A 238,292-nucleotide genomic window follows, 5' to 3' on the forward strand; every position below is an offset into this window, starting at 1 on the left:
ACCCATTCTTTGGTATGGATAAGTGACATTTTTTTCAACCAGTGACACTCCTAAGTTCCTTCTGTTATAAACGTTCTAGAGCCACCACTGCTCTTGCTCTTCCTTTACAAATCTTTCCACTCTGCCTCCTGAGATTTTCCATGATAAACAGATTTCTGCTCTACATCCTTAACCTATTCACTGAGTACTTGCTACCTGGCTCTCTCCAGAGAATTCTAATTCTTCTATGAGCGTGTTGCTTGCCACTCTGTATTAGAGGCTGCTCACTCTGCAGTAGGCAATGTAGCTGGAAGTCACAAATTAGGATCTCTATTTACATCCATTTCTGTTATTCTTCCTTTGTTTTATTTTTAGTTATTTATTTTTTTGTGGTACGCGGGCCTCTCACTGTTGTGGCCCCTCCCGTTGCGGAGCACAGGCTCCGGATGCGCAGGCTCAGCGGCCATGGCTCACGGGCCCAGCCGCTCCGCAGCATGTAGGATCTTCCCGGACCGGGGCACGAACCCGTGTGCCCTGCATCGGCAGGCGGACTCTCAACCACTGCACCACCAGGGAAGCCGTATTTTTATTTTTTGGTAAAAATCTTTTCACCCTTGAAAGTAGTCATTCGTGACCCACTCTCTAGCCCTGCTCGTGTGCTTTATTTTTCTGGCCTCCTATTTGGATAAAAAGTACATCAAAGTTGGAGACTTCCCTGGTGGTCCAGTGGTTAGGGCTCCAGGCTTCCACTGCAGGGGGCCCGGGTTTGATCCCTGGTCAGGGAACTAAGATTCCGCATGCTGCGAGGCATGGCCAAAAAAAGGTACATCCAAGTAACTTTTGTTGGTCTCCTACTATAAGAGTTGGTGAATTTTTTCTGTAAAGGATCAGATAACAAATATTTTTCTCTTTGCAGGCCATATGGTCTCTGTCACAACTCTTCAGTTCTGCCATTATAGTGCAAAAGCAGCCATAGAAAAGAGGAAACAAATGGGCATGGCTGTGTTCCAACAAAACTTAACTTATAAAAATAGGCATCAGGCTGGATTTGGCCCAAGGGCTGCAGTGTGCCAACCCCTGTCCAAGTACACGCCAGTCACTATGACAGAGGCTTTACATACATTATCTCATGAGACAGCACAATGACAATTCACCTGTATGGCTGGAGTAGTAGACAATGAAAGTTCTTAGCATAGTGACTGACCAATAGTAGATGCTTGATAAATAGTTGTGGCAAATGATAATTAATCTTAAATGACCCTGCAAGATGGATATTTTATGCATGAGGAAATACAGACATTAAATAACTTGCCCAGGGAGTAAGTAAAAATACTAGGAACTTATTTACAAAACAGAATAGACTCACGGAGGGCCCAGAGGCACGTGTGAAGCCTCGGTTCTGCCCACTGAGGGGTCCTGGTAGCTTCTAGGCAGAGAACAGTGTTCTGGCAGAGATGACAAGGGTCCCACATCAGCACAGAGAGGACCTGGGCCTGCATGGGCAGGGTTGGGGTGACCCATCTTGCCGGCAAAGCCCAGCTCATTCTCTCTGACCAGCTCCCCACATTCCTGCTTCCCACTTCAGGCAAAAAGGCTTTGGCTCTCCCTACCTCTACCCCCAACAAAAGGATGTGCCTCCCTGACTTGCCCCCAAATGGCCAAGGTGCAGAGAGAGGGGGCCAGGAGTCCTGGACAGGCTGACTGAACTGGGGGAGCGGCCATGGTCAAGGAACTTCAAATGCCAGCTCTGCCTTTGCCGCTAAGATAGCCCCGGTGGGAGGGGGATCCAGGGTGCTGTCAGTGGGGCAGTGATGACATCTCATCCTGGAGCTCTGAGCGCCCAGCGCCTTCCCTCCCCTTCCCCTCCTGGCTGCTGGCTGGCAGTCGGTCCCGTCCACCCATCTAGATCGATGTTGCTGGGGACCCACTATGTGTGCCTCGTGGTCATGTGTATCTTCCTCAAGGATGTTTTGCTGCTGTGGCTACTGTACTTGTGTCCCTCCTGTGCCATCTTCATGCAGCCGTCCATGTAACTGCCTGTCTTCCTTTTGCAGTTTCTGATGTTTGTAACCAGACCCAGCCGTGTCATTAAACAGACTCTTTCTTCCTGAGAAAAAGAAGAAAGAAAGAAAGAAATAGACTTACAGACATAGAAAACAAACTTAGGGTACCAAAGGTGGGGATGGGGGGTGAGGTGGGGGAGGGATAAATTAAGGATTTGGGATTAACAGATACACATTACTATACATAAAGTATATAAACAACAAGGACTTATTGTATAGCACAGGTAGCTATATTCAATATCTTGTAAAAAACCCATAATGTAAAAGAATCTGAAAAAGAATATATATATATATAACAGAATCACTTTGCTGTACACCTGAAACACTGTAAATCAACTATACTTCAATTTAAAAAAAATACTAGGATTCAAAAGACTGTCTGCTCTATTCTTTCCCAATGAATGCAGTTTTGACTGAGTTTGATTTGACTGTAGAAATCTATGTGGAATGATTAGTAAGTCCTAGGAAATATGGATCTGAAGTTTAGGGGAGTAGTGGGAATAGATGTAAATTTTCTGCAGAATCTTGCCTTCTCCTTTTACTTTCTTAATTAATGACCTTCATTAGGAGATATTAGCACATCAAAAGAGTATTAAAATAGCAAATAACCTTACAACTAAAGTAAACACAATATAATTTTCCTTTTGACATGCTCAAAATGCTATTATTATTTTGGCCACACCGCACAGCTTGCGGGATCTTAGTTCCCCCACCAGGGACCAAACCTGGGCCCACAGCAGTGGAAGCATAGAGCCCTAACCACTGGATCGCCAGGGAATTCCTTCTAATAATTCTTGAAGGCAGCAGTCATCAGTAAATAAACCATTTAGTTGAGAATTAACATGTCATTCAAGTCAGTTAAGACAGAATTTGGTAACTTGCTCTTCTCTTTTAGGCATTAGTCAGTTAATGGTTATTGCTATCATAGAATTGTTTACAATCATATTGAAAGCTCTGGATCCAACTCAAAGAACCTTCTTACATAGATTGCACAAAGAAGAAATATGGATAATAAGAGTCCCAGAGATTTCAGACATGCTCAGGCATATCTGCAGGATTGGAGATGCGGGACCAGTTGGGGTTTACCTGTGCTAGGGCTTCAGCAATCCTAAGGACATAAAAACGACCAGAAACATAAAGGTTGAAAATTGGTGGAGAGAACGGATTCCTAAAAGGGCTGCTTAATTATCCGAATGATTCAGCATCAAATATTTACGGAGTATTACTATTGTTCTAGGTACCAGGATAATAAAATAAAATTAAAGTTTTATGAAATAAAAGTTCCTATACTTATGGAGTTTACATACTGGTAGGGGAGATAGTAAACACATAAACAGACAATAAATGTCAGTGACAAGTATGGGGAAAACAGGGCAAGATGATATAATGTGAGTGCTGTTTTAAATAGGGTAGGCAGAGAATACTGAATTAGCAAACACTGAGCCATTGTTCCTAGTGGAAATAACGGTTAGGTTTCTGAGAGCCTCTGTTCACAACATTTGTGTCAACCAATCAACACATCACCTTGTTTTATGTGTGTTTTTGCTTAAAGACACCATATTTAATATCATCGATTCATTAACATTGAACTCATGGTCAACAGCATTGTAACTCATGCAGGAACACAGCTTATCTAACACGTTTTCTCTGTAAGGTGGTGGTTTCATCTTTGCCCAGTCCCTCCCAAGTGTTAGTGCTAAGGCTTTTCCTTCTGTACTACCACTGTTCCTGCGGGTGTCAAGTCACCCTGGCCTGTATCCTAAAAATGTAAAAAGGTGTAGTTGTTTACATGGACAATGTGGTTAGGGGTTCAAGTCTCAGGACACAGGCTTACACTCTCTTAGTCAAGAACCACAGCTATGTGCAGGCTGCTGTCAACGGAAGGACCACAACACTCAACCACCAAACACACAGCTAAGGCGACAACTTCACATGACTGCATGCTGTGCACCACTGAAAGGCAATCAATGCTCTATAGACGCTGGTCCTTGTGTGGCTCCCTGGCGCTGGCTCTGAGCATGCCGGACAGTTCTCCCAGTGCTGACCCCTGCTCCACTTCTCCTGTAGTTTGCCAAATGATGTCTTCAGTTCAGCTGATCCACCTTTGAATCTGGTGATTGAGGAGGACATCATTTGGTCAGAGAGGAGATGATGGTATCAAGTAATGAAATGAGGTAGCTTAAAAAGGAATAGTTTTTCTGTGGGGGGAGATGCAAGACAGGGAGGGAACTAAGAGTTGTGTTTTGACCTGTAAAGTGTGAGATGCCATTTAGACATTGGAGGTAGTCTGACGGTTGAATCTATAGCTTAGGGAAAACTAGAGCTAGAGCAGTAAATTTGGGAGTGAACAACACACGGATAGTATTTATGTCATTGAGTTGAATGAGATCACTTAAGGATGAAGAAGAGCTTAAGCCTGGAACAAAAAGGGGTTGAAATAATGGTTTTCTATTGATCCTTTTAAGAGACAGCTTCTAGAATTGACTTTAGTTCATTTTCTCCTTTTCTGTGTGAAAGGAACTATAAAACTAGGGGGAAATTTGAATAGGTATTAAAGGGTATCAGCATCAGATCCCAATTCTTTTTTTGTTAGGGCAGGTCAAGCATTATTTTGCCTATTGCACTCAGATTAACTGTAAATTGGAAATAGAGTATCACTTTTGAGATTTTTAGGCAGTCTCTGATTCTTATGTATTATGGAGTTTTTGAACTGACTAATGAACCATCTTTAGGGAGGGAAACATGAAAGGAAAGAATCCCTACCCTATATTCTCTGAAGCATGGAGGAAACTAGAAAAAAGTTGGGAATGGGACAGTAACATTCTAGTAACATTCTAGTTACTAGTTCACCAATCAAAGAGGTGTACAGCAAACTCAAACCCTCTGGGCAGGAGTTGTATCCAAGGGAATAGATCCATAAGGAGTGGGAAGGGGTGAGAGAGGACACAATATCAATATTTCTAGGTTATTTGTCACTAAAAAAAATTAACAATTTACTAAAATGTTGATTAAAAAAGTTTTTTAATGGCAACAGTGGCTTTGTGGGTATGGTTTTTAAAATGTCCTTATCTTTTAGAGATACATGCTGAAATAGTTACAGATGAAATGAGATGTTGAGTATTCGCTTCAAAATACTCAAAGAAAGAAGTCAGAAGGGCACACGTGAAACAAGATTAACTATGAGTTGAACCTGGATGATGGATACAGAAGAGTTCATTATACTGCTATTTTTGTTTATATTTTCTATAATAAAATGTTTTTTAAAATTATCTTTGAAATAAAGAATATAAATATTTTTTGATCAGTGCTCAGGACAACTTGCTATGATGTGAGGAATATCATAACTGAGGCCCAGAAAAAAATGGGTTTGGAGGAAACAGATAAGTGCTGAGCTCAGGATAAGTGACAGTCCTGTGGCCTTTGGGAAACTAGGAACATGTCTGGATGGATGGATATGGACCAGTGCCATTTAGGGCAGATGGCCATATTTGGACTTGGTAGGTGCTAAAGTGGTATTCAAGTTAGCACAGACACTGGTTTCCAACAGTGGGGAAAGACTGAGTGAGGGTGGAGGACTATTTCCTCCACTTGAAATACTGTCGGGAGCTCATAAAAGCCAGTCATGGGCAGCAGGTTTTGTGACTCAGATATTCATATAGACTACCTTCCTGTTCAGCCTCTCTGCCCATTATCTTTCTCTGTTTTTCTCTCCCTGCTACGAGTTTAGTTTCTCTAAACTCTTCTTTATGATCTGTTGGGACATTGTTCTCGGGGAACACTTACTCTCCTCTGACCAAGAGCCTTGTGTCAGTCCTTCCCACTCCTACTCCAGTCATGTTTGGAGAGAGCTGGATAAAGAATGTGCTGAGTAACTCTGAAAGACTCTAGATGAGCCTGTTCTGATAAAGTTGAGACAGAGTCCCCAGCCAGATAAGATACTGGAGTGCAGCACAAAGAGAAGAGTGTGCTAGGGCTCCCTGTGGAGAGCAGAACACACAGAGTCATTTAGATATCGTATGAATAAAGCAGATCTAGTGTTTGTTGATGTCATTCTTACTAAAAACTCTTTCTAAAAGAATAACTAAGAGTGCCTACAGGTATGAAGCACCAGGCCTTCAAAGGCTATGTTTTTGAAAACTGATTATGAGGGGCTGGAACCAGTACCTTGTTAGTCTACAAGGTGTGGATTATAGGAAATCTGGAGCAAGTTATTCTGTTTGGGAAAATAAAGAGCCATGAATTTAGTACAGTTGACCCCTGAACAACACATGGGTTAGGGGTGCAAATCCCCTCATGCAGTCAAAAATCTGCATATAACTTTATAGTCAGCCCTCCATATCTGCAATTCTACATCCAAAGATTCAACAAACTACAGACGGTGTAGTACTGTAGCATGCATTTATTGAAAAATACGCACGTATAAGTGGACCTGCGCAGTTCAAACCCATGTTGTTCAAGTGTCAACTGTAGTTTCTACTCAATAGTCAATTATGAAATCACCAAAGCTGAGACTGGGAGACTCTAGGTAAGCCAATAAACTTTGCTGGGCCTTAATTTTCCCGTCTGTTAAATGAATTAATTAGACTAGATAATCTCTAAAGATTCCCCTCAACTCTAAACTTACAATTTCATGGAATACTTAAAACAACTTGTTTAATATGGAAAATTTCAAAAAGACATAAAAAGTAGAGAACAACATAAGGAACCCTCAAGTACCAAACATTCTGCTTCAACACATGTCCAATTTTATTTTACCTAAACCCCTACTTACTCACCTTCTTGCTCCCACTGTATTATTCTGAAGCAAGTCCTAGACATCATATGAAATACATTTTAATGATTCTCTTGAAGCAAAGATAGTTTACAAATAACATATCAGGCAAGTTAGTCTCTCCACTTTTCCTGGATACTTTCTCTTACTGCAACCGTAAACACTGTCATTAACTTGGCATTATAGGATGCTAAGTATCACATGCTGAACCCAGATATAATCAATAAAGGAGGACCTAGCTTTTTTTATTTGGCCATGCCACATGGCTTGTGGGATCTTAGTTCCCCGAATAGGGATTGAACCCAGGTCCTCAGCAATGAAAGCATGGGTTCCTAACCACTGGACCGCCAGAGAATTCCCAGGAAGGGCTACCGTTAATGAGCACTTGCTATCTTCTAGGTATTACTGTGCTGTTTTATGTATCTATTACTGTGCAACAAATTACACCAATATTTTGGAAACAAGAAACATTTATTATCTCATAGTTTCTGTGAGTAAAGAATCCAGGAGCAGTTTAGCTAGATTTTGGTTCAGGGTCTGTCAAGAGGCTGCAATCAGTGTTGGCTGTGGCTGCAGTCATTTCAAAGCTCATCTTGCGGAGGATCCACTTCTGAAATCACTTACAAGGCTGCCTGATGACATGCTAGCTGGCTTCCCCCAGAGTGAGCAACCCAAGAAGATGAGAGAGAGAATCCAAGACTGAAGCCCCAGTCTTTTTTATAACCTTATCTTGTTAGAGACATCTCATTGCTTCTGATGTATTCTGCGTGTTAAAGCCAGTCAGTAAGACCACCCCACAGTCAGTGGAAGGGGATTACGCAAGGGCATAAACCAGGAGGCAGGGATCATTACCAGGGTAAGCTATAATGAATGAGAGGCCATCTATCACATATGCTAAGTATTGATTACTGAACTGGTCTCTTTGATAATTATAGCTTATTATAAATTAATAAATGAGCTTATTTATGAATATCATTCCACACACTTTAAAGATGAGTAAAATTAACCAACCTGCCTAAGGACAGAGTAGAAGAAAGTGAGGGAACCATGGTCTGATTTATTTCAGTCATTCATCAAGTACTTTTTGAGAGCCTATCATGTACTTGATACTCTGCTAGGTACTGGGGATTTGGAAGAGAATGTGACATGTGAATACACATAAGCTATCACAGGGCTGCTCATGAGAATGTAAATTGGTGCAGCCACTGTGGAAAACAGTATGGAGGTTCCTCAACAAACTAAAAGTGGGATTACCATATGATCCAGCAATCCCACTACTGGTTATATATCTGAAGAAAACAAAAACACTAATTCAAAAGATACATGCACCCCAATGTTCAAAGCAGCACTATGTACAATTGCCAGGATATGGAAGCAACCTAAGTGGCCGTCAACAGATGAATGGATAAAGATGTGATACACACACACACACACACACACACACACACACACACACACAGTGGAATACTACTCAGCCATAAAAAAGAATGAAATTTTGTCATTTGCAGGAACGTGGATGGACTTAGAGGGTATTATGCTTAGTGAATTAAGTCAGATAGAGAAATCTGACAATAGATAATGATAACAAATGCTATATGTTATCACTTATACGTGGAACCTAAAAAATAAAACTAGTGAGCATAACAAAAAAAGCATAGCAGTATAAAAGTCTTTGAATATTTCTATGAAAAGCAATGTTTAGGAGTTTTTGAAGACAACAACTAGGAAGATGAAAATAACGTGGCTGCTGCAGCACTGAAGATGTCTGCCTAAAACATCTTGCTTATTTTAAGAAAAATTTCAACGTTTCCATTCCACTCCTTCACACTGCTGATCTGCAGAAGTCTGCAGAAATTGACCATGCCCAATCTGATGTCTGTATGCCCCTCTTCAGTGGGCTGACTCTTTTATGCATTCTTGTATCTATACAGACTCAATGGAAACTGTGATACTATCACGAAAACAATTATGCTATATGTTATGCTATGTTGGGCTCTCCAGCTCCCTTCCCACTTTTTAGACAGTAAATATGTGTTAAAAATTAAGAGGAACTTATTTTAGCCCTGGGTCCATAAGAGTGCAGTTGAAAAGGCTGCTGCTGACTCAAGGACTTTCAGACTTAGACAAAAAATTAGACCCCAAACATACAAATTCATTCTATGAAATTTTGGGTAGACTATGGCAATGGAAATGTATGGTAAATCTATAGGACAATTAAAATAGTGAAAAAAAATTAAAGACATCCTTAAATCCTACATTGCAAATTGAGAAAAATTTCTCAATCAAATGGAAGAGATATACTGGTTTCTTCCATTTTTCATTTCTGTGGGTGCAAAAACCTGTGAAAAGAGGGAAAAACCCCTCAATCTATGACTGTTAATAAAATGTACCCATTACAAAATCTTGTAAATGATTTTAAACTATTAATTAATTTGCCCTTGAGAAAGGAAGGACAAGAAGTCAACAAGCTGAATTCTGAAGTATTAGTTCCTTTATAAACTTCGGTCCAGATGGTCACTGTTAAAGACTGGTTTCCACTAGGCTCAGAATGACTCCAAACTATTATTAAATAAGACATTTTTTATTGCTGTTTCTTTCTACTGAATCAATTCTTACTGCTAACGTGGTCAGGGAAATAGTTTCTGCTATTGGCTACAAAATTTAAACTATCCATATATGCAATAAACTTTGGAAGTAAATTGACAACAGGACCCTCATGACCGAGGTTTAATCTCATACTTTTCAGCAAAAATACAGATTTAATAAGGAGAGAGTAATTCTCAGGAAAATGATCATTATGTATGTGAATACTCATCGTTAGTGCACAAATCTTGCCAATTCTAATTCTGACCTGCCATGGAATCTGTGAAGTCACTCGCCAGGTTTTTTTTGCCAGGAGGTAAAAGAGTTCTCCTAATTTGTTTCAAACCATTTGCTTCTTCCTGAATAACTAGTTGTTATTTTTCCATGTATATATAATTACATATATATAATTATTTCAAAACGTAGTTAACAATATCTCATAAAGTTTGCATTAAGGGAACGGACCATTCATGCAGCCGTGTGGATAAGGAGGCTACAGTTATTTAGGAGGCCTGAGAGGACTGATTATTTAAACGAGCGATTTCCAAGTACCGAGTTCCCATCCCCAAATCTCTGCCGAGGTAGCGACACCGAGCGCGGTCAAGGACTCTCAAGGGCCGCTGCAGCCAGGAAGGACTTAGGGAAGCCCCAGTCGGCGGGTCTCTCTACTGCTTGGGAGGCCCCCTGTCATACGTGGGAATTCCAACTCCCATCCTGGGAAGGAAACTTCTCATCCAGAGACCTGCATCTCTCTCAGCACTGTCCTCAGTGACTTTGAGGGACTCGGAGTCCCTTTCCTCGCCTTTGAAAAACCGGAAAGGATCAGCCGCCACCTGCTTGAGGCCAAGGCAATAAAGCCGCACCACAGGCGAGTCTGAGAGCCGCAGGAAGGGGTGCAAAGCAGTACCTTGAGCCCTTTCTCCCTGGCTCTGTTTCTGCTCGGGACCCGCCGCGCGCACGCGGAGGCGGGGCTCACGGGCTGTCGGCACTGGCACCCCCGCGCCCTGAGGGTGTCGCGGCGGGGTGCGTGGGGGAGGGGAGCAGTGGCTGTGCGGCCTCGGCCCTCCCCGGGGGCGGGGCTCGAGCGCTGCCCCGCCCCCGCGTCCTCCCTTCACCACCCCTCCCCCACGCCTTTTTCCACCGCCCCCGCAGTAGGAAAGGGAGCGGGAGGGGGGAAGGAAAGTGCTGTTCTGTGGAAAGGGGCGGAAGGAGAGGGAGGAAAAAAAGAAAAAGGGAACAGAAACATGGCCGTCAGCTGTCGGGGCAGCAGTGCAGCACGCAGCTCCTAGGCAACCCGCCGCCCGCACTACCGGCCTCGGTGAGCCGAGGCGCCGGCGCGAGCTCGCGCTCCCGGCTGTTACCCCTCGTTGCAAGCGGCGCCCCTCGAGACCCAGCCCGGGAGGCGGCGCAGGCGCAGAGCGGCGGTGGTGGCGGCAGTGGCGGCGGCGGCCGCCAGAGCAAATCCCCGGCCCTTCCCTGTCGAGGGCGCCCAGGCCCGAAGCCGGCGCTTTCATGCCCCAGGAAGGGGCTGTGCCCGGGTGGCGCTGAAGGAGGAGCGGGCGGCAGGTGAGTCTGCGGTGGAGGGCCTTTCGCGGAGGAACCCTGCGCCGCCCGTCATCTAGCCCCGCGCTCCCGGGCCGGGTGGGCGCTGGGCAGGTAGCAGCTCGGAGGGCTGAGTTCCGAGGGCCGGCGTGCAGGGGTCGCCGAGAAGGCGTAGAGTGGCTTGGGCTGGCATTCTCGGCCTAGTTTCTCTGCGGTTTCCGGGGGCGGGGAGTCCCCGGAGCCTGCGGGGTGTGATGGGGGAGAGGCCGCTCGGGAAGGGCCTCCCCGTGCCGCCGCCCCGGCTGCGGAGAGCCACTGCGGTGGAAGGAAGCGCGAGGGGTCTGGGCCTTCGCGACCGCCGAGGAGACTGCCGCCTGGGTGGGGGGCAAGGGGCGTGGACCGGGGTACCCGAGGGGGTTGGGGACCAGGGCGGGGAGAGAACTGGGGACCTGGGCAGGTGTCTCAGGTGAATTGAGGACATTTCCTCCTTCGCCTTGCCGTGGCGGATCCTCAGGGCTTCTTTGTTGGCGATGACTTTTATAGGAAGGCAGGTTTCATTCAACTCCGAGTGACTAAACCAAAAACCAACTAATGAGCCCCTATTGCTGACTCCAGTAAAGAGCTGTAACTTTTCTGCATTGAGGATGCTGTCATCTATTCCCCCCTCCTTTTCTTTTTCTGCTTCATAGACCTTTTCCTTCTCGAAGATCGTACTTCATCAGAATACATAGGAAATGACCCAGTTTTTAAATAGTACCCCCCCCTTCCTATTAACTGTTTGTTTCACACGGGAAAATTTAGGGCAGTTACCGAAGTTACTTGTGTAAATACGAGGGAAAGAGTCATCTCCAGTAATGAACCCTAAGCTGTCTGTGTGTTTTTGCTTCAGAGAAATTGTCAAGCATTGTAGTCTGGGTAATTGATTTACTGAACCTGCTTAATTGTGTGCAAACTCGTGTTAAGATGTTCTCCCTAGACTCTAATTTACCGTAGGAGTAGGTTTTCCCTTCCGGTCTCAGTTTAGAAGGCGAAGGATATAGTAAGGAGAGAATGTTTGTGCTAAGGAGGTAAGTTTTCAATAAATATTTGATTTGAGGTGATCGTGTGTATTAAGCTATCTGAAATGCAGAGAACTGTAGGATTTTCTGTGTACACGTGATAAGAGAAAAACTGGTTGTAAAAGGAAAACTTCATCTCTGAGCATTGAAGGATACCTGTTCTTTATCAACGTTACCATGAAAAAAAAAAGTTCTCTATTTTATTTTTTGCCCTGTTCTTTGTATTACTGTTAAAAATTTGATAAACTGCCTTCTTGGTGTGAGACTGGAACTCAGAAATGAACTTAGATTTGTATTCATGACGTTAATCTGCCTCTCGTACAGACTTGCTTTGACTCGTTTTTCTAGTAATGGCAAACTCAATCCACACTTTCCCCTCATTGGTATCTCCTGTGGCCATTTTGCTAAATAGTTGATTGGGATTAGGGGTCTGTCTTGTGTATTAATGATTTTACTGAACTGATGATATGGCAGTTGACTTTGGTCATAGTACCTCACTTAGTGTACTGCTGTTTAGACTTGTTAATTTGGATAATGGAAAAGGTATGATGTTAGAAATTTTTAAGTTGTGTACTGGAGTCATTTACTCTTGTGTAATTTGTAAATGAGCGCATTCTGTTGTTGAGAGTAAATATAGTATTTTGTAGTATAAACTCGAGCTTTCAGCTGGAGAAATTGGCAGTAGAGTTGGTGTGTGGAGACTGTTCTTAAAACGCAAATGTTTTAAATTACAAGGAACTGCAGTGGTGTGTAAGCTGTAACAATTCATGGTGCCAGATTTGGAAGGTTATTTGGCTGAGGCGCTGCCTATAAAGAAACATGTTAAGTATCTGCAATAAAAGCTAATTTGTAGCTATAGACAAGGGATTTTGCATGATAAATAATAACCCAAGGAGGCACCTTTGCTTTTCTATATCTCAAGTTGAGACCAAAACATCTCATATTTTCATTGGAGTTTCCTGCCAAGACAAATATTGATTTTGCACTGGTTTTACTTCTCAGTTTGAAAGTTAGGTTTCAGTCTTATCCTTGCAACTTAAGTACAGGTTGTAAAGTAAAAAAGCTGCTGAGTCAGAGGCAGGTTGTTTCATTTGGTCTTTTTGATTTGCAAATGGAATTTGTTTTAATTTGTATTTCCAGTATAATGTATCTGCTGAAACTTAGCGCAAATAAGCTTTCATAGTACATGAATTAAAATTTTATCTTCTCTGTGCTGGTACCACAAGTTGTACCTCCTTTTTAAGATTGTCAGTTTGACAGACTTGCGGTGATTGGATGCCTTGTGGGAATTGGAGATTACTCTAAAAGTGTTAAAACGTGGGGAATGAGTTTACATAGTATAGCTGGTGTAAAAAGGTAGGTCTTTAGCATCAGATTGTAGGAAATTCCAAAATCAGATAACTTTATTATTTGAAATTTAAAACTTAGTATTTTGTGGGAAAAAATTAGGTAGTTTTTAAACTTAAAATTTTTGTTTAAATTTATGTCAGTACATAATACTTACATATAAGTAAGTAAATGTAATACAATTCTCTTCATGTGCTATTTGAAAACTAACTTTTTAGTGGAAAAGAATATAACATGATTAAGAGAAATTCAAAAGAAAGAAATGAATTCTCCCTGCTTACATTTACAATTTTCTGTAGTCTAGTTCTGTTATACTTCTATAATATATATATATATATTTTTAAAGTAAGGTTTTCTTTGTTATTTTTATTATTTTTTTGGCTGCGTTGGGTTTTCGTTGCTGCGCGTGGGCTGTCTCTAGTTGCAGCGAGCGGGGGCTGCTCTTCGTTGTGGTGTGCAGGCTTCTCCTTGCGGTGGCTTCTCTTGTTGTGGAGCACGGGCTCTCGGCGCGTGGGCTTCAGTAGTTGTGGCACATGGGCTCAGTAGTTGGGATTCGCGGGCTCTGAAGCGCAGGCTCAGTAGTTGTGGCGCATGGGCTTAGTTGCTTGGCGGCACGTGGGATCTTCCCGGACCAGGGCTCGAACCCGTATCCCCTGCATTGGCAGGCAGATTCTTAACCACTGTGCCACCAGGGAAGTCCTCTATAGTATATTAGTATAATACTATACTAATCGTGTCTATACTTGCGTATAATTCTGTTGCTAATGTTCATATAATTGTCTTTTTAAACATAATATTGTAATACATATTGCTATATTTTATCGTTTTGTAGTAGTCCTAAGTTGTACTGTCACAGTTTATTTAACCATTATTCTTTTATTTTTTTGAATTTTATTTATTTTTTATACAGCAGGTTCTTATTAGTTATCTATTTTATACATATTAGTGTATACATGTCAATCCCAATCTCCCAATTCATCCCACACCCCCCCACACACTTTCCCCTCTTGGTGTCCATACGTTTGTTCTCTATTCTGTCTTTTAATATTTTAGTAATTCCACTTTTTCAATCTTAAAATAATGCTATAATGAAATCTTTTTGCTAGTATGATGATGCAAGCCAAATTAAACTTTTGAAAATGTAAACATTCTTTGAACTACTTCCTTTGCAGTGGATCATGAGGGCTCCTACAATATGGTATTTGATTGAGAACTGAAAGCAAGGTAAAAACTGTAGATGTGCATTTGTGACTTGAATTCATTGAATAGGGATTAAAATATAAATTTGTAATTTTCTGTTACTTGCTACAAGTTTCTGTAATAATTCTATTAATTTTATTTTTCAATATAATAAGTAATATTCATATATATATATATAAAATTTATTTATTTAGTTTTTTTGGCCACGACCTATCTTAGTTCCCTGACCAGGGATTGAACCCGCAGCCCCTGCATTGGAAGCACAGAGTCTTAACCACTGGACCACCAGGGAAGTCCCTAAAATTTTTAATTCTTATGGTAATATTGTGGGGCATAAATATTTCTAAGAGGACCGCATTTCAACCAAATTTAATATTTAAAAATCTAGATTTTTAATTATTTGACTTATGGAAGAGTCATTTTATAGGATTTTTTAAATCTTTGAAATATTTTAAAGAAGTCCTTGAATCTAGTTTGTCATTGTGTATGCTTACTTTAGGGATGCTTAGATTCTAAAAGCATAAATGTTAGGAGTCTCTATTTTTTAATTATGCAAAAAAGTCTTTGTTAAATAGGTACTGTGCTATCTGCTAGGGATAAAAAGATGAATAACATACAGTCTGTATATTAAAGTCTAGTAGGATAAACATCATAGTCTTGTAGGTAAGCATCATAACTACCGCATCATGACAAATCTAGAATAGAGCAAATGATGCTATAGGAGCAGAGAGAAATACCTAAGTGTGTTTGGTGTGTATTAGAGGTGGTTTACAGAGGAGACAGTTGATATAAAACTCAAAGATGTGAAAAGGCACAAAGTAATGAAAGCATGTGGTGGGTTTTATTAAGATGCAAATAACTTAGTGTGGGGCCACAGGTAGTTTTGGAGGGAAGTGGGGCATAAGCTGGAGGGGTAAGTAGGGGCTGTGTCATGAGGGATCTTAAAAGTCAGAAAGGAAATTAAGACTATACATTGTAGGGAACAGGGAGCCATTTAATAATTTTAAGCTGTTAAATATCTTTGGCTCAGTTGTGAAGGATGGATTTGGGAGACCAGCTTGAGTGAGGCTGCAGGTTCATCAGCTAGGAGGGCTTGTAGGCATCTAGATGAGAATTGAGAACAGCAGTGGTAGGGATGGAAAAAAGTTGATAGAATAGAGAACTATACAGACATTTTCCTCTGGTTGAAAAGCCCTATCTCTGTAGTCTTATTTTCTCCTTGCCTACTGTGCACCTGTCACACGGGCGTACTTTTAGATTCCTTCCCTTAGAGCCTTTACATGTACTCTTCCATTTACCTGTTACTTTTCTGAGAGGTCTTTCCTGATCACACTGTCTAGTTAGCGAGATCAGGTGTTATCATAGCATCTTGTTATTTTATTCTGTAGAGTTTAATTTTTCTTCCCTCCCTTCCTTCCCTCCCTCTGTCTCTTCCTTTCTTCATATTAGTCCCCCTTACTGGTTTGGAGGTTATGTGAGATCTGATTCCTTTTAATTAATTAATTAATTTATTTATTAACCGTGGGTTGGTTTCTGGTCTCTCTCTGTTCTGTTGGTCTAAATGTCTGTCTTTATACCAATACTGTATTGTCTTCATTACTGTTTCTTTACAGCAAGCCTTGCAATCAGGTAGTGTTTTTCCTTTACCATTGTGTTTTTATCAAAATTGTTTTGGTTATTTTATATCCTTAGAATTTTCTTATAAATTGTAGAATAAGAGTGTCAGTTTCTACAATAAGCCTGAAAGGGAGAATTGACATTTTAATAATAGTGAGTCTTCTCATACTTTAACATGGCATATCTCTTTTTTTTTGCGGTACGCGGGCCTCTCACTGTTGTGGCCTCTCCCGCTGTGGAGCACAGGCTCTGGACACGCAGGCTTAGCGGCCATGGCTCACGGGCCCAGCCGCTCTGCGGCATGTGGGATCTTCCCGGACCAGGGCACGAACCCGTGTCCCTCGCCTCGGCAGGCGGACTCTCAACCACTGCACCACCAGGGAAGCCCGGCATATCTCTTCTTTTTTTTTTTTTTTTTTTTTTTTTATTTTAGTTTTTCTTTTATCACCGTCATTATAATCATTACTGAGGGAGACACCCCGACAGAAGAAGACAAAGGTACTTAGAAGGCAAAACTGGAGCTGGTGTTTAGGAGCTGCAGGAGGTGACAGGGCAGCCCGGAGCAGGAGGAAGCAAACACAAACTGCTCTGGACCCCAGGAGGAGTCAGAGACAGGCAAGAGCAGGAGATAGTTCATTCAGGAGCTAACTAAGTGAACATGCTAGAGCCTGTGGCAGCACACCTTTTGGGGGTCAGTTTTCTCACTGAGAGACTGGAAGAATGTTCCCTAGTACAGGCCTCCCTCGGTATCCAGGACCTCCACAGATACCAGCATCCGGGGATGCTCAAGTTCCTCATATAAAATGGTGTAGTGGGACTTCCTGGCGGTCCAGAGGTTAAGACTCCGCGCTTCCACTGGAGGGGGCACGGGTTCGATCCCTGGTCAGAGAGCTAAGATCCTGCATGCCGTGTGGTACCCCACCCCACCAAATAAGGGAAGAAACTCCCGCAGACCACCTGGTCCAGGCCCCCACTGATTGGTTCACCTAAAACACACAATAAAGGGCTCATTTCGGAATGAGTCACCCTCATAAAGAAAAAAAATCGGTGTAGTATTTGCATTTAACCTACACACATCCCCTTGTATACTTTAAATCATCTTCAGATTGCATATAATACCTACTACGATGTAAATGCTATGTAAATAGTTGACAGCATGATGCAAATTCAAGTTTTGCTTTTTGGAACTTTCTGGAATTTTTTGTGCGAATATTTTCCATCTGCGGTTGGTTGAATCCACAGATGCAGAACCAGAGAACACAGAGGGCCGACTGTAGTAGGGAGGCTACATTAGTCAAAGTCTGTAATAGCTCGTGGCACACAGTCGGCCCGCAAGACATGTTATTTTTGTTCTTCTCCATGCTTGAATCAAGGAGCACCTGCTCTGAGACGGGAAAACAAACCTATACATAAAAATAAATCTATCTCAGAGAAATTTTACATTAACTACAAAAGGCTAGTGATCATTACAAATTCCTGGGAGAAACTGATGGTGGTTCACTAATTAATCAGGTCTAGAGACATCAAGCACCACTTAACGAATCATTGCTCCTTAGAGGAGCAAATATGAGGACGGTCAGGTTTCTAATTTACACTCCTCTGGGGAGACCGAAAGGATACACGCTTAAGAATAAAGTTCTCTCTGAAGTGTTCCAGAGTGAACAATTTCCAGCTTCATTGGCTAAAGGTAAGATGAGTCAGCTGGCACCGCTGTCTAGCAGCACGGTTGGCAGGCTCCCTCCGTGTCTGTGTTAAGAATCAGAAGCGAGAAAGCGGATAGTGGGGCAAAACACGGGTGAGTGTCCACGGGGTAAGACTTTTTTGCAGGGCACTGCCTCGATCCTTCACATCCCATGATATTCCAGCGTTAGTTCAGGGAAGAAGAGTTTCCAAGTCCCTCTGGAGTATTGAATGGATACGTATTCTTTTTTTGTCAAATTAAAGGCACCTAAACCCCAGGTGGAACAGGATGCTAAAAGGAAGGAAAAGCTCTCCTTCCTCGGGGCCTCAGAGGGTCTGGGAAGTATGTGGTAAACGCACAGACCCTTCGGCTTGGGCCTGAGTTCGTCTCTATCATCTCTTATTAGCACGTGGCCTCGGGGATGCCATTTCACTTCTCCAGATCTCAGTGGACCCCGTGGTAAAATGCAAAGCCCCAGAGGGCTGCCTGAAGCCTGTGGATTCAGCCTCCACCTGATCAGAACCACCATGATGACTGGTGTGTACCAAGAACACCAGGGCACCTTGGGACACGGCTTCAAGGAGTGACATAGCAACGATCATGTCCTCATTCACCCTTTCTGCAGCGGGAGGCGTGCCAGGGACTATACAGTGTCTTGGAGACACAGAGCCACCCAGGAGAGGCCCCGGCCTTCAAGGCACGTATGATCTGGTAGATGAGGACAGACACACGAACCGGGCAAATCAGTAGAGGGTGACAGGCACGATGACAACATCAGTGACGGCTCCTTGGAGGCACCTTTCCATCTCCATCTGTCCCACACACACACCCAGCACGATGCCAGACACACAGAGCGAGCTCGTTAAATGCCAGCCCCTTCTGAGAGCCGGCCACGTGGTGGTGACCTCGCACCTGAAGCCCAGGAGGGTGCTGGACAGGACACGCGGGAGATACGTGAACAAGGAGAAGGTGGGCCTTACGTTTCATAGGGAGCCCCCAAGGGAGCTGGCAGAGCCCCAACCGAACACTCCGGTCGGCAGCAAAGGCAGGAAGCTTCAGTCCTCCGTCCACCAGGGGCATCCGGGCTGCAGGAATCCGTGAGGCACTCAGCCAGGGCCTTCCCAAAACCACCTTTAGCATCCAGAAATGGGGCGGGTGTGTGTCACTGGAGAGAGGCTTCCACCAGCGCTATTCCTCAGGCGGCCGAGAATCACGGTACATCCACATGGCTCAGAAAAGCCTTCGGGGAAGCTCCACGCGGCTGACAGGCGCCGCCATCACGAGGGACCATCTTTTTAATTCCTTTCTGGTCAAAAGATCAAGCCACGCATCCCGACCCGCAAGGCCGAGGCTTCCGAGTTTCCAGAAAGGCAGAGGACAGAATTCTAACTTACTGGAAGGTGGATTCAACCGTGTCTCCGCAGGTCACCGGGGCCGCCAACAGCCTTTCCGCGTGGAAATCCACTCAGGGGGTTCCGGGCGCGTGCCGGGGCCCACCTTCGCTCGCGGCCCCTCGCTGATACTCCGGGTCCCGGCCGCCCGGAGTCCGCCCGGCCCGCGGGCCCATGTGCTCGGCGGCCGCACCTCTCTTCTTTATTTAAATATCTTTAGGGTTTTTTTGGAGTGTTTTGTAATTTTCATTTTATAGGTATTGCTCACATTTTGTTCAATTGATTCCCCAAGTATTTCATGTTTTTTGATGCTAACTATTGTCAATGATACTTTTTTTTTTTTGCGGTACGCGGGCTTCTAACTGTTGTGGCCTCTCCTGTTGCGGAGCACAGGCTCTGGACGTGCAGGCTCAGTGGCCATGGCTCACGGGCCCAGCCACTCCACGGCATGTGGGATCTTCCCGGACTGGGGCACGAACCCGCGTCCCCTGCATCGGCAGGTGGACTCTCAACCACTGCGCCACCAGGGAAGCCCAGTGATACTGTATTTTAAATTTTCTTTTTCAAAATTGTTTCTTGATAGTATATAAAAGTGCAATACGAATTTGACCTTGTATTCTATCTTACTGCATTCACTTTTCAGTTCTGGTAGTTTTTATGTGGATTCTTTAGGATTTTCTTAATACATAATCATCATGTCTACAGAAAAAGCCAAATTTTGCTTCTTCATTTCCAATCAGTATTCCTTTAGTTTTTTCTTGCCTTATTGCACTAGCTAGATTAGTGCTCTTCACTAGAAATAATGTAAGCCACATGTGTAATTTTAAGTTTTCTAGTAGCTCCACACTAAGAAGTAACAAAAATTAAATTTCATACCTTTAATACATTTTTTATTCTACTACGTCCAAAATATTAATATGTGTTGTAGTTTCTCTAGGGTAGCCATAACAAATAGCCACAAACCATGTGGTTTAATTAACAAATTTATTCTCTCACAGTTCTGGAAACTGTAAGTTTAAAATCAAGGTGCCCACTCTGAAGGCTCAGGAAAGAGTCCTTCATTGCCTCTTCCTAGTTTTGGTGGTTATTGGCAATTCATATATATAGGACTGTTTGGATTTTCTGTTTCTTCTTATGTCAGTTTTGGAAAGTTGTGTCTTAAAAAAATGTCCATTTCATCTACATTGAAAATGGAATGAAAGTGTTTATAATATTTCCTTGTTATTTTTTAAATGTCTAAAGGATTTGTAATGATGTACTTTCTTTCATTACTCATTGGTAATTTCTGCCTCCTGTTTTTTTTTCTTGATTTAGACGCATGGATTTCTATTGCTTGTCCATTTTCAATTTTACTGATTTCTCTTCTTTTAATTTTTTCCTCTACTTACTCTTGGTTTAATTTGCTTTTCTTTTTCTAATATCTCAAGATGGACACTTAGATTACTGATTGAAAAGCTTTCCTCTTTTCTAATATAAGTAATAAAATAGTAAATTTAGAAGAATTCCCTTCTGAACATTGCTTTAGCTGCATCTCACAAATTGATTTCTGTTATTTTCATTTAGTTCAAAATATTTTCTAATTTCTCTTACAGTTTTTTTTTTTTTTAATTTTTTGCGGTACGCGGGCCTCTTACTGTTGTGGCCTCTCCTATTGCGGAGCACAGGCTCCGGACTCACAGGCTCAGCGGCCATGGCTCACGGGCCCAGCCGCTCCGCGGCATGTGGGATCTTCCCGGACTGGGGCACGAACCTGTGTCCCCTGCATCAGCAGGCGGAGTTTCAACCACTGCACCAGCAGGGAAGCCCTACAGTTTCTTTTTTGATTAATGGATTATTTAGAAGAGTGTTGTTTAGTTTTGAAATATCGGGGAAATTTTATAAGATATCTTTCTGTTATTCCAAATTTCATTCCATATTCTGTATGTTTTATAGTCTTATATAGTAAGTCCCCTGCATACAAATGAGTTCTGTTCCGAGAGCACATTCACAAGTCCAGTTTGTTTGTAAGTCAAAGTTAGCCTAGGTACCCAACTAACACAATCAGCTATATAGTACTGTACTATAATAGGCTTATAATACTTTTCACACAAATAATACATAAAAAACAAACAATAAATAAAGGAAACATTTTTAATCTTACAGTACAGTACCTTGAAAAGTACAGTAGTACAGTACAACAGCTGGCTTACAGGGGCTGGCACCAAGTGAACAGGCAAGAAGAGTTACTGACTGGAGGAGCGAGAGGAGGTGGGAGATGGTAGAGCTGAAGGATCGTCAGCAATAGGGGATGGAGGGCAGGCTGCAATTTCATTCATGCCTGACGTTGATGGCACAGGTTCTGGTTCCTTGCTGGATTCAGTTCTATCTACCCTCTTGAGAAAACGTTCCAGTGATGTCTGGGTAGTAGCTCTTTTTTTCTGTCATAGATGACACGGTAGCACTGGATTGCATTCTGAACAGCTGCTGCAACCTTCTTGTACCGTTCTGTGTTTGAGTCCTATGCCTCAAAAACTAACAGTGCCTCCTCAAATAAAGAAAATCCCCTTCCCATTTCCTGCGTCATCAATCTCTTCAGTTCTTCAGTTACTTTTTCTTCCTCTTGTCTCTCTTCGTCCTTTCTCTGGGCCTCCAGTTCCATCAGGTGTTCATTAATAAGCTCCTCATGTTGCACAGCAACAGTACTGTACAGGAAAGTACACTAAAGCACAACCACTTGTAGAGGATGCAGGCACATGACAATGTACGCCAGATACTTGAAATAATTTACGTGATTGGACATGTAAACACACGTTCGTGTCTTTGAAAGTTCGAAACCTGAATGTTTGTATGTATAGGGGACTTACTGTAAATTTATCCAGGCTTGTTTTATGGGCCAGCATATGGTTTATCTTGGTGAATGTTCTGTGTGTAGTTGAAGAGATTGTGGATTTTTGCTGTTGTTGGATGGAGTGTTCTATAAATACTAATTATGTCAAGTTAATTGATAGCGTTCTTCAAACTTTATGTATCCTTACTGATTTTCTGCATACCTGTTTTATGAATTACTGAATGAGGAGTGTTGAATTCTCTTTAATTATGGATCTGTTTATTTCTCCTTTAACTTGTCAGTTTTTGCTTATATAATGCTCTCTTGTTAGATCTGTACATGTTTAGGATTATGTCTTGATGATTTAACTTTTATTGTTATTATGAAATGTTTCTCGTTATCCCTGCTCCGAAGTCTACCTGTTATTAATATGGCCACTCTAGCTTTCTTATGATTAAAATGTACATAACATATATTTTTGCATCCTTGTACCTTTTCAAAAATACTTTACTTTTTAGAACAATTTCAGATTTACAGAAAAATTGAGAATATAGTACAGAGAGTTCTCTATACCCCAGACCCAGGTTCTTAACATCTTATTTTAGTATGGTATGTTTGTTACAATTAATGAACCAATATTGATATGTTATTATTAACTAAAGTCTATAGTTTATTCAGATTTCCATAGTTTTTAGCTAATGTTCTTTTTCTGTTCCAGGATCCCATCCAGATACCACTTTGTTACATTTAGTTGTTGTGTCTCCATAGACTACTTTTGGGTGTAACAGTTTCTTAGATTATCCTTGTTCTTGATCACCATGACACTTCTGAGGAGAACTGGTCAGGCATTTTGCAGGATTTCCCTTTATTGGAATTCTTCCAGTTTTTTTTTTTTTTTAAGGTTAGATTGTGAGGAAGATTGCAGAGATAAAGTGCCATTTTCGTTACATCATCTCAGGGCTACATACTGTCAACGTGACTTGTGGTTTTGATGTTGGTTATGATTATCTGTCTGAGGTCGTATTTATCATGTTCTTCACTGTAAAGTTACTCTCCTCCCCCTTTCCATTCTGTACTCTTTGGGAAGAAGTCAGTAAGCTTATCCCACACTGAAGGAGTAGGGGATTACACACTCCTTTAGGACAGAGTATCTGCTTAAGTTATTTAGAATTCCTTTGCATGGGACAGTTGTCTCTTTTCCTTCATTTATTAATTTATTCATATCATTAATTTATATCAGTATGGACTTACAGATATTTATTTTATGCTTTGGGTTATAATCCAGTACTACTTTATTTGTTCAAATTGTTCTAGCCTTGGCTATTGGGAGCTCTTTTAGTTGGCTCCTATGCTCCTTTGACATACACCCATAAGTGTGGGTTTGTTGTTGTTCTTGTTTGTTTGCATGTTTGTTAATTCTGGCACTGAAAAAATGCTCCAGGCTCATTTTGGGTTTTTTTGTTTTTATTGTTTTTTTCACTTTGTTTTTTAAATTTTTTTCTCGAGTTTTAAAAATTGAATTATAGTTGATTTACAATGTTGTGTTAGTTTCTGGTGTACAGCAAAGTGATTCAGTGATTGTGTGTGTGTGTGTCTGTGTGTGTGTGTGTGTATATATATATTTAAGATTCTTTTCCCTTATAGGTTATTAAAAATATTAAGTGTAGTTCCCTGTGCTATACGGTAGGTCCTTGTTGGTTATCAATTTTATATATAGTAGTGTGTATATGTTAATCCCAAACTCCTAATTTGTCCCTACCCCGCCTTTCCCCTTTGGAAACCATAAGTTTGTTTTCTGTGTCTGTGCAGGCTCATTTTGTATAAAGGTTTCCCCTGCTATATGAAAGTACTAGAGTGTTCCTATGAAACCTTTCCTAAGCCAGAATGGTGTAAAGTGAAGAAACAGTTACTTTAGGACACATCTTGTTAACGGATGCACACAATAAATCAAGATGAAGCACAGATGCTTACACAGTTCAAAGCTATGTCAGCTTGATGCTGAGATGTGGAGTGTAGTTCCTGGGGAAGGAGCTTGGTGGTGCCATTCTTCTCTCTCTACTTGGGGTGCACACTGCCTTTATAACTGCTTGCTGCGAAACAAATGCTGACTAATATTCCATTGTATGTATGGGGATATATGTGTATGTATAGCTGCTTCACTTTGTTATAAAGCAGAAACTAACACACCATTGTAAAGCAATTATACTCCAATAAAGATGTTAAAAAAATAAAAAATAGGGCTTCCCTGGTGGCGCAGTGGTTGGGAGTCCACCTGCCGATGCAGGGGATGAGGGTTCGTGCCCCGGTCTGGGAGGATCCCACATGCCGCGGAGCGGCTGGGTCCGTGAGCCATGGCCACTGAGCCTGCGCGTCCAGAGCCTGTGCTCCGCGATGGGAGAGGCCACAGCAGTGAGAGGCCCGCGTACAGCAAAAAATAAATAAATAAATAAAAAATAAAACAAATGCTGAATGTTATTTTTGCTTTTCACCTCTTTCCATAAAAGTGTAATTTTTTTTCAGATTTGTTTTGGATTAGCAAAAATAGGTGCTTATGTAGGTCTTTTGTAAAAGTGAAGTGGCATATAGTGAACTTTTGAAAAGCAAAGGATACCTGTATTTCCTGTCCCAGTCCTATAATCAGTCATTTCTTCAAGAAGCCTTGGTTCCTCTTGTTGGAGGATGGTGTTAGAAAGCAAGATCTGCGTGCTTGCTGTGCTGATTGCTCCTGGATGTCGTTGCTTCTATGTCTTCTTAGTTGATTGAGCAAGGAAATATACTTGTGTATAGTAACCCGTTGTATACCTATATCTATAACTCTTTCTATATATCACCATCTGTATTTATATTAAACTAAATATGAATTTGTAGTGAGCTCCAACTTTAATCCATTACTACATGGATACTCCTCCCCTTGCTTATCTGTAAATACCTGCTCCGACAATGAGAAACCTGGCTCCCACCATCTGTCATCCATTTATGTAATTGTTCAGTTCCAGTATACATGTATAGCAGTATCAGAACTGTTAACTCATACCCCTGTGTGAAACAGTTTTATCAGCTAGAGTGCCTATTTGCAGTTCCTGTTGCTTTTAGCTTTAAAGACTCTACTCATTTCTAAAGTTACTTTGGCCAGCATCTCGCCACCCCTCCACCCCAACCCCTTCAGTGAGGTTGTTTTCACACATTTGTAGTAGTTATATTCTCTTGACCTACTCCACATTCCTTCAGTGGATCCCATGACCTCCTCAATGGTTTTGATAATTTTGCATACATTAAAGCTCGCGCTCTGTGTTGTGAATTTTGACAAATGTGTAATGTCATGTATCTACCATTACAGTATCATATTGAATAGTTTTATATCTGTAGACGTTTCCACACTTCAATTCTTCAGCCCTCTCTGCCAAACCCCAAAACCCTGGAAACCACTGATCTCTTTTTACTGTTTCTGTAGTTTTTGCCTTTTCTAGAATGTCATGTAAAAGGAATCATATTAGCCTTTCAGACTGCCTTCTTTCACTTTGCAATATGCATTTAAGGTTCCTCCAAGTCTTTTTGTGGCTTGATAGCTCATTTATCACTGAACGTATCAGGTTTTTGTTTTTGTTTTATCTGTTCACCTATTGAAGGACATTTTCTTTGCTTCCAGTTTTTGGTGATTATGAATAAAGCTGCTGTAAACATTGTATGTAGGTTTTGTATGGACATAAATTTTCAAATCAGTTGGGTAAATACCTAGGCGTGTGATTGCTGAATCATACAGTAAGCTTACGTTTAGCTTTGTAAGAAACTGTCAAACTGTCTTTCAGAGTGGCTGTTCCATTTTGCATTCCCAACAGCAGTGAATGAAAGGTCCTGTTCCACATCTTCATCAGCATTTGGTATTGTCAGTTTAAGAAAGTTTTTAGCCATTCTAATAAGTCTGTATTGCCATCTCATTATTTCAGTTTGTATTTCTCTAGTGACTAATGATGTTGTGCATTTTTTCATATACATGTTAGCCATATGTATATATTCTTTGGTGAAGTATATGTTCAGATCTTTTGCCCATTTCTTAATTGGGTTGTCTGTTTTCTTACTGTTTAGTTCTGTGTGTTTTTGGTGTATTTTGGATACCAGCTCTTTATCAGTTATGTTTTTTGCAAATATTTTATCACATTCTCTGGCTTGTCTTTTCATTCTCTTAACAGTGTCTTTAACAGAGCAGAAGTTTTTAGTTAAGTCTACCTTGTCAGGTTTTTTTTCGTGGATTGTGCTTTTGGTGTTGTATCTAAAAATTCATCGCCAAACCCAAGATCACATATAGATTTTTCTCCTGTGTTTTCTTCTAGAAGTTTTATAGTATTGTATTTTATATTTAGGTATATGATTCATTTTGAATTATTTTTTGTAGAAAGTGTAAGGTCTCAGTCTCTTTTTTGCATATGGGCATCTAATTTTCCCACTACTACTTGTTGAGGCTATCTTTTCTCCATTGAATTGTCTTTGCTCCTTTGTCAAAGGTTAGTCATTCTTTTACTTTTAATGCATTTGTGTCTTTATATTTAAAATTTGTTTCCTGTAGATGGCTTAGAATTGAGTCTTTCTTTTCTATAACCCAGTCTAATAGTTTCTGTCTTTATTTAGGAGTGGTTAGACCACTTGACAATTTGCTTTTGAAAATCAGCTTAATTGAGATATAATTTATACACCATAAAATTCACCCATTTAAAGGGTTCAATTCAGTGGTTCTTAGAATATTTACAGAGTTTTACAGCCATTGGCATAATCTAATTTAGAGCATTTTCATCATGCCAGAGGGAAATCTTATGTCCATTCATAGTCACTATCCAATCCCCCTCTCTCACACCCCAGCCCTAGGTAACCACTAATCTAGTTTTTGTTTCTATAGATTTGCCTATTCTGGACATTTCATTTAAATGAAATCATATAGTATGTGATCTTTTGTGACTGGCTTCATTCATTTAGGATAATGTTTTCAAGGTTCACTCATGTTATATGTATCAGTACTTCATTCCTTTTTAAAAAAATTGTGGCAAAACTCACATAATATAAAATTCACCATGTTAACAACGTGAAAATCTACAGTTCAGTGGCATTTAGTACATTCTCAATGTTACGCAACTGTCATCACTATCTAGTTCCAGACTGTTTTTATCACCCAAAAGGAAATCTTTTTCCCCTTAATCAGTCATTCCCCATTCCCCTTCCCCCCTCCTTACCCCTCCTGACAACCACTAGTTTGCTTGCTTTCTCTGTAGATTTGCCTATTCTGGATATTTACTGTAAATGGAATAGTATAATGTTTGACTTTTGTGTCTGGCTTCTTTCACTTAGCATAATGGTTTCTAGATTCATCCACGTCACAGCATGTATCAGTAGTACTTCATTCCTTGTTATGGCTGAATAATACTCCATTGCATGGAAATTCCACATCATGAGTTGATGGACATTTGGGTTGTTTCTACATTTTGGCTATTTTGAGTAGTGTTGCTATGAATATTGTATCCAAGTTTTTATATGGACAGGTTTTTTTTCAGGTTTATTTGTATTTTTCTTTTCTTTCTTTTTTTTTTTTTGTGGTACGCGGGCCTCTCACTGTTCTGGCCTCTCCTGTTGCAGAGCACAGGCTCCGGATGTGCAGGCTCAGCGGCCACGGCTCACGGGTCCAGCCGCTTCTCGGCATGTGGGATCTTCCCGGACCGGGACACGAACCCGTGTCCCCTGCATCAGCAGGCGGACTCTCAACCACTGCGCCACCAGGGAAGCCCTCATTCTTTTTTATGGCCGCGTAGTATTCCACTGTGTGTGTGCTCCCCGCCCCCGCCACACACACCATACGTCTCCTTTATCTGTTCATCTGTTGATGGGCACTTAAGTCGCTTCCATATTTTGGCTATCGTAAATAATGCTGCTCTGAACATTGGGGTGCATGTATCTTTTTGAACTTGTGTTTTCTTTTTTTTTTTTTCAAATATATGCCCAGCAGTGGAATTGCTGGGTCATATGGTAGTTGTATTTTAGTTTTTTGAGGAACCTCCATAGTGTTTTCCACAGTGGTGGCACCAATTTACATTCCTACCAACAGTGCGTGAGGGTTGCCTTTTTTCCACACCCTCGCCAACATTTGTTATTTGTTATCTTTTTGATAATAGCCATTCTGACCAGTGTAAGGTGATATCTCATTGTGGTTTTGATTTGCATTTCCCTGAGGTGAGCAATGTTGAGCATCTTTTCAAGTACCATGGACATATATTTTCATTTGTCTTGGTAGACTACTTAAATTTAGTGAAGTTATTGGTATGGTTGGGTTTGCGTGTATTATTTTTCTATCTTTTTTTTTTATCATTGAAGAAAAGTCACTTTATTTGAGCTAAGAAAAGGGCACTTGACCACTTATATTTACCAAAGAGAGAGTTCAGTACGACTCCATCATGAACTTTGTTCTGCTAATGGGAGCAGGATAGGTATCACTGTTTGAGACAACTATGTTTTCTTAAGGTTTTTTATTTTTATACAGCAGGTTCTTATTAGTTATGAGGGTTTTTTTTGTTTTTTTGGGGTTTTTTTTTGCGGTATGCGGGCCTCTCACTGTTGTGGCCTCTCCCATTGTGGAGCACAGGCTCCGGACGCACAGGCTCAGCGGCTGTGGCTCACGGGCCCAGCCGCTCCGCGGCATGTGGGATCCTCCCGCACCGGGGCACGAACCCGTGTCCCCTGCATCAGCAGGCGTATTCTCAACCACCGCGCCACCAGGGAAGCCCAAGTTTTATTCACATCAGTGTATACATGTCAATCCTAATCGCCCAGTTCATCACACACCCCCCACCGCCCCCGCCGCTTTTCCCCCTTGGTGTCCATATGTTTTTTCTCTATATCTGTGTCTCAATTTCTGCTGTGAAAACCCGTTCATCTGTACCATTTTTCTACGTTCCACATACATGCGTTAATATACGCTATTTGTTATTCTCTTTCTGACTTACTTCATTCTGTGTGACAGTCTCTAGATCAGTCCATGTCTCAACAAATGACCCAATTTCGTTCCTTTTTATGGCTAATATTCCCTTGTATATATGTACCACATCTTCTTTATGCATTCGTCTGTCGATGGGCATTTAGGTTGCTTCCATGACCTGGTCATTGTAAATAGTACTGCAAAGAACATTGGGGTGCATGTGTCTTTTTGAATTGTGGTTTTCTCTGGGTATGTGCCCAGTAGTGGGATTGCTGGATCATATGGTAATACTATTTTTAGTTTCTTAAGGAACCTCCATACCATCCTCCATAGTGGCTGTATCAGTTCACATTCCCACCAACAGAGCAAGAAGGTTCCCTTTTCTCCACACCCTCTCCAGCATTTGTTGTTTGTAGATTTTCTGATGAAGCCCATTCTCACTGGTGTGAGGTGATACCTCATTGTAGTTTTGATTTGCATTTCTCTAATAATTAGTGATGTTGAGCAGCTTTTCATGTGCTTCTTGGCCATCTGTATATCTTCTTTGGAGAAATGTCTGTTTAGGTCTTCTGCCCATTTTTGGATTGGGTTATTTGTTTTTTTAATATCGAGCTGCATAAGCTGTTTATATATTTTGGAGATTAATCCTTTGTCCGTTGATTCATTTGCAAATGTTTTCTCCCATTCTGAGGGTTGTCTTTTTTTCTTGTTTATGGTTTCCATTTCTGTGCAAAAGCTTTGAAGTTTCATTAGGTCCCATTTGTTTACTTTTGTTTTTATTTCCATTACTCTAGGAGGTGGATCAGAAGAGATCTTGCTGTTATTTATGTCAAAGAGTGTTCTTCCTATGTTTTCCTCTAAAAGTTTTATAGTGTCTGGTCTTACATTTAGTCTCTAATCCATTTTGAGTTTACTTTTGTGTATGGTGTTAGGGAGTGTTCTAATTTCATTCTTTTACATGTAGCTGTCCAGTTTTCCCAGCACCACTTACTGAAGAAACTGTCTTTTCTCCATTGTATAACCTTGCCTCCTGTGTCATGAAGTAGTTGACCATAGGTGTGTGGGTTTACCTCTGGGCTTTCTATCTTGTTCCATTGATCTATGTTTCTGTTTTTCTGCCACTATCATATTGTCTTGATTACTGATTATTACTTGATTATTACTTGATTACTTGATTATTGCAGTATAGTCTGAAGTCAGGGAGTCTAATTCCTCTAGCTCCTTTTTTTTCCCTCAAGACTGCTTTGGCTATTTGGGGTCTTTTGTGTCTCCATACAAATTTTAAGATTTTTTGATCTAGTTCCGTAAAAAATGCCATTGGTAATTTGATAGGGATTGCATTGAATCTGTAGATTGCTTTGGGTGGTATAGTCATTTTCACAATATTGATTCTTCCAATACAAGAACATGGTATATCTCTCCATCTGTTGGTATCATCTTTAATTTCTTTCATCAGTGTCTTATAGTTTTCTGCATACGGGGCTTTTATCTCCCTAGGTAGGTTTATTCCTAGGTATTTTATTCTTTTTGTTGCAACGGTAAATGGGAGTGTTTCCTTAATTTCTTTTTCAGATATTTCATCATTAGTGTATAGGAATGGAAGAGATTTCTGTGCATTAATTTTGTATCCTGCAACTTCACCAGATTTATTGATTAGCTCTAGTAGTTTTCTGGTGGTATCTTTAGGATTCTCTATGTGTAGTATCATGTCATCTGCAGACAGTGACAGTTTTACTTTTTCTTTTCCAATTTGTATTCCTTTTATTTCTTTTTTTTCTCTGATTGCTGAGGCTAGGACTTCCAAAACTATGTTGAATAATAGTGGTGAGAGTGGACATCCTTGTCTTGTTCCTGATCTTAGAGGAAATACTTTAAGTTTTTCACCATTGAGAATGATGTTTGCTGTGGGTTTGTCATATATGGCCTTTATTATGTTGACGTAGGTTCCCTCTATGCCCACTTTCTGGAGAGTTTTTATCATAAATGGGTGTTGAATTTTGTCAAAAGCTTTTTCTGCATCTATTGAGATGATCATATGGTTTTTATTCTTCCATTTGTTAATATGGTGTGTCACAGTGATTGATTTGCGTATATTGAAGAATCCTTGCATCCCTGGGATAAATCCCACTTGATAATGGTGTATGATCCTTTTAATGTGTTGTTGGATTCAGTTTGCTAGTATTTGGTTGAGGATTTTTTCATCTATATTCATCAGTGATATTGGTCTGTAATTTTCTTTTTTTGTAGTATCTTTGTCTGGTTTTGGTATCAGGGTGATGGTGGCCTCATACAATGAGTTTGGGAGTGTTCTTTCCTCCGCAATTTTTTGGAAGAGTTTGAGAAGGATGGGTGTTAACTCTTCTCTAAATGTTTGATAGAATTCACCTGTGAAGCCATCTGGTCCTGGACTTTTGTTTGTTGGAAGATTTTTAATCACAGTTTCAATTGCATGACATGTGATTAGTCTGTTCATATTTCGTATTTCTTCCTGGTTCAGTCTTGGAAGGTATACCTTTCTAAGAATTTGTCCATTTCTTCCAGGTTTTCCATTTTATTGGCATAGAAGGTGCTTGTAGTAGTCTCTTAGGATGCTTTGTATTTCTGTGGTGTCTGTTGTAACTTCTTTTTCATTTCAAATTTTATTGATTTGAGTCCTCTCCCTCTTTTTCTTGCTGAGTCTGGCTAATGGTTTATCAATTCTGTTTATCTTCTCAAAGAACCAGCTTTTAGTTTTATTGATCTTTGCTATTTTCTTTGTTTCTGTTTCATTTATTTCTGATCTGATCTTTATGATTTCTTTCCTTCTGCTAACTTTGGGTTTTGTTTGTTCTTCTTTCTCTAGTTCCTTTAGGTGTAAGGTTAGATTATTTATTTGAGATTTTTCTTGTTTCTTGAGGTAGGCTTGTGTAGCTATAAACTTACCTCTTCGAACTGCTTTTGCTGCATCTCATAGGTTTTGGATTGTTGTGTTATCATTGTCATTTGTCTCTAGGTATTTTTTGATTTCCTCAGTGATCTCTTGGTTATTTAGTAACGTAGTGTTTAGCCTCCATGTGTTTGTCTTTTTTACGTTTTTTCCCCTGTAATTAATTTCTAATCTCACAGCGTTGTGATCTGAAAAGATGCTTGATACGATTTCAATTTTCTTAAATTTCCTGAGGCTTGATTTGTGACCCAAGATGTGATCTGTCCTGGAGAATGTTCGTGCACACTTGAGAAGAAAGTGTAATCTGCTGTTTTTGGATGGAATGTCCTATAAATATCAATTAAATCTATCTGGTCTATTGTGTCATTTAAAGCTTCTGTTTCCTCATTTATTTTCATTTTGGATGATCTGTCCATTGGTGTAAGTGAGGTGTTAAAGTCCCCCACTATTATTGTGTTACTGTCCATTTCCTTTTTTACAGCTGTTAGCAGTTGCCTTATTTATTGAGGTGCTCCTATGTTGGGTGCATATATATTTATAATTGTTATATCTTCTTCTTGGATTGATCGCTTGATCATTATGTAGTGTCCTTGCTTGTCTCTTGTAACATTTTTTATTTTAAAGTCTATTTTATCTGATATGATTATTGCTACTCCAGCTTTCTTTTGATTTCCATTTGCATGGAATATCTTTTTCCATCCCCTCACTTTCAGTCTGGATGTGTCCCTAGGTCTGAAGTGGGTCTCTTGTAGACAGCATATATATGGGTTTTGTTTTTGTATCCATTCAGCAAGCCTGTGTCTTTTGGTTGGAGCATTTAATCCATTCACGTTTAAGGTAATTATTGGTATGTAGGTTCCTATGACCATTTTCTTAATTGTTTTGGGTTTGTTTTTGTAGGTCCTTTTCTTCTCTTGTTTCCCACTTAGAGAATTTCCTTTAGCATTTGTTGTAGATTCGGTGGTGCTGAATTCTCTCAGCTTTTGCTTGTCTGTAAAGCTTTTGATTTCTCCATCGGATCTGAATGAGATCCTTGCCAGGTAGAGTAATCTTGGTTGTAGGTTCTTCCCTTTCATCACTTTAAGTATATCATGCCACTCCCTTCTGGCTTGTAGAGTTTCTGCTGAGAAATCAGCTGTTAACCTTATGGGAGTTCCCTTGTATGTTATTTGTCATTTTTCCCTTGGTGCTTTCAGTAATTTTTCTTTGTCTTTAATTTTTGCCAATTTGATTACTATGTGTCTCTTCATGTTTCTCCTTGGGTTTATCCTGTATGGGGCTCGCTGGGCTTCCTGGACTTGGGTGGCTATTTCCTTTCCCATGTTAGGGAAGTTTTTGACTATAATCTCTTCAGATATTTTCTCTGGTCCTTTCTCTCTCTCTTCTCCTTCTGGGACCCCTATAATGCAAATGTTGTTGCATTTAATGTTGTCCCAGAGGTCTCTTAGGCTGTCTTCATTTCTTTTCATTCTTTTTTCTTTGTTCTGTTCCACGGCAGTGTATGCCACCATTCTGTCTTCCAGGTCCCTTATCCATTCTTCTGCCTGAGTTATTCTGCTATTGATTCCTTCTAGTGAAGTTCTCATTTCAGTTATTGTATTGTTCATTGCTGTTTGTTTGTTCTTTAATTCTTCTAGGTCTTTGATAAACATTTCTTGTATCTTTACCTGCATTGTTTTTCCGAGGGCTTGGATCATCTTCACTATCATAATCCTGATTTCTTTTTCGGGAAGGTTGCCTATCTCCACTTCATTTAGTTGTTTTTCTGGGGTTTTATCTTGTTCCTTCATCTGGTACATAGCCCTCTGCCTTTTCATCTTGTCTGTCTTTCTGTGAATGTGGTTTTTGTTCCACAGGCTCCAGGATTGTAGTTCTTCTTGCTTCTGCTGTCTGTTCTCTGGTGGATGAGGCTATCTAAGAGGCTTGTTCAAGTTTCCTGATGGGAGGGACTGGTTTGGGTAGAGCTGACTGTTGCTCTGGTGGGCAGAGCTCAGTAAAACTTTAATCCGCTTGACTGCTGATGGGTGGGGCTGGGTTCCCTCCCTGTTGGTTGTTTGGCCTGAGGCAACCCAACATTGGAGCTTACCTGGGCTCTTTGGTGGGGCTAATGGTGGACTCTGGGAGGGCTCATGCCAAGGAGTACTTCTCAGAACTTTTGCTGCCTGTGTCCTTATCCCCATGGTGAGCCACAGCCACCCTCCACCTCTGCAGGAGACCCTGTAACACTAGCAGGTAGGTCTGGTTCAGTCTCCCCTGGGTTCACTGCTCCTTCCCCTGGGTCCCGATGCACACACTACTTTGTGTGTGCCCTCCAAGAGTGGAGTCTCGGGCTTCCCTGGTGGCGCAGTGGTTGAGAATCTGCCTGCCAATGCAGGGGACACGGGTTCGAGCCCTGGTCTGGGAAGATCCCACATGCCGCCGAGCAACTGGGCCCGTGAGCCACAACTACTGAGACTGCGCGTCTGGAGCTTGTGCTCCACAACAAGAAAGGCCGCGACAGTGAGAGGCCCGCGCACTACGATGAGGAGTGGACCCCCGCTTGACGCAACTAGAGAAAGCCCACGCACAGAAACGAAGACCCAACAGAGTCTAAATAAATAAATAAATAATTTAAAAAAAAGAGTGGAGTCTCTGTTTTCCCCAGTCCTGTCAAAGTCCTGCAATCAAATCCCACTAGCCTTCGAAGTCTGATTCTCTAGGAATTCCTCCTCCCGTTGCCGAACCCCCAGGTTAGGAAGCCTGACGTAGGGCTTAGAACCTTCACTCCAGTGGGTGGACTTCTGTGGGATGTGTTTTCCAGTCTGTGAGTCACCCACTGAGCAGTTATGGGATTTGATTTTGCTGTGATTGCGCCCCTCCTACCGTCTCATTGTGGCTTCTCCTTTGTCTTTGGATGTGGGGTATCTTTTTTGGTGAGTTCCAGTGTCTTCCTGTCGATGATTGTCCAACAGCTAGTTGTGATTCTGGTGTTCTCACAAGAAGGAGTGAAAGCGCGTCCTTCTACTCCACCATCTTGGTTCAGCTCCTATTTTCTTAAGGTTTCTCTCTCTGTTTTTTTTTTGTGGTACGCGGTCCTCTCACTCTTGTGGCCTCCCCGTTGCAGAGCACAGGCTCCGGATGCGCAGGCTCAGTGGCCATGGCTCACGGGCCCAGCCGCTCCGCAGCATGTGGGATCTTCCCAGACCAGGGCATGAACCCATGTCCCCTGCATTGGAAGGTGGACTCTCAACCACTGCGCCACCAGGGAAGCCCCCTCTCTCTGTTTTTAATGTCCTGCCTTTTGTTCCTTTTTGGATTGAGTGTATTTTACTATTCCATTTATCTCCACATTGGTTTATTAACTATACATTTTTTTATTAAGTACTTGCCTTAGGGTTTATTATATGCATCTTTAACTTTCAACCGTTTACCTACAAATAGTGTTATAGTACTTCATATACTACCTAGGAGTTTTAATTTTGTATACTTTCATTCTCTTCCATTCTTCTTCATCATTAAAAAAGGGGATAATACTAGTTATACCTTGTTGGGTTGTTAGGAGTATGAAATGAGTTAATGCATGTAAAATATTTAGAACATAGCTCATGCTTTTATTTATATTGGGAATTATAGAAGAAGACTTCATTAGATGTTCTTGAATCTGCAGATTGCAGGTTTCTCTTTAACTTGCCTCAACTACACCCAAGACTATTGGTTCTCAATTCTGACTGTATATTACAATTAACTGGGCAGCTTAAAAATTTTTGATGGGAGTGTGCCACCCTCAGAAATTCTTATTTTCTTGGTCTGATTTTAATAAAAATATTCTATTAGATTCTAATGTGTAGTTAGAATAGAGAGCCATTACCCTAGACTTTATCATCAAGATCTATAACTTAAAGTATTTTAAGCATCTAATTCTGACTTCCATTTCTTTTTCTGCCAGCTCACATACTTTGATACCATATTTTGACACTTCTTGGATTCTATCTAGACCACCAGGCCATTAGTCACACAACTCTTTCACTGTCCATCATGCGCCTCATACAGTAACTTCTTTCCTTACCCAATTACATTGATTCATTGAATAAAAATGGTAATGCCTGCTAATGTTCTGTACTATTTTGTGGGGTCAGTTTATCATCTCTCTTGTTTCTTCCTTCACTGTAATTAGGGCAAAACTTCAGCCCTGATAAAACACAATTCGTTACAAACTCTGTGTTCCCTTGAACCTGAGCAGCTGAGTGTGATTGGAGAAAACAAACAACAGTGCTGACTGGTCTCACTTTAAATTTATGGCCACAAATATCCCTTGTGCCCTCAGTATTACCTAGTCATTTTGCTCTTCCACTTTCATTACTAAGAAGACTACTTAATCTCTTTTCTTTCCCTACTCTTTTCTCTCTCTCTTTCTCTCTCTGTATATGCCAGGTCCTCCATCTGTGCTGCGTTCTCTTGTCTATTTAAGGATTTTGCCTCTGATGTTATCCTTTCTGTGCCCTGCATCATCTTTCTTTCCTGATGAATCATATTTGCAAGCATAAGAACATGCTGTAACATCTCAAAATCTGTCTTTGTCTGTCTGTCTCTCTGTCTCACACACACACACACACACACACACACACACACACACACACACACCTTTCTTTCTCATGTAGAGAAAAATTTGTTGCAAAGACTTGCTCATACTTACTGTCTCTATTTTCTTACTTTGCGTTTTCTCTCCAACTCGCTCCAGGCTGGCTCTTCTCCACCTTCACCAACTAAACCCATTCTAGTCAGTGTTCTCAGTCTTAAAGTTCTCTACCTCTCATCAGCATTTGACACGATTGATTGGTCCCTCATTTTGGGAAAACCTCACTTGGTTTTCTGGATGCCATGTCATCCTGAATCTTATCTGATTTATGACAGTTCCTTCTCAGTCTTGTTTTCTAGCTTCTCTTCCCTTGCCTCAAAAGTTGGAGTGGGGCTTCCCTGGTGGCGCAGTTGTTGAGAGTCCGCCTGCCGATGCAGGGGACGCAGGTTCGTGCCCCGGTCCGGGAAGATCCCACATGCCGCGGAGCGGCTGGGCCCGTGAGCCACGGCCGCTGAGCCTGTGCTCCGCAACGGGAGAGGCCACAACAGTGAGAGGCCCGCGTACCGCAAAAAAAAAAAAAAAAAAAAAAAAAGTTGGAGTGCCCTCGGCTTAGGCCTTTTCTGTGTCAGTATTTGTCACTTTTTAGGGTATCTTATTTAATTTCGTGGTTATAAGTATCATTAATTCACTATTGGCTCCAGCCTTGATATCTTTATCAAACCCCACGCTGTATTGGAGTGCCTTCTCCGCTTGAATGTTTTAGTAGGCATCTCAGACTTAACTTGTCCGATACAGAATGTTGGGTGTATTTACTCAAACTTACTCTTTCCTCAGACTTTACCATCTCAATATGTGGCACCACTATCCACCCACTTGGTTAGGCCACAAACTGGAAGTCATTCTTAGTTTCTCTTTTCCCTCATACCTCCAATCCATCAGTAGCTTTTTTACCCTTAAACTGTATCTCAAATCTTGCCATTTCTTGTCACTCCCACTCCTTCGCCTTAATATAAGCCATTATTATCTCTCTTTTGGACTGCTACAGTTACCTTCTAACTGCACTCCCTGCTTCTGCTCTTTTCTCCCTCTACTCTGTGTACAGCAACTACTGTGATTTTTTTTTTTTTTTTTAAAGACACAGCACTGTCATCTGGAGGCTGCTAGTTGCTTCCCAGCATGTTTAGAATAAAATCTAGAGACCTTACCTAGCCTGAAAGGTCCTGTATGATTTCCACCTTCACTGACCTCATCTTTCAATAGTCCCCTAAGCTCCAGAACCATGGCTTTCTTGTTGTTCCTCAAAGATCAAGGTATTTACTTGCCCTTAGGCTTTTTAAAAAATTTTCTTCCTGCTTGGAATGTTTTCTGTTGTCATACGACTTACTCTTTCCTTTCACTTCAACCCCTGCTCAGATTTTACCTTCTTACTTCTTCAAAGAGATCTTCCTTGACTGCAGTGTAAAAATAAGCACTTCCATTATCACTTTCTTTCCCTATATCTTGCTTTATTTTTATTCATAGCATGTATGCTTTCTGAAATTATTTATTTATAAGTCTATAGTTATTTACTGATTATTTCCCAACTATAATGTAAGCTCCATAAAGACATGACATTTGGTATTTTCATTGCTTTAATTCCTCGCATTTAGAACAAGGTCTGAGACTCAGTCATAGGTTATTAATGTACCAGTAATGATTGTTTGGCAAACATAAGAGCCCCTTCCCATTAGCCACAAAACTGTAAAATACTTATGAATAATCCTAACAAACAATGTAGAAGATCTGGGTGAAGAAAATCATGAGACTTTACTTAAAGGCTTAAAAAAAAAAAAAAATGATCTAAATACAATGGAGAGCCATACCGTATGCACGTGACTGGAGAACTTAATATTGTAAAGTTGGCTGTTCTTCTTAAATAATCTGGATTTTAGAGTTGTTCCTAACAGAGATCTCAACTTTTTTCCTCCTGAAACTTGATAAGCTTGGATGAGTAAGCCTGGAAAGTTGGGTTTTTTTTTCCCACTCTTCCAATGAGTATTTATTATTAGTTAAGCCATGATTCAGGATCCCAGGGTGGGGATCACCATGTACCCAGGTCCCCCTTCACCACCCTGAGCAGAAGGATGGAGGACAAAAGAGGAGAGGTGGAGCCAGTTCAGATCTTCCCTGGAAACATGCTTTCTGCCCAGCGGTCATCCCAGGTTGACACCCAGGCTATAGGGCAGAAAGACTTGTACACACACCAGTATCATTCACACATGGGGACATCACCTCCTTTAGCAGACATTGCCGTCTCACAGCGGTGGAAGCCTAGGTGGTTCCGCCAGCAGTCCTGGTCTGGCTTTGGTTGGGGAAGTGGCTGTCAAAAGGAGCAGGCTGATAGTTCTTGATTTTGGAGTTGATGTCTTCTGCCATAGTGCTGACTCCTAAAGACACCCCTGAAGCCGCTGGAAGCTCAATGTGACCCTCATCAAAGAGGCCAGTCAAGCCTGGAAAGTTTTTAAAAGGGTGAAGAGGGAGTTTATCTACCACATCAAAAAACATACAGAACTGTTATAATTAGCTGTGGGTGTACTAGCTTGGAAATTGGCTAATGAAACAAAATAGAGGTTAGTTTTTTTTAGGATTATATAGGATTTTAGTATATATGATTTTTAGTATTTAGTATGTAGATAAAGGTGAGAAAAGAATTCATCAGTAAGTTAAGCGTTCCATTATAAGTAGATGATATGATTATACATGCTATAGAGCATTTGTAAAGCAGTGATACCCATTAGGTTTATTTGAGGTGTGTAGGGCTCTTGCAGTTAAGGATCTAGTTAACGTATGCCTTTAGGTCATCTTCTGTTTCATAAAATATTTCCCCGCTTCTTCATGGATTCATTTTTTGATCTGATAATGTGTTTACCTCTCTTCCTTTTAATTTGTTATTACTCCCACTGTGTATTTAGTAGTCAAATAAACTTAACAGAATTTTTAAAATAAACTGTCATTAAACGGACTCTGAATGAGAGACTGAAGTGCATTAAGTATGTATGTTTTGCTGCTTGGTGATATCTATGGCAGTTCTTAATGTCTGGTTCTTGGCTGTATATGAATTGGTGAGGTTGCCAGATAGCTGAGTTTCAGAAACTTGTGAAGTGTTATTTTACTCTGTTACTTTGTGCTCAAAGTGAATAAAGTTTAGGTTTGATTTAGCTTTTAAAGAAAACAAAGGAAAAAACTCCCTGGGGGAGAATTGATCAGGTCTTTGTATTTCTCTCTCTCTCTCTGTGTACATATACATATATATACATATATGTATATACAAATATATGTACATATATATACAAAATAATTTAGCACATTTTATATTCTAGTTTTCCAACATTGTAGAGAGTGTAGCTAAAATTGGGAATATTCAGATTAGCAATGATGCTTTTCTGTATACTTCTTGAGTTGAAAGCAGTGTTATTTCACTCTTATTTTCATACTTTTTCCACTTTCCTCCATTTCCCCCTATACTTTTGTTGAAACCTCAAAGGGTAGGAACTGCTTTAATAAAAACTTTTTACTTTGAGCAAGATTTGGACTATCGTAATGCGCTCCATTATACCCTTCACTGAGATTTATAGGACCATGAAGTACTATTTACCACATTGCACTTTCTCTTTATGCATATTATTATTATTATTATTTTAAAAATCTATTTTATTTTACTTATTTATTTTTGGCTGTGTTGGGTCTTTGTTGCTGTGTGCGGGCTTCTCATTGTGGTGGCTTCTCTTGTTGCGGAGCACACGCTCTAGGTGTGTGGGCTTCAGTAGTTGTGGCACGTGGGCTCAGTAGTTGTGGCTCACAGGCTCTAGAGCGCAGGCTCAGTAGTTGTGTCACACGGGCTTTGTTGCTCCGCAGCATGTGGGATCTTCCTGGACCGGGGCTCGAACCCATGTCCCCTCTTAACCACTGTGCCACCAGGGAAGTCCCTAACCAGGTCAATATTTTTGAAATGAAATTTAGAAATTGTTCTTTTCTCGATATTTAATCTTTAGAGTGAATTTAGCCTGCTTATGTGTTTTGTTTGAACTTACTAGTGTTCTAGGATTTTGAATTAGTTGCTGATATTTTAAAACTTGGAGATTTACATTAAAAATCTGGATTATTCCAATGCTCAAGTCTGTACAGTCAGGGTAAAGTTGGAAAGGAACTAACTGGGCTCTCTAAGGCCCTGGCAGTCACACTTGGCACGAGAGGTAGATGACACATGTTTAGGTCACAAGAGTTCTACCCTGGAATGTTGGGGAAAAAAGTCCGGATTATTTTGGCTTCCCTTGAAAAGACAAAAAGGAAATTCTGGTTTTGCCCAGTCTGTTTGGCAACAGTTGGATGGATCTGACCAGTAGTGGCTGCCTGTGGTCTCTAGTTCCCACAACTCTTACATCCTGTATGACCCCTTTAAAGCATCTGTGTTTTCAGCCTTTCTTTACAGCCCTCCTTCTTTACAAAACTTTCAGTTGCAGGTGCAACAGTAGAAAATTACACTGCTTTGTGTTCTTAAAAAGAAACTGATTTTATGTGAACTGACTTGCTTTTTCAATTTTGTAGCTCCATGATCCAGCCAGCATAACTGATGTTGATAATGCTTTCTAAATGGAATCACTAAGGTGCTATTTTAAATTGCTTTAATGTAGCAAATAACTTTGATAATACTCTAGTTTCTTTGTGGTTTAAACAGTGTTCATTTTTCATTCTGTATGGCTTGGAACACCAAGGAACACATAGTTTTGAACCTTTAAAAAACTCTTTGTGCTACAATGAGAGGAATTTTGTAAACTACATTTAGCCTTGTAAATTGAAGTTAATAGTATTTTGTTGATATTAACAGTATTTATTAAAATGTATGCCATTCTAAACAGGTGAAATGAAATTGATTCTGAAAGGTTATCTTGGCTATAGTTGGAAAATGAAGTCTAATGATATTTAACTATATATCTAAGTTTTTAATAAATATTTTAATATTTTTAAAAAGGTTTTGTTAATACAGACTCATTTTTACCAGAGATAAAGAAGGTCGTTTTGTAATGATAAAAAGGTCAGTTCATCGAAAGGACGTAGTAATTCTAAATAGTTATGCCCTTAATAACAGAGCTTCAAAGTATGTGAAGCAAAAACTGATAGAACTGAAAAGAGAAATCAACAGATCTATAATTACAGTCAGAACTATAGTTTCAGTACCACTCTGTTAATAATTGATTGAACAAGCGGACAAAATCTGCAAGGATATATAGATTTGAACAACACTAGTAACCTTCTTGACCTCTGTCCAACAACAAAACACACATTCTGCTAAAATGCACATTGTATAATTATCAAATAGACTATATTCTTAGCCATAAAACTAATCTCAATAAACATAAAAGACTTCAAGTCATACACAGTATATCCTCTGAGCACAGTGTAATTAAGTTAGAAGTCAGTAACCGAAAGATTCTTGGAAAATTTCCAAGTACAAAATTTGGAAACTGAAAAACATACTTTAAATAGCCCTTTGGGGAATTCCCTGGTGGCGCAGTGGTTGAGAGTCCGCCTGCCGATGCAGGGGACACGGGTTCGTGCCCCGGTCCGGGAAGATCCCACACGCCGCGAAGCGGCTGGGCCCGTGAGCCATGGCCACTGAGCTTGCGCGTCCGGAGCCTGTGCTCCGCAATGGGAGAGGCCACAGCAGTGAGAGGCCCGCGTACCGCAAAAACAACAACAACAGCAACAAAAACCTACCTTCAAAGAAAACTCTAGACCCAGATAATTTCACAGGTGAATTCTATCAAACATTTAAGGAAGACATAATAACAATTCTATACAAACTCTTCGTGAAAATTGAAAGGGGGAAAGTCTTCCCGACTCATTCTGTGAGACTGACATTACCTTGATGTAAAAACCAGATAAAAGACATTACAAGAGGAAAAAAAAAACAAAACTATAGACCAGTATCCCTCATTAACATATATAAAATTTCAAACAAAATTTTAGTGAACAGAATCCAAGGATGTATGAAAAGGATAATATATGCACGGAAAATAAGCACATGAAAAGGTGGTCAACATTACTAGTTATTAGAAAGATACAAATTAAAACTATAGCTAAGTATCACTGTAGACATAGTAGAATCTAGTTTAAATTAAAACGACTGACCTTATAGAGTGTTGGAGAGGATGTGGAACAGCGGCACTCTCATATACTGATGATAGGAATGTAAAACGGTATACTCACTCTAGAAAACTATTTGGCACTTTTTTAGAATTGCATAGGCCTACCAGGTGACCTAGCCATTCCATCTTAGAATTTACCTAAGGTAAATGAAAGCATACGTGCACACGGCTTGTACATGGGTATTCATGATAGCTTTATAATAGCCCCAAACTGAAAATAACCGATATGTTTATTAATATGGGTGAATGGATAAACATTTTGTAGTATATTCAACAGTGGAATATTACTCGGCAATAAAAATGAATGAACTTGATATAAACAGTAACATGGATGAATCTCAGAATAATTACAATGAGTGAAAGGAGCCAGACAAAAAAGAATATACTGTATGATGTCGTTTATATCAATTCTAGAAACTAATCTACAGTGACAGAAAGCAGGTCACTCCTTGCCTGGGGAGGGAGGGATGATGAAGGGGTACAAGAATATTTTGGATGTTGATGGATGTGTTCACCATCGTGATTGTGATATGGTTTCACTATGCATTTGTGAAAACGTACCAAACTGTACACTTTAAAATATGTGCATTTTATTGTATGTAAGTTATACCTCAGTAAAGTTATTTAAAAAGCACGTAAAATCCATAGAAATATTTAAAATTCCAGGGACTTTCCTGGTGGTCCAGTGGGTAAGACGCTGTGTTCCCAATGCAGGGGGCCCGGGTTCGATCTCTGGTCAGGGAACTAGATCCTGCGTGCATGCCGCCACTAAGCGCCCGCATGCCGCAACTAAGACCTGGTGCAGCCTAAATTACTAAATAAATAAATAAATATTTAAAGAAAATAAAATTTCAAAAGCTTAATTTTATTTTTAGAGGTATTGAGTTTAAAGATAATAGAAATCTTGACTCAGTGTTCATATTCTCTAGGTTTCTACCATGTATTACCTAAGTCTCTTAATATGTATTTTTTAAAAAAGAAACTGCTTTTTATTAATCTATTTATTTATTTATTTATTTATTTATTTATTTATGGCTGTGTTGGGTCTTCGTTTCTGTGCAAGGGCTTTCTCTAGTTGTGGCAAGTGGGGGCCACTCTTCATCGCGATGCACGGGCCTTTCGCTGTTGCGGCCTCTCCTGTTGCGGGGCACGGGCTCCAGACACGCAGGCTCAGTAGTTGTGGCTCACGGGCCCACCTGCTCCGCAGCATGTGGGATCTTCCCAGGCCAGGGCTCGAACCCATGTCCCCTGCATTGGCTGGTAGATTCTCAATCACTGCGCCACCAGGGAGGCCCTGTTAATATGTATTTTGTATAACTTTGTCTTCTTTGGTTATGGTTTTTTATGCTCTGTCTGGTATCTATATATGAAATAGTTAATGACCCCTAAACTTACTTAGTTTACACAGTATTTACATAACGTTTTTTTTTTTTTTTAATTTATTTATTTTTATTTTTGGCTGTGTTGGGTCTTCGTTTCTGTGCGAGGGCTTTCTCTAGTTGTGGCAAGCGGGGGCCACTCTTCATCGCGGTGCGCGGGCCTCTCACTGTCGCGGCCTCTCTTGCTGCGGAGCACAGGCTCCAGACGCGCAGAGCTCAGTATTTGTAGCTCACGGGCCCAGCTGCTCCGTGGCACATGGGATCTTCCCAGACCAGGGCTTGAACCCGTGTCCCCTGCATTGGTAGGCAGACTCTCAACCACTGCGCCACCAGGGAAGCCCTACATAACGTTTTTTAACTATAGGGACAGACTCCTGATTGGATTAAGAGACTGGTTTAATTATGCTTATTACTAGTACCTTTATCTTTTCTGTTAGACTTTGTATAATTCATGATGAACTCATTTCGTTTGTTTAAATGTGAAGTTCGCTCTAGGAATTCTGTAACTCAAAAGAGAATGACATTTAAAAAATAGTATGAATTTTGTTCATTATGTGCATTTTGCTGAAAGGAAAGCACCGTAGCCCACTTCTGATAGTTTGATTATCCTTAACAGGGCCTTAGGCACATAATAGGATCATAGTTGCATTACAAATGAATCGATGCCATAAACTTGTACTTCATACTAGGTAAAAGCTGACAAGATGATATCAAAACAAGCTTCTTGGGTTTCCCTGGTGGTGCAGTGGTTAAGAATCCACCTGCCAATGCAGGGGACACGGGTTCAAGCCTTGGTCTGGAAAGATCCCATGTGCCGCGGAGCAACTAAGCCTGTGTGCCACAACTAGTGAGCCTGTGCTGTAGAGCCTGTGAGCCACAAGTGCTGAACCCACGTGCCACAACTACTGAAGCCCACCTCAATGAGAAGCCTGTGCACTGCAACGAAGAGTAGCCCCGGCTCGCCACAACTAGAGAAAGCCCATGCGCAGCAATGAAGACCCAACGCGGCCATAAATAAATAAATTTATTATTTTTTTTAAAAAACAAATTTTTTTTTAAAAAAACAGTCTTCTTCTACAGAATAACAATTTGATTATAAATCCAAGTGGGAAATGTGCCTGTTAATCACTTGTTAACTCAGGAGTATTTTAACTTAGTGAGTTAGGATAAAGCATTTTATTTAATTGATGTTTTTTTTTTTCTTCCTCTCTTCTAGGATATATAGAAGCAGCCATGATAGAAGACAAAGGGCCAAGAGTGACTGACTACTTTGTTGTGGCAGGTCTCATTGATACATCTACTCTTTTGGATCAAGAAATAAATCGTTTAGATACTAAGTCTACTGGACCTAAAGCTCCAATTACAGATATTGCAGTTATTAACAAATCAGCTGGGGAAACAGTACCTGAGGGTTACACCTGTGTTGAAGCCACTCCGTCAGCTCTGCAGGCAAACTTGAACTATGGAAGTCTGAAAAGCCCAGAACTGTTCCTCTGTTATAAAAGAGGGAGAGATAAACCACCTCTTACTGACATTGGGTACGGTGACTTATTTTCTTTTGCTATAGTGAAGAGAATAAAATTTATTTAAGGTTCATGGCAATAGAAATTCAAAATCCTTGATAGTTCTATTATTATTTGTTACTTCAAAATCAAGTATAGTAAGATATATGTATCTTTGTCCATCCTTACTGAATTTCTCTGTATAGGATTGAGTCATTAGATTATTTCCTTTCAAAAGTATATTGAAATGAAGGCGTTAGAGCCTGAAATGTGATTTCATTTCTGTTTGTACATATCAGATAAGCTTATTAATTAAACATAAAAGAGCAAAAAGCTATAATAAAAGATAGTATATTTTTAAGGAGCTAGTTGGGTTATGCAATGAGCTTTTGTGAAGCTCTGAACTCATTTAACAAAGGAACATTCCTGTTTTAAAAAATACAGTTGGGACTTCCCTGGCAGTCCAGTGGTTAAGACTCCCTGCTTCCACTGCAGGGGGCACGGGTTTGATCCCTGGTTGGGGAACTAAGATCCTGCATGCCGTGAGGCATGGCCACACACACACACGAAAGATGAAAAATACAATTGCACTGTGTGGTTTTTAATGCCAGGAGCAAAGCATTTACGGTTTAGAAGGAGTATAGTTGTTATGAGGTATTTAGTGTCTAGTCCACAGCCAATGAAGATCATTCTTCTGTGTAAAATCTTTTTCTCCAAAAATGTCTATGTTGACTCTTCTTTATATAAGATGTGCTTTTAGAATACCTGTAATACTTTACCATATATACATGTCATGTATTAAGCTCTTCTGCTCATTATAATTACCATCAGTTAGTACAAACATATGTATTTGAGAGCATCTTGGGAAATATTCAGGATCAATTTGTTCATTTATGCAAAACACGCAGTTGGAATTTTGATGGGTATTGCATTTAATCTGCATATCAATTTGGGGGGAGTATTGCCATCTTTACCATATTAAGTCTTCCAAACTATATGAGTTTTCTTTACATTTATTCAGGTCTTATTTGTTTTAGCACTGTTCTATGGGTTTTAGTGTACAAGTCTTTCACCTCCTTAATTAATTTTAAAAAATATTTAATTTATTTGGTTGTGCTGGGTCTTAGTTGTGGCAGGTGGCCTCCTTAGTTGTGGCTTGCCCGGCTCCTTAGTTGTGGCATGCAGACTCTTAGTTGCAGCATGCATGTGGAATCTAGTTCCCTGACCAGGGATCAAACCTAGGCCCCCTGCATTGGGAGCACGGAGTCTTAACCACGGCACCACCAGAGGAGTCCCTCCTTAATTAATTTTATTAAATATTTCATTCTTTTGGATTCTGTTATAAACGGGATTATTTTCTTAATTTCTTGTTCGGATTGTTCTTTTTCGGATTGTGGCAACACAGGTGGGTTTTATCAACTTCATGTGTTAATCTTATACCCTGCAATTTTGCTGAATTTGTTAGCTCTAATAGCTTTCTTGTGGATTTTGGGGGGATTTTTTATTGTATAGGATCATGTCATTTGCAAATAGAGATAGTTTTATTCCTTCCTTTGCACTTTGATTTATCCCCCACAAACACACCCCCCTTGTCTTATTGCTCTGGCTAGAACTTAACAGTATAGTATTGAATAGCAGTGGTGAAAGCAGGCATCCTTTTCTCATTCCTGATCATAGGTGGAAGGCTTTCAGTCTTTCACCATTGAGTATGATGTTAGCCATGGGTTTTTCATAAATGCTATTTATCATGTTAAGGAAGGTCCCTTCTATTGCTGCTTTTATGAGGGCTTTTACCATAAAAATGTGTTGGGTTTTGTCAATTGCCTCTTCTTTTTTAATTGATAACGATCATGTGGATTTTTCCTTCATTTTATTAATGTGACGTATTATATCGATTGCGTTTCTTAACATTGAGTCCCTCTTTTAATGTAACCATAATACCACACCTAAAAAATGATTAATTCTTGAATATCATCATATATCCAAATTACCCTGATTGCCCAACGAAATGTTTTTTTTTAAAGAGTTGGTTGCTGGTGGTTCTGTTCATAGTTGTTCTGATATTAAGAACGGTAGTGAGCTGCTACATTTGACCACCACTTGTTTTGCTCATCATTTCTTTACTGTTCCAACAGAGCTCTGGTGAAATTGTCCCAAGGTCCTCAGTATGTTCAAATTTCCAAAGCCAAAGGATGTTTTGTCCTTATCTTACTTTACTTTAACTCCTTTAGTATATAGTACATATCACCCTATTTAGCGTCTACAATTTTCCTTCAAGTCAGTACAGTTGCAGTGGGGGTCATACAACTTTATAAGATTAGTGGACATAAGAGCCAGTTTAGAAAGGACGGAGCATGATTGGGAATTGGAGTTATAGAGGCTTCTTTTTGAAAGCGTGACTTTAAGGGAAAGAGAAGATAGTTATGGGCCTTGCTATTTTGTCATGGTCCAGTATTGTCTATAGGGCCTGTGAGTGTGTTAGAGAGTCAGAATCTCAGGCACTGCCCTAGATCTACTGAATCTGTATTTTAACGAAATCCCCAGCAGCAATGGTTTAGGATACCTGGAAGGTGAGGGGAAACAGAGTCCAGGGCTATTTTTTAACATTTCTCCCAGGAGAGAACCTTGAACATCTTTATACTGAAGGGAAGAAACCAATGGAGAAGGAAGGGTTGAAAATATAGGACTGAGAGGTTTTACTGTCAGTTCTTTTATTTTCTCTGTGGTTTTCTTAAGAAGATAGGTAATATCCATAATAGGATGGGTATAGGATAAAAGTTTGATAATATTCATGTCAGTTGAAGGGAAACCAGCCCCAGGGACTTACTTGTGTTCCAGCCTCACTGTTCTCTCAGTGGCCATCCTTTAAAGGTTATCTGTTCACATCCTCATCCCCAGACCTCCCACCATGTAGTTGTAATTAAAAGGGTATAAGTCTCTGAAAGATTGTTGTTCCTTGTGATTCAGGGGCATAACTTAAAAATGATGACTTAGATAATTATACTTCGATGCTTTCAGGTTGCAAGCGGCTCTTTCATATATATCTTGCAGTTCCCTAAGGCTTCTAATTTCTGTTAACTGATCCAGGTTTGCTTGAGTGTGCGGTCGTCTTTTAGCTGATCATGGTGGTAAAGTTTCTCTCCAGATCAAATAATTGTTAATATCTGGTGATTTGGTCTTTTCTCCCCTCTTTCCCCTCAATTAAGCATACTAGTGAGGTTTGGAAAAACCTGTTAGCCAGTATAAAGACAGGTACCCATCTCATTCAACTAAATATGAAACAGAGTTGTCAAACTTTTGACCTTTTGGACTGTTTTATAAACAAGATGAGATATTTATAAAAATAACAGGTTTTCTTTCCTGGAAAAGATGTTAAGTTACAATATGTAAGATCTGATATTCCCTCATAATTTCAAATAATCCATAAAGTGTAATTTAATCAGGTCACTATATTATTGTATATGTCAGATGTGTTTTTTGAGATAAGGAATCACAGACTATACAAAGTTTTTATCTTCCTTCACTTATCAGATTGATTGACTTTCATATGAATTTTTTTTTCCAGCACTTTTGGTTTTTGAAAAATTTCAAACATACGGAAAAGTTAACAGAATATTGTAATAAACACCAGTATCCTTTTCTCCTAAATGGTAAACTGTAGTATAATGAACAGTATGCTATCCATCTAGATATAACAAATTAACATTTTCCAATATTTTTGTTAAACTATTTGAAACGAGGCTGAAGCTATCATAACAATTCTCCTATGAATACTTCACCATGCATCCCTTAAGACATGTTCCTAATGACCATGGTATATAGAAAATTAATAATTCCATCATATTTTTCAGTATCCACTCCCTAGCCAAATATTTGCAGTCGTCTCAAGAATGTTTATTTATAGCTTAAAAAAAAATCCAGGATCCTGTCGTGGCTTACCTGTTGTATTTGGTTATTTTACCTCTTTAGTCTGTTTTAGAACATTCCACAACATTTTTCTGTGATATATAGACATTTTGCAGAGTCTGGGCCACTTGTTTTATAGAATGCCCTACATTCTAGATTTATCTAATTGTTTCCTCATCAAGTCATTTAACTTGTTCCTTTATTGTCAGTATTTCCTGTAAACTGGATGTTAGGTTTAAAGTCTGGATTAAATGTACATTAAATATTTTTGGCAAGAATACTCACACGTAGCGCTAGCATCAGGAAAGCATGTAGTGACAGATTGTCCCATAATTAGTGATGCTAAGTTCAGTCACTTGGTTAAAATGGTTAATTGCTTGCTATCTATTGTAAAGGCATTTTTATTTTTTCTGTTATTTAAGTAATTTGTGGAGTTGTGGGCATTGTTTAAATATCTTGTCCCCTAAAACCTTTTCACTTACTGTTTCCATTGGTCATTGCCTGAATTAGATCTTGTATGGGGGGATGTAAAATGAGACTTTTCTAACACTGTCATTTAAAAAATACATTTTTAATTGGCATTTTATTATAATGAAGAGCTTTCCTATTCTCTTGGCCTCATTTCTTTCTTTTTTTTTTTTATGTGGTACGCGGGCCTCTCACTGTTGTGGCCTCTCCCGTTGCGGAGCACAGGCTCCGGACGCGCAGGCTCAGCGGCCATGGCTCACGGGCCTAGCCGCTCCACAGCATGTGGGATCTTCCCGGACCGGAGCGCAAACCCTTGTCCCCTGCATCGGCAGGTGGACTCTCAACCACTGCGCCACCAGGGAAGCCCATCATTTTTTTTAATGAGACAGATTTTTAAATTTTCTTTGAGTATAATTGAGGAACTGTGAATTTTAATTTATTCCATTTGATAAAAATCAATTGCAATCCTTATTCTTTTTGCCCAAATTGTCCCAAGTTTGGCCAGTGGGAGCCCTTTCCAGCTGACTGCTATGTCAATCAAAATTTGGAGCTATTTGGATTCATTGTTACTGAGGTGTCTATTTTTTATATAAATAAATATATAAATCATGAGTTCATACTCATATTTCAACTTCAAATTTTAACATTAAAATCTTACTGAACTCATTTTGGATTGTATCTTGTTTCTCTTATGCTGAAAATCTTGGTTTCTAAATCATAAATATGTTACTTATTTATCTTATTTACATAAGGTAATCTCAAGTTATAGTATCAGTTTTACTACCAATAGTAATTCTGTTACTGAGTTCCTTGTCCCTAGAATAAAACCCATTAAGCATTTACAGAGTACTGTGTTAAAAAATTATATGAAATAGTTTTTCTATGTGGTTATATTACCAATTTGCTATGCAGTTAGGTTCATTTGTTCCTTTTTGTGTTTCATTTGTTTTAAAATTCTTTTAATATGGAAAATATTGTTGCGGTTCAAAACACATAAAAAGATATATTTAGAGAAGTATTGCTTCAGTTTCTGTTTCCTCTACTCCTTTCTCTATACTTTCTGCCCTCCCCTCCCCTGTTGTTTAGTTTCTGATTTATCCTTTCAGTGTGTGTTTTTACAGAAATAAACACATATGTGTGTATAGTTTTATTTCTTCCTCTTAAACTAAATGCAGATACTATGTACACTGTTTTATACTCTGTTTTTTCACCTAACACCATCTCCTGGGAACCACTCCATTTCTGAAAATGGAGATCTTTCTCACTCTTTTTTTTTTTTTTTTTTTTATAGCTTTGTAACACTTATTTGTGTGGATGTATCATACTTTATTCAGCCAGCCTCTATTGATGGACATTTGGGTTCTTTCCTATCTTGTGCCCTTAAAGAATGCTTTGGTGATTAATGTTGTGCATATGTTGTTACATATTTGTGGAGTTATATTTTCAGGTAGATCCTAGAAAGGAATTGCTGGGTTAAAAGATACATACATGCATAATTTTGTTAAATGTTACCAAATTTCCCTCCATTGTGATTGTGCTGTTTTATCCTACCATCATCACTGTATGTGAGTGCTTCTTTCCCCACAATGCCATCAACAAAGTATGTGATAAGATTTTTGAATTTTCGTTGGTCTCACAGTAGAGAAATGGTATGTCAGAATAATTTTAATGAGGTTAAGTATTTCTTCAGTGTTTAAGGACCGTTTTTTCTTTTGTGAACTGTTAATGTCCTTTGGCATTAACTGTTTGTTAATGTCTTTTTTAAAAACAGGTTTTTGATTAATTTATTCTTTTAAAATTCAGGATAGTGGTTTTCCTTAATGATGTAGTGATTGGAAGGGAGAATAATGAGAACCATTGGTGATTGTCTGTTTTTTGGTCTGGAGCTGGTTATACAGGTTTGTACACTTTATGCCAATAAACTGAGCAATATGCTTAAGTAAAAAAATAAAAACAGGTTTTTGGTCTTTTTCTTGTTTTTTTTAAATGAGATATTTATGTGTTAGGAAGATGAACTTTTTGTAAAAGAGTCACTGGATGTTTTCTCCAAGTTTATTAATTTGTCTTTTTTTTAAATTGAAGTATAGTTGACTTACACTGTTATGTTAATTTATAAGGTATACAGTGTAGTGGTTGAATATTTATAGATTATACTCCATATAAAGTTATAAAATATTGATTATATTCCCTGTGCTGTACATTACAGCCTTGTAACTTATTACAAGTAGTTTGTATCTCTTAATTCCTTTTACCTATTTTACCCCTTCTCCATTCCTCTCCCCTTATAATTTGTCTTTTGACTTGATTTACAGCGTTTTTTTGTCATGTAAAGTTTATTTTATGAAGTTTATTTTCTTACTCTTTTCTTTTATTGCCTCTAGATTTTGAGTCATAGTTACATTTTTCCTACTGCTAGGTTTTCTTTTAGTATGTTTTCATTCTTTACATTACATATGTGATCCACTGGGAGCCCTTATTGTGTATAGTATGAACTACAGATAGAATTTTGTTTGTTTATTTTTCCCAATGGCAATTTGCTTATTCAAGCACCGCTTATTAAATTAAAAAGTCCATCTTTCCCTCAGTGTATTGAAGTGTCACCTTTATCATATACTAGATTTCTGTTCACTGTTCTTTCTATTTACTCATTTGCCAATACTATTTTGATTTAAATATGGAGGCTTTATAGTGTTATATTTACTTGGGCTTTAACAACTTCATTGAGCTATAATTCACATATCGTACAATTCAGCCATCTAAAGTGTACAATTAAATGGTCTTTAGTATATTCACAGAGTTGTGTAGCCACAGTCCATTTTAGAACATTTTCATCACTCTGAAAAGAAACCTTATACCCTTAGCAGTCACTCTCCAATACTCTTTCCTACTCTCTAGTCCTAGGCAACTACTAAATTACTTTCTGTCTCTGTAGAAATACCTGTTCTGGACATCTCATGTAAATGCAATCATACTATATATGGTCTTTTTTGTCTGGCTTTTTTCACTTAATATGTTTACAAGGTTCGTCCATGTTGTACCATGTATCAGTACTTCTTTGTTTTTATTGATCCATGATATTGTTACATGGCTATACTACAATCTACATATCCATTCATTAGTTGATGGACATTTGATTGTTTCCACTTTTTGGCTGTTGTGGATAATGATGTTATAAGCATTTGTGTACCAGTGTTTGCATAGATGTGTTTTCTTTTCTCTTGTGTATATACTGAGAAGAATCTATGTTTATTTTTCCTCTTGGGTCATGTGGAAAATCTATGTTTAACCCATTGAGGAACTGTCAGACTGTTTTCCAGAGCTGTTGATTTCCACCAGCATTGTATGAGGATTCCAATTTTTCTGACACTTGTTATTATCTGTCTTTTTTATTCTAGCCATTCCCATGAATGTGAAGTGGTATCTCATCGTGGTTTGATTTGTAGTTCCCTAATGGCTAATAGTATGTTCAAGATCTTTTTATGTGCTTTCGGACATTTGTATATCCTCTTTGACCAAATGTCTATTTAGATTCTTTGCCCATTAAAAACAAAGAAGGTGTTTTATTTTATTTTATTATTTATTTATTTTTTGCGGTATGCGGGCCTCTCACTGTTGTGGCCTCTCCTGTTGTGGAGAACAGGCTCCGGACGTGCAGGCTCAGCGGCCATGGCTCACGGGCCCAGCCGCTCCGCAGCATGTGGGATCTTCCCGGACCGGGGCACGAACCCGTGTCCCCTGCATCGGCAGGCAGACTCTCAACCACTGCGCCACCAGGAAAGCCCAAGATGTTTTATTTTAAAATAATTTTACTTTTACAGAAGAATTGTAAAGATAGTACAGAGAATTCCTATATATCCTTTGCCAGTCCTGTGCCCATTTTTAAATGGTGTAATTTTTTATATTGATTTGTAAGATTTTTTTTTTACATATTCTAGAAAGAATTTCCTAGTTAAATATATGATTTGCAAATATTTTCTCACAATCTGTGGTTATCATTTCACTTTCTTTTTTTTTTTTTTTTTTTTTTTTTTTGCGCTATGCGGGCCTCTCACTGTTTGCGGAGCACAGGCTCCGGACGCGCAGGCTCAGCAGCCATGGCTCACGGGCCAGCCACTCCGCGGCACGTGGGATCTTCCCGGACCGGGGCACGAACCCGCGTCCCCTGCATCGGCAGGCGGACTCCCAACCACTGCGCCACCAGGGAAGCCCCATTTCACTTTCTTGATGGTATCATTTGTAGCACGGAAGTTATTAATTTTAATGAAGTCCAGTTTATCTGTTTTTCTTTTGTCATTTGTGCTTTTGGTGTCATATATAAAAAGGCTTAGTCTAACACAAGGCCACAAAGATTTATTTCTGTGTTTTTTTCTAGGAATTTTATAGTTTTAACTCTTACATTTAAGTGTTTGATCCATTTTTGGTTTTCTGGTGTGTAGTGTAAGGAAGGGGTCCAACTTTGTTCTTTTGCATTTGGATATCCAGTTGTCCCAGCACCATTTGTTGAAAAGATTATTCTTCTCCCATTGATTTATCTTGCAACTCTTGTCAAAATCAATTGACTGTAAGTGTATGGGTTTAATTTCAGACTGTCCACGTTATTCCATTGATCTATATGTTTATCCTTATTCTAGTACTGCACTGTACTGATGACTAGATTGGTAGTAAGTTTTGAAATGGGGGAGTATGAATCCTCCAAGTCTGTTGTTGTTTTTCCAGATTGCTTTGGCCTATACTGGGTCCCTTGCATTTCCATATGAACTTTAGAATTTTGTTGCCTATTTCTAAAAAAGAAGGCAGCTAGGATTTAGATAGTAATTTGACATCTAACCAATATTAAGTCTTCTTATCTATGACCATAAGATGACTTTTTATTTATTAGCTCATCTCTTTAAACGGTGTTTTATAGTTTCAGTCGGGATTTTTTTTTTTTTTTTTTTTTTTTTTGCGGTACGAGGGCCTCTCACTGCTGTGGCCCCTCCCATTGCGGAGCACAGGCTCTGGAGGCGCAGGCTCAGCGGCCATGGCTCACGGGCCCAGCTGCTTCGCGGCATGTGGGATCCTCCCGGACTGGGGCCCAAACCCTTGTCCCCTGCCTCGGCAGGTGGACTCTCAACCACTGCGCCACCAAGGAAGCCCAGTCGGGATTTTTAAAGGTGAAATTTTGACAGGAATTATGAAGGTAAATTTTGTGAAAACACCTGAATACTAGATAAAACTTCTGAGAATTGACCTGAGGATGATTGTGGTATTGCCCCTTTTTTGTTTCATATGTTTCTTGTAATAAGCAATAAAATCAAGTTGTTTGATCCTATTTACACTTCTAAAATTGTATTCTAGCTGTTGAAAAACAGTAGGAGATTTATAATTCCCAAAGTAATTATTTTAGTTTTGGTTTGCAGTTAACATTTGGGAAACAAAAGGGGAGACCAAAAAAATTTATTTTGTTCTCAAGGAGAAAACTAGCCTTAACCTGACATATGTTAACTTATCTATTTATTTCTTCCCTCCCTGCCATGCAGAGTTTTATATGATGGGAAAGAAAGACTAATTCCAGGATGTGAAGTGATCCAAGCCACACCCTATGGTCGCTGTGCCAATGTCAACAATAGTTCAACTACTTCACAAAGAATCTTTATCACTTATCGAAGGGCTCCTCTAATTCGACCCCAGAATTCGTTGGCTGTAACTGATATCTGTGTTATCGTAACCAGTAAGGGAGAAACCCCTCCTCATACCTTCTGCAAAGTTGACAAAAACTTAAATTGCGGAATGGTAAGAATAAAGTTTCATTTCCAAAATTTCATACGAAAATTTTAAAAAAGTTTTTTGGACCTCTATTATTGGGCTTATTATTTACTCTCAGTTTATATTGTCATGATTTTTTTAATTACTTTTAGCTCTCTAATTTTTATGGTTCATAATAACTTAAAAAATCCTTAGCTACCTGATGTTTTAGAATAATTTCATCCAGAAAATAGATGCTTAAAGTCAGGGATTTTTTTTTTTTTGATATGTGTTAATACATTACACTAATGTACAGGTTTTGTTAGCTTTTGGGTTTTAGTGGTGTCTTCAAGGACAATTACAGGGAGATTGGGTCAAGACACCCTTTATATTTGTTTATTTTAAATATTGTAGTTTTCGTATTTATTTTAAAAGGGCTCTACTGAAGAAGAAAATACAACATATACTTTGGATTTATAGTTTTATGACACTAAAGTTTACTGTTGGGTTATGTTTATTTTGAAAAACAACTTAAAGGAAACTAATATTAGCTTAAATGAGGTATAGGCAGAGATGACCCATGCACCCAAGGCTATTAGTCAAGACAGGTTTGCCTCTGGAGATAATGACTTCATAGCATCTAGTGACCCCAGTCTTCCGTAGTTTGGGCTCAGCACCCACGTTTTGTGCTGTTTCTTTCAAATAGAGGCAGCCTCTGCATGATTACAGAATTGTAAAATTTTTGAAACAACCTTTGCATCAGTTTAATTTTCGTGGCAATGTTTTTTTATTCCTTTTCTTCTAGTGTTTTCAGTTTCATGTTTTGCTATATTGTATACTATATATAGTCTGTTTGATAAACATGTTTTAAATAGACTTCCTTGAGGAAATAATCAAAATCTTTAGAAGACATTCAACAAAATCAATTTATTATCACTCTTTTGTGTTTTTTTTAAACCTAATTTATATTTTACAGTGGGGTTCCAGTGTGTTTCTGTGTTATAAGAAGTCTGTGCCTGCGTCCAATGCAATAGCATATAAAGCTGGTAAGTAAATGAAAAATAAAAGGTCTCTGTATTGTTGCACACTAACATTTGGTTAGAAGAGACAGTGGATGCTCCCTTATACAGTCTGTGGAATTGATCTATTCATAAATTGAATTATCTGTAACTTTAGCATGTAAGGGCATAAGTTTTCCTAAATACATTACATACTACAAGATACATTAGTATTACTCCCCACCAATAAAAATATACTGTTAATTAAATGGAAAATTTTATTCCAAACAAGCATTTGTGGAATAAACATTCAATTTTAGTCTACACTAATAGATTTAATAGTTGAGTGGAAAATATTTACTCTCTGACCTTTTATATTTTGGCAGTCAGAAAGGTGTCAAACTACATCTTTACTTCTTATATATTTCCTTCTCTTATCTCTGTGTGTCTGATTTGAAAGCACATGTTACTTGCCATGAAAGGTGGAGTTGCTTCCTTTCTCCCTTGTTGCAAAGAATCAGCTATATGGAAGAGAGGAGAACCTTTTCTGCCATGAAGTGTTTGAGAAATCTATCGCCACATTCTTAACTGCACAGTAAAGTGTCAAGGGCTGTAAAGATTTAAGTGTGACCTCTTCATCCCACTGTTATGGTGGGATAAAAACTGAAAATACAGGTATGCTCCAGTTGTAAATAGAAGAGATACTGGAATACTTCTTTGTGAAAAGAAGCAGTGTCAGTTACTTTTTATTGTGCACAATTTTTGGAATAAAGTTTTACTTCAGGGAAGTCAGGCAAATCCATATATGAGAAATCTTAATTGTCCTCATAAAGACATTCATACTAATGTATCAAATCATTTAATATAAAAATAAAGGCAACAATTAACAGTTATAAATTTCAGTATCACTTTAAAATGTAATACTGTTAATATTGCTGTAATGTGTTGATTATATATGATTTCCTTAGAAGTTTTTTTTTCTTTTTGGTGGTGAGAAAGTGTCACTTAAAGAAAACGTATAGAAACAAGTTTTGTGAAGGTGTTCAGGTATTTGATATAAGACACATATTTTAGAATAAAGAATTTTGTAGACTGAATTTGGACTCAAAATTCTGCTACTGACTTTCAAGTGCTTAACCTAGGGGTGGTCTGTGTATTAGAGATATTAGAGGCTAATGAATTGATGCCATGTAGCTACTTTATTCTGGTCTTTGTTATGCTTCTCACAGTGCCCCCTGCTCCTGCTTCCTTGATCTCGCAAACTCTGTACAGAAACAAGAGTTTCTGTCTCATTTACTTTTCATGTTACATTCATTTTACACTGCTGCTCTCTCAAGAAAAGTTTAGGGGCTGTGATAATTTCTGCTGCCTTGGCATTATTTCATAACACTTGTCCCTTCCCTGAATTTTTTTTTCTCCCCACAGAAGACTAACTGAAATAGTTGATAAATTTCCCTGTATGTTTCTTGCATTCTCTAAGATGTTGGCAGTATGTAGGGAAAATACATTAAGATTGATGATCCTGTTGAATAGAGTTTTAACTAGTATATTTAATACATTTTAATGTTACAGTGAACTTTAAGTCCATGGGTAAAAATAAATGGTAAATTTGTTATTTATTTTAATTACTGATATGGCAAGAGAAAAACTGATCTTGAAATTTCACACAAATATTTCTGTAGAATGTGCTATTAAAATATCCTATTAATATGTAATATGTAAAATATCCTATTAATATGTATCCTATTAATATGTAATTAGTAACTATTTGAAAAAAATTATCGGGAGTTCCCTGGCAGTCCAGTGGTTAGGACTTGGCGCTTTCACTGCTGTGGGCCCGGGTTCAATCCCTGGTCAGGGAACTAAGATCCTGTAAGCCGTGTAGCACAGCCAAAGAATAAAAAATAAAAAAATAATAAATAGATAAATAAATATCATTATGTCCTTTCTCCAATAGGTTTAATTTTTAGGTATCCAGAAGAGGACTATGAGTCATTTCCGCTCTCGGAATCTGTCCCTCTCTTCTGCCTTCCGATGGGAGCTACAATTGAATGTTGGGATCCCCAAAGCAAATACCCGCTTCCAGTTTTTTCAACTTTTGTCCTCACAGGCTCTTCTGCTGAAAAGGTATGTTTTTTCCTCTTTTATTAAACCTATTTTGTCCATGTTTTTAATCCATAAAATGATTAATATAGGTTTAATGTGAATGTTAGGATTATTTGAACACAATACATTTCTGTTTACATTTGCACTTCAATGCCCAAAGTGAGAAGTCTACATGAAAATTGGGATCAGGATGCTGATACCCCTGGAGTGTCTATAGGAGCACATATAAAGTCTCTGGAGAGATACCCTCAAAACCCAGGCCTCAAGATGAGATGCTAGTGAAAGTTAGAAGGCATAGGTACCATAGGAAGAATCAACAAGACACAGAGCTGGATTACACCCTTAAGATATTGAAATGATAGAATAACAATATCAAAGATATTATAAATTGAATATATAATTGAAATGATTCAAGACCTAATAGAGGGGCTCAGAACATCAAGGAAAGAACAGGATATTTTGAAAAATCAGTAGACAGGTTGGAAAAAGAATCAAATGTCTAGAAATGAAAATATCCATAAAATTAAAAATGTAATGAATGGTTTAAACAGCAGATAAGTCATACATGAAGGAAGAATTAATGAAGTGGAAAATAGGTTATCTTGCAAGTGGCACAGGAATGCATAAAACATAAAAGGAGTTTAAAAATGCGGAGGATAGAATCAGATGGACCAACAGATATTTAATGAACCCCAGAAGGAGAGACTAGAAAAGGGAGAGACAGCATTTTAAGAGCTAGTGGTTGATTGAGAGTTTTCCAACGTTGATGAAAAACTGAGTTTTTCAGGTTAAAGATACACTCTGAATCTTCAGCAGAAAAAAAATAAAAGTATAAAACCACCTGTTTTCATATTATAGTAAAATGATAGAATACCAAAGACAAAAAACAACCAGAAAGAAAAGACATACTTACTTATAAAGGTATAACTATTAATTGATGGCTAATTTCTCAACAACAACAGTGAGGGTCATGAGACAAATAATACATTAAAATTGAGGGAGTAAGTGAAGATAGTTTAAACAGTATGCAGAAAGCGCTAGCCATAAAAGAAAAGATGAATAATAGGACCTCACTGGAGTTAAGGACATCTGTTCATTCAAAGGTACCATTAAGAAGGTGGAAAAGCAGGCCCCAGGCTGGGAGAAAGTAATGTGATACTGTAGGTATTCCATAAGGGTCTTGTATTCAGAATATTTAAAGAACTTCTATATTGTCAGCAAGGATAAGAAATAACTCTGTGGCCCAACAGGTATACACCTGAGCATATCCCAAGAGAAATGACTATATATATTCTCCAAAACACATGTATATTTATATACTTTATTGGTAATAGCCAAAAATTCAAAACATGTATAAACAGTAATAATAACATAGAATGATAATTTAAAATAAAAAAGAGATGGCAAAAAAGCAATATTAGGAAGTAAAAAGTAAATAAAACTACAGATCTAGTAGAAATTTAAAAATTGAACTTTCTTAGGAAGTTTGATAGAATAGCCAATTTTATTGAAATGTGTAAGTAACCAAGGCTGGCTCTTATGGAGCAAACAAAAATAAATCTGTGTCCTCATTCTCCAGTCTTCAGGTTTACAGCCACCGTACTGAAGATGATAATTAAGGTTAAGTGTCCAGCAGAGTGTCTGGAACATAGTAAAATACTCACTAAATGGAAGGCCAGTACTATATTGACTGGATTGCTTACAAGTAAGCTAACTGTTTAGCTTAATAATCATTTATAGTTTCTTCCATTGAAAGCAATAAATATAAATGAATATTTTAATATCTTCAAACACTTAAGCATTACCAAAGTTACTTTGACCAGTAGAGAACAACAAATCCTCATTGTGATGCTTTTGACATATTGCTTGTTAAGAACCCCAGAGATGACTTTGAAATAATTGTATCTGAGAGTGTTATTTGTATCTGTAAAGACAAGGGTTAATGTGATATAACAGACACACACATATATGACATATATACATACACATATGTATATAGTGACTAAACAGTTAAAAGATTTATAAAAGTATCACTTAGCCATTTCCAGAGCGTTTTCATCACTCTAAACAGAAGTTTCTTCTACTCCTATCCTATGTCTCTCTTTTCTACTATCTGTCTCTACCAATTTGTCTATTCTAGGTAGCACATATAAATGGAATCATATAATACTTGTCTTTTTGTGTCTGGCTTATTTCACTTAGCGTAATGTTATCAAGGTTCATCCATGTTGCAGTATTTATCAGAATTTGATTCCTTGTTAAGGATGAATAATATTCTCTTGAGTGTATATATAGTCAGCCCACCGTATCCAGGGATGCCCAACCTGTGGATCCGGAGGGCCGACTGTACTACATCATTTTATATAAGGGACTTGAGCATTCGTGGATCTTGGTATCCACTGGGGGTCCTGGAATCAATCCCCCTCGAATACTGAGGGATGACTATACCACATTTTGTTTATCTGTTCATCTGTTGATGGACATTTGGGTTGTTTCTCTTTTGGTTATTGTGAATAATGCTGTTATGAACACTGGTGTACAAGTATTTGTTTGAGTCCCTGCTTTCAATCCTTTTGGGTATATACCTAGGAGTGAAATTGCTGGATCATAGGGTAATTGTTTAACTTTTGGAGGAGCTGCCAAACTGTTTTCCCCCATAGCTGCACCATTTTACATTCCCATCAACAATGTTTGAGATTTTCTTTTTCATTTACCTGTCATATGCACTCTAAGCAAATACTTCTTTTGGAAAAAGAGAAAAAGAGAAATTAATTTTTAAAAACACTCAAATTTTACAATGGAATTTTTTTTACTCTGTAGGTATATGGAGCTGCCATCCAGTTTTATGAACCTTACTCTCGAGAACTTCTAACAGAAAAACAGCTTATGCAGCTGGGCCTGTTGACACCTGTGGAGAGAAAAATGGTCTCCAAATCCATCAATTCAAACAAATGCATTTGTTTACTCTCACACTGGCCTTTTTTTGAAGCTTTTAGAAAATTTCTCATGTTTATCTACAAACTTTCTGTGTCTGGACCACATCCTCTTCCCATTGAAAAGTATGTATAATGATTTGAAGGATGTCTGGTGAAAAAATTGGATGTATATATGTACATTTCATTGTTTACCTGACTTCAAGCATCAGAGTTGAAAGGGAAGGAGAGTCACATTCTACTTTTTACTTGATCCCTTCTTCACCTGAGTCATTGACTCTGTATTTAAAATTGAGGAGTGGTGGTGAGGATGACCAGATAAAAATCTTCTGAGAATTCAGCTGAGGAAGAAACTTATATATATACATTATATTGTATGTGTTCTTCCTACTCATTCTTAAATAACCAAGAGAAAAATAGCTGTTGTTGCACACACACCCCAACTATCCAAATGACCATTGCAAGTTAAACATCTCTAAACTGATGTAGAAATTAATGGTGTTAATTGATTAATTGATGTTAAAAGTAAGGTTTTGGTTTTAGCATTGATAGAACTCTACATGCTTTCCCTTTGATTTGTAATTCTCTTCATCATGGAAATGTTTTGTAAGCAAGAAAAATAGATGTGGAACCACTGTCTTTTTAAAACCACATCTTTTCTGACTTCTAGTGGCATGTTGACTTGTTTATTATAGTAAATAACTCATGTATCCTGCTAACAAAGCAAGTCAAGATCTTTGGTGGAAATGTGTGTGTAAACAGATTTTTCTTAAACTTCGCAAAATTTCACAATATAGCAAAAAGATTATCAGTGAAGCATACTAGTTTAGTGGATAAGAGGGGGCCAGTTACCTGTAGGTTTTAAAGTAATGCTGCTCAAAAATCAACTTTATAAAATAGTAAAAGTACTATGAAGAAACACATCAAAATTTGGTGTAGCAATATGGTTTCAGCTTTCTTGTTTTATTACTGGAATGACAGCCTAATGGTTCATAATTCTAGATTTAACTTTCAGCTGTCAGATTAACTTAAAATTGATTGGAGTAAATTTAATGTTAATAATAAGTTAGCAGCCTTTTGAAAAATTAAGGTTCTATGAAATTTGTGGAAAAAAAAATCAGTGTATATCATCAATTCTTTTTTTTTTTTTTTTTTCTTTTGCGGTACGCGGGCCTCTCACTGTTGTGGCCTCTCCCGTTGTGGAGCACAGGCTCTGGCCATGGCTCACGGGCCCAGCCGCTCCGCGGCACGTGGGATCTTCCCGGAACGGGGCACGAACCCGTGTCCCCTGCATCGGCAGGCGGACTCCCAACCACTGCGCCACCAGGGAAGCCCATCAATTCTTTTTTTTCAGTTGAAGTAATACTTTGCATTTAGTGGCTCCTAAGAGCTCAAAACTTTGGAAAGACTTGAGTTATTATGTATAGGTGGAGAAATAGGACAAGTGATTTGCCGGAAGTTATAGTGTAAGAACTATATTAATTTAATTAATATTATTAGATTGAATTCTGTATTAGTTTTGATTCATTATATCACAGTTAGTTGCTCCCCATACTGATACTGATAACCAGGGCAATAAATGTTAGCTTCTTTCATGAAAACTATATTCATGTTATTCTTATTTTCCTGGTGATAATAGGGTATATTAATCTGGACTTTTAATCAGGAAATACATTTTGCATTTTAGAAGTTGCATTCCACTCATAGTGGAATGAGTACATTTATTTACACTAAGTAAATTTATTTATTTATTTAGCTTAAGTTTTAGGTAAGTGGCTTTGTCAGGTCCAGGATGATGAATAATGGTATTTAAGATCTGTTAAAATCCATGAAGCATTTTAGAAAAGTAATTATCTTTATTTCAAAAATTTTTTCTAGGCACATTTCACATTTTATGCAAAACATCCCTTTTCCTTCACCACAAAGACCAAGAATCCTGGTACAGGTAATAAAAAGCAGTATGTTTGAAGGGAGTGCTGCATATGTTCATTCCAGTCATTGCAATGTGGATGCTATGGCCCTTTTGGTTTGAGGCGGAGCAAGATGCATCCATGAAATCCTTGAATTTTCTGTATTTTATATCTTTAGCTCATATTCTTTTGTACTGTTTTTTTGAATTTTGGGTATACAGAATTGGAATAATTACAATACTTGGTTCATGACATCATCATTGGTTCATGTGTGGCCTTTATGTAGCCTACTTTAATAATGTAAAACCCAAAATTATGTTGAGGGCATGTTTTTAATATTCGAGTGACTAATAAATATCAAATGTGAAATTGGTTATGGTTGGAAGGCGGAAGTGAAGCAGTCTATAATAGTGTTGTTAAAGGACCAGTTTCTTTTTATTTCCAGTCAGTGGCAGACCTATATAAGTATATAGCTTGTGACGTAAGCAGCTTACCATGTGAGATCAGTATAGACGTGAACAGGTCTATTCCCTGTCCAAAGACATGAGTTCACTGATAATGTACTTGGATATGAGAGCAGTGTCAGAGTGCCATGAAAGTTTCTAAATCGCTTTCTCTCTGTTTATATACTGTTCTTCCTGGACCAATAACAGTTTGCAGACTAATCTATAGAGGCAAGCTATTTAAACATTTTTTTCTAAGATGGTTATTAACATTATATGTGTTAGTCAAATATTGTTAATCTTGAATGTATTTCAGTTCAGCAAGTATTAATATATATTGAGCAATTGCCAATAGAGAGTAAATAAATTGGAGGCTTTTAAAAAGCAGTTATTCCATAATTTTTAAACAGCTGTATTTTAATCAGTTAACTGAATCAAAATTCAGTTGAATTAACCATTTAATTTTAAAGAACTATATACTTCTAAGTAAATAACAGCTATTGTTTTATGTTTTAGTACATGTTTCCAAAACTGTATCAGTCTGCCTATTAAACTATTTTCCATTTTACCCTTGATCTAAATATTTAGGTTTCAAAATTGGCTTGGTTAATTTATCTTTTTTTTTCTTTTTTTAAGCTATCAGTCCATGATGCGTTAATATTTTCACAACCAGTTTCTACACCTTTACCACTAAGGTAATTAATGGTATATAAAATAATACATTTGTTCACTTGGAGCAGAATGCTTTAAAATATTTTAAGGGTTAGTATAATAGAGTTGTGTCATCTTTACAAACTAAGAATAGCCTTAATGTTTCTAACTTTGATAGCTGGGGCCATTCAGCATTTTAAAAATGGAACACTTAAAGAAAGTTGCAAGATTGAATGTGGGGAATACCTCCCTTTTCCTCTCATCTCCCTTCCGCATATCCAGTTCCTTACTAAATGTTCAAGGTGAACTGATTTTACCTCCTAAAATGTCTTGAATCTATTGGCTTCTCTTCATCTGTGTCACTAGTCCAGGCTAGCATGACCTTTTACCTGGACTACTTCATTATGAGCCTCTTAATTGGCACTCTTCTGCTCTTGTCTTTCAGTTTTTTATCCACACTGCAGCCAATGTTTCCTTCTGAGAATGCAAATATAAAATTGTTGGAGAATGCAAATATCTTTATTTTGGGCATAATCTCTTGTTGTTTTCATCCCTTCCTTTAATACGCTTTAGTCACAGTAGGTTTATTTCAATTTCTTGAACATGACAATTGCTTTTCCTTGCTTCAGGACCTTTGCAAATGTTGTCTTCCCACCAACCCCTACCTTCTTTCTTTAGAGCGTAGCTCAAATGGCTGTTCTTCAGGAAAATCTTTCCTGATAAACGCCCTTGTTGCCAAAGGATGAGTTTGAATCATTCTCCTATACCATCTTATTAAATTTGCTACTTTTCAGTGATAACTAAATCAGGACTTGAAATTAATATTAGATTTTCAATTTATTAATATTTAGGAAATAATTTAATAAGCAAATCTTAGCACCTTTTGGTGAAATAGTTCATAATCACCTCTTTTTCTCTCCTTTTCTAGTGGAGCCAACTTTAGCACCTTGTTAATGAATCTGGGTCCTGAGAATTGTGCAACACTGCTGCTCTTTGTTTTACTTGAGAGCAAGATTTTGCTGCATTCTCTTAGGCCAGCTGTGTTGACTGGAGTAGCTGAAGCTGTTGTAGCTGTAAGTATAGAATTTTCTTTTTAGTGCAGAATTCTTGACAGAATTTTTACTCTAAAGGGAAATTTCCTTCAACCAAAGCTTTGAAATTACCACTAAATGTTTAACATAAATGTAGTAGGATGGCAAAGAGAAATACTAAATATAAAGAAAAAAAAGTGATTTCTATTGAGAGAATTTCAATTTCTAATTTTTCATATTTTAGAGTTCTTCAGAGAATCTATATGATTACATAATAATAGAACTTGTGAATGAAGCTTACTGTATTAAATGAGAAGCTCTGGTCAATTTCAGCTGCCCTAAAATTGTGGACATGAATTACATGACTAATTTCTCCCAATTTTAACTTTTAATCATTGTGAGCCAGTAATGTATAGGAATATCTAGGTGATTGTGAAATTGGATAATGTACAGATGTTTAGCTATTGTGAAAAGCATAAATAAAAGTTAAATCAAGTCCTGTTTTAAAACCTCTTGATGGCTTCCCATTGCAATTAGAAGGAGGTCTGATCATGTAGGGCTTTATAGGTCATAATATAGAATTTTGGATGTTCTATTTCTCTAACTCTATTTTCCATTATTTGTTTAATTTAAAATAGCTGACTCTCCTCTCTTCCCTTCCCCATTTTACTCTCATGGAAGTAAGGATCTTTTTTAGGTCTCTTTTTTACTCCTGTGTCCTCAGCATTTATCACAGTTAAATAGCATGGAGTAAACACTCAATAAATACTTGTTAAATCAACAAATGGGGTATGTCTCCAAGATATTAATCTGGTCAGAGAAATGCTGCTAGGACTGAAAACAGTAATAACCATTTGAGATGGTTTATGGAGGGCAAAGATCCTAATTATGTACTAATTTTCCAAGCCTCCACAGTTACATGTAAAAGCTAAAGTTGTTATAACATGAAAATATTTGTTAATGAACTGACCAGTTTTAGAAAGTTCCCGCTCAAATATTTCTTCCTATAAAACTTTAGGGATTATCCATGCCCCTCTGTCTGAATCTCCGTGGCCCAGTCTCTTGCAATGTGAAATCGGAAATCTTATTAAAATGCAAGATTGCATGAAATTTATGTAACCGATGTTGGAGAACAGCCTGAATTGCTTGCAAAACTATTGATAAATGAGGATTTGATAGTAAGGCAAATTACCATTTAAAGAGGAGAAAATTGAAAAGAATCCTGACAGTTTAAATTCCTCAAAAGGAGAGTGATTTGAATATCAAAGAATATTGAAGAGTTAATGGAGCCCCATAGCAAAAATTGTTGGAACCAATGGGTATTCTTGTAAAATTGACATTGTTTATGATTGCGTGCAAAAGTCGAAGGTGAAGACAAGGGTGTCATATTTTGTTGTCCAGTAGTTTTATTCTGAAATTTCTTATGTAGTTAGAGATGTAACGTACCTTTTGTTGAATGGTAGATAGTCAGTTTTCCCTGGAGGAAATCTGAAGTCCTTGCAAGGTCCTTTGTGAGTGGTTCTATCCCTCTGCTCTCTGATACCATTGTCTACTTCTCTCCCTCTTGCTCACTCTGCTCTAGCCATGCTGGCCTCTTTGCTACCCCTGGCACATACTAGGCAGTCCCCACACCTTAAGGCCTTTGCTCTAGCTGTTCCTTTTCTTCAAAGCGCTCTTCTCCTAGATATCCCCTTGACTAAAACCCTCACCTCCTTCAAGTTTCAGCTCAGTGTCACTTTCTTATTGAAGCCTACCCTGTTTGGCCTATTTAATAATACAGCCTGCTTTCCCCCTCTCCTCTCTCATATTCTAAACTCTAATCGCCTTTACTTGGCTATACTTTTTCTTTTTTTCGTAGCACTTAGCACTCTCTCACATGGTATATATTTTATTTATTATCTTCTTTTTGTTTTCTCTCTTCCTGCTAGACTAGGTGTTGGCAAACTGTGGCCTGTGAGTCAAATCCTGGCCGCCACTTGTTTTTGTAAATAAAATTTTACTGGAACATAGGCCATTTATTTACATAATGCCTATGACTGCTTTCATACATGAAGACAGAGTTAAGTATTTGTGACAGAGACAATATGGCTTGCAAGGCATAAAATATTCTTATCTTTTACAGAAAAAGTTTGCTGGCTCTTATGCCACACTGTACATTTCATGAGGGCAGGATCTTTGTTTCATTCACTGTTACAGCCCCATCATCTAGAACAGTTCTTGGTACATATTAAGTGCTCAGTTACTAGAAAGTAAATAAATGATTGAAGACAGAATTCCAATTCTGTATAACCATCTGGAATAACTGGCAGAGGTAGTAAATGCTATAGGTAATTATTTGGGGTGAGTACTGATGGGTAAGGTAAGAATTGAACTAGATCTTGAAATATAGCAAGGATTTTTGTAGTAAAGGAAAGATTTTGTCATCAATGATTAAAATTATAATATTGATTATTAAAATTTTAATTTTTTTTTTTTACTTATCAAAATTTGTCTTTTTTCCCTTTTAAAAAGAACACATTGATACAATTAAGGTAGAGCTTTATAAAGGAAAGCTGGTAAAGATTGTTGAGGTATGTTTTATATTGACTAATATTTTTAAGATGCCAAGATTCACTGAAGTTGGATAATATTATATTTATTTGGGCAGTTACAAAATTTTTTTGGTTGAAATTTTTAGTTGACTATTACTATTCCCAAGAGAATCATTTAAATTTTTTTAGTTCTTGGTGTTCTTAGTTGGATTTTAGTCAAAGGTTATCTTGAAAATTAACAGATGAATGAAATGCGTCAGAGTTAAAGATCATGAGTTTGTTTTATAAAATTTTGGGCTATTTTTTCTCCTCTTTCACTTTCTCCATAAAATGGGAATGTGGATTTTCTATAGGCATTAGAAGAATTAACATGCAAAGAGCTGTTAGCATTTTAATTGTGCTTATGATCACTGTGATTCTTGAAGATTTTAATCACATTGGTTCATAGTATTGCCTATCAGTGTTTTATAGTCATTTAGTTTTTGGAATGAAGTTTAATATAGTCATTTAGTTTTTGGAATGAAACTAGACTTAAATGCTCTGTAATGGTCCCTTTCAGTAGTATTAGTTAATTACTAATTCTCATTGCAAATTTAAAACTTGGTTAATTTTTTAAAACTTCTTTTCCCAGATGATCTTTCCATTTCAGTGGCAATGCCCATATATTCCCCTTTGTCCTCTTTCACTGGCAGCCGTGCTTAGTGCACCTTTACCATTTATAGTTGGAGTTGACTCAAGGTATTTTGATCTTCATGACCCACCACAAGATGTTGTTTGCATTGACTTGGATACAAACATGTTATATATGTAAGTTGATTCTTTTTATATTATCTCCATTTATATTTTTCCCCACATGTAGTTATAGCTCATTGAAAGCATATAAAAATATGCTACTTTTAAAAGTTGGTAATAAGTCTTCAGATTCAATACAATGATTCTCAATCAGGACAGGTATCAGAATCCTGGAATGTTGTGTGATTTGAAAAAGATTGTGTTCAATATTGTAATAGTTTATATTGGATAATAATGTTAACAGTAGGCAGGAGATATTTATGTTTATCAGAAGAGAATATGGATTATTAAAAAAAAAAGGTTAAAAACACTGCTTTCAGAGCTCAAGAGATGATATGCTATCTAGGTTTAATTCAAAATCCGTGTGTAAGCTCTTAAAAAATGGGTTTACCTGTTTGAGTTTAGTCACAATATAGGGTAATATGCTGTTTTCTTAGTTGTCAAGATTTGAATTTTATAGGGATTACAGAGAAATTGATATTAAAAATCAGAGTTTGTGTTTACTGGAGGTGATAAATATGTATAGCAGTGGTGTAACTGAGGGTTCAGAGAGTAGAGTACCACACTAATAAAAGAAGATTCATCCATCCAGTTCTAGATGGTTGTTTAGGAGCGCCCTCTGCAACCCCGCCCTCACAAAAACAACAAACAACATGGGTAAAGGGCAGTAAGTATTGAAACTTCCCTAGTATTAATGCCAAATTCCAGGTCCTGGAGTGCTTTTATTCTTTACTGTTTGATACTGGCAGAAAATGAATAGAGTGAGAATTTGGGATGAGACTTCAATGGTTACAGCAGTAGAATTGGTTGGGAAAATAGCCTTGAGTGAACCAGAAGAATAACTTAAGGAAGGAAGAAAACATTTAATGTACCTTAAAAAATAATTTTGAAATGGATCTACCATTGTATTTTGAAAACTGTGTAATTGTGGTAGCTCTTTACTATGTTTGTCTATTTATTTGGGTTTTCAGTACTTTAAAAAAATTGAAGTATAGTTGATTTATAATATTGTACTATTTTCAGGTGCACAGCATAGTGATTCAGTATTTTTACAGATTATATTCCAATAAAAGTTATTAAAAGGTAATGGCAATAATTCCCTGTGCTATGCAGTATATCCTTGTTGCTTATTTATTTTATACATAGTAGTTTGTATCTCTTAATCCTATAATCCTATCTTGCTCCTCCCCGCTTTCCTCTCTTCACTGGTAACCATTAGTTTGTTTTCTATATCTGTGAGTCTGTTTCTGTTTTGCTGTACTCATTTTTTTTTATATTTTAGATTCTACATATAAGTGATATCACACAGTATTTATCTTTCTCTCCCTAATTTCACTAAGCATAATATTCTCTAGGTCCATCCATGATGCTGCAAATGGCAGAATTTCATTCTTTTTTATGGTCGAGTACTATTTTATTGTGTGTGTGTGTGTGTGTGTGTGTGTGTATATATATATATATATATATAATCTTTATTCATTCATCTGTTGATGGACACTTGGGTTGCTTCCATGTCTTGGCAATTGTAAATAGTGCTGCTATGAACAATCAGGTGCATGTATCTTTTCGAATTAGTGCTTTCATTTTTTCTGGATATATACCCAGGAGTGGAATTGCTGGATCATATGGTAGTTCTACTTTTAGTTTTTTGAGGAACCTCCGTACTGTTTTCCATAGTGGCTGCACCAGTTTACATTTCCACCAACAGTGTATTAGGGTTCCCTTTTCTCCATATCCTCGCCAACATTTAGTTTATGTTGTCTTTTTGCCGAGAGCCATTTTGACAGGTGTGAGGTGATATTTCACCGTTGTTTTGATTTGCATTTCTGTAGTAATTAGTGATGTTGAGCATCTTTTCATGTGCCTGTTAGCCATCTGTATGCCTTCTTTGGAAAAATGTGTTTTCAGGTTTTCTGCCCATTTTTTGATTGTATTGTTTGCTTTTTTGATAATGAGCTATATGAGCTGTTCGTATGTTTTGGATATTAACCCCTTGTTGGTCGCATCATTTGCAAATATTTTCTCCGATTCCATAGGTTGTCTTTTTGATTTGTTGATGGCTTCCTTTGCTGTGCAAAAGCTTTTAAATTTAATTAGGTCCCATTTGTTAATTTTTGCTTTTATTTATTTTGCCTTAGGGGACAGATCCAAAAAATACTGCTATGATTTATGTCAGAGTGTCTTGCCTGTGTTCTCTTCTAGGAGTTTTATGGTTTCAGATCGTCTATTTAGGTCTTTAATCCATTTTGAGTTTATTTTTGTATATGGTGTGAGGGAATGTTCTAATCTCATTGTTTTACCTGTAGCTGTCCAGTTTTCCCAGCACCACTTATTGAAAAAACTGTCTTTTCTCCATTGTATATTCTTGCTTCCTTTGTCATAGATTAATTGATTGTAGGTGCGTGGGTTTATTTCTGGGCTCTCTGTTTAGTTCAGTTGATCTATGTGTCTGTGTTTTGCCAGACACAAAACATGCTGTTGCTGTTTTGATTACTGTAACTTTGTAGTATAGTCTGAAGTCTGGGATGGTGATACCTCCAGCTTTGTTCTTTTTCCTCAGGATTGCTTTTGTAATTTGTGGTCTTTTGTGGTTCTTCATGAATTTTAGGATTATTTGTTCTATTTCTTTGAAAAATGTCATGAGTATTTTGATAGGGATTGCATGATTGCTTGGGGAGGTATTGGTCATTTTAACAATATTAATTCTTAAAATTCCAGAAGAGCAAGGGGCATCTTTACATTTCTTTGTATCATCTTTACTTTCCTTCATCTGAGTTTTCAGAGTGTAGGTCTTTCACCTTAGTTAAGTTTATTCCTGGGTATTTTATTCTTTTTGATACAATTTCAAATGGGATTTTTTTTTTTTTACTTTCCCTTTCTGATAGTTCATTATTATTGTAGAGAAAAGCAACAGATTTCTGTATATTAATCTTGTATCCTGCAACTTTGCTGAATTCGTTTATTAGTTCTAATAGTTTTTGTGTGGTGACTTTAGGGTTTTCTTCATTTTTTTAAAAATTGAAGTATAGTTGATTTACAGCTCTATAGCCAAGTGATCCGTTATACACATACATTCTTTTTTTGTGTTCTTTTCCACTGTTGTTTATCACAGGATGTTGAATATAGTTCACTATGCTGTACAATAGGACCTGTTGTTTATCCATTCTAAATGTAATAGTTTGTGTCTGCCAACCCCAAACTCCCAGTCCTTCCTCTCCCTTCCCTCTTGGCAACCAGAAATCTGTTCTCTGTGTCTAGGAGTGTGTTTCTGTTTTGTAGATAAGTTTGTTTGTGTCATGTTTTAGATTCTAGAGTTTTCTATGTAAAGTATCATGTCATCTCTAAATAGTAACAGTTTGACTTCTTCCCTTCCAATTTGGATGCTTAATTTAACGGGAAGGCTTTCAGCTTTTCACCATTGAGTATGATGTTAGCTCTGCATTTGTCACATATGGTCTTTATTATGTTGAGATATGTTCTCTCTGTACCCACTTTGATGAGAATTTTTATGATGAATGTATGTTGAATTTTGTCAATTGCTTTTTGAACGTCTGTTGAGATGATCATGTGTTTTTTGTCTTTCCTTTTGTTAATGTGGTGTATCACATTGATTTTACATATTTTGAACCATCCTTGTGTCCCTGGAATAAGTCCAACTTGATCATGTGTATGATCCTTTTTATATATTGTTGGATTTGGTTTGTTATATTTTGATGAGGATTTTTGCATCTATATTCATCAAAGATACTGGCCTGTAATTGTCTTTTTTTGTAGTGTTTTTGGTTTTAGTACCAGGGTAAAGGTGGCCTTGTAGAATGAATTTAATAATTTGGAATAGTTTCTTTAATACTTTGGAATAGTTTTAGAAGGGTAGGTATTAACTCTTCGTTATATGTTTGGTAGAATTCCCCTGTGAAGCAGTCTGGTTCTGGACTTTGTTGGCTGGGAGTTTTTTTTAAATTACAAATTCAATTTTACTGCTAGTGATTGGTTTGTTCAAAGTGTCTGTTTCTTCTTGATTCATTCTTGGCAAGTTTTGTGTCTAGAAGTTTATCCATTTATTCTAGGTTGCCCAATTTGTTGGCATATAAGTTTTCTTAGTATTCTTTTACTTTTTTTTTTTTTATACTTCCATGGTGTTGGTTGTTATTTTTCCTTTTTTCATTTCTTATTTTTTTTAATTTGGGTTGTCTTTTTTATTCTTGGTGAGCCTGACTGAAGGCTTATCAATTTTTTTTTTCTTTTTTCAAAAAACCAGCTCTTGGTTTCATTGATCTTTTCTATTTTTTTAAATCTCTTTCTTATTTATTTTCTCCCTGAGCTTTATTATTTCCTTCCTTCTGCTGACTTTGGCCTTTGTTTGTTCTTCTTTTTCTAATTCTTTTAGGTGGTAGGTTATGTTGTTTGAGATTTTTTTTGTTTCTTGGGGAAGGTCTGTATTGCTATAAACTTCGCTCTTAGAACTGCTTTTTCTGCATCCCATAGATTTTGGAGTGTAGTGTTTTCATTTGTCTTGAGGTATTTTCTGATTTCCTCTTTGATTCCTTTATTGACCTGTTGGTTTTTTTAGTAGCATGTTTTTAGTCTCTGCACATTTGTTCTTTTCTTGTTTTCTTTCTGTAGTTAATTTCTAGTTTCATACCATTGTGGTTGGAAAAAATAGTTGATAAAATAATTTCTATCCTCTTAAATTTGTTAAGACTTGTTTTGTGGCCTAGCATGTGATCTGTCCTGGAGCATGTTCCATGTGCACTCGAAAAGAATGTTAATGATGCTGGTTTTGAATGTAAATTTCCTGTAGATATCTATTAAGTCCAGCTGGTCTGTTGTGTCATTTTAGACTGCTCTTGCATTATTGACTGTCCATTGATGTAAGTGGGGTTTTAAAGTACCCTACTATTACTGTATTAGTGTCAATTTCTACCTTTGTGTCTGTTAGTATTTGCTTTATATGTTTAGGTGCTCCTGGGTGCACGTATGTTGAGTGTAATATCATTTTCTTGTATTGATCTCTTTATCATTTTATAATGCCTTTCTTTGTCTTTTGTTATAGCCTTTGTTTAAAGTTTATTTTCTGATATGAGCATTGCTACCCCCACTCTCTTGTCATTTCTGTTTGCATAAAGTATCTTTTCCCATCCCCCCACTATCAGTCTTTTTGTGTCTTCAGCTCTGGAGTGAGTCTCTTGTGGAAAGAAGGGTCTTGGTTTTTTGTCCAATCAGCCACCATATGTCTTTTTTTAAAAAATATTTATTTATTTTATTTTTGGCTGCACTGGGTCTTGGTTGCAGTATGCGGGGTCTTCGTTGCGGCATGAGGGATCCTCCACTGCAGCATGCAGGCTCCTCATTGAGGTGTGCGGGCTTCTCTCTAGTTGTGGCGCATGGGCTCAGTAGTTGTGGCATGCAGGCTCTGTAGTTTGGGTGTGTGAGCTTCAGAGCGCATGGGCTCTGTAGTTGCGGCATGCGGGCTCTCTAGTTTTGGCCCACATGCTCAACAGTTGCAGTGCATGGGCTTAGTTGCCCCATGGCATGCAGGATCTTAGTTCCCTGACCAGGGGTCGAACCCACGTCCCCTGCATTGGCATGGAATTCTTTTTTTTTTAATGGTAAATTTTATGTTATGTATATTTTACCATGATTTTATTTTATTTTTTTAACATCTTTATTGGAGTATAATTGCTTTACAATGTTGTGTTAGTTTCTGCTGTATAACAAAGTGAATCAGCTATATGTATACATATATCCTCATATCCCCTCCCTCTTGCATCTCCCTCTCACCCTCCCTATCCCACCCCTCTAGGTGGTCACAAAGCACTGAGCTGATCTCCCTGTGCTATGTAGCTGCTTCCCACTAGCTATCTATTTTACATTTGGTAGTGTGTATATGTCAGTGCCACTCTTACTTCGTCCCACCTTACCCTTCCCCCCACTGTGTCCTCAAGTCCATTCTCTGTTCTGCATCTTTATTCCTGCCCTGTCCCTAGGTTCATCACAACCTTTTTTTTTTTTTTTTAGATTCTATATACATGTGTTAGCATATGGTATTTGGTTTTCTCTTTCTGACTTACTTCACTCTGTATGACAGACTCTAGGTCCATCCACCTCACTGCATATAACTCAATTTCATTTCCTTTTATGGCTGAGTAATATTCCATTGTATGTATGTGCTACATCTTCTTTATCCATTCATCTGTCAGTGGATACCTAGGTTGCTTCCATGTCCTGCCTATTGTAAATAGTGCTGCAGTGAACATTGCGGTACATGTCTCTTTTTGAATTATGGTTTTTTCAGGGTATATGCCCAGTAGTGGGATTGCTGGATCATATGGTAGTTCTGTTTTTAGGTTTTTAAGGAACCTCCATACTGTTCTCCATAGTGGCTCTATCAGTTTACATTCCCACCAACAGTGCAAGGGGGTTCCTTTTTTTCCACACCCTCTCCAGCATTTATTTTTTGTAGATTTTGTGTTGATGGCCATTCTGACTGGTGTGAGGTGATAACTCATTGTAGTCTTGATTTGCATTTCTCTAATGATTAGTGATGTTGAGCATCCTTTCATGTGTTTGTTGGCAATCTGTATATCTTCTTTGAAGAAATGTCTGTTTAGGTCTCCTGCCCATTTTTGGATTGGGTTGTTTGTTATTTTGATATTGAGGTGCTTGAGCTGCTTGTATATTTTGGAGATTAATCCTTTGTCAGTTGCTTTGTTTGCAAATATTTTCTGGGAGGTGGATTCTTAACCACTGGACCACCAGGGAGGTCCCACCGTATGTCTTTTGATTGGAGCATTTAGATCATTGACATTTAAAGTAATTATTGACAGGTATGTAATTATTGTCATTTTATTACTTGTTTTCCAGTTGTTTTGAGGTTTTTCTCTGTTATTTCTTTTTGTTTCTTCCCTTGTGGTTTGATGATTTTCTTTAGTACTATGCTTCTGTTCCTTTCTTTTTAGTTTCTGTGTAACTATCGTAGGTTTTTGCTTTGTGTTTACTGTCGGGTTTATATATTGTTGACCTATAACTATGTCTACTTTTTGTTTTAAACTGTTAGTAATTTAGTACAAACACATTCTAAAATATCTACATTTTTTTTTACTCCCTCTCCCCACATTTTGTGTTTTTGATGTCATATTTTGTATCTTCATGTTTGTCTCTTAACTGTTTATTGTAGTTATAGTTGCTTTTACAGTTTTTTGTCTTTTAATCTTCATATTGGCTTAAGTGGTTGATCTTCAGTCCTTACTATACATTTGCTTTTCCTAGTGGGATTTTCCCTTTCCTATAGATTCTTACTTTTTTGTCCATTTAGAGAAGACCCTTTCACAGTTCTTTTAGGGTAGATTTAGTATTGATGAACTCTTTTAGTTTTTGCTTGTCTGAGAAGATCTTTATCTCTCCCTGTAGTCTAAGTGATAATCTTGCTGGGTAGAGTATCCTGGGTTGCAGACTTTTCCTGTTCTGCACTTTGAATATATCATGCCACTCCCTTCTGGCCTACAAAATTTCTGCAGAGAAATCAGCTGATAGCCTTATGGGGGTTCCCTTGTATATGACACTTTGCTTTTCTCTTGCTGCCTTCAGAACTCACTGTTTACTTTTAACTTTTGTCATTTTAATTGTGATATGTCTTGGTGTGGGCCTGTTTGGGTTCATCTTGTTTTGACCCTCTGTGCTTCCTTTACCTGGATATCTGTTTCCTTCCTCAGGTTTGGTTAGTTTTCAGCCATAATTTTCTCAGATACATTTTTGATCCCCTTTTCTGTCTTTTGGTATCCCTATAATGTGAATGTTGGTATGTTTAATGTTATTCTGTAGATCTCTTAAACTGTTTCCATTTTTTTTAATTTGTTTTTCTTTTTTTATGTTTTTCTTTTTGCCTCTTGTTAGTCCCAGTGGTCCTCCAGCCAGCCAAGGGGGCTTGTCTACCCTGTGTAGGACTCCAGGACTGGGGTACCCTATCTGTGGCTCTCACCACTCACTCCCCTGAGAGGGTGTCCACCTGTGTAATCTCCCATTTCCTCTGAGTCCCCTCCCCTGGGCACAGGTCCCAACCCAATCACTTTTCTTCCCTTCCATGTGTATCTTTCTTACAGCCTTGGTGGTACAGGAGTCCATCTGCCAGTTTTCAGTTAGTTTTTCATGAGAATTGTTCCACATGTAGATGTATTTTTTGATGTGTTCATGGGGGGAAGTGAGCTCCATGTCCTCTTGGTCTACCATCTTGATTGATCTCTACTATGTGTATTTAGATTTACTTATAGCCTGGAAATAATGAACTGCTTGGAAGCACTAAATATTTCTTGTCATACACATTTCATTGTTTTTCAGTAACTATCCCTGAAAAAGTTATTTCAAGGTTGTATATAGTGTGGTGCCTGTGGAAATGATTTTGAAGTTTTAACTCAAATATTTACCTCATTTTATTTACTGTTCTGAATAAAAGAATATTATAGAGATTCTTTTTTTTTTTTTTTTTCTGTACGCGGGTCTCTCATTGTTGTGGCCTCTCCCGTTGCGGAGCCCAGGCTCCGGATGCGCAGGCTCAGCGGCCATGGTTCACGGGCCCAGCCGCTCTGTGGCATGTGGGATCTTCCCGGACCGGGGCACGAACCCGTGTCCCCTGCATCGGCAGGCGGACTCTCAACCACTGCGCCACCAGGGAAGCTCTATTATAGAGATTCTTAATTTTGCCCAGGTTTAAATAAGTTCTATATAATTTCTATTGTTCAAAACACTGTTTTGTAAAATAATTTTGAACTCTGCTTAATTGTACTTACAGAATTATGAAATGTTCTAGATACCGAAGAATTATAGAGAATAATGTAAATAACTTGCATGAATCTTCCTCCCAGATTCCAGATTCCACCCACTAATACATATTATATATGTGTTAGTATAAATGACATTTTGTTTTTCATGCTTTAAAAATTTATGTTTGTATAGTTTTCTGTGAATTGCTTTTTTACTCATCATTCTCTATGCGGTTCATCCATGTTGATACACGTAGCTCTACTTTGTCTTCAGTGTTTATCAGTGTTGATGGGTATTTAGATTGTAGTTAGATTTTGCAATTATGAACAAAACTGCTCTGATCATTATTATGCATATTTCTTTGAGTACATGGTTAAAATTCCTCTGAAACATATACCTAGAAGAGCTAATGTTGGTTGGTAGGCATAGCTAATGCCATATTACTCTTTCCCCTCTTCATCAGCAAATGAAAGTTCTCTTTGTTCCATATCATTGTCAGTACTTGTTATGATCAAACTTTCAAATTTTTGCCAACTTGATGGTAATGGGATGTCACTGTGGCTTTAATTCACATTTCCCTAATTAGTAGAAAATGAGGTGTTTTAATTTCTTTTTGCCCTTTGGTTTTTCCCTCCTTTTTTGGTACATTTTCCTGTTGGGTTGTTTGTCTTTTTCTTTTGATTTGTATAAGGCCTTTATATAATCTGGAAGTAATTCTTAGTCTGTTATATGCATTGCAAATAGCTTGTGCCACACTGTGATTTGTATTTTCATTGTTGTGTCTTTTGATGAACAGAAACTTATATTAATTGATCACAGCTCTCAGTTTCTCTTTATGGATTGCCATTTTTGGTTCTTGTACGTGAAATCCTCTGCCTTGAGGTCATGAAATATTATCCTGGATATTCGTAAAGTTGTGAGGTTTTGACTTTCTCATTTAGACCTTTAATTTAGCTAAACTTGGTATTATTAGTGTATGACGAGACATAGAGATACCATTTTATATATTTTTTTAACATGAGTAAACAGTTGTCACATAGCACTGTTTATTGAATGGTCAGTTCATCTCTTTCCCACCTGTCTTCCGAGTCAATACCATCACATATCAGTTTTTATATTTGTGTGGGTATGTATCCAGGCTTATTTTCTGTTCCTTTGGTTTGTTTTAGTCTCTTGCCAGCATCAGATTATCTTAATGACTTGAAAATTAAGTTGTCTACGACATTGATGAACCTTGAAAACCTCATGCTAAAAGACCTTATATGATCCCATTTATTTGAAATGCCCAAGGCAAACCTGTAGACACAGAAAATAGATTAGTGGTTACTTTGGGATGGGAGGATGGGGGAATTGTGGGTTAGTGACTAAGAGGGTGTGGGGTTTCTTTTTGAGGTGATGAAAATACTCTAAAATTAATTGTGGTGGTTGTTAAAACAACTCTGAATATACTGAAAACCATCAGATTGCACACTTCAGATGAATAAATTGTATGGTATGTGAGTTATATCTCAATAACATTGTTTAAAAAAAATGATGTGAAATAGCAAGTCTCTTTACTGCTTATTCTTTAAAATTGTTTTGACTATATTTGGTCTTTTGCTTTTTCATATAAATTTTAATTAGTTTTTTAAATTCCATGCAAAATTTTGTTGTGATTTTCTGTTAGAATTCTGTTGAATTCATAGATTAATTTGGGGGCAAATAAGATCATTTTGACATAAAGTCTCAGTACCCGTGAATGTTGTATTTTACTTCATAGGTGTTTTTAAAGGTTTTTCAATAACTGTTTCAGTTTTCTCTGTAAAGATCGGCACACCTTTTGTTAAACTTACTTATTCATAACTAAGTACCTTATGGTTTTTATTGCTACTGTAAATGGTATTTTAATTACATTTTTTATTTGTTAGTTGCTGGAGTATAACTATGCTTTTGATTTTTTATGTAGTGGTCTCCTGTCCAGCAGCTTACTTGAATTCTCTTATTTTCATTTGCTTGTAGATTCTCTTCAATTTTCTGGCTATAAACAATCATATCCTCTACAACTTATATATTTAAGAATTTCTTGTCTTAATTCTCTGGCTAGGATCCTAGTATAATATTGAATAGAAATATTCATAACTGGTATCTTGTCTTGTTCCTAATTTCAAAGGGAATGATTTGAGCAATTCATCATTAAGTATCTTTATGCTTTAAAGCAAGAATTGACATCTGGCCCAAGGCCTGTTTTTGTAAATAAAATTTTATTGTATCATAGCCATGCTCATTCAATTACATGTAGTCTGAGGCTGCTTTCATGCTACAGTGGCATATTTGAGTAGTTGTAACAGAGGTCTTGTGGTCCTGAAAGCAAAAAATACTTCCTATCTGATTCTTTATAGAAAAGGTTTGCTAGCCCCACTTTAGGGTTTTGATTGCTTAATAATAAATTAAGGAACCTTCTTTCCACTTCTAGATTAAAAGTAATTTCTTTTTTTAAATCATAAATAGGTGGTGAACTTTATAATGCTTTTGTACAACTATTTAGATGAGTATTAAGTTTTTCTCCTTTAATCTTAGTGTGGTAAATTACATTATAAAATCAGTTAGTAGTAAACAACCCTGCATTCCTAAAGTAAACATCTTTCTCTCTTTTTTTTTTTAATGTGCTAGTGGATTAAATTCTCTAAGAATTTAAGATGCTAGCATTGATGTTCATAAGTGATATTGGCCTGACATTAGCTCCAGCCCATGGTTGGTACATAGTGCTTTCGTCTTTGTAGCGTTTTAAACGTTTCTAATTCTGTAAAAATATTTTATTTGACTCATGCATTATTTAAAAGCGTTCTTTTGAACTTCCAAAGTAATTTCTTTTTCTTAAATGGTGACTCGTTTGAATTGTGGTGAGAACATGCTCTGTATGCTACTGACTCTGATATTTGTCGAGATTTGCTTCTAATAGGTAGTTTGAAGTCTCAAGTCAATTAAGTTTGACACTTAAAATATTATAATTCTAAAATGTAACTTTGAAACAAGACTTGTGTTGTATTCATAACTCCAGTTAATGAAAATCTATGTTGGAGGGTTAGAATGAGATGACCAAATTTGACTGAGGTTGGTTAAAATGAAAAGAGAACTTCTTGAAAACCACTTGTTCAGATTCTCAAATTGTAACTTCAGTAAAAATACCCTTTGCATTTTCTTTTTTAGTTTGACATAAGAATTTTGTTTAAGTAAAAACAGATTATAACGGACTTTATTAATCATGTTGTTATTTAATAGATCAGATGAAAAGAAGAACATGAACTGGAAGCAGCTTCCCAAAAAGCCATGCAAAAATCTGATTAGCACCTTGAAGAAATTGTATCCCCAGCTATCTTCGGGTAAATGTGAGGAAAAAGGAAGGGATTTTTTGTTTGTTTGTTTTTTGCCATGTTGCGTGTCTTGTGGGATCTTAGTTCCCCAACCAGGGATTGAACCCAGGCCCTCTGCAGTGAGAGTGCAGAGTCCTAACCCCTGCACTGCCAGGGAATTCCCAGGAAGGGATATTTCTAATGAAAGAATGTATATAAGAAAATTCTTAGATTTAGACATAATTTTGCTCTGCTTAAAGGGAGTCTCATTACAAAACAGAACTCCAATAGTAAGATACTACTGTTGTGGTTCATGTTTTTTTGTTTTGTTTTGTTTTTTTGCGGTATGCGGGCCTCTCACTGTTGTGGCCTCTCCCGTTGCGGAGCCCAGGCTCCGGATGCGCAGGCTCAGCGGCCATGGCTCACGGGCCCAGCCGCTCCGCGGCATGCGGGATCCTCCCAGACCAGGGCACGAACCCGTGTCCCCTGCATTGGCAGCTGTACTCTCAACCACTGCACCACCAGGAAAGCCCCTATTTTGTTTTGTTTTGTTTTGTTTTTTATTTATTTTTGGCTGTGTTGGGTCTTCACTGCTGTGCGTGGGCTTTCTAGTTGCAGCGAGCAGGGACTACTCTTCATTGTGGTGTGCGGGCTTCTCATCGCGGTGGCTTTTCTTGTTGCAGAGCATGGGCTCTAGGCGCGTGGGCTTCAGTAGTTGTGGCATGCAGGCTATAGGGCACAGGCTCAGTAGTTGTGGAACACGGGCTTAGTTGCTCCACGGTGTGGGGCATCTTCCCAGACCAGGGCTCAAACCTGTGTCCCCTGCATTGGCAGGTGGATTCTTAACCACTGTGCCACCAGGGAAGTCCCATGGTTTATGGTTTTTTGAACATGTTTTCTGTGCCCCATCTGTGCCCTCCCTGTTAGCCCCTGCCAGTGATCCCTTTACATTAATAAAGAGGAATTTCAGGAAGTCGTGGGCTTTATTTTGACAATTCCCCTGTCGAATTATTATATATATAACATTATGTATTAATGGTATTTTCTCCTCTTCATTTGTCAGTTCACCGAAAAACTCAGGAAGGTTCAGCGATTGAGATGACTCCAATTGAAGCAGATTTCTCCTGGCAAAAGAAGATGACACAACTTGAGATGGAAATTCAGGAGGCATTTTTGCGCTTTATGGCATCCATTTTAAAAGGATACAGAACATATCTCAGACCAATCACAGAGGCTCCTTCAAATAAAGCCACAGCTGCTGATTCATTGTTTGACCGACAGGGTGAGTGGCATTGAAAATATAAATACTTTTTATTGAAATGAAAAAAATTTCTGTTTGGTAGTGCTACCAAATATAGTGCTACTATATAAATTCTTAGGAATTCATATTAAAATATGATGGTCTTCTGTGTATTTGTAATCTAGCTCTATGAATAGAATTTATTTTAATTTTTATACCCCATTTTTTTCCTGAGAAATCTGAAACTGGAGGTGTTTAATTATGAAATGTCAAAGATGTTGCTGACATTTATAGTACTGTAATCAGTTATCTTAGTAGAATAAAGCTGGTGGTTTGTTTTTAGGTGTTTTCTCCACTTTGCATGATGCTTGACTTTATACGCTCTGGGCTTTACAGTATTCTCTAATAAAGAGTTTTTGGAATAAAGCCACCAGTTGTTTTAAATTTTTGAAAAATACAGCCTTGTTCCAGGGGAAAACACCATACTCATTCGTTTTAGTATTTGTTATTTTCGGGAATTATGAAAATTTTTGTTGTTATTCAGCAGCTCTTATATATGTAGTGGCAACCTTACGGATACATCAGTATTCATATGATAATTATTTTACATAGCTGTAATTTGACCCTGCAGTTATTATTTTTTAATCTGTATTTTCCTAATAGTCCTTTTGTCTTTTCTCATTTCTGCTTTGGGACAACTTATCTCTCAAATATTTAGTCGCCATTTGCCAAACCCCACTAGTTATTATGTAGGGATATAAAGAAGTATAACATCCAGCTCCATGGGATACCCAGTGGAAAATGATCTAACGTGTTTTTAAAAATAGAGCAAGTACTCAAGAAAACAGATTTTACATAATCATTCAGTGAGAGGACATAAAAATTCAGAAAAAGGGAACATTCTTCCAAATGAGTGTTTTGGAAGACTTCATGGAAGAAGAGCATGACTTTAAAGAATGGGTAGAATTTATAAATGGAGATGAGCAAGAAAGACTTTCTAAAAAACACTAGACATTAAAAGTCAAATCTGAATTAGAATTTCCACTTTGCTATTTATGAAGCCTTCCTGGGGTTCTGTTTTGTCATTAATAAAATGAGGATGATACCTAATTCACGCACAATTGTGAAGATTAGATGAGAAAATGTATGTGAAGCAACTAGAAAAAGTACTTTACAATACTCATGATAACAGTATTATTGCTAGTGGTAATAATGAAGTGGAAGGAAGCTCAAGAACAAAAGCACAAGGCATGTGTATTAGTTTGCCAGGGCTGCCATAACAAAATGCCATTGATTGGCCGGCTTAAACCAGCGCTCCCCCACCTTTTTGGCACCAGAGACCAGTTTCGTGGAAGACAGTTTTTCCATGGACGGGGTGGGGTGGGGGGGATGGTTCAGGTGGTAATGCCAGCGATGGGGAGTGATGGGGAGCGGCAGATGAAGCTTCGGTCACTCGCTTGCTGCTCACCTCCTGCCGTGTGGCCCCATTCCTAACAGGCTGTGGACCGATACTGGTCCATGTCCCGGGGATTGGGGACCCCTGGCTTAAACAACAGAAAATTGTTTTTGTTTTTGTTTTTCAGGATTCTGGAGGCTAGAGATCTGAGATCAGTGTGTAGCTAGGATTGGATTCCTCTGAGGCCTCTCTCCTTGACTCGTAGATGGCTGTCTTCTCCCTGTATCTTCACATAGACTTCCTTCTGTGTGAATCTGTATCTAAATGTTCTTGTCTCTTAAGGACACCACCCATATTAGATTAGAGCCCACCCTAGTTTATTTACTTAAGTTTGACTTAATTACTTCTTTAAAGGCCATATCTGCAAATACAGTCACACTTTGAAATCCCGGGAGTTAGGACTTCAACATAAGAATTTTGGGGTGACACAGTTCAGCCCATAATGGCATGTTCGGGAAAAAAGTTTTAATGGTACAATTTGACCAAGTGAGGAGCTTTAGAGGTGTTGTGGAAGATAAAGCAGAAAATAAGATTAGAGCTCGGATTATGAGTAGTCTTAAATGCCAGACTAAGAATATGGAGTTTTTCTAATGGACAGTAGTGGGTCACTAATTCATTCTCTGTCATTCTAAGTAGAAGAGAGGCATTACTAATGGAATTTAGAAAGATTTTTTTTTTTGGGGGGTTTTTTTTTTTTTGTGTGTGTGTTATGCGGGCCTCTCACTGCTGTGGCCTCTCCCGTTGTGGAGCACAGGCTCCGGATGTGCAGGCTCAGCAGCCATGGCTCACGGGCCCAGCCGCTCCGCGGCACGCGGGATCCTCCCGTACCGGGGCACAAACCCACGTCCCCTGCATCGGCAGGCGGACTCTCAACCACTGCGCCACCAGGGAAGCCCCAGAAAGATATTTAACTAGTGTCTGAGACCTAAGGTTTTTGTTAACAGGGTAGCATTTGGTCTAACAAGGGATATATACATTTGACAATAAAATAACACATTTTACTGAGTGGGTTGTAAAGGAAAGTATTGGTTACAGTAAGAGAGCTAGGTCAGGGGAAAGGTTCCCTGAAGAAGTAACAGTTAAGCTTGGGCCTGAAAAAAGAATAGGATTTAGCTGTGGGTTTTGGGTTAACTTTTTTTTAGGGATACTTTAACAAACATGTATAAAAGTAGGGAGAATAACGTAGCTACCTTCCAACTTCAGCAGTAGTAGCAATCTACATTCTGTTGTTTTAGTTTCATCTATGTTTATTTTACTCTTCCTTTGTCCTTTTCTCCTCCCCTCCTCCACCCCTCCCTTTCTTTCTAAATTCCAAGTAGGACATCATTTCACCCATAAACTGTGTTTAGAATTTCCTGAAGTTACATGTGTTTTTATCTGATTGTATCCCCATGGTGTTATTTAACATTTTTTTCATCTATATTTCCTGTAAACTTCTGGTTGGAATAAGAGCCACATTGTTCAAAAGAAATATAATGGGAGCCACATATATAATTTAAGATTTTCTAGTAGACACAGTTTTTTAAAAAGCAGTAGGGGAAGTTAATTTTAATAATATGTTTTCTCTAACTTAATACATCCAAAATGTATCACCTCAACATGTAATCAAATTGTAAAAATTTTAATGAAATATTTTACATTCTTTTTCCATACTAAGACTTTGAAATTGGTGTGTGTTTTATACTTATAGCACATCTCAGTTTGGACCAGCCACATTTTTTTTTCCTGAACCTTCACCTCTGGGTATAAATCATTAATAATGGCATGGACTCAGAAGTCAGATTGTTCAAATTCCAGCTCCACAGCTTAATAGTGATGTGGCTTTGGGTATGTGGTTCATTAAAGACCAGCCACATTTTAATTGCTGAATCGCCACATGTGTGTAGTGGTTAGTGAATTAAGCAGTACTGAGCTAGAGCTTGATTATATTCAGGTTCAGTTTTCTTGGCAAGTGGTGCTAAAACACATGATGCTCACTACTTACTGCAAGTCTGGCTGTGTCCCATTTTTAGTGCTCCCAAGATTGATCCATGGGTTCAAGTTTTGTCAGCCTCATCCATTCATTATATTGATAGTTTCCCCACCAGCCTTTCATTAATTGTATTAGCAGCCTTTGCTGATCATTGCCTAGATCCATTAGAAGAAGAAGAAAAGACTTTTTCTTACCACTTGTCAAGAATAATTTATTTCTATTTTATTGAAGTCTTTCTCAACTAATTAATACCTCAAGGGGATGTAGTAAGGACCACAGCATGTGGAATGTCCTGAAGCATCATAGAAAGAAAGGCTGGAGGGGAAAGTGGCTCAAAAACAATGCTTGAAATGGTGGGTGTGAGCCAGATCATGTTGGATCTTTTAGGACTAATGAAGGGTTTCCGTCTTTATTCCAAGAGTAATTGCAAGTTAGTGAGGGATATTTAAGTAGGTAATAGGATCAGGTTTGCATTTTTAAAAGATCATGTTTAATGTTAAAAAAAAATCTCTTTGGCTTCTCTGCAGATTGAATTGGGGGCATCCAAAGTATGGATCTACTTATTAGTTGGTTAGTGCATTGGTCCAAGTGATCAGTGGAAGTGACCTGGATTAGTTGGTAGTATGAATAGAAGAGTGATTTTTAGGAGGTAGACTGAATAGAACTTGGCAATTGAATATGGGATGTAAGATAGAGGGAGATGTCGAGAACAACTTTGAGATTCTTGTCTTTAACCACAGAGTGGATGCTTGTGCCCTTTATTGAGAAGGGAAACAGCAGAAAAGGGAAGGATCTAATTATTTGTTAAGGAAAAGATTTTTTATTTTATTTATTTGTTAAAGTGTAACTGATGTGCAGTATTTATATGTTACAGGTGTACAGCATAGTGATTCACAATTTTTAAAGGTTATACTCCATTTATAGTTATTATAAAATATTGTCTATGTTCCCTGTGTTGTATGTCCTCGTAGCTTATTTTATGCATAATAGTTTGTACCTCTTAATCCCCTACCCCTATCTAACCCTTCCCCCCTTCCCTCTCCCCACTTGTAACCACTAGTTTATTTTCTGTATCTGTGAGTCTGTTTCTTTTTTATTATATTTACTAATTTGGTTCACCTTCTAGATTTCATATAAAAGTGATAACATAGAGTATTTTTCTGTGTCTGACATTTCACTAAGCATTATACTCATCCATGTTGTTGCAAATGGCAGAATTTCATTCTTCTTTATGGATGAATAATATTCCATTGTGTATATATATATATAGCACAACTTATTTATCCATTCATCTCTCGACCAGTTAGGTCTTGGCTATTGTAAATAGTGCTGCTATGAACATTGAGGTGCATATATCTTTTTGAATTAGTGTTCTTGTTTTTTCCATATACATACCCTGGAGTGGAATTGCTGGATCATGTGGTTTCTCATAGTTTTTTGAGAATCCTCCATACTGTTTTCCATAGTGGCAGCAACAATTTACATTTCCACCAACAGTGCACGAGGGTTCCCTTTTCTCCACACCCTCACCAACATTTGTTATTTGTGTTCTTTTCGATGATAGCCATTTTGACAGGTGTGAGGTTATGTCTCATTGTGGTTTTGATTTGTATTTCTCTGATGATTAATGATGTTGCACATCTTTTCATGTGCCTGTTGGCCCTCTGAATGTCCTCTTTGGAAAATTGTCTAAGGAAAGGTTTTTTAAAATGAGAGAGACTTGAATATACTGGTTACTAGCTAATAGAGAGGGAGTATTGTCCAGAGAACACTGAAAGGCCTGGAATCCCAGGCTTATGTGGTGGGCTTGGCCTTAGATAGGAGGAGGGTCACACTCATTGTAAAACAAAGTAAGGAATAAATGATAGCTGCAGAAAGAGTCATAGATTTTATAGTGAGATAATGAAGGTAGTTCTCATTTAATTATTTTCATTTTCTCTGCAATATAAAGTATTATTATTCAGGGATGAGGGAGAGAACATGGAGGGAGAGTATTTAAACATTGGAAATAACTGTGAAAACACGGGTAAAGGGCAATTCAGACTCCAGAAATGTAGTGGGGTTGCTGGTCAGGGATGAAGGTATAAGCGGTTCTGATCCACCTGGTTATGTAACGGCGCCTCCTCCCAACCACAGCTTGTGCTCAGCCACACTGGCGCAGATTCAGAGAAAGCAGGCAGTACATTGCTCCAGGGCTAGGTCATACTAGATGAGTTTGACAAAAAGGCGTAAAAATTGAGAGTGTTGACAAGAAAGTAATTGAAATGATGTACACAGACATGGAATCAATATTTGAGAGAGAGAGACGTGAAGATAGGAGGGTGTACATAGAACGATCTTCTTCCTTACCCCATCCCCCACACAAAAGGCTTGGTAGGAAGAACTTAAGCATACCACCTAGACAGAGGTAATGGTCAGGGAGTAATATGTAAATTAGAGATTTGGGAGGCAGAGCTGTTTACAGGTCTACCAAGAAAAGTCCAGGGAGTGTGTAACTATGTGTAGAAGTTGGTGATTGAGGTGGAATAGACCACAGGTCATTGAAAGTTAAGGAATTAAAAACTCATTAAAATGTTGGATGGTTGGTCTTTATGGGTGTTGAAGAATGATGATGGTAGGAGTTGGAGAGAAGACTTTGAATTAGGTGCCCTGATCTTCAGTGAATGAAGGAGAGGGTGTCCCTGTAGTCACTAGGTGCCTACAGTTAGTAGGGGAATGGGTGGAATAATAGCCAGATGAGCAGAGATTTTTACAAGATGATACAGAAATAATTGTGTGGTGGCATTGCAGAGGAAGGACTTGACCCTTCCTGCTTGTGAGTATGCAGAGTATCAGAAGTTTCTACTTGAGAGCTGTAGGGCTAGAGGCTCCTTATAGGAGATGCAGATTTCAGTGAAAAGGTTAATGGTATAAGTTAAGGATTTTTGAGGTTGAATCAGGCAGAAGGGACTGTGGTCCCTTAATATATATATTATAGAAGATATCTATTTCCTGTAATATATATATTTCTTTCTCTTTCCCTTTGTGTATATATATATATAATATAAAGAGAAAATAATATGGCTATATACAAGTTTAAAATAATTAATATAACATCTAGTTCCACTTTAAAATCTGAATTTAATTCTAATTTTATTTTCTTCAGGATTTTTAAAAAGTCGAGATCGTGCCTATACAAAATTCTACACCCTTTTAACCAAAACACAGATTTTTATTCGTTTCATTGAAGAATGTAGTTTTGTAAGTGATAAAGATACTGGATTGGCTTTTTTTGATGACTGCATAGAAAAGGTAAAAGTTTGTCCTATATGTCAGTATTAAGGAAAAAATTTAACAGTTTGTTTACCTTTATAATCATCATTGTTATTATTAGCCCAAATGACCTGAGGAAGGCATTATAGGTGGTGTGTGTGTGTGTGTGTGTGTGTGTGTGTGTGTGTGTGTGTGTGCGCGCGTGTACACATGCGAGTGTCCGATTCTGGGCTTAATGTAAGAATTATTTTCCTTTGTGGCATCTAGTACTGCCATACATAGCTAATTTTTCTCTTTGAATCTCACTTTGGTTTTGTATTAAGTACTAAGAACATTTCATTGAAGCTCCTAAATTTTTTTTTTTTACGTGAATAAGATAAGATTTAGTAGTTCATTAAAAAAGTTTAGTTTTAGGAATTCCCTGGCAGTCCAGTGGTTAAGACTCCATGCCTTCACTGCTGAAGGCCTGGGTTCGATCCCTGTTCAGGGAACTGTGATTCCACAAGCCGTGCAGTGCAGCCAAAAAAAAAATCAAAAACAAAAAACGAACAAAACAAAAAGAAAGTTTAGCTCTATGGGTAATGGAAGTCCTGTGTTAAGTCCTGTGTTCTTTTGTTTTAATGTTTTTCCAAATACTTTTGCTAGTATATTTCTTTTGTCCTAATGGAAGCTATTTGGAAATACGTTAAAATTTTTTTTTTTTCCTGGTTCGCGGGCTTCTCACTGTTGTGGCCTCTCCCGTTGCGGAGCACAGGCTCTGGACGTGCAGGCTCAGCGGCCATGGCTCACGGGCCCAGCCGCTCCGCAGCATGTGGGATCTTCCCAGACCGGGGCAAGAACCCGCGTCCCCTGCGTCGGCAGGCGGACTCTCAACCACTGCGCCACCAGGGAAGCCCACTTTTTATTTTTATGTTTTTCTTTGTTGTATGCGGGCCTCTCACTGCTGCGGCCTCTCCTGCTGCGGAGCACAGGCTCCGGACGCGCAGGCCCAGCGGCCATGGCTCACGGGCCTAGCCGCTCTGCGGCATGTGGGATCTTCCTGGACCGGGGCACGAACCCGTGTCCCCTGCATCGGCAGGCGGACTCTCAACCACTGCGCCACCAGAGAAGCTCCGGAAATATGTTAAATTTTAAAGCTTTACTCACCCATCGTAAGGAAGTTTAAGTTGATTTTTGACAGTTGAAACTCACATATTTTTTCTCATTTTTTAATAGAGCTCTTATTTTTGCTAAGTGGGTCTTGGGGCTGATTGTTTATGCAAACTCTATATTATATAAAGTTGGAGATTTTATCCAAAAAAGGTAGAATATTATGATGTAATTTTTATAGGCTCCTAATTATTCCTGTATCTTAGAAGACTTGAATAATTTTCTCGCATTATATCCATGTGATCTAAAACTCCAGGGATATGATTAAAACTTTTCAACGTTTTTGTTTACTTAAATATTGATAGTCCATTATCATTCAGTTAGAGAGAAGCTTAGATAATATCAATCAGTAATGCAGGGGTTTAGTAATAATGAAATTTTTGATTTGAGAAGCCGGGTTCTCCTTGTGATTGCCCATCTTTTGCTGCTTCTTTTTTTAAAAAATTAATTAATTTTTTATACAGCCGGTTCTTATTAGTTATCTGTTTTACACATATTAGTATATATATATATATATGTCAATCCCAATCTCCCGATTCATCCCACCCCCTCCCCATCTTTTGCTTCTCTCTTAATAGCCGTAAGAGAAATATTATATTTTTATATTTTAGCCTAGTACTATGGAGCCTAGTAGCCTAGTAAAAGGATAGTTTTTTAAATAATAATTTAAGATAATCTCTATTAAATTCAGAGGAGACACTTTCACTAAGAATTTTTTTCTTTTTTTCTAGTTGTTTCCTGATAAAGGCACAGAGAAAACAGATAAGGTATTTTTTCTTAAAGTTTTAACGTTTCAGAATCACGTCTTGCTTATATGCAAATTAATTGGAGGAAATAATTATTTTTAGGTTGATTTTGATTCAGCAGAAGACACCAAATTGATAGAGCTAGATGACTCACAGAAAAGTGAGCATACTGTGTTCATAATGCCACCCGAGCCACCGCCTGATGATGGGAAGGATCTGTCACCAAAGTACAGGTAACAGGAATTTTTTTAAACATTTGGGCACAGCTTTAATAATTTGATCTTTTGTGATTATTAGTAGATATGTTGTCTAGTAATCATTTGTGAAGGTCATTTTCAAAATGTATTTAGTGAACTAATGGAGATGAACATTTTATGGAGATATCACCAGGTGTTGTAATTTAAGAATTGGACAGCCCCGTTGGAAGGGAAACCAGATGTTTATCACTGTTAACCTAAACATTTACCATATTTTAATCTTTAAAAATTTCATTTCTGAAGAAGAAAAAATTTACTTTTGTGAGGTTCCCCCCTCCCTTTGGGGGATTTTGTTGTCAATATAAGGACTGTGAAATTCTTATGCATTAGTAATATATCAGAGAAAACTTAAAAGTAGAGGGCCAGGAATCATTCTTTATTAAAATAAACTTATAGGATTTGAATGGGAGTCTTTTAAGAAATTAAAATGTTTGATTGTTTATTATTATGATCATTTGAATACCATTTAATAGGTTTAGAAAATCAAACAAAAAAACTAGCACATCGTTTTAGCACCAATACTTAATGTCTGTTAACAATTATATGTATATCTTTTTTGTCTTTTTGTACATAAATTTGCATTTACTATACTTAAAACAACTATTAGTTCATCTTGCGCATATTCTTTGTGACATGTGTTTGCCTTTAATGGTCTGAACATTTTTCCATGCCAATATATATTTTTGTGCCATTCATTTTAAATAACCACATTGCATGCATTTATTGTGATTTGTTAAACTAGTCTCCTGTGGATTTATTTATAGTTCTTTGCTATCTCTACCTTTGTGTGTATACACAGTTATTTTCTTTGGCTGTATTCATAAAAGAATTTCTGGGGCAAAGGGAATATAAAATAAGTGTTTTCCAAAAATATAGAATTAATGTATAATCTCACCAGGACTCCATAAGAATGAAAAATGTATACCTGAGATTGAGTGGTTTAATTAAGTACTATTTTGATTGCATGTTAATTATAGAACTCTTTTTTAATTTGGCTTTGATCATTATACATTGGAATGCAGATATTGACAAATAAGTAAATCAAATAGGAAAGGCAATATATTTCAGAAGAAGATTGGCCAAAGGAAATAACTAGGCAATTTCTGAGAAGAAATCCCAATAGTTGATAATATGGAAGTATGTTAAGCTTTTCTAGTATTTAAAGAAATGCAAACCAGGTGAGTAGTAGAAGCATTTTTAATCTATCAGCTTGAGAATAGGCTATCCTTCTAGTTAGAGTGTATGTAAGTATAACCTCTCTGGAAGTAATTTGATGGTGATAATTTTTATTTTCTTGATAAATATTTACCATAGAAAACTCTGTTATTGGGCATTATTCTAAGAAATTAAGTAAAAGTATTCACATAGATAAATGTACAAAGATACTTAATTGCAGAAATTGAGAAATAACTTAAAAATGTCCAACAGTAAAGAATTGGTTAAATTTTGGCACATCCCTAATATAAAAATATTCGGGATTTTTTCCTTGTAACTGTGAATGCAAGGTACTTTTATAAAGAAAAACAAAATTACAAAGTATACTAAAAGTTATCTTTTAATATAAATTATCATTGAACACATGGGTCCTGTTGAAAGGACCCTTCTTCTGTCAAGATGTCAGGGTTTTCTGTGTTCTAGGGATTGATTGAAAATAATAGGATGCAGCGGAGCCAAAGTTTCCATGTAGATAGTCTATGTATCTTATAATTGCATCATATTATATTTTTGAAAAAAAAAATTTCTATACAGGGATTTTGGAAAATAATATTGGGTACTTTTGAGGTTTAGTAATATTCACCTAAATTCTGGCATAATATTAAGAGTTAATGTACTTTAAATCAGCAGTTCTATTTTTGCTTTTTATTTTAGTTACAAATACTTTCCAAGACTGGACCTTAAGCTTTTTGACAGACCACAGGAGTTGAAACTTTGTTTTAGTAGACACCCTACTGGGAGTAGCATTACAAACAGTCCAGCTCTCATGGCTAAGAGAACTAAACAGGTCAGATATTCTTTATCTAATTTAAAATGTAAACTATGTATATGTGATATGCAGCTCATAGTTTAGACTTGTCACCCACAGCAGTCATTTGAAGACCCACTATGGTTGTTAATGAATTAAAGTCGATTTCTTGCAACCCTACTTATAATATTGAGGCTGAAGTTTTTGAATGCTTATGTTTATGTTCTAAGAGAACCTTGGGAACTAAATACACTTAAAAAAACTTTATTGGAACATAATTCATATACCATACAATTCACTTGTTTAAGTATACTCACTGGCTTTTAGGATCTTCACAGGGTTGTGCAGCCACCATCACAATCAATTATAGAACATTTTCATAACCCTAAAAAGAAAGCCCGTACCCTTTAGCTGTTAACCCCCCAGTTCCTCCATCTTCCACAGCCCCAGGCAATCACTAATCTATTTTCTGTGTCTATAGTTTTGCCTGTTCTGCGCATTTCATAAAAATGGAATTGTACACATGTGGCATTTTGTGACTGGCTTCTTTCACTTAGCCTAATGTTTTTAAGGTTCATCTGTGTTGTAGAATGTATCAGTATTTCATGTATTTTTATTGCTGAATGATATTCCATTGTGTAGAATATTTTATTTATCCATTTATGTACATGTGGGTGGTTCCTACTTTTCGGCTGTTATGCATAGTACTGCTGTAGACATTTGTGTACAAGTGTTTGTGTGGTTATATGTTTTCATTTCTTTGGGTTATATGCCTAAAGTAGAATTGCTGTGTCATATAGTAACTCTGTGTTTAACCTTCTGAGAACTTATCAGACTGTTTTCCAAAGTGGGTACACCATTTAAAATTCCCACCAGCAGTCGGAATTTTACCACATCCTTGTTAATTCTTGTTATCTTCTGTCTTTTTGATTATAGCCATCCTAACGTATATGAAGTGGTATCTCATTGTGATTTTGATTTTTCCTCATGGTTAATGTAAATATATTTTCTACTGAATATTACATTCTAAGGGGAGTTAACTTAGGACAACCTAGACATCTTGTTTTAATACTATATCTGATTTAGGTATAAAGAGTTAAACTATGGTTAGGTGTGAGTTAAAATTGAACATCCTTTATACATATACTGATATTTTGGGGGTCTACAAAACATGGAAAATTTCAGAATGAAATTCTTAGTTCAGGTTTTACCAATTCATGCACAGTCCCTCAAATCCTAGGGGTAACCTGAGGTGATCCTTAATCCCATATAGTACACAATTCTCTCAGTGTTGTCTGAGGGGAATTTTTTTTTTTTAACCATTATCAGCTTAATAAAGGCAAGTTTTTTTAATGTGACAATTTTGCTACTACATCTTTAAATCTCATTTTCACCAGAATTTTTTTTCCAGGCAAGTCTCTTGGAAATAGAGCTCATAACAGTATGTTTATTTAGGACACATCCAGCAGAGAGATCTTTAGTGCAAAGCAGACAGTGGCAGTCTGACATGTGTGGAGGGCTCTATGGTTTCTGGGAATAGGTAGAGTTTGATAATGCTCAGCAGGTGACTTTGATACCTTTTTCTCTCTTCCACCTAAATCAGAATGAAAATCAGAACTAGAAAACATGCCATAAAACTGTTAGGTAGGAAGGTCTGTGATCTTTCTCAGACTATGTTGCCTGCAAAGGAATAGGTCTTTTTAACGAATCAGTCAGTGATGGAATTAACACAGAAGATAGAGTGGAAATCTTGGTGGGGAATAGCCTAGGGCATCTTAAACTTTTTATCAGGGGGAAGAGTGAGAAGACTCTGACTTTTCAAGAATGATTCTATAGAACTATAAGCTATAAATGAAATCCCTTTCATTCATCAAACATATGAGTGCCTTCTGTGTGAGGGGCACTTAGTTACCCATTGTATTATAATAATATGAATGATCTCTGCTTTTACGGAGTTTCTAGTCTATTAGGAGACACCTGCTTGCCAAATAGTTAAAATACAGTATAAAGTGCTTCTATAGAAAGAACCATGGGGCACTAAGTAGGAAGCCATTCACAAAAGCAAAACTATGAAATGCTTGATTTTAGAGTCAAATTTTACATTAAATTCCTCTCTTCCTTTTACTTCTCACTTTTCCTGTCATACTAATGAATTTTAGTGAATGTCATGATGTTTTATTTATTCTCTTTCTAGGAGATAAAAACAGCTCAAAAGTTGGCGAAGAGATGTTACACAAATCCACCACAATGGGCCAAGTGTCTCTTCAGTCACTGTTACAGTTTATGGTTTATTTGTCTCCCAGCCTATGTTAGAGTTTCTCATCCTAAGGTCAGAGCACTTCAGCAGGCATATGATGTACTTATTAAGATGAGGAAAACAGATGTGGATCCTCTAGATGAGGCAAGTATAACAAATTGAGTTACTGTTACTAAGATAAATTTTATTTGTATTTTTAAGAAAATTTAGGTCTCAGTTGCTTTCCAGTATCCTCGAATATTTTCATTAAGTAGGAAAGGTAAAATTGTTATCCTGTTTCATAGAGCTAATACTTATTATTTTAAAATACATTTATTTTAAAATTATTGCTTTAAAATGCAGCAGAGGGCTTCCCTGGTGGCGCAGTGGTTGAGAGTCTGCCTGCCGATGCAGGGGACACGGGTTCGTGCCCCGGTCCGGGAGGATCCCACATGCCGCGGAGCGGCTGGGCCCGTGAGCCATGGCCGCTGAGCCTGCGCATCCGGAGCCTGTGCTCCGCAACGGGAGAGGCCACAACAGTGAGAGGCCCGCATACCGCAAAAAAAAAAAATGCAGCAGAGACTGACTTCCTTAGACCAGACTGTTTGCCCTTGATAAATAGAAAAAAATATTGACTTAATTTTATTCTCAAGATAACTTTATTAGGAAGCAAATAGGCCTTTAGTAAGTGGCTCTCCACTTAGGACCTGTGTCCTAGGTGAGTTACATAACCAATCTGTGTTTCAGATTATGTGTCTGAAAATGGAGGTCTGAGTTTCTCAACCTTGGCACTGTTGACATTTTGGCCCACATCATATTTTACTGTGGGGTCCTGTCCTGTACGTGGTAGGATGTTTAGCAGCATCCCTGGCCTCTGTGCACTAGGTGCCAGTAGCTCCGTGCAATCAAAAATGTCTGCAGACATTGCCAGATGTCACCAGGGGGATAAAATTGCCCCACTGAGGTATATGATATTTAGTTCCTATCCTCAAATGGTTAATTTGACAGTTAAATCAGTTAATGTACATAGTGTGCCTAGACGAGTACCTGGCTAATGGTAAGCGCTCAGTGAACAGTGTGCTACATCTCTTAAGCCTGAGAACCATCCTCAGAGATAGGTAGTGGTATTATCCCACTAACGGTTGAAGAAACTGAGTTACTTATTTAGCTCTTCTCGTTGCTGTTTTTCCCTTTAAAAGTTACTTTTGGTGTTAAAATAACTAAAATGATTATTTAGAACCGGATTAGAATTTAAAATGAAGTTGGAATAAAAATTCAGAGTAATGGGTGTTTGGGGAGAAGGAGAGAGCACCAGGTTAGAAGAGAAATGCGATTGAGGAGGGGCACATTATAGGCTTCAGCAATAACTGTAATATTCTCCTCTTATAAAATAAAAAAGATCTGAAACTGAGAAAGCATGTACGTTATTAAGATTTGATAATGCTTGTGAGCACACTAAAACTCATTTTTCTCTAAGTATTATCTGTTTTAAAAAACTTTTCAAATGAAAAGATAAAGTTATAAAACAAGTAAAATATCCATTCTCACATTTGATTACATTTTCTCTCATCTGATGTTAATAAAACTATTTGGAGGGCTTCCCTGGTGGCGCAGTGTTTGGGAGTCCGCCTGCCGATGCAGGGGACATGGGTTCGTGCCCCGGTCCAGGAAGATCCACATGCCACAGAGCGGGTGGGCCCGTGAGCCATGGCCGCTGAGCCTGCGCGTCTGGAGCCTGTGCTCTGCAATGGGAGAGACCGCAGCAGTGAGAGGCCCGCGTACCGCAAAAAAAACTATTTGGAAATTAAAAGTGCTTGATCAGAATTAGTGTTTTGTACCTCATACATTTTAATGTTTTAAAAAACTTATTCTGATAGAGATATATCTAAGATAATATATCTAAGATATATTTTAAGATATGCTTTAACTTTGTGCAAGCACAGAATATTTTTAATGTGCTTTAAAATACGCTCTATGAGAGAGCTAGTATTAATTTTGTTACTGCACTCTAAAGTCAAAGCACAATACTTGATTAAGTTTCTTTGATAAGTTCATAAGACAAATTGCCTGAAAAGTAATCTCCTCTATAGATATTAAGGTTCTAAGGTAGTCTTTGTTACAAGTAATTACATTCTCCTGTTTTCTAACATGAGCAATTATGACTAGTAAGCTAAAAAAGTTTTTTAGACTTTTTTCCCAATAAACACTCTGATAGGAGGCTTAAAAATTTGGAGGTTAATTTGTTGTATTCCTATTTCTAACAAGTTATATTGACAGATTTGTAGTCACCTGAAGTAATTACATCTCTACAACTGGAAGAAAGAAATGTTTCTTTATTTTAAAACTTAAGGATGCATATTTGCTTGGCATATTTGATGCATTTTATTTGTTTATTGATTACACACAGAATAGCACATTAAAATTTTCACAGTATTTTTATGTACATTATTTCCTTTGGTATTCCCAGCAACTCTATGAGGCAGTTATATATTAGCTATATTTTACAAAGAAAGAAATTTGAAACTTAGATGAAATGACACACACATAAGGCCACCTAGCAAGGAAGTGGTTTTGATTTTTAGGTTCATACTCCATTAGAACCCACTGTCTCATTCATATGCTTAATGTTTTGACAGCTTTGTGTTCTACATGTTATGTTGGCAGAAGTTGTAATAACGTAGATTTTTAAATACAACTAGTAGAGACCCAGAAATAGCATATGCCATGTAGGCTAAATTAAAGTTAAAATGCATAGTGTGTTTTGCTTTTAATACTATTTATTAAATTTTTAATGGAAATGAAATGTTTGTGTCAAGCTTATCTTACCTTGTCTCATCAGTCTATTCATATAGATATTGTTGTACATTGCTGAGTAACAAACCACCCCAGAACTTAGTGGCTTAAAATAACCATTTTATTAAATCTTATTATTTTATTTGCTGAAAATCCAGGAAGAATTTGCGGTAATTTTTCTGCTCCACATTGTATTACTTAGAATCACTTGGTTGTAATCAGTTGCTAGCTGGTCTGGTCTGGAAGGTCCAAGACAGCTTAACTCACATGCAGCCAGGTACCTTGGCAAGGTTATCTGGAAGGCTGGGCTCAGGTGGACCCCTCTTCCTCCATGTAGTCTCAGACCTCTCCATGTGGTACTTGGGCTTTTCTCATGATAGCTTAGCACTCCAAGAGCATTTGTTTCAAGAGGAAGTGGAAAGTGACCTTTCTTAAGGCTTAAGCCAGGAAACTGGTACAGTTGTCACTTCAGGCAAATTCTATTGGTCATGTAATCTCAGAGGCTTTCCCCCTCAATTAAGGGGAAGGGACATAGACTTCTCATGGGAGGAGTAGCAAAGAGTCTGTGGCCATCTTTTATCTAACATAGATATCTAAAAGGTATCATGTTGTAGGCAACAAAATACTGCAATTAAAAAATTATATCCTTGGCATTATTACTGTTTCTTTAGTTTGATGCCTGGCTCTTATACCGGTAAGCCTGGAAGTTTGGAGGAATAGTTTGTAGACTTCAGAATAAATTAATTGTCGAGAATGGTTTTGGAAAATTTCAGATTAATCCCAGTTTGACATAGAAAGTGATTTACTTCTTCATGGCTCATAGAATCTTAGAGTTGAATAGGACCTTAAGATATTTTAGTAAAACTTCAACCTAAACCTGAGATGTTGGAAGTCTGTAATATATGGGACCTTGCCTATGCTTGAGTTGGCTTTGTTAGAAAGTTTGTGTTTTATGCTGAGTTCAGTTCCACCTCCCTGTGGCTTTTTTGGGACTGCAGAAGCTGTTTACTGCTTCTTTCAAGTGACAACTCTTCAGATATTTGAAGAACTCTTGTGCCACATTCTTTTTAATCACGTCATACATCTTACCTAGTTCTCCCATTTGTTCCTAATTTATGTAGTTTCCTAACACTTCTTTAACCTAGTCATTTATGAAGTTACTCTAACAGTTTCTGAACTCCTCTGCTCCTAAATTAAACTTTCCATTTCTAGCTTTAGAGTACTCATCTTTATGATCCTCTGCCTCTTCACATCTCTTTCCCTACTTCATCTCTTGAATAAAATATCCTTTCTCAAATCTATTTACTTTCCCCTTTAGTAGAGAGTGCAACTTGGCTTTATGGTACTCACAGTTGTTAAACAGCTCTGTTATAAACAGAGGACATTTTACAAGTCCCAAGAAGAGTATCTTTTTTATGTATCTTTTCTTATTCTCAGATTAAGCTCTAGTAGTCTTGGCTGCCTTGTTCACTGCTTTTGTAAACTGGCTCACCTCTTTGCCAGGGATCCATGAGATTCCTGTTTCATTCTTCATGGTTTCTACTGTTGTCTTCCAAATGTGATATTCTAACTTTTAGGAGTTCCCCATTGAGTCGTCTTCTTCTGATCAAATTTAGCCCTCTTCAGTAAACACATATTCTCAGAAAAGCCTTTGCTAATAATATTACAGTGTTTTTAACTTTCTTCTCATACTTTTTTAAGACACGGGTTCATAGAATTCTTTTTGTTATGTAGGCATTCTGGAGATGCTGCTTTTAATTCCTTTGGCATAAAATATAGAACATGATTTGGGAGAGAGCTATTTTAATCATGCTTGATTTTAAAAACGAATTCCTTCTCATATTATGGAAAATAATAGTTGTTTTCTTTGTGTAAACTTAGTTACTGAAACAAACGGCACACGTGCCCATAGGTCTTATGTGGAAAAGTTAATAATGCTGGTACTTCCATTGATGAATAGTTTTAAAAAATAGTTTACCGAGACTCTCAAACCAGAACAAAGGAGAAAATAGTAATAACTATTGCTTAATAACTTTGAAAAGAAGAATTGAGTAAAGTCATTTAAAAATCTCTACAAGTCACAGACTAATATGCTAACTATTAATGCTTTGATGTTATTTTTTGTTAGGTGTGCTATCGAGTAGTAATGCAGCTTTGCGGACTTTGGGGTCATCCTGTCTTAGCAGTGAGAGTTTTATTTGAAATGAAAACTGCTAAAATAAAGCCAAATGCTATTACTTACGGCTATTATAATAAGGTAAGTAGGATTGACATTAGGCAATATATGCTGCTTATTAAGATTGATAAATTTATTATGCCTTTTATTTAAGAAACTTTTTTTAGACGTTTTGGGGTAGAATTCTTTTTGTATATATTATATGTGTATGTATTTTTTAAAAATTCAAATATTCCTAATAAAGATTATTTTAACCTTTATTTTACCTTTAGGTAGTTTTGGAGAGCCCGTGGCCTAGCAGTACCCGCAGTGGTATCTTCTTATGGATGAAGGTACGGAATGTGGTACGTGGCTTGGCACAATTTAGGCAGCCACTTAAAAATACCGTGCAAAAGTCACAGGTCTCCTCAATATCAGGTAATAAATGTGGTTGGAAAGATACTTTCTTGCTGAACCATAAGCTTTATAGACATATGAATTTTTACTTATATGAGGCAGTAAACGTAAATGAAATTCTAGTTTTGGTATTTTCATATACTACTAAAGATAGAGGTTGCCTAGTCCAAAATTATTTTCTTCTCTCACAAATTTAGAAAGTATTCTGCAACTTTAAATGAACTGTGAGTCACTCATGTTTAGTTTGAGATTACCAGTGCATGAGTTATTGAACTGCTGTTGTCCTTATCTTTAGCTCCTCAAAATGCCACAGGTGGAAGTGATGGGGACACGGTGAGCCACGGTAGTGTGGATAGTTCTAATGATGCTAACAGTGGGGAGCACACAGTCTTCGTCAGAGATTTAATCAGTCTTGATTCCACTGATAATCACTCTAGCACAGGTACTAAAATCTGGATTTTACTAACCCTTCACTTACTCTCATGTTAAGTCTTCCATTTTTTAAAAAAACTTTTACCTTCCTCTCTCAAGTTTGTGCAATATGAATACCTAAAAAATACCATACATAAATAAGGGGAGAAAGTACACCTCTGATTGCAGATCACTTCTCTTATTTCCTATAGTATAAAATAAACTTGGGAGTGCTGTGCAAAAGGCTCTTACATGGTACTTCTTTGTGTTCGTTCATCATTAATTTGTGAAAGTATATGATATAATTGTTAGGAATTGTGAGCTGAGGAACTTGACTGTTAGTGACACAATTGCAAATCTTCTTTTCATTAAGTGGATAATATTTATTAAAGATTTGAGATTATGAATATTAAAGAGGGAAGAAAATAAGTCACACACCACGAGAAAAACGTATTCTTTGCATAGTCATTACTTTAAATGACACTTTTTAAAATCTGAGAAACTACTGAAGCTGCTTTTACATACAAAGCTATGGGCATAATCTCTGTCCTCTGAAGTTAGAAATAAGCTTAATTAAAGTAGCACGTTGAGCAGATATATGTGTGTTGCACATCCTTCTCGTGTTTTTCTTTTTTGTTATTGTTAATATCTCAAGCTTTTCTTTAAAAAGAATTCTGAGTCTAATTCCTGTGCTTCATCTGATGAACTTGTCTCAATGACTGAAGTTTCCTTTTCTCTGCTCTTTGTTGCTCTGCTTTTTGCTCTGTGCTGTTTCTTGGTGCTGCATTTGTCCTTGGCTGTCATGGTGTGGGGTGCAGACAGACTTGTGTGACGTGAAGCTATGGATACACGTGTGCATTAATTCTACCCTTGAATGTTAACCACTTCAGGTAATTTCCCATTTATTAGGTTAAATTTTGCTGACATGCAAGGGTGGGGGAGAGGCCTTTTGTTATATTTTAAGTACTGTTGCAAGTGGAAAGCAATTTTAGTTTGCTTGGCTTTTTCTCCTTCAGATACGTGTAATCATATACATACTACTGAAAATACCCAACTAACGCTTTATGATCAATTTGCAAAGCATATTTATCTTAATTGAAAATATGCTATGCCTTGCTACAATTCTTATTTTGAGGGTGGTTTGTAGCATCATTGAGTCAAATAGTTTTATGAGCGTTAAAGATTTCAGTATTCCAGCTGTTAGGGTGGTTTTTGCTTGCTAAAACTGAACTGCTGATTCTTGTGCTAAAAACTATCCCCATAATTACAGAAGCATGTATAAATTGGTGAAAGTCAACATAAAGCTGTAAGTTGCAATCCTGTTTATAAATTAAATTTCTTTCAACATGTGGGAATTTTCATGAGACTTTCATTTGAAAACCACCTTATTTTATTTCCTCCTGTATTTTTTCCCTAGTGCTTATAGAATAAATGGATTTCATTTATGGAAAATCAAGAAAATAATTTGTGGTATGAAACCATTTCACTAATAATAATAATAGATAAACACTCTCCTTATCTCTCTGGATTTTTAAACTTGTCTCCTTTAAAGGCAAAAAAAACGATTTACTAGTAATTCTGGGAAACTGCATAAAGATTCCATATTCCCCAGTTGGGGAAGAAACTTCAGATCCCTTTTTCATATATTTCTTTTAAGCTACATTTCAAATGACTGAAGCTCTGATACTGAATTTACAGTGATTATGTGTCTCTGTAGAGTTTCTGGTGATACCATCTGATATTTTTGGAGACTTCCAGCCCAGATGCTTAAGTTACTCTTTTCATTAAGGATTATCTCACAGAATCTTTCCACTTAGTACCTGATACTGAGTCAATTAGCTTGTTGAGGGCATGTCTGGGTTTAATCAGTTTACTCAGTACCCAGTCTAGTGTCCATTTCATGGCACCGTAATGCTTTTACCAGACTTTCTGAGGGGGGCCAATAAAAAAAAAAAAAAGACTGAAAGAAGTCATTCTAAATAGCAGTATTTTTTTTAATTAAAAAGTTTTTTAATCGAAGTACAGAGTTACAGTATTGTGATAATTTCAGGTGTACAGTGATTCAGTTATATACACATACACACATACACACATATATATTCTTTTTCAGATTCTTTTCCCTTATAGGTTATTACAACATATTGAGTATAGTTCCCTGTGCTATATAGCAGGTCCTTGTTGGTTATCTAAATAGCAGGTTTTTTTAAAGCTTAATTCTTTTGTTATATGGCGAACCCAAAGTTTGAAAGGCAGTTTAAAAAGTGGTAGAAAGTGAAAAAATAAAAAGTGGGGCTTCCCTGGTGGTGCAGTGGTTGGGAGTCCGCCTGCCGATGCAGGGGACATGGGTTCGTGCCGCGGTCCGGGAGGATCCCACATGCCACGGAGTGGCTGGGCCCTTGAGCCATGGCCGCTGGGCCTGCGCGTCCGGAGCCTGTGCTCCGCAGCAGGAGAGGCCGCAGCAGTGAGAGCCCCGCATACCACAAAAAAAAAATAAAAATAAAAAGTGGGCTTCCCTGGTGGCGCAGTGGTTGGGAGTCCGCCTGCCAATGCAGGGGACGCGGGTTCGTGCCCCGGTCCGGGAGGATCCCACATGCTGCGGAGCGGCTGGGCCCGTGAGCCATGGCCGCTGAGCCTGCGCGTCCGGAGCCTGTGCTCCGCAGCGGGAGAGGCCACAACAGTGAGAGGCCCTCGTACCGCAAAAAAAAAAAAAAAAAAGTGGTAGACAGTGGAAGGCACTATATTTTTTGTTTTATGTGTTTTTCATTGACATCCTTTATAATGATCCCCTGGTAACTTGCCTTTATTTCAGCTTTAATTTTAAACTTATTAAATGTTTCAAGAATAGTATGAAGAACTCTTGAATAACTTTTATTTAGTTTCATTCACTTTTAGTTTGACACATTTGCTTTATCAGTTTCTTTCTGTACACATGCACTTTTTTCCCCTAAATTATGTGAGAGCAGATTGCATACATCTTGCCCTTTTACCTCTTAATACTTCAGTGGTATTTGCTCTTACATAACCACAGTATAGTTTCCAAATTCAGGAAAACATTGTTTTACTTCTTTAATGTATAGTCTGTATTCCAGTGTTGTCAGCTATAATGTCCTTTGTGGTACTTTAACTCCTCTTTAGTCTCCTTTAACCAGGCACAGTTCCCCACCTTTTCTTTGTCTTTCGTAACCTTGACCTTTTTGAAGAATACGTCCAGTTGTTTTGTGGAATGCTGCCAAATTTGATTAGATTAGGTTATGCATCCATGGCTCTTCTACAAAAATTATGTTAAATCCTTCTGAGATTATCACAACCCAGAGGCACACAATGTCTGTCTGCCCCTCATTGGTAACGTTAATTTTTATCACTTGATGTCAGTGTTTGGTTTCTATTAGTTACCATTATCCCCCTTGCAGATAATAAGCTATTTGTGAAGAGACATTGAGACTATGCAACAATATCTTCTTTTTCATCACACTTTCTCTTTTAAATTTATCATCCATTGATGATTCTTGCCTGAACCAATCGTTTTACTGTGATGGCTGTAAGGTGGTGATTTTGCCAACTCTATTGTCCCCTCACATTTATAAGATAATATTCTTTTGAATGTTCTTTAGAAATGTCCTCTCATGTTTTTGAGCACTTGCTTTCTTGCATAACAAAACGTTCCTGGCTCATTCTTGTACCTTCCCTGACTGAGCTCTGGAATCGGCCTTTTCTTCAAGGATCCCAGGTTCCTTTTAATGGGCAATAGATTTTAGAAACGAATGTCTGGGCTGTAGAAATGCTTACTCCCTCCAGGGTGTTGTCGTTCTAGACTTTTTCAGCAGAGGTAGAAAAATGTGTATGTATTTTAGAAATACTTCTAATTCCAAATCAGCCCCACAGGTTTTTCTTTGCCTTCCTTCATTTCACTTTTTAAAGATCTCTCTTCTTCCACTGTAAGAATCTTGGCTCCCAACATCATCACATTTACTCATTTGCTCAGTCCTACAGTGCACATAATATAATTTCAGAATTGCTATATCCATTCCCCTGTGAGAAATAAACCTAAGGAGTTTAGGATTTGACTGTTACCCCCCATGACTAGGGTGTATACTCAGAATAATGTGTTAAAAGTTACACAGTTAAAAGTTAAAAGTTACACATTACATTAGTCCTCCCCCATCCTTTCAGTGTGATCATGTTATTCATAAACAATTGGTTTTGTTTGTTTCTGTGTGTATTCAGTTTTAGTTACACCCTGGCCCTCAGTTTTGCTGATTTAAGTTTTTGAACTTGTAGAAGTTAATACATTTCCAAAAATAAAAACAATATGATAACCATATTTAGAGAAGTTTCCTCTCTCTCAATCCCTTCCATCCTATTTTCCCCCATCCCTTGTAGGTAACCAGTTTTGTTTTCTGGTTTCTTATTCCTGCATTTCTTTTTGCAAAAGTAAGCAGATATATGTTTGTTTTATTTCCACTTCTTTCTTACGCAAAAGGTAGCATTCTGTAGATGCACTCTAAAAGAAACTTTCGAAACATCTTATCCAAATCTACTAATTTATAGGTAAGGAAATTAAATTAAGATTCACTGCTTCCAAGTGTGTAATGGTTTTTAGTCTTTGATGTTCCTGTTTCTACTGTTCTTTGATTCTTACCATTGTTGTAAAATGTTTTGTGTGCTTCATGAGCTTTCTTCTCTTCTTTTTTTTACAAGTTTAATTGTGTAAGTTGGTGGAATTTCCTTTTGACATTTTATAGCTGGACTATAAATATATGAAAACATTTATATGTCAGCCTACATTCTTTTTAACAGGTGGTCAGTCTGACCAAGGCTATGGGTCTAAGGATGAACTTATAAAGGACGATGCAGAAATTCATGTGCCTGAAGAACAAGTATCAGGAGACTTGATAACCAAAACAAAAGTGCAAACAGAAGGTTAAGTACTGATGTTTACTAGCTTTACTTAGAAAAATACCTATATTAATTAAAAGTCTTATTTGATAATTTTGGTGATAATTTCCAGAAATGTAAAGTCTGGGCTTATAAGATACTATGTACTCTTATATATGATAGATTTTTGGTAGTCTCTGAATTTTAGAATTTAAGAGATCTTTAGAGACTCTGTAGGTCAGCCCTCAAGTTTGTAGGAAACTGCAGCCCATCAAGGTATTCATTTGCCAGTGTTAAATAACTACTTTGTGACAGAACCAGGACTAAACTCTGAGTCATCAAACTTTTATTTTAAAATGCTCTTTCACTAGAAGTCCTTCAAATATCTAAGTCGATAATTTTCATTTGTAGGTTCCAATATAGTCTGTGTAGTTTTCCCTTTTTTAGGGGACTCATTGAGATAGAAATGAGAAATGATTTGTAGTAGTCATTTTAAGGAAATATGGAGAAATATTTTGGCTTTTTGATAATACGATGGTCTTCCTGTCTTCTTACGAAAAAGTACAGTTTCTTTAATGATGTCACTTACTTTATGCTCTAGAATTATGCAGAAGCAAGCCCCTCTCCTACTTGACAAGTGATGAGGAGTGTGACAGAAGGCCAAAGCCTTAATTTATTCACTCAGGAATGCTCAAGTTAGGATTATGAATGTTAAAGCATTTATTTCAGTCAGTACTGGCAACATTTATGGCATAAAATAAATCAGTAATAAAATAGAGAAAAAGTATTCACCCCCACTTAGAGAAAAAATACATAAAATATATTTTAAAAATACTTTGTTTCTGTTCAATACTGGCAAAAATAGAAATGATAACATCCAGATATTTTTTCCCAGAGGTATGCGATGTCTCTGCTGTTGTGGCCAAACATTCACAACCTAGTGCAGAGCCCCCGAGTCCTCCTGAGCCTCCTGCATGGGGCGGCAGTATTGTGAAAGTTCCATCTGGTATATTTGATGTCAATGGCAGGAAAAGTAGCACTGGTGAGTCTTTACATATTGGTTATCACATATTTAAAATACACTTCTATAGGTACATGTGTGTCTTTAATGACATTATAAATTGCTAACTTAATTGTAATGAACATGCTAAAGAGCCAGAAGTAAGCTGAATCCTATAAATGTGCTAAAGAAGAAATTAAAATAGTTATTTAAAGATAATTCGTTTTTAAAAGGAAGGGTATTAAGTGTGTTTAGTTGTTATTTGGAATACCTTTTCTTATTATAGTGCTTGTTCTGAGTTCCGTCCTCCTTTCCTATGGTTGATAATGAGAGAGGACTGTAGGACGGGCCTGCTATACTCATCCTAACAGAGAGGCAGTTATGTGGTCAAATTCCAAAGGGCTTGTGTGTGGCAGGGTAATTCCTAAGCCTGAAGGGAAATGGAAGAAAAAGATTCACATCACTTAACGTTCTGCACAAAAATACCAGCGGGTCTTTAATTTTTGCCCAATTATTCTAGGTACCCTGAGCCACTTTCTATTTATGGTTAAGTATTTGTAATGAATAACTCTGTTGTGTGTGACTCCCATGAATTTGTGTTTACTGCCTTCAATTATGTGTAGTCCTCCTAAGTACCCTTAAGGCATACGTCTTAAGTGTATGATTTTAAAAGACAATGAAATTGGCCTGTGTCATTTGCCTTTTGTTAGTAGTAGCTACAGTTCACGTCCCTAAAGTCAGCAGTCTATCTGTAAGTGTATCTATTGTATGACTTTATAGAAATTAATTCGCTCAGCTTTTTAAGTCAATGTGGAAATACTCCTTATTCCTAAAGTTTTTTTTTTTTTTTTTTAATTGTGATACCAAGTTCGGTTATTTTACAGGGAGTGAGGGGATAGTGTTTTGCTAATGAGGTGGAGCTACAGATGTTCTGAAAAAAATAATTGATATATATATTTTTTATCCCATTTTCCCAACCTATTGATAGCAGGTTAAAAAAAAAAAAAAAGGAGGACAGTTTTCTTTATCAGAGGTTTAGAATCTTCTCAGAATATTGAAATGGACATGGTCTGGGGACTGGTGCATTTTCTTCTCTTTTTATTGATCTTATTTCCATGTTACATTTTGATGTAGGAAGATTTGTTCTATTAAGAAAAGAGGAGGTGGTAATGAGGCTTTTTCCAATATATCAAACAGTCAATTTTATTTTAAAATTGAACAAAATGTGACACTAAATTTCCTAGAAATGATATGAGAACCAGTAAATTTGCAAAGATCTTTTCTCAAATATTGTTAAAAGTTTTCAAAGCAGGTACAAACTTCGGAGTTATAAAATAGGCTAATTTAATTCCCTTAAATGCTTTAAAATATCTCTAAATGCTTATTATTCTGTTTAATTGGAAAGATTATGATTATTAATAGATACCAATTTGGAATATTAAAAAGAACCTTGAAATCAATTTGGAAGATTAAAAAAAAGATCTTATCATAATGACAACTTTCCCTTCCAAACTCCCAGGTCATTATACTTTTTAAAAAACAAATGAGAGGGCTTCCCTGGTGGCACAGTGGTTGAGAGTCCGCCTGCCGATTCAGGGGACGCAGGTTAATGCACCGGTCTGGGAAGATCCCACGTGCCGCGGAGCCTGCACGTCCGGAGCCTGTGCTCCGCAATGGGAGGGGCCACGGCAGTGAGAGGCCCGCGTACTGCAAAAACAAAACAAAAAACAAAAAAAATGAGAATCCTAAATATGAATGGGTAGACTTAAGTTCTGCTAATGATGCAACTAGAAATAGCTTTTGGTCTTGGCGTGGAAAAAATTGCATGGTAGCAAAGAGTTAATGACTGCCTGCATCCCCCAAAGGTGGGGGAGGTTCCTACAGACACTGGCATAATTTTGTTCCACTTGCTCAAACAAGATTGACCTCTGTGAGGGCTGGGATTATGTCAGTTTTATTCTCCATTGTATTCTTAGCACCTCACATAGTGGGTGCTAGTAGGAATTCAGATATTTGTTGAAGGAATAAACATATCTGAACAAATTTTGGCTATTCAGATTTTAGCAGGCTTCTTGGAATCTGCCGATTCTAAGTGCTCCATTCTAGATCCTTTTACTTTGGAGAAGTAAGGCTTTGGCTATAGCAAATATATAATTTCTCTATGATTATGAATTTGCTTTCTGCAGGGTAGATTCCTGGCAAATACTTGTTGAATTAGATATATGAAACCCAAGATAGAAGAGCTTATTTCTTTTTAGGTCTGCTATTTAATGTGGAATATATTTCTTAAACTGAATATAAAACTCTTAAAATATAAAACATGTTTATAGATGTATATTTATTGATAAATGTGATATCTTTAGTGAACAGTACAGGTATATACAGTATATATTGCACGATCCTTTTTAAAAATGTGTGTATATGCATAGAGGATGAAAGGCAGATTATACATTAAAATGTTATCTCTGAGAGGCAGGGTTGAATGGAGTAATTTTTGGACTTTTTCTGTATACCGTCTTACCTTTCTGAATCTTTTACTTTGAGTATGTGTCACTTTCAAAAATTAGAAAAAAACAATTTTATAAAAGTTACATCAGAAAATAGAGATTTATTTTTAATACTGCACTTTCTCTTTTTAGGTAGTACACCAAATACACTGTTTTCTACTCAAGATCCAGTTGAAGATGCAGTCCTTGGTGAAGTTACTAATCTCAAGAAGAATGGTGATAGAGGAGAAAAAAGGCAAAAGCATTTTCCGGAGAGAAGCTGTAGTTTTAGTTCTGAAAGTCGAGCAGGAATGTTGCTTAAGAAGAGCAGTTTGGATTTAATTTCAAGTGAAGTGGCTATCATGATGGGAGCAGATGCCAGGATTCTCACAGCAGCACTGACGAGTCCTAAGACTTCTCCACTTCATATCGCAAGAACCCATAGCTTTGAGAGTATTAGCTGTCATCCAGCTGACACTAGGACTCGTGTGTCTGAAAGCACTTGGGATTCTGAGCACAGATCTTCATCGGTGTTAGAGATGCTTGAGGAAAGCCAAGAGTTCATAGAACCTGTGGTTGATGAAAATGTAGCTAAAACTCCTGTGACAAAGGATACATGTGACAGCCTACAAAATGACAGTAATCAGTCCAGAGACTTGAAAGCAGGATCCAAAGATCTAGTAAATAAGAGAAGTAGTTTATGTGGTGTTGCTAAAGCTATTGAGAGGGAAGATGTTGAAACTGGACTAGATCCTTTGTCACTTTTAGCCACTGAATGTATAGGAGAAAAAACTCCTGATTCAGAAGATAAGTTGTTTTCTCCAGTTATTGCACGTAATCTGGCTGATGAAATTGAAAGCTATATGAATCTAAAGAGTCCCTTGGGTAGCAAGTCTTCTAGTATGGAACTACATGGAGAGGGAAACAGAGAGCCTGGCACTACCAGTGCATTTATTCACCCTTTAGAGAGGAGATCAAGCCTACCTTTAGATCATGGTCCTGCAGCACAGGACAGTCCTGAAAGTGAAAAGAGCTCCCCTGCAGTGTCCAGATCTAAAACTTTTACTGGGCGTTTCCGGCAACAAACTCCCTCTCGAGGTCATAAAGAACGTTCAGCTTCTTTATCAGCACTGGTCCGTTCTTCACCACATGGCTCATTGGGTTCTGTGGTAAATTCTTTGTCAGGGCTAAAGCTGGACAATATACTCTCAGGACCCAAGATGGATGTGCTAAAATCTGGTATGAAACAAGCAGCTACAGTAGCCAGTAAGATGTGGGTAGCTGTATCATCTGCCTACAGCTATTCAGATGATGAGGTAAGAGTGTTTTATGTGTGTCATCTGTCTGATGTTGGAATGTTTGGAGTATTTTTTAATATATATATTATTATTTAGATATTTCTGGTAACTTTTTAATATTTTAAAACATGCATATCCTACTTCTTTCTTGAAATGACTTCAACATACATGTAAGGAAATTAATAATGAAGTTTATACTTTAAGTTTATAATTCCACAGCCCAGTCTAAACTAACACATTAAGTCTATTGATTTGAAAGAACTAATGATTAATGTTTGATTTAATGTTATATTTGCATAGCACTTCACTTTTTAAATAGCTTTCACCTGTATTATCTCTTTAAGATATGTGAAGTCACTACAACTTAATCAGTAGATTTCAATACTGCACAACAAAAACTGCTAACTATTTATTTATTTATTTTGGCTGCACGGGGTCTTAGTTGCAGCACGTGGGATCTTTGTCGCGGCATGTTTAGTTGCAGTATGCGGAATCTTTAGTTGCAGCATGCAGACTTCTGAGTTGCGGCATGCATGTGGAATCTAGTTCCCCAACCAGGGATCGAACCTGGGCCCCCTGCATTGGGAGCACAGAGTCTTACCCACTGGACCACCAGGGAAGTCCCCCAAACTGCTAACTTTTTATTGAAGTTCAGTTGATCTACAATACTGTATTAGTTTCAGGTGTACAGCATAGTGATTCAGTTTTTGCGCATTATATTCCGTTTTAGGTTACTACAAGATATTGGGTATAATTCCCTGTGCTAGAAAGTAGATTCCTGTTGCTTATCTATTTTATGTATAGTAGTTTGTATCTGTTAAACCCGTACCCCTAATTTGTCCCTCTCCCCTTCCTCTTTGGTAACCATAAGTTTGTTTTCTATTTCTTTGAGTCTGTTTCTGTTTTGTACATACATTCATTTGTATGACTTTTTAGATTCCACATATGAATGCTATCATACAGTATTTATCTTTCTCTGTCTGACTTACTTCACTAAGCATTAATATTCTCCAGGTCTCTCCATGTTGCTACAGATGGCAATATTTCACTCTTTTTAACGGCTGAGTAATATTCCAGTGTGTGTGTATGTGTGTATCACATCTTTATGATCCAGTCGTCTGTTGATGGGCACTTGGGTTGCTTCCATGTCTTGGCTGTTGTACATAGTGCTGCTATGAACATTGTGGTACATGTCTCTTTTTGAATTAGTGTTTCCTTTTTTTCTGGATATATACTCAGGAGTGCAATTGATGTATCTTATGGTAATTCTATTTTTAGTTTTTTAAGGAACCTCCATACTGTCTTCCATAGTGGCTGCACCAATTTACATTTCCATGAAAAATGTATGAGGACTCCCTTTTCTCCACATCCTCTCCAACATTTGTTATTTGTAGACATTTTGATATAGACATTTTGACAGGTGTGAGGTGATACCTCTTTGGGGTTTTGATTTGCAATTCTTGAATAATTAGTCATGATGAGCATCTTTTCGTGTGCCTGTTAGCCATCTGTATGTCTTTGGGAAAATATCTATTCAAGTCTTCTGCCCGTGTTTTGATTGGATAGCTTGTGTTTTTTTTTATATTAAGCTGTATCAGCTGTTTGTGTATTTTGAGTAAGTTGCATCATTTGCAGATATTTTCTCTGATTCCATAGGTTGTCTTTTTGATTTGTTGATGGCTTCTTTTGCTGTGCAAAAGCTTTTAAATTTAATTAGGTCCCATTTGTTAATTTTAGGGGACAGATCCAAAAAATACTGCTATGATTTATGTCAAAGAGTGTCCTGCCTATGTTCTCTTCTAGGAGTTTTATGGTTTCAGGTTGTATATTTAGGTCTTTAATCCATTTTTTTTTTTTTTTTTTTTTTTTTGCGGTATGTGGGCCTCACTGTTGTGGCCTCTCCCGTTGCGGAGCACAGGCTCCAGATGCGCAGGCTCAGCGGCCATGGCTCACAGGCCCAGCCGCTCCACAGCATGTGGGATCTTCCCAGACCGGGGCATGAACCTGTGTCCCCTGCATCGGCAGGCGGACTCTCAACCACTGCGCCACCAGGGAAGCCCCTTTAATCCATTTTGAGTTTATTTTTGTATATGGTATGAGGGAATTTTCTAATCCCATTGTTTTGCCTGTAGCTGTCCAGTTTTCCTAGCACCACTTGTTGATAGAACTGTCTTTTCTCCATTGTATATTCTTGCCTCCTTTGTCATAAATTAATTGATTGTAGGTGCGTGGGTTTATTTCTGGGCTCTCTGTTCCGTTCCATTGATCTATGTATCTGTTTTTTTGTGCCAGTACCACACTGTTTTTTTTTTTTTTTTTTTTTTTTTTTTTGCGGTACGCGGGCCTCTCGTTTGTGGCCTCTCCCGTTGCGGAGCACAGGCTCCGGACGCGCAGGCTCAGCGGCCATGGCCCACGGGCCCAGCCGCTCCGCGGCACGTGGGATCCTCCCGGACCGGGGCACGAACCCGCGTCCCCTGCATCGGCAGGCGGACTCTCAACCACTGCGCCACCAGGGAAGCCCCACACTGTTTTGATTACTGTAGCTTTGCAGTATAGTCTGAGGTCTGGGATGTTTATACCTCCTGCTTTGTTCTTTTTTTCTCAGGATTGCTCTGGTAATTTGGGGCCTTTTGTGGTTCCATATAAATTTTAGGATTATTCTATTTCTGTGAAAAATGATAGGGGATGCAATCTGTAGATTTCTTTGGGTAGTGTGGCTTTTTTTTTTTTTTTTTTGGCGGTACGCGAGCCTCTCACTGTTGTGGCCTCTCCCGTTGTGGAGCACAGGTTCCAGACGCGCAGGCGCAGTGGCCATGGCTCATGGGCCCAGCCGCTCTGTGGCATGTGGGATATTCCTGGACCGGGGCACGAACCCATGTCCCCTGCATCGGCAGGCGGACTCTCAACCACTGCACCACCAGGGAAGCCCCTGTGTGGCCATTTTAATAATACTGATTCTTCCATTCCAAGAGCATGGGAATATCTTTCCATTTCTTTTAACCATTTTCACTTTTTTTTATCAATGTTTTATAGTTTTCAGTGTGTAGGTCTTTAACCTCCTTGATTAAGTTTATTCCTAGGTTTTTTTCTTCTTTTGATGCAGTTTTAAATGGGATTTTTTTTTAAGTGGGATTTTAACTTTCTGATATTTCATTATTAGTGTATAGAAATGCAGCAGATTGCTGTGTATTAATCTTGTATCTTTCAGCCTTTCTGAATTCATTTATTCTAAAAGTTTTTGGGGGGGACTTTAGGGTTCTCTGTATGGAGTGTCATGTCATCTGCAGTCCCTTCCAATTTGGATACCCTTTTTTCCCTTGTTTGATAACTTTGGCTAGTACTTCCAATACTATGTTAAATAGAAGGAAGGGGTGTGAGTAGGCATCCTTGTCTTGTTCCTTAATTTAACAGGAAAGCTTTCATCTTTTCACCATTATTATGTTGGCTGTGGGTTTGTCATAAATGGCCTTTATTATGTTGAGATATGTTACTTCTGTACCCACTTTGATGAGAGTTCTTATGATGAATGGATGTTGAATTTTGTCAGATACTTTTTTAGCATCTATTGAAATGATCATGTGGTTTTTGTCTTTCTTTTTGTTAGTGCCGTGTGCCACATTAATGGATTTGCATATGTTGAACCATCCTTGTGTCCCCAGAATAAGTCCAGCTTGATCATGGTGTATGATCCTTTTTATATGTTGTTTGATTTGGTTTGCTAATATTTTGATGAGGATTTTTACATCTATATTCATCAAGAATATTGGTCTGTAACTTTCACTTTTTGTAGTATCTTTGTCTGGTTTTGGTACCAGGGTAATAGTGGCCTCGTAGAATGAGTTTGGGAGTGTTTCATCCTCTTTAATAATTTGGAATAGTATTAGAAGGATAGGTTTTAGCTCTTCTTTACATGTTTGGTAGAATTCCCCAGTGAAGCTGTCTGGTCCTAGACTTTTGTTTGCAGGTAGTTTTGTTATTGGCAGTTCTATTTCATTTCTAGTAATTGGTCTCTTCAAATTGTCTATTTCTTCTTGACTCGGTCTTGGCTGGCTATATGTTTCTAGAAATTTGTCTATTCTATGTTGCCCAATGTGTTAGGATATAAATGTTCTTAGTATTCTCTTACGAGTTTTTGTATTTCTGTATTATTTGTTATTTCTACTCTACTCTTTTCATTTCTTATTTTGTTTATTTGGGTCCTCTCTCTTCTTCTTGGTGAGCCTGGCTAGAGGTTTGTCCATTTTGTTTATCTTTTCAAAATACTGGCTCTTAGTTTCATTGATCTTTTCTATTATTTTTTTAATCTCTATTTTATTTCCTCTCTGATCTTTATTATTTCCTTCCTTCTGCTGACTTTGGGCTTTGTTCTTCTTTTTCTGATTCTTTTAGGTGGTAGGCTAAGTTGTTTGAGATTTTCCTTGTTTCTTGAAAGAAGGCCTGTCTTACTGTGAATTTCCCTCTTAGAACTGCTTTTGCAGGATCCCATAGGTTTTATAAAGATATGTTTTACTTTTCATTTGTCCCAAGGTGTTTTCTGATTTCTTTGATTTTAGCATTGGCCCACTGGTTTTTTAGTAGCATGTTGTTTAGTCTCCATGTGTTTGTTCTTTTCCCATTTTTCTTTCTCTAGTTGATTTCTAGTTTCATACTGTTGTGGTCAGAAAAGATGCGTGGTGTAATTTCTATCCTCTTAGATTTTTTGAGGCTTGTTTGTGACTTAGTATGTGGTCTTTCTGGTGAATGTTCCACATGCACTTGAAAAATGTGCATTCTACAGAATAGAATGTGTATTCTGCTGGTTTTGGATGTAATGTCCTTTAGAGATCAGTTAAGTCCAACTCGTCTATTGTGTCCTTTAGGACCTCTGTTGCCTTATTGATTTTCTGTCTGGATGATCTGTCCATTGATGATCAGTAGGGTGTTAAAGTCTCTTACTGTTATTGTATTAGTGTCAATTTCTCCCCTTGTGTCTTTGCTTTATTTATTTAGGTGCTCCTGAATTGGGTGCATATATGTTAATGACTTTAAGATCCTCTTTTTGTATTGATCCCTTTATCATTATATAACGCCCTTCTTGTCTTTTGTTATATAGCCTTTGAAAAACTGCTAATCCTTTTAAAAATCATCATAAAGAGAATTAATCATAATATCTTCTTGTGAAAATAGGAGTGGGCAAATTTTGTATTTAAAGAACTTAGAAGGTCAGTTAAGGAAAGACAAAATAAGCTAACTTCAAAAGCATCTTAACCTGGAATTATATTTAAAACAAACAAACAAAAAAAACAGTGTGAGCCGTTTCACTTTTGAAATTTTATCTAGCAGTGTTAAATATAAAGCTTTCTACAGAGTAATTTGGACTTGGAATATATGACTGTAAATTCCAGGTGGTTGCAGATCTTAATCTTTCTTTTCATTACTATCGCCCTAGTACCATTGACTGCAAAGGCAAATAGGATATACCTAATAAATATTTTCAAGTGAAGGAATGAATAAAAAGTCTGTAAAATATTCATAACTTTTATCCAGAATTTAAGAAAATATTTAGGGATATGTGTAAAAATAGCTCAAGTGAATTCAGCAGTGTAACTCATAAAATTTACAGGATTCTGAATGTTTAAGCAGTAGAGGATTTACTAATATCTTAATAATACATCAGTAAATCAGATTAGGTTGCAGGGATTTAAATAATGTAGAAGATTTAATGATAAACTACATGAGAAGAATGGGTTAAAAATATCCTATTTTGTAAAAACGTATTATGTATGCATATTTTTGACTAGAAGGATATACATCAAGATTTTTACTGCACTCTGTGGATGTTGATATTATAAGTGTTTTATTTCCTGTTTTGCATATCTATTTAATTTTTAAAAATCATTTAATATGGTTTTATAACAAGGAAGACACAAGTCTTTCTCCTTTAAAGCAAAAATTAAAAAGGAAACTGCTTATTGAAATGTTTTCTATCTAAAGTATCAACAATCACTTACAGTGGTTAAGAACTACAGTGTTCAGAACTGTTCATGTTTTATTCCTCTAATAATGATGGTTGTTATTCAGAATAGTCATATTGCCAGCCAAAATTCTCACCACAACCTTATTTTAATGTACTTATATTATCCACATTTTTCAGATAATGTAATTAAAAGTTATGGAAGTTAAGTAATTTCTGCAAGGTCACATACCTAATATGTGAAGGGGGGCCAAGACCACAATCTGGCTGACTCTTGGAAGCCCCTACTCTACTTGGACTGGGGTCTCTGATTACACTGGGCATAGTGAGCGTCTAGAGTTCCTTCATTTTATAATTTTGAATATTGGAATAAACCCCACACTCCTAATATACACTAGGAGCACAGCATAATCTTAAAGCGTAGGTCATTGCTTGAATGTCTTAGAGTATGGAAGAGAAATTCCAAATAACAGAAAGAGTTCATGGTTTTGAAACATATGATGATGATGATTTATTTAAGAATTATAGATGAGTTTAATTCTGAAAAGGGTAGAGTGAATATATTCTCATTGGGGAAGGTATTACTTATGTATGTGGGATTTTATTCTTTTCATTTAAAGGAGGAAACAAAGAGAGATTACAGCTTCCCAGCTGGCCTCGAAGACCACATTTTAGGAGAGAATATATCACCTAACACGAGTATCTCAGGGCTGGTCCCTAGTGAACTTACCCAGAGCAACACAAGCCTTGGCAGTAGCAGCAGCAGTGGAGATGTAGGTAAACTGCATTACTCACCAGGTAAGGGGAAGGATCGTCCTTTCTTCTAATTTATAGAAAATTAATTTTTAATTTATGCCCATACTTCTTCCTCCGTGCACCACACACACAGTAAGCCCCACTTGTTGAGAGGATCTGATATAGGCACACCATATTATCACTGTTATTTTATATGATCTACAAGTACCGTAGTCACCCACTGAGTTTATTTTTAGTTATGTACATTTATGGATTCTATCATTAGTTCTCAAACTTCAGGGTGTCTCAGAATCACTTGGGGAATTTGTTTAAAAGTATATACAAGTATCCAAGCCCTAGGTTAAAACTTTTGAGACTTAATCTGTGGGATGGGACCTTAAGAATGTATATTTTTGACAGCTCTCCAGGTGAATCAGATATTTACTAGAGTTGGAGAATTTCTGTGCTATATCACTGAAATTTCCTAGTTCTGTGTTATTTTTTAAAATTGTAATTTTATTCATTTTCTCCAACTTTCTATTATGAAAAATATCAAATATCCTAAAAAGTTGAAAGAATCATATAGTGAACAATCATATGTTCTCTACCTAGATTTAGTTAACTGTTTTTAACCTTTCCTCTGTGTATATACATAAGTACATTTTGATACTAAACCGTTTGAAGATAAATTGCAGACTTCATGTTATTTCCCCCTAAGTAAGCATTTCCAAAGAATAAGGACATTTTCATACATAATGTGTTATGATGTTTACTTCTCTCTAGGTGAACTTCCATTTCCAAGAGGCATAAAAGGGCAGGACTTTGAAAAGTCGGATCATGGTTCTTCTCAAAACACCAGCATGTCCAGCATCTATCAGAATTGTGCAATGGAGGTAAAAGTTCTATATTCTGTCCATGATAAAGTGGCTGTAAACATATTTTTATTTCAGAATGGCATTTAACAGAATTCTGTACCTTTTTGGACAAAATAATAAAATAAGTCATTTTGTTGAATTTGCTTGATGTCTTATGTAAACAAGGCAATAAACTGGTAGTTTTACCTCTAAAGTAATTGAACTGTTATTCCAAGTGTGATCAACAAAATAAATACAATTCTGTGTTTGCCTCAAGAGGATGGCCTATTAAGACTGATTTTCACTGTGGACGTTCTCAAGTATGTGTACTTTTCTGCTCTTAGGTTTTGATGTCAAGTTGTTCACAGTGCAGAGCTTGTGGAGCTTTAGTTTATGATGAAGAAATTATGGCTGGATGGACGGCAGATGATTCAAACTTGAATACAACCTGTCCCTTCTGTAAAAGCAACTTCTTGCCTCTTCTCAACATAGAATTTAAAGACTTGAGAGGCTCTGCAAGGTTAGTACTGTAAAAGCTCCCTTAAAGAGGTAAGCGTCCCCCAAGAGGCATGACTCCTGGGGGAAAAGTGAAATAGTCATGGTATGCTCCAGGTGTTCCTTTCCTCGCCCTCCTGCACTTTCAGTATTTGAGTAGAAAATACTAATAATGTAGGAGACTGCTTTTCCATTTTATTTAACAAATGATTATCAGTAGTAGTTAATTCTCGGAGCTAAACTTTATAAATTATATAATTATTACATAGATTATATAATTATTATAGATAATTCCAAACTCTAACGTTAGTCATTATTTTAATATTTCTGCCTCGATGACCTTGATTATGTGTTCTGGAGCTGCCCCTGCCCCACCCCCCAAAAAAAGGTGGAAGGGGCTTTAACTCTTCTCTTAACTTGTTGCCCCTTTATGTTGGTGCTCTGTACTGTGAAATGACCGAATTCTACGCATTGGAAAAGAGAGGCTGATCTGTGATCGGTCATTAAGTAATTGAGAGTTTGGTAACTGTACGCTGACTTAAAGTACTTATACTTAATATTCTATTTGCTTTATGGAACAAACTACCTTGATCCGCTTTTTAAAAATTTCCAAACACAGAGGTGTCTCCTCTCTGTGTTTCCTGTTAGCTTCAGTGTGGAGCTGAGTGAAAGCATACTCTAATTCCTGATGCACTGTCATCATTGGTTTGTGCAAGGGCCTTCCTTGACTATCTTCCTCCCCTCACCATTCCCACTCTTATTATTTTACCCAACAAAAACATTGACTCTGCTGTGTGTGATAAATCCTTGAATATATAACCTTATAAATAATGTTGTTTTGCATGATTATGTATTTTTAACGTACATGATTAGAATGATGCTGAAAATCTCTATTTCTTTTTATTACTCAGTTTAAAATCTGAGTTGCTATATGTATATCTAATTTATTCCTTTTCTCCTATAGGAAGTTAATACCTCATTTTACTTATCCACTGTCATAGTGTTGGATATTTCAGTTGCTTCCAGTTCTCTGTTACTGTAAACATCACTGTACTGTTGCAGTACACTGCAAAATATATGTCCCCTTCTGGACTTATGAAGTAATTTCTTTCAGAATAATAGTCTTAGGAGTGAGATCGTTGGGTTTTTTCCATACATGATTTCAATAAACACCGGAAGATTGCTTCCCAGATGGCTACACTCCTACTTGTAGTGCCCCAAAACTCTCATTTCTGTACATCCTTACCAGCATTTGGTATGATCACTTTTCTGATTTTGTGCTCTAATGATATAAAGTAGTATCTCATTTTTGTTTGAATGTCTTTGAATATTAGTGAGTGGATATCTCTTCATATGCTTATTAGTTATCCCAGCATTTTCTATGAATTGCTTGTTTATATCCATTGTCAATTTTTTAAAGATTTATTTTTTTAATGAGGTAACATTGGTTTATAATGTTTTATAAGTTTCATGTGTACGTTTTATTTCTACTTCTATATACACTACAGCGTGCTCAACATCAATAATTTAGTTTCCATCTGTCACCATATAGTTGATGCTCTTTACCCATTCCGTCCTCCCTACCCCTCCTTCACCCTCTGATAAGTACTACTCTGTTCTCATATTTGTTTTTCTTTGGTTGGGTTCATTTATTTTGGGTTTTTGTTTTTTATATTCCAGCTATGAATGAAATCATGGTATTTGTCTTTCTTCATCTGAAGTATTTCACTTAGCATGATACCCTCAAGGTCCATCCATGTTGTTGCAAATGGCAAATTTTCATCTTTTTTATGGCTAAGTAGTATTCCATTGTGTATATATACCACAGCTTTTTTATCCATTCATCTGTTGATGGGCATCTAGGTTGTTTCCATGTCTTGGCTGTTGTAAATAATGCTGCAATGAACATAGGCGTGCATGTACCTTTTTGAATTAATGTTTTCATACTCTTAGGATAAATACCCAGAACTGGGCTGGACCATGTGGTAGTTTCATTCCTAATTTTTTCAAGGAATCTCCATAGTGTTTTCCATAGTGGCTGCACCAGTTTACATTTCCCACCAGCAGTGTATGAAGGTCCCCTTTCTCCACATCCTCACCAACACTTGTTATTTCTTGACTTTTTGATAACACCCATTCTAACAGAAATGAAGTGATATCATACTTTGGTTTTGATTTGCATTTCTTGATGATGATGTTAATGTGGTTTTTTGTTCAGCATCTTTCATGTGCCTGTTAGCCATCTGGATGTCTTCTTTGGAAAAATGTCTGTTCAGCTCCTCTGCCCATTTTTTAATTGGGTTGTTTGTTTTTTTTGATATTGAATTGTCTTTATGTAATTTGAGTATTACCTCCTTATCAGATATATCATTTGCAAATATTTTCTCCCATTCAGTAGGTTGTTGGTTTGTTTTGCTGATGGTTTCCTTTGCTGTGCAGAAGCTTTTTAGTTTGATGCAATCCCATTTGTTTATTTTTGCTTTGTTGCCTTTGCCTGAGGAGACATATTTAAAAAGACATTGCTAAGACTCATGTTAAAGATTATACTGTTTATGTTTTCTTTTAGGATTTTTGTGGTCTTGAAGTCTTTAATCCATTTTGAGTTGATTTTTGTGTGTGGTGTGAGATAGTGGTCTAGTTTCATATTTTTGCATGTGGCTGTCCAGTTTTCCCAACACCATTTATTAAAGACACTATTCTTTCTCCACTGAATGCTCTTTGCTCCTTTGTTGTAAATTAATTGTCCATGTATGCCAGGGTTCATTTCTGGGCTATCAGTTCTGTTCCATTGATTTTTTTTTTTGGCTGTGTTTGGTCTTCATTGCTGCACGCAGGCTTTCTCTAATTGCTGTGAGCGGGGGCTACTCTTTGATGCAGTGCAAGGGCTTCTTATTGCAGTGGCTTCTTTTGTTGTGGAGCACAGGTTCTAACCGCGCGGGCTTCAGTAGTTGCAGCACTGGGGCTCCATAGTTATGGCAGTTGTGGCTTGCAGGGTCTAGAGCACAGGCTCAGTAGTTGTGGCGCACAGGCTTAGTTGTTCTGTGGCATGTGGGATCTTCCCAGACCAGAGCTCAAACCCATGTCCCCTGCATTGACAGGCAGATTCTTAACCACTGTGCCACCAGGGAAGTCCCTGTTACATTGATTTTTATATCTGTTTTTCTGCCAAACCAGGTTGTTTTGATTACTATGGCTTTGTAATATAGTTTGAAGTCAGAGAGTGTGATATCTCTAGCGTTGTTCTTTTTTCTCAAGATTGCTTTGGCTCTTCAAGGTCTTCTGTGGTTCCAAATAAATATAATAATTTTTTGTTCCATTTATGTGAAAAATGTTCTTGGGATTTTGATAGGTATTGCCCTGAATCTGTAGATTGCTTTATGTAATATTTTAAAAATTAGGTAATTAAAAAATATAAACATTTTAACAATGTTAATTCCTCCAATCCATGAGCACAGAATATCTTTCCATTTATTTGTGTCTACAGTGTCTTTCAACAATGTCTTATAGTTTTCAGTATAGAGGTCTTTCAACTCCTTGCTTAAATGTATTCCATTTATTTTATTCTTTTTGTGGTGATTGTAAATGGGATTGTTTTCTTAATTCCCCTTTCTCCTAGCTCATTGTTAGTATATAGAAATGCAACAGGTTTTTGTTGGGTTTGTACTGTGCAACTTCACTATATTCATTTATTACTCCTAATAGTTTTTTGGTAGATTCTTTAGGCTTTTCTCTATATAAAATCATGTCATCAGCAAACAGTGAGTTTTACTTCTTCCTCTCCAATTTGGTTGCCTTTTATTTCTCTTGGCTAATTTCTGTGGCTGGGACTTATATACAATGTTTCAGCTTCACCTTTGAGTATGATGTTAGCTGTGGGCTTGTCATATATGACCTTTATTATGTTGAGGTATGTTCCTTCTGTACCCACTTTGTGGAGAGTTTTTATCATAAATGGGTGTTGAATCTTGTCATCTGCTTTTTCTGCACCTACTGAGATCATATCATTTTTATCCTTCATTTAACGTATGTATCACATTGCTTGATTTGCAGATGTTGAACCATCCTTGCATCCCAGGGACAAATCCCACTTCATCACGGTATATGATGCTTTTAATGTATTGTTGGATTTGGTTTGTTAGTATTTTGTTGAGGATTTTTGCATCTATGTACATTGGAGATATTGGCCTATAGTTTCTTACTTCGTGTGGTCTTTATCTGGTTTTGGTATCTGGGTGATGTTGGTCCCATAAAATGAGTTAGGAAGTGTTCCCTTGTCTTGTATTTTTTGGTATAGTTTGAAAAGGACATTTGAAAAGGTATTAAATCTATAAATATTTGGTAGAATTTACCTATAAAGCTGTCTGGTCCTGGTCTTGTTTTTTAGAAGCTTTTCGATTACTGCTTCAGTCTCTGTAGTAGTGATCAATCAATTTGGATTTTCTCTTCATGATTCAGTCTTGGAAAGTTGTATGATTCCAAGAATTTGTCCATTTCTTCTAGGTTGTCCAATTTGTTGGCATATAGCTGTTTTCATATTCTTATAATCCTTTGTATTCCTGTGGCACCCATTGTTATTTTTTTTCTTTTGTTGCTGATTTTATTTATCAGAGCCTTCTCTCTTTTTTTTAGTGCGTCTAGCTAAAGATTTGTCAGTTTTGTTTATCTTTTCAAAGAACCAGCTCTTACTTTCACTGATCTTTTCTTTTGTCTTTTTAGTCTCTATTTCATTTATTCCCACTCAGATCTTTATTATTTCTTTCCTTCTATTGACTTGGGGCTTTGTTCATTCTTGTCTTTCTTATTTTATTTTCTTTTTGGCCATGCATCACAGCTTGTGGGATCTTAGTTCCCCAAACAGGGATTGGGCCCTCGGCAGTGAGAGTGCAAGAGTCCTAACCACTGGGCCAGCAGGGAATTCCCGTCTTGAATATTCTTTATATTAATTCTCCGAAGAGAAATTATTAATTCTGATGTTATCCATTAATTTTCCACCTTATGATTTGTGCATTGGGAGTCTTGTTTTAAAAGTTATTTCCCATCTGTAGTACATGAAATTTTTTTCCTGAACGTTCTTCTGTTAGCTTTATATTTTACTTGTGATATTTAGGTTTTAAATCCATTTAAAGTCCACCTTTGTGTATTATTGTAGAGATCCAGCTTTATTTTTCTCCATATAATGAGCCAGTTTTACATCCTTCCTTCATTGATATACAGCGTCACCTTTATCATATATCAAGTTCCTATGTATACCTCATTCTGGTTCTCTGTTCTTTCTGTCAGTACTGTATTATTTTTATTACTCTGTATTTATGATGTCTGGGTGGTAGGGTAAGTTCTCCCATGGAAATTTTTTCTTATAGTTACTTATTTTTGCATATAAAATTTTAGAGTAACTTTGAGTTCCTTAAGAAAAAAAACCCAGCTGAAGTTTTCATGGGATTGAATTAGATTTATAGATTTATTTGGGGGAAATGGACATCTTCAGTATTATTCTGCTATCTATGAGCATGGTATATATCTCCATTTTTTAGATATTCTTTTAATAGAGTTTTAAATTATTCTCCATATGTATTTTTTGTAAATTTTTTTAAAAAATTTATTCGTTTTATTTATTTTTGGCTGCATTGGGTCGTTGTTGCTGCACGCGGGCTTTCTCTAGTTGTGGCGAGCGGAGGCTACTCTTCGTTGCGGTGTGCAGGCTTCTCATTGTGGTGGCTTCTCTTGTTGTGGAGCAGGGGCTCTAGGCACACAGGCTTCAGTAGTTGTGGCACACGGGCTCTAGAGTGCAGGCTCAGTAGTTGTGGCGCATGGGCTTAGTTGCTCCACAGCATGTGGGATCTTCCCAGACCAGGGCTCAAATCCATGTCCCCTGCATTGGCAGGCGGATTCTTAACCACTGTGCCACCAGGGAAGCCCTCTCCATAAGTTTTGTACTTTTTTTGTTAATCGTGTTTCTTAAGCTTTTGTGGTAAGTACCTTATTTTATATTCTAATTGAATATAAAGGAGCATTATTGATTTTCCCCCCTAGGATGTCATTATGGAAGATTTCCAACTGACAGCCAAGTTTAAAGATCTTCTTTTTTACAGTAATACCCAAATATATACCCCTACATTCTACAATTAATGTTTTACTTTACTTGCTTTATGTATCCCTCCATCCATCCACCAATCCATCTTACATTTTTATTCATTTAAAATATGATGTAGATGGGGAATTCCCGGCTGTCCAGTGATTAGAGCTCCACGCTTCCACTGCAGGGGGTACGGGTTCAATCCCTGGCCGGGAAACTAAAATCCCACATGCCCTGTGGTGCGGCCAAAAAAAAAAAGAACAAGAAGAAGATGAAGACTTTAAATCACTTTTCCCACAAAGACTTGAGCGTTCATATAATTAACTAGAGTTCAGTATTTATTCACAGTTTTTTTCATTTAAGGTAAATTTGATTTGTGCAAAACAAACCCTTACCAAGATACAGAACATTACTATCACTTTAGAAAGCTCTCTTAATGTCCCTTGTAAGGTGAAACCCTCACCCCATCCCCACCCAGAAGGAGAAAGAGAGAGAAAGATGAAAATAAAATTCTGAATGAAAAGAGTGGAGAGGAAATGACTAGAGACAAAAATGGAGATTCATAAGGGGGAAAGGGTATTATAAACAGTCATATGTTAATACATGTTAAAATGCTGTTCCTTTTTTTTAACTAAGAAAATTAAGGAAATATTTTGCTTTCCATCTTCCTTCATAGCTTTCTTTAGAGTCTCTCAAAAACTGAAGGCATCTAATATTGAACTATAATGACCTGCTCTAGACCTTTTCATTTGAAAAGTTTGGGACAAGAGAGGAAGAGAGAATGAGAGCAGGAGTGTGAGTTTTGTGTGTGTGTGTTTGAAATAGGCAGTATTTCTATGGATTTGTATAACCCATTAATAACTATTTTACCATAAAGTGATTCTAAATATGATGAAATTTAGAGGATTCTGGGATTTTTAAAGACTTTTTTGGTTTTTTTTGGACTGATCCACATTTAGCTTTTTCCTGAAACCAAGTACCTCTGGTGACAGTTTACAAAGTGGAAGCATTACACTGGCAAGTGAACCTTTGGAGCACAAACCCATATCCAGTTCAGCAGAACCTGACCTGATCAATTTTATGGATTTCCCAAAACATAACCAGACCATAACTGAAGAAACAAGCTCTGCAGTTGAATCAAGGTACCATGGGGTTCAGAGAAATCTTCATTAAAAACTGGGTACCCTAGTAAAAATTCCATCTTTAAATACAACCTGGCTTACATAGGCATAAGCTCTGGCATTTTAAGAATTTAACCTTAAATGTTTACTACCATATATTGTTTAAATATCTAATGAATGGATCTGATGATAAATCATTTTTAATACTGTGTTTAATGTTTTACAGTGGTCTTTTACAAAAATGAATTTTTCAGCAGTAAAAAGTATTTTCCCCTTCAGTGTAGTCATTGTCAGTTTCCAGACACATACTCTCTTTACAGTGAAGTATACCTTTTACTCTTAAATATTGAGTCAAACATTTTTTGAGAGCCTATTGTATGCTAAGCATTATGCTAAACACTAAAAATTAAAAAGTAAATAAAATCTGACCTCTGTCCTTAGGTGGATCATGGCCTGGTAGAGGTTAAATACTTGGCAATGAATCTACATTACTTACGTACTTACATGCATTATACATGTAAGGTGATGTATAAGTGATTTTGTTTAATAAAGATGAAATAATTTTTGAACAAGGCAACTGAATGGGCACTTAATCTTTTTAAAATAATACCATAATACCTGTTATATACCATATATCCTCTTCCTACCCTTCATCAGATCATCCACTCCATCCTGTTTTTCTGACCAGTTTTACAAAAATACCTGAAGAAAATTTAATTCTTATAAGGCAGTACTGAGTCTTCTCAGATATATTCAGCACATTCAAAATTCATTGTAGAAAATAGTCAAGCTCTACAGATTTAGATTGTTTCACACAATCTAACCACAGCATTTCTTCTTCATTTTTTTAAGTGATGAAATAATGAAAGCCAGTGGAGACGTCCAAACTATGAAAATTTCATCTGTGCCTAATAGTTTATCAAAACGAAATGTATCTTTGACTAGAAGTCACAGTGTTGGAGGTCCCTTGCAAAATATGGACTTTTCCCAGAGACCGTTTCATGGCATTTCAACAGTTAGTCTTCCAAACAGTCTGCAGGAAATTGTGGTATGTAACAGCATTATAATTATACTGTGTGTTCATGTAAGTATTTATTAAAACAGCATGTAATTCTTCTGTAGTAGGTTTATTTTAATCACATGAAAAGTGATAAGAATTTTTCATAAGCAGACTAAGAACTTTAGAATTTCAAATATGTACACAAATAAACAAGAGTGTAATGAGTCCCTTTGACACATCATCCAGCTTCAGTAATTTTCAGCTTATGACCATTTTTCTTTCATGTATATCCTTATTCAGTTCTTCCGTAGATCCATTTGAAGCAGATTTCAAACATCATATATTCCATTTGTAAATATTTCAGTATTTATCTCTAAAAGATAAGGACTCTTAGAAATACAATGTCCTTATCAGACCCGAAAAATAACAAATAATATCAAGTTATTCAATCTTTGTTCAATTTTTTTTTTTAATTGAAGTATAGTTGCTTTACAATGTTGTGTTAGTTTCTACTGTACAGCAAAGTGAAGTAGAGTTCCCTGTGCTATACAGCAGGTTTGTTCAAATTTCTAGTGGTCTCAAAAATGTCAAGTTGTGTGTTTTGTAGTTTGAGGAATCAGGATCAAATAAGGTCCATGCTTCATAATTGGTTAATCTGGTTTTATTAGTCTTTTTAAATCTGTAGACTCTTTTTTTTCCCCTTGTAATTTATTCCCTTGCAATTTATTTGTTGATTACAACCCTGTAAATTGGTAATTACAGCTAGAAGCTTGATCAGATTCAGGGTTTTTTTGTTCTTTTTTTCATTTGTTTATTTTTATAAGAGTGCTTCATCAGTAGTGGTATGTCCCTCCAATAGGAGACATGAACTATCTTTGTGATGTTAGCAGCTGTTAATGCCTCAATGCCTAGATCAAGTTGTCCATTTGGAGCTATAAAATGATGATAGTCTAATTCTGTCATCTTCTTTATTATATGAAATATATCTGTAAAGAGAAACTAACCCCATGGCTTTTGTCTGGTTTTCCAAAGATGCAATTTATGATGGAAAGGCAAAATAAATATTTAACTTTTTTTTCCTTTTATTTATCAATTTTCAAAGTAACAAGTTGGGTTCCTAGCATTCTCCAAGGTGATCCATTATCTGGGGCGATAGGGTATTATTATGAGCTCATTGGTTTACACATTTATGTTCATATCCATTGCTGTTGTTATCCTTATTGATGCTTATATTATTCCTTCTTTGGTCAGCTAGAAGCCTCTACAAGTTGGTGCCTTAATCCTTTTGACACAACTCTGGTAGCCTTTCTATAATTTTTTTTAAAGCTTCCTTGCTTTCTTATATTGCACGATGTTTCCTGCTCATATTATATATTTCCTTCTCCAGACCTAGAATCAGCCATTTCTTTAAGAAACCTGGTTCTTTTTACAGGAAAACAGTATTTGGAGACCTCAATCTAGGCACTATGGGTACTTATTAATACTGGTCATAAACATTTTATTCTGACTATGATATGCACAACTTACAAAGTCTAGGTTGGGGTTTTTTAATTCATTATTTCATTTGATTTATAAAGTTGCTCTTTAGTTTTTGTTGCAATCAAATGTAAAAACAAGTTAGATATAGTTTTAAAAAGAGTCAAGATTAACACAGGGACTTCCCTGGTGGCGCAGTGATTAAGAATCTGCCTGCCAGTGCAGGGGACATGGGTTCAATCCCTGGTCCCAGAAGATCCCACATGTCACGGAGCAACTAAGCCCGTGCGCCGCAACTACTGAGCCTGCGCTCTAGAGCCCACGTGCCACAACTACTGAAGCCTGCGTGCCTGGAGCCCATTCTCCACAACAAGAGAAGCCACCGCAATGAGAAGCCCACACACCACAATGAAGAGTAGCCCCCACGTGCCGGAACTAGAGAAAGTTCATGTGCAGCAACGAAGACCCAACACAGCCAAAATTAATTAATTCATTCATTCATTCATTATTTTTAAAAAGTATTAACACAAAAAATTGCATCATCTGTTTAGAGTTTTAAGTGGAAGATAGTCACATATTTTTTGGTATCATCATTGTAAAACATCAGAAATGCAAGTATTTCTTATAAAAAATTGAAAAGGAAAAAGTCAAACCTACCTAGGCCGTTGCTGTTAATGTGATAGAGAAAATCTCATGTTTAAAATAGGGTCTATTATATTGATTAATAATTTTCGTTTGTAATCATTTAACTTAACGGTATTTATGATTAAGTACTTCTTAATCTTTATGTTTTCTTTAGGGTGTTCTTCTTTTATGTTTTCTTTAGGGTGTTCTACTACATGTAGTAATGGCCCTGAAATAATTGACTTTGAAAGGACAGAGAAGTATAATCTCATTGAGACATACTCTGAAACATAATAAAATAGATCATATTCACTTCTTTTTGTATTTCTGTGTTTTTAAGGATCCTTTAGGAAAAAGACCCAATCCTCCCCCTGTTTCTGTGCCCTACTTGAGTCCTCTAGTGCTTCGTAAAGAACTTGAATCTTTGCTAGAAAATGAAGGCGATCAGGTGATTCACACGTCCTCTTTCATCAATCAGCATCCAATCATTTTCTGGAACCTCGTTTGGTATTTCAGACGTTTGGACCTTCCTAGTAACTTACCAGGACTTATCCTCACATCTGAACATTGTAACGGAGGTGTACAGGTAGGGAACCAACTTCAATACTTACACTACATTGGTGTTGGTTAGGATGAGGCTTAACTTCAGGTAGCAGGAAGTATACCACAATAGTGGCTTAAGTCATAGGTTATTTCTCTCTCACTTAAAATTTTAGATAGGTGGTCCAGGGATGGTATAGTGTTAGAGACTTGAGAGCCTTCTATCTTTTTGCTCAGCAGTGTGATCTCCATTTCCAAGTTTTATACCTGGTCTAGGATAGCTGACTCTACTTACAAGCTGTCACATCCACATTCCAGCCAGCAGTTAGAAGAAAAATGGATGGAGAAGAGTATGTCTTCTTTCTCTAGGGACAGTTTCTAGAGCTGCACATAATCTTTTCATATGTATCTGTTTGTCCTAAACTTAGTTACATGGTCATTTCTAGTTGCAAGGCTAGCTAGAAAAGGTAGTTTTTATTCTGAAATATAATATTCCCAGCAGAAATTCTCACAACTTTATTTTAAAGGACTCATATTAGCCACATTTTTCAGATGATACAACTAAAAATTATGGAAGTTATTTTTGCTAGGTCACATACCTCGTAAGTGGAGGGGGGCCAAGACCACAGTCTGGCTCTCTGACTCTGAAACTCCTGCTTTGCTTGAGCTGGCATCCCTGACTCCCCGGGAGACAGTGAGCTCCTAGAACTCCTTCATTTTATGATACTGAATATTGAGAGATACCCCCAACCCCAAACATACATCAGGGGCACAACAAACTTTTAGAGTAGTATAAATTCTATTTTGACTCATTTATTTTAAGTAGTAGTCAGTACAACAAGATAGTAGAAACCATTGCACTTTCTCTTACCTTAAAATTTGTTTTGATGGAGGTTAATCTTCCTTGTGGCTGCTGTGCCAGTTACCAAGTTGTCATTCAGTCCTTGAAAGTCAGAATGAGAAACATGCACCTCAGAAAATAATAAGAACATTTGTAATCAGATATAAATAAAATTTTTAAAATCTTCTTGGAATTTTAGGTCCAGAATTTTGAAAGAACTCATCTGTTTTATACAATCAAGCTTTGCTAGGGCCACTGGTAATTATTATTATGCTTGGGGTACTAATACTTTCTACTGATCTTTTTTAGCTTCCCCTGTCATCTCTGTCCCAGGATAGCAAACTCGTGTATATTCAGCTGTTATGGGATAATATCAACCTTCATCAGGAACCAGGAGAACCTCTGTATGTCTCATGGAGGAATTTTAGTAAGTAAAATAGAATTAAAGACATAAAACTGGAAACAACCCAAATATCCATCCACAGGTGAATGCATAAGCAAATTATGGTACAGTCCATCCACACAGTAGAATACTGTAGCAATAAAGAAAAATGGACTACTGGGGGGAAAAAATAGAATTAAGGAGATGACAGAAATAATTTTGCTTTATTTTTAAATCTTTCATTCATTTTTAGTATCTCCTCAAGATTTTTTCCATTTTAGTTCAAATTTTTTTTGCTGTTGTACTCACCCATTTATCAGGGGTTTTTTTGTGATTCTTGTAGTTTATCTGTCAAATACTAATTTGGTTAGGTACTTGGAGAGTAAATTCTCTATAGTGGATGTGTTGGTATAGATCATAATTTCAATTATATGGGTACTAGTCTCAAAGATTCTGGCTTTATTTTTATTTTTTATAAATTTTGTTTATTTATTTATTTCTGGCTGCATTGAGTCTTCACCGCTGCACACGGGCTTCTCCCTAGTTATGGCAAGCGGCGGCCACTCCTCACCGTGGCACACGGGCCTCTCACTATGACGGCCTCCCCCGTTGTGGAGCACAGGCTCCAGGCACGCAGGCCTTAGCAGCTGTGGTTCGCAGGCTCCAGAGCGCAGGCTCAGTAGTTGTGGTGCATGGGCCCAGTCACTCTGCGGCCTGTGGGATCCTCCCAAACCAGGGCTCGACCCCGTGTCCCCTGTGTTGGCAGGCAGACTCCCAACCACTGTGCCACCAGGGAATCCTCTTGCCTTACTTTTAGTTTTTGTATTTAGAACGTATTTTTATAAGGGGTTTAAAGGGTTATCCAGTATTCAGAAGCCTTATGAGTCTGTAAGAAACCACAGACAACCCAGTAGGTAAGTGAGTAAATGGTATCAATAGGCAGTTCATGGAAGAAACATTAAAATGCTCTGTTCTAGAGGTATACAGTGTACAAAGCTGTTGGTACAGTGATGCATACTGTAAGATTATTTATAATAATGAAAAACTTACGCAAATACCTAACAAGAGAATTGTGATAAATCCACACTATGAGATGTTGGCAACCAAGAAAAAGAATGAGTCATTTGTATATAGGTTCCCAAAAGGATGGATTTTCATTATATATTAAGTGAAAAAAAAGGCAAGTTGCAGAACAGTATGTGATCTTTTCTCTTTTTTGTAGAAAAATGAAACCAAAAATATTTGTGTTTTTAATGTATGAATAGAAAAAGGTCTAAAACTGTGTATGTCCCAAGCTGTTAACAGTACCTTCTCAGAAGAAGAAGGGAAACGTTCACTCTGGTTTGTTTTTTTGTTTTTTTGTTTTTTTTTGGCTGCATTGGCTACTCTTTGTTGTGGTGCGCGGGCTTCTCATTGCAGTGGCTTCTCTTGTTGCAGAGCACAGGCTCTACACGTGTGGGCTTCAGTAGTTGCAGCATGCAGGCTCAGTAGTTGTGGCTCATGGGCTCTGGAGCGCAGGCTCAGTAGTTGTGGCGCACGGGCTTAGTTGCTCTGCAGCATATAGGATCTTCCTGGGCCAGGGCTCAAACCCGTGTCCCCTGCATTGGCAGGCGGATTCGTAACCACTGCGCCACCAGGGAAGCCCCCACTCTTTATTTTGTATTTTTACTACAATCTTTCACTACTTAGCAGTTTTTTTACTTAAGCTAGAATAAAAGAATCTGACATTTTCCATTGAAATATGCCAATCACAAAATTATGGCTAAATATATTATAAGCTATTTTTGTCTTTTTGTTGTTGTTTTCCCAGTTCTGATATTTGAATGCTTTTTAAGCAGAAGCAGAGTAACTTTGAAATTTATGCTGGAAAATAATAGAATTATAACTGCCATTTCTTTAGTTGTTTTCCTGCATATCTTGAAATAGATAAGTGTTTTTAAATGTCCTATAATTTGTGGTGAGAATAAAATTTAGAACTCTCAAGAATAGCCTTGTTTCTTTACTTGATTGGCTACTTTAAACAAAGAATTGGTATATAAATAACGTTAATAGAATTGAGTGATGACTTTTGGAAAAGCAGTATGGGGAGCTGTGAAGTCCCATTTCCCAGTGAAACAACCATAATTGGTGAAAGTTATTTAAAAAAATGTCTACAGCTGTCGAGCAAATGAAGAAATATTTATTCAAGAAAATATATTGGTCTTCCCTGGTGGCACAGTGGTTGAGAATCCGCCTGCCAATGCAGGGGACATGGGTTCGATCCCTGGTCCGGGAAGATCCCACATGCCACAGAGCAACTAAGCCTGTTCGCCACAACTACGGAGCCTACGCTCTAGAGCCTGTGTGCCACAAATACTGAAGCCCGCACGCCTAGAGCCCACGCTCTACAAGAGAAGCCACCGCAATGAGAAGCCCGTCCACCACAACAAAGAGTAGCCCCTGCTCGCTGCAACTAGAGAAAGCCCACATGCAGCAACAAAGACCCGACTCAGCCAAAAATAAATTTTTTAAAAAAGAAAATATATTAAATTTCAGTAAAAACGGTGAGTTTCTGTGGCATTTGAGCTACAACTTGCTGCTCCCCACCAGCCCCCAGTCCAGGGCTACAGCATCTCCCTGGGAAAGACAGGTTGCCAGCAGTTCTCATCCTCCCAGCCCTATTCAGTTCCAGGAGACAGGGAGGCTCACTTCCTCCACTCAGCCCCCATGCACTGCCAGCTTCAGCAACCCTCGAATACTGGGTCTCTGATTGTTCTCACACCGTCTTGCTCATAAGGGAGAGGTTTTATGCCAGGAGAGGCAAGCTAAAACATCAGAGGCAACTGCATCCCTCCAGTACCCCATTCACAAAGCAGGGGAATCATTCCAAGAGAAGGGCCACTGTTCCCAGCCCCAGCTCCAGTGCAGTGGCTGAGAGACAGGCCATAAGAAGAGAGAGCTCTGAAATTCTCCCCAAAGGAAATGACTTTATGTGGGACAGACTGTGGAGAAGTTCAAGCCTGAAAGCATTCTTGGAAAGAGTGGAGATTTGGGTGAGAAGGCCAGCATTACCCTGATACAAAAACCAAAGACATCATAAGAAAACAAAACTAAAAATCTGTATCACTTATGAATATAGACATAAGGATCCTCAACAAAATACTAGCCAACCAAATCCAGCAATTAGAAAAGCGATTGTACACCATGACCGAGTGCTGTTTACGCCAGGCATGCCATGTTGGTTTGAAAATCAATTAATATATATATCAATAAAATAAAGGACAAAATCCATATGATCGTCTGAATAGGCACAGCTAAAAGCACTGGACAAAATCTATTGCCCTTTGTTAAAAACACTCAACAAGGGACTTCCCTGGTGGTCCAGTGGTTAAGAATCCGCCTTCCAATGCAGGGGACACGGGTTCGATCCTTGGTTGGGGAACTAAGATCCCACATGCTGCGGAGCAACTAGGTCTGCGCGCCACAACTACTGAGCTGGTGCGCTCTACAGCCCACGCGCCACTAGAGAGCCCATGCACTGCAGCAGTGGAGCCCGTGCTCTACAACGAAAGATCCTGCATGCCACAGGGAAGATCCTGAGTGCTGCAACTAAGACCCAAAGCAACCAAAAAAAAAAAAAAAAAAAGCCAAGCTAGGAATAGAAAGGAACCTCCTCAACCTAATTATGAGCCTCTGAAAACCCACAGTTGATATCATTTAATGGTAAAAGACTGAATACTTTCCCCCAAGTACAGGAATAAGACAAAGATGTCTGTTTGCATTATTTCTTTTCAACATTGTACTGGAGGTTCTTGCTAGAACAATTAGACAGGAAAATAAAAGGCATCCAAGATGGAAAGGAAAAAGTAAAAACTATCTCTACTTGCAGATTATGCCATCTTACATATAGAAAATCCTAAATTAGAAAATCCTAAGGAATACACACACACACACACACACACACACACACAACTTATGGAACTTACTAAATAAGCTCAGCAGAGTTGCAGGATATAAGATCAATACATAGAAATGAACTGTATTTCTATATACTTCCAATGAATAATTGAAAGTATAAAAATTATACTATACAATTACTATACAAAAATTAAGAAAATAATTCCATTTATAATAGCATTAAAAAGAATAAAATTCTTAGGAATAAATTTGATAAAATAAGTACAAAACTTATTATACTCTGAAAACTAAAATTATTGTTGAAAGAAAGTAAAGACCACCTAAGTAAATGGAAAGAAATCCCATGTTCATGGGCCAGAAAAGTTAATATTGTTAAGATGGCAGTACTCCCAAATCGATCTATAGAGTCAGTACAATCTATATCAAAATTCCAGGTGGCTTTTTTATAGAAATTGACAAGCTTATCCTAAAATTCATATGGATTTTCAAGGCACCTAGAATAGCCAGAACAGTCTTGGAAAAGAAGAACAAAGTTGTAGGACTCATACTTCTGAATTTGAAAACTTACTACAAAGCTAATCAAGAAAGTAGAAAACTGGCATAGGATAGACATAGGTCAATGGAGTAAAGTTGAGTTTCCAGAAATAAACCCTCACATGTACAGTTAAATGCCTTTCAACAAGAGTGCCAAGGACCATTCAGTGGGTAAAGAATAGTCTTCAACAAGTAGTGCTGGACAACTGGAACAACATGCAGAAAAAATAAAGTTGGATCTCTTCCTGGTTCACTGCTAATTGGAATAAAAATAGTGCAGCTGCTTTGGTGTAAATAGTTTCACCGTTCCTCAAAATGGTAAACAGTTACCATATGACACAGCAGTTGCACTCTTAGGTATACACCCAAGAGAAATGAAGATACACATCCACATAAAAACTTGTACACTGTTCTTAGCAGCATTTTTCTTAATATCCAAATAATGAAAACAACCTAAATGTTCATTTTCACTGATAAATGGATAAAGTATGGTATATCCGTATAATGGAATATTATTTGGCAATAAAAAGTAGTGAATACTGATACATACTACAAAATGAATGAATTTTAAAATATTATAGAAGAAGCAGCCACAAAAGAGAACAGAAAGTATGATTCCATTTATATCAAACAATCAGAATAGGCAAAACTGTAAAGACAAAATTAGATTAGTGGTCACCTAGGGCTGAGGGGTTGGGAAGATAGAGTGACTGCTAATAGGTGGATTTCTTTTGGAGGAGATAAAAATGTTCTAAAATTGGTGATGGTTGCCCAACTCTGTGAATTAAGGAGCAATAGTGAAGTTGCATATTATATTTGAGTTATGCTCTAAAATCACAACATAACATGAAAATCAAATCTATTTAGCATGTAGAAAAACTAGGATCAAAACCCATAGCAGCCAGTATTTCCTCTTGTATTGTAACAGAGAACTTTGCTATTTCTATGGTTTGAACACAAATGAAATATTCCTAGTTGCCTTTATTAAGGGGCTGGATTGTATGAAAATTACAGTAACTTGCTTTATGACAGACACTTAAAATGAGGCTGACTGGGGAACTTTTGGATACATAGTTCCATCTCAACTAATGTGGGTGTAATAAAATTGTATGGCTGCTGGGATTACCTACAGTATTAAAGTTTTCCCTTTTTCTGGGCCAAGCTCACATTGTTGATTTTTAATGGTACTGTGATTCAAGTATACCACTGAAGCACTTTTGTAATATATGAAATCCGTATAAATACTTGTTCTTAATAATTCTAGAATTACCCTTGTATCAATTAGGATTATACGCTACTGTATTTAATAGAAAACAACAGAATTTTAAACAGCTAAAGATTATTCTCTCACATGAAGAATTTATGAATTAGATACTCCAGGACTGGTAGGCAACTCCTCTGTCATCGGGGACCCAGGCTCCTTATGCTTTGTCTGCTTTTCCATCAGGAAAGATTCATGGTCACAGGATGGCTGCTGGCATACAAGATATCACATTGCAGCCTCAAGCAGGAAGCCCTAAGTTCAGGAAAAGGGCAAAGGGACAGGCCTCTCCTATCTGAAGAAAGCAAGAAAAATATTTTTTAGCTGGTCACATTACTACATAATTTTACTTGTGATGGGGAGGTGGTGTTGAATAAAAAATGATACAAATCTGAAAAAAACTTCTTTAATAATTAGAGTGACTAAATGTATTCTTTTACTGTGTTCTTATCATTAGATTCTGAAAAGAAATTGTCTCTCCTGTCAGAGGAACAACAAGCAACAAGCGCTTTAGTAGAAACCATCAGGCAGAGTATTCAACATAATGATGTTCTTAAACCCATCAACCTGCTTTCACAACAAATGAAGGGAGACATGAAAAGACAAAGGTAATAATCCAGTATTTGGTACTTGATACCATTCGAAATAATTTCATGGTATTTTAAAAATGATTTTTAAAACTATCTCTAGTTGTAAAAGAAACACATACTCATCGTAGAATATCTGATTGTCTTAAAAAGTGCTACCCAGGGCTTCCCTGGTGGCGCAGTGGTTGAGAGTCCGCCTGCCAATGCAGGGGACACGGGTTCGTGCCCTGGTACGGGAGGATCCCACATGCCGCGGAGCGGCTGGGCCCGTGAGCCATGGCCGCTGAGCCTGCATGTCCAGAGCCTGTGCTCCGCAACAAGAGACCACAGTAGTGAGAGGCCCGCGTACCAAAACAAAAACAAAAAACAAAAACAAAACAAACAAACAAACAAAAAAAAAAGTGCTACCCAAATGCATTTATACTTGATCACAAACATAATAAAGATATCTGGGAAATAGATTAAATTTTAGGAGGTAATTCATTTATGTCTAAAACGTACTGAGTCTTTGTGAAAACATTACTACTATTCACTGGAAACCTATAAATGTGTTAACATTGATGTTATACATATGTACTGCTCGTTCAGGTCCTGTCACGTATCTTGTGAGATGTAAAAAAAAAAATATATATATATATATATGGGTTTAGGAGTAGAAACAATTTAGGAAGATGATGGAAGCAATGAATAACAAACGGTATGGAGCTGTCCTGATCCTCTTACTATTTATTGTCTGCTAACACGCTTGGATCAGTACTCATCCCAGTCTCAGCATAAATGAATTTTGTGGTGGAAGCTTCAGAAAGAGAGACATAATACCTTCTATCAAACATAAACAGTGTTTCCAGGTGCTCTTCAAGTTTCTAGTCATGGCATCTTTGAAGATAGTCTCAGAAATGATAGGACAAGAATTCATAATGAAAATGGATAGATCCTTCTATAATCTCAACAGTTGAGGTAGAGATTATCTCCTTCACAGCCTAAAGAGCAGCCACTTTCAAGTATCTGTAGTTGAAGGACAGGGAAGGAATATTAGAAATGACATACTGTGGCTTCTGAAGCTTCTAAAGAAAGCTGCATGGAGCAGAATCAGCATTACTCTCTAATTTTTTTTTCTGTAAATACTCAAATCAGTTCATAAGTTTCCCCTTTTTTTAACAAATGAGTCACGAATCTCATTTTTAGGGTTTCATTTGTAACATTTTTATGTTCGCAAATCAAATAAAGGTGATTTATCCTTTACTGTTGGGTTAAGTAGTAGAGACCACACCATCTTTCATACTGTTTGTGTCCAAGGGTTTTAGACCCCTAACTTACTTAGAAATTCATCTCTTACTTTGTCATGTGGCAAAAGTCTGCCTTTGTAAATCTGAATTAGAAAGTAGAATTAAAAGTTACCTATTATATTGCTAAATAATTACAATCAAGTTAAAATAAGCCATTTTTAGTTATTTCGAATGTGAAGCTTTATGCCCATTAACTTTTAACTTTTTAATTTGAAACATAAGTTTGCAGGAAATTGCAAAGATAGTACAAAGAGTTCCACTGACCCTTTACCCAGCTTCTCCCAAAGGTGACATAAGTGTAGTGTAATGTCAAAACCAGAACACTGACATGGATGGATACATTACTGTTAACTACAGAACCAAATCTTTTTTTTTCAAGTATAGTTGATTTACAGTGTTGTGTTCTATCACCATTTTAAAAAACCTTCATAGGGTATTTTTATGCTCTTTGACCATTAATTTTAAAAAATATTTGTTTTATAGGAGTTTATACAGAGAAATCCTCTTCTTATCATTAGTATCTCTTGGAAGAGAGAATATTGATATTGGTAAGTTCGTCAACTGGGGATTCCTTAAAGGGGGTTTAAGTCTTATTTCTTAAAGAAACTTTTAAAATTCTAATTGGTATGGGCAGATACTCCATTTGCCTTTAAAAAGATTTTTGCCTTTAAATATGCAGTTTAAATATGTATATAAAAATGATTTGGGGCTTCCCTGGTGGCACAGTGGTTGAGAGTCCACCTGCCGATGCAGGGAACACGGGTTCGTGCCCCGGTCCGGGAAGATCCCACTTGCCGCGTTGCGGCTGGGCCCGTGAGCCATGGCCGCTGCGCCTGCGCGTCTGGAGCCTGTGCTCCACAACGGGAGAGGCCACAACAGTGAGAGGCCCGCGTACCCCAAAAAAAAAAAAAAAAAAAAAAAAAGATTTGACTCCCATTTTTAAATGCATAGCTTTTATTTTATTATTTATTATTAAGAAATACCAACTGTTATTTTTGAAAATATCTTTCAGAGGCTTTTGACAATGAGTATGGACTTGCATACAATAGTTTATCTACAGAGATCCTTGAAAAGTTGCAGAAAATTGATGCTCCACCAAGTATCAGTGTGGAGTGGTGCAGGAAGTGTTTTGGAGCACCTCTCATTTAAATAAGATTCACTAGATTTTGGACACAGAACTGGGGGAATAGATTCAATGTGGAGACATTCAAGGTTTGTTTCAAGTTACGAATTGGTGAAAACTGAAATGAAGTTATTCTTGGGACAATAGATAATGAAATGTAATTCATACTGAATCATCTCAGAAGGTAAAAATGCCACTAAAATGCCCTAGGGTTTACTGATGAAGATTTACAATTTCTGAACTGTTTTTATCTGCTGAAAATTGGTTTTGCATTTCTCAGTGTTTGTAGCAGTTCGATGAGAAACCATATTCATTCTTGGCGTTTTGTCTATATCTGAAGCTATTGAGTTTGGGGAATGGCAAATTAATGTAAACTTGCCTAACCCCAAAACAAACGAAATCTCAATTATAAGAGCAACTATTTGTGTATTGTGTATATATGTGTGGCTGTGTATCTACTCAGCCATATTATATTTATTAAAATTCTTAGATTGCATGTTGCAATAAAGTTCTGAAAGGGGGTCTCCAACTATTAAATAAATGACTACTACTAAACTCGTATGTAGTCATTAATCTCAAATTTACCTTAAAGTCTGATAACTGCCTTGCCTTTGACTTTAAAATTAATATATATTTTTACCCTTCATGTTATGTATTAGCTCCCTTAATGGATTGTATCTTGAATATCCAGTTACTTCCTTTCATCCTCTTCCCAGTATCATGTTAATTTGCAACAGCTTTAAAATTGTAATAAATGAGCCAGATAGTTTAAATGAAATTAATCAGCTTCATAATTTACAAAATTAAAATTCTTGTGTGTCTTTGGGCCTGAAATTGTTCAGGCACATAAATTGTTGCTATTGGTCACTTTTAAAAACCTGTGGGATAACTTGCACTGCACACAGAATTTTATTCTTGTATAAAATTTAGATTTGTACACTTACTTTGTACAGTGCATTTGTAAATACTGTTTTTTAGGCTGAATCAATTGTCTTAAAACGTTAAAGCTTATTAAACTTGTTGCCAGTAGGTTTAAGAAAATCATGACCTCACATGCCTCACTGACATTTATCATGCCTTTCATTAACACATCCCTTAGGGACAGTAAATTTGCCTTACCTCTCTGCATGCATGGTTTGAAAAGCCAATGATTGTGTGTGCTCGCTTTTACAGTAATTATGCAGATGACTAAATCGGTTGGTAATTATTTGCAAATGGTACAGTTAACAGCACACATCTCCTTCCTACCTGCTATAATCTTTTAAAAATTGTTACTATACCAATCTTCCAACATTTCAGGGTTAGTAAGACCTATGCAGAATCCTAGTTTCGATTTGTTAAAGTGATAAGTGAAAGAACTTGTCAGAAACTGTGTACAATTCTCATTGCCTTAAAAATGGATCTTTTGCACTGTCTCAGAGAATATATTTTTGCAACTTAAGACTTGGTACTAGTTTTAATACTTAACACTTATTGCCCCAACAGAAAGTTTGGAATTACTTTGCATATAAAAAAATCAAGGTTGAATAAAACGAAAACTTCTCAAGTTTGCTGTGCTTGTCTGACATTTTTAAGGCTCCTGAAGTGTGTACAGCAATTCAAGCTTTTGTGATCTTCAGAATTCCAGTATTGTCTGTTTTCCCATTTCTCTGTAGTTCTCAATAACTTGAATTACCAAAGCACTTCCCACTAAAACGACCCTGTGATAAAGATCTCCTTACACATTTAATATTTTGCTATATTGTATCAAATTATAAAATTTCTAATAGCTTTTTAATATTAATCTAAATAACTTAGCCATTATATATTGGAAAGCTTAGCCTGTGGCTGTCATTCAGAAATTGAGACTGATTTGTATTAAAATTGCTTAAAGGCCTTTTCTTGCACCTACCACAGAAAGGGCAGTAAAAACTTGTAGCAAAAACAGACCAAAAAAAAAAGATTTCAAATCATTATCTATAGATTTTAGAAATATCTAGAATGACTGTATGAGACTTAAATCCTGATTAACTTCTGAAAGCGATCTTTCAAATTATGGCAGATTGTTTAGCATAACCTTACACTGCTTTTAGATTTGGTATTAACTGCATTTCATAGATTGATTATAGCAACCTGCACAGTTAATGATTTAACAATCATAAACAAGTCTGACATACCTTTGGGATATTGAGTTGTTGCCCTTTTCATTTTTGGTATACACTAGTAATATGGGATTCAGTGTCTTTGCAATGCTAAACTCTTAAATCTGCCAGATTTCATAAGCTAGTATAGTCTAGGCCCACCTTACCTATCTGTCCACCTCAGTGACTACTCCTCAAAATAAGAAAGCAGGGTGGTTCTCATGTTTTATGCATTAGAATCAACCAGCTACTAGCTAGAATTCTGGGCTTACACCAGACCTGCCTTTTGGCATGTTACCCTCTAGGATTCAGCTGTAGTGTCAGTCCTTCTGGCACTGGTATCTTTTTTTAAATGCTGTAAATTCAACTTATAACTTTGTCAATTGCCAATTAAGACTTTTGTAACTTTTTAATATTTCATTAAGAGCTATGGGTGCTGTTCAGCAGAGTAATAACAACATTGTAAATCAACTGTACTCCAATTAAAAAAAAAAAAAAGCTATGGGGAGCTCCTCTATGAATCTTGCTTCAGGGCTGGCATTATTGGCCTAACCTGGGAACTTATTAATGACTGTGGGGCCCCAAACTACCGAATCCTAATCCACTTTTTAGCCAGATCCCCAGGTGATTCTTACACACACTTAACTGAAGCACTTCTTCAGTCTCCACGTTGGAGCCGCTTGAAAATTTTACTCACCTGTGGTTAATATATACTCTGGCAAAGGAGCACCTTTTAAAGCCTAATGTGCCTTCTTTTAAGACCCTTCTAGTCTATAATGGTTTGAATGAAGGTTCTAACTGCAAGTACTATAGAAACCAGACATAGTACATTAGGAAAAAGCATACTTTTGGGACTTCCCTGGCAGTCCAGTGGTTAGGACTCCACACTCCCACTGCCAAGGGCCTGGGTTCAATCCTTGGTCAGGGAACTAAGATCCCACACCCCACAAGCTGCATGTTGCAGCCAAAAGAAAAGTATACTTTCTCTGTGCATCCTTCACTGATGCAAGAGTGTTTCTAAAAAGAGGTACAGTCAACTCCTTCGCAGTGAAATATAATAAAAACAAGTAGAGTTGAAAAGTTTTCTGTTAATGCATTAAATTTGCACTGGTTTTAAAAACTTTGTCAACTATTTTAAAATGGTATCCATTAACTATGCTTTTAACAAGTTATCCTTTTTACATATGACAAACGTCCATCTTCACAAGGGCACTTTTCATGTATCGTGTATAGATCTTTAAGAAAAACTGTATTCCTCAAAATAAAGTGTATCAAAGATTAATAGTCCTAGTCATTTATTTCCCCTGTATTGTTCAATGCCTTGCTAAAAAGCCAATGAACATGCTAAGAGTCCTTTCCTGAGCCACCCACCAAAGAAACTCTGTCCTGGCCATCTCTTCCACTATCACAGTTCAGTCTCAGTGTCTGAATCTGAAGGATTATCACTTTCAGGTATCTCTTGCAGACTTTATCTACCACTAGATTATACAGTACCTCCTCTTCTATAAGTTTCTCGACCTTCGTTTATTTTATCATCAATTAAAACTCAATAAAGGAGATGTGATGTCTGATCTTATTTATTTGTTACTCTAAGAACATCTCATTTTTGACTGGACTCAGACTTAGAAGTAGAAGCTCTCAGAGAGGACAGCCTCCGTCTCTTGGCAATCTGTTCCTGGCGTTTTTCTTTGGCCTCCTAAACAAAACCAAAAAAAAAAAAAGCAGTTAATGCTTATCTGGATTAAAAATGCAAATCCAAAGCCAGGCCTATCCCCCCAACCCCCAACACACACACTGAGGACTTACCTTCATTCTCTTGGCCAAAAGTTTAGCATATTCTGCAGCCTCTTCCTTATTTTTCTTAGTACGCTGTTTCTTCAGAGCAATTCGCCGACGTTTGTGTTGCAGAACACGTGGAGTAACAAGACGCTGAATCTTGGGTGCTTTGGTCCTAGGTTTCTTACCTAAAAATTTAGATAATGACTCAATCACCTCAATAATACCCTTGTTCAATAGGACCCACATTTACATTTTTTAAGCATTAGAAACAGATTCGAACTCAGTAGTTCCTATGAAAACTTATTTGTATGAGACAGTTTACTAGGGACCAGTGTTTTCCTATACCAATAGCTTGGATGTCAAGTTCAAGATCATACGTAAATTCAGCATAGTAATAGGTTACTTTGCTGAACAGTTGGAAGTCATACCCCATACTTTTTTCTGTTCACTTTGATTTCCCTTCCACAATTACATTGTCTTGGGAGGATATTATATCTCTGTACCGTTAAGACACATGAGCATTATTTTAAAACAGTATTAACCGCATATTTAACGTCATGAAAACTAAGTAAAGCATTAACTGCATCCCACCATACTCCTGGAGTGAAACTTAACATTAGAATGAATGAATGAATGAACGAATGAATGGATTTGTTTGTTTGTTTGGTGGTGCTGCCCGGCTTGCAGGATCTTAGTTCCCCAACCAGGACTGAACCTGGGCCACCACAGTGAAAGCAGAGTCTTAACCACTGGGCCACCAGGAAATTCCTGAGAATATCTTCATTTAGCCTGTCTGATTTATAATCCAAAATCCTCTGGATTATAAATCTGCTTCAAAACAGGAGTCTTTTCAGATGCAGTGGTTTTAGTTTGTGGACACCTTCTGGGAGCAATAAACACTTCAGATAAATATTCTAAGACTAAATGCTCAGTTGTCCAGCTTCTGCTAAAATAAAAAACCCTTTGGAATTATAAAGAAAAAAAGAACCATCTTAAATGTCTGTTAAGTGGCACTTAGTACACTAATGATATTTCCAGGGGTGCAACTGCAGGGAACTACCATATATTTGCCAGTTACTTCACTGAAAGTCATACCCGGCACACAGTAGGTGCCCAAATATTTCGTATGAGTGACCAATGAGCACTTACCATATACCAGGTATTAGCTTATTTAAGCCCCCAGTCCTGAAAACCAAAACCCAAGCAAAATTTTTCAGATCTGTCAAGAAAACCCAACCCAAAATTAACATGCTATTTATTCCACTTATTATAAATATTCATACAATTTACTACAGAAATATTACTGAGCATTGCTGCTGCAGACCTCACTACTGATGGGTTATCTTGCCTAATAAACAATATACCTTCTTAAAATATAAAACACCAAGGTTCCTGAAAAAACTAAAAATTGAGTTCCCATATGATCCAGCACTCCCACTCCTGGGCATATATCCAGACAAAACTATAAGTCATAAAGATACACGCCACCCCTATGTTCATAGCAGCACTATTCACAATAGCCAAGACAGGGAAACAACCTCAATGTCCACCGACAGATGAAGGGATAAAGAAGATGTGGTAGGTATATACAATGCAATACTACTCAGCTACAATAAAGACCTAATGCCATTTGCAGCAACGTGGACGGACCTAGAGATTATCATACTAAATGAAGTTACAGTAAGACAAATACCATATGATATCACTTACATGTGAAATCTAAAATATGACACAAATAACTTTACAAAACAGACTCACAGAGAACAGACTTGTTGCCAAGGGGGAGGGATGGATTTGGGAGTTTGGAATTCAGATGTATATTATACAAAGAATGAATAGACTAAGGTCCTACTGCATAGCACAGGGAATTATATTCAATATCCTGTGATAAACCATAATAGAAAAGAATATGAAAACGAATGTACATACATGTAACTAAACCACTTTGCTGTACTGCAAAATTAACACAACATAGTAAATCAACTACACCTAAATAAATTTATATACATATGAAAACTCCCAAACCCCAAACACTTGTTCCCTGGTATTTTGAATAAAGTTTCTTTCCAACTTCTAATTCTCACAACTCTACTGCTATCCACATTCCAGTTGAAGTAAACCAAGGCCAGAAGTTAAAGCAACTTAAGTGGATGAAAGCATGTATTTCTTTGGTAAACAAAAAAATTAAAACCACTGATATAGAAAGAAAGCAAGCTGGGGGGTGGGGGTGGGTGTGAGAGCACATTCAATAACAACCCCAGAGTTTTCTGTCATTCTTTCAATTCCTAACCCCAAAGCAACGAACTTAAAATGTCTCATAAGTTATCTCTGAATGAACTTATACATCAGTGACCCAAAGGCAGATTTCCAAGAAAAATTCTATCACTCTAGAGGGCACTGGATATAATAAGGATTCATACCAACTGCACGTCTTGACCCTCTCTCCCCCCCACTATCTTCCTAAAAACTCAGATTCTAGGTAACTAGTAGGCAGATTTTTATCTTCTAACATGCACACAAAACGCTACGACGAATCAATGAAATTAAGCAAGCCCTAAACTGCACAATCCCCCGTACCTTCTTTGTTTAGGGGCTTTCTCACAACATACTGGCGGACATCATCTTCTTTAGAGAGATTGAAAAGTTTGCGGATTCTGCTAGCTCTTTTGGGCCCCAGGCGACGAGGCACAGTAGTATCAGTGAGTCCAGGAATATCCTTCTCCCCTGAAAGAGAAAAATGAACAGACGTTTTAATTCAACAACCTCCTTACAAACAAGAACCCTAAACTGTTCAGGCATTGCTAAAACAAGTCCACTGGTCAAAACTGTGGATCAATCGACAATCAGCTTTAAATCAGTGTGGACAAAAATTAACTCAAGAATAAAAATCTCACCTTTTTTTACAATGACCAAATTGAGAACGCTCAGATTGGCATCCACAATGCAGCCCCGTACAGATTTGCGCTTTCTTTCGCCAGTCCTCCTTGGTCTGTAACAGGAATGCCCCTTACTCAGTAGCAGGCGGACTCGGCCATGGGTCAAGACACCCTGCTTCATGGGGAAACCCTGTTTGTCGTTCCCACCACTGATTCGGACCACATAACCCTGGAAGAGAACACAATGACACATTATAGAACAAAAGACTGTGGCCTCCAACAAGTACACACTTCATTAAGACCAATCTGAAACTTAATAGCTTTCTCTGGTCACTAAATTTTGTCTATACTTCCAATTTCCCAAGTTCAATTAGCAAAGTCCTTTCAGTCAAGCTACTTCTAGCCGATGCTTTACCAGAGTTAACAGCTCTTGGGGGAGAAAGACTATGTTAAGGAACAAAGCATCAATGAACCACAAATAAATAAAAAACAACCCTTCTTGGCACTTTTCAAAAAAAAAATGGAGACCATTAGCTTGCAGGGCAAGAACTATGTATTTTTTCACGAACATAACCCTGCCAGGTGATAGCTCCACGTTATAAAGTGACATCTGGAAGTAACTAAACCCAAGGTCAGAAGACAACCCGAGTTTGAACCCCATAACATTTACCAATTACCAACAGCGTTTACCATCTCTCTTAAATATTCTAACAATTCAATTCGGCAGTCCGGCAGGCCACTTTTACCTTCCATTCTTCACCCAGAGCGTCAGCAGCAACTTCTGTGGCCATACGCTTCTCATAAAAGGTTCGAAGTTTTCGTTCATCGTCCACTTCAATGAGTTTCTGGCAGCCAGTGGCCGGGAAAGAGATGTTCAGCTAAAATTTAAACGGGGGGGAAAGAACTTCATGAAAATCGCAGAACCACTACAAAGGTTATTCCACTGCAAAAAGCCTTTCCTGTCACCCACACACAACTAACAGAAAATTTGATACTACTCGCTAAAGCATGTGTGTACATAAGACCGCGCAAGACACACCGCCCTAAAAAAGTAGGACACATCTTTCAAGCCTCGCGGAATGACGCCGGGGCGAAGGTCGCTGCGCAGCCGTTCACCCTCTCGGAGCAAGAAGCCCGACCTACTTGCCGCCAACCGGGCAGCAGGGCCGCCTCTATCCCAGCTGGGGGGCAGGACGCCACCATGGCGCTCCCCGCCCGGCGCAGCTCCAGCTGCAATCGCTCGCCATCCGCTCTCCCAAGGGGCTCCGGCCCCAAAAGAGCGATCCTTCTCCTGTCTCAGGCCCTTCTCCATCCAGAGCCAGGATTCTGGAGCGCAGCGCCCTATTCTGGGGCTAGATCCACGTTACTCAAACCTAGCGCAACACCCGCCACCACTTCCCACCTTCATTCTGAAGCTGCCGACCGCCTCCGAGGCGCCACGAAAAAGAGACCCAACTTCCGCTTAGCCCAGGTCACATAGGCTCTTCCAGTTCTCGCGAGACGGTAAGACGCCTGGGGTAGCGGAAATGAGCGTGGGTAGGCGGCACTTCCGGGGGTGGGGATAATCCGCGGTGGGCGGTGTTAGTGAGGTAACCTAGGTTTAGTTCCGAAGATTAGTCTGTCCACTCCTTGTTCTTTCCGCCGTCGTTCTGGGTCAGAGAGCATCCCCGGTCGGTCCCGGCCACTGCTTCTGATGACACCAAAGAGGGAGAGCGGGATCGGAGTTCGGCTCTCCTGGGCTGTCTTGTACCTCAGCCTCCGTCTGAAGATTTCCACTTTAGGAGCGTGCCCTGCCCTGGTTCCGGCTGTTCAGAACAAGACGGCTTGAAAGCTGTGCTTTGTTTTTTCCTTAAATACTCGATCATCCGCTTGTCCTCTAACCGCTGCAGTCATCGTTCTACCACAGAATGATACACTCAGCCACCCTGTCACCCAAGCCAAAAACCATAATTACTCCAAGTCCTGGTACCTCCTAAATAGTCTCCCTGCTTTCTGCCTTGCCCCTGCGATCTTTTTAAAACGCAAAATTCTATCACTCCCTTTCTGGAAATGCACCATTTATTTCCCACTATAGTTAAATACTTTCCAAACTTCTTAACCTGGCTTTATAAACTTTCCACAGTCCAAAGCTCACCTATCGCCATTCGTTAATGCCATGCCAGTCTTTTCAGATTGCATGTCCTTCCTAAGAGAAGCCTTTCCTGAACACAAGAGAAATTGTATTCCTCTCCTCTAGTGTAGCACTATTTCCCTTTATAGTACTGTGTACTCATGATACATAAATGGTTTGCTTATGGTCTGCCTCCCCTACTAGATGGTAAATTAGGCCAGGGCTCATGTCTTAACTTCACTGTGGAATACTCAGGACCCAGCAAAGTGTATGGTACTTAATAAGTAAGGCTCAGTAAATATCTGTTATATGATCATAACCCCAGCTCTGCTATGTGTTAGTCTATCAGTGTAGTAGTATGGAGCCAGCCAGCAGAGGGAGAAGGAATGAATGTATTATAGTAAATCTTGAATCAGCAATGATTCAACTCTTATTAGAATAGAAAGATGCAGGAAAGATACAGTGTATCTGATAGTCCTCCAGAACATTCCTGGGAGAATGAGAATGGGAACCCAGGTGATCTAACTTTGAAGCCCACAGTACCCTGAATCAGTACCCTGAAGGAAGAAACATTTATTATCTATTACATATTTACTCCATATTTTTTCTTCAAGAAAAAATCTCCTGCTTAAAATAAACAAAAATAATTTTTACTTTCCAAGATTATTACATCCCATCTTCCATTTCAGTATCACAAAGTTTTGAGTTTAGGCCTGCTTCACATTCAAAGCTGAAATATTCTGCTAAATCCTGTTCGATCATCTGATGTTAGTGTAAAAAGGTTGGTGAAATGATGCATTTAAATCCTGTGTATGTACTTTTTGTTAAGGTGAAATTGACACAACCTAAAATTATTCATTTTTACGTGAACAATTCAGTGGCATTTAACACATTCGCAATGTTGTGCAATCACCACCTCTATCTAGTGCCAGGATATTTTCATCACCCCAAAAGGAAACCTTGCATCCATTAAGCAATTGCTCCCCATTCTGCCCCCCTTCCACCAGCTACTGGCAGCCACAATCTGTGTACTGTCTCCATGGATTTACTTACTCTATATATTTCATATAAATGGAATTATACACTATGTGACCTTTGTGTCTGCCTTGTAATATTTTTGACGTTCATCCACGTTGTAGCATGTATCAGTGTTTTATTCCTTTTTACGATTGAATGCTATCACACTGTATGTGTAAATCACAATTTGTTTATCCGTTCATCCACTGATGGACATTTGGGCTGTTTCCAACTTTTTTTTTTTGTTTGTTTCCAACTTTTGACTATTGTGAATAGTGCTGGTATGTTTGAGTACCTATTTTTAGTCCTTTGGGGTATATAGGAGCAGGATTGCTGGGTCACATGGTAATTCTGTGTTTCCCAGGGGAACTGCCAAACGATGTTCAGAGCAGCTGAACCATTTTACATTCCCCCCAGAAATGTATGCACTTGTTATTTTGTTATTTTCTCTCTTTTTAAATTATATTCATCCTGGGGGTGTTTAGTGGTACCTCAATGTGGTCTTGATTTGCATTTCACTAATGACTGATGATGTTGAGCATCTTTTCATGTGTTGGGCCATTTATATATTTTCTTTGGAGATATGTCTACTTAAGTCCTTTGCCCGTTTTTTATTTTAGCTCTATTTTTATTGAAGTAGTGGTAGTGAGTTAATATGAGGCAAAGAGTAAAATCCAGGAAAATTCCTCAGACTTTTTTTTTCTTTTCTAATGCATTTTTTCAAAGACATAAAATTTACCATCTTAACCATTTTTAAGTATACAGTTCAGTAGTGTTAAGTATATTCACATTGTTGTGAAACATCTCCAGAGCTATTTCATCTTGCAAAATGGGAACTCTATACTCATTAAACAACTCTTTCTCGCCCTCTCCCATCCCTGGTAACCACTATTTTTCTTTCTGTGTCTATGAATTTGACTACTTTAGATATTTCATACAATTGGAATCACGCAGTACTTACCTTGTTGTGACTGGCTCATTTCACTTAACCATGTCCTCAAGCTTCATCCATGTTGTAGCATGTGACAAGATTTCCATCCTTTTTAAGATTGAATAATATTCCATTGTATTTACATACCACATTTTATTTATCCATTCATCTGTTGATGAACATTTGGATTGCTTCCACCTCTTAGCTATTATGAATACTGCTGGTATTAACATAGGCATGCATATATCTCTTCAAGACCCTGCTTTCAGTTCTTTTGGATATATACCCAGAAGTGAGATTGCTGGATCATATGGTAGTTCTATTTTTAATTTTTTGAGGAACCTTCATACTGTTTTCCATAGAAGTTGCACCATTTCATAATCCCACCAACAGTGCACAAAGGCTCTTTTCCTGTATTTGAATTGGCTTGTTTTGTTATTGAATTGTAAGAGTTCTTTATATATTCTGAATGCTATACCCTTATTAGATATATAATGTCCAAATAGTTTCTCCCATTATGTACATATCTTTCCACTTTTCTTGAGAATGTCCACTGATGTATAATAGTTTTGAACTTTGATGAAGTCCAATTTATCTAATTTTTCTTTTGTTGATCATGCTTTCATTGTCATATCTGAGACAAATCCATTGCCAAATCCAAAATCCCTATATTTTTGTCCAATAATTTTATGGTTTGAGTTCTTGTATTTAGGTCATTGATCCATTTTGAGTTATTTTGTTAATATGGTGTAAGGTTGGCAGTACAACTCCATTCTTTTGCATGTAGACATCCAGTTGTCCCACCACCATTTGTTGAAGAGGCTATCCTTTCCCTCATTTAATGATCTTGGCACCCTTGTTGAAAATCAACTGGCAATAGATGTATGAGTTTACTTCTGGCCTCTCAAATCTATTCCATTGATTTATGTATCTATCCTTATGCCAATACCACACTGTTTTGATTTGTAGTAAGTTTCAAAATCAGGAGGTGGGGTCCTTGACTTTTTCAAGATTGTTTTAGTTCTTTGGGAATCCCTTGTAATTCCACATGAATCTTATGCTCGTTTATGCAAAATATGCTCTTGGAATTTTGATAGGGATTGCATTTAATCCATAGATCAATTTGGGGAGTATTGCCATTTTTACAAAATTAAACTCATTAAACTCTTTTAACTCATGAACATGATATGTCTTTCCATTTACTTAGGTTTTCTTTAACTTATTTCAGCGCTGTTTCGCAGTTTTCAGTATGCAAGTCTTTTACCTCCTTGATTAATTTTATTCCTAGGTATTTTGTTGTTTTGGATAATATATAATACATATATATAAATATATATATATATACACACATTTATTTATTATATGTATATGCACACATATACTATTTTTTTCTGAGCCATTTGAAATTAAATTACAAACACCATGGTATTTCTCTTCTGAATACTTAAGGATGTATCTCCTAAGAATAAGGATATTCTGCCACATAGCCTCAATACCATTATCACATGTAAAACTTATTATTTAGGCAATACATTCTACTACACAGCCCATAAAATTTTACCAATTGTCACAAATCTCTCCTTTAGTGTTCCCTCAAGCCTATTAGTGCCAGGGCCTGGCCCCACCCACCAGCAGATGCGTACCAGCCCCTGGACCTCCTGGGCCATGTAGCTAGCCACACTGTGACCCACCAGTGGACCAGCAGCCACTGCATGAGGTAGGGTCTAGTAGCCAATCAGGCTGTTGGCCAGCCCCACCTACCAGCATGCTCAAACAAAGGAACAAGACAAAACTCCAGAAGAAGAACTAAACAAAGTAGAGGTAAGCAATCTACTTGATAAACAGTTCAAGGTAATGACCATAAAGATTCTCAGTGAACTTGGGAGAAGACTGGATGAACACAGTGAGAAGTTTAACAGAGTAAAAATACATAAAGAAGAACCAAGCAGAGCTGAAGAATACAATAACGGAAATAAAAAATACATTAGAAAGAATCAATCAATTCATACTACCCAAGGCAATCTACAGATTCAATGCAATCCCTATCAAAATAGCAAAGTCAGGGAATTCCCCGGCAGTCCAGTGGTTAGGACTCGGCACTTTCACTGCCAGGGCCCGGGTTCAATCTCTGGTTGGGGAACTAAGATCTTGCAAGCTGCACAGTGTGGCCAAATTAAAAACAAACAAACAAACAAAAAACCGCACCAAAGTCATTTTTCACAGAACTAAAACAAATAATTCTAAAATTTGTGTGGAAACATAAAAGACTCTGAATAGTCAAAACAATCATGAGAAAGAAGAACACAGCTGGAGGCATCATGCTGGCACAAAAACAGGCATATACATCAATGGAACAGAACAGAGAGCCCAGAAAGAAACCCACACGTTAACCTACGACAAAGGAGGCAAGAATATAAGATGAGAAAAAGACAGCCTCTTCATAAATGGTGTTGGGAAAATGGGACAGCTACATGCAAAAGAAACTGCACTACTTTCTCACACCATATAAAAAAACAAACTCAAAATGAATTAAAGACTTAAATGGAAGACCTAAAACCATACATTTCATAAGACTCTTAGGAGAAAAACATAGGCAGCATACTCTTTGATATTGATCTTAGCAATACTTTTTTGGGGGGGATGTGTCTCCTCAGACAAGGGAAACAAAAGTAAAAATAAATACTGCACCAAACTAAAAAGCTTTTACACAGTGAAGGAAACTATCAACAAAATGAAAAGTCTGCCTACTGAATGAGAGATGATATTTACAAATGATGTATCCCATAATGGGTTAATATCCAAAATATACAAAGAGCTCACTTAACTCAACATCAAAAAAAAAAAGATTAAAAATGGGCAGAGGACATGAATAGACATTCTTCCAAAGAAGACATATTGATGGCCAACAGGCGTATGAAAAGATGCTCAACATCACTAATCACCAAGGAAATGCAAATCCCAACCATGATGAGATATCATCTCACACCTTTCAGGTGGCTATTATCAAAAAGACAACACATAACAAGTGTTAGTGAACATGTGGAGGGAAAGGGAACTCTCATGCACTGTTGGCGGGAATGTAAATTGGTGCAGCCCCTATGGAAAACAGTATGGAAGTTCCTCAAAAAATTAAAAATAAACTACCATATGATCCAGCAATTCCTCTTCTGGGTATTCTTCTAAAGAAAACAAAAACACTAATTTGAAAAGATATATGCACCCCTATGTTCACCGCAGCATTATTTACAATAGCCAGGAAATGGAAGCAACCCAAGTGTCCATTGATACATGAATGGATAAAGAAGATGTGGTATATATGCAACATAATATTAGCCACAAAAAGAATGAAACCTTGCCATTTGCGACAACTTGGATGGACTTACAGGGTATTATGCTAAGTGAAATGAGTCAGACAGAGAAAGAGAAATACCATATGATTTCATTCTTACGTGGAATCTAAAAAACAAAACAAACGAACAAATGCAACAAAACAGAAACAGATTCATAGATACAGAGAATAAACTAGTGGTTGCCAGAAGGGAGGTGGGTAAGAGGCATGCATGAAATAGGTGAGGGAGATTGAGGTATAAACTTCCAATTATAAAATAAATAAGTCACAGGGATGTAATGTATAGGAAATGGAATATAGTCAATAATATTGTAATAACTTTGTATGGTAACAGCTGGTAACTAGACTTATCATGATGATCATTTTGTATTGTATAAAAATATCGAATTATTATGTAGTACACCTGAAACTAATATATTTTAAGTCAATTACACATCAATAAAAAATTTACAACATTCACATAGATATCAAAAGTTTACAAAAGGGGGCTTCCCTGGTGGCGCAGTGGTTGAGAGTCCGCCTGCTGATGCAGGGGACGTGGGTTCGTGCCGCGGTCCGGGAAGATCCCACATGCCGCGGAGCGGCTGGGCCCGTTATCCATGGCCATTGAGCCTGCGCGTCCGGAGCCTGTGCTCCTAAACGGGAGAGGCCACAACAGTGAGAGGCCCACATACCGCTTAAAAAAAAAAAAAAAAGTTTATAAAAGGGGGCTTCCCTGGTGGCGCAGTAGTTGAGAGTCCGCCTGCAGATGCAGGGGACACGGGTTCGTGCCCCGGTCCGGGAAGATCCCACATGCCGCGGAGCGGCTGGGCCCGTGAGCCACGGCTGCTGAGCCTGAGCGTCCGGAGCCTGTGCTCCGCAATGGGAGAGGCCACAACAGTGACAGGCCCACGTACCAAAAAAAAAAAAAAAAAAAAAAAAAAGTTTATAAAAGGAATATTCAAAGTATTAACATCAGCAAGATGGCTGAATAATACTTTCTTGCTCACACTCCTCCTACCAACAACAATAATTCAGCATCCATCAGGGAAAAAAGTGCCTTTGTGGCAGCTTTGGGACCCAGGTAGATTGTGAAATCTTGGTGCAGTCCAAGACCAGGAGAGATATTTTGGGAAGGGAGGCCTGAACCCAGGGTGCTGATTTCACCCGTCACAGACCCGAAACAGCTCCGCGTCTGAGGACTCAGCTACCACCCCATTTGGCTTTGGTTCTGTCACCAGCACCATATGCTATGGGACCCAGAAGGAGTCATGCCCACCCATGCATTGGACAGTAGGCATACAGACCTCAGTCTTGGTTATGGATCTTGAAGTGGCCGGTGAACTGGCTCTAGCCACTCTCGGCTGTGATCTGAGAGCCCTTGCAAGTAAGCCTGTCAAACTCAGTCAAAGTGTAGATTTCGAAATAACTTTGAACTGGGCTCCAGTCCATCTTAGCCACAGTCAGCGAACAGTCCTGCTGACAGAAGGACCGAGCAGCAGACGCTCAATGCCCCAGAGATCATGAAATGGCCCTATACTTTGTTCCAGCCCCCGTGGCCACGGCCGTGGAGCAGTCCAGCCCACCCAGGGCCCTGACGGGAGACCTACCAATCCATGCCTCCCGAGCCAGGTCTGCAGACCTCAGTGAAACCTGAAATAGCCCTGGGCCTCGGTTTCAGCCCTTCTCAGCCACAATCCAGAGCCAGTCCCGCCCACCCAGGGATTCATCCAATTACCAGGTCCACCCAGGGTTTCATCCAATTACCAGGTGGGAACTACCTCCAAGCACCTGGTGATAGGCTGCTGTCTGAGGACCCAGCTGCAGAATCTGAAGCAGACCCTTCTCCCAGCACCACCATATTGAACAAGGTACTGGAGGCAGTCCCTTACCACCGGTGACCAGACAGGATCCACGCCTGCCCCAGCCCCTAGTAACACACCCGCCAGCCAGAGACCCCTCTGGAGACCCAGCAACATCACATAACTGGCTCTAACCCAGCAAGACTGCAATTCTGAAAGTAATCTCATCATCCCTGGGAATTGACCAGGACCTTGAAGAGATATCTGCACCCACACGTTCATTGCAGCATTATTTACAATAGGCAAGAAAGGGAAACAGCCTAAGTGTCCATTGACAGATGAATGGATAAAGAAAATGTATCTATTGGGAATTCCCTGCCAGTCCAGTAGTTAGGACTTGGCACTTTCACTGCCAAGAGTGTGGGTTCAATTCTTGGTCAGGGAATTAAGATCCTGCAAGCCGTGTGGCACGGCCAAAGGGGGAAAAAAAAAGGCAAGAAAATGTATCTATCTATAATGGAATATTATTCATCCATAAAAAGAAGGAATTTCTGCCATTTACAACAACAGGGATGGATCCTGAAGGCATTATGCTAAGTGAAATAAATCAGACAGAGAAAGACAATTACTATATGACCTCACTTATATGTGAAATCTAAAAAAGAAAAAAAGGAGACAGAGAGAGCTGAACTCACAGAAATAGGATGAGAATGGTGATTGTCTGGGGCTGAGGGGTGGGAGAAAATGGTGTTAACACTGAGTGTTAATCGTCTATGGGATATACAAGTAGAGATATCCAACAGGCTGTTAGGTATACAGGTTTGGAGGCTAAGTGTTTGACTCAGTGAAAAAGGTGGTTTTGAGAGGGGGCCCATATTCATTTGCTAGGGCTGCCATAACAAAATCCCACAAACTGGGTGGCTAAACAGCAGAAATTTATTTTCTCACAATTCTGGATGGAGCTAAAAGACTGAGACCAAGGTGTCAGCAGGATTGGTTTCTTCTGAGGCCTCTCCTTGGCTTATAGATGGCCATCTTTTCTCTGCGTCTTCACATGGCCTTTCCTCTGTGTGTGTCTGGGTCCTAATCTCCTCTTCTCCTAAGGACGCCAGTCATATTGAATTAGGGTCCTTCCTAATAACCTCGTTTTAACTGAATTACCTCTTTAAAGACCCAATCTTCAAAATACAGTTATATTCTGAAATACTGGGGGTTAGGGCTTCTACATAAGACTTTGTGAGGGACACCATCCAACTCCTAACAGAGCCCAAAGGTAGTCTCTCAACCATGAGGAGCCTGACTAAACAGAATAGAATTTGTATTCAATAACACTCAGTTAAAGTAATCCTGGAAGCAATCAGTAAAGGTAAAATTTCCCCTAAGTCACTGAGCAAGTGAGTTTTGCAAGCGTGTTTGGGGAAGGAGATACTTTCCAAAGGGAGATATAAACACAGGAAGGAAGAGAAGTAGTAGAGGGAGGAAATGAGCTTGTGCCTTTCAGGAACCTGTCTCATATTTGGCCCCAGTCAAGAAAACAGGAAAAAAAGATCATTTAGACAGAAAATAACTAAATTTCAAGGGCAATTTCTACTCATAGGAAGAGACTAATTTTAAAACATGCCATGCTGTGTTTGAGAAAGGAGGTTAAATCAAAGAAATGAAGCTAGGAAAACTCCTTGCCAATATTTCTGTAACTATACCCAGGAGCAAGAATTACAATGGATTTCTCACCCCTCGGGTCAGGGACTAAGGGCTGTTTTTGCAGTGCTGTGGAAAACAAGCTCTAGCATATGTTTATTAAATATTTGGTGGTGGGCAGGAAGGAAAGGGGACGACAGGAAAAATACAAGAATAAATCTTGAGTTTTTATCAGATCAATTCACTCTATGGGGCAATCTTCTTTTTGTCCCATGCATTTTCATTCTTTTTTTTAAATATTTATTTTATTTATTTTGGCTGTGTGGGGTCTTTGTTTTAGCATGGAGGATCTATTAGTTGCGACATGCGGACTCTTAGTTGTGGCATGCACGTGGGACCTAGTTCCCCGACCAGGGATAGAACCCGGGCCCCCTGTGTTGGGAGCACGGAGTCTTACCCACTGGACCACCAGGGAAGTCCCTGTCCCACGTATTTTCATTCTTTAATAGCTATGTGACCTTGGACAACTTATTCACTCTCTCGGTTCCTTAGTTTGCCCATCTGTAAAATGGTGGTAATACCTTCCTCACAGAGTTCTTGTCGGGGATAAATGAACTGATACATGAAAAAAGTTAAACCTTTCTGGGTGCACAGTAGACTCTCAATGAGTGTTAGTTGTCTTCATCATCCCTGACACCACATCATCACCTGTCATTACCCACGTCCCTCTAACTTTACTCGTGTCACTCTCACTCCCAGGAATGCCTTCCTTTCCCCTCTCCCAAGTTGTGCTTTGGGTAAGCTTTCCGTGAGGGCTCCAACCCAGACTGACCTTGCTACAAGGAGAAGATCGAAGGCTGAGCTTGGTGCTGAGGTGCTGTGGGTTGATTCAGATGATGGACAGCCTTGGGGAGGCGTACCAAGAACATACCTTCTGGGCTCAAGAACTTCAGATGGCAATTCTAACAAAAACTGGTACTGAGGTTCCAGTTTCTTCCATGGGTGGAAGTTGAGAGTGGGATTTAATCTAGTCAAGGACATCATCCAGTAGGAAACCACACAGACCCCAGAAGCAGCAGAGAGAGGGCAGGGAGAGCTGTGGCCTGGGCCCGATCCACTTCTTGTTCCTAATTGACTGGCTGGAAAGGTCACCAGGATGATAATCCATGAGTTGTTTGTAGTTAGTTGATATCTGCAAGGAGATGCCCAAAATTATTCTCTAAAATTGTCGCTGCAAATCCTAGCAAAGGTTTCTTCAAACTGCTCATCCTAAAATACACTAGAAACTTTTTCATGTGAAGAGAAATCCCAGGTTCACTCATTTTGGGAATCATCAGATATTTCTAAGAGGGTCAAGCATCCCTTAACTTCTCATCATTTGTTCCCCACGCTGCATTGCTAATGAGAAAGATTAAAGATCTGTGGCTCTTCTTGTCTAGTCTGCAACCTTCCGGGCAATGACTGTCTCCATCTATAGAACATACTACATTTTAGAGTCTTGCCTCCAACTATTAAAATGATCAGAGAATTTAGTTAAAAAAAAAAAGGGGATGATCTTCTCATTGGCTCCAGTCTTCTCCGCTTTCTTTAAAGCCCTTGACCTCTTACCTGGGCCTCTTTCTTTCAGTAGACAACGTATCCTGCCACTTTTCTCAGAAGTATGAACTGCTTCAATTTTCTCTCACCCTCAAAATGTGTCCAGACATTCGTATATATACTCCATATTCCCTTCGTTCTTAGCATGGAGTTCTGTTAGGACACTTAGTTTTAAGTCACAGAAATCCTATCCAAATTAGCTTAAGGAAAACTGCAACTTTACTATAAAGGTTCCAGGGTATCTTGGGAACATTTGGATGTAGCTAGATCCCTGGGCAGAGCTGGAGCCAGGGACTTCTTTCCCATTTGGACTGTCTCTTATCTATACAGTTCTCTTTGGAACTGCTTCATCATTCTCTTATGCTGTGTACCAGTTCTGCCTACATCTCCATCCATTTGAACAAGTTACCAATAGTGCCTCAGTTCAAATCTCTATTCCATCAGGCAGCCAGATGGAGCTGGAAAGCTCCATTCTGATTCCAAATTCCCGTGGGTGCATTCTGATTGGCCAGCTTGAGCCAAGACCCCCTCTTGGACCAATGAACTCTAGCCACGGAGTTGGGTCACAGTGCATTGCACGGCTGTTCCTATGGTAGCCATCTGAATGGAGGTGAGGGCAGCGGGATGTGGGAGGTGGGCAGACCTCACTGAAGAGGCAGAAGGTCCCAGAAAAGGAGGGGATTCTGGGACAAAACAATACGTGTCTACTGCACGCTGTCCCTTCTCTCCAGGCAAATTGCATTCCACCTCTTTGCAGCTCCTTCAGGATCTGGTCTCATTAATCACCTTTTTTTTTTTTCTTTTACATTTTCAATCTGTTTCTCTACCTGGGCGTTAAAATTTGCTCAAGGCCCTCCTGTACTAGAGGACCATCCCATAACCCTTCTTCAAGCTCCTGCCCAACTGGGTACCATTTCTCTCTACCAAGTAAATTTCATCCACCCTTTACTCACTTTTTACCCCAACCTGGCCTCCTCCCCCTTGACTCCTGCTGCTTGCATTTCCCCAAGGTGCTTCTTGGTGTTGGAAGACAAGGCAGAGAGAAGGAAGCATGAAGTGTATAGGCCACTGTGAGTAGGCGTGATGTCTCTGACGTGCCAGAGACCCCCTCCTGGCACATCTCAGTAGCCACAGAGCCTAGCCCCAAGGGGCACTCTGGACTGTGAGGTGTGACAGTGACCAGTCCCTGACCTTTCGAGCTTCCTAGTTCCAGAGAATCTGTGGCCACAGCACCACCTGGACCCCACCCAGGATGCTGATAGCTTGTTTACCAAAGCCTCCCTTGGTGAAAGGGCCTTCTCATGCAGAGGCCTGAGACGGTACCCTTCAGGCCACTTGCCATTCACTTCCTCAGGTAAGGGTAATCTCTCTGCTAGGTCTGTGCCCTTGGGAATGAAGGGGACAGGGAACAACCACAGGTTTGACCAGAACTGCTGCTTTAAGGGTACCCACTGGTAAAGGCCGAACCCCCCAGCACTTGCTCCCCAAGCTGCCTTTCTGGTGCTCTCGGCTACATGGGTGCTTATGGAGACACCCCAGCTAATGAAGCCCTTTGCTGGTTTAATTTTTTTCAAACTTTTTATTATGGTAAATTTTAAACACGTACAAAGTAAAGAGACTAGTTTTACGTGTCTACCACCCAGGTTCAACCACTCAGGTTCAATAAGAATCCATTTAAAGCCTGTGTTGTTCCATCTGTACCACCAAACCAACACCCTTCCCCATAATCTCAAAGCAAATCTCAGATATATTTTGTCTGTAAATATTTCAGTATGTATCTCTAAATAATAATGTCCCTTTTTTGTTTTTGTTTTGTTTTGTTTTCTGGTTTTGGTCCTGTTTATTAAGGTATAATTTACATGAAGTAAAATTTTCCCTCTTAATGTACAGTTCTGAGGTTTTAGAAACTCATTCAGGTGACCACCACAATCAGGATACATATCCCTTTGCAGTGAACTCCCTCTCCCATCCTCAAGCAACCACAGATCTATTTTTATTCCTTAGTTTTACCTTTTCCAGAACGTCATAAAAATGGAATCATAAAGTATGTAGCCTTTTGAAGAATCACCTTTTAAAACATAATCACACCATTATCACACCTCCTCGGTCAGCAATAATTTCCCCAATATCAAACATCCAGTGTTCAGGGCTTCCCTGGTGGCGCAGTGGTTGAGAGCTCGCCTGCCGATGCAGGGGAACGGGTTCGTGCCCCGGACCGGGAAGATCCCACATGCCGCGGAGCGGCTGGGCCCGTGAGCCATGGCCGCTGAGCCTGCGCATCCGGGAGCCTGTGCTCCGCAACGGGAGAGGCCACAACAGTGAGAGGCCCGCGTACCGAAAAAAAAAAAAAAAATCCAGTGTTCACATTTCCACAATTGCTCTAAAAAACATTTGTTTATACTCTCATTAGGATCTAAAGAAAGGATTGCAAACTGGTTGTTATGTCTCTATAGAAAAATCTATAGGTTTCCTCCCCGTTTTAAGAAATGAGGTTGTTATGAAGCGTTTCCCTCAATCTGCATTTTATCGACTGCATCTGCACGTTGTCATTTCTTCCATTCCCAAAGCCTTGTTTCTAAACTACGGCCCAGGCCCAGCGGCATCTGCATCACCTGGGAGTTTGTTAGAAATGCAGAATCTTGGACCCCACTCAAGACCTACTGAATCAGAATCTGCATTTTTAACATTTTTAACAAGATCTCCAGGTGATTCACCTCCTGTGAATTGGTAGTGAGAGCTAGAGTTTGGGCCTCTCGCTGTTGTGGCCTCTCATATGCGCAGGCTTAGTGGCCATGGCTCATGGACCCAGCCGCTCCACGGCACGTGGGATCTTCCCGGACCGGGGCATGAACCCGCGTCCCCTGCATCCGCAGGCGGACTCTTAACCACTGCGCCACCAGGGAAGCCCCGAGAGCTAGAGTTTTGATATGGTTTAGGTTCACTATTTTGGGGAGCAAGGCTGCTTTGTAGGTGGTGTTGCATCCTTGATTACTTCTCAACCCAGTATGCCTGCTCCTCGTCTGCCAGGACTTGTGCCTCCTTGTCACTCAGGCCTCTGAAAATGCAGGCACGACCAAGGATCTGCCCTCTGCCAGCCTCCACTCTCTTTCCCTCCTGAGCCCCAGTGAGCTCACTTACCCCAGAGCTCTCAGGTATCACTTTTATAATCATGATCCACAAGTCTTTCTCTCTAATCCTGACCTGTCCTTGGTCTCCTGATTTGCCTTTCCAGTTGCTGAAAGAATATATCTTCCTAGATGTTCAGCCTGCCCTTTAATTCAACACATCAAAGCCTAAACCATTATTTTCCCTCTTATCTTCCCTTTTGGGTTAGTAACCTAGCCATCTTCTGATCACTCAGGCTACACTGTTTGAAGTTCTCTTGTATTTTCCACCCACTCTTTCATGTCCTGCCTCTAATCGGTAGTTAAGTTTTATTAATTCTCCTTCTGTATTTGTCAGGCTTCATTAGGTTATTCTGGGGTAAGAAACAATTTCCCTCAATTTCAGTGGCTGACAGCACAAAGTTATATTTTTTGCTCAAGTTACGAGTTGGCCGTGAGTCGACTCCAGCTCTGTTCTGCTGTAGGTGTCTTCTTTCTGGGATCCGGGCTGAAGAAGCAGTCCCAATATGGGGTATGGCAAAGGGAAATGAGGAAAGGCAGGGCTACGAATCAGTTTCAAAGCCTCCGCTGGGTCGTGGACAAATCAGTTCCCTGCACATTTCATTCTCCATAGCCAGTGACAAAGTCAAGTCCCATATCTGTGGGTTGGGAAAGTGCATCAAGTATCTCAAATCCACAGTGCAATCTATCACAACTACTATTTTATATCTCCGTCGCATTCCTTATTCAATTCCTTTACCCCTGCCTCAAACTTCACTTTTCTCAGCTTAGAATTCACTTCCTCGGGGAAGCCTTTTCCCTGACATCCTCAGACAAGATCACATCCACTGCTCTCTGTTGTCATGGGACTTGTACTTTTTCATAGCATGTGGCACACCTGTAATGAATTATTTATGCAATATTTAATCTCTGACTTTCCCCCTAGACTGCAAGTTCTGTGAGGGCAGAGACAGCATCTGCTTTGCTTACGATGTTATCATTGGCACCTAGGAAACTGTCTAGAGCCCATCACATATTCAGTAATTATGTAAAAGATGCAAAAGAATGAATGCATATCTTGGTCATGCCCATATCATCCCACACCTGGATTACTGAGAAACATTACCAGTAGTTTTTTTTTGTTTTGTTTTGTTTGTTTGTTTTTGTGGTACTGTGGGTCTCTCACTGTTGTGGCCTCTCCCGTTGCGGAGCACAGGCTCCGGACGCGCAGGCTCAGCGGCCATGGCTCACGGGCCCAGCCGCTCCGGCGGCATGTGGGATCTTCCCAGACCGGGGCACGAACCCGTGTCCCCTGCATCGGCAGGCGGGCTCTCAACCACTGCGCCACCAGGGAAGCCTATCAGTAGTTTCTCACGTCTATTTTATTCTTCAGCCATCAAGGTTTCCGTCCTAAAGACCTACTCTTTTCACATCATCTATTAGTCGTTTCATTCAGCTTCTTCTTCTGCCACGTTTCCAGCTGAAACATAGTATTGAAGTTTCCTGAATTATTACGCTTTCTCAGACCTCCATCCTTCTGCACATACTATTCGTTCTAACGAATTCACCTCCGCCCCACTCGGTGCTCTGCCTGGTAAAATCTTATTCACCTTGTACATCTCAGTCTGGAGGCTGTCTCCCCTGATGAGCCCCCCTTGGCTCTCAGTGCAGACTTGGGCCCCCTACCGCTCTGCTTCCCCGTTCTGTGTCCGCACCTCCTTTTCAGCAATTGTCGTGTTGTATTCTAATGGTTTGTGTGCTTCTACTAGACTAAGCTCAACCAGGGCAAGAACGATATTTTTGTCTTCTATTACCCAGCACTTAATATAGAGCCTGGCACAAAGCAGGTGCTCCAAATTGCTGCTACACTGTTGCAAGCTACAGTTATTGAACAAAGGAACAGCTTCTCTATCCAAAAGCAGAGGTCAAAACACATATTAACAGCTTCCACGCACTTCAGGCAATGGGCAAAGCCTCAGACTTCCTATCAGAATCAACATACACCCAGTCCTAACATTGTTTGTGGTTTTCCAGCACAGATTAGAGAAAGGAGAGAGGCACTTCTAAAGAGAGGCCTAGCGACAACTGCAGAAAGTGGCCTCTGACGGCTGTCAGTAAACAACCAGAGAGCACCCACGGCAGCAAAGGTGGCTGCTTTCTTGGAGTGGGTGCACTAGTGTTTCCCTGGCAAGGTCCTGCTTCCTGCAGCCCTCCCCCATAATTCTGAGCCTGGAGACTTCTTAGATTAAGAAAAAAAAAAATAATAATAATAATCCAGGGCTTCCCTGGTGGTGCAGTGGTTGAGAATCTGCCTGCCAAGGCAGGGGACACGGGTTCGAGCCCTGGTCTGGGAAGATCCCACATGCCACGGAGCAACTAGGCCCGTGAGCCACAACTACTGAGCCTGCGCGTCTGGAGCCTGTGCTCTGCAACAAGAGAGGCCGCGACAGTGAGAGGCCCGCGCACCGCGATGAAGAGTGGCCCCCGCTCGCCGCAACTAGTGAAAGCCCTCACACAGAAACGAAGAGCCAACGCAGCCAAAAATAAATAAATAAAATTAAAAACAACCAACCCCCCCAAAAAAACTATAAAAAAAAAATCCTTGGTGACTTTTTTTGTTTCCCTCCTAGCTGGAGAAGGGGGCCAGACTCTGGGCCCCAGTTTCCTGGTGACGAGCCTGATGAAAGGATGACTTCCTTCGTTGGGTTCCTCTTTTCTTCTTCTTTTTCTTGGTAGCAGCAGCAGTCTTGGCTTGGATTTGGTTTTCCAGGAAAGCAAAGTGTATAGTCCAGAGTGAATTTTTGCTCCACCACACATTGGCTAAAATGGTGATTCTCGTACATGAGAGTGGGTCAGAATCACCTGGAGGGCTTGTTGGATTCCAACCTCAGAGTTTCTGATTCAATAGGTCTGGGGTATGGACCTAGAATTTTGCATTTCTAACAAGTTCCTAGGTGGTGTTGATGCTGCCAGTCTGGGGACCATACCTTGAGATCAGTCACTGGCCTAAACAATAAGCCTAAAGCATGACCAGTGATGAAAAACTCTGGCCAAACAGAAAAATGCAGAAAATTTCATCTTTGATCACGCACTTCTTGCTTCATTTACACAAGTGTTTGCTTTTCTTTCTTTTTTTTTTTTTTGGTTTCTACTTGTGGGACCAGTTGAACTGGATATTTATTATCAGATATTTACTTAGACCAAAAAAAAAAAAACTATAAATTCTGTAAAAATAGAAGATGCTGGCATCCTGACTTCCCTGCAAGGGCAGTTCTCCAAAACTGCTCTCTCCTAGATCTCTATCACTGACTCATCTTTAGATCAAAAGCACCAGAAGCAAAGTCATCGTCAGAACTCAACAGCACCTTGTTCTCTGCTGTCACCACCCCCCCCCTCCGCATCCTTACCCCAACTCTCCCCAAGCTCTTTTTACTCCAGATATCAGATTTTGTATTAAACCATTAATGGTAGTTGCTAAGGCAACATACTCTTAATATAAGTCCATTTCAAAATTAACATCATGGGGCACCCCTGGTGACACAGGGGTTAAGAATCCGCCTGCCAGTGTAGGAGACATGGGTTCGAGCCCTGGTCCGGGAGGATCCCACATGCCGCGGAGCAACTAAGCCTGTGCATCACAACTACTGAGCCTGCGCTCTAGAGCCTGCGAGCCACAACTACTGAGCCTGTGTGCCACAACTACTGAAGCCCACGCACCTAGAGCCCGTGATCCACAACAAGAGAAGCCACTGCAATGAGAAGTCCGCGCACCACAACGAAGAGTAGCCCCTGCTCGCTGCAACTAGAGAAAGCCCACGCGCAGCAATGAAGACCCGATGCAGCCAAAAATAAATAAATAAATTTATAAAAAAATTAACATCATGACCTATCATTAGGTAATTGACTAAGGTTATATTCATTGAAAAAATGTTAGCAATGTAGAGAGTGGATGAAAACATCAGAAAACTGTTAAAACGCTTCCAAGAAAATCAACACAGGCATATTTGGAGTAATGTAACTTGCATCCTTCGTGCTGCTCACCAATGGTTTTTGGCTTGAGCACCGTCTCTCTGTTCAGTTTTAATTAGACAGAACCCAAGGGGTCAGCTTTGATTTTGAAACAGAACTGTCACCGACAATAAAAGTTCCCGTGTAGGAGGAAAACTCCCTAGCATTCTCTTAGCAGGACTTGGAGAGAAGAATGAATAATATCCAGCAAATTCCAAATTTCATTGATGTTAAAACTCACACTGTTCTGCATTGTAACATTTCTGAATTTCAGGTTCATCTTACAATGAATGGCATTTTATAGTCATGGTTGGTCGGGTGACAACTGAGATGTTTTGTCACTGCCTGAACACACACAAACTCAGTGGTTATTCCTGGTGGGAAGACTTGGCAACTGTAATCTCCATGTTTCCGTCAACAAGTTGTATAAAGACCATCTGGAAAAGAAACATGCTGCCTGTTGTCTGAAAACCTTCTGTAGATGCCTTCAGGTAAGATCAAGAATGTGCCAGCATTGGGGCTTCCCTGGTAGATAATGTCATAGTGTTAATAGGAAATGAGCTTTGACCTGAAAGGGATCTCACACTCTGAGAGCCACTGGCATATGAAATGATGGTGTGTTTTACACCATCAGAATTAATGAATATGAACACATTTCCACCTAAAATATTAGAAGGAGTAAAACCTTAACATGGAGAACTATTGTTGGGCAGTTGGTGTAGCATTGTGAGACACTGAGAAATTAACTGATGTACTTTTCTTTTGTGTCTGTGGGAAATGTTTTCTTCCTCCCACTTCAGCGGCCAGCTCACACTGGGTATCCTGCAGATCTGGGTAATTCTGACCTTAAGAGAAGGTGACTGGGTTCTGAATTTCAGGACACAGTAGAACTGGCTGTTTAGGAAGAGGACACGATAGGAGTTGGGACGAAGTTGAAAGGAGGAGTGTGGTCTGGCTCTGGGCGGAGAAAGCTGGATTTCCTGAAGACTAGGAGAGGAGTGGGCCTTGTAGTTTCTGCCAGTGATGGAGAGCTGGAAAGACAAGTGAGTGTCTGTGCAGGTACCTGTGGAAGAAGGACACTGGGGGCATAAGGCATTGGAACACCAGCCAGGGTCCAAGGGGACTGTCAAGCCAGAGAGAGGTCAGCCTCTGGGGGAGGTTCTGGCCTTCCGGGTACCATGACGGCTGGAGCAAAGAGATCCTACTGACAGTCACCTGACCAGGGCCTATTCTGCCACTGCCATCTTGACATGGAATCCTAGAACTGCCCAAGGAAGAAGGACCAGAGCTATGACCAAAACCAAAATGACAGTTTTCTCTTTCTTCAGGAATCGCTGGAACCAGATTAGCTTTGGTCTAGAAACTACAGAATAGTTACAGCAGCAAAAGCAAAGCAGTGATGAGCAGATCTGAGATCATCCTGAATTTGATTTCTCGCGCTGACACTTACTAGCTGGAATGGCATTGCTGATAGAACCCACTTCGCAGGATCCCCTCTGGGAGCACTAAATGAGTGACACACTCGGAAGCTCTTCAAACAGCGCCTGGCACAGAGTAAGTGCAACATACCTGTCATCATCTCTTGTACCTGGGATGTTCTGGAGGTGTCATACCAGCCACACTGCATCTTTTGGGGACTGGGATAGCTGAAGTTTGACCCTATGTGTAAACGAAGACTACCTTCTAACACTGGAGTCCACGGGACCGAGGGCAGGAAGGTATTCAAAACTGCAGAAGCGCTCTACCCAGGTGTGGGTGGCAGAGGCTGTATGGGAGAGTCCTCGGCTCCACTGCAGACTCCAAGGTCTTCCTGCCTTAGCCCAACGCACCAAGCAAGCCGGAGGGGCTGAGGGCTTTTCTCGGCCGTGAGTGCAGGCGTGCCACGTGCACTCAGACATGTTCTCCGACATGCAGGCAAGTCCGAGCAAAGGCTGCCACGATTTCGTAGGGGCCGGGTCCTCCTGGGTTTCTTAATTTCTGGGTTTTCAAATTTTTGTCAGGGCGGGCTCTGGCGCTCTTTGCGCAACTGGGGTAGGGGGCGCCTGCAAGTCTGAGCCGCAAGGTGGGCGGGGGCAGGCCCGTCGAGGCCTTTGCCACCTGCTGGCAACAGACGCGTCCAGGGGTAGGGGAGGAGGAGACAGTTCCCCTCCCCAACCCCACTCTCCCCTCCCCCGCGCATCCCGCCTCCGGCGGGGGGCGAGGCCGGAGCTCAAGGTCCCGCGGGCTCCCCCAGGGGGCGGAGCCGAGGGAGGGATTTGCGAGCCAGTCACGTCCTACGCTGCAGAGCGGAGCCGCGAGAGGCCGGCCCAGGAGGCGCCACATCCGGCGGCTGCCCCGTGGTGCATAAAGCCGACGCCGCTGCTGCCACCACCGCAGTTGGTGTCCAGCGGCAGCTCTGGCCTCTTCTCGGCTGCGGGAGCCGTTTCTCCAATGCCCCAGAGCGGCCATGAGCTCCCCGCACTGGTGGGACCAGCTGCGGGCTGGCAGCTCGGAGGTGGACTGGTGCGAGGACAACTACACCATCGTGCCTGCCATCGCCGAGTTCTACAACACGGTGCGGAGTGCGGGAGTGGGGATGGCAGCCGGGCTCGCGGGAGGGGGCTGTCCCCAAGCGCCGCGGCGCCTGGAGCCTGGACCTGGGTCTGTGTGTGCCTCTGGGGCATTTTCGCTCCAGGGCCAGAGTCGACCCACGCCCCCTCCCCTGCGCTCCTTCCAGTTCTCCATCTGTCCTCCTCTCCTGTCCCTATCGCCGACATCTGGGCTCATCCTCCTCTAAGTCATTTCTTTCTGATGGCTCTATTGTCTTGTTTGGTCCTCACCTGTCCCGAAGCCAGTGCTCCGTGTCAGCCCATACTTCCAGTTTGGGTCATTGGGGGCGGTGAACCCGCCAGGACTACTCCCTTCGTCCCTTAGGATCTCTGTGGCGTGACGCACTTGGGTCGCATTGTGCGTTTTTGCCCTGAGCACCTGCTTTAGGAGTCCGGGGAAACGGGGAAACGGGGAGACCTCCCGGCAGGTCTCTGGGGCGGGGCCCACTCCGAAGGTTGGCCCCGCCCCAAGCGTACACCAAAAATAGGTCGAGTTCCTTTGGGCCAGAATTAAGTTAATTGCTTCGAGTTCTTATTTCCTTGGCTTTAGTACAGAGTTTCACACCAGCCCCAAGTTCAGCTCCCCCAGGCCTGTGCATTCTTCAGTTATTAAGCCTGGGAAGTGAAAGGGAAATTTGGGAGGGATCGTGTGCGTGTTTTATGGACTTGCCTAGGTCTCTAGATGTGGGCAAGACGAAACTCCCCCACTGCAGAATCCTGTGTGCTTTTAGTCTTTGTGGGAGAGAAAGCCTGCAGTTGGGAAGGAAATGCCTCTTCTTTTTGCTATGCCCATGCCTCAGGATTCTGGTACCAAAATGTGAGACTTTGCATGGTCATTTCTGTGGCTTTTCATTTCACTGCCCTAACATGGAAAACAGGAACTCCCGGTTTAAAAGTCGCTGTGAATTTGAGATTGCTCTTTAGGATTTCTCCCTTAGATTTGCTGGAGAGAATGTCCTTGGCGTGAGTCAAATACTTCTTGCCTGGAAGGATCTCCCATGAACTAGTCCCTCTTTTATTCATTGATGAGAAAACTGAGCTCTCCAGAGGGGAGCTGCTCTGCGTACATTTCTGGCATGGCTGGGGCCACAATCCAGAGCCTGCACTCTCCCTCCCCTCTTTGTTGAAATCCACTGCTGCCCTCCCAGCAAACGTTCCTCCTTTTTTTATGACCGGATTAATTCCTCAAGGAAACCTGGCCCTCTGCTGCCCCTAGACGCTGTGACAGGTGCAGTCAGTGGAGGTGGCCATCCTTCACCTATTGTACAACCTGTTTCAGAGCGTGCTATCAGGTGTGGACAGGTGCCTTCAGAGGATGAACTGGAGCAGGGCTGGGTGCTTTCAACGGCAGTAACTCAGTTTCTCCACTTGTAAGTGGAGAGTACTACTAAGGATTTCACCAGAGTTAATGAAGAAATGACAGCTTGGGGACAGGTTCTCACACACCCAGTAAAGTAATTATCTGTGGAGTCTGAGGCCAGCAGAGTCAGGCCTGGTTATTTGGCCAAAAATGTTAGTGTATAGCTGCTCTGGGTCTGCCTTGAAAAGCCCCAGAGTGCTGGATGAGGGGAAGACCTTATTTTGTCTTAACTTTTAATCTAGCCCCATTGGAGCTGTTTCGTAGTGAGTGCCAAAGTCTTTTTTAGAAATCAGCTGTTGATCTTTAGTTGCAGTGTCTGTGGCTGATTAGCTCTGTTGGTCTGCCTGGCAAACCTAATTCTCTGGAATACTTGTAAACCGCAGAATTTGCTTTAGCAAAGTGGAGAGATTGAGGGTCTCAGAGAAGTAGTTGGCCATCAAACTTTGTAGAGTGTCGATCCAAAGAGTTTACCAAAAAAACGCTTCCTCCTCTTCTTCTCACATCCTAGTTACCTTCTGTTCCTCATCATAGGACAAACCCATGCTTGTCTTACGCCTGTATTAAGGAAGACATCGAGCTATTGGTGACAAACATCTCAAATCCTCATAGCAAGGCAGCAGGCCTAATTATCCACTTTACAAGAAAATAATAATCATCACTCATTTAGAGAAAAAATTTGAAGGAATAAAGATGTAAAATTAGGAGAAGACTGGGAGGGAGATCTAGAACCTTCTTAATGGAGCTTGGCAGTAGCACATCACTACTGCAACTTTAGTTACTCCTGGCTACCACTAGTTGTTCGCTATGTGTTGAAGCTCTGCTGGGTACTCTAGTCACCCTCAGCAGTGGGTGCTATTTATTACATCCGTTTTGTAAAGGGGGAAACTGGGGTCTAGCTAGATTTTGCAACTTGCTAAGGTCAAGAAAATGGCAGAACTAGAGTCAGAACTTGGACGTTCTAACTTGGATCCTGCTAAAATACTGCTCTTGAAGAGGCACATGCCGTTGTAGCTGTTTTAGATTTATTTATGTAGCATGGTACAGGTGTTTATTGTTCAGTCATTCTTTAACTTAAAACTCCTGCATTGGGACCATTTGATCTCTAGGCTAATCGTGGTGTTTGATATGGGGAAAAAAAGTTTTGTTTAAAGTAGTTTTTTTTTTTTTTTTTTTTTGGCTGTGCCATGTGGCATGCGGGATTTTGGTTCCCCAACCAGGGATTGAACCTGGGCCCCCTGCAATGGAAGTGCAGTCTTAACCACTGGACCACCAGGGAAGTCCCTTAAAGTAGTTTTTTGAAATTGTTTATTATAAATGTTTTATTATAAAAAAAAAGTAAATACAAGTTTTATTGAATTGAGTTCCTTTTTATGTTTTAAGGTTTTTTTTTTTGTTGTTGTTGTTGTTGTTTTTTTCTTTAGCGGTACGCGGGCCTCTCACTGTTGTGGCCTCTCCCGTTGCGGAGCACAGGCTCCGGACACGCAGGCTCAGCGGCCATGGCTCACGGGCCCAGCCGCTCTGCGGCATGTGGGATCCTCCCGGACCGGGGCACGAACCCGTGTCCCCTGCATCGGCAGGCAGACTCTCAACCACTGCGCCACCAGGGAAGCCTATGTTTTAAGTTTTAAGGCTCAGTCACACTAAAGAGAAAGATTCCCGACCTAGCAGCTTTGGAGAAAAGGGGGTATGCCTTTTAATCACCGAGCTTGGCCTTTGGGAATTCTCTTGGGGACTCGGGGACAGAAGGAAATCAACTGGTGCTGGAAAAAAGTCTTGAAGCAAAATATATGCCTAAAATCAGTCCATGATCTGTCACCTCTCCTAATCAGCTCTGCCCCCAATCGTCAAGATAAGTAGAGTTCTCTTTATATGCCAAAGCCCACATCCCACTATCTGTAGGGCAGAGTTATCCATCAGTCAATCTATCAGTCTGTCCCTCCATCCATCCACCCACCCATTTGCTGGGCAACTGTGTGCCTGTCACAGAGACCAGACCTGCAAACAGTCATCTGGATGGTGAGGACCATAGGAGGGGTATGTACAAGTCACTGAGGTGTTATTAGTACTCTGCTGGGGGTTGGTGTTCTGTGGAGGTGGAGTAGGGGATTTTGCAGGAAGGCTTCTGAGTCGGGTGACCAACTTGTCCTGGTTTGTCTGGGACTTGCCCAATTTTAAAACTGAAAGTCCCGTGTCCTGGAAACCCTCCTCAGTGCCAGGCATACCAGGATAGTTGGTCATTCCAGAGGCAGAAAGGGAGCAATGGAATGGATAGTTAGGAATCTGCATACGATTAAGATACATAGTCTACTCGGCCAGGGTAATGCCCCTAGCTGTTCATGAACTTGCTGTTCAGAAAAACTTACCGCCTGTTGCTTTGTCAGTATTTACCCTCTGTCTGGGAAAGTGCAGAATCACATGGGTCAGGATGAGATTGCAGTGTGTTCCTGAGATTATTTTGGTACAAATGGCTGATAGGAATTCATAGAATGAGGAACTTTCTAAGGAAATAATAAATTTTAAAATTGTGGTTTCCTTTTAATTAAAAAAAAAAAAATCTGTTCTGCAGGCATTGAACAAACCAATTCTCCGAAGGATAATCCAACAATAGGCTTTAAAAAATACCCCTTGGCTGAACTATTCAACTTTAGTGAGCCACACAACTTTGAGGGGAAGTTTCATTTCTCAGTAGACATGGAGCCATTGAATCTGTCTTTCAACAAATAAATCTGTCTTTTACCAATGACTTGTTTGCTTTTCCGTATTTCTTTACGAGTTCCTTCCTCTTTTTGTCTAGGGGAGCGTCTCCCTCTAATTTGGTCTTTTCCTTTTCATAGATTGATGTCTTCTTTTTTTCTTTAATTGAAAAAAAAAAGTTTTGGCTGTACCATGCAGCATGCAGGATCTTAGTTCCCTGACCAGGGATCACACTCGCCCCCTCTGCACTGGAAGGGCGAAGTCTTAACCACTGGACCGCCAGGGAAGTCGCCATTGATTGATGTCTTTAAAAAGCATGGTGGGACTTCCCTGGTGGCGCAGTGGTTGAGAGTCCGCCTGCCGATGCAGGGGACACGGGTTCGTGCCCCGGTCCGGGAAGATCCCACATGCCGCGGAGCGGCTGGGCCCGTGAGCCATGGCCGCTGAGCCTGAGCGTCCGGAGCCTGTGCTCCGCAACGGGAGAGGCCACAACAGTGAGAGGCCCGTTTACCGCAAAAAAAAAAAAAAAAAAGCATGGTGGAGACCAGCAGACACTGGTAGATGGGCTGTGCAGAAGCAATAATGTGATTTCAGTGTTATTTGGGATTGTTAAAATGGTGCTTCTAAATTGAACTCCCTAATATGGGCATTAAAAATATTTGAGCTAGGGGCTTCCCTGGTGGCGCAGTGGTTGGGAGTCCGCCTGCCGATGCAGGGGACGCGGGTTCGTGTCCCGGTCCGGGAGGATCCTGCATGCCGCGGAGCGGCTGGGCCCGTGAGCCATGGCCGCTGGGCCTGCGCGTCCGGAGCCTGTGCTCCGCGATGGGGGAGGCCACAGCAGTGAGAGGCCCGCGTACCGCAAAAAAAAAAAAAAAAAAAAAAAATATTTGAGCTATTATAATTTTACTGCAGGTGTAATAAACGACCTCATGTTTTTGTGACTAGTGTGTAAATACATTTAAAGGTTATTATTGTGTACATTGCTAGTGGTAACATAGGTTGAAAAAGCCTTTTAAGGAGGAGTTTGGCCATAGATAGTTGCACCTGGCTGAAGCAAAGGAGATTGAGAGAACTTGAGGCAATAAACATATACAGTTGGCCCTCTGTATCCATGGTTCTGTATCTGTGGATTCAATCAATTGTGGATTGAAAATATTTGAAAAAACAAATTCCAGAAAGTTCCAGAAAGCAAAAGTTGAATTGCTGTACATTGGCAACTATTTACATAGCATTTACATTGTATTTACAGCTTAAAAATTTTTTTTGTTTATTTTTATTTATTTTTATTTGGTTGCGCCAGGTCTTAGTTGCAGCAGGTGGGCTCCTTAGTTGCGGCAGGTGGGCTCCTTAGTTGCGGCTCGCCAGCTCCTTAGTTGTTGCATGCATGTGGGATCTAGTTCCCTAACCAGGGATCAAACCCAGGCCCCTTGCATTGAAAGCGTGGAGTCTTAACCACTGCACCACCAGGGAAGTCCCTGTATTTACAACTATTTACATAGCGTTTACACTATTAAGTATTATACATAATCTAGAGATGATTTAAAGTATACAGGAGGATGTGTGTATGTTATATGCAAATATTATGCCATTTTATATAAAGAGACCTGAGCATCCAGGTGAGTTTGGTATCTGAGGGGGTCCTGGAGCCAATGCCCCACAGATACCGAGGGATGGCTGTACTGGGGTAAAAAGCTGTGTTATATTTATTCCCTGGCATTGTAGGTGAGGCTGCAAATTAGTGTGTCTCCCACTGGGGAATGGCTCAATAAACTGCTTCTGTCTGCAGCACTTACAGCAAGTGTGATAAAGCTCTGTGAGCTAAGATGAAAAAGTTTGCAAGGCATGTTGTCGAATGAGGAGAGGAAGTTGCAGAAAGATGATGCTGTAATCTATGATATATATATGTATTTGCATAAATGCAAAGAAATTGAAGACTGTGAATCTGAGAAGAGGGGATATCTCCAGGGAGGAGGATAGAAAGGAAGACTTTAGTTTTGTAATGTATTCTTTTTCTTACACGGAGAACACATTCATGGACGTGAAAGGAGAAAGTTACTTATAGCATAACAATTACATTTTTCTCCCTCTTCTCCCCTGTCACCTCCTTTTATTCCTCCTACTTCTGTGTTTAACAAAAAGGAGAGCTGTGTTTAAATCACATAAAGGTCATAGGTGCACAGTGTGTGATGCAGTTCAGAATTTTTGGATGCCCATTGAGGCATGAAGCCAAGGAGGTCAGAATGTGGTTGGGTGGGTTGGAGGCAAAAAAACATCAGCTTGGGGCAGTGGAAGGAGTGACTGGATGCTGGCCCCAGCTCTGTGGGTGACTGCCTCTCTGACTTTGGCCAGCCTGGGAGCCTTTCTGGGCCCTTAATTATATCCCCTTGTAAAGCAAATGATCTTTAAGATCTCTCATTTTAACTCTTAAAGATCTCTGATTCTTTAAATGATTCCAAGGAAAGTTAAAGCCTGTGATAATATGTAGACCCTTGTCCTGATTCTTCCTTCTCTGCTTCTTAGTAAATAAATGAGAGTCGGCTATATTTCCAAGTCTGGAGACTGCATACCACCTGGGACAGCTGAGGCCATTTATCCAGACTCTTGCCCAGGGTCACCAGTAGCTCAGAGGGCTCCTAGTGGGGGAAAGAGGAAAAGGTCCCCACCAGAATGGGCCAACTAGAACAAGGTACCCCCTTCTCCAGAAGGATGCAGCCCCACGAGGGATTTCAGTCTTGAACTTTAACCAAAGGCAGCAGCCTTGCTCCTATCGCACCCCTGACCAAAGGTCTTGTCCTCTCTTTATTTCTCTCCCACTCTGTCCTTCTCCCCTTTCTAAAGACTGTGTCATTCCCATTCCCTCTTGTTCCCAGATGGTGACAGAGGCATGCGTTAGCTACTGTTGTTGCCAATTCCTACCTGTACTACACCTCAAGTTCTGGAGTTTGCGATGCATTTTGTTTAGTTTTGATTTCTTTGGTCTGGACACGGGTTCGAGCCCTGGTGCGGGAAGATCGCGCATGCCGTGGAGCAACTAAGCCTGTGCGCCAGAACTACTGAGCCTGGGCGCCTAGAGCCCGTGCTCTGCAACAGGAGAAGCTGCCACAATGAGAAGCCCGCGCACCGCAAAGAAGAGTAGCCCCCGCTTGCGGCAACTAGAGAAAGCCCGTGCACAGCAGCGAAGACCCAACACACCCAAAAAAAAAAAAAAAAAAAAAAAAGAAAGAGGCAGGAAGGAGCCCCCTAAAGTGTTATTAAAGAAGTTGTGAGTTTTCCTGGTTGTGCTTTTTTTTTTTTTTTTTGGTTAAAAAAAGATGTATGGCCACATTCATCTCCATTTGCAAAGGACATACTAGGAACAAGCTGCTTTACTTTTTGCCCTTTTACTTAATATTCATCTTTTCGCTTTACATTTTCTCCCCCCAGATCAGCAACGTCTTGTTTTTCATTTTACCGCCCATCTGCATGTGCTTGTTTCGTCAATATGCAACATGCTTCAACAGTGGCATCTACTTAATATGGACTCTGTTAGTTGTAGTGGGTAAGTGGATTTGTTTGCGAGCATGGGCTGAAAGGGAGGAAATGGAATTCTGCACACTCCCTGACCCCTTTGAACATTATGTTTTGTAAACCAAAGTCATTCTGACGTCTTAGCAAACTTTTATGTTGTTTGCTAGATGCCAAAAGGAGGACTCTTTTGGGCTTGATAACAGGGTTGACCGTAGTTATCACAATTGCGTTTGAGAATTCATTTATGTAATAGCTATGGGTGTTGTGCCAGCGCAGTTTTCTGTGAACTTCTGAAGAAAGACATTTGAAACAATTGAAGTCTGATGAAACTGTGGTTTCTAATGGACTAAAATAAAAAAAAGAAAACAAATGAAGGATCAAATGTTTGATCCTTCATTATTCTGGGAAATACTTGTATAATTTTCATTTCCTTCCACAGGCAGATTGGGAATTCTTAACTGTGAGAGAATGTTGACTTTTATTTACTGCCTGTTCCCATGAACAGGTGGATGAAGACAGAGTGTGTTTGTGCAGTTATTAAAGATCTGTGTGAGGGAGGGAGATGCAAGAGGGAAGAGATATGGGAACATATGTATATGTATAACTGATTCACTTTGTTATAAAGCAGAAACTAACACACCATTGTAAAGCAATTATACTCCAATAAAGATGTTAAAAAAAAAAAAAGATCTGATGTGCTGGTGTTTGGGCCCTTCTTCAAATCTTCTTTCTAGACTTGAAGTCTGCATGCCTAGGTGGTGTGAGTTTCTTCCTTCAGTTTCTTTTCTCAGAGAGATAGAGTGACCTGATCATTGCTGTTTGTGAAAGGGCTATCCTTAAGCAGTGTATTGAATTTGTGAGTCTGTTCTTCTATGTGACCTTTTTTATTGGTTGTAATTGATTCTAGGAATTGGATCCGTCTACTTCCATGCAACCCTTAGTTTCCTGGGTCAGATGCTTGATGAACTTGCAATCCTTTGGGTTCTGATGTGTGCTCTGGCCATGTGGTTCCCCAGAAGGTATCTACCAAAGATCTTTCGGAATGACAGGTAAGCTTGTACTAAATTTTTGCATTTACTACTAGGTGTGGTACCCAATATAACGATGTATTGGCTTGGCCAAAAAGTTCGTTCGGGTTTTTCCATCTTATGGAAAAACCCGAACGAGCTTTTTGGCCAACCTAGTATATATCAAGAAAAATCACGCACATACACAAAAAGGGCTTCCCTGGTGGTGCAGTGGTTAAGAATCCACCTGCCAATGCAGGGGACACAAGCTTGAGCCCTGGTCCGGGCAGATCCCACACGCCATGGAGCAACTAAGCCCGTGTGCCACAACTACTGAGCCCGTGCTCTAGAGCCCGCAAGCCACAACTACGGAAGCCTGCGCGCCCAGAGCCATGCTCCGCAACAAGAGAAGCCACCGCAATGAGAAGCCCGTGCACCGCAACGAAGAGTAGTCCCTGCTCACCGCAGCTAAAAGCCTGCACACAGCAACGAAGACCCAGCACAGCCAAAAATAAAATAAATTAGAAAAAAAAAAGAAAAATCACACCCTATTGAGTCTAAGCTAGTGATGAGCTTATCATATACTTATTTAATATCCACTGATTGTACTGTCAGACCAAAACCAAACTGCCGGATAAAAAAGGTGATTTTAATATGTTGGGGAAGAAGTTACCTGACAGTAGGGACAAAAAGTCAATATCCCCCTTACTGGTACTAGCAAAACTAGAAGGATTTTCAGGGGAGGAGAAAAGACTGAATGGTAGTTCAAAGACCTTTGATTTCCTGCTATAATATTTCCTGAGTCCCACCCAACTCCACTGGTTTTAAATGTTTACAGTAGAATCCACACTGAGGAACTGGTTCTTGGAGCTATAGATAATATTCAAATTGTGTCAGTATTGCTTCTGATGAGAGCTACACACACACACACACACACACACACACACACACACCCCTTTAAGCTGGAAATCCAGTATTTCAGGAAGGGATGCATTTTAATATCCATTGTGTTATTCCTTTTTTTTTTTTTTTTGCTGTACGCGGGCCTCTCACTGTTGTGGCCTCTCCCGTTGTGGAGCACAGGCTCCGGATGCGCAGGCCCAGTGGCCATGGCTTACGGGCCCAGCCGCTCCGCGGCACGTGGGATCCTCCCGGACCCCTGCATCGGCAGGCGGACTCTCAACCACTGCGCCACCAGGGAAGCCCCATTGTGTTATTCTTATATGGTTATTTATCAAGTAAATATTTTTTGGACTTACTATTTACCATGAACTATTTACTGTGAAGTTTTCTAGGCGCTAGGACATAACAGCAACGTCTCTGCCCTTGATGAGCTTACACTGAAGTTGGAGAGATTATGAATCAACAAACAAACACATAAATAATATTATGTTAGGGTGTGAGAGTGCTATGATGAAAAATGAAGCTGGTAAGGGGGTAGTGGTGACTTGGGGTGCTGGTTTAGAGTTTGGTCAGAGAAGGTCTTTCTGAGGCACTCTTGTTAATATCTGAAGTAACAGAAGAGAGCGTCATAAAGATGAGAAATTCTCCCAGAACTCATTACTCATATGTTTCTCTGTACACACTGTTTAGTTAAAATATATATATATAGAGATAGATAGATAGATAAACAATCCAAAAATATGGATTCAATCAAGCAAGCGGTGTGTGCCCAGGGAAGAGCTATACCAGGAAAATAAAAGAGTTCATTACAGTTTTCCTGGTAATGGGAGGAGAATAGGAGCAATGCAGCTATTAGAGACGCAGGCTGTTCTGTATGGATAGAGGTGGAGGAGTGTCAATGAAACGTGCTGGCTGCAAAAAGCACCTTGTAGAACCTGTGTGTGTAACACCCTAATTTTAGAATGAATGAAGCCTCTTTTTTTGAAGCCTCTTTTTGAGTATATGTCTTTGTATATGCATAAACATGCCTGAGAGCATGAGGACAGCAGCTACTACCATTGGCTATTCTTAGGAATTGGGGTGGAGAGAGAACTTTTACTTTTACCTTTAATCCGTACTGTTTTACAATTTTTTTTTTTAAAAAGAGCACATGTTAATTTTTAATCCTAAAAAATGCATTATTAAATGAGGTAGGGAGAAAACATACTTTATTTATTTATTTATTTGCCACACCACATGGCTTGCAGAATCTTAGTTCCCTGACCAGGGATTGAACCTGGGCCCCAGCAGTGAAAGCGCTGAGTCCTAACCACTGGACCGCCAGGGAATCCCAAGAAAACATACTTTAAATGGATTAGCTGTACAGTCTTCATCCTGGGCAGCAGGATTTGAATTAAATAGTATTATCTCTAAATAACCATTGAGCAGATAGAAGTATCCTCAAGAGGTTACTTATCAAAAAAAGAGAGAGAGAGAGCAGCTGTTTACAAGTAGAAGCGAAAAGGAGGGTGTTCCTGGTCTTAGATGAAATATGTTCTCCATCGTGCTGAGACCTTCTCCAGAATAGAAACCGGAAATAGCCTAAGCCAACCTGCTGTGTTTCAGTTGTGTGTCTTGTTTCCTTGTTCAGCTTCAGGAGGATGACTGGGGGGTAATCGGAAAGCCTTGGGAGGTAGGGCAGGGGTGAGGGCAGGGGTGGAGGTAGATGCCACTCGGGCAGGGGCACAAAGTGGCTTGGCCGGTGGGGACTTTTTGCCTCTGCCTGAGAGACACACCCCTTACCTTTTGGCCTTTTCTATGGTCTCAGAAGGTGCCCACCAGTCACCTCCATGCTTTCCCTGAGCACACGTGCATTAGGTTGAGAGCTGAGGAACCGTTTTGATCTTAGATCTGATTGTTCAAGTCCTGGGATCTGAGTGAGAAGCTGACGAAATGGGAATAAGGGTTTTGTTTGTTTGTGGTGCTCTGGAGGCCTGGGTTTGAAATTCCACTGGACAGTTTTTAATGTGTTCATAATAGAGAATCTTTTTCTTTTCTTGTCTCTTGGTGGGTGCAGGAGAAAAGAAAATGGGGCAATGCTGTAGTAATGAAAACTTACCGACTTTAATAATGAAACACATTTTGAGGCAGGGACGTCTCTGACCACCCGGGACTCTTCCATCCCCAGCACTCTGCAGCCTTTCTCTGCTGAAGATGTGAACTCTCTGCCTTCAGTTTGGGGAGAGTCCTTTGGAGGCACTGAGCACCCTATATGTCTATATCCTTGGCTTTGGAGACCCACCTGGGTTTGGTTGCTAGCTTCCCTGCTTACAAACTGTATAACTTGTCTTGACTCTTCAACTTTCTGTTTCCTCATCTGTAGAGTTAGGTGACTCATGTTGTTCACCTCAGGGTTCTTGTGAGAAGATCCTGCAGAGCACTCTGTAGAGTACTAAGGACATGGTCAGTGCTTCAAGTTAGCTTTCGTTATTACCAATGGCACGTGGAAATTTCTGCCCAGCATTTCTGAGATATGCATACCAATTGAAGGAGAGAATGAACAGTGCTAATTTTAAAGAGCAAAGAAAGAAAAGGTGCATGTTATAGCTCACTGTAAATCAGGATTTCAGCTCTATTTGTTGGCCTTCAATTTGCCAGTGGTGGGGAGAGCAAGAAGGCCAGAAGCCCAAACCCCTCTGCGTGGGCTTCACCACCCATGATGCGGGGACAGGTGGCAGCTCTACAGTGGAATGGCAGGCCAGACCAAAGATTTCGGGTCAAAACCAGGAATTCTGGAGACTGGGGAGTGTGTGTTTTAACTGCCTGAACTTACACAATAGTTAACATTTGTCTCCCCTCAGCCCCCCACCCCCTTTTTTTTTTCAGTGATCTATACTTTGCTGGAATGTTTCTAAAAACCTATTAGGAGTGGTTCCAGTGTGAGATTTCTAGAGAAGAGAGGAGAGAATGTGTTGGCTAAGTGACTTTGGATCAGACAAATACGGATTTCAATAACAATCCAGTTTGTTTTTTTTTTAAGCTCTGATGCCTCATTTTGCTCATCTGTAACGTGCAGATAGTAAAAGAATCTACATTAGGGGTTAGAAATATACGGGAAAATCATATCAAGTGTATAATACAGTGTCTCTTACAGAGTAAAGACTAAATGCTAGAAGTTTTTATGAATGGCTAATACAGGTAAGAGTTTTGAAGATAAAGATATCTAGAACAGCAGGGAAATTATCAAAGTTCATATGTAAATGGAAGTAATTGGTGGGATTTTTTAAAAAAGGGCTGTCTTTCATCTTGCCTGGAATGTCTGAAGAATTGTCAGGATATACACTCAGCTGTTGATGGTTATTAATAATTTGGGGCTTCCCTGGTGGTGCAGTGGTTGAGAGTCCGCCTGCTGATGCAGGGGACGCGGGTTCGTGCCCTGGTCCGGGAAGATCCCACATGCCGCGGAGCGGCTGGGCCCGTGAGCCATGGCCGCTGAGCCTGCGCGTCCAGAGCCTGTGCTCCGCAACGGGAGAGGCCACAACAGTGAGAGGCCTGCGTACCGCAAAAAAAAAAAAAAATGGACATTTTTGTTTTGAGAAAAAGACCTTTTGTAGGCTAATTGTATCCATTTTCTAAAGAATTTATCTTGGTTTTTATGATGATGTGTCTACAGAATGTAGGGTCAGCCCTCACTTTACGATCCAGTTCATTTTTTGAATCCTGAATAGCAAGGTTTCCCTGTCCTGCTCTCTCTCTGCCTGGATAACCTGGGGCCTCCATCTCAGACTCTCTGGGCTGTATCAGTTCCTTAGAAAATGACGGGGGTGGACCTTCCAGGACCAAATGCTGGCGTCCTGTGAGTATCAGGGGCTTGTTCTAAATAGGTTATATTTTAGTCTTAAAGGGGAGTTTAAAGCAGTGGATCTTACCCAGGGACATTTCTATCCCATGCAGGCCATCTGGGAAGTTTAAGGACATGTTTTTGGTGGCCCCAGTGATGGGAGGTTTTATCATCCATAAATTCCATTTCACTTCAGAAGAGTAAAGGGGGCATTACCAAACATTTGATATAAAAAAGGAGCTCAGGGCCTGATAGGGCTGAAAACCATTGCTTTAAAGGGTAGCTAATGATAAGAACAGTAACGGCATTATTATAGTAACATTGTGATGATGGTATTTGGTTGCTAGATTTTGGTTTGGGGAATACAGGAAGAAGGGGTGCTAAGGGTTCCCTGACCTCGTGTTCAGTTTGAGCCCATAATGGGCTGGAAAGTTGAAAACAGGAACAGGGGCCACAGTAAGGGTTGTTTAGAAAACACCCGATGGGGACCCCTTGCTTCCCAGTTATTTCTAGCTCTCTCTGTCCCCAGGGCCTCTGGTGACTGTGGGGTCGGCTGGTGACCTCTGTTGACTTCTGCTGGTTGCAGAATCGTGCATTCACACGATGTCCTCATTGGTTAAGCTGCGTTCCAGAAGTGCATTCCTCCACACCCTCTGGGGAGTGGTAGGGAAGTGTCTGCCCACGTTCCCCTTAGAAAAAGCATGCTTCGTCAAGCTTGTGGCCTTTGAACTCTTCGGCAGAACTATATAGAGCCTTTGCTGATTGCTTTTCCCTGCGTGTGATATTATCAACAATGATGTTATGTAAAATAACATTTCTTCTCAAAGGATGGTCATGATAACAGAAATAATGGATTTTATTAGCACACACCATGTACCAGGCTCTGTATTGAGTGCTTTAATGCTTGTATGAACACCATGGGGCCAGTGTCTTGATTTCCATACGGAACACCTGAAGCCTGGGGAGTTTTAGTGACTTGCCAAAGACCCCAGCACTGCTAAGTGATGGAGGCAGAATGTGAACATAGTGGGTCTCACGTTGCTCTCCGTGTCCTGTGCCTGAGTCCTAAACCATTGGATACAGAGAGATGATGCAATTTGGAAGTATCTGATTATGTGTTTATGCGGTCTAAAAGGCAAAAAAGCCTTGACGTGTCACAGAACCTCAAACCCAGTAACAGAGTTACCGTGGGTCCCCAAGGGCCATGCGCATGCTTGGGGCTGGGGCCTGTCACGCTGCCGTCCTCAGGCTGAGTCGCAGACTTTTATCCGGTAGCTGAAGGATGCCGGCAAGGCCAGGAAAAGAACATGGTTTTTCTGAGGATTTGCTGTCTGGATCCTTTCCCATATACATATATTTTCCCTCTGGTTGAATTTCAGGGCTGCAATTCCTGTTCATTCCAGTCAGAATGTTGGCAGCTTGATCAATGATTTCCTGTGCCTTGATGATAAGTGGTGTTCCTTTTTAAGAGATCCATTTGTTTTTTTTGTTTGTTTGTTTTTCCGGTACGTGGGCCTCTCACTGTTGTGGCCTCTCCCGTTGCGGAGCACAGGCTCTGGATGCGCAGGCTCAGCGGCCATGGCTCACGGGCCCAGCCGCTCCGCGGCATGTGGGATCTTCCCAGACCGGGGCACGAACCCATGTCCCCTGCATCGGCAGGCGGACTCTCAACCACTGCGCCACCAGGGAAGCCCTGATCCATTTGTATTTTGAAGGTTTCAATGCACTTTGATTTCTTTATAATGGAATTTCATTCAGATTAGCTTCCTAACTGTGACCCTTTCCAGGACTCTTGGCCAAAATAAATTGTGCTAATGATGAATAACAGAAACTTCAGGAAAATCATGTGCCCCTAAATTTCAGTCATGGCTATGGCCTTTGAGATCATCTAGTCCAGACTAGACAGGAAATTTGTAGATAAGGAAACGGAGTCCCAGGGAGGGAAGAAGGAGCATGGCCAGGGTCACGTCGCCACTTCTAGATCTTGCTACCGAAAGCACCTTCACTGAAGGGTGTAAGGATGGTATGGATTATTTTTCTAAGATTTGTCATGTCGAAAACCTAACACAAAATTCCAATGCATACTAGACTGGATTGTCAGTAAATATAGACACTAGAATTTTAGACTTTTGTGTGCTAGGGCATACACATAGGGCATTTTTTTCTTTTAATCTAGGAAGTTTTATGGTTTGTAAATGGTCTCTGTTTTTCTGATAAAGGTCATACATGTTCACCTTGTAGAACAGGGGTTGGCAGACTATGTTCTTCGGCCAGATGGGCCCCTTGCCTGTTTTTGCAAATCAAGTTTTTTTGGTGCATAGCCACGCCCATTTGCTTACTTGCTGTCCACAGTGGCAGAGTTGAGTAGCTGAGGCAGAGACCCTGTGACCTGCAAAACCTAAAATATTTACTGTCTGACCCTTTACAGAGAGAGTTTGCCCAATCATGCTGTAAAACATCTGAAAAAAACATACAGAGAAATGCCACTAAAAAAAAATTCAAGTATTCATATCTCACTCTTAGGGATTTAGGTTGATTTTAATTTTACCATTTTCATGGCTAAATATTTTGAAAATTCCTTATTGTTTCCTGAGGATAAATTCCTAGCATAACTGAGCCAGTGCACGAGAATGGTTTTTTAGGTTCCTGGTACTCAGTGCGGAATGTCTTTTGAGCTTGCATTCCCATCAGCAGTGCCCGTACTTTGCCAGCATTCAACAAACCAACACGACCTCCTTTGCTAATGGATTTGGTTTGCTTTCACCCATGTAGGGGCAGGTTCAAGGCGGTGGTCTGTGTCCTGTCTGCAGTTACAACGTGCCTGGCGTTTGTCAAGCCTGCCATCAACAACATCTCTCTGATGACCCTGGGGGTTCCTTGCACGGCGCTGCTCGTTGCTGAGCTAAGGAGGTGGGTGCGGGTCTTCCTGCCTGGCCCTGAGGCTGTCCCTGGGGTAGGAGCAAACCAGCTCCTGGTTCTTTTACTGCCCTTGAATGTGGAAGAGGAGTTACCCCTCACAAAGAGTAGTTCCTGACTTTTGGATTAACATCAAGTTGCCTGGTTTGGTTCAAAACGTTAATGATCTCATTTTCAGAAAGAGGGGAGCAGTGTATGCAATGCCTCCCAATGGTTCGAAACTAGCTTAGGACCTGGTGAGTGCCTAGACGAAGCTGCCCAGAGTTAATTCTGTAGAAAGGAGAATAGATGTGCTCATGTGACAAGAATAAGGAGGAAAGCAAAGTCCTAGAGAGGCTATCACATTTACATACAGAAGGAAAAAGAAATGAATGTCTATATACAAAGCAGCACTGCTACTTTCTCTGAGGCTTAGTTTCTTACAGTCTATCAGGTAAAGCCTTTGCTGTTTGCATAAGCATTTTCTTGTGGGAAGTTGTATGTGCAGAGTTCAGGTTGATATCCAGAAACATTTTAGTTTAGCTCTTGTACGTTTATGACTGTCTTATTCAGCCCCAATTAAAACACAACTCGACCACTGCCCTTATTGTAATACTCTTTGAAAATGCTCCTTTTTCTCTGCACTCACTTGTAGACATCCATTTTAATTCATGACTCATGGTCATGGACATAGATGCTCTTAATTGAAGTCTTATATTTATCTACCTTAGTGAGAGTTTCTCTGTGTAATGTGTTGTAAGCTTTCTCTCAGTCTTTGTTTTGAGTGGAGACATGTATATATTTCCTTCCATTGCTTTGCCTCTGTGTGTTGTTTTGATTATCAGCAATACCAGGCAGGGACAGAGGTGGTTGAAGAAGTATTTAAACTTGCTGGCTGGCAGTGGAAAGACTCTGCCCTGTCTTGTCTTGTTTTGTCTTGTCGGCTTTGAGTAGCCTTCACGGACCTGGGAAGTAAGAGACCCATTTCAGAACACTAACATCTTAAAACTCTTTGGAAAACAATTATTGGGTTGGCCAAAAGTTTCATTCGTTTTTTTCCATAAGATGGCTCTAGTAGTCCTTAGTTGTCTTTAACTTCATTCAAAACAATTTTGTTAGACTGTATGTGACAGCTGTCATATCAGCGTGCATTTAAAAAAACCACTTATCGGGACTTCCCTGGTGGCGCAGTGGTTAAGAATCCACCTGCCAATGCGGAGGATGCGGGTTTGAGCCCTGGTCCAGGAAGATCCCACATGCTGCGGAGCAGCTAAGCCCGTGCGCCACAACTACTGACGCTGTGTGCCACAACTGCTGAGCCTGCGCTCTAGAGCCTGTGAGCCACAACTACTGAAGCCCGTGCGCCTAGATCCCATGCTCTGCAACAAGAGAAGCCACCGCGATGAGAAGCCCATGCACTGCAACGAAGAGTAGTCCCCGCATGCCATAACTAGAGAAAGCCTGTGCACAGCAGCCAAGACCCAATGCAGCCAAAAATAAATTTAAAAAAAGACTTATTAAAATTGGTGAATTTTTGTGGCCATTTTAATATTGAAGATGGAAGAAAAAAAAGTAACATTTTTGGCTGACTATGCTTTATTATTTCAAGAAAGGTAAAAATGCAACCAAAATGCAAGAAAAGATTTGTGCGGTGTATGGAGAAGGTGCTGTGACTGATTGAACATGTTAAAAGGGTTTGTGAAGTTTCGTTCTGGAGATTTCTCGCTGGATGGTGCTCCCCGGTCGGGTACACCAGGTGAAGTTGATAGTGATCAAATCGAGACGTTAATTGAGAACAGTCAACGTTATACCATGAGGGAGACAGCTGACATACTCAAAATATCCGAATCAAGCGTTGAAAATCATTTGCACCAGCTTGGTTATGTTCATGGCTTTGATGTTTGGGTTCCATGTAAGTTAAGCGAGAAAAACCTTCTTGACCGTATTTCTGCATGCGATTCTCTGCTTAATCGTAATGAAAACCTTCCATTTTTAAAACAATTGTGACGGGCAGTGAACAGTGGATGCTGTACAATAATGTGGAATGGAAGAGATCGTGGGGCAAGCGAAATGAGCCACGACCAACCACACCTTCATCCAAAGAAGGTGATGTTGTGTATATGGTGGGATTGGAAGGGAGTCCCGTATTATGAGCTCCTTCTGGAAAACCAAACGATTAATTCCAACAGATACTGCTCCCAGTTAGACTAACTGAAAGCAGCACTCGGCGAAAAGCATCCGGAATTAGTCAACGGAAAACGCATAATCTTCCATCAGGATAACGCAAGACCGCGTGTTTCTTTGATGACCAGGCAAAAACTGTTACAGCTTGTCTGGGAAGTTCTGATTCATCCATCGTATTCACCAGACGTTGCACCTTCGGATTTCCATTTATTTCGGTCTTCACAAACTTCTCCTAACAGAAGAATTTTCATTTCCCTGGAAGACTGTAAAAGGCATCCGGAACAGTTCTTTGCTCAAAAAGATTAAAAGTTTTGGCTGAGTAATATTCCATTGTATATATATGCCACATCGTCTTTATCCATTCCTCTGTCGATGGGCACTTAGGTTGCTTCCATGTACTGGCTATTGTAAATAGAGCTGCAGTGAACATTGTGGTACATGACTCTTTTTGAATTATGGTTTTCTCAGGGTATATGCCCAGTAGTGGGATTGCTGGGTCACATGGTAGTTCTAATTTTAGTTTTGTGAGGAACCTCCATACTGTTCTCCATAGTGGCTCTATCAATTTACATTCCCACCAAGAGTGCAAGAGTGTTCCCTTTTCTCCACACCCTCTCCAGCATTTATTGTTTGTAGACTTTTTGATGATGGCCATTCTGACTGCTGTCAGGTGATACCACACTGTAGTTCTGATTTGCATTTTTTTTTATAATTAGTGATGTTGAACATCTTTTCATGTGCTTTTTGGCCATCTGTATGTTTTCTTTGGAGAAATGTCTATTTAAATTTCCATTTATTTTGGTCTTTACAAAATTCTCTTACTGGAAAAAATTTCAATTCCCTGGAAGCCTATAAAAGGCACCCGGAACAGGTGCTCAAAAAGATAACACATTTTGCAAAAGTGGAATTATGAAGTTGCCTGAAAAATGGCAGAAGGTAGTGGAACAAAAGGATGAATATGTTCAATAAAGTTCTTGGTGAACATGAAAAGTGTGTCTTTTATTTTTACTTAAAAACTGAAGGCATTTTTTGGCCAACCCGATAAATTGCCGATAAAGACATCTGGATGGATTTGTGGCAGTCAGTCCAGTGATGCTGCCTGCTGTTAGGCCTGAAGTCAATAGAATGTTCTGCTCTTCCCTATGTTTCTTGAGAATTCATTGCAATCTTGTTGTCATTTTAACTCCTGAGTCTAATCATCTGTTTTAGTCTATAATTTTGTTAAAAAATAGCTAAGGAAAGGGCAACTTTTAAATTCATATTACCTAAACAAGAGCAAATGAAAGACAAGTGGTTAGGGCAGATGATTTTAAGGTTTAAATTCTGCTTCACAACTGTGATCTTTAAGCAGGGAAACATATCTTTCTTTAATATTCCAACCTTTGCAAGTAACTACAGAGGAAATAATTTCTGTTCCATACTTAAAATCTTGGCCCCGAAAAAGCTAGTCCTCACTACTGCTAATTGGTCTTCATCACGACATTAGCAGATTGCCACATCATGGGAAGTATCCCCGCTTCCACCTAGGGTCAGCCTTTCTGCCCTTTGATAATTCCCTCTTCTCCTATGCTCAGTTTACCCCTGTAAGTTGTCTACTGTGTCATTCCTCCCTCTCCAAAGGACCCATCCCATTAGCCTGCAGCCGTGTTTGAGTCTCCCCCGTCTTCTCTAACACCCAAACCTGGACTCAGTCACATCTGTCTCCAGCCATCACCCTTTCTCTCCCCTGTCTGTCGCAGCCACACTTATTTAAAAGTTGTCTCCAGGGAATTCCCTGGCCGGTCCAGTGGTTAGCAGTCGGAGCTTTCACGGCTGTGGCCCGGGTTCAATCCCTGGTCGAGGAACTAAGATCCTGTAAGCCATGTGGCGTGGCCACACACACACACACACACACACACACACACATAAATAAATAAAAGTTGTCTCCATCCATCACCTCTCATTTAGTCTTCAAGCCACTCCAGTCTGGCTTCTGTCCCCACTTCAGTACCCAAACCCTCTTGGTTGTTCATCCAGTAGTCATTTTTCTGTCCTCCTGAATCTCAGCTCTCTGCACAATTCACCCCCTCATCCTTGGAACATTCTTTCCCATGATTCCTATGACACCACGCCCTCCTGAGTTTCTACCAACTCTGCGACAGGTCCTCTCAAGCCCCTCTTCTAAGCTCCTTTTCTATGCACCTGTCCATGTAGGGACCCCATAAGGTACACCCTCACCTCTCTGCTTTTCTCCCACTGTATTTCCCCCTACAACCTCTCGTCTACTCCATGGCTTTAATTCCTGTACGTATGCAAATGGCTCTAACCCAGTCCTTCCTTCTACTCCACCACTGTGTATCTAGCTGCCTGCCTGACCTCTCCAACTCCACGTGTCACAGGCATCTCAAATCCAACTTATCCAAACCCAGATTCCTGATCTCCCTTTCCAGTTCTGGCTCTCTTAATATTTCCAGCCTCAGTAAATTAGAGCACCATTTACCCATTTGCTCAAGCCGGAGGTCTGGCTTCCTCTTCCTTCCCCAGTCATCTCATCTGATCATCATTACTTTTCTATTGGTTGGCATCACAATTAGGTTAAAGTTCAAAATCCTCCACGTGGTCCCCGCCTGTGGATCTCTCCCCCACAAAGCTCCCCTTGCATTCTGTCCTCCAGCCATTCTGACCTTCCGTGTCCACAAGGGGGCCTGGCTTCTCCCGGCTCCAGTTCTGGGTGCATGCTGTCCCTTCTTTCTGACCCTCTTGCTTGGTTCATTTCCGCTCATCCTTCAGGTTTTGGCTCAACCATTTATATGCTCTCAGAGCATCCCATACTTCTCCTTTATGGCCCCCATCTTGGTTGTAATTTCAAAAGTATTCGTGCTGTTGTTTTGCTCAACGTCTGTCTCCTCTGCTTGACGTAACTCCACGTGGGCAGGGACGAGGACCCCGTACACTGCTGTGTCACACTTCCCACTCAAGTCCCGGAGAGGAAAGAGAAGATGCTTGTTGGCCTGCTTTGATAACATCCCCGGCAAGAAGATGCCCTGTCGCTCTTGTCATGTCCTTCCAGAGTGTTCCCTGCTTGTCATCAGCAATGATCTGTCATGTCTTAGCTAAATGTTCCTCATCCCACCTCCCTCTGCTCAGAACAGATAGGGGAGGGGCTGTTTTTTAGCTTTCCATTTCTCATTAGCCTCATTCCTAGAGCTTGTTTCTAGTCTTTTCATACATTCATTGTCCTTATTAAACCTTCTCTCACACCAGGAGGAAACAAAATTTTCTTATGTCTGGGGGTCATGACCTGACAGTGACCGACATTTGTGTTGTCACATCACCAAGTGACGCAGCTGTGATGAGAATATTTTGAAATAGACCTTTTCTGATTATAGGAGTGAATTTATTGTGAAGGAAAACCTTGAGAGCACAACGAAGGGTCAAGAAGAGAAGAAACGACAGCCATCCTCTCAGTTTTTCTATCCTAAAATAGGGTCCTGATACATATGTGTTTATATATATGACTTGTGTCCTGCTTTTCCCGTTTAACGTTACATTGACATTGTGATATAAGCCCTGAAAAGTGGGGATAAAACCTGATGAAGCGCAGGTTTGGGCAAGCCTCAAGTTCACGTAGCCCTTGTTAGTGGTGTACAGCAGGACCTGTGTCTCTAGAAGCAGAGAAAGGGTCAGTACCAGGTGCCCTGAGTCCCTGACTCTGCAGGACTTTGTTTTCCCTCCCTGCTTCACAAGTGTCAGCCCCGCCCCGCCTCTTCCGTGACCACCTGCCTTTCAGCCTCTCTTGCCACCTACACTGCCTCTGCAGCTCTCTGTGCTGGTGTGGCCCTTAAGCCAGATTTCCTAGGTTTAGTTAAATTGACCTTACATAGCTCCTGTTATACCAGGCTAACTGTCTGCTTATTTGTTGATGCTTGTTTTTGTTAGTTTTCATTTTACCTTTTAACATGGCAAGAGGCCTGTTTGTTATTATTATTTTTTATAAATTTTAATTTTATTTTTGGCTGCGTTGGGTCTTCATTGCTGCATGCGGGCTTTTCTCTGGTTGCCGCGAGCGGGGGCTACTCTTCGCTGTGGTGCGCGGGCCCCTCATTGTGGTGGCTTCTCTTGCTGCAGAGCACGGGCTCTAGGCGTGCGGGCTTCCGTAGTTGTGGTACATGGGCTCAGTAGTTGTGGCTCATGGGCCCTCGAGCGCAGGCTCAGTAGTTGTGGCACACGAACTTAGTTGCTCCGCGGCATGTGGGATCTTCCCAGACCCGGGCTCGAACCCACGTCTCCTGCATTGGCAGGCAGATTCTTAACCACTGCGCCACCAGGGAAGCCCAGGCCTGCTTGTTTTGCCTTGTACAGTGCCTGGTGTGGATTCTGAGAATTTGGTACCCAATCAATATTGTTACTGTTTTTTTTTTTAATCTAAAAAAATGTTCTGATCAGATCACTAGGAGGCAGTTAAAATAAAGAAGTGAAGGACAGTTTTATCTGTTCATGGAGCAAGCCTTATTTTTAAGTGCTTATTCTGGACCAGGCACTGTTGCTAGATGCTGGATATACATTAGTAAAAGCGTAGGCCTAGTTCCTGCGCTCATTGATCTTCAGTCTAGGCGGATACTAGGTATTAACAAACACTTAAACAAATACACGATCTCAGCCTGTGATGCATGTTATGAGGGAAGATGGCAGGGCCCCAGGACAGAATGTGATGGGGGAATTCGATGGTACTTGGGCTGTCAGAGAAAGTCTATTTGAGAAAGTGCCCTTGAAGCTGAGACCTGCAGGGGTGGAGAAAAATGGGCAGAGTGAGGGGACAGGGCTCTGGGAGAGGGGCCGCGGGTCCAAGGGTGAGCCGTTCAGAGGCGAGTGTGCTGAAGAGGAGAGGGAAAATGGAAATTGTTCATCTCTGTTTTCGTCACTAAACTGGAAAGTACTCACTACTTATGTCGTGGGCTCTATTAATTCTTTCAAAAATTTTTTCAAGTGGTGCATTTAGCCCTCCTACCGACAGGGTTTCTCAGTTTGTTTTTTGAGCGGGTCTCTCTGAGCCTGCTGTCCATCCCGTTTTCACTGACGCTTTTACTCACGTTTCTGTCAGGCAGCTGGGAAAGGTCCCAGCCAGTCAGGCTTCTGACACCGTCTACTCGTTCAACAAATATGAACCGATGCTGACCCTGAGAGTGAGCGAGCTTGACTGACCGGGGAGCAGTCCTTTAAGGGAAAGAGACCCTGAGGGAGGGTTCGGAGGACCCTCAGCCACCAACTGCCTCTGGGCATTTCTCCCTAGGAATAGAAGTCACCCACTTCGCGAGCCATTTGGTGACAAGGAAAGAGAACGGCAGCTGAAATTTCCTTTGAGCTGTTGGGGTTTATTTCAGAAACCCTTTTGTTCCAGCGTGCGTCCAGGAGTGCTGTGAGTCTCCTATGTGCCTGGCGCTGTCCCAGGGGCTGGAGGTGCAGCAGCGAGCAGCTTACCTGCTGGTAGGAGATAGGTCTTAAATATATAAGGAAAGCACGGAGGATGTCAGCGGGGCTGTAGTCGCTACAGAGAGAACTAGAGGAGGGAAGAAGGTGATCGCGAGGGTCACTTAGGGGGTAGAAACAGGTGGTGCGATTGTTAGGAACAGTGCTCAGCAGAGGGCTCACTGAGCGACATCTGAGCAAAGACTTGGAGGTGGCGAGCCGCGTGTATATCTGGGAACAGCATTCCAGGTGGTAGGAACGGCAAGTGCTAAGGCCTGGAGGAATGTGCCCAGGATTTTGGAGGAATGGCAGAGGTCCCTGGGGGGTTTGATGAGCAGAGGCAGTGAGGGGCAGAGTATGGAGGACGGGGGTGGAGCACAGAGGAGAAGCCAGCACACTGGGGCCTCATGGCCTCCGTGAGCACTTTGGCTTGCCCTCTGGGAGAAGGGAAGCAGTCGGAGGCTTTGGGGCAGGGTGTTGAGAGGTGACTGTAGGAGCGGGGTTAGATGGAGGCAGTGGCTGTAACTCAGGCAGGAGATGATGGTGGCTTGGACCCAGGTGGACGTGATGGAAAGAGGTCAGATTTTGGATATATATTGAGGGGCTGATGAATTGGATGTGGGGTGGGTGAGAAAGAGAACAAGGACTCCAGAATTCTTGGCCTGAGGTCCTGAAAGCACAGAGTGACCTCTTCCTGAGAGGGCTGGAAGAAGGACGGGCATTGGGCAGAAGGAAGGATTTAGGAGTACGTTGTGGATGTGTAAACTTTAGATCAACACTGGGCATCGGGTGGACATGTCAAGAATGTGACATGTGGTTTGTTAAGTCTGGAGTCAAGGAGAGGCCTCGGTGAGGAGTGTGGCTTTTTGAGCCATCAGGGTACATACGGTGTTTACATCCGTGAGCACGTGTGACGGGGCGTTGGGTGGGAACCCCGGTGCCAAGGGGCCAGGGAGGCAAGAGGAAGCAGAGAAGAAGTGGCCAGCAAGGTAACAGGAGCCAGGACTGACACGAGCTGTTCTCTGCATCCCCGGGCAGGTGTGACAACGTGCGTGTTTTTAAGCTGGGCCTCTTCTCGGGCCTCTGGTGGACCCTCGCCCTCTTCTGCTGGATCAGTGACCGGGCCTTCTGTGAGCTGCTGTCGTCCTTCCACTTTCCCTACCTGCACTGCGTGTGGTGAGCCCCGCTCGTGGTGGGGTGGGTGGTCACCAGGCAGGGTCTACCCTCGCTGTCACTCTGTTCTCCCTGCGCGGGGCGCAAATGTACACAGGGGACAGAGCTGAGCCTGGGTGCCTCCTCTCCTCAAGTAGACTGTCAGACGTTTCAGAAGCTATAGAAAAAGCAGAAAGAGCGCCAGGGAGCAGGCTTAGCCAGAACAAACAGACCTAATTGTCTGTGCTTCATGTCTGTGGTCTCTCACCTCTAGTTCCATTATTAAAACAGAAAGGAGCTTGGAACTTGAATCCGTAACCTGAGCTCTAGCTAGATCTCCAGGGTGGGGGAAGGTGGCGAAGGCTTGGGACAGATGTGATGTGGGGATAGGACGGTCCTGAATAGGAACCAAGCACGCCTTTTGAGCCTGAGTGACCAGCCTGGGCCTCACAGGTCACCTAGGGACAGTCTCTTTGGCTTTGTTCAGGATCACCCACCTGGTGACATCAAACCAGTCTAGGAACTCAGTAATGGGGAATTGGAGCATCTACAGTTTAGAAGGCTCAGGATACACTGTTAAGAAAAAGAAAGCTACAAAACAGCACGCAGAATCCCGTACTCAGAAAGCTGAGGAGGAAATCCAGTGGTTTTCTTCCTGGGAATAATCAGATGCACAGATTTTAACTGTGTAGTCTGGTAAATTTTGATAAATGTATCCACCTGTGTAAATAGGATCTCACTGAAGATATAGTATGTTTTTAATCGATCCAAGCTCCCTTATCATACAGTGATTTAAGTAAAATTCAAAAAGTTGACTGTAATAACTTGGATTCCAACTTAATTTGTTTCTAAATTTGGTGTACTTTCTGAGGTTGTTTTTTTTTTCCCCCCCAAAGTTGAACCATTTTCTGAGACTTCCCCTGTGGTCCAGTGGTTAAGACTCCGTGCGTCCCCTGCAGGGGGCGCAGCTTTGATCCCTGGTCGGGGAACTAAGATCGCACATGCTGTGTGGTGTGGCCTCAAAATAAAAACAAAAACAAAGTTGAACCATTTTTTCATCCCAGTTGTAAAGTGACATATTTATTTATTATAACAAATTTAAACAGTAGGTAAGTATAGAAAGGGAGACTTTCATAATTCTGTCCACCAAAGAGAGAGAACAATTGTTAACAGCCTGAAGTGTATCCTTCCAGGTGCTTTATATACATAGTTCTCTAATTCTCCTTTTAAAAGCAAAAATAACATCATTCTATACATGATGCATATTGGTCCTTCTTTTGTTGTTTAAACTAAATACTAGATCATAGCTCTCCTTACCAGTGCATTTATATTATCTTCAACAGTTTTTGTGTCCAGTTAATACCGCACAATATGGGTGCTTTATAATTCATTTAACCAACCTCTCTATTAATGGATATGTAGGTTATTTCTAACTTTGCACTTTTACAAATAGTTGGTAATGAACATCTGTATTTGTTCATATGCCTGAATTGTGTCCTTATGTTAAATTATAATATGTTGCCAAATCCAGAGATATTATATCAACTAACACTTTTTACTAAAATCTGTAAGATAGTAAAAGTGTAAGATACACTTTCACATATACTGGATATTAGTAACTTTAAAAAAATCTTTGTTAACCTGAAAAGATTTTATTTTTATTTTCATGTCTTTTAAAATAATTAGTATTTTGTTGGGCATCTTTTCAAATGTAAAATTACTATCTTTGTAAGATATCTTTGTAAGATAGGGATTTTATTTTTTATTTATTTTTTTTTTTGCGGTACGCGGGCCTCTCACTGTTGTGGCCTCTCCCGTTGCAGAGCACAGGCTCCGGACGCGCAGGCCCAGCGGCCATGGCTCACGGGCCCAGTCGCTCCGTGGCATGTGGGATCTTCCCGGACCGGGGCACGAACCCATGTCCCCTGCATCGGCAGGCGGACTCTCAACCACTGCGCCACCAGGGAAGCCCCAAGATAGGGATTTTAATTCTTTGTCACATGGTGCAAATATTTACCCCCAGTTTCCCATTTATCTTTCAGTATGTTAACGATATTGTGTGCCATACTGGTTTAAAATTTTCATGTTCTCACATCTGTCAGTCTTTTCCTTTAGGTTTTTTTTTTTTTTTTTCCCTCTCCCTTCTGTATGCATTACAGTGTGACTGTGACATCCCTTAAATGACACTGTTCTCAACTAAGCAGAATGGTAGTACTCTTACAGCCATCTTTATTCCATGCCTTTTCAAATGTAGAGACGTGCATTACATGTGGCTCTCACAGCCATTCCCTTTAGGGTTTCTGAACTTTGTGTCATTCTAAGAAAGGCCTTCCCCACCAAAGTTTATAAAAATATTTTCTTTAATTATGTCTTTAAATGTATTTTAAGTCTTTAATTCATCTGGAGTTAAGTTTCAGTATAAGGTACAAAAGTAGGATTACATGCCTTTAAATGGTCCCTGGCATGATAAAGATCAATATGAAAACTTTTTACAGGCACAGTGAATTTAATAATAGTAATAAAAAAGAGTTCGCTTACTAAAGTGCAAAAGCAGTTGAATCAGTATAAAATTATTCCTAATGAAGGGCGTCAGATATGTACAGCCGATTATTAAAGCTAGAAGGGTGGGGGGACTAGTTCCACATGCTCATCGGTTATTTCCTTAGTGCCTCTGTTTTATTTATTTTGTTTTTTTTTTTTTTTTTTTGCGGTACGCGGGCCTCTCACTGTTGCGGAGCACAGGCTCCGGACGCGCAGGCTCAGCCGCTCCACGGCATGTGGGATCTTCTCAGACCGGGGCACGAACCCGTGTCCCCTGCATCGGCAGGCACACTCTCAACCACTGTGCCACCAGGGAAGCCCTAGTTTGTTTTTTTAGTTTAATTCATTAATCAGTTTATTTACATGTCAATCCCAACTCCCCATCTGTCCTTCCCCCCCCTTCTTCCTCCCTGGGAACCAAAAGTTCCGTTCTCTAAGTCTGTGAGTCTGTTTCTGTTTTGTGAATAAGTTCTTTTTGTTTGTTTGTTTAAGATTCTGCATATAAGTGATATCATATTAGTGCCTCTGTCTTAAATCCTTGGGGCCTCGGTCTTCTCGGCTGAGCCCCAAAGGCATTTGCAGGTTTTTCCTGTTATCGAGCTGGAATGTTTTAGAACATTCCGAAAGAGGCTTTGTTGGCTCAGGAGTTACCATTCTTCTGCTATTCCAGGGATCGTTGGGCAACCTCACCCCTTCTTAATTAAAGGAGGCCCCTGCCTGTCTTTGCATCCAGGAGAGGCAGGTTAGCCGGAGGGAGGAACGGGCTGAACCCGCGCACAGTCTTACTTGCGTCGGGTTCTCTCAGTTCTCACACCACCACGTCTCCATCGCAGGCACATCCTCATCTGCCTGGCCGCCTACCTGGGCTGTGTGTGCTTCGCCTACTTTGATGCTGCCTCCGAGATACCCGAGCAAGGCCCTGTCATCAAGTTTTGGCCCAGCGAGAGATGGGCCTTCATCGGTGTCCCCTACGTGTCCCTTCTGTGCGCCAACAAGAAGTCACCGGTCAAGATCACGTGATGGCAAGGCAGTGGCTGGCCTCTCTGCTTATCTTCTCTCACGCACCTAAACCTCATCTGCCAGCAGAGACAGCCAGGGGGGTTCGCAGAGTCGGGGGTGGGGTCTGTCTTTTAAAAATTCAGTGCCCTTGGGTTCTAACTAGTGTGTCTGTGGACCGCCAGGACTCCACGGTGCCTGGGGAGCAGCGGGTGTCTTCCCCTTTCCCAAAGATGGGAAGTAGAGGGCCGAAGGGCACTAGGTGTGTCTTCTCAGTGTTACCTCCAGCTACAGTGCTCATTGGGCTGCGTCGTTCATGGTGATGGCAGAGCCGTCCCGTGGGGGACCCAGCGCTGCACACGCCTCGCTTCCTGGTGAGAGTTTGCTCCAGATCCCACCGTTCCCATGTGCTCTCGGAGCAGACCCTCCCTTGACAGATAAATCCTGCGCCCGACAAGACCCTCTGACTGTATGATGGAAGAGGCCAGAGATTTTCATTTGGGGAAACTGTCCTGAAACGAAAGCAAACAAATGGAACACACACAGGGCTTGCGGCTAAGGAGGCTGGTTTCCCCCCTTGCATCTCTCCGTAACCCAGGGTTTACATACATGTGTGCATCCTTTTCCTGCTACCTCTTCTGAGAGATGGGAACTTGACTTCAGATCAGGGTGAAGCTAACAAGAAAAACCCTCCGCGTATGCCAAAAACAACACTCCACTTTAAGCCGTTCTTGAAGATAAGCACAAGTTTTAAATGCTGACGCGGTCCCCGCCCCCCAGCCCAGTACCCTCCAACACACAAAGAGAAGACTAGCTATGGTGTGAGTGGTGTGAGCGTTCCATGCAGAGACCCACCCCTTGACTGCTTGACCTCTGTGACATTGCCAATGGCCTGTGACAATCGTGGTAGGGGTCCTGGTTCAAACTGGAGCAAGCATGAAGTTTTAGAAGTTGTTCTCATTGGAAGCCTCCTGTATTCCGGAAATTATCCTCAAGAATCTTGCCGCTTCTGTCTTTCTGTCTTTGATATTTGCTGTGGGAATTACGCTCCGTATCCTCACAGTATGAGGTGCTTCCTATGGTTTCTCCGCGCCGGCGTTTGACCACGTGCTTTTCTTAAGTGCTGGCCTTAACTACACACTGGCTGCTTTGGGTGCAGCAGGGCAAATCTCTTGCCTTCTGAGTTCTCCCCTAAAGTGACGCTGGCTGCAACTGCTGTCCTCTTCACTGGGCTGAATGGGAGACTCCGCATATGTCTTCGAGGTGCGAGGTGGGAATTCGTGACCTCAGGGATACTCATTTTAACTCAGGCATCTCTTGCTTTGCAACATTCCATCACGGGAGAGGGCAGAACAGATGTGTCCTTCTTGTGTGGGTGGGAATCATTTCACTGTCCTAAGTATTTACGAGTTGGGCAGTAGCAGTTTTTGGCTTGTCCGGGAACTCTTACTCTGGTTAAAATTTGCACAGAATTGCAGGTGAAAAGTCCAAGAAGCAACTGAATTTAAACTTTAGAAATGAGTGACTTTATTCTACTTCTGTGGTTTTCAAATTATTTTAGCAGCAGAACCCTGTTTGCAGTAAGAAATCTTTATGGAGACCTAATGTGTGAAATAATTTGTATTTTATTAGCTTAAATTTATTTCGAGGTTGAACTTATAGCACTTCGTGAATAATATATATAAAAGGCAGTGAAAATGGAAATTAACAAATGGGTGGTTTCCAAGGTAGAAAAATTTGGTATTGAATGAGTGTACATGTTGCTTTATTATAGTTTAAAAAACGGTATTTGAATTAAATACTCGTGGAATCTTTAATGTACCCATATGAGACCTAGGTGGCTTGTGGAACAGAATTGGAAAAACTGCTCTTAAGTCCTTTGGGTTTCAAGTCTAGAATTTTCTTTAAAGGGAAACGTCAGACCATCCAGATTGACCCACCAGGCACGGATTCTCATCTCCTCCATCCTGCAATATACAAATGCTCCAAGTAGGGAGTTTGTTGTATTTTAAGCCCAGCTCTTTTAGTGGGAAAAAGTAAATAAGGAGGAGCAGAGAGTGTAGGAAATGTTTTGTGTGTGTGTGAGGTTTAATTTCTGTCTCGAAAGCTCCTCAGTGATGGGAGCATCGTCCCAGCCATTAAGGAGGGACCGTTTCTCCCTATGAAATGAAGGGTGTGTTCCGCGGGAAACACCACCTCCAGCCCCCAAGGCTTTGACATTGCCCTTCCAGAAGGTTCTGAGTGACCTTGGGAAATAGGGATACAATGTGACTCTGCTGGAAGTAAGGAAGTAAGTACACTAACTCACAGGACTATTCCTCTGCTTCTCCTACAAGACAAATGACTAAGTTAAGTTTCGGAGAGAATGCTTTTGTTATGAAAAACAGAATGCCCTTCTAGAGATTGGTTTTAATGAGATGAAGACTGAGAAAAGTGTGGAATGGGGTATATTCGAGGAAGACAAGACTTCGCTTTTGAACAGAAATCACTATGCTTGCCAGCGTGGGATGGTAAATCAAGAGAGTAGGAATAGGGCTTCCCTGGTGGCGCAGTGGTTACGAATCCACCTGCCAATGCAGGGGACACAGGTTCGAGCCCTGGTCCAGGAAGATCCCACATGCTGTGGAGCAACTAAGCCCGTGCGCCACAACTACTGAGCCTGTGTGCCACAGCTACTGAGCCTGTGTGCCACAACTACTGAAGCCTGCGCACCTAGAGCCCGTGCTCCGCAACAAGAGAAGCCACCGCAATGAGAAGCCCGCGCACCGTGTCGAAGAGTAGCCCTGGCTCGCTGCAACTAGAGAAAGCCCACGTGCAGCAACAAAGACCCAACGCAGACAAAAATAAATAAAATTTTAAAAAGAGTAGGAATATACCAATCTTACTTTAAGTTAGGTTTATGGCATCATGCATATTTATATTTACATTTGTATTCATAGTGCTCATAGCACTACATGCATTTTAAAGAAAATGGGGATATTAAGAAAAGTTGATGGAGAAGAAATAAAGTCGTGTGTATTTCTATAGCTCAAGGACAACCATTGTTAATATATTTTGATATATTTCCTTCTTGTCTTTTTTTTCCTAATATAGTTGTCCATTGATGTCTCTTAGAGCTGACAGTTGATCTTGTACCTTGAATGGAATATAAATGCCAGTTGTATATTTTTCCTGAAGAGCAGGTTTTGGGATATACGAGAGTTAGCTATGCTCTTGAGTGTTCATCACTGGATTCCAAGACTTACTACTGAGCCTTCCCTTTTAATCGAGCCTCACGTGAATGGGCCCTAAGAAATAATGAACTGAATTCTGCTTTTTGATGTGCTTCTGCACTTAGATGGACAAGTCATAGAAAATAGCTGTTAAATATATGGTTCTACAGGTTTTGATGTTTTCAGATTTTAAAAAAGTGCATAGCTTATTTCATTAATTGATGTGCAATCAAGAATCCTTTTCTCCCCCCTGATAATTCAGGGAAGTGGAGATTTGACGTTTAGGAGTTAGGTCACGGCGGTTACTCAGCATGGCTCTTAGATATTTGTTCTGGTTAGAATTTGCCTAAGAGAGATACCCAGCAGGAACTGGATTTAGAATATTAAAAAACATTAATTTACCAAGTGATCACTTAAGTTAATGATTCTTGTTTTATAGTGTTTGATGATTTTTAGAAAATATTTTCTCCCCTTTATTATTATAATGTCAAACAAGCACTTCAGTGAATATATTGCAGGTGTTTGGGGATGAGATATCTACATCTATTTGGTAATAGGCTACCTTTTGGGGGAACTCTGTGCCTGTCCTTCTGAAGGGTGCCTATAAAACATGAACTGTGGATCAAAGTTGTTCTGTTGGGGGACTAACCTTGATGGTCATCAAGCACAGGCTTTGTAAAAATACCATCACGTATTCTATTTATTGGATTTCTCAGGTGTGTAAAAACTTCTTACTAGTTCATTATGCTTACATGAGCTGCTGCCATACCGAAGGCTTCAAAACTGGGATGTGATCCTTCCCTGGCTGTTTATCCCTTGGGGCTGACATGGAACCATCTCTGGGGGACAGGTGAGGGCTGAAGCTTGCCTGGCCAGAGCCCCCCTCATAGCTCCTTTTCCGCCAATGAACTTGGAACCTTTAATAGCCAGCTCTTTGCCTGGGTCCTGCTGACCCAGCTGGTGAAAGAGGAGTCTCGGGCCAGGTTGGGATTCTCAATGGATTTTATAGACATTGTTCTCCTACAGATGGTTTTTTTTTTTTTTTTTTTTTTAACGACCCCTACTCTAAGGGACTAATTGTTTGAATTGTGTCTTTCCCTATATGTTAAACCAGATTTAAGGCCATTTTGTAACCACAATATGTAATCAGAGCAAAATAGAGTATTTTCAGATATATACCTTATTCTGTACTTCATATAGGGTGTGCTGTATATGGGTGGTAGGCCCACTGGCTGTGGTAGCATTTAATCTCCATTACTTTGGGAGTAATTCAAGGCCTTTTGAAATGGAGCTTTTGCACTTTATGCTCTTTTTTTGAACTGACTGTGATAGCTATGTTTGATATTAAAGCTATAAGTGGTATTTTCTGTGAATACGTATATGTTTGTGTTTATTTCCAAAATGATTTCTGCAGCGGCTGCAGTGAGAAATACATTTAATGGATCGTAAAGTGCATTTGTTCAAATTCACTTATTAATGAATTTGGATATCATTGTTAGTAAACATACTTAAAATTAGTGTAGTTAATTGTTGGTTTCTTCTCAGAGCTGTGAAATTAATACACCTACATATTTCCAGTATAGAAGTACCCACAGGCAGTTTATTTTTATTGAAAGTTCTATAATTATGTCATGTGGATATAAAATCTCAAATATAGAAAACAACTCACCTAAGCTGTAGTTCATCCAGTCACTGGAAGGAAGATCATAGAACAATATAATATAGTAAATGAGTTTAGCAGGAAAATTCTGTATCTACCTGTTTTTCTTAATTTCCTGTGATCATTTAAAAAAAAAAATTTGTTAGGTTGTGCCGGGTCTTAGTTGCGGCATGCGGGATCTTCATTGCGTCATGCAGACTTCTAAGTTGCGGCATGCGTGAGGGATCTAGTTCCCTGACCAGGGATTGAACCCGGGCCCCCTGCATTGGGAGCATGGAGTCTTAACCACTGGACCACCAGGGGAGTCCCTCCTGTGACTTTTTTTTAAATTAAGGGATTCATAGGCAATCATATTTATAAGAATAACAGGACTATCAGAGGAGGAAGGCTGGCTCAGCAGTATTAGTATCATTGCAGTGGTTTCTTTTAGACTTCTTTTCTGGCCAGGGTGAGGGGATGAGGGGTGGACACAGAGGTCTTTGATAATCTGCTGTAAGCAGTGGGTCTTGGAAAATGCCCAGACATAGCATTTTCTGGGTATTCAGATGTCCCTAGAAGCCACCCAGATGAAGTACTGTGTGACAGGACACAAAGCCAGGACTCACATCCTTTCTGGTGATGAAATTGGCAACTCCACAGCTCCACTTTCCCAACTGCCCTCCGAGACCAACCCCAGGGCCCTTCTCGTGTGAGGACTTTCCATTATGAGGGGCCAGAAGGGGGCAGACCCCGGGGGCTGGAAACTTACACCTTAGGAGTTGAACAAATTTGGAATTCACCTCTTCTCAAGCCTCTCCTGGTTTATGGTTTCAGCCACTCCTTAAGATGCTATCTGGGTCTGATACTATTCTGTCTCCTTCTGCACTGTTGAATTTTTCCATAAATTAAAAAAAATGTTTTAAATACGCTATTTGGGTTTTCCTCCTCTGCTCTCTCGGGTGGGGTTCAGCCTCCTCTTGCCCCACTTTATAGGGGCTGGTAGCCCCTTTCCCCAGTTTGAAGAGTTATCTATATCTCACGTTGGCACTTCTGTCTCTGATCACCTCCAGGCCTGGTGACCCTCTGAGTATTAACTCACGAAAGGGAAAGATCAACCTCACCTGGGTTTTTGTTGGCTTGTTTTATGTTTCTCGTTAAAACATTTGATTCAACTGCTTTTACGAGCAGAGACCAGACGTTATTGTAACAAATGGCAATAAAGTCAGTAGAGTTTATTTTTGTATTAAGGCCGGTGGTGGGAAAGTGGCTAACTGTGAGGCTATGGGCATGGGGTGACAGAAAATGCATAATGGCATTATTGGTGACACTGGCTAGAGCTGGATGCTTGTGAACAAAGAAAACCTTAGCCATCAGGGTGGGAGGGACCTGGAGAGACTCCTGGAATAACACTGCCATCTAGTGGCCTTTCAGGGTATTGCTACCAGGGCACAAGTGAAGTCCTTCCCGATTGCTCATCATCCCAGGACTCACTATAATTGTCTTAAAACTCCCACAAGTTATGCAAGCTCTTTTTATTTTTTAAATTATTTTATTTTATTTATTTGTTTTTTGGCTGCGTTGGGTCTTCGTTGCTGCGCGTGGGCTTTCTCTAGTTGCGGTCAGCGGGGGCTACTCTTCGTTGCGGTGTGTAGGCTTCTGATTGTGGTGGCTTCTCTTGTTGCAGAGCATGGGCTCTATGCACGCGGGCTTCAGTAATTGCAGCACCCGGGCTCAGTAGTTGTGGCACGCGGGCCCTAGAGCATGCAGGCTTCCATAGTTGTAGCTCACCAAGTCAGTGGTTGTGGCTCGTGGGCTCTAGAGCACAGGCTCAGTAGTTGTGGCACAGGGGCTTAGTTGCTCCGTGGCATGTGGGATCTACCTGGACGAGGGATCGAACCTGGGTCGCCTGCATTGGCAGGCGGATTCTTAACCACTGCACCACCAAGGAAGCCCTGAACACATACCCTTTTTTCCTGCCAAGTGGAGTCAAGGAGGCCAGGGTTTGAATGCTGGCATATCCCTGAACCAGTGGGGTGACTTTGAGCAACTTGGTTTACTTCTGAATGTGTTTGCACATACGGAAGGTGAGAATAACGATCCTGATACCCAGCATGGCTGCTGTGAGGATTCATTAGTCTAGGGCAAGCAGAGAGCTCAGCACTTGGTATGGAACAGGGGTGGGGTTATGGAATTCAAAATGAGACAGCTGTAGTTATTATCTTACATGGCTGACCTGCACCCATCATACAGATGTGGCACCATTATTTATATTGTGGGTCACCCTCTCCATGTAAGCCCCATCAGGGAAGGTTTATGTCTAGCTCGTGGCTGTATTCCCATAGCTTAGAATAGTTCCTGGCACATATTAGGTGCTCGGTAAATGTTGGTTGAGTGAATGAATGAGAGAGTCACCTGGAGACCCCGCGGGGTGGTTAGATATTGGTGGCCAGTCTAATGGCCACTGGTTCAGGACTTATTTTTTTGGCCGTGGCCCGCGGCATGTGGGATCTTAGTTCCCCAACCAGGGATCGAACCCATACCCCCTGCAGTGGAAGTGCAAAGTCCTAACCACTGGACCACTAGGGAATTCCCCAGGACTTCTTTTTTGCCTTAGAACCTGGCTAGTCTGTGTTCCAAAAGAGCCTTACCTCATCCCAAATCAGAGGGCCCCAGACATTTCCACCAAGTACCCTTTGTCAGGAAAAGTTATTTTTCTTGGAGAGAAAGCAAGAAGGGGGAGAATGCCTTGTCTTACCCTCCAGTGACAGACAGAGCCTAAAACACACATGCCTACATGGCTCATGTTCTTGGGAGAGACACACAATAATGTGGCATCTGGAAAAAACCCAGGTCAAGACAAATTTGTGACAGTTCCTTCTCTGTCTCTGCTTCCCTGTTGATGAAGTATATAACAAATAGTCCCATCCAGTTTCCTGCTTTTTCTTCTTTCCAAGGAAAACTGAAAGAAAATTTAAAGACACCTGGGCAAAAAAATTCCTAGCTTATAAACCAGCATTTCTCCATTATAACTTTCTACGATGATGGAAATGCCCTATAGCCTGCACTGTCTGGTATGTTGGCCACCAGGCCCACGTGGCTATTGAGCCTTTGAAATTAGGCTGGTGCAAATGAAGAACTGAGTTTTTAATTTTGATTAATTTGATTTAAAGAGCCACACGTGACCGGTGGCTACCGAGCACGGTGGACAGTGGACAATGCAGATAGACAGAGGAGGGACAGGAAGGGAGGCTCAAACAGGGGTCAGACCCTGGAAGTCTTGACCAGAAAAGCCTTTCTGTGCTTTTCAACATGGGTACACTGTGGTCAGCTTAGAGCAGCAAATGAAGTCACGTTCCTTTAATATTCAAACCACAGGACTTTGAGCCCTTATCCCACCTCTCTTTCGTCTCTTGCACAGGGGTCCTCCCCCCTGGGAAATCTCATAGTCTCCTTGAGGGCTTCTTTTGCCCAAGGGTCAGTCGTGATTACTCTTACCTCCAGGAGGGAAAACCAGGAATCCTGGTTCTTTGGCTGCTGCCGCCACCTTGGCCACTAGGTGTCACTAGTGGCCACACAGCCACCTCCAAGCAGAAGGCAGGCACCAGGTTGGGGGTTTGGGGACAAATAGGGGGCTGGAGGTGGAGAGGAAGTCAGCTTTTGGAGGGGGTGGAACTCAGGCTCAGGAACACAGTAGAGGCACCAGATCACGTTTATGTCAGGGAAATGTACCCAGGAAGCAGGAAGCTGTATTCCTTGTCTGGTTGTCCTAAGGGAATCCTTCCTGCCTACATCCTGCTGAAAGAAGAGGCTTTTGGAGTATGTACTCTCTTGCCTAGGTGGACCTCAGCAGGCAACCCTCCTCATAAAACAAAGTCATTTGATGTATGTGCTCATCTTGCTGTATGAGCGCTTCATCTTCTCTGTGGTCAATGTAGAAGAGAGAGATTTCTGGCAGCAGGAGAGGGGGACAGACATGGGTCCTGGTCCCTGCGCCACCTCCCACTTCCGGTGTGATTCATGGGAGCAATTCAACTCCCCAAACACCTGTACAGGAGAGAAAATAAGACCTGCCACACAATTTTGCTGCTTTTGATTTTCTCTCCAAGATGAGATTTTAGTTTCCTGACAACTCATTGCTCAGCTTACTGACGGGGCTCAACTCTTGCTAGTTGACTGACTACTAGTTTGAGGGTTATTAATGTAGCTGGGGGAGAACTGAACTTTCTCTCCTGGTGAGATTTAATGCCACTCACCCCAGCTGCAACACTGAAGTCAGAGAGACTGACCTCCAACCAGCTGCTTCATTGGGTATGTCACTTATTTTGCATATGAGGAAACTGAGGCTTAGAGGAGTTGAGGGCAGTATCTACCTTTCAGATGGTGTGATGGTCATATGCCAACTTTGCTGGGACAAGGGGTGCCCAGGTATATATTTGGGCAAACATTACTCTGGCTGTTTCTGTGAGGGTACTTTGGATGAGGTTAACATTTAAATCGGTAAACCTTGAGTAAAGCAGATTGCCCTCCACAATGTGGGTAGGCCTCATCCATCAGTTGGAGGTCTGAACAGGACGAAAAGACTGGCCTCTCTTGAGCAAGAGAGAATTCTCCAGCAGACTGCCTTTGAACTTCATCACAACCTTGGCTTTTCCTGGTTCTAAAGCAGACGGCCTTTGGAGTTGAGCTGGAACTTCAGGTCTCCTGGGTCTCCAGGCTGCCAGCCCACCTTGCAGATTTTGGAATTGCAAGCTTCCATAGCTGCATGAGCAAATGCCTTATAAAACACACACACACACACACACACACACACACACACACATACACACACACACACACACACACACACACACACACACACACACACACACCCTGTTGGTTCTGTTTCTCTGGAGAACCCTGATTACTACAGATGGCCATGAGGGCTAACTGAAATTACAGTGTGAAAGTATCTAGTATGGTACTCCATACATGGTAGGTGCTCAATAAATGCTACTTTGTTTTCTAACTCTCCCAATTGTCTCGGTCAAGCATTAAACAGACACGGAAGGACAGGAAGACTACTTAGAAGCTGGGCCTAGAAATCCACGGATGAGTCTGTTTATGTTGCCCATTGTCGATGGAAGACATGGTTTCTGTCAAATTACTTCCAAGAGGCAGACTCTACCAGGGTCCCTCCCTCCCCCACCTGGCTCCAGTCTCCCAAGCCTTAGAATAAGAAGGCACATGGCTTTCTTTGTTCCCTGGCACTAATTGCTTCTGGGTGAGTAACAATGGGAAGAAGAAGATTCCTTTCTTCTTCTGCTCCTCAACAGTCTTTATGAAGCCACACGTGTATTTGGAGCCTGAAAAATGTGGAGGTGGGTTCATTATGCTTCCTTAGATTCATAAGGCCTCTTTTCGTCTGTGTTCTCCTTACCAGTTGATGGCAATTAGAATTACTTTTAGCATATTTGAAAACTTGCTTTTCCCTATTGCACTCTGGAAATCTAAAGTGCTTTGCTACTCTTATTTTTCCTATATATGATTAATATTATAAAAAAAAAAAACCCTCACGTACCCTATTGCATTTAGGTTCTTTCAAAATACTTTATTATTCTCATAGTTTGGCACGTGTTACTTTTCTAATGCAGCATAACAAAGTACTGTAAGATTAGCAGTCTCCAACACCATCTATTTATTATCTCCCAGCTGTGTAGGTCAGAGGTCCAGGCATGGTGTAGCTGGCTTCCCCGTTCAGGGTCTCCTAAGACCGAAATCAGGTGTCGGCCAGGTTTCTTCTTCATCTGGAGCTCTGTGTTCCCTTTTATGCTTATTTGGGTTGTTGGTAGAATGTAGTTCCTTGTGGCTGAAGGACTGAGGATCCTGTTTCCTTGCTGGCTGTTGGCCGAGGGCGCTCTTAGTTCCTAGAGGCTACCCTCAGCCCCTTGACACTCTGTCTTTTCCCATAGGAACTCATACTCTCAGGCTTTGAACATCTCAGAGAAGGGCTCAACTCCTTTTAAGGGCTCAGGATAATCTCCCTTTTGATGAACTCAAAGTCATCTGATTAAGGACCTTAAGTACATCTGCAAAATCCCTTCTGTCATATAACATAATGACAAGAGTGATATCCACTCACACTCAAGGAGAGGGGATTATGCAGAGTGTGGATACCTGGGGGCAGGAATCTTGGGCACTGTGTTAGTTTTCCAGCACTGCCCTAACAAGTACCACAAACTGGGTGGCTTAAACAACAGAATCTATTGTCTTGCAGCTCTGAAGGTTAGAAGTCCAAGATTAAGGTGTCAGCAGGGTTTGTTCCTTTTGAGGACTGTGAGGAAGGATCTTTTCCATGCCTCTCCCCTAGCTCCTGGTGGTTTGCTGGTCATCTTTGGCATTCCTTGGCAAGTAGAAACGTCCTCCACTCTATGCCTTCTTCACATCGTTGGTCCTTCTGTGTGTCTGTGTCCAAATTCGCCCCTCTTATAAGGACACCAGTCGTATTGGGTGCGGGGCCCACACTACTCCATCATGACCTCATCTTAACATCTGCAATGACCCTATTTCTAAATAAGGTCACATTCTGACTGGGGGTTAGGATTTCACCGTATGAGTTTGGTGGGGGTGGGGAGGACACAATGCAGCTCATAGCAGGTGCTATCTTAGAATTCTGCCTACTATAGCCTAAATAGCGTTATCATCCTGATCATCGATATTCAGTGGTTCCTTTTATGATTCTCCTGAAAAATGCCCCAGATTTAGAATATTTTATAAATTCCAGTTCCTTTGTCCTTTTTTCCGTCAACTGGGATAAGAAGAATCAAGGATGTGGGGGTGATTGCCCTGGTCATGGAAATCACATTTGGCTCAAAATTCCAGTAGAATCAGAACAAGGGGGCTTGAGGTTTCCAATCCCCCGTAGTCCTGGAAGGATCCAGGGAGACTAACCTTTCTCAGGCCACCACTAAAGTTTTCTGCAGCTGCTCTAGGTGTCTTTTGTCTTACCAACTGGTAACCTTGGATCACTGTTGGGTTTCCCCTTTTGGAGCGGGCTGGGGTGGGTCTCTTCATGCCACCACAAAGGCCATGCATCTGCTTTCACCTGTTGGCCCTTTCTCCTCTCTCTGATCTAAATCAGGGGTTGGCAACCTATGGCCTATGGACCCAGTTGGTCCACTGCCTGTTACTGTAGTGCTCTATGAGTAAGGTATACATTTTTACACTTTAAAATGGATTAAAGAGAAATAAACAAAAAGAATAATATTTCGTGACATTTGGAAATCATCCAAAATTCAAATTTCAAGTGTCATTGGAAGACAGCCATGCTCACTTGTTTACATATGGTGTATCGTGGCTTTCGTGCTACGGTGGCAAAGTTGTGACAGAAATGGCATGGCCCAGAAAGCCTGAAATATCACCATGTGGCCCTTTATAGAAAAGTTTGCCAACCCCAGTTCTAAATGGTGGTGTTTGTTAAGGCATGTTCCTAGACCCTCCGTTTTTGTTTTTTCTTTTGTACTCTTTCTTGGTGACCCCATCTGGTCCCATAAGTTAATTGTCTTCTGTATATTGATGGCTGTACTGAGCTACAGACTCATATATCCAATCCTTCTCTTCTTGGATACCCAATCTTTTCCATCCTGCAGCCCCCTGCCACCCATCAAGCCATCAGCAGGTCTGGTTGATTCTACTATCATAACAGCTCTTGAACCCGTTTTAGATCTCCACCGGCATTGCCACCACTGTCACCCAAGCCAGCACTCTCTTGCCTGGACCACCACAATGCCCTCTTAATGCACCTCCTGTCTTGCCCCCTTATCTAATCTACTCTCTACATTGCAACAATCTGTGATCTTAAAACTCACTTTACATCATGCCACTCCCCTGCTTTAAATCTGCTGTCGTTGCTCACTGTTCCTAGAAAAAAAAAATCCAGATTCCTTTCTGTGGCCTCCAGGACCCTACAGAGTCAGGTCCCATCACCTCTCCATGCTCATCTTGCATCACTTGCCTCTCACTCACTCACTGTAGTCACAGTCATTTTCTTTCAGCTCTTCAAATCTGTCAACCCCTTTCTCACCTCAGGGCATTTTATTTATTATTATTATTATTTTTTTTAAAGGTAGGAGAATTTTTTTTTTAAAGATTTATTTTTATTTATTTATTTTTGGCTGCATTGGGTTTTGTTGCTGTGCACGAGGTTTCTCTAGTTGTGGTGAGCGGGGGCTACTCTTCGTTGAGGTGCATGGGCTTCTCATTGCGCTGGCTTCTCTTGTTGCAGAACACGGGCTCTAGGCCCACGGGCTTCAGTAATTGTGGCGTGTGAGCTTCAGTAGTTGTGGCTCGCAGGCTCTAGAGCACAGGCTCAGTAGTTGTGGCGCGTGGGCTTAGTTGCTCCGCGGCATGTGGGATCTTCCCGGACCGGGGCACGAACCTGTGTCCCCTGCATCGGCAGGTGGACTCTCAACCCCTGCGCCACCAGGGAAGCCCTCCTGTGACGTTTTAATAAATTTTTGCTGACTCGACATCAAGCTTGGCTTTGTTACTTAAAACCGAGGGAGACCTAATGAATGCAGGAGGAATCTAAGAAAAATTATTGGGGAGAGCTAGATCTTGGGCAACTCCGGAACTGAAGAAGCTTCTCTACCCTCAGCCCCCTAGAGGCCACATCTGCTGTGGTGACTGGCGTGCTGTTTAATGCTGTCCCTGTCTTAGAGAACCAGCTGCTACTTGATTTAATAATACATTAGTAATACATATTCTTTCCTTATCGCATTAGCTCAACAAATTTAAGGGAAAAAAATCACTAAAATTTGTTTTTCGTACTTTTCCCCTCTTGCCTTTAAAACCAACTACTGCAGCTGCTAACAGAGGTCTCTCTATGCAGAATGTGTTTTGTCCTTCTGGAGAAGACAAAAGAATTATTAAAAGGGCAGGCAGCTGCTTGTAATGACGGGAGAATGCAAAGCGTTTGTCAGCATTAACTCTTCTCTCCTTCCTCAGCTGGATCGTCATGGTCTTCCTCTTTATCCCTTTTTGGCTCGTACTGTTCCGGTCCAGGAGTGTAGAGGCCTTCACCCTGCCTGTCCTGCATCGTCTGTGTTAAACCTGCACGAGTCTCACCTCTAAGACTTTGAGCAAACCTAACAGCTGATAAACTCTACCCTGACTTATGGACACAATCTCCCTTTCTTTCACAAATGCTCGGATCATGCAATGTTCTAACGGGTATTTGCACAGCAATTTTGCACGATGGGGATAATGACAGAGTCTGCCTCATGAGGGCGCTGTGATAATTAAATGAGATAGGGCCACGGGTTTCAAACTTGGCTACACATTAGAATCGCCGGAAGAGTTTCAAAAATCCCATTGCCGAGCAGCACCTAGATATGTTCAGTCAAAATTTCTGGCTGTGAGAGCCATCCGTCAATATTTTAAAAAAATCTCCCTAGCTAACTCCAATGTGCAGCTACATTTTGGAGGCAGTGAGATAGTACTCGTTTATAAGTATTCAGTAAATGGTAGCTGTTTTATTATTATAATTAAAAATGGAGAATTACCCCAGTTGAACAGACTGCTGAAATTGAGGGCTTAGTAGGACCCAGATTCATTTTTTTAAATACTTTTTTAATTAATTTATTTTTGACTGCACTGGGTCTTCATTGCTGCGTGCGGGCTTTCTCTAGTTGCGGCGAGCGGGGGCTCCTCTTTGCTGTGGTGCGCGGGCTTCTCACTGCAGTGGCTTCTCTTGTTGCGGAGCACGGGCTCTAGGCACATGGGCTTTAGTAGTTGTGGCACGCGGGCTCAGTAGCTGTGGCTTGCGGGCTCTCGCGTGTAGGCTCAGTAGTTGTGGCGCACGGGCTTAGCTGCTCCATGGCATGTGGGATCTTCCCTGCCCAGGGCTTGAACCCGTGTCCCCTGCACTGGCAGGCAGATTCTTAACTAACACTGTACCACCAGAGAAGCCCCTCATTTCTTCTTTAATTCATCTATCTAACAATAACTGAGCGTTTACTACCTGCTAGGCTCTATGCTAACTTACTCCTCTCCACTTGAAAGTAAAAAGATAAGTTATCGCCTTCAGAATGAAATTCAAGTTCTTTAGGACAGTCTTCCCACACCCCCAACCCCGCTTTCTGTGTGCTGTTACCTGCCAGGGCCAGGGCCCACATGCTGTGAGCTCCAGCCACTCCCAACTATTCATAACGTTCCAGGCCCTCTGTCTCTGGGCCCTTCTCCATACTCTTCCTTTTGCTTAGGGTGCTCTTTCCACACTCCTTCTGCCTTTTCACTTGGCCTACCTTATGGGATAGAATTCCTGGTACAGAACCTGTAGGACAGATGGGTGCCTAGCACTCCCTGACAGTCCCGCATCCCCCATCCCCCCTGATGGGCAGCTGGCCGATGTCCTCTCATTGTCAGGATTCCGTGAGTGCCCTGCAGGGGTGAATGATTAGTTCTCAAGGTCTTCTCTCTGCAGAGAGGCTGGGCCAACCTCTCTCTGCTCTTCCTCAGGCCTCACTCTGGAGGAAGACTGCGCAGGCCCAGGCAGGCTTTCTTTCCTGTGTCTTGCTTAACTGGTTCTGTTGTTCCCAGACCCCAAGAGCTGCTCCCCAGGGCTCCTCTGAGGGAGAGAACTTTTCCTCTGGAATCATCCAGGGAGCGGGGCAGCTCAGAGCTCCATACTCGGAATGGCCTGAGGGAGGCTGGCTCTTCCGTGGCCACTACATGAAATCCCACAGCGTTGGCAGCCTTTGGCGAGTAATGTGACTTTATGACCAGAGTTAACCCCTGAATACTATGGTCCAAAGGAGAGAGACCCTCTGGTGCATCTGTACCTGCAGGCACCTAACATAATGGGTGAGGGCCTGCGAGCTGTGAATCCTGCTGAAGGAAGGACTGCTGTTAGGAATCTTGTAACCCTTTCCTCACGCTGACCTCCAGGGTGGTCCTGCTTAGAAACATCCCAGTGCCTTCTCTCCATTTCTGAGTCTGTCAGGAGGTGGTCTAAGGGCATAGACTTGCCTGTCCTGTCCCTGGGCCGACAGAGCTCTTTCTATAGGAGCCAACCAAGAAGACCTTACTCAGTGTTCCAAGTCTGTCCATACACACACACACACACACACACACACACACACACACACACACACACCTTGATTCTGGCTTTTCCAGCTCCAGACCTGTGCCACGGTACCTCCTTTCTGTTCCATCCTTCAAGATTCATATTCTACTACTGGGCATGGGGAAGGGGAAATCTGAGTGTGTTCTATACATAATCTCATCTAAACTTTTGCAAAAATCTTATGTAGTTGGTGTAGTTATTCCCATTTTACAGAAGAGGAAACGTTCTTCCCAAGGTCACCTGGTTGGAATACCGGTTAACTTTTGCTATGTTACAAGTCATCCCCAAAACTAGTGGCTTAGATCAACCTCCATGTGTTTAGCTCACAACTCTAGAGATTATTTGGCTGTCAGCTGGGGTGTTGGGAGTAGGGCACAACTCATCACATGATCTCTTTCATACTCCAGCAGGATAGCTGGGGCTTGTTCATATGGCAGCTTGGTAGGATTTTGCTTGGAAGGCTGGATGGATGCATGTCCTCTTGATACTTAGGCTTGGAACTATTACTGTCACTTCTGCCATAATCTATTGGCCAAAGCAAGGCATGAGGCCTGCCTGGATTCAAGGGATGGTGAAATAAACCTTACGGATTCTTTGTTGGGAGGAGCTGCACAGTCATATTGCAAAGGGGCCTGAATACCAGGAGGGGTGGGATGGAAGGTCATGTCCACTTCTGCAATCTACTGTAGTTGTTACGTGACAGAGGTAGGATTTTATTTTTCAGTTGCAAAAATAGTGTACACACACGAGAAGAATTCTAACAGTAAACAAAAGGGGAAATGAGGAAGAGAAAGTCTCATTCTTAGTCCTGGACTAGGAAAAAACATTCTAATCTAGTCCCACTCTCCACATAGAAACATGATTGACAGTTTCTTGTGTATCTTGATGCGATTTTTTTTTTCCCGCATGCACATAGATGGGAGCCCGCCATGTACAATTTCCTGCATTTCGTTCTTTTCACTTAATAGTAACGCAACTAGGTTCTTTCCATAGCAGCACAACTAGAAATGCTCCGTTCCTTTTAAGGTCTACGTAGTGATCCACTGAAGAAACATACCATGTTTATTCAACCACATCTCCTACTAGTGGACACTTAAGTTTTCTTCTAGTTTTTGTTAAAAATAATGCTGTGGTGACTATCCTTGAATATCCTTCTTTGTGTACTTGTAGACTAGATTCCTAGAAGAGGAATTTCTAGGTTTAATAGCAGAGTTGAGCCTTGATCTGTTCCCAAAGCACATGCCCTTTTCAAGATGCGTCTCCAGTTACCCACTGTTCCGCTAACCTTTTCTGTAACTAGAAGCTACCTTAGGAAGCATGTCCCCCTGTGTACATATGCACATATTGGATGATGGGCATGACCTCTCCACACCCTTCCTTCCTAAGCAGGCTCAAGAGGTCCTGAGCTATGCATTATTAAGCTCTTCCAAGAAGATCCAGATGTTATCTTTTCTGTGTCTTCCTTCATGATGTTTTTCAGGAGACATGTACTACTCTGTTACAGGCCAATGATAAAAGAATCCTAGTAACAAATATTAACATACAAATGGTAGGTTCCATCCAAGTGAAGACCTAAGGTATAAATGAAGATTTCACAAATATTACAAATACAGACAGGTGGTAAAAGAATTAAATCAAATCATCACACAGCAATAATAGCAAAGCCCTGTTGTCACACTGAGCAGTTATATTACATGAATTCTGTCTTTGTTCTTGGCAACTTTAACAGTTCACGAACGTTAAGTATAGTAGCAAATATGCAGTGGAGATATTTCTTAAGATCCTATTTTTTCATTCTTTAATATTGTTTTTGGGTTTCTTCATGGATCCTGATGCCCACATGCCACCTGCCTGGGTGTTAGTTGGAGCCCTGAATTCTTACCAGGTCTGTATGGACTTGACTCTTTTATGAACAGTGGGTTGGTGACTGTCAGAATCTGGAGGTGGCATGCAAGCACGCTCAGATACCTCACTCCATTTCTCACAGCCTCTGATTATGTCCCTGAGTAGATGTAGGCAGTAATTCTGTGGAAGGGAAAAAACCACAGGGGGCTCATTTCTGTGATGTGGGGAGAGTCTGCCTTTCAGGGCTGCTCTGCAGATAGGTTAAAGAAGTGGATTTCTAGAGAATGCAGTTTCAAAAAGTAATTACTTAATGGTTTGAGCTCTTTAGAGAATTATAGGCATGTGCCTTAGACTTCAGAGCAGAAGGTACCCAGTTTCCTATCTGTTACTTAATAACAGAGACATTGCTGCTGTCAAAAAGGCAGCGTTCTGAAATGTTCCTATTCATATAGCCCAAGGAAGAATGATGTTTTATTCCACGGTACACGGAACGGTGAAGCATCTAAAGGCTAATCACTGCCCAGCCGCAATAATCTGCGCATTTCTTCATTCACTTATCCATCATTTATTTATCGAGTGCCACACTGTGCCAAGCACCATGCTGGGTGGAGATATCAAGATAAATAAAACACACACACACCTCCCCATGTATCAGTTAGCTCTGGCACTGTAACAAAGACACCAAAACACAGTGGCTTAAAACAAAAACTACGTGTTTAGTTTACACGGCTCTGGGTCAACCACTTGGGCCGGGTTCAGCTGGCCAGTTCTTCTGGTCTTCGCTGAATTTACTCAGGGTCTGTGGCCAGCTGCGGGGTCAGTCAGGGCTGGCTGGTCTGGGGGTTCTCAGCTAGGATGGCTCGTCTCTTCTCCACATGCCTCATCCTCCCGCCGTCTGGCCTGGACTTACACACGTAGGGTCTAGGCAGATTACAAGAGAATGAGGGGAAGCCTGCCGGGTCTCTTGAGGATTAAGCTTTGAACAGACATAATGTCCTTTTAGTTATTCTGTTGGTCAAATCAGAACAGATCGACTTACAAGGCCAGGGAAAGGTGAATACCTCTTGATAGTCATGGCCAAGAGACTTGGCAACAGACTGGGGAATAATGATGATTAATTTTTAAAGAGTCTATCTCACTGCCCTTTATAGCTCATAGTCTGTGGTCAGAGGGACAGGAAATTGTGATACGTGCTACTAAGAAATTGTTTTTTTCTCTTCCTCTCTTTCCCTCCATCTCTAAGTAACATTTTTACATTCTACATCAGGGAAATCTAGTCACTCCAGTTAAAACACTTCAACGAGTCAAAGGTCTGGCACAGAGCTGCTATTATACGTTAAAAAGCAGAAATGTTACAAGGCAGTTGGAGCGATCCATGAACCTCATGACCACCAAGCTGTTGGTCATATCACACACTCGATTCTATGATAGCACGTCTGCCTTTTAAATATATTATCAACATACAAACTGTGCCTGGGTTTTGTTGAAACACACTGTATCGCTGCACACACACATATTTCTTCAACTTGACGCAGAAAATCATCTTGTTAAAATGCACAGTGTGAAACCAATGAAAATAAAGCCATAGCCAAATCCGTAGCCATAAAATAGGATCTTTTAACCCAGGACCGTTTTTTAAAATTCCATCAGCGAGTAAACACCTGTGAAAATATGCGAACTCAACGCCAACACCAGATGCATCTAATTAAATCAATTTCCAGCTCTTGCTGTCCGAGAACAGCTGTGTGTAAAGCACGTTTCCCCCGCTCCTTCCCACCACTGTGAAATCACTGAGGGGGGCAGAGAAAGCCCCAGGTGAGTGGGTCTCAAACTTGTGTGCATGAGGATCACCTGGATAGGGGTGGTGTGGGGCATAATTCTTGTTAAAACTGATGTTTTTTTTACTCTACCCTTTCCCCTCGATCTTGGTAATTCTCCCGGGAAATCTGCACACAGGTGGTCAGGATCACCCTTTCAGGATCACTGCCTTTATCTTAGAGAAGTTTTCCTTCCAGGAACTTTAAAAAAATGAATTAGCACCTCATACTTCGTCTCTCTATGTCAGGCCGATAGTACCAATCTAGTTTTTTCACTAAACTTTCTGGAGACCTTGAGATATGAACAGCACTAACTCACTAACCAGAGACCAAAATGCCTTTCAAAAAATCCAATTTGCCGCAAAGGGGAGAGAATGCAGCTGTGACTTGTGGATGGGCACCTAGGGCTGTTGTTTGAATTTCCTCTAAAACTGTAGATCTGTACGGTCTATGAGTACAAAGGGAATCTGGGGCCACTTAGTTAAACTCCATTTTATGGATAGAAGTCAAGTGTCTTCTCTAAAAGTAGCAGAGATGAGGCTAAAACCCAGGTCTTCCCATTCTCTAAAGTTAGTTTTCTTAAAAAATGTGGAGTCTGCAGTGCTCTGTCTACTGAGAGTCCTTTGGGTGCATGTTCTCTTGTGAGGCGGCCAGCAGAGTCGGGGAGAAAGGACACCCCAAGAGTGTTCTTGGTGCCCCTTTCCGACAGAACTGGAGTCAGGTGACCTGGGGCCTTGTGATTCTCCAGCCCCAGTCCGCGTGTGGGATGCAGCAGCGTGGAGTGTTTGTGTGTGTGGGAACTTCACGCTGAGTGTGTGCTGAGGTGCTGTGGCGTGTCGCCTGCCACGGCCCCCAGCCTCCTTCTGTTCTGGGTTCTGAGAGGAAACAAGACAGGCCTCCCTGCGAGAGTTTCACACCGGCTTAGAGGCTGCCCCGTGCTGACTCCGCTGCCGCGTTCCCCGTTTTTCCCCCACGGCAGACATCACTAATCCAGTATGACAGTTCTTCCAGCAGAGCCAAAACCTGGTTTCAGCATCTTCCTCCAGTTAGCTCCATGGGCAGCCTCTTCAGATCATCCAGTCAGCGGGAGAGAGGAGACTAGTTTGCAGTCCTGCTTCTCAGTGATTTTGTCTAGAAGTAATTCTAAAATCGACATCCAGGGAATAGGGCTGACAAGAACTTGGGGAGGGAGGGAAGGCAGAGTCAAAGCTATGGAACACTGCGGCTGTGGCTCAGGGCTGGGTTCCCCCCTAGCAGCCCAGGTGTTACATGCTGACCTCTACATGGGCATCCCTTCCCACTGAATCTCCTCTGGTCCAGTGTGTGTGTGTAACAAAGACCCAAGACAACCAGCTGGACCTGCGGGTTCAGTTTGCAGCCATAGAACACAGTGATCCCACTGATGGGGATCAAACTGATGTCCTTGACTTTCCTGGTGTGATTCTCAACCAAACAAGCTACCTTGTGACCAACAGAGGGAGTAAAGTCTTGTGACTCAAAGTGTAGTCCAAGGACCAACATGTTGGCCTCCCTGGGAACTTGTTAAACCCACCTCCTAGAGAAATGAAAATAGAAAAATAAACAAATGGGACCTAATGAAATGTAAAAGCTTTCGTACAGCAAAGGAAACCATAAACAAGATGAAAAGACAGCCCTCAGAATGGGAGAAAATATTTGCAAATGAAGCAACTGACAAAGGATTAATCTCCAAAATATACAAGCAGCCCATGCAGCTCGATATCAAAAAAACAAACAACCCAATCCAAAAATGGGAGAAGACCTAAACAGACCTTTCTCCAGAGAAGATATATAGACTGCCAACAAACACATGAAAGGATGCTCAACATCACTAATCATTAGAGAAATGCAAATCAAAACTACAATGAGGTATCACCTCACACCAGTCATAGTGGCCATCATCAAAAAATCTACAAACAATAAATGCTGGAGAGGGTGTGGAGGAAAGGAACCCTCTTGCACTGCTGGTGGGAATGTGAATTGGTACAGCCACTATGGAGAACAGTATGGAGGTTCCTTAAAAAACTACAAATAGAACTACCATATGACCCAGCAATCCCACTACTGGGCATATACCCTGAGAAAACCATAATTCAAAAAGAGTCATGTACCACAGTGTTCATTGCAGCACTATTTACAATAGCCAGGACATGGAAGCAACGTAAGTGTCCACAGACAGATGAATGGATAAGAAGATGTGGCACATATATACAATGGAATATTACTCAGCCATAGAAAGAAATGGAGTTATCTGTAGTGAGGTGGATGGACCTAGAGTCTGTCATACACAGTGAAGTAAGTCAGAAAGAGAAAAATGCCATATGCTAACACATATATATGGAATCTAAAAAAAAAAGGTTCTGATGAACCTAGGGACAGTACAGGAATAAAGACTCAGATGTAGAGAATGGACTTGAGGACACAGGGAGGGGGAAGGGTAAGCTGGGACAAAGTGAGAGAGTGGCATGGACATATATACACTACCAAATGTAAAATAGCTAGCTAGTGGGAAGCAGCCGCATAGCACAGGGAGATCAGCTGGGTGCTTTGTGACCACGTAAAGGGGTGGGATAGGGAGGGTGGGAGGGAGACGCAAGAGGGAGGGGATATGGGGATATATGTATATGTATAGCTGATTCACTTTGTTATACGGTAGCAACTAACACAACACTGTAAAGCAATTATACTCCAATAAAGATGTTAAAAAAAAAAGTTGAATCTCAGGCCTCATTCCCAGACCTACTGAAATAGCAATTCAAACCTTAACATATTTTAACAAATCATACAGGTGACGTATGTGCTTGAGAGTTTGAGAGGCATTGGCTTAGAAAGTCACTATGACTTCAAACTGATTAGTATCTGAAGTGTGCTGGACTCCTTGGCGGATGTCATCAAGACAGGCCCTGTCTTCAGAGGTAGCTCAGCACGTGCAAAGGCATCGGGCAGAACATGGACTGGATTTGTGACCCATGTTGTTCTAGGAAGAAAACCCTGTTCTTGTTTTGTGCAGGCTTCTTACTTCTTCCCCCATCTTCTGTTCATTCTTTTGTCCTTTCATGTTGCTTCACCCTGCATAGGCCCTGATATCCAACTTTTGTTGGATATCAAAAGTCCTCTTGGTCTCAGGCCCTCCACTCTCTGTTCTCATTGTCTGCTTCTCCACCATCTCCCTGCAGGCTCAGGGTTTTGACTGAGGCCCTAGTTTTGCAGAAAATACTGATATGGCTTGCCTTCAGCTGTGGTTGATTTGTTTTCTGCATTCAAAAGGGCCCAGGCTTAGGCAATTCAAAAGGCAAATAATGAGGTTTGGGGTAGAAGTGCACAGTGGATCCTGTTTGCTGGCAAGAAGAGGCACAGTCTTGTTCAATTGGTCCCTTAATTGGGGGTCTTTCACCTGTTTTGAAATCTATTGAAGAGCCCCATGGGCTGGGATTCCCATCTCAGTGGGCACTGAATGGCCAAGTGACAGAAGCCAATATGCTAACCAAGTGACACGCCCTATAATCTTTTCTCTGCATAGGGATTGTTACTCTAGCCTGCCACCTTGGAGGACTGCTTTGCCCAGCATTGAATAATGGCTAGATCACTGTTATTCATGCTAAATTCACTGCTATGGGTCAGACTCTAGGGTGTAACAACTTGACTATGTCCTCTCGACATTTAGAAGAACAGTGATTAGAAGAAACAAGACAGGGAGTCTAAAGTCTGTCAAGAGAAGAAAAGATTAACTGTTGAAATGGTCCCATTGGCTGGCAGACCTACAGCTGCCATGCCTGGCTCCTGCTGGCTGCCAGCATTTAGGGAAGGCAGGCATCCTTAAATCTGAGTAACCGAGTCTGTGGATGAATTGTATTTCCTTAACTCAGACACTGTTAAGAAGAATCTGTCACCATTTCCACTGAGAAAAGATTAATGAGAAATATGATTAATTGCTAGTTGTACCAACGCTCTTGTGTTTTTTTCCCCTGAGAATTATTTTGGGTGAAGCTTTCCACTATGGCATTTTTATAGAAAACTGAATGATCGACTGTCCCCCGTGCAACAGATTAGCCACTAACCACACGTGGCTATTGACATTTAAACGGAAGAAATAAAAGATTTACTTCTCAGCTGCACCATCCACATTTCAAATGCTCACTAGCCACAGTGGCTAGTGGCTACTGATAAAGGACATTTTCATCATCACAGAAAGTGTTTTAGACACTGCTGACAGTGACTCAGTAGAATTTAGAAGAACATGGGTTTCTGAGTCTTATGGGCCTGGTTTCTTCTGCACACACATTATATCTCACTTCTCTGTGAGAAGTCACAGGTAAATAAGACACCTACATTTCAAATGATTGACTATGCTTTATAGCTCGGTGGTTCTCAAATTTCAGTGAGCATCAGGACCACCTGGAGAAGTTGCTAGAACACAGCTGGCTGGGTCTCAACACCAGTTCTGAGAACGGGATTTTAAGTTTCCAGGTGCTGCCCCTGCTGCCTTATGCAGCTTCTCTTGAATTGTGGAAGCCAGAACACCTTGATCGACAAAGATTAAACCATGGGTATCCTTGGTTTATACCAAGGAGGTCCACAGGCACATTCTTGAGGGTGTGAGCGTTCTTTATAACCTTGTAACAATTGTGATTTCACTCTCAAAATAAAAAGATTAATAAACACCTATTCAGGATCACTGATGACCATCTGAAAACCAACAGCAGCATGCGATTTTAGTGCCTGAGTTTGCATGTGTATTTACGATCACATGATCACCAAACGATTTCCAGAACTGGTAACATTGAATTTTGATGTAGGATTTCTTAAACTGGGTTCTGTAGAGGTCACTGAACATATACGCAGGAGTCCCAGATTCCCTGTGTTTGAGAAACAGTGACCTGGGGAATGGGGGTAGGGGAGGGGTGGACCCAGCAAGGGCAAGGTCTTATCAGCACTTTTTCAGGGGGAGAGCATGTAGCCTTTTGATTGGAAAGATTTTCTGTTTAGGACTTCTCCTCACCTTGAAGGACGTTTAGCATTGCTGGGCCTTGCCCATTAAATACCAGGGGGTGCTCCAGAGTCACAGGACAACCCCAAACCATTGGTACACGTTTAAAAATCCCTCTGTGGGGCAACAGTACAGCCTGCTTCTGGGTGAGCAAACCCACAGGCCATCAGCTTTGCCCTGAGCTGGGCCTCTGCTCTTTCTGGCCATACTGTGGCTGCAGCTGGGCCCCGGGGCCTCCCCAGCCTCTGCTTCTCTCGTTTGTCACTCCCAGGCTTCTTGGTTGGGGACTGAGATACTGTGTACTATACAGTGTACGGCCCATCTTCAGGACACTTCGGTGGGGTCACCTTCAGTCTACCGTTTGGCCGGTAGAGGGCAGCAGCACCCAGAACTTCCCGCTTGCTTTGCTTATTGCTATCATGGGAGGCGGTAGTCAGCCGAGCACCTCTGTTGCCTCCGTCCCTCTTCCCACCTTGCCCTTCTTTTTGGGGGGTCTCATCTAGAAAAGATCTTCTCAATGTTCCCCCCATGGCCCTGGCACCCGGTGGCCAGGAAGGAGGCCTGGCAGCAGCAGTGGTGTTCGCTGGACCCCACGAGCTCTTTCCGACGCTTGGAGGCGGCGGTCCTCTCCCCACGGCCTGGCGCCTGGCGGTGCTTAGCCAGGGTGGGAGGCTGGGAAGCCGGCCGCTGCCCTCCTCACCGGCTTTGATCTGAAATTCTCTCTCTTGCTTTCTTGCCTCCCCTCCATCACCACCCCGCCCCCGCTCCCACCATGCTTCATTCCCAGAAAGAATCTGAGTCAGTCTCTTGTCATTAGATTAGTTTCTGCCAGACGTCAAAGCAGCTGACAGGGAGATGGTGACCCCTCTGCTCCCACTCCAACAGAAAAGGAGAAGGAACTGCAATGGACAAGGGTCTCCTTCGGCGACTCAAGAGCCCTTCCCCGGTCTCCGGTAGAAACAGGAAGAAGATGCAAGCAGGAGTCCCACTTAACTACCCGTTAGCATAGGTCAGAATCTTTAGATTTTGCGTCGCTTTAGAACAAGAATATTTCCCCTTCTCTCGAGAAACATCCTTTGGCTTAGGCCTGCCTCTTTCTAGAAGTCCCCATTTTCCCGATTTCTCTGACGCTGTCTTTCTTGCCCGCGCTCACGCATGCTCGCTCTTTCCTGGGCCGTGACTCGCATGCGCGGGCTTCAATTCTTTCTTTCTGTGAAACAAGCAGCACCTGTCCTATCATCAGTGGCTCCTGAGAACGCTCTCTCCTAGGGCTCACAGAGGCTGAACTTCTCTCTGACCCTCCGGGCGGGGGTCACCCTGTGTCGGTGGCAGGGGCGCATGCAGTTAAGGACTCTCCTGCTGTAACCCACTCCTGCCGGTGACCAAAAGTCCTCCAGTGAGCTCTCGGTCCTTGAGGAAAGGACAAAAGGTGCGATACATCTTAGATCCAAGACCTGGGACAGAACAGCGCATTTCAGAAAGCACTCATCATCCAGGATGCTAAAGTGGGTTCCGGACGGTCCTGGGGGCACCTGGACTTCTCTTCGTTGGAGGTAAGTCAGTTTGCAGTGGCCCCAGCGAAACATATTAGCGTCAGAGCCAGGGGGCCAGAGCAGACGTGGCCTGGCCTTGAGAGTACAGAGAGCTGATTGCTAAAATCTGTGTCAGGCATAATATCCAGGTAGGGGTACGGGAAACATGCAGGAGGGGAAGGAGGCTGACTGATGTCGGGCAGCCCAGCCTCCCTGGTGATAGCCTTTTCCTGCTCAGTTTTGCTTTTCTTGCCCCTTCCTACCTCAGGCACCCCCTGCTTCCACTTCACGTCCATCAAAACTTTCCTCCTTTCACACTGAGGCGCAAGTGACTGGTAAGGGCAGAGACTGGTGGTGCCTAAGAGCTTTCTCCCAGCCGCCCTTTCAAGATAATTGTTTATAATGGAAGACTGCAAAGACATAGAAACAGAATAGTATCGTGAACCCCCATGTAGCCATCATCCAGCCTCAACAACTATCAACGCGTTGCCAGTCTGGGTTCTTTTATAGCCCCGAACTCCTCACTCCCAGCTTCAGGGTGAAGCAAAGCCAAGGCGCCATTTCTTTTCAGTATGTGCAGAGGGCTTTCTTAAGTCCGATCAACCATGTCATGTGCTGGTGAAGAAGCTTTGGTGGCATGAGGTCCAGGTTGCTTGGTGGGTTGGACAAGGCTCCCCTGCAGTCTGCTACCGCCCACCTTTTCACCTTCTGTCTCTCCACTCTCCAGCAGACCCTACCCTTCCAGCCATACTGAACATTGTTCCCCCAAATGCCACGTGTTTTCGTTCATCACTTGGTGTAAGGGTTTCCTCATCAGACTTCTCATCCCCCACCTGCAGTCAGGAGTCATGTTTTCTCCGAAGATTTCCCTGAACCCTCAGATGGACTTAAAACACTGTCCTGTGGGCTCAGCTGACATCAAGACACTTATTTATAGCACAGATTTATCAAGTGGGGCATATTGCTTACTATAAGATAGGCACTGTTCTAGGGGTGTTCCCAAAAAAAAAATTAGCGGATTTAACCCACATAAAACAATTCTCATGAGGTCATAGATGGAACAAGTGAGGCACACAGAGGTTTAGGTCACTGAGCTGGCAGAGCTGAGATTCAAACTCAGGCAGTCTGGCTTCTTAACCACCCTCTAGCCTGCCTATTCTAGTACAAGTCCTGATTGGCGACGTGTTTATCTTCCTCTGCAGACTACAAAGTCTTTAAGAAGAGGGGCTGGAACTTAGTCTCCTCCAGGCCCCCAGTGCTAACGCCTGTATGTGGCACATTGTAGGTCCTGACAACCCATGACTGAACGAATGAATAAATATAAGGTCATTTGTAGAAACTTCCAGGCATGGACTCTTCCTAGAGCCAGTTACAATTTACGGGGATCAGGGCCTTTGGCGAAGCAGGATTCTCAATCTTTTTTCCACACAGCACTGCTGCAGCTTATGTAGAGCTCGCTACGGCTCTTGCCTGGGAGCGTACACGTTGGCCAGGTTGGAGAGGGCAGCCGGAGGTGGGGTCGGGTTTTAAAAAGCCCACTGGAATTTCTGATATGCCCTTTGGGTGCCACCTCTTTGTTGAGAATCCCTGAGCTGGAGAGACAAGGCATTAAGATGAAATTCTAGACAATAGTCCAGGGATGGAGGGGGAATTTGAGGATGTTGGGGACAGGGTCTTCCCCTTACTGCCCAGACTCTCCTAACGGCCATCCCTGAATCAGGCCAATGGGAATGAATAGCATTACTCTCCTTGTGGAAAACACTTTTCCTTTTTCCCTTAAGTTTAGTGGAACTGCTATGGGGATGGATTGTGCATTTGAGTGAGCTCCTGAGAGGAGACAGGAAAGCTAGAATGTTTACAACCTTCCCTGACCTGATTCCATTTCGAGGACATGGGTCGTTAGCTGCTGGCAGCAGTCAGAGCTGTATGCATACTTTCCAACAGCTTTGTGATCGAATTTGGGCATAACTTGACTTTTTGTCCCTGAGGTGATTGTTATTATTTACTGGAAATTCCATTTTTAAATCCCAGCAGCAAAAGCCTTTCTTTTCTTCCTACACAATTCTCGTTAGAAGTTGCTATTACTCACTGTCTGGCTATAACCTAACTAATGACCTAACTTAAGCCTTTTAAACTAGATGTCTTCTTATCGTAGTTCTCTAGCTACTCTGGCTTGTGAACAGCAAACCCTCCACCGTGCACTGCTGTGCGTCATGGTTGGGTAATATAAAACACCCATGGCAACACGCGAAACACCTCAGATGCTTTTTGGCTATTACAGCAAAGACTATACACAAAACAAAAACCAGACCCTAATATCCAGTTCCACAGCTTAGCAGTGTGACCTCAGGAAAGTAACACTGCTGATTTAGTCTTCATTTCCTCATTCGTAGATTAGGCTAAAACACGGCAATTCGATTTTCTCTTGCACGTCACTGGGACTGATTGGTAGTGGCTGCCAATAATGCTCAGCTGAGGAAGTATAGTGGGGAATGGTTCTGTGACTCATGATTGATATCTGCTGTGGGTGAGGCAGCCTGAGTGGTATAATTTACCAAGTGTTGCCAGTACTGGTTTGGCAATGTCTTAGGTCTATCCCTGCAGAAATATACAGAATATATTTAATGTATGAGCTGGCCCTAGAGGCAAGATTGACCAGGAGAAGTTTAGTATTTCAGTGTGTTATTTGTAGGTATATCACCAAAGCCTCCAAAAGTTGTGGGAATCCTGGGTGCACCTCAAAAGGTTTCATGTCCTGGATGAGCCTGACACCTAGATTGAAATGGAATCTGTCTCTGTATGCTGTTTCTTTTTTTTTTTTTTTGCGGTACGCAGGCCTCTCACTGTTGTGGCCTCTCCTGTTGCGGAGCACAGGGTCCAGACGCACAGGCTCAGCAGCCACGGCTCACGGGCCCAGCCGCTCCGCGGCATGTGGGATCTTCCCAGACCGGGGCACGAACCCGTGTCCCCTGTATCGGCAGATGGACTCTCAACCACTGTGCCACCAGGGAAGCCCTGTATGCTGTTTCTAACCAGGCTAGGCTTTTAGATACCAGGGTCACCTGGCGCATTCCTGGATGAGGGTAGGTGGGGGACAGGGATCAGTGGCATCCCAGGAAGAGGTGGGACGTGTGTAGTGTTAGCGTACTGAGACAAACAGTTAGGATTCCTATAATCTTTAAGCTTAGAAAATATACTGACATCTCAATAAGGGACCGACTTAAAATATTTTCTGAATCTTAGGGAGGTTATATAACTTGTTCAAGATCACAGAAGGTGGGCAGAAGGGAGTTAACATATACTAAAAGCCCACTATAAGCCAGGCACGTTATGGCATAATGACTCACTCTTTCCAATAACTTATGGCGGGAGTGGGGTATGCTGGGGAGTAATGCAGTTGTAGCATCTCATAGACAAGGAACTGGTGTGCAGAGTCATTGAGTAACATGCACACAGCTGCACAGGAAGAGGTGGACCAAGGTCAGTCTTTCCAACAGTTCTGGATTCTGATCATAGCACACTTTCTATCGGGACTTCTGTGTGTAATTGTCAATGCATTTGGACCCCAGTATCTTGGGATCTGTGAAAACTAGGGAGTAGTTTTATTTTTATTTTTGGAAACATTAATTATACAGATGTTTGTAAGCCAATTGCTAACATAACTGGTTGTGAGGGGAATTTTTTTTTCTTTTGTAATTTTTTTTAGTTTTACAAATTATACCGTGATAAAACAATAAAAATTGCTTCTTTGAAATATTTTCCTTTAACATTTTATAAGTTAATCGAACAGATACTACAATAGATTGTTGTTTAAATAAGGGAGCGCAAATGATTTTAGTATTACAAAACTTTAAGCTGAGGCTACACTCAACAATAAGTTTAGAAAATGGTATTACAAAAGATTGAGAGTGAGTAGTAAAAAAACCCCAAACCAAGACGAAACCCAAGCAGGGCCGCTGTGCTGTAGGAAATCGGGTGTTTTCACTGCCATAAATCTTCACTGTGGCCAAACTTACAAACCAGTCCTCTGGGGAATTCCCTGGCAGTCCAGTGCTCAGTCAGGACTCGGCACTTTCACTGCCAAGGGTGTGTGTGGTTCAATCCCTGGTTGGGGAACTAAGATTCTTCAAGCCCCACGGCCAGCAAAAAACACCCCCAAACCTCCCAAACCCAAAAAACAACCCTGCCTAACCTGCCCCCCCCCACAAAAAAATGTGTATATACGTCCATGCCTCTCTCGCTTTGTCACAGCTTACCCTTCCCCCTCCCCGTATCTTCAAGTCCATTCTCTAGTAGGTCTGTGTCTTTATTCCTGTCTTAGCCCTAGGTTCTTCATGACATTTTTTTTCTTAAATTCCATATATATGTATTAGCATATGGTATTTGTCTTTCTCTTTCTGACTTCACTCTGTATGACAGACTCTAGGTCTATCCACCTCATTACAAATAGCTCAATTTCGTTTCTTTTTATGGCTAAGTAATATTCCATTGTATATATGTGCCACATCTTCTTTATCCATTCATCCGATGATGGACACTTAGGTCATTTCCATCTCTGGGCTATTGTAAATAGAGCTGCAATGAACATTTTGGTACATGACTCTTTTTGAATTATGGTTTTCTCAGGGTATATGCCCAGTAGTGGGATGGCTGGGTCATATGGTAGTTCTATTTGTAGTTTTTTAAGGAACCTCCATACTGTTCTCCATAGTGGCTGTACCAATTCACATTCCCACCAGCAGTGCAAGAGTGTTCCGTTTTCGCCACACCCTCTCCAGCATTTATTGTTTCTAGATTTTTTAATGATGGCCATTCTGACTGGTGTGAGATGATATCTCACTGTAGTTTTGATTTGCATTTCTCTAATGATTAATGATGTTGAGCATTCTTTCATGTGTTTGTTGGCAGTCTGTATATCTTCTTTAGAGAAATGTCTACTTAGGTCTTCTGCCCATTTTTGGATAGGGTTGTTTGTTTTTTTGTTATTGAGCTGCATGAGCTGCTTATAAATTTTGGAGCTTAATCCTTTGTCAGTTGCTTCATTTGCAACTATTTTCTCCCATTCTGAGGGTTGTCTTTCGGTCTTGTTTATGGTTTCCTTTGCTGTGCAAAAGCTTTGAAGTTTCATTAGGTCCCATTTGTTTATTTCTGTTTTTCTGTCCATTTTTCTAGGAGGTGGGTCAGAAAGGCTCTTGCTGTGATTTATGTCATAGAGTGTTGTGCCTGTGTTTTCCTCTAAGAGTTTGATAGTTTCTGGCCTTACATTTGGGTCTTTAATCATTTTGAGCTTATTTTTGTGTACGGTGTTAGGGAGAGGAGACAGAATTTGACTCAAAGCCTGAGTGTTATGATTCCTTTTGGCTCCAGTAGAGTCATCTTGGTAGTTTGTAGGAACCATGTGTCATGTTCTGGGTTAATTCTCTAAATGATAAATAATGGTATTGTGACTCAGCCTACATCATCTTATCCTACCAGAGATGCTCCATAGTGAGGTGACTTTTCAAAGCCTAGGAAGACATTATAGAAATACAGATAATAAAGTAAAGCAAATTCTTAGTATTAATACTTTGGTATGATTTAAGAATAAGTTTTATAATCCTTGGGCTATTTTGTGTGTATTTGTATTTCAAGGTGTTTGAAATAAATCTGGTCTACTAGATAATCTGATTATAATTTGAAATGTGTAATTATACTAGACTCATGGTATTGATTTTAAAGGTATAGTAGACTTTTATTAAGATTGTAAATGGCATTTAAATGTTTTGGATAGCCTGGTTTATTATATTTTATTTAAGTTTGATATATTAGATTAATAGGAATTGCTTAAATGCATAGGAAGATTTTGCTTTTTAGGTTTGTAAGTCTGTCAGGGTTTTGGAGTGTTTGAGAGAATCGGGTATGTTAAATGTGTAAAATTTTAAAAGTTCCTGAGGGAATTAAATTCGTAAATTGGGTTCATTAGAATTTAATCTTTTAAAGTTATCAGTTAATTGAGTGTAATCAAAGAAAAAACTGACTCTGAATTCTTATTTTTATCAGAAAGTAATAGGTTGATACAAGACTTCGAAATTGAATTTAAAGGCTTAGAGAACACTAGGCTTTTGAATTTACAACTTTCAATATATTTAACTAATTAAAAGCAAATTGTTAGAGTAGTCCTTTCAGTGCGCAAGGTTCCCTCAGACATTGGAGAGCTCAAATGACATTAGTAAGCACCCCGTAAATGGTTATAATCAACAGTAACTACTTCTTGCCCTCTGTTCTTTTGAGCCCTTGCAGTGAAACTTCCACAACTGTGTGTCAATTTCTTGCGATCCTGAGGGTCCCGATTAGCTGAAGGCAAGGATTATTCCAAAACCAAAACACTTTATTTTTTTTTTTAAAGAACAAGAGCCCAGTTTTTTAATTTGATCATTTCTTGCATTTGAAGTACTCCTCCATGACATCCTTGGCCTGAGACTCTTTGCCGTAGCCCTTAACCACCACGCAACTGCAACCACTTGAGGGGTTTTTCCCTCTCCATCAGTTTTACAGAGGCCTACCCATTCCCCCAGTTTCTTGATGTCATCAACCTTAATCAGGTTGATTTGGTGCTCAGCACGAAGGGCTTCCACCAACTTGACATATATAGGCTCCTCACAGTTGGATGCGAGCACACAGATGGGCTTTGGCAGCTTCCCGAATTCCACGTGCTAGGCCATCGTGGATGAGGGCGGTCTTCAGCACCTCTTGCAGAGCAGAATTAATGTCCATTACACCTCCAGCAGCAATGCCTTCCTCAGCCATGGCGGCAGGGACTCCGAGGTGGCATGGAAAGAGCAAAACCACACTTCTTTTGAGTCAATAATTTTATTACTATTACTTTTCACACCGAGGAGACTTAGTTACATAAAGTGAGATATTCTGTGAGTTGATTACCAGTAGTAGAAGCACAAAGGTGTGGAAAGTGTAACATGAACACAGTGAAGAAACGCCCTTTATCAGAGTGAAGTCCATGTGACAGAAACACATTACTCCAAACAAACTATGTACAAATAAATATAGCTTTCCATCTATGTACAGACATTCACAGAGAATAAACTGACGCAAAATCTCCATACATCTCCTCCTCCAGCGAAAATTGATCACAATAAACAAAACACATGGGAAATGACAAAAGTACCTTGGAAGTGCATCAGCTGGATTCTTGTAGGGGTATAGAGGTTAAAATGCTTCTTGAAAATGGAGGCAAAAAGAGGAAGCATGAGATGACATCTATCCCTAAAAAGATCCTTTACAAAAATGGCATTCTGATATTTGTAAGGTAACCTGTCCAAAAGACAGTTTATGAGTTCTAGGGCAATGCCTATGTTGGGGTCAGTGTCGACAACGTGGTCTCTGTTTTAACACTATGCAAAGAACAAAAGTATAATTTATCTTTCCTTTAGTGCTAGCAGCCACCTCATTAAACCAGGAAAGTAGTTTTTGCTACTCTTTGATGGCATTTTTGAGACTGCAGATTGCTTGGAGATGGAAGCTGTTGCTTCTGGAGTTTTTTCAAACTGGAGCAGAAGAAAATCATCCAGGCTAGATGCAGGGCACAAAATTTTGTGTGCAGGGTTCAACAGGATTATATCCCAACAGAGTTTCCCTCATCCAGATGGAGAGTCTCTGCCCTTTGGAGAGATGCTTCAGACCACAAAACAACCCCCAACAGAAACATCACTGGCTCTGGATCCAGACAATCTTTCTTTAGGGCAAATGGCCAATTAAACATAAAATTGATGGGGTTGGTCAATTTAACACACATATTTACTCTATAGAGATAATTTACGTACCCAGGTGGTAGATATTTATAGGCTGTTAAGTGCCTTTTAGTCATTCTTTTAGCTTTTACTCAAATCATGTAAAAAATTGTGATGAAGTGAAATAAAGTTTTTAGTTGTGGGGACATCTGTGTGTACATGGCGTGTAAGCAGTATGATACTGGGCCAGAAATTATGTAGTTTAGCAGAAAAGGAAAAAAAAATCCAATGCATTATGAAGTCTCCTGTTTTATATGCTTTCTTCCCAGGGAAGGTTTATAATTTAGGCATAATAAATTATTGATAAACTGTATATCTCTATTTGCCACTTTTATAAGGGAACTTCTTAGACCCATCCTATATTTACATAAAAACTCAAATAAACCTTAAATTTTCCGGGTACATATATGCTAATTATCCATTTCACTCTCTATATTGCTTTACATAACAAATGGATTCCTGAAAAACAGTAAATCTATAACTTAAAAAAGGAAATACTTTCACTGTAGTATCAGAACTTGCTATTTAAAGGACCTTGCTATTTAACAAGCTATTTTGAAAGTGAAGAATGCTTTTGTGAAATGAACAATTTCTTTGATTTTCAGTTTTATTAAAGTACACATCTAAAATTTATCAGGTTAGGATTGTCTAGAACAATAATTGTATGCCTTAAAAACAGAACAGATAAACTCTTAATTTACAACAAACAATACAAAACAGGAATGACTCATGGACTGCTTATCGATTGACTATATTCAGAAGCCCTGAATATATGTATTATTGGTATTTTATGGCTTTAATTAAGACAGTTGTCTCTTATGAAGTATTGATACTATAAAGTGCAATATTAAAAAATTAAAAAACCTAAAAGGCATCCATTGTCCTTCACTTTTAGCCTGATGAGAAGAATCGGAGATTTGTTTAATTAAATGGCAAAGAATTTTTTACCCTTAATTCCTGCATGTAATTTCATCCTTAAAATTATTTTATTTGGGGATTCAGACTTCATTCATTCGTTCCTTTTTCTTTACTCTTTTTTTGATGACATGATTTAAAAAATTAGTATTCTCTTTTGGTTAGTTGAGTGCTTTTCGAGAACTGTCAGTCCCAAGGACTTAGTTACTTCCAGATCCATTGTAAAGGAATATGCAACCCAATAAGTGAGAAAGTAGGAGCAAATTTGCAGCCTTTTGGTGAACTGTACCCCATTTTCCTGGGCCACGACACCAATCAACAATCTTACAATTCCCAGCCAACCCACCACACAAGGAAGTAAATGCGCTGCAATACTGGGTGATGAGAGGTGGTCCAACCATTTCCCCCATTTCCTATTTAGAGCGAAAATATAGATTCTTTCTGGTAAATCAATGCAGGTAAGTGCAGGTCCAGAGTTCCTGAATGATCTCCAGTGGTGTCTCTCCCATTCTGAGTACTTGTTGAGTGTGGGATTATGACCATAAAGACGAAGTCCGTGAGCTTCACCTCACCAGGGCCTCAAGACAATGCCGCATCAGTGTTCAGACTTTTCACCAGAGGATAAATGCCTGTTAGTACTTGTTGAGTGGAGGCCTACTGGTGCTTTTTTAAGGCATTTCTGTGACTCTCTTGTAGTTGTGAATTCTGTTCCCATTTTAGTATCAATTAGGAGGGAGTCCCTCCCCCCACCCCCCAAGAAGTAGTCAATTACACAAAACGTAAGTTGTTAGGCCCAGGGGGCTAGCATTTTTCTATCTTCACCTTAATGCGGAGATGGAGAAAAGGCTCATTAGACTTGCCAAGTACAAGTAAAGTGGAGAGGCTGGTGGTGAGAAGCTGGAAGGGGAGTAAGCACTGGGCCCAACCTAGACTTGAAAACTGGAAGTGGGGTTAGAATGAAACAAACTGAGACTCAGTAAGGCCCAAGGGAGAGGGGCTCATGGTAGGTAAGAACATCCATCCAAATGCACTGGGCGAGCTGAGAAATGCACTGGGTGAGCTGAGAAATGCACTGGCTTCACCTGAATGTCTCAGGGAACACAAGATTAATGTGAATTAGCAATGAAGTGTGACTTTCTAAAAGGTAAGGGGCACAGAGGAGTGCAGAAGCAGGGGGTAAACACTGGGTCTGAGGCTGTCATTCCTCCCTATTCAGACCTTATACTTGTGCCATGAGTAGTCAAAAGGTTCCATGATTTCAGAGCAACATAAAGCATTTTAAAAGGCTTAGTAAAGAAAAACTTAAAAATTATTGAGGGTTAGAAAGACTCAGAAATAAAAACCTGGAGATAACATTTGCAAATAGATAAAGGGTCACATAGTGGTGACTCCCAGCTCTGTCAGGGGTGAATAGTGAAGAGTGCCCAGATGCAACTCCTTTCTGCCGAACAGAAAAAAAAAAAAAAAAAAGGTGAATTCATCACCTTGAGGGGCTGGGGTGAATGTGGAGGAAGACTTTTCTGACACGGATGATTGTTAATGTTAATAGCTAACAGACCTGGGTTACACCAGGAACATCTATGCTAGGATTTCTTTCCTACAAAGGGATTGTCTTTTGGATCAGGGTGATAGGTTGAACAAGTGCTCTTAACAGAACTAAACCTTTGGCAAACTCAGTGCCAATTCCATGGCACTCTTTCACACTTAGGTCTTTATCAGTTTTTTAAAAAAATTCTTTATGGTTTTCCAGTCTGCCAACCGATCATTTGGTGGAAGGGCTTTGGCTTAGATAATTTGGTGTTCCATAGTGTCCCCACTATTTGTTTGCTAATTTGAACAGAGTTGTCTATCCAGTCATAATTAGAGGCTCCTTTTTCTCTCTAAAAAACTGGCTGGCTTGTGGATTCCTGGGCCATTTGTAGCTTACTCTCACTTTGTTTAAACAAAACTGCCACTAAAGACCATAATGGAAATCAGGTGGTGCTGGGCAAGGCCGATGCCCTGTGCAGTGAGGAAGGTGGGCAAAGCAGCAGTGAGCACACTGGGGGGCATCTAGGCGGAAAGCACGTGTGACTTCCGTAACAAACATGAGTGCAACCGTGTTTTCTACAGACACCTAAAGGCTCCTGGTGATTTCTGTGCTGCAGCCCATGCCTTTTTTTAAAAAAGATATTTATTTGGTTGTATCAGGTCTCGGTTGGGGCAGGCAGGGTCCTTAGTTGTGGCATGTGAACTTTTAGTTGCAGTGTGCATGTGGGATCTAGTTCCCTGGCCAGGGATCCGAACCCAGGCCCCCTGCATTGGGAGTACAGAGTCTTAACCACTGTACCACCAGGGAAGTCCTGCCTGTGCCTTTTCGAAGCTTCCAGTAAAGCGAAAAAAAAGAGCGTAATCTCACAATGAGTAGTGGAGTTCAGCTGGCTCTGAGTGTGCCCTTCTTGCTTTCCTTGTTTGCTAGATATTTCAATGAATAGGAAGCTGTGAGATTAAAAAACGAAACACAAAGCTAGAGAGGCACAAGGAGCTAACCTTAAATAGCTAGTGGAGTGGAGGCCCTTACCTTTCTTCCCAATGTCTTCTTGAGAGGGGAACATATTTTTATCTGGGACTCTATAATCGGCTTTTGTAATTGGGTAAAAAAGCCTGAAATTTGTAATTATTTAAAACTACATAGGGATATATATCAATGTGATATTTGCTTTCTTGGGAATCCTGGTAAAAGTAAGTTAATTTCCCCTTTCTTCCTTTTCCTTATTCTTTATTTTTTCACTAACTTTCTCTTCACGACAAGCCCTCACCTACTCATTGAAGACAGTCTTGCTGAGGGAGGTACAGGAGTTGAGTATGTGTCTTTTAAAAATATTAAGCCAGGTGGTTATGTAAGATCTGGCTCAGCTAGAATGAGCATTAGCTTCTCTAACAAGCTTTCAGGAGACAGTTGATTTTTCCAGAAATCGTCCTGAGAACAGTTTCCCTTTATTTCTTCTGGAACAGAGCTGTAACAATCCAATTAATTATTACTAGCCACTTAACGACTGGAGTAGCAATCTGTCCAGGTGCAAGGAAGCATGGCGTGCTCATAATCTTGTGTGTGTGTGTGTGTGTGTGTGTGTGTGTGTGTGTGTGTGCGTGCTGTGCGTTGTTGGTAGATGTAGGGAAGAAAGCATATTGAAGTTTTCTGACATGCTTGGATTCAGACCCACGTGTTATTCCAACCCAGCAATTTCGGCAGAGCAGTTAACATAAGTCCCATCTTTTCCAGCTGTCTGTCTGGCCAGCAGCTCCATCTGTTGTCACTTCCCTGGTCAGCTTTCTGTTAAGGTGGTCTTGGGTGGAGGGCTTCCCTTGATAGCTCATCCTTGTCACAGAGGGGTTTAAGAGCTACGAGCATTGGTGGGGAGTTTGCCAACTCTCTCCCTGCCCAGCAGTGATGTACATTAGTATCATCAAATGTCTCATCAGCAAAGCAGCTGTGTTTTGCTGAAAGGCCTCCAAACACCTGATTCACGTCTTCCCTAGAAAATAAATTATAATGGCCCCTGTCAGCTGACACCTGTGAGAAGCCTTACAAAGCATTTTCCCCAAATATGGAACAGTCCCTGCCTGTTTTTATAATCTTCTGGGCAAGGCTTTAGGAAGTTCTGCTGCATCAGCCAAACTGATAAGCAACCCTCCCCCTTAGTCCGTGTCCGTTACTGTGTTTTCCTGACCTGCCACTTCCTGGCTCAGCTTAGGCCCGGGAAGCTGCATGCAAACCCTCTCATCTCCAGCTTCAGTTCTTGAGGGTTTAGGCAGGTTCAGAGGGCAGCTGAACTCGGCGTGGCCATTCCCAGAGGCAATTGAGAAGGGTCTATTTGGGTATTCTCAGCATGAACCAAGTCGTTCTCCCGTCCTGAGGCTGCCTAGGGTGACAGGGGAGGTGACAGCAAGTAAGACCTGCTTGGTTTGCTGCAGGTAAAGGGAACCACTTGCGTACAGCTCATTTATTTATTTATTTATTTTCTGCGGTACGCGGGCCTCTCACTGCCGTGGCCTCTCCCCTTGCGGAGCACAGGCTCCGGACGCGCAGGCTCAGCGGCCATGGCTCACGGGCCCAGCCGCTCCACGGCATGTGGGATCCTCCCGGACCGGGGCACGAACCTGTGTCCCCTGCAGTGGCAGGCGGACTCTCAACCACTGTGCCACCAGGGAAGCCCCATTTCACTTATTTTAGATTGAACAGTAAGAGGTTGGCTCTTGAATTTTTGATATTTTTACCCTGTTCCAGAAAAACAAAGAGTATCTGTAGTCTAAATTTTTTTCCCCTGTACTTTTCTACTGTGCATTCTTTGCCTCTACATCACCATTAGGGATATGGCTGGCCATTTAAATATACAGGGAGGGTTCGTGTGTGTGTGTATGTGTTTGTACGTACTTGTGCACAAAACAGACCTTATGAGATCAGGAGGAAATGTTCCCTTTGGTTGTTGGTGTGCATGTTTTTCCTTTCCTTTCACTAAGGCAAACTTTGGTGCTCCCTGCTTTTGAATCCTGGATGTAATTGGGTCAGAGGGTGATGATGTAAGTGGTATTGTGTGTATATATATAGATAGATTTGGTATGAAGATATATGTTTATATATGTATTTACACAGGCACTAGAGATGAACTACTCAGAAAACCATGTTGTGGAAAGTTCTTTCTTATAATTATGTTAATGATTTGAATGCTTTTAAAGATCCGCTGTTGCATCCTATACACTTCTGTCTGGGTTTACCCAAGCCCAACACATAACCTCACAGACAACTTATAGGGGGCAAGCAGGGGCAGGGAGGTGCTTGCATACTGGCCAGTGAGCCAACACTGCACACCCTTGAGGTGGGAACTGGGCTCAGAAACAGCATCTTCTCAAATGCAACGTTTCATGACCGACAACACTCCCTAGGAAGGGAGCTCCCAGGCAAGTCAAATGCCCTGTGGCTGCTTGGATGTGTCTTCACCGTGAGCTGGGAATGAACGGGAAGGAGTGAGGAGGCAGGGTGAGTGTGGGGAAGGGCTGGAATAAGAACAGGCTTGCAGTGGACCTCCCTCCTCCTTTCTGGTTTTATATAGTCCATCTGCAATTGAGTCAGAGTCACCTACTCAAACCTTCTTTCACACAACCAACCAGTCCATCATACACATTCATGCAATAAACAACTCTGCTCCCCTTCAAGTGATGCACAGGGAAAACCATCAGAGTTTTTAACTCAATGTTCACTTACTCCTTCTCTTTCACTCAGAGGAACTAACACGAATTCTTGCTTCAACACAAAATCCTGCCCTTGATGAAGGAGACGTGGGTCTCTCACACAACTGAACACCCGACTTTGCAAAGTTGGAGAGACTGGGAAGCTGGCCTCCTGGGTGGCAGCCATCTTGGCTTCCTGCTTTCCCGTTGGGCCTCCGTTCAGAAGAGCGATGATGGGCACTACCTGTGGCTGCCATGCTCTGTGGAGTGGGCTGAGGTTTTGTGGAAGGAATGCTGAGCTTGATCTTTATTCAGTTGTGAGTTCTGCATCCTGTCTCCCTGTGTTAGGAGGGACGTGCTCACCGCAAAATCATAGCAGCATCAGTGACACAACAGACTGGAGAGAAGCCATGGTGTGTGCCAACTTAGATGCAGGATGGCTACAGAATAATGCACCATCCTCTGTGTACTTTTTCAACTGATTATAAGGAAGCATGATTTGGGGAAATGAAAAACTCTGCATGCTTTTCAGTAAGTTAGTCCACCTAATCTTTTTTCTCTGTCGGTTTTATTTTCTTTTGACGTAGACCTGAGAAATCATACAAAATGTCAAATAGAACTTGGGAGCACTGAATGAATGAAATAAAGATGTCCCTTGAATGCTCTGAAAATCAGATCCTTGAAGTGACTGGCTTGAAGCCAGTGTAAGGAAGCTGTTGAGTGTAGTCTGCAGTGTACTCTGTGAGCTAGAAAGAGTCCCAGATGCGGTCCTGATGGCAGGAGAGACACCCATGGTCCATGAGCTTTAACCAGATCCTGGTCCTGGCACCACTAGACACAGAACTCAGAAACCTTCCTAGTTAACAAACGCCTTTCCAAACATCTTGAAGCTGCCTTAATCCAAGCAGTATTGATCAGTCATTCTAGTTCTATTGGTTGCAGGAACAATGACTTCTTCCTGCAGCCACTGAAGCCCTTTGTGACCACACTGGAAGATGCATTAAAGAACCGTGTCCTTAGGGGGCAAGTCCCGCTGAGCGCCTCTACTGGATGGTATTTCTTAGTACATATCCAGGCTTTCTTGGCAGGCATTTTGATGCCCTTAGCATCAAAATACGTCTGAATGACAATCACAACTAAACTTGCCCCCCTTCTTTTGATGATAATGGGACATGCATTGCAACAGTATAGGTTCAGTTTATATAGTCTTGCTGTCCTAGAAGTGCACT

The 238,292-nt window shown here is 40.3% G+C and overlaps 3 protein-coding genes and 2 pseudogenes across 6 annotated transcripts; 2 read left to right on the plus strand and 3 right to left on the minus strand.

The window, feature by feature from the left end:
- The first annotated feature begins 10,547 nt into the window (after nucleotides 1–10,547).
- On the plus strand, nucleotides 10,548–143,006 carry DENND4C (DENN domain containing 4C). 3 transcript variants are annotated; one of them, XM_032634466.1, is made up of 33 exons: nucleotides 10,574–10,962; nucleotides 45,252–45,573; nucleotides 55,431–55,683; nucleotides 56,612–56,681; nucleotides 58,591–58,760; nucleotides 61,560–61,798; nucleotides 63,551–63,617; nucleotides 64,662–64,720; nucleotides 65,605–65,749; nucleotides 68,870–69,045; nucleotides 81,046–81,146; nucleotides 82,180–82,398; nucleotides 88,930–89,075; nucleotides 90,917–90,952; nucleotides 91,034–91,164; nucleotides 93,058–93,190; nucleotides 95,346–95,552; nucleotides 100,309–100,437; nucleotides 100,629–100,773; nucleotides 101,048–101,194; nucleotides 105,961–106,083; nucleotides 106,934–107,080; nucleotides 109,678–110,840; nucleotides 117,396–117,573; nucleotides 118,294–118,403; nucleotides 118,709–118,884; nucleotides 125,892–126,074; nucleotides 126,906–127,101; nucleotides 129,494–129,739; nucleotides 130,844–130,961; nucleotides 137,066–137,216; nucleotides 138,965–139,029; nucleotides 139,494–143,006. In XM_032634466.1, the coding sequence occupies exons 2-33, from the start codon at nucleotides 45,269–45,271 to the stop codon at nucleotides 139,628–139,630; spliced, it is 5,871 nt and encodes a 1,956-aa protein (XP_032490357.1). In that variant the 5' UTR covers nucleotides 10,574–10,962; nucleotides 45,252–45,268; the 3' UTR covers nucleotides 139,631–143,006. The 3 variants fall into 3 exon arrangements, with proteins under 3 accessions (XP_032490358.1, XP_032490357.1, XP_032490359.1); XM_032634467.1 differs by lacking the exon at nucleotides 101,048–101,194 and having other exon boundaries at nucleotides 10,548–10,962; XM_032634468.1 differs by lacking the exons at nucleotides 10,574–10,962; nucleotides 45,252–45,573; nucleotides 101,048–101,194 and adding exons at nucleotides 49,122–49,167; nucleotides 51,741–51,809.
- Nucleotides 38,627–38,886, minus strand: LOC116755274 (annotated as a pseudogene).
- Nucleotides 143,007–143,281: 275 nt separating the features above from the next.
- RPS6 (ribosomal protein S6) lies at nucleotides 143,282–147,888 on the minus strand. Of its 2 annotated transcripts, none has more exons than XM_032634470.1 (6): nucleotides 147,782–147,888; nucleotides 147,126–147,257; nucleotides 146,398–146,608; nucleotides 146,081–146,227; nucleotides 143,531–143,688; nucleotides 143,282–143,420 (listed from the first exon to the last, which is right to left on the minus strand). In XM_032634470.1, the coding sequence occupies exons 1-6, from the start codon at nucleotides 147,785–147,787 to the stop codon at nucleotides 143,325–143,327; spliced, it is 750 nt and encodes a 249-aa protein (XP_032490361.1). In that variant the 5' UTR covers nucleotides 147,788–147,888; the 3' UTR covers nucleotides 143,282–143,324. The 2 variants fall into 2 exon arrangements, with proteins under 2 accessions (XP_032490361.1, XP_032490360.1); XM_032634469.1 differs by having other exon boundaries at nucleotides 147,523–147,796.
- Nucleotides 147,889–168,277: 20,389 nt separating this feature from the next.
- On the plus strand, nucleotides 168,278–199,647 carry ACER2 (alkaline ceramidase 2). Its single transcript, XM_032636402.1, has 6 exons — nucleotides 168,278–168,467; nucleotides 175,979–176,093; nucleotides 176,970–177,111; nucleotides 184,565–184,702; nucleotides 193,355–193,492; nucleotides 196,843–199,647. Exons 1-6 carry the CDS (start codon nucleotides 168,360–168,362, stop codon nucleotides 197,027–197,029), a joined length of 828 nt encoding a protein of 275 aa, XP_032492293.1. The 5' UTR covers nucleotides 168,278–168,359; the 3' UTR covers nucleotides 197,030–199,647.
- Nucleotides 199,648–229,567: 29,920 nt separating this feature from the next.
- On the minus strand, nucleotides 229,568–229,942 carry LOC116755883 (annotated as a pseudogene).
- Nucleotides 229,943–238,292: the final 8,350 nt, after the last annotated feature.

This window comes from Phocoena sinus, chromosome 6 (genome assembly GCF_008692025.1).
Source record: "Phocoena sinus isolate mPhoSin1 chromosome 6, mPhoSin1.pri, whole genome shotgun sequence".
Taxonomy (NCBI): Eukaryota; Metazoa; Chordata; class Mammalia; order Artiodactyla; family Phocoenidae; genus Phocoena; species Phocoena sinus.

What these genes read in the sequence shown, in the direction of transcription:
- DENND4C (XM_032634466.1), top strand. Translation starts at nt 45,269, where the DNA reads ATGATAGAAGACAAAGGGCCAAGAGTGACTGACTACTTTGTTGTGGCA. An exon ending in ACAGGTCTCCTCAATATCAG is followed by an intron (nt 100,774 to 101,047) that starts GTAATAAATGTG and finishes CCTTATCTTTAG; the next exon opens with CTCCTCAAAATGCCACAGGT. An exon ending in AACAAAAGTGCAAACAGAAG is followed by an intron (nt 106,084 to 106,933) that starts GTTAAGTACTGA and finishes ATTTTTTCCCAG; the next exon opens with AGGTATGCGATGTCTCTGCT.
- RPS6 (XM_032634469.1), bottom strand. Translation starts at nt 147,582, where the DNA reads ATGGTGGCGTCCTGCCCCCCAGCTGGGATAGAGGCGGCCCTGCTGCCC. An exon ending in CTCTGGGTGAAGAATGGAAG is followed by an intron (nt 146,609 to 147,125) that starts GTAAAAGTGGCC and finishes GTTCTCTTCCAG; the next exon opens with GGTTATGTGGTCCGAATCAG. An exon ending in TTTGGTCATTGTAAAAAAAG is followed by an intron (nt 146,228 to 146,397) that starts GTGAGATTTTTA and finishes TTTCTCTTTCAG; the next exon opens with GGGAGAAGGATATTCCTGGA.
- ACER2 (XM_032636402.1), top strand. Translation starts at nt 168,360, where the DNA reads ATGAGCTCCCCGCACTGGTGGGACCAGCTGCGGGCTGGCAGCTCGGAG. An exon ending in AAGATCTTTCGGAATGACAG is followed by an intron (nt 177,112 to 184,564) that starts GTAAGCTTGTAC and finishes TCACCCATGTAG; the next exon opens with GGGCAGGTTCAAGGCGGTGG. An exon ending in CCCTACCTGCACTGCGTGTG is followed by an intron (nt 193,493 to 196,842) that starts GTGAGCCCCGCT and finishes TCTCCATCGCAG; the next exon opens with GCACATCCTCATCTGCCTGG.